Source organism: Apus apus, chromosome 3, assembly GCF_020740795.1.
Source record: "Apus apus isolate bApuApu2 chromosome 3, bApuApu2.pri.cur, whole genome shotgun sequence".
NCBI classification, from domain to species: Eukaryota; Metazoa; Chordata; class Aves; order Apodiformes; family Apodidae; genus Apus; species Apus apus.
Genome location: NC_067284.1, coordinates 4,417,774 through 4,706,131, shown reverse-complemented (window position 1 = coordinate 4,706,131; position 288,358 = coordinate 4,417,774). Strand labels below are relative to the sequence as shown.

The window sequence follows — 288,358 nt, the reverse complement described above, 5'->3', positions numbered from 1 at the left end:
TGCAAAATACTCAGCAAGCAAAATCTGAAAAACTCAGAGCTCGTCACTTCTCTCTAGATTTCAGGGAACAAAGTGTATTTCAGCAGGAGCAACAAAGGGATGGCTCTGTCTGCTGCACAGAGGCTGCCTGCCTGACACCCTGGCAGATGCAGCAATGCAGTCACCCACCCCTCCCTCCTCTTAGTTCCTTGCAGTAGAAAAGACAGCTCTTGCCAGAACACTGTGTCTTGGAGTAGAAGGAACAGGGAGGGAAAGAGGATGGCAAATGCCACCACACCTTGTTCCTCCAACTGAAATAAGGATTGTTCTGTTGGCTGAAGGGAAAAGCAAAATTTGTTGCATCAGATGATCACAGGGACACATCAGTGTGAGTGCAGGAACCAGAATTTAGGCCTCTTACTGAAAATATATCCTCTGAGGCAAATGAAAGCAGCATGGCTTAAACAAAATTATCTCTTCTGATGACACTTAACCTTCAAGATCATTTCTTTCGAGCAGAGGTACTTTCATGCAGTTTATGACATGAATAGCAAAATCACAGCTAATCACAAAGCAGGTCCTGTTTGTTTGTTGTTCTCTGTGTGTGAAAATTGCTTTTCTGGTTAGTGTCAAAGATGCCCGAAATGAAAGGCTGCAAAAGAAAATCTCCCCAGAAAGTTTTGGCTTCCACTTTGTGCAAAAATATGCTAGCAAAGAATAAATTTTGCAATTGTTTTATCTGGTTTTATGTGTTTTGTCTGTTGTGGAGTAAATTGTTTTTAGATTAAACAGGGCATAGGAAAAGATAACCTCCAAGAACTCACATTTCCACCTCCTGCAAAACTTGCCAGTGTGAAAACAAAGTTTTCCCAATGTTTCTTATTAAGAAAATGTCACCATTTCCACCCATCAATTAGGGCAGTCATATAAAAAGTGGGAGATCCACATCTGAGGTCTTACTATAAGTTAGGCAAAGCAGAGACTTCAGTTTGTCTTTCTCAAATCCCAGGTCTAGAAAGGACCTCAAAAGGTCAAATGATCTAACCTCCTGTTCAAAGCAGGTCCACTACATCAGGTTGCTTGTGGCCATGTCCAGTTTAGTTCTGGATGCCTCCAAGAACAGAGACACTACAACCTCTCTGAGCAGCCTGTTCCAGTGTTTGACCATCTTCCTGGTGGAAAAAAAATTCTTAATATCTACTTTGGAATTCCCTTATTACAGCTAGTCTCTGTTGCCTCTCATTCTTTCCTTTGTGCATCTCAGAAAACATCTTTCAAGCGTAAGCGTCAATAAAGTGTTAAACATCACCCATTGCACTCCCTCTGCTCACCACAGAAGGTGGTCAGGCTGGTCAGGCACAATCTGCCTGCACTACATCCAAGCTGGCTGTTCCCAATAATCTTCCCATCCTTCATGTGCTTAGACATGGCTTCCAGGTGCTCCTCTTTGCCTTTCTCAAAAACAGCCTTGACACTGGCCTGTTTTTCTCTCTCCTGATGGTTGTGGCCTTTCCAAGATGATGGAGTGGGGTCTTGCAATTGCATCAGCCAACCCTCAGCACTCTTGGGTGCAGCCCGTGTGGTTCCACAGCCTTGAGTTTGCCCTGTTGAATTAAGAGGTCCCTAACTCAGCCTGGCTTTCCTGTAAGTCAAGATTCACTCTCCAGTCTCTGCCACTAGACTCGGAGAGCTGGGAGGCCTCAAGACAAGCCTGTAAAGTAAAAACTGGAGCAGAAAAGGTATTGAATATCTCAGCCTTCTTCACGTCCCTAGGTCCTGTGCCTCACTGAGCCATGGCCTCAGTTTCCCTGGTCTTCCTTTTGTTGCCAATGTATTTATAGAAGCCCTTCTTGCTGCCCTTCCCTAGATCCAGGTCCTCTCCAGTCATACAAATTACCCCCTCACATCCCTGTAATCCCAATGGCCTCATAGGTCTTCCACTGGAAATTTCACATGGAAAAGACATGGGGTAATGGGCACAAGTTACTCCTGGGGAGATTCTGGTTGGACACAAGAGGTAAATTTTTCATCATGAGGACAGTCAAACATTGGAATAGTCTCCCAAGGGAAGTGGTGGATTCCCCCACGTTGGACAGTTTGAAGTTTCAGCTTGACAGGGTGCTGAGCCAGCTCATGTCAACTAGAGTAGTGCCTAGAGAGGTTGGGCCAGATGATCCTTCAGGTCCCTTCCAACCTGCCATTCTAGGATTCCAAGAACTGCACATTGGCTTCAAATTCATTCTGTTTGTTTCCCCTGCTGCATTTGTACATGCACAAACGCTTGACTGATTGGGTCTGCCTTTACAGAAAATAAGCAAACTCTCCATTTTAAATACTTTTTACAGAAAAGTTCTGTTTCTTTATATACATATCAATGCTGTCACAGTTCTTGGATTGCTAAAAGCTGGAATGGTAAATTCAAAACTTTCTTTTTCATAGAATCATAAAGGTTGGAAAGGACCTTAAAGATCATCAAGTTTCAACCCCCCTGCCATGAGCAAGGAACCACTAGACCAGGTTGCACAAAACCTCATCCAACTTGGCCTTCAAAACCTCCAGGGATGGGGCATCAACAACCTCCCTGGGCAACCCATCCCAGTTCCAGTTTTTTGCCTACATACAAGTCAACAGTCAATAGCCTCCATGTCCATAGTCTGAAAGTAACATCAGAAAAAAGCAAATAAACTGGAGAGGGTGAAATAGAGCCTGAAGGAACTACTCTAGGGCAGACAGGAAGAGAGAAGGGCTGTTCAGGTGGGTGTCTTTGGGTACTGACACTCCCCCTCAATAGTAACAAGTATTCCCCAAAACTGAGCACAGAGTTCAAATGATTTAAAGGTGCCAAGGGTTAATTAGAGACAAGAAAAAAAATGGCTGCAGTGTCCAAGTGCCATGGAAAACACACCTTACAGAAGGAATATTGAAATAAATGGGATAGAAAAAGCCAAGCTCCAATGGAAGCTGAAGCCAAATAAAAATATATTACACATAAGTTATAAGTTCTTTAAAAAGTGTGAGAGTTGTCTACTAAAACACATTTGTAAGGAAAAAAAAGTGGAGTCTCCATTTCTCCAATTCTCCTTGCTGACAGGCTTTCTGGAGAGTATATTGTAACAGAGCAGAAATAATTGGCTCCTGAAAGAATGTATCTTATGGCCTCCTACTCAAAAGGTCAGATGTGAATGTACTCACAGACCTGAATCTTCAGAGACTGAAACCAGCACGAAAGATGTAATTTCTTGGTTCTGCCTACACAGCAAACAAAATACTCAGTGAGCATCACAGCAAGTCAGAGGTGTCCCCAAAAGCAGCACAGTCAGTGTAGCTGCTAAGGTATTTTCTGCTGGAAAAGATTCATTTTCCTTTTACTTGCATTAATAAAGTCAGACAAAGTTTTAAGCATCCTGCTGTGACATCACTAGCAATGCACCAGCCTGTTTATATTCCTGTAGAGTGACATTTATTGCAACAATGAACTTTACAGACACTTTGAACCAGATGGCGACTGGTCTCCCTGATGGCACATGGGGGCAGGAGAGCCCCTAGGAACTGAGCACAAAGGAAATCCCAGCATCTCACAAGGAAATCTCACAGGCTAACAGGGCTTCTCCTGTTGCCCCTTCAGATGGGGCTAAGCCTGGCTGTGTATGAACTCAACAAGAGGAACAGGGGTTGAACCAGGTGGCCTGAAGGGAGGTTTAGACTAGACTAGATATTAGAAATAATTTCTTTACCAAACAAGTGGTTGGACAGTGGAACAAGCTGCCCAGGGAGGTGGTGGAGTCACCATTCCTGGAAGGGTTTAAGATAAATATAGATCTAGTGCTTAATAACATGATTTAAACACCGACCAGATAAATTAGGTTATGGTAAAGGGATATAGGTTATGGTTGGACTTGATGATCTTCAAGGTGCCTTCCAACAGGATGATTCTATGATCTTTTGAGGTCTTTTCCAACCCCTAACATTCTGTGATTCTAACATTCTGTCAGCAGATGTCCCAGCCTCGTCAAGACAGAGCTGTCACCTGCTCCTCACTGTCTTCGGAGACTGAGGCCTTCAACTGAACTCCTGAAGGTAGCCCAAGCCTAGGTAGAAGTATATCAGAATATCTGGAGAAATCCAGAAGTGCAGAAGTGAGAACAAGAACAATGTTTTGGTGGCTACTTGTCCTTTTTCATTCAGGTCTCTGATCATTTGCTAGTATACAGCAAAGTGGTTTTAGCTTTTTTTTCTTTTGCTGCCTGAGTCAGCCCTTTTTAACACCTTGCTGTCCTGATCCCCAAGCTGCAGGTTTTGATGTGGTCTGGTAACTCACTGTGATGAGCAGAACTTCATGCCCATGCTCCAGCCATGGAGGAAAGCCCAGCCACTCCAGCCAGAAAAGCCTGGAAGCAGAGAGGTCCTCCCCCTTCCCTCTCCCCTAAGATGACTCCCACGTCCTGTTGGACTCTCACAAACAGGCTTTAAACTGTTTGCAGGTAACTGCTAGTTACCTGTCTGCAAATGCAGCCTTCTGTCTGCACACTGCAGGCACACTCTTTTGCGTTTATGAAATGCCACTATTCACACCAGCAAAATCTACATGTCTCACCAGGCCCTTTACTGTTAATTCTCATCTGCACCAAAGAAACAGGATGCTCTTTGAGGTACCAGATGAAGGTAGTTTTTAAGCACTTGTCAGAGTGCATGCAAAATGCCACTATATTTGCATTCCTCTGCAGTGCAGCACTTGAGAATAAACCTTTACATAATAGCACACTGTAAGCAACAAATAACAGCTTAGTGTTATATGCAACACCTTCCCATCCACCCCCTACAAAGCTTAAAAGGTCAACTCTGCAGACTCATCTGCACAGACAACACAGCAGAAGCTGTTTAGAAATTAAAGCTTCGAGTGCTACAATTCTAGGAGAAGTAAAGACTAAAAGCTACAAAATCATGCAGACTTCATTTTGAACTAGCTGAACTAACAAGCATTCCAGACATCTTCCCAGGGGAATTCAGAGCCACTGAAGGAGAAAGCATTTGTATGCACACAAGCATCTTGTGCATGCACAGGCACATACATCATATTTACACATACACATGGTGTAACTTCTTCCTCACACAGGATAAAGCACACACAGTCCTAAGAACTGCCAGTCTATTTGGTGGTTGTATCTTCAGACATGGAGCACGTGTGCCAAATGGCAGATAAATGGATTGATTGCCACAGATTTATTTTTTTCTTATTTGCTGCTGATGAAATTTGTGTCAGAAGCTGGAATGCCAACCTGGACCAGCACTCGACTGCAGCCCCAGTGAATTAATTTCCAGTTTCCTCTGTTATTACTTGCATCTGCAGATCTATCAACCTGTCAGGGGCAACTTCTGAACCACTTTAATGTGCTCCAAAGATAAACATTCCTGTATTTGAATTATGAGAGACTTTTGCTGATAAAAATATGATTTACAACAGGCTCTGGGACAGAACCTTTCCAATTAAAAACACCACTTGAGCATTTTTTTTTGTCCCCAGTATCAAAGAAATCAGGATATCAGTGTCATTCTGTTTGTTGTTTTTCATTTGATTTACTGGGAATAACCCCCCTGAGCCAATAACTGAGCATTTCAGCTTCCTGTGGGATAACAAGGAAAAAGAAGAAACGTGCTGCTGTAAAATAAGCAAGGCTGGTGTGAAGTTTGTTCCTGTGTTGTCAGATAGACAAGCCTACTGTGAGTCCTCAGCAATGAGCAAATAAATGTCCAGAGAACTTTTCTAACAGACAACTCAGCAACTTCAGATTTCTTGAGCTAACTCACTCATGGTGTGGGCTGATAAAGCTGTACTTATCTCCTGCTTTAAATCAAGTTTCTGTCATAAGGCTCCATTAATCTCTCTTGTGTTATCAAGTGTCTTAGTAGTAGGAAATGATATTTCTAAATTCTCTTTCAGTGTTGAAAGAAATATTTTCCAGACTTCTAATAGGAAGCAAAAAACCTACGATGCCAAGGATACATTTGAATAAAGAAAAGCTATAAATTAAAGTCACTTTCTTCCAAGTCCCAATGTTAGAGCAAAACAACAAAAATTGGTTGCATAGAATGAAGAAATTACCACAAGATTTTAAGTGAAAGTGAGGCAACCCGTGCTTAACTTTTTTATTTACCATTTTATAGCAGTTGGATTTTTTTTAAAAAAAAAAGCCTTTATAGTCAAATAATCTACAGGCAATACTAAAACACTTCTTGATTCTTAGTGTACATACTTACAAGTACAAGACAACCTAACCTGCAGCTTCTGCTCTTTTTAACTGAAAGATCCTCTTCACACAAGTCTGCAAAGTTAGTGCCCCTTTGTTTCACGGGAGACAAATTTACAATCAGTAAATGTCCCTACATGAGATTTACTATGCTGAAGTTAAAATGAATAAGCAGAGGAGACAAAACAACTTAATTTTATGGCTGGTGATAGAGCTGCAGGGTGGATGGGGACAGGAGGCAGCAGAATCTACTGCAGCATTGACACGTTTTACAGCCTTTGCTTTTCAAGAAGAACAATGCCACAGTCTCAGTAAGGCTTAGATAGATTTGTCCCACAGACTTCTCTGAATCTTATCTCCTACTGACCATTTCTATCTCAGTGCAACAAACAGGACTGGTCGGGGTCTCAGATCAGAGATAACACCTGGACAGTCACACAACAGTGAACACAGAGAACTCAGATATCACTGTATTTGGGTTTGCATCGGGCAGAGCATTCAAAGCCACAAGCCTGGGCACCACCACTCAATCCACATCAGCTTTGCAGCCAAAATCAAAATCAAGTGGTACAAAAGGAAGGAATCATCCTAATTTATCCGGACCTGGATGAGTTCCATGGATTCAGCTTCACTCAGATGCAGTTTACACTAAAAAATAAAAGCCTGTGTAGCTATAGATTTATTCCCTCTCTATAGTAATTTGACTTCTCACAAAGTGAAAGACAGAACCCTTGCCACAAAACCTTGACTTTGGGAGGGGTACAGTGGTGTTAACTTTTAAGTTCAGCTGGGAAACGTGGGAGTGACTGAACACAATCAAGAGCACAGCAAGAACTGATCTGCCTTAAATATTCCTGTTTTCACTCCTGTAAAGTCCCCTCCAGCTTCACCATGATCTGCATTGCTGCATTTTCTAATATGTCCCAACCTTTAAAGTATCCATCCTCATAATTAGACCTGATCATGAAAACATGAAATAGTTGTAAAAGTTTTGTCCACAAGGCAAACTTATTATAAACATTTCCCTAGGCTAACATAGGCACATGCATGATGCATTTGCAAGTCCAGGAATTGCATACACATGCAAAACAACTACTAGCAGTGAGCCAAGGACACTATGGTGTCCTGGAATATCAGAGTACTGCATACAGCTCAGGAGCCCTCAGCACAGGAAAGGCATGGATCTGCTGGAGAGGGTCCAGAGAAAGGCCATGAAGATGATCCAAGGGCTGGAGCAGCTCTGCTATGAAGACAGGCTGAGAGAGTTGGGGCTGTTCAGCCTGGAGAAGAGAAGGCTCCAGGGAGACCTTAGAGCACCTTCCAGTGCCTGAAGGGGCTCCAGGAAAGCTGGGGAGGGGCTTGGGACAAGGGCAGGGAGGGAGAGGACAAGGGAGAATGGATGAAAACTGGAGGAGGGAGATTGACATGAGACATGAAGAAGAAATTCTTTCCTGTGAGGGTGGTGAGACCCTGGCCCAAGTTGCCCAGGGAAGCTGTGGCTGCCCCATCCCTGGCAGTGTTCAAGGTCAGGTTGCATGAGGCTTGTGCAGCTTGATCTAGTGTTGGGTGTCCCTGCTCATGGCAGGGAGGTTGGAACTTGGTGATCTTTAAGGTCCCTTCCAACCCAAACCATTCTATGATTCTTTAAGTCCATTTCCCAGACTAGTGGCAATTTTTGGAGGCAGGGACTAAGTAAGATTTGACATAAGATTTGAGAGTGAAAAAATCAGTGTGTCCACAAGACTGAGTTTTGGTCAGCTTTCTTCATGACAAAGGGAAGGATCATTCTGCCATGCAATAGAAAAACAGGGAGAAAAAAGAGAAGGAGCAGAGAGACAGAGAGAGAAAAGAAAAAGCAATAGAGAAAAGAGGCATCCAAGCCTCAGGTTAGCATTGCAGCACCTGTACTGCAGTTTCTGCAAATGATTAGTAATCAAAAGGAGCCTGTTCCTATTGATGCATCTGAAGGGACCTCAACAGTCTTTACAGTCTCTTTGTTTGCCCATCAAGTGATTCCCTCACAACATACATTTCATGCTCTTTCAAGTAAAGCTGTTTCGCTGCATGCACTTGAGAGGTGTTTGCAGCTCCAGCTCCAAAGCAAATAGGTGCTGCTTACTGCCATGTCCAGCAGCCTGTGCACACCTCATCTCTGCAAGAACTTCTTCCCCAGTTTGCCCTTTGTACCTCTCTGATGAGTAGCAGAAGAAATGTCTTCCCAAAACACCAGTGTTTTCCCTGGACGCTGCTGATCAGAGTCCCTCCACACCACAACTGAGATCCAGCAATAAAGAGGAAATATGGCCTAAGAACAAGTAGAACCAAATGCTCCTCTAAAATTCAGGACTTTAAGAACTCCTCAAGAGTACATGTAAAAATATGTAGCCCAAGGCAGATGTTAACGCTCATATTTCAAGGTGCTCTCTCTTCTATGTGAAGAAAGAGAATATAAAGAGAGTAAGAGACTCCTCTAAGATTAATGTCCTTATTTGTATTACTGGAATTCAGCACAGATTTAGATAAGTCTCTGCTTGGAACATAAACATAGCAGCTTGGCAATAAAAAGAAATGCCAGTAATCAAAAGCAGAAAGAAATTACAAAGCAAGTTATTCAAAGGTCAAATCCACACCTTCCATAGATAGCAGTCTATTAAAAAGGGCTAATAAAAACACTAAATTCATTAGAGGAAAAAGGAATTAGACTAATTATCATCTAATACTGCTCACTAGAGGAATATTATATGATACTCCCATTCCAGTGCTTTCTTATACCAATTTACTAGTAAGAGAACATTTTCTTAAACAAGCTGTTGGTACTAATGGTGTCTTTTCCCACAAGTTAAAAGCCAAACCCCATTGGAAGTTCAGCAAAGGTTTCTGAACAGACACCTCCCTTTACCCACCATGTTACACAAGCCTGATGTACAGGATGGCCACGATTTATTTGGATCTTTGACAGGTTTCAGACTGAGCAACCTGCAAAGACAGAAATCAGAGCATTCTCCCACTGGCAAGGGAGACTTAGCAGCAAATAATTCAATATAATGACACTTAAATGCATTCCATTGCTTGATGATACTGATTCATTCTTTGCGTTAAATGTGCAGCAAAACAAAACCAGATGTTTACCTTCTGATGTAACCTCACATGCCCAAAAAACAGCTTAAAGCTCTGAAGTAACAATGTCTTATAATTTTTAATAGAATGGCTGACAGGATGATCTCACTTACAAAGCTGGGTGCCACCAATATCTTCATTCCCCTGCAGTCAAAAAGAAGTGTCAGCAGAAGTGGGTGTTCTGCAAGTAGCCCTGAAGGCCTTAAGATCTGGTACTCTGAGACCAGTGTCTGAATTTCAGATGCTGTAATCTGAGACAGAGAGGTTGTTATGTGACCTACATACGTTTCTCACCATGAAATATATTTAGTGTGTGATTTCTTGCTTCTGATGATGCTGATCTATGCTCTAGACCCAGGGAAATACAAATGTCATAAAAATTACTCCTAATTAAGTTCCTTTACTTAAGCAGGTTCATACATACTGAGCACAGCTTTACAGTCCATGATCAGGGCAGATTAACTTCCTAAGGCAGAGAAAGCAAGGGAGATATTTTAGATAGATTTATACTTGGCACTCCTTTCTAAAGGGCTGGTAGGAGCTGGTGTTTGGCATATATCACCAGCTGGCTCTGTATCACCTTCAGAATTAACAACCTTCAGACCTTTCAGATTCTTCATTGGTTTACTGCTTTCTATCCTTGCCTTCATCAAAATATGCTCAGAAGCATTCCTGATGCTGTGAAGTTTGATTTGTCTGAAGGGGAGGATGGCCTGAAAGGTAAAGATCTGATCTTCTACAGTCACAGAAAAACAAGGTACATTTGAAAAACAAACAAACAAACAAATGGCATCTCTGTGAAGCTGCAGGAGAACACCTTGGATGAAGAGATTGTCACATTTTTTGGAAAACCAAGAAACATCCCACCTTGCTCCCCAACATTTTTTTTTTCCCCAAGTGCTGCCTGCTTCAAATACAAGCGAGGTTTATTTCATGGATCTTACTGTTCATCTGACAAAGATACAAAGCATAGAGCAAAAGAGACCAGACAACACACTTAACTCACTTTTCCCCTCCAGGAAAATCTTCACAGAAGCAGGAGGCACATCCCTATCCCAGTCACACAAGAAGTAGGCCTTAAAGTATGATGCCAATGGGGAGAAGTAACTCAGGAGTTTGAGTTAGACAAAACCTGGTAACACACAGGCAGTGGGCTTTATTTTTATTAAACTGAAAAAAAAGCAAATCATTATTCATAGCAACTATATATTGAAGGCACGTATTAGATTTCCTGTCAGAACCTCTATATAACAGAAAAAAATTCAGACATTCTGAAGTATAGATGGTACTAGTGTGAGCTTGTATGGGTAGGAAAAAGGTAAAATTGAAACAGGATGGACTGTGGGTTCAATTGTAGGTAGTTAGTCTTGGTACAGAAATTGCCAGGGGATGTTGGATGGACACAGAAAGATCAAAACAAAAGGAGGATGACACAGACATCAAGACCTCTGAAAATTAATTTCATTTCTGCTGTGAGGAAAAAGTAAGACTTCCCATAAAATAATTGCTAGTGCTTAGAAGAAACCTTCCAACTATAGCAGAAGTTGGAAAGTCACAACTAGAAAATTATGTATCTGAAAATTAAGTAATCAGTGTTAAACCATGAGGATTTTCCACCTTTACCAAAGGCATCTCTCCCTTCAGGTCATCAGTTTCTGGGCATAAACCCTTCAGCAACAAAGCAATGAAGGCTCTTGAGACGATTATGCCTCTAGAGCAAGTTAAAACACCTGAGTCACACTCCTGTGGAGCATCCCCAGGGCTTCACTTGCTCCTGAACATGACTGCTTTCCAGAGAGATCTCAGGAATTAACCTGCTGGCACACACTTTACCAAGCATTTTGTCAAGGTGTCAGGAGGGACAAAAGTGACCGATGGAGAAACAAGTCTTGGAGAGCATTTGGCCTATCCTGAGTGGTTTGGGTTGGAAAAGACCTTAAAGATCATGCAGTTTCAACACCCTTGCATGTCAGTGACACCTCCCACCCAGAGCGCCATCCAACATGGCCTTGAACAATTTCAGGGAGGGGGTAGCCACAAGTTCTCTGCACAACCTGTGCCAGTGTCTCACCACCCTCACACTAAAGAATTTTGTCCTAATATCTAACCTAAATCTACCCTCTTCCTGTTTAGAGTCATTAACCCTTCTCCTATCACTACATGCTCTTGTAAAATGTCCCGCCTCAGCTTTCCTGTAGGCCCCCTTCAGGTACTGGAAGGCCACTTAAAGGTCTCTAACCTTCTGTATAATTTTACTACCATTTTCAAAATTTGTGACCAGTAAGCACTGGACATTTTCAATAGAGGTTTCCTAACTGCATGTTTAGGACAGCCATCCCCTCTGGTTTGCTCCAGCTGCCAGATGAGCTCAGCAGGACAGTGAGAAGGAAGAGCACAAGTGGACTCCTGATGTCCCACTCTAGGACTGTCTCCAAGGAATAGCCACTAGAATTTAACTCTGGGTAAAAATACAGACACTACATCTAAACACTTCCAGATGTCCCTACCCAACTCATCCGTTCCATGGGGCATCACTCAGATCCACAAAGGGCATCTCCTTTCCTCAGAAGTTTACAGTCTAACTAGAAAAGTATGGGTCTACATACAGAGACACAAAGTGATTTCTTAAGGTTTCAAAGGACGTCAGTGGCAGAGGCAGACATCAAACATGAGCCTCAGCAGCCTCTGGGTTATCTGTCCATCCATTGAACCTCACTGACTGTTAAGCACAGAGATACATGACAGAGCAAAAGGCCCTGGTCAACTCACATCAAACCAATCATGACTGAGTAACAGAAAAGCTTGGTGCTGGAGACAACCCAACACAGGAGCAGAAACAAACCCTGCTGTCCAGCAGTGACAGACATGACCAAAGGTGGGTTTTTTCTGTGAGAGATAAAGAGGAAAAGATTTTCTTCAGGCTTTTCCACACACAAAAAAGTGCACATACCTATGAGCTGTAATTAACACACTGGCTTCTTGAACAGTTTTAATTGAAGTATTAACACAACCTAGAGCAAGCACAGCTTTACCTTAAAGTTGCCAGAGTTACTCACTTGCACATTTCCATTTCAGTCCATTTCTCTGGCAAAGCTGTTAGCAGAAACAGAGGAAATCATCACCAGATACACAGAAAGAAGCTGCAATGAATAGCAAAGACTGTATGTTTTTCTGGTCTAATACAGTTCTTAAGCTGGCACAATCCAGACTCAGGACTGGAGATGCAGATTTTAATTAAGCTAAAACAAAAATACTTGCACAGGAACATCAAACCCAAATAAAGTAACATCTACTTGAATTTAATCCAACTTGATTTTCAACCTTTGTGTGAATTACTTCAGAGTAAAGTCAGGAGAACAGTCCTTTACTGGCAAGGAAGGTAATATTAATATTTAGAACATGTATTTCTTTGTTTTAGAAGTACACATACACACTATTAGGTTCCAGACAACATAAATAAGGTTCATTTGAAAATGATGTCAACAAGCTAAGGCCCAAAAGCACAGATATGGTAATTAGCCCCCACGTGTCCTGCTCAAGGAGTTTACACTTGGAGCTTTCTTGAATGAAAGCCACATTTTAGCTGCCATGTGTGCTGTTGTGCTTCATTGGCAGCATCTTGTCTGTACAGAAGGAAGCCCCTTCTCACACACATTGCTAAAGCAAATACTGCCAAGAAGGTCTACCTGGAGGTATATGGGGGGAAAAAATATCAGTGATGAGTCAGGAGAGGATTCACTCTCTACTAGCAACAAACGTAAAAGAGAAAATTCACCATCTCCACCTCCCCTCCTCTAGACCTGCTGAGTCCAACCAGTCTTCCCAGTCCCTGTGACAACAGACCACAGCATTCAGACCAGGTCGGGGATAAGAAAAGGTCACATCTTCTGGGGGCCCAGGCACTTTTCCCACCCACCAGCTGAACGGTGTATCTGTTGTCAAAAAGACTCCTGTTATTCCACATTTACACTCAGGACACTACTCACCTCTTCCCTGAAGATACTCTTCACTCTCAGAGTGTGCTTCTTCCATTTATTTTCTCTTGCTCACGTCTCACACCTAAAGCATCACTAATATGTGCCACAAATCAAGGTGAAAGTGCAGTAGTTGTCTCTGGGCCATCTCACCAGGCCTAATCTATTACAGAATTTAGATTCCCCATAGTACAATCCCTCCTCCTTTAGGTGACATACACCTAAAAGCCACACAGCTGTAACATCCACAGGCATCCAAATACCAGTCGATAGCTGCATCACTTTATTTCCACAAAGGCAGCAATTAGAAGAATTACTCCAAAATAATCCTTATACATAGACTCACCTACATCAGAATAAACTCAGCAGCACAGACAAGCTGTGTATGAGGTACCTGTGAAATTACCCACGTGCATGTAAACTAGTATCACCCACCAAGGATTCAGTTTTCCTTCCAATTCACAGAATTTGTAGACCAAAGTCTTTTTATCTATTGGGCAGCACTAGGGCTCAGTTTCCTTTTACCAGAGGCTATAAATTTGACTAGACAGTAACAATTGCTTTTTAATCTAAGCAAACTGATCTGTCAGAAGCAATCAGTACAGCGTGGCTATCCCAGGAGCATCCTAATAATCCCGATGAATCACTTGGCACTGGATGACACTCAATACTTGAACTCTTGGCACAGAATGTCACAAGCACTTAATGCAGCAAGTATGTACAGCTGCAAACAGTGGGCTCAGGGATGCAGCCCTTCCGTGTTTTGCTCTCCTGCTGAATTTCTACACCTCTTGTCATTAATCAGCTTCTAATCAGATTAGCATTTCGGCCTTTCTAACAGTTTCTCATGGACGAAAAAAATTCACACGCACTTAAAAGATATTATTTGGTATTTCTAGCAATGGGTACATGATCCATCCAGAGAAAATGCTCCAGAAAAAAACTTGTTGTAAGAGCAATTTAGTAATGTACTGTAGTCAATGACATCAGGAGACTAAGCTGGACTGATGTCAAAGGAAATATTTTGATGGACCACTGCAGCCTTTGTCTTTGGAATTTTGAGCCCATCTGTAACATTTCAAACATACTGAGCATTTTATAAAGAATGTGCTCCAACTGAGTTATAGGCCATGGGTGGAAAGACATGCAATAATGCCATTTTTTAAAACCAAACTAAAGGTGCACAGGAAACCCATTTTGTTTGAATTCAAATTTCAATAATTCATTCTATTAGCTTGAATTACATGCAGATTTTTGTAATTGCAACTAGAAATCCTGATTTATACACATAACTGGAAATATTTCAACCCAACTATATAGTACTATTTTCAAATGAAACTAAATATAAGAGTAAGCCAGTAATGATATTTGCTTATGTGGTTAGAGTCTTACTGCCTCTCAGCTACAGCTCATCCCACTGAAGTATATTAACTCTGTTACTGTCCCTAGAGAGTAAAAAAAATGGTTGAATTGACAAGCATGTCAATAAAACACACATCACAGTCTCTAGTCTATCAACTGTACAATTATCTATAGCAACTCTGGGTATAAACAGATGTTCTGACTTGAAAAGCACTTATCCTTACAAGTCAAGAATCCCTGAGGATGTTAAATCTAGTTGATTTAAAGCTTGGGTTCTTGGCATCAGTTTAGTTGTTGGACAATTTTACTTTTTAACTGGTAAAAAAACTCTTCTATGGACATGCTAAAAATTCTTAGCAATGAAATGACAGTTGCATACACAAACTACTGATTTGCCCCTGATTTCAAGAGCTTAATTGAAAATCCACACTCTGTCTCAAGGTGAAGGTAAGGAAAACAAAAAATTAATTTGCAAATTCCTCAACTAAAGGCTAAAAGTGAAAGCCTAGTTTTTTTAATCTATTACAAAATTACCCAGCTACCAGCATTACTAGAGGAAAACAATCTTCACAGCCTAAAACACTCTGGTATGTAGCATTTTACTACAGTACCACCAACAATATTGTATATATATTTTAAATATACATAATTAAAATACTTTGGGTTTATGTAATGTATGTCATTGTTTTATACTTATTTATACATTATCTATAATGACTATTTAATACAGCATTGAAACTATAGAGAAATTAGCTTTCAAAACCTGATAAGCAGTCTGGGGAAAACACCTTCTTGTTCTCCACTCTTCAACATTTGCATCATATTCCAAAAGCTTGTGATGGAGATAAAAGGTGTTAAACACAGATCACTATGACTGCCTGGTAAGAATTAAGAAGGGTCTTATTTTTCCTCTTAGCACAGTTCATATTTATCAGTCTGTTCATTAATCAGCTGGGTGTTTTTCCAAGCATTCTTTGTAACATGCAAGAAAAAAAATCCCATAGAGATATTAGTATCTTTGTTTTCTGATTTCTGCAAAGGGAACTGATCACCTGCTACCTGGAACAGAGGACACCAGAATGGCAGTCAATAAAGCAATATTTTCCATGAAATACTGCAGTTACTTGGCTTCCTTAAGCACCTACTCCACAAAGACTTTCTGTAGAAGAGCAGCTCCCAGAAAACAACCTTGCATCAGAAGCAGGGATTGACCTAGTGTCAAGGCTCCTGGGCAAAGAGCTGTTCCTGTGCCTTTGACACTGACACCACCTCAGGTGTCTCCAGGAGCTGCCCTGTTTCTTTTCCACTCCACATCTCTCTTGATTAACCAACAGACTTGAGGCTGAGCCAACAACTTCTATTTAACCTGCATGAAAAGCAAAGTATGTAAGATGGGTAAAAGAAAGAAAGCAAACCTTGAAGAAGTCCTGCTTTCCACTCTGGTTTGCCAGCCAGACATCAGATGTTTGGAAGAAGCCTTCCTTCTAGAACCATCAGCACTGCTGTATTTGACCTCATCTTTCTCCTCTGCTTCCCCATCACTAGGCCAGGAAGTATTAGGTCTCTTTTGCTTTTTCTCCCCAGATAAAACCCACTCCCCAAAAGCTAACGTACAGAAGCAAAACAGGAACTTGGGAAAATAATCACAGCAGAACCACCCTACCTTCACAGATTACAAACTCTTCAAGGTGAAGATTGTGTCCTCTTTGGAGACTGCAGTTACAACAGGAACAAGGTATTAAGATAAGGAATTTCTTAATTCACCAATTTCTTCATAAAGGTGCCTAAAAAAATATACTTCCTTTATGAATTCACTGGACCCTCTGAAATAATCAATATGAAAACTGCCTTAGAAAGTGGGATGCACTAGAGTATTTTTCCCTTAGTATTTTAATAATTGTTTAAAATATTTAATGGAACATTTTGTAACAAGCAGTTGTTTACAAGGTCTTTAAAATGCTGACTGCTCCTCATAGCAAGACTTCTGATTATGATGGGCTTTTTAAATTCTAGAATATGAAAAAATTCTCAACTGAGAAACTGGCTCACTAGAATCAGCTCAGTAGACTTCAAGAACAGTTTGGTTAAACTAAAGCTACAACTTTGAGTTTATACTCTTAAACAGAGAGTTCACAAGCTTCCAAAGCATAGGTGGAAGTCCATTTTCTCCCTCTCATTCCATTTTCAATCTCACTGACTATACAGTAGAACTCATTAAGCTACATTTCACAGTTTATGGTTTTAATGGTTTTGCAACATTAGATGCACAACACATTTTCAAGCATCAAAAACTAGGCTTTGCTATCTAACATTTCATAAAGATAATAAAAGTTAATGAGCGCTCATGATCTATGATCTGACAAGACATCTGTTCTGTTCTTTCCCAGATAAAACACTCCCTGCCTTGTTCTGGCACAGTGGGAGAGGAAAAAAATATAAACCAATTAATCATTCTAAACTATAAGCTATATTAAGTTATAGTTTCTCAACAGGCTTTTCATACCCTGTTGCTAATATGGCACAGGCAGCCTAAAAGGAGTCTTTCCATGCAATAATTAAATCCTGCTACCTTCACATGGCCAACTGCAGCAGGCAGTGTTGTGGTTAGCACTTCAGCAGGATAAAAACCCCTGTTCAAGATGAGCAAGGCTGTTGTTATACCAGGAGTCCAGGATCAAGAGCTCTCTTCCCATTTTCTACATATTTTCATCACGCTTTTTTTATTACAGAAGGATCTTAATATTTCATTCTGATCTATCAAGGCAGTATGTGGTACAAATCTTACAAGAAACGCTACAAGATACCTGGAACCATAGAACCGTTTGAGTTGGAAGGCACCTCAAAGATCATCTAGTTCCAACTCCCCTGCATGGGCAGGGACACCTCCCACTAGACCAGGCTCCTCCAAGCCCCATCCAATTTGCCCTTCAACACTTCCAAGGATGAGGCATCCACAACCTCCCTGGGCAACCTCGGCCAGGGTCTCACCACCCTCAAAACTAAAGAATTTCTTCCTCATGTCTCACCTCAATCTCCCCTCCTCCAGTTTTCATCCATTCCCCCTTGTCCTCTCACTACAAGCCCTCGTCCAAAGCCCCTCCCCAGATTTCCTGGAGCCCCTTCAGGCACTGGAAGGTGCTCTAAGGTCTCCCTGGAGCCTTCTCTTCTCCAGGCTGAACACCCCAACTTTCTCAGCCTGTCTCCAGAGCAGAGCTGCGCCAGACCTTGGATCATCTTTGTGGCCTCCTCTGGACCCTCTCCAAAAGCTCCATGTCCTTTTTTTGTGTTGAGGGCCCAGAACTGGACACAGTTACTCCAGGTGGGTTCTCATGAGAGCAGAGCAGAGGGGAAACTTCATAGATCAGTAGGGAGGAGGAAGGAGTGATCTCCTTCTGAAGCATTTGTGAGGCTGTAACAGGGAGATCTGATAGAGAAATCTGAGAACATTAAAGCTCTGCACTCCATTGTATTTCAAAACCAGTTGCCAAGCACTTTAAGAACATGTTTTGAGACCTAATTAGGCTTGTTGATACCTATGTCACCTACAGCATAATACAAAATTCTAAGTGGAAAAAAAAAAAAAAGGAAAATAATACAAATTTTTTCCCCTTCACTCAGCCCTACAGTATGACATGTTTTGGACACTATGCAGGAGTAGACAAGGCACCTTTCTGCTGCAAACAGCTGGATGTTGCCATGAAAAACACGTGAAATGAAAAGTCACAGATTGCTTAGTAGTTAACGAACAACAGTATTTACAGTAAAACCCTTGGATAAAGATAAAATCCTACTTTGCATAAAGAAAACAGAAACAGAATTCCTGAGAAATACCTTGTATTGCTGAAAACACCATCCAGCTCTCCAGCCACCTTGCAGAGTCACAAAGAAATAAGCTCTGCAGCCAGGGAACCAAGCACTGCCCAGTCATGCAGAAACAAGGTACTTCTGTTTACTGAAGGATCCAAGATAACTGGGATTTAATGCTAAAACCCCCAACAGCCTCAAACATCTAACTTATCCAAAGAGGGTAAGCTTCCTAGAGCATGCCAGAGACAAACAGCATCTCTCCACTAACTGCAGTAATATTCTAACCAGGTTCACCAGGTTGCCCTGCTGGAACAATCTGCTCTTTCTACTAACTAAAAGCAGTGTCCTCCTTGGGTGGCAGTCACCAACACTGCACAGAATTTAAACTAAAATCCATGCATACAAGTGCACAAACTGTATGGTTATATGTAGTTAGTAAGTCTATGTTTAAAGCTTAGTCCAAAGGAAAATTACTGTGGCACCACTGAATCAGATGGTCCACAGATTTCTCTCTTGCACTCCCAGATTGTGTCTGCTTTAGATTAACAGATAAATAAAATGTAAAAAAAAAAAAAAACAACACAAAACAGAACAACGCAACAGCTCCAAGGAAGCAGCCTAGACAGATCAGCTGATGAACTCAGGCTACACATGTACTAGCACTTGGTACAGAAAAACATGAATGGATCAGTAGCAGCTTGTGCTGAAGACCTGAACACTGAAATTCACATGTTTGAGGGGTTCACTGTGCCTGAACTCACTCACTGACTCTTCAGGTGGCCTCTTCAGACCAGTCAGGTCTTGCAGACATAATTAGGTGTTCATCCATTAGTGCTTGGCACATGTTTTTCTGTTTAGTTCCACCTGGAGTCCAGTTTGCACTCTCTGAAGCAAAAGCATGACAAGCAGGGATGTCCAGATTCATTTAAAGAAAACAAAACCAAACCCCACCAAACCAACCACCACTCGTAGCCTGAACCAAAACTGTGGTGCAGACCTACCCATGGGTCCCTAAAAAGCAGCTCTGCAAATGCACCATCTACCCCAACATGTGCAGCTACTTAGCATCAAATTACATGCTGATGAGCCACTGCTCTGTATTTTTACGTACTCTTTGGGTCGTACACTCCAATTTTACATCAATTTTGACATGAGATTTTCATTATTGTAGACTTGCCAATTAAGCTCAAGCACCTTCCTTGTGCATTTCTTTATGTCCACCCATACACTTTGACAATGCCTTCTTAAATGCTGCTTCCATGGCAGTTTAAATTACAGTAAGATTAATAAAATCCTGGTGAAAAAAAAAAAAAAAAAAAGAATAAACCACCCACAAAGACACACAAACTTGTCACATTCACTTTTCTGGTAAAAATATTAAAATTTAATAATACCTTTTGAACATACAATTATGTCAAGGAAAGAGTAAAGGCATTCAAACAAATAGATATAGATCTTAAGTAGTATTTACAAATTCTAAACTGCAAGCTGACTATAAAGTCACAAATACTTTAAATATTTAGAAGAATATAGTGTCAATTCTAATATAAATTAGATACTAACTTCATCTGTCATTTTTCCAGTGATAACAGTCTAACCTTTACATATTATGTACATTAAAACACTAAAAAGTTATAAAATTGTATTTGTTACTATGCAAAGAAATGGAAAATACCTCAGATCTGTCTTACTGTACAATATCCAAATTGAACTGTCTATACTGGTTTCTGCAAAAATAAACAGCACTTTCACATGCAACAAGGCGTAAAGTACAAGTCTGTCCATGAGCAGGATGCCATCTGAGTGCAAAGTAAACTGAAACAAATGTCACTCAACCACATCCTTGAAACTCAAAAGTAAACTGTGGAAAGGGACTCTGACAAACTTTCTGATTCAGGCTGGAATAATAATGAAAAGTATGTAAACTGAGTGCCAGACAGATCTGTCATTTTTTCAAAATGAAAATACTGCATACTGAGAAGTTTGTCCTGACTTTGTGTTGACAACACATAATGGGGGTAAAAGCTGATGATCCTGTATGAATTCTGAAGCCCAGCCCTGCCACTGGGCTGCAGCATCTCATTGCTCTTCTGCTGACAGTTTCCAAAATTATTTCTGCCACTCTGAATTGCACATCAGCAGTCAGATGAGTTTTCTAGACTTGGTTATGCCATGGTGTACCCATAGCTTCCACAGTGCAATGCCACAAGAAGCCTGTCCTTGAGGATCTCTTTACTTGGGTATTCAGGTAACTTGAGCATGTTGATACTGAAAAGGGAAAAAAAAAGCCACATCAAAGTTCAGTAATAAACCCAACAGTGAAGTTTTCCAAGTGAAAACCCTAAAGATGTCACATCTACGGAAGAAAACAAACCTGTGCTGCAATACAGTACCACTGAGCATTCTAATATATTGCAGGAAATTCAGGGGTTTTTCACTTCAATAAATTGTAATACCATAATTTAACTTTCAAATTCCCTTATTCATCCCACTGCCTTTAGTAAAGGAAAATGAAATAATAAATAATGAATTAACATAATGTAACATCATCTGGGTTAAAACCTACCACTTGCATTCTCTGAACACTCCACAAACAGTCTAAACTGGGTTGTTTTTTTTATTATTACTAAAGAAAATAGTCAAAAGAACTGTGCTCGTGACTGCAAGTGACATGAAATAGCCCTGTAGTTAAGGTATTTCCATCAGACTAGTTAACATACCACGTGCTTGATGTTGGTAAAAGATTTGCAGTATACGGAACAGCAGCAATTGTAAAATTCTGCAATCCACTGCCACCCATTATATGGGCAAAGCCACCATGAGGCACCCTGGAACTGAGAGAATTCACAGGAATTAAACCATTACAAGAATGTTAAAAGCCAAAAAATATAATCTCTAGACTGCAAGTATCTCTTACTGCTAGTAATTAGACAGTTACTAATACTTTTATCAAGTTTCTCCTCACCCACATTAGTGTGGGTAGCACTGTGTCCAGTTCTGGGCTCCCCAGTTCAAGTGGGACAGGGATTGAACTGAGAGTCCAACAAGGGCTATGAGGATGATTTAGGGACTGGAACACCTGCCTTAGGGCTGCTTAGTCTGGGGAAGACTGAAAGGGGACCTTATACATGTATTCAAATATCTGAAGGGTGAGTGTCAAGGAGCGGCCAATCTCTTTTCAGTCATGCCCTGTGATAGGGCGAGGGGCAGTGGATTCAAACTCGAGCACAGGAAGTTCCACCTCAACAAGAGGAAAAACTTCTTTCCTGTGAGGGTGACAGAGCCCTGGAACAGGCTGCCCAGGGAGGTTGTGGAGTGTCCTTCTCTGGAGACTTTCAGGACTCATCTGGATGTGTTTCTGTGTGACCTGCCCCAGATTCTGTGGTGGTCCTGCTCTGGCATGGGGGCTGGTTTTCCTTTTACTAATATCTTATTCAAAGATTACTTGAGGTGTAAATGGACAACAGCTCTGGAGTCTTCAGAGTCCCTCCCTATATTTTTAAACTAACAAACAGAATAAAATTCAGGTATTTTTATAACATCAACTTCAGTTGGTATGCATTACAAGGTAGTATGTTGTTAAGCACAGCTCTCACACACACACACAAAAAAACCCCACAAAAACAACAACAACACACACACAACAGCAAAAGAAAACCCTAAGAAACCAATCTATAAGGAAAGGATAAGGACAAAGAAGTTGTATGTGGGCCAGCAATGCATCCTTGCATCAACAGCAGCCAGCAACCTCTTGGGTTGCATCAGGAAGAACATCACCAGAAGGAGGTAATCCTTTCCCTGCACTGGGTGAGAAACAACTGGAGTCCAGCTCCAAGCTCCCCACTACAGGAGGGACAGGGGCATAATGCAGAAAGTAGAGAAAAGGGCTTCAAAGCTAGTAAGGGATTGGAGCACCTGACACAGGAGGACAGCAAGCTGGGACTGTTCAGCCCGGAGAAGAGAAGGCTCAGAGGAATCTAATCAGTATACATATAATTACCTGGAGGAATAAAGAAGACTGAGCACAAGTCTCAGGAGAGCACCCAGCACACAAACTGGGCAATAGGCACAAATTGAAGACCAGGAAATTACATTTAAATATGAGATATTTTTTTTTTTTACTGTGAGGTGGTTAAACTCTGGAACAAGTTGCCCAGAGAATCTGAATGGTCAGCACCCCTGGAAACAAGTCAAAACCTGACTGGACAAGACCTTGAGCATCCAGCTCTAGCTGACCCTGCTCTGAGCATGAGGTTGAACTAGACAATCTCCAGAGGTCCTTTCCAGCCTCAGCTATTCTGCAATTTTGTAGCTAGCAAAGAAACAATCTGATAAAACAAACGAATCTTTCCATAAAATACCTAACATCTGCTGGAATTTTGGATTACAGGTATTTATGTTAAAAACGATGCTCCCATATTCACAAAAACGGAGTGACTGTAAAAACCAGCAGCAAGAATGGAAAGGGAGAAGGAAGTAATGCTTCCACTCACAGTAGAAACTACTTGGCAGAAATGCAAAGGTGTAAGGGTTGCCACTGTCAAATGTTAAGCAGGTAGGACAGAGCTCACAGTAAGACTTTTAAAATGCACCTTTAAGAGCCAGCTATAGCATCCAGCACACAGATCTCTACATCACCAAGCTTAATGACAGCAACATTGGGCATTTGGTTCTAGCACTGGCATGTAAGGCAACCACTATGAAGGGAAGTGTGATTACTTGCAGGATAGTATTCCTGACATAAGTTGTGCTCACAGCCACAGTTCAGAATAGCTGAGAAGTTTTCACAGTGGTTACTCTTATGCCATGATTTTGGTTTGCATTTCTAAGACAGTGCTGTGGCCCCTGCAGGGACTTCTTTTTCCTCCCATGAGCCAAGAGAATTTCACATTCAAATCAGTGAAAAACCACAGCTCCACCCTTTGACAATTTCTCATTCAGCCCACTAGTAGCTAAAAATCTTTACAATTTAATTTATTAAAATGTGTTTCATACCAGAGGTTAAAATCATACAGTATGGTCAGGGCTTTGAACATTTAAAAGTAATAAATGGCTGTCAACTTAGGCCTCCAAGAATGGGTTTCTTTCCAAGGAAAAAACAGCCAATATAGTAAAGAAAGCCTTCCAAATATGTGCAAATTAGATCAGCAGATCTTACCTCTCTTACTGCATGTGCAAATAGCCTTAAGCAAGAGCAAAAATACAGTTTCACAGCTTTGGAAACTTCAACACTATTAAAATGTTTACATTTACATCTGAATCCTAACTTCTCTACCTATTTCTCCACCTACACATTTTGCATAAATTTACTTGAATAAGAACAGTGCAGAAGAGACACTTTAAGCCAGTTCCCTTATGTTTGGTTTTACTTTTTAAAATAGTGTATGTATCACATTTATCAAATATGCTGCACTTCCCTTAAAACAGCACATAACTTATTGCTCAACAGAAACTACAGTCCCCTGAGAAGTCAAACTGCAATCCTGATACCTGCAGAATACCAATAAAGTAGAATTTATAGTGATAAACTGTCAACACTTCCCTCCAACTGTTAACTAAAAACCTTATCAAAAGTTGCCAGTGGATAATTAACAATAATTTAGCCAAATACTATTATAAATGCCAAACATTCATGGTGGGGGGGTGGGAGGGAGGGAATAGAAGCATGGGGAATTGTCAGTGCCACCTCAAGCAGCTGTCAGCAGAAAGAAACTTTCAGATCCCCAAAAGAGAATCGTAAATCATTTTGCTTGGAGAAGACACTTCAGATCATCGAGTCCAACCATTAACCTAATTCTATTGAGTCTGGTGCTAAACCATGTCCCTAAGGGGCAAATAAGACACAGAGATATTTAGGATTTTTCTTGAGTGTGCCAAGACCTCCAAATACTCAGACTCTGCTATAAAAACACTGCACACAACAATTACTTTACTGCTAAAAGTGTCTCAAAATGTGTATTAATGATGAATTCAATGGTATCTCCAGTGAAACTACCAAAGCAAGACTTCACTACATTAAAAAGAGGTGTAAGAATGGGGGAAAAAAGACAAAAAGCAAAGTTTAAGAAATTCTAAAAGATGTCAGAGAAACACTGAAGACCTAATCATAAATATAATTGCTTTATTTAATTCATTAATGTCATGCTCTTTGGTTGGAAAGAAAGAATAGTATCACTTCATACATACAAAAAATAACTGAGTACATGAATATGCAGAAGAGATTAAAGGGAAATGGAAATAATGAAAATTTTGAATGCAGTCTGTCTGCCAGTACACAAATTCTTCACTAAGAAACTGTAACTTCAGAAAAAAAATCCTAGTTTAAGATGAGGTATGCTTCTAGTGTACAATTTTACTTAAGATACTGGCCTGTAGTAGACTAACTAATGTTTTATCTCACAGACAATTCAGTGTCTAATCTTCTATGCCTAGAAACCAGGACTGTCTGGGGACTGATGTGCAAAAATACTAGATGCATAACACTGTGAGAGGTAACTCTCAAAAATAACCTTTTTATGGAAAAATACACCTATTACATTTCAATCACTGAAGAAAAAACACGTGTTCCTACTAGCTGATACAGGAAAAAAAAAAGCAATTTGTTTTGAAAAAACAACAGAAGCAACTTGGTTTTAAATTCCAGTAGAAAATTCTTAAGACACACCCAGAAATTCCTTTTCTATCAACAAGAAATGAGTAAGAACAAGTCAATGTGTGATTGTGTGACCAAGATGAATGGGTCTCAAGCACATACGAATCAAACATAATTGTTTACTTGGTAGAAAGCATCCTTTAGAATCCAGTAGATTATCCTAAATGCCATAAAAACAGTGACATGACACTTCAGCAAAATTTGGAATGCTTTAAGAAGCATTTAAGAAGCATTAGAAACATGACCTTACATCAGAAAGATCCTTATTTGTCATCTAGACTTAGAAATGGACTAGCCCACTTAAAATGAGACCAGCAGTTGGTGTGCAACAGATGTGTACTTAGAACTGCAGGAGTAATTTCTGCAGACAACAGAAAGAAAAGATGGATGTGCACAGAACTAGCTTCTTAAATTGTCTGTCATCCATAAAAACAATGAAATTCATAATAAATCAAGTGAAACTAATAGCATTTGAAGACTCTGCCATTTGATGATACATCCATGACTGTGAAATTGCTTGGTATAAAAGACAAGGTTTGATGTTCTTCATTTGTATTTTATCAGTGCTTAACCATAAAGCTTCCAAACAAAAGGTCAGCTCCTCTACTAAGCCTAGACTATGAAGGGAACATCAAATTAAGAAGATGGTGGAAACTCTGTTACCAGAAAAAGCCATGGATTACATCCATGTGTCTACAGAACCGCTTCACAAGATGCCTGTACACACAACCTCAGCAACTCACCCAGCTCACAGGTGCATTTAGTGCTCAAAACCTTCCCCCACTGCCTCCAAACCATTCAGTAAATAAAAGTAGCTTTCCCCAAAGGACAACCAGAATTTCGGAGATAAATCCTATATAAAGCATTTTGCATGAGATTACATCTTCACTTGATCCTGACATGATGCACTAATGTCAAATTCAAGGAGAAGGATGTTCTGTTTACAGTGACTGAAGTGATACCTAGTTAACTCATATTAAAGCCTATATTGATTACTGGTGAAGCCAAGAGCCACATAAATATGCAACATGAAGAACACAGAGTACAGCTCAATTCACTATTCCTTGTTCAAAATTGCCTGGGACAGCAACCAAGGCCTCTTGCAAAGTAGTCAAGTATTATAAATATGTAATCGATCATTTTGCTGGCAACAGAGGCAGCAAAAGTATTAACATACACTTTGTCTACTTTGATCAACATATAGAACATTGAAGTATACAAAGCAGTTTCTAGTTAAGTGATCCTGCATGGGAATCTGAAGTGTCTTGACTTATTTCAGAGTACATCTAGAGTTTCTCACCTGCCAGTAACAAACTGTAAGAGTAATACTCTCTCTTCCTGAGTTAGTTCTTCCACAACGTCCCAGAACCACTAAATGAAAAATAGTGTTAAATACTTGCAAGTACTTGAGAAGTTAATGGCAAAGTAAATTTTTTGTGTGTTTGTTACATACATCATGGAAATTTTCATATGAAATTCATATATAACAAAGCCATTTAATCTAAGAATATAGTACAGAAAACCTCCACAAATTACAGCCAAAATAAGCTTCCATAAACACACAGAAAGTGATAACAACAAAAGCACTTTTAATTAAAATGCAAGAGTCTACATTATTAAGGAAAAATAATTTTACCTGAATAACTTGGTCTCCTCTCTCATAGCCACTGGTGTACTCTGTATTTTTTAACCAATCATTCACATCAATTTCTGGCATACCAGACAATAAAAGCTCCTTCAGAAGAAGCAAACAAACTGTGATTAGTCATGACTAACCATTAGTTCCAAGCTTTTATGCTATTTTAAAAAGTAATGCTCTAAGATGTATCAAAATACAGTGCTTTTTCCTATTTAGTTGCCACCTTACAGAACCTGTGACTAAATTTTAATACAAAAAGAATCCTGAATTATGGTAACTTCACACAATCTGTGTAATTTAAGTACATGGCATCAAGAGATAGAAATTATTACCAAAGAACCTAAAAGAAGAGAGCTCTGAGTTTAGGCAGGACTAGAGAAAAAACTTGAGACATAAAAACATATTTTTTAAAAGTACAAGCATTTCTGCTTACCAGTTCATATTCATCAAAAAGCTGGATCAAAGATGGTGGAATGAACATATGGAAGCCTTGTAAAAAGGCATTTATCTGAGGCTGAATGGCCCTTGTCATTCTAAGCTCTGTGACAAGCTGGACATACTCAGCCTGCAACGTAGAAAACAACACTGAGACACAGAACAGTAAAAATACCTGGTGCTCATGCAAACTCACACACAAATGCAGTCCTCAGTACATTCCTAATCTCATCTACTGCAACATGTGAAGACTCCCTGTGCACTTTTCACACATGGAAGCAACCCAAAATAATTCCCAAGACAACTTCAGAGTCCCTTCTGCTCCTCCCCTTTCCTTCCTTCCAAAGGTAACTCCCAAGTAGAAGTGTTGAAATTGTTACACTAACCACCCAAAAAAACAGGGACTTGGACTATGATTAAGGGAATTAAACTTAAGTTTGTCTTGATTGCATCTTATATAACCACCTTTGTGATCATCTAAGAACATAAACAAGACAATGTTTGCAAAGAAAAATATTCTATTAAACAAGCTAACACAACTCATAAAATAGGTTAAACATATGCAGGAATATTTGTGACCCAAACTGTGAACAGGCAATACCTCAATTTGCATATTTCAGAGATTTGGGGGCTCCTCCTTCCCCTTTAAAAGATGACAGTTACACAAGGAATCCACCAGAACTTTGCTTTTGTTGAAAACACAAAAGCCTAGAAGGCTGCTAATGGAGGAAGGTTTTTAGAACCAGACAGACTAAAAGTGCCTACATTAAAGCTGTAAAAACACCTCTCATCTACTCTGACACAGCTACCCGAGTGTTAATAAAGTGTCTTTACTCAAAAAAAGAGATTTCTACTTAAAAACAAAATTTATTCTTAGATTAAGGTACTCAGTTTCAAAGTAATGGTTTGACTTTCTAATCATGATTTTTAATAATGAAATCACAAAACATACCTCCCTATTAAACCATCTCAACTATTATCTTCCTTCAATACAATAATCTTAAAAAAAATACTACCTAGCTACTAAAAAAATACTACCTAACTTTAAGGTTCCCTTTCTGAAAACAGAATGAAGTAAGAAACATTTCAAAACAAGGTTTCATAGGCAGCTCCTTACATTCACAGAAGCATAGAGGGCTTGTCATTTGCTTTGCAGTTGCAAGATATTTTTACATGCACTACCACTATTTTATTAGAGTGAGAAGACAATCTGTGAAATGTCCTAAAGAAGAGAAACATTAGCTAAGCATATATATCTTAAGCTGCAGAGCTGTTCCCAAAAATCTGCTTTCAATCTACTTATCTCCCTAGGTTGCTTCTCCTGACAGTAAAACTGAAGACACCTCCCTTCTCTAAGGAACTAGAGGGGCAGTCAAAGAAGATTAACTGCCCTAGACAGAAGTCAGCCTCTGTGAATACATTTTATGACATCCAAGAAGAAATCAGAAACTTTTAACAATACCAGGATTGGAAGTACTGTTAACACTGGTCTTCTGTGATCAGAAATAATTGTTTTACATCTCTTCAATTGCTGTTACATAAATTAGGCTATTCAGAAAACCAGGTTGTAGAAAGAAAAAGGCACAATCCATTAGGAAAAAATATGACAAATGCTTATTTTCTGCATTAGAGAAGTATTTACATTGAACACTTTCATTATGAGAGAAAACAGTTGCGGTGCTTTAGGTGTAACAAGAAACCTTTCAAATAGCCTGAAACAGCCAAGCATCCTGACTATCAGCACTGGCACATGCTGAAAGACCAGCACCACAGGATTTACATAATATATTTCAATAAAAGAAAAGGCCAGTTTGTTTTTTCTCTGTCCACTTAATTTACATTTTATTCCTGCTCAGAAGCCTTAGGAAATCATCACAAAAAAGAAATATCTACACAATTTTAGATGTACTTATGCATTCCTACATAGTGCATTAAAGGTACAATCCAGCCTTCCTTAAAAAAGGGAGATCTGATTGAACACACATGAGAGATGGGCATCACAATTAAAATGACAGTTCAGTTCAGGTGAGGGGTTGTTCTGTATTTTCCCTTGAGGTAAGTCAAGCAGAGAGCATGTTTCCTCATTTCCCAACTCCATATACTGTGAGATAAAGATCAATGTTCATTATGATGTTCAGATTCAGAGAGCAGCTCCATTCCAAAGCTGTTTCAAGAAAATATAATTTTTTACTGCCAAACAGCATAGACAGATCACAGACACACAAGCTCTGGGGGTACAGAGAAAGCCATTAGATTGTGGAATTTGCACTTTTTTTTTTTTAAGATAGCAGATGGTCAGATATTGCCTAGCTCTAATTTTTTTTTTCCTTAAAAGTAAGTAGAAAACTGCAGAAATATGCACAGCAAAGAACAAAGAAATGTATAGCATGGACACTGGGCAAAGCTTGACTTTTGCCTTTGAAATATCCCTATTATCATGACAAAAGGCAGTGGAACCATAACTGATCCTTCAGTAAGTACTACTGCCTTGTCTGCTCCCACAACCCTTCATCTATTGCACAAATGATGGGGAAAAAAAAAAAAGATAATTCCTTTATTCAAAGAAAACAACTTTTTACAAACAGCTATTACTACTGCTCCTCAATGGGACATTTACTCTTTTTTACTTTGTTTTTCAGTAAAAGGGAGACAGATCGTTTGGGTAGTTTCAATGGAGTTTTATTTTTTCAAGGAATAAAGATTCACTCAGTTTTATTTTTTTAAAAATGTTATCCTTTAAACTGATAATCTGCTAGTGTGCATACACTGCAAATTCCTTTAGAAGCTTAATCTGCTTCTCCCAGAGGTATAGAAAATACATTTAGTTTTAAACACTGATCTTTCACTCATCAGGTAAAGGCAGAAAAAAAATAATTAGATCTCTTGTAGGACAAAAAAAGATATTTTTAAAAGTAGACACTTCTATGTTTAACCTGTTAAATTGCTAAGTCAAGTCAAACTGAAAACCCACCTCGCATGAAAGAAATTGGGAAAAATCCTCAAACACCACTAAAACAGATCCACAATTTTCAACAAGTTGGTTTGCCTTTGTCAAAATCAGTGAACAGGAGACAGAGCCACCCTACATATGTCAGTTGACTACACGTTCTGCAGCTTCAAATGGAAAGATCAATTCATACTAACAGTCTGAAAGCTCCCACAACAGTCCTGTCCTTTACCACCTTTCAAATAAAAGCTACACAAACCCTTGTCCCCTCCCATCACAGCTGAGGAAGGCTGATGAGCCAGAATGGGTGCATTTGTCCTACACACATTCAACTAAGTCAGAATTAACAGAACAATTTAAGCTACTACTGACTGAGGGCATCTTCCTGTGGGCAAACCTTTCATTTCACACTAACTGATAACAGCTTTTCAATAGTTGCTATGAAACCACAATTTATGTCAAGTATATATGTATTACATACTGAGAAGCTGAGACTGTCCAGAAACAAGAATCAACCACCTTGCTTTGTCTGATAGCTAATAAAGGAATTAATCATCCACTGCCTTCACAATTTGACTTGTTTTACCTTCTGTATTCTTTGATGACACCGATATTGCAGGAAACAGTGCAGAATCAGGCCAACATGTATTCCTAGTTTTAGAATTACACTCTTGCCTTAATAAAAATGAGGACTAAGCATCCGAGAATCCAGAATTGCTCCAACACAAACTAGAATTTTGCTAGGGTAAATGCTGTCACCAAGTGGCCGTTTACCAATACAGCAGCTGGGAGAGCTGATGAATCCACTGTACACAGAGTTAGGCTGGTTCAGCACAAATGAAAATTAAAACACAAAGCAGACGTAAAGATCCAAAGAGTCAATGATACAAAAAATGGCAGGTCTATGCACGACACTGCTGCAGTTGCTCAAAACTGTCTAGGGGGCAACTGCAGAATTCAATTATACTGATGTCTATTTTAATTTCTAGATGATGTTCAGCATCTGGATGCATTTTTCGATATTCATTTTTTAACTAATACTACAAAGAACTCAGGGTTTTTCCAAGCTCTTACTATTAAAGTAAATTTAAAAGGTAGATTCTTTCCATACACCCCAAGTGACTTGTAAATGGCTGAAAAAGCTTTCTCCAGCTTTTTTCTGTGTCCATTATCCATACATTACTGTATAAAAATCCAGTGCCACCGGCTACCCCCGCCCACAGCACACTTTGCAATATTACCTATAACTTTATTTTTAGCAACTGTTATTGTTTTACCTTCCAAGTATATATAACCCCTGATTTAATCTTAGGCATATTTGTAACTTTTAAAAGAAACCTATTTTCCTTCCAAAAGTTCTGTCAGAAATAAGAACCTCAAATCTAAACACTGACAGAGATTTTAACTAGTACTATTTCTATAACATGCTAGGCTAGAAAAAAAAGGGGAAGACTGTTGGCAACCTTATTATTTTGTATATTTCCTTCAAAACAGATATACCATTTCTGCTTCCAGTTAGTCAGAAAGTCAGTGCAATTGCTTTTCTTATACTACTAACTTCTGAACTAACCTGTATACTCACCTTGTTTTCCTGTGTAACAAGTATACTTGCACCCCCTGGCTTCAATGGCACTTCTTCCATTGCTCCAAAGACATCAGTCTCAACAGAGAAGGTCAGCTCCAAACCCAGATCACTGATATCATTATCTAAAATCCACTGCAAGTTCTTTGCATACTCTGGATCAATAGATGCTACATCCTGATAATTTACAGGTATACCTATTCAAAATAAAAAAACAAAGACAAAACCCCTCAAATAAATGGTTAAAGCAAAAAAGGTTCCAACTTAAAATACGGTAGAAGATTGCCCCCTAGAGAGAAACCAGAATAATGCAGTAACAGGAAAAAGGGGGAGAAAGATACTCACTAACAGCAGAACTATACTTACACATTTTAAAAGTATTAAGGAATAAAGTTTCCTCTGTTTTTCTTCCCAGTGAAGCAAATGTCAAACCATTTGACCAACAACAAATTTGCACAATTTTAGCTCACTAAAGGATTTCAATAAACACATCTAACCATACAGAACATACAATGTTCAACGAGTCTCCTAAAAAACCTTTGTTTTCTACATAACTTTTAGAAACCCAGATATAATATTTCTCTATACAATAATATCTTTTCCTTATAAAACTATTTAGAACTGGGAGGGGGGAAAGAAAAATAAAGACCACGTTTCTGTACTTAGAAAACTCTCTCACTCCAGTTTCAGATTCACAGAACAGTAGGGGCTGGAAGGGACCTCTGGAGATCATAAGAGTCCAACCCCCCTGCCAGAGCAGGAACACCACAGAATCTAGGGCAGGTCAGACAGGAACACATCCAGATGGGTCTTGAAATTCTCCAGAGAAGGAGACTCCACAACCTCTCTGGGCAGCCCAGGGCTCCTTTACCCTCACAGGAAAGAAGTTTTTCCTCATGTTGAGGTGCAGCTTCCTGTGTTGTCACTTGGTGCCATTTCCCCTCTTCCTATCACAGGGCACCACTGAAAAGAGACTGGCCCATTCTTGACACCCACTCTGCAGTTATTTCTAGACATTAATAAGATCCCTCTCAGTCTTCTGCAGACTAAGCAGCCCCAGGTCTCTCATAAGGCAGATGTTCCAGTCCCTTCATCATCCTTGTAGCCCTCATTGGACTCTCTCCAGTAGATCCCTGTCCATTCTGAACTGGGGAGCCCAGAACTGGACACAACACTCCAGGTGTGGTCTCACTGGGGTAGAGTAGAGGGGGAGAATCTCCCTCAACCTCCTTTTTAATCATGTTTGCTATGAAACCTACTATACAGTTGATAAAAATATTTGTAGGCATTTTACATTTTCCAACTGAACCTACAAGTCATTTAGAAGCATTAAGGAGAGCTGCTAGAACTTTCACTTTTATTCAAGTACAGAAACCACTTATTTAAAGCCCCTTTGCAGACATGGCACTTAAACAAATTTGAGCAAATGTGCCCCAGAACAAGGTGACCCTGAGCTTACACAAGAGAACTATCCTCTTCACTACACAAGAAAGCAAACCCCAATTACTTTAGCTCTGTCATGACAGATACTTTAACTCTACCAATACAGACAAGTATCTGTGAAAAGGGTCAGGGAGGGGGTGAGCATGGTAGCAGGTTTAGAGAAAAGCAAGTTATTGGGAAGTATTCTCTTTGCTTCACCATCTTCTGTGCATTGTGCAGTGCCACAGGGATGCCCATTAGAAGTCTTAGCATGTTGTGGGCTGCAGAGGCAGCACCCCACAGAGTAACACAAAATTCAAAGGTTAGCAGCTGGTGCAAACACCTAATTGCAGAAGCTGTTACAGTATTTCCTGGGAAGAGCTGACTAGTGCTGAAATGGTGTGTCCACAAGCTGCAAGGCACTGCTTTTTCTAACAAAAATCAAGCCACGATCCAGTTGAAGTGAGGGATAGATAATTTACTAATGAATTTTTCACTGTCACATCTCTCAAAACAAAAAACCAACCTCCAACAGCTGCCTTGCAGTTTCTAGAGGACTTTCACACTTGCCAACTAGTGCACATTCCACATAGGAAATTTGGAAATAATGATGTCTCTGAGGGATATAAGCAAAATATAAGGAAAAAGGAGACTGAAATGGAGGAACTGGAGACTCCTCTAGAGAAGAAACTGAACTGGAGCCTTATGATGAAACTACACTCAGGGCCTGTGTGTTGTGAGACAAAAGCACTGAGCTCACTCATTCACTTGACAGCTATTTTACCAATCAACAGACTCAAGCCAGGCAGCTTTAAGGAAACTCCATCAGATTTATCAGGGCAAAGTTTGAATCCCATTAAATACTGCATATTTTCCTCTTGCTATACCCTTAAGACACTGCTAGTTTGAAAAGGAAGACAAATCTATCTCAGCATAATTGTGATAAAAAGGTATTTCTGCACAAAACACAGAACATCAAAAAGATACCACACGTAAGCTCTGAGACAAGTTCAGGAAGTATTCAAGGATTTAAGGCCTCCAGCTCAAAATACACTGACCCAGAAATTAATTCTCATTTTTGTTTATGGCACTTCAAGGAATATTTTCTACTATCCTGTGAAAGAGGGAACTGAAGTCTAACAGCAGATAGTATAACTAGGAATTTATCTGCTATCTGTCTTTGTGGGTTGGAGGTGAAAGTTCCCTTTTCTGAAGAGAAAAAAATAATTGGCACCATAGAAGAAATACAAAGTAACTGGACAACAGCAGTAGTGAAACTACCTTCTCTTTTTAAGCAGAGGACAAAGTCTGAGTAAAGCAAACCTCAGAGGCTTTATTCATTTCTTACTATATTTCTGCCCCAGTTTTACACCTGTAATAGAGTGTAGCCCTAATCACAGAATGGTAGGGATTGGAAGAGACCTCTGGAGATCATCTAGTCTAAGTCCCCTGCTAAAGCAGATTCACCTAGAGCAGGTTGTGCAGGAATGTGTCCAGGCAAGTTTTGAGTATCTCCAATGGAGGAGACTTCACAACCTGTCTGGGCAGCCTGCTCCAGTGCTCTGTCACCCTCACAGTAAAGAATTTTTTCCTCATGTTCCAGTTTGTGCCCAGTGCCCCTTCTCCTGTCACTAGGCACCACTGGAACAATCTGGTCCCATCCGCTTGAAACCTGCCATTTAGATATTTATATATATTGATAAGATTTCCTGTCTTCTCTTCTGCAGGCTGAACAGTCCCAGCGCTTTCAACCTTTCCTCACAAGAGATGCTCCAGTCCCCCAAACATTTTTGTTGCCCTGTGCTGAACTCTGACCAGTAATTCTTGATGCACCCCAGGATGCCATTGGCCTCCTGTAAATCAAGATTCAAAACAGAAAAGAACCCATTCACTGGTAGCCATTTCCAAAAGAGGTGACAAGAGCAACACTTTAGACTATACTCAAGGTATCACTTAACAGCAGAAAAATGTCTTTCATTTGTGATCATATAAAGATTAGCCTGTGAGCATCATTCTGCTCAGAGGAATCTCTTGATGTCAGAGGCCAACCCTTAAGTGATTGCCAAACTGAGGAAAAGGCTTACTGCTCAGAAAACTCTTACAACTAATAAACAGGATTTTAATAAAACCATACCAAGAATATGCTTGTAGAATGACCTTGTGAAGTAGATGTTCACCAGCTGCCTGTGATTCAGAGCTAGTCCCAGGATCTGGCCTGCGAAACGGAAGTAGTTCAGATGATCTGGATTTACAGAAGAGTTGCTGTTGGGCTGGAAAGTTGTTCCTATAAAAGCAAAAGATTATAATGTTGCTTTGTGCTTTTTTGTTTCAGTTTGTTTTTAAAGTGAAGTTCATGTATATCAAGTACACTAAGCATCTGAAACTACCGAAACAGTTTTGGTTTGGAATTCTGGAAGACTGTTTGGGGATTTTTGTTTACAACAAAGACTTCAAAAATAAATGTATTAGAATCCTATTATTACAATGACACTGTTTAACCACCCTCTGAGGCATCACTCTGAAATAATTATCACCAACACAAGGGTAATTTTGATTTGCTGAAGTTGGCCCTCCATCTTACTGCATGCCTGTGTGCATTTTTCGCCGATTCTAATGGGCCACACTTTTATGAACTCATGAAACATGCTCAAAGGAAGGATCAGAATGTACCTACTTCCCTTCATCTATCTCCAACCAGATGCAGAGAGGGGACAGTCTAGTGCTGGTCTCCTTGGAAGAAAGCACCTCAGACATCCCTGAACTTTTCCTTTTAACTTTCAGGAATGCTTCTACACTTCTAATGTTGACTGAAATCCTTGTCACTTCAAAGAATCACTGAATGGTTTGGTTTGGAAAGGACCTTAAAGATCAAATAGATCCAATCTCCCACCAGACCAGGTTGCCTAGAGCCCTGTCTAAGTGGGCTTTGAACACTGCCAGGGATGGGGTTTCCACAGCTTCCCTGGGCAACCTCGGCCAGGGTCTCACCACCCTCACACTCCAGAATTTCTTCCTCATGTCTCACCTCAATCTCCCCTCCTCCAGTTTTCATCCATTCCCCCTTGTCCTCTCCCTCCCTGCCCTTGTCCCAAGCCCCTCCCCAGCTTTCCTGGAGCCCCTTCAGGCACTGGAAGGTGCTCTAAGGTCTCCCTGGAGCCTTCTCTACTTCAGGCTGAACCGCCCCAACTCCCTCAGCCTGTCCTCACAGGAGAGGTGCTCCAGCCCACTTCCCAATACTTTTTAAGGGAGAAAGCAAAGCATTCATCACTGATAATGATGTGAAAGGTTTTACTGACAAAGATTTATTTTATATGAAGCACCCAAAAGAAGCCGCCAAATACAAGGTAGCCCTGTGGAGATTAACATCTGGTTTTACTACAAAAATTAACTGATTCAATTTATGGATTTCTAAAAAGGATAGAAAATAATAACTCCACATTTCCCTTGCAAGTGCTGAAGAAAGGAAAACACTTTCTATACTACTCTCAAAGTGGCACATCCCTCTACTACCAAGCAGAAGTAGCATGGGCAACTCACTCTCCTCTTACAAAAGAAAACAAAGTCAAGGAAATTTCAAACTAAGAAAAACACCACCTATAGTTAAAAAACACACAATTATTAGATCACCTCTGCATATATATATATATATATAAAAAAAACATTCTGTTAGTGCTGCGTTTAGAAAATAACAATATAATGATCTGAAACAAGTGACTTTCCTTGGGTTATAAAAATGCTTTTATCAAGATGATACACCAAAATTCAGAAAAAAACACCAAACCAGAGACCTACCATCAGCTGACTGGGTAAATAAGGCGTAATCTGGGTTAACTATTTCACTGGACAAGATATCAAACCACTCACGTACCACACCCTGCCCCTGCATGTCAGAAAAATTAAACATATTAGTGCAAAGAACTTTCACTGCACAAACAGTTACACTGGGTACTTCTGGGTACTTCTTAATGAAGTACAAAAGTTATTTGAAAGTAGGATTTAGTTCAAAATAATACTGGTGAAAGAGAATTAGTATTTCCATATACAAACACCATAAAGGAAAGCCATGCAATGTTACCCACCATGCCTTCTTCTCCATGAAATCTCACAGCAATCCCCTGCTTTAGTTTTGCACAACTTGCTTTAGACACAACTTCACAGCTACTCCTAAAAATAGAATCTAAAAACAAAGCACTAATTAATTTTTTACCTGAATTCATTATATTTCAAAGATACACTAACTCCAATTGTAACACAGTACCTCTGTGAACCAAAAGGATGTCATTTTCATTGACAGGCCTGTGCACCATGTCTGAATCTGGCTGCCCCGCGTGCAGATGTTCATAGAACCATTCACAGCGATCTTTAAATGGCTACAAAACAAAGGGTGAATCACATTATATAGATAATTGCAACTGAGTAATTCCTCTCATAAGCATGACTGGAAAATCATAGAATCGTAGAATTGTGAAGGTCGGAAGGGACCTTAAAGATCATCAGGTTCCAATCCCCCTGCTATGAGCAGGGACACCTCCCAGCAGACCAGGCTGCACAAGCCTCATCCAACCTGCCCGTGAACACCTCCAGGGATGGGGCAGCCACAGCTTCCCTGGGCAACCTGGGCCAGTGCCTTCCTACCCTCATGTGAGGAATTTCTGCCTGATGTCCAACCTAAATCTCCCCTCTTTCAGTTTAAAACCATTCTCCCTTGTCCTATCACTGCCCTCTCTGGTCAAAATCCCTTCCCCAGCTTTCCTGTAGCCCCCTCAGATACTGGAAGGAAACTATGAGGTCTCCCTGGAGCCTCCTCTTCTCAAGGCTGAACAGCCCCAGCTCCCTCAGCCTGTTTCCAGAGCAGAGCTGCTCCAGGCCTCTGATCATGGCCCTTTCTCCAGACCCTCTCCAACAGCTCCATGTCTTTCCTGTGATCAGGGTTCCAGAGTTGTACACAGTACTCCAAGTTCAATCTACCAGGTGTGCACAAATAGATTTAATAATAGAAAGTTAACTCTGTTTAACTGAAAGCTGGACTTCTAAGACATATTTAACATTGGTCTTCTCAAATGGATTTACACATACATTTTGAAGAATTAGAAGTACAGAAATCTGGATACCACATCTGTTTAATCTGGTCTCTCAGCATCACAGATTCAGAAGTACTGGAGGTCACACAATTCTTACATCCTCCTCAAATGGATACACTTTTAGTTATTTTTTTAAAACATCTTTTTTATTTTCACAGAAATTGTAACTAAGCATCTCCTGCCATTTACCTGAGCTTTTATGATGTGCATAAATCTGGACATCAGTTCAGGACACTCAAGAAGAAAATGAAAGTGATCAAAAATTATTTTGGGATTTCTGAAAGAAAAATAGGTTAGAAGCCTGTTAGTCAGAGATCTAGTAATAATGCTTCATAGTACATGAACTCTACATAAAGAGACAATGCAATTAGTCACAAAGAAAAGTTTCAACAGACTTTTCTATTTTGTAATGTTTTCCTGACTTCTCCTTTCCCTCATCCACATAAAAAAGAAATGACTTACACTACCTCCTCACCCTTTCAACATGGAGGATTACAAGCAGTTCTCCAGACAGAAGCAAGTTTATAAACTAGGCAGTCGCAAAGAAACTCTGGAAAAAGCCAAGTGTACAAAGTTGGCTTAGACTCCCTTAAGAAGTTCTTAAGTATAAACACATTTGAGGAAGAATGAAAGTTTTCATCTGCCTCAAAAGGGAAGACTTTATTTGGAAAAAGAGATGAGGAAAGAATCCATTAAGGAAATGATTCTGTTGCTCTGTGAAAAAGATTTTATTTATGAAATCTCACAGCATCTCACAAAAGGATCCTTACATATGCAAAGAGTATATTTAAGCCTGAGGGTTTAAATCATTAATACACATTCCCTTGAATTTGGCAGGACCATTAAAGTGCATCTGGGACACACGTCACAATAATAACCTAAAAATACAACTTGGTAAGAATTAAAATATGAGTTTGAATTATTTTGAGGGGAAAAAAATAAACTAGAAATTCCCTATTTCTTAAAGCTTACCTGTTAACAAAACACTTCAGGACATCATCATGTTTACAGACAAATTCTATAAAACGAGGCGACGTCATCCTGTTCAAAAATGGTAAGATGCTCATGGTTAATGAAATGGAAAGGAATTTTAATTACATTAATTGTTGCACTTTATTAATAACATTCTATACAAATAGAAACCGATGGATTTAACTAGTCAATCATGAAACAAAATACTCAGCAGCATTATGATTTCATAATAAATTAATAGAAAAGGCAAAAATGCCAATAATCAAGTTCAAACAACCTGGCCAGTAATTGCTACTAACTGTATGAAAGAGAAAAGCTCAAACTAATGAAAATGGGCATTTTTCTATTGAATCCTTTCAGCTTTCAATACAACAATGGAAGCACATATATGGAAGGCCTGATATCAATATGCACAACACACACTATATGTACATTGTTCCATATTCTTGGTCATTGTATAAAACTACCAACACACACCCTGTAAATTGTGGAAAGTGAGGCAAAGAGACAGGAAAAATAAGATTACACCTTCCCCTCATTATTAAGTTTGCCAAGTTTGCATTAATGCCTTCGTGAAATAACAAGATTACTTGCCAGACAATCATCTTATAGACTAGTTTTTACATTAGTTTTTAATATTTTTCTCCTACATATATGTATATAGCAATAGATATCTGGAGAACAAGGGAAGGACTAACCTGGATGCAAATTTTACTCTATTTATATCTATGTTCTGCTTATTTTCTTTTTTTTTTTTTAAAGAGAAACTTTTAATTGGATTTTGCATCAGCAAAAGCTAATGAATACTTGCAAACAAGAATAAAAACCTCTCAGCAAGTGCCTTGAAAGGTTGTGAAAAATAGTACTTTAGTAAGTCCAGGATAACAATCCCAGAACTACTGCCGTTCCTCATACCAGTTTAGACAAAAGCTGCTCATTTTATGTAAAACTGAGCTATTTTCCTTCTCTTCCTTACTGTTTTAAAGAAGTAAGTCTCACCATATCTCTCCCCTCATTCACAAAAAAAACCAAAGCAAATAAAATCTTCCAGGAGACTAAATACTAACATTTTAAACACACTTCTGGTCTGAGAGATGCCCTGAAAGTATTAAACAACTAAGAGTCTTCCCTGAAAGGAAATGTAACTCTCCCTACCTCTGAATTGCCACACATAAGATGCAATAAATGGAAAAGAAATCATATAAAAGACCCAATACCTAGCATACACTAAAGAGTTTTGATGCTGAAAGTGTGAAACATATTTCTGTATATTAACAAAGAATGTCTAGACTCAGTACTTGCAGAAGAAAAGCAATTGTGGCAAGTAAAAGAAAACAACCACAATATTTCAAATGTTAACCAGCATGAAATGCCACCTTTATTGCAGGAATATTAGGAACAATGGGAAACTATGAGCTCTGTTTACTCTCCTCCATTAAACATAAACAGTCAAACCTCAAATCAGAGCCACTTTCAATTATTTTGTCTGAAAATGTCATTTGTTATAATTCCAGCTGCTGTTGGAAGATGGCAGCAGTACTGAGTTACACCATTGTGCCATGTACTCCTATGAAAACTTCAGTAAAACAGAGTAAGTCTCAGATCTTTGTACTTTGCACAGTTCTGAAAAAGCCCTGAAGGAACACAGCACTCAGGCGTGCTCTGCCTTACTTTCCTGCGTCCCTGGGAGGTGTCACTGCCACAGCTACAATCCTGGCTCCTATGATAACAATTCTCAGTTAAACTGATGCACTATCCCTGGGAGTTCTCCTTAACCTGAAGAATAAAAGATGCATAGGGATAGAGCCACTGGGCAAGGCCCACCAGCAAGGCACAGAGAAACAGTCACCTCTCTGACTGAATTTTGGTATAATTAGATACATGGGGGGCAGGGGGGAAGGCAGGACTTACTTAATCACTTCTATAAACACTTCTGCTTTTCATCTGCCTGCTGTAAATAAAACATTTCTGAAATTTTATCTTACTAAGGTTTGCTGGAGATTTCAAGGGCAATGGTTAAACAGGTGCTCCTTTTTCAAGGTGGAGTAACATGAAAAGTGAAAGCACTCAGGTGCTTATGGAACATGCTGATCCCCAGGTCACCTTCCAGAGTGTCCTCAGAGGACTGTGCCCCAGACAAACAGCGCTGGGCAACCTGAAAGCTTTTGCTCCACTCTGCTTGACAGAGAAAGATAAACCTTTACAGTGTGTGGGAATAACCAGAAGTTGCTATGTAATGGGAACCTTGTTTCCAGGTCCCTCAGGGAGCTTGTCAGACCACTTGCCTAATATCCTCCATGCAAGATAGTTAACAGATCCCTTCCTTGCAAGTTCACCAATACAGTCCATAACAACCTTGGACAGACTAAGACCTCAGTTACAGTGGACACCCCTTTTTTCTTTTTAAACCAGACACTGATGGTATTAATTTTATCTAAGTTTTAGCATCTGTTCCACACAAAATTGTGTTTGCCAACCCAGGACAGGATTCCAAGAGATCTTGGAAACTGAACTCTCTTCTGCAAGACAGCTAAACAAGTTTTGCTCGAGCTGTTATTTTTATACACACAGATAATTCACTTTTTTTTTCTGAGCTTATAACTCTTCTTGTTGGATTATCACATGAAATTCAAGGATATTTTCACATTAAGAACCAACAGAGGTTCAAGAGATCAAACGACATTACCTACGTATCCCACATGATTACAAAGAGCCATTAGACATTCAGTAAGAAATCTGCTCCAAAGCAGCCACACACTCATAAGCAGCAACACTAGGGAAAATTTGCTGTGCTGTCTGGTGCCCTTAAAGCCAGGAAAAAAAAAAATTTGAACCAATGAAAGCACTGAAAAGCCTACCCTTCACTGTCACTAATAGACATAGAGACTAATAGTCTCTTCCAAGAAAGCGTATATGATTTTAAAATGGTCACAGTCTAGGTAACAAACAGGATCCTCTTCTTACCCCTGAGGCATCTGACAGGAGCAGCACATATAAAAAGCTTGAATGACAGCACTTAGCCTGTTTGCTGTCATGGAGATAACATCCTGGCAATCAGCACAAGCTTCCTGCTTCCCAGCAACATCGTATGTTTTGGACTCGCCAGCATCAGTGGACAGCTCAGTTCCTGCAGCAGCAAAGGCAGGTGTGGAAGCAGCATCTTGATGATCTGGTCCTTTTTGCTTCAGTAAAATAGATGTAATGTTGGCAGAGTCCCTTTTGTTTTTCATCAGCTCCGTGGCTATAAGAACAAGCCATTCATCTAGGGAATGCCAGAGCAGCTCCAGCGGCTGCAGTGAACACAGGTGAAACCAGACAAAAAAGGAATGTGTTAGGATTAGATAATAATAATAATGTAATAATCCTCTTAGGGCAAATAAATATCATGCACATTTAAAAGCTTTAAGTGATCCTTTAGAAGTCACTTCAGAGATAAGAATAAAAGACTTATTAAGTACTGGCAGCTGTAGAGCACAATGAGAAAATTTCATATAGAATTAAAATAATCAAGCAGCACATGTAATAAAGATGAGTGAAAGTTAGAGTGAAACACTGAACTATTTCACAGTTTGGCCTCACAGTTGTTGCACAGCACGCTGCTGCCTGACTGCTGCAGTCAAGCAGAGAAACAGTAATACACATGTTGAATTTCCAGAGCAAGAGCATGTCAGTTCTTTTTTAATGCCCTGGTGAGTGAATCCCTGAGATGGAGCAAACCCCAGACACCACCACTGAGACTCAGACTCATGTATTTTGAGTCTCACACTACACAGATTTTGATAGCAGCCCAGCTGCTTCAGAGTAAGGGTCTCCAATACCTAGCTTTATGAACTAGTATCAGCAGAATCACATATCCATTTTTAAAGCTACAAAAATAATTTTATTTTAATTAAGTCACTATTCACTACCACCAGCTTAAAACCAATATAATTGAAATGTGGTACAATTCCATCATTATATATTTGCTCTGAGGTGCAGGCCAACCCCAGAGGACAAAAAGGGCTGTGGCTTTCTCATGAGTATTTAAAAAAAAAAAAAAATACAAGGGCTGACTGTGCTGTCCCTTCATGGTGTTCAAGGGGTGTTTCACAAGCATGTAGTGAATACAGGTATCTGTACCTACAATTCTGACTCAAGTCTTTCATAACATCCCAAAAGTAAGAATCAACATCCAAATGGATTCCTTTCTCCATATATTACCGCTACATCAACATTTTTCACCAATGAAAGCATTCAAAGACTTACCAGATAGTGAAAAATACATTCTCATCTTCTAAAGTTGCCTTGAAAAATTAAGAGCTATCTACAGCAAATTACACCAGCAGTCAACCCTGCCTGCAGCACTGTCAGTACACCCATGAGCACTGACATGCTCTCAGTGCACAATAAACTACTTGTCATTAAAGCTCTGTATTAAACAATTCTGTTGAAATTTACCACTACCACTGTGCTTCCATTTCTTGGCAATAAGAATTTTGGGGATAGACAGCCTGATCTCTTAGACTGGTAGGTTTTGCTCAACATACTGTATGACAGTCACTTAATTCTCGTCCTCTAGATGGAGATCTGAATACCTCCACTGTAGGTCCATTTTCTACATAAACGTGTCATACAGGATCAAGTCAGCTTCTTTCCAAGACCTACCTAGCAGATCTTCACCACAAAACATAACATAAAAACTTTCTAATGGAAAACAAGATTCATTTAATATATGGAAGAATTAAAATGCAGCTCTGTTCTTAACATTCAATTCAGGAGAAACTAAGTAGCATTTTGCAAGAACACTAAAATGTCATTTTCTTCTCCCAAACTTTTCAATACTTAGCTTGCCAGACACCATTTTCCTGCTGGTACTTTGTGCTTTATCTTTTATTTCCCAGAGACTACACATGCCTTTTAGAACTCTTGCAACTGATTTGTTTTCCAAAGCTAGATTTTCAAAGATTCTGACCACCACAAGCTCATTCAAAACTATAGCCAAGCACAGCAGCTTCAACAGTTCACTTTCTTTTTTTCTAGTCTAACAGCAGGATATAAGGCACCCCTGTGAATATTGCCCATCACCTTCATATCCATGGTGGTCAGCATCTCATGTTAGCATCCACGATGAGACCTCTTCAAGTATAATACTGACATATTCATCAAATCATTAGCAGTATCTTTTCAAAACTGCCAGTCAGCATTCTTCAGCTGTTATCACCAACCATGTATTAAACACAAACCTTCACTTCATCTTCAGTTTTCAGAAATACATCCGAGTCTGATTGAGTACCAAGCTTTTACACAGCTGCACACCTCATCTCTCAAACACAAGGACTTGGCTATGAAACACCTTCCTCTTTACCCATTTAGAAAGCAAGATACTAGAAATCAAACCCATATTCAGACTGTAATATTGGAGCAAAATCTTTTGCCAGGTGACAGATAGTTAGACTTTTAAGACACAGGGTGCCATCCACCGTAGGGTGTTGAGAGAGCTGCTGCTGTCGTTACAAAGTCACCCTCCATAATCTTTGGGAAGTCACAGAGGTTGGGAGATGTCCCTGAGGAGTGGAGGAAGGCTAATGTCACCCCCATCCATAAGAAGGGTCCAAAGGAGGACCCAGGTAATTATAGATCCATTAGTCTCACTTCAGTCCCTGGGAAAGTCATGGAGCAAATCCTCCTGGGGACAGTCACAAGTCAATTGAAGCAGGTGACTGGGAAAAGCCAACATGGATTTACCAAGGGCAAATCATACTTGACAAACCTGATCACCTCCTGTGACAAAGGAACCCACTCAGTTGACACAGGGCGAGTGGTGGACATCATCTATCTGGACTTCTCCAAGGCTTTTGGTACAGTCCCCACAGCCTCCTCCTGGAGAAACTGACTCATTACAGCCTTGACAAGTGGTCTGTGCAGTGGGTGGGGAACTAGCTGACAGACCATACCCAGAGGGTGATATCAAATAGCTCCTCCTCAAACTGGCAACTGGTCACAAGTGGGGTCCCCCAGGGATCGATATTAGGCCCAATGCTGTTCAACATCTTCATAAGTGACCTGGATGTTGGCATCAAGAGCACCCTGATGAAGTTTGCTGATGACAACAAGATGAGCAGAGAGGCTGACGCTCCAGAAGGGAGAGTCACCCTCCAGAATGACCTGGACAGACGGGAGGAGTGGGCTAGCAGGAACCTTATGAAGTTAAACAGAGAGAAGTGTAAGATCTTGGACCTGGGGACACAGGTTTGTTCAGCCTTAAGAGAAGGCTTCAGGGAGTCCTTATTACCATGTTCCAATATTAAAGGGTGGCTACCAAGAAGATGGAGACTCCCTGTTCATAGGGAGTCACAAGGAAAAGACAAGGGGTCATGGGCAGAAGTTGCTCCTGGGGAGATTCCAATTGGAAACAAGAGGTATATTTTTCACCATGAGGACAGTCAAACAAACATTGGAATAGTCTCCCAAGGTAGATTCTCCCACATGGGACAGTTTGAAGTCTCAGCTTGACAGAGTGCTGAGCCACCTCATGTAAAGTATAGTACTACCTAGAAAGGTTGGACCAGATGATCCTTGAGGTCCCTTCCAACCTGGCATTCTATGAGTCTATGAACATTAGCATATATTTTGTTCATTTAGTAAAAAACATAAATGTTGTTTTCACACAATTAAGAATATTACCAATATTGTCTGGGACAATCGAACCAGTTGTGTAATCTAAGCCTACTGCAAAAGACCCAACTCCATACTGAACTGGGAAACAATCCTTTCAGTACACAAAGTAGTTTGGACACACAGATAAGTGATTCTGCTGAATTATTTTCCATCACAAATTGCAACTGAACTTTTTTTATTGTTTTATAGTGAGTTCTGAAATCATTTGGAGTTAAAAACCATGAAGTCTTCACTTTTTTTCCTTTCTGGACCATAAGCAAACAAAATGCATGGAGATGAGATCAGCTACCTCTAAAACCTGGAAGAAAAAAGGTAGCAGAATATGTACACAGAAAGGTAACAAAATACCTCACTGCAGATAGTTCCTGTATTAAATGGATTTAACATCTCCTTGTTATTTAATCTGATATATTTAAATCAATTTTCATGAAAACTGTTAGAAAATGCTGTCTTTCATAAAATTATTTTTGTGATTTGGGTAGGGCTTGGTTTTTTGAAATTGGAAATCTGGTTAAGCTCACAATGTGCCCACCTAGCTCAACATATTTTAGTGAAAAACCCTAAAGGACAATTGTTATATTGAATGCTGTACAATGCATTACCTTTTGCACACAGTATTCTTCACAAACAAGTTTTATAGTCATTATATAAATCAGTGTTATTAAAACCAGAAAAAGAAACATTTGTGTTTGGTTTTTAAATAGTCCAGCTGAAAACAGCTATAAATCTAACCTGAGGGCAGTAATAAACTGGCATGTTTCAAAGCATGTAACAAAATGGCAGAACAACCTGGGAAGAAACTTGATGATCACAGTGAAAACAATGAACAGATTAAGCGTTTATTTCCATTTATCCTGTGAAACTGGATAAAACTGAATGATCAGAACTCCCAATGATTCCCCAAATACTATTTTGAAATTACATTAATTCAATCTATTATATTCATATTACCACATTTTGAGATAATTACACTCTTAAATACAATAACAGAAATAAAAATGAAGTTTGCCAAAATCAGCTGAGTAGCTAAACCTTCAACATCTAATCAACAATACATGAAACAAGAAACAAACAGAAATCATAAGATGAGATGTGCATCAGTGGTCAAATTAATCCAATGGGAAAAATATCATGAAGGAGAAGGAAAGAGGTAGGCTTAACTTAAGAAGGTATAGGGACATCAACCAAACTTACTTCCTGTTCATGAGATGTCTGATTAATGAATGCATGCTTTGTGAAATTCATCTCTTTAAGGTCTATCTTCCTAACAACATCATATACTTTTCTGACCTTGAACACCTGACTTCTTGGAGTTTTATTTCCATTGTAGCCCATGTCATTTCCATTACTGGGAGAGGATGGGCCAATGCAAAAGACATGGCAAAATATCCTCACGATCCTTAAGAGACTCTTCATTTGAGCTTCATAATTACTTGACAAGCTGGGGGGAAAAAATGGAATGTTTAAGTTTCTTTTCCTAGATGAAACAATCTAGCACTTTAAGGAGTAAACAATCTGATACACATGCGGAAATAACCCTTAAGTTTTATATCCTCAAGACTTTTAATTTCTCTTTCCTACACCAGCCCCAAACATCAAACATAAGCACTGTAACTTTACTACCATGTACTCAAAGTTTTAACTAGAAGTGAAACAGGAACAGCAAATTCCAGATCTTGCCAAATACTTGCTTTGTTTTTAGGCACATGTACACTTCTTATGAACCACTGGTAAGAAATTCAACTCACTACAGTAAGGATCTCAGTTTATGAAGTAAGGATCTCAATGTTTGGAAGAAATTGGGATATCCAATTGAAAAAAGTTTTTCAATCCAGCAAATACAGTGTCCAATGGTAAAAGTGTACTGAATAACCAGATATGCTGCCACACCCCATCCTCACCTAGCTACTATCCTAGAGCCTGTTAACTACTTAAATTAGATAAGTGATGGCACTATTTCTACTCAAGAAAAACATGAACTAAAAGATATTGCATAAAAGCCCCAGTATGCTTTCTATTTATCCAATTTAAAAAAAAAAAAAAAGCAGCCATGGAAAGAAATCAGAGCTGACAAACATCAGAAAAGTGTTTGAAGTAACAAAACTCTCCTCAAACATACAAAGAAAGCATGCAGAAAGCAAAGAGTAGAACAGGAGAAAAAAGAATATGAGGGGGAAATGGAATGATTGATTGAAGCATCCTTTCCTTGAGCTGCCATAGCCAAGATAACCAATAAAAAATACACTTCTGTGCAACTCAAGCTTCTAGGTGTCAGCAGCTACACAAGGACACCAGCTTTCCCACCTGAAGTCCTTGTGAACACAGTGATCTAAGCAGGCACTGTTACACAGATTCAGATTTGAGATCAATCTCCTCCAGCATGTGCCTGGCATGTTTAGATTATTGAAAATATTAAATTGCACTAACTACCAGGTAGCTTATCAACCTATTTGTGATCTTCTCCCACTTACCTAAGCAGTTTGTGACCATTTGTTGTAGCAACTTCAGCAAGACTTGTTAGGATTTTCAAATACTGGCTTTCACTCTGCTGAGACAAGTGTTCCAGAACTTGCCGCAACTGATAGATTAGAAGAAAAGAAATTGCAGTGTCATGGAGCATCAGATCAACATTTCATTTAGTACATTATCACCCAAGCATGAATATCTAGCAGTATTACTGTGGGTCTATAGTGTCCAACATCTAATCTAACACCAGTTACCATTTCATTATAATTTACAAAATTACTGAAAAGAGACATGGTTCAGTGTCAACGTGTGTGCTACAGGCTGTGTATTATTGCAGACTGCTATGAATGCTTAACCATGTCTCATTAGTTCATAAGAACAACTTATCTGCATCTGAAAAATGAGTAGGATATACTTTCAACTTCTGAAAGCTAATACTTTGAGTTTCATAATTCTCCTGTCTCCCCAGTTCACTCCTTGGTTAACTTATGACACAGTGTAAACATACCCTGAATCCTAGAGCCTACTCTTGCTACCCTCATTTTTGCTCAAGATACTGAATGTTCTTCCTTCTTCCCTCTTCTCAAAATTGCCTTTTTTTTTTTTGCTAATATCATCACTTGTCTCACAAAGACTGTATGTTGCAAATGCTCAGACACTGCCTCCTGTTCCTTGGTTCTACATTTTTCTCTAACCTAACTGGTTTCCTGCACATAAATTAAATCTTGGGTGGCACTGGCTCTTCATGCATTCCTATCCCATCCTCCTTTACTCCCCTCTCTCTCACTTTCAGGAAGTTCAGAAATCCTTCTCACTGAACTGCAGAAAGGTGGAACAAAAAGGAATCTCACAAAGGTAATCTACTCCAACACCCTGCCCCAAAGCAGGAGCACTTGTATCTGTGATCCAAACTGGCTTGCCCAATTTGCCTGCCTGGTTTTCAGATGTCTTCTACTCTGGAAGCCCTGCAGCTTCACTAAGTGATCTCTTCCAATACTTCACTGTCCTCAAACATGTCAAAGTTTTTCCTCAGACTTCAGTTGAATCTCTAGCTACAGATGCCTAAGGGTGTATCATTGTCCTTGCAGTTTTGTTTTTAATTTTTCCAGTTTGTTAAGAACACTTAAAATATAACTCCTGACTTCCAACATACAGCCAGTCTTCATGTCATTACTTTCAGATAATATGAACTGTTCATATCCAAGACTTTGGGCAGAAAAACTCAGATTTGGCCACAGAAAATCTTACTTAAAATACACTTCCATTCCGGCAATGAAACATAACTATAAAATGTATCCTCTTTTTTTCTGCATACCTCTCATTCAGATCTTGGTTTTACACACACCTCCATCATTACTCAGACAAACAAAGCATTCATTTTTCCTGTTTATTGTTTTTGCTTCTACAACACACAACAGTATGCTTTGCCATTTGCCTTTCTGTAGAAGGTCTTTTTCTGTAGAAGTCCTTTGATTTTTCTCTTTTATTTGAAAACATCTACACTATCTCCCCATTTCTAATACACACTTTGAGAATTCTCACCACTCTGTCATTTTACTTTGTTAACACTGTTTGTATCCAGTTATAAATCCTCAGTTTTGTAGTGGAAGCAATGGAACATAGAATAATTAAATCTTCAAAAATCCAGCAAACCAAGTTCAGTGAAGTGGCAGTCAGTACTTACTAAATCTATTATTTTTTTATTATTAAGTCTCTGAGGTAGCTTGCAGCTATTTTCAAGCAAACAATATATTAAAAACCCACAGCTAATTAGATTTGGAAGGGGGAATATGTATCCCATGCTTCCTTCCCCCTACACAAAGAAGAAACAAAAATTCTTTTCCTTTTTCTTTGCTTTAGATTGTACTACCTCCCAGTAATAAAAGAAGCACAGTACAGAAGAAGCACTGAAAAAGGAAAAGAGCATTTTCATCTACAGCAGTAATGACCAAAGGAAATTGCAGCTGCAGTCTTTTACATTCTAATTGTACAAGGCAACTTCATACAGATGAGTGCTCAGACTCCCAACGTTCAAGTTCATTCTAGATTATTTAAGCCCCAAGGCACATCCCAAATTGGTATCTGCAGATAACCTCTGAAGGAAAGAAAACAGGCCCTATTACACAAAGTAATTGTGTATATATATGTGTGCTCTACCAGCATCTTCATATTGACTCTGCTCTTTCCATTCTTATACTGTCTAGATCACTTTGGCAAACACCCAGAGTCAGAATACTAAATTAAAGTTGATTGTGCATTTAAACCAAATTCTTTTGCTTAAAATTATGTGAAGACTGAACATTTTCCATGAGAGGGGAAAAAAGTAAACAGTGGACACACTGACAGTCAACAGCTGGTAGTGTTTTCTAATCAAGACACTTATTAAGCAATCAGATCTCCACAACACAGAGAGATCAGTAGCTATAAAAACCAGAACATTTCTTACCATGTTTTCCCGTAGATCTTCATTCTGTGTCATTTGAATTATTGTCTGGAAGAGTCTAGGATGGTATTGTATTAAGACTTCACAAGTCTCTCCATACCCACCCTAAAAAATAGTTCAAAAACTATCTTAAATAAAAGAAGCATTAGAATTGGGGATTATACTGTTACAGGCATTAAAACCTACTGAGGATTACTATGGTTTTAATGGGTAAATCCAATATTAAAATAAACTGAAATTCAGTCATGTATCAAAGTTAGATATTACAGCACTTCCAAGGAAAGATGGAATAAAATTCTCTCACTATCTCAGCTCACATATCTGCTCCCTTTCTTCTGCTTTTTCAAACACTTTCCTACCTAAAAAGCCAAAGTTAGATGTGAACACCCCCTAACCTAACACCTAACAATGTACCAGGGATTTAAAACAGGGCAATATAGATCTTCTCTTCCCATTGCTGATGGATGACACAGTATCTAATCCTTCAAAATAAGCATTTTCCAAAAGGTCCACAGTGTGCAAATCTGACTTGTTGAAGGAAGGAGATGAATTCATGAAAGGATTATTTAACTTTTAAATCGATACACAAGTATGATTCGACCTGTGCGTTAAACCAACAGCTCACACTGACATCACAATGTTTTGAGAAAGAAGGGTTTTTTGAAAGACCAGAACTTTCATTTGTGGTTTATTTGTATCAACATAGCTGATACAAGCAGGCACCTAACACCTGAATATACATTAAATTCAACACCGGAAAGAGGACCATGTAATATATTAAACGCTGCAATTCCAGAGGCTTCTCTTTGCATGAGAGTTTATAACTCACTTCAGAGATAATAGACTCATTAAACAGATTAATTGAATTGTTCCTGGTGCCAAGAAATTAAGTATAAAATTAAAACCACCCAGAATCCACAAAAACTAATGGAAGTCAGCTCTTCAAAATCAAGATAATACCACACTGGCAAGAAGTATGTAAATACATCATTTCAGTCTTCTAGAAACAAGATTCTCCTCTGAAAAGCAAACCTGTATGCAAAGAATAAAACTCTTGATGTAAAAGAAAATAAAACATTTTGGTTTCTCCTTTTTCACTTAGTACCATGAACTTGTAAACTAGATGATCTCAAACACAGTAAGATCATCAAACACCAGGTGTCACTACTCACACCAAAAAAAAAGTTGACAGAATTTTGATGTATAAAGCAGGTGTCCAGGGGGGACTGTAAAACTGGAGTCTGAAGCAGACATTCAAAACACTCATCAGGAAAACTAAGAATAGTACCACTAACTACACAGTGGTCTGTCTTACACGTCTGTGGCTGTAGAAAGCCTAAAAATTGACTAGATTTCATGAGGTTTTATGGTCATTTTTCCATAATAAAGAAAAAAAAAAAAAACAAACATCTAACTCTAAGCTTCACAGTTGAGTCAGTAGTGTGACAGTATAGTGACCCAGCACTTTGAGTGATCAGAGCTGAGGACTTCAGATTTCTTACATCCAGAAAGAAATCCTACAAATAGCCTAATTTAATCAAGGCCTTACACAGTCTATGAAATGAATTTTTCATAGTTAAGCATTCCAAAAATATCCCACAGGTACTGGAGACAGTGGTCTCTACCTCATACACACAGCTACTTCAACTACAGATCTTACATGAGGAATCTTCAGAAATTAAATAACTTGAGATTAAAATAAACTGCTAGTACAGCAAAAGATTTGAACATTTCAGCTCTATCCTGCCAAACTAAAGACGGGGACTGAGGTAACGTGATGTCCACTAAGCTCAGTGATTTCTTTTTTAGCCTCCAGAGTTTTCTAGTCTGCTGATTACTAGAGCTAAGGTTCAAACCCTTCCATTCATTCATTGTGTTACCTACACAGACCTTAAATTGATTCAGAAAAACATGTAAGTGTTGACAAATCAAGTAAAGACACCCGAGAATACAGTGCAAACAAACTTTGGTATCAAACAAGAAACACTGTGCTTTAAAAATGCTTAAGACTTTGCTCCTCATCCAGAAATAGTACTGGAATATTATGAAAAGTAATAGAGGCAGCACCATGTAAGTTGGGGTTTTTTGTTTGTTTTTATTAGTATTATCTCTTCAAAAGAAAATATATTAGTTGAAATTTTAAAAAAACATTCCTTTCTGCATGCCTTTATCTTTTACATGTTATCAGTTAAGCACCTAAACAGAATCCATTACCATTATACCAAGAGTCAATTACCATTATGTATATTCCCAAGCTTTCTAGTCAAAGGAGTTCTGCAAAATCTTGTTTCTCATGAACTCCAATCTTGCAAAATCTTTGAAGACTTTTGCAAGTGGTACAAATTTAGAAGCTGCCTGTAGGGTCAAGGTAATGACAAATGCTTCTTGCATTTGTTTTGCCAAAGGACTGCCAGCTTTCAAAGGCCTTAAAAGTAAAAAGCAAAACACTGATCAGGTGACACTGTAGTAAGTGATGGAAGTTCACAGATAAAGTGTTGCTAACTCAATACCTGTACACAGAGATCCAGTGGAGTGATGCCATTTTTGTCTGGTAAATATTTGGCTCCTCTCATCAAAAGAATTTGTGCAGTGTCTCTCTGACCATGGCTATTCAAAAGAAGAGAAGAAAGAGTTAATGAAGCACTCATGCTCCACTGTGTGTGATAAATCTGACTTTATTGCATCTAACCAACAAAACCAAGGCAAGTTAGGAGAAAACAGTTATGGTATGAAGCTAAACAGACACAGCATAATGCCTCTTACATTCTTCTACTGGCTTCCAAAGCTAGAGCAGAAGCACAATGCAAAATTAGGTATGGCCCATTTATCAAGCCAGAGTCACCCTCATCATTCAGAAATTATTCATCTTAGCCCAGCCTCATAAATATGTATGAGCTGCATTTTCTGCAAAAGATGACCTCTTTCACAATTCACACCCTAATTTACTTCGCAGATAAAGTTTTTCTCACTGAGTTCTTTGCTCACTCATACTAGATTTGGCACAAAAAATAATTGTGCTTTAGCCATCAGTATTTTTATTATTATTGATACGACATGGTTTTTTGCATGAGTTCAATAAATCACTCCTGACTCCTATTTTTTTTTTAAACAATCCATGTTTTGCCTAGTCTTTAAACGTGAAGTTTTACTTTTCTATTCAGAATCTATTTCACAGTTCCACTCATCTACTTATATGTCTTACAGGACACTAATGTTTCTTTGAGTTGAGAATTTCACAAACAACTATTTCAACAGGCCAACATTGCCTAGAAAGAAGTAAGACCAAAGATTATTTATATCCCTCAACACCTAGAACACATACTTTCCAAACCCCTTTCTTCTAAAGAAAATGAGAAATTAGGTATGAGTGGTTACATGTTGAGACATGAAAGACTGACTATTGTTTTCACCCATATCTAGGGCATATATATGCCTTCAAATGCAAAAGAGAAGTATCTAAAGGATGAAACAAAAGACTGCTACACAGATATAAGTTTTCCAATGAAGTTTTAGATCACAAGCTAGCTGGCAGTGTGCCCATTACACAAATGTAGATGAGTATTTGATGTCCTGGAATACGCCAAGGCTGCTTGCTTTAACAGTTCAGGAAGGTCACAGGAAAAGTGACAATAGCCAAGGGGCAGGAGGTAGCTTCACTTGTCTTTCAATAGCTCCCAGCTGAGCTGTCCTTGTCCATGTCCTTCCAGACCAGGAAACCAACAAGTTAATCTAATATACTGGACTTTGCCCCAGTGCATACAAACATTCAGAGTCAGATCTCAGAAAGGAGCTAAGACTAAGGGCCTACTTGAAGCTCCTCTTCAGTGTAATTCTGCAGACTGAGGGCACAACCCAACACCTTGAAAATACAGGGGTTTCAGAGTCAGACTTTGAGGACTGACACCCTTTCTCCAGCCATCACCAGTCACTGCTACCACATCCTGCTCTCCTGTCATCAACTTCTTACCATCTTTCTTCTCAGGTGGCAACACCACCAATTCACCACTTTTAATGTGGAAACCTTGACTTCTGCTACACACACTGTTCATCCAACCCTGCCAGCTGCTCCAAATGTTAATTTTTAAAGGAACATCACCACTGTACTTGCAGCACACTCCCTTCTCATGAGAAACCTCCAAGCTGAGACAAGTTGCTTACTTCTTCTGAAGAGGATGCCAATACTAGTCCCTAAACAAAGCACCAAGGCATTTGTTTAGCCAGCAGCTATTTATACTTCCCTTCTTCTCAGCTGCCAAGAGTCAGCACACACTAGCTCCAGAGCTCCAAAGGTCAGGGCTCTCACAACTCTTGGCAGGCCACCAGGCCAGTCCAGTTCTCTTTTTGTTTATATTAACATTTAATCATAGGTGAATTATTAGGCAAATCACAAGGATTATAAAATTTTAAGTGTTTACCAAGTAGTAGAAATGTTCCAATTAAAAAATAAAAAAGAAGTAATTTATAATATGTCATTAGTTTTTAAATAAAACTAAACTGTGAATAAAATAGAACTGATCAAAGGAACAATATAATTTCAATTCAACATTAACTTTCAGGCATGTAAGGCATATTTCATGTACACATGTAATACCATAAAGTACATTATAGAATACTCATCTTTGCCTTATAAAGGGCTGCATTTCTAATGTATTCAAAATACTCTAGAGCTGATAGATCTCAATTGCTCAGAAAAAAAAAGTTCAGCAGTCATTGATTTATGACTCATGCTAGAACATGTTAGTTCATGGTAGAACGTGCATGGCTGTGTGTTTAACATGTCTGTTAGAAAAAGGTGAACAAGCCTGCAGTGCTACAAGTACTTAGATGAGTCACCAAACTACATTCAAACATGAGGCAAGATTAAACACCAATCAGCTTTGATGTTTCCTTTATTTTGTGCTTTCTAATCATTCCTATTATAGAAGGGGAAAAAAAAAAAACAAATCAGTTTCACTTTTAGCAGTATTCAAAAGTTCAGACTATATACCTGCAAGCAAAATAGAGTGGAGTTGCCCCTGACACATTTGGTCTGTTTATATCTGCACCACTGTCTAGCAAACACTGCACCGTCTGGAACAGAAGAAAATACCAGCATTAGAAAAAGAGCAACAGAAAAGTCCATTGGCTTGCAACTATCCAGTGTCATGCATGTCTAATTACACTGAAGGATTTAATTTTCAGTAATGAATCTCAAAACCAACATTCCTAAACACTACATGGCTGTCAGAGTTCATAAAGCTTCCTTTGAACTTCCCATTTTAACAACAATGCCTTTTATTAAACTTCAGCTAATCCCAGAGACCTCTGAAACTACAAGCCATTTAAAAAGGAAAATGACACTTTTTAGAGAAGTAAATCTCAAGTTAGTGACAACCATAAACAGCCTTATCACAAGCTGAAGTTTTAAATACACACTAGAAGCAGAAAGTAAACAAATTCTGAAATATGAAAACATTGAGAAGACCCTCAAACATGTTTTGCTGTATTCCAGTCACACAGAGTTGACAAATCTATAGATAACAGTTTCCCAGGATTTTGTCTTCCAAATTCTCTGACAATGACAACAGAAAGGCTCTGGGTAGAAAGAATTTATTTTTTTTTTACCAGTAAATAGTCCTAGAGACAATCAGTATAATTCAAGATCACTGTTCTACAGAGCTGTAATGCAGCTGAAGTGAAGCCTGTACTCTAAGAGTAAGTAGTCAGTCCACAGGCAAGGCCAGATCTAAAAGCTATTCACACAGATCAATAAACAAAGAGTCGACATGAACTTGATTTACTTTTTATGTTAAATACCTGACTCAACTCTGTGTTCATTTTTTATTCACAGTAAATTAAGATCATTTCAGATCTTAAAAGCACATAACAGCTGGCACAATTATTAATCCAAAGCATACTAAAAACTAATGAAAAGCATTTTCCAATGTTTAACATTATATCAAAACATGCAACAATCGAGGCAATAACAGTACTACAGAAGAGCTGAATGGTATACAGGAAGTCAATTCCATAAATACTGAACTCAATCATCTCCACAAGAACTAGATTTTCCCATGAAAGTGCATGCAGTCAATATTAGGACAAACAACAGAGGACTCCACACTTCTATTACCATGTACGTATACACCTGACGTGTACAGAAAGATACACAGAACTCTGAGGCTTTACACAATTCTTCACAAATCCAAAGTGTGAATAAAATTGGGATACTTACTGTCTTGTGTCCATTTTGACAAGCTACATGAAGGGCTGTCTGTCCCATCGCATCTTCAACATCTACGTTGCTGACATGCTGAACAAGATCATGAAGCAATTCTGTTCGTCCATTGACGGCCAACCAGTGAATCTATGTACAAAATGATGACATGTCTCTTTTAGCAGGGATAGAAGTATTTCATAAATATTATTTTAAACCTGTACTACTGTCAGTATTCTCACAGAGAGTAGCTTTGAACAACGCTATCACATGCTTAACTACTTCAACCAGATTGTTTGATTCTTAAGGGCAGGGGACACAAAGCAGTGTTGTTTATCCACATGTAAGACAGCAGAAGCTTAAGAAACAAGCATCTTCAAATTCTTCATTCATTTAAGAACATAATCAAATAAACAGCACTTACTGCAGTCAAGCCTTCATTATTACAAATGTTGACATCTGCACAGTATTCCAGCAGCTTGCTCATACATTTCTTTTGGCTATAAACAAAACAACACATTAAAACCCAGCCAGGAAGAAAAAAAAAAAAAAAAAATCACTTACAAAGACCAAGTATCTTCTTAGAGCTCCACTCATTCTAATTCATCATTGCACCAACCTAGCAGGTAGTTTTACTTTATAAGGAGAACAGTATTCAGCATGTGAAGAGCAGTGATCACCAGTAGCACCAGACTCATACAGTGCAAGGGTAGCATATGCCAGCACAGGGCTAAAACATAATTGTGCAGCTGAAGGGTTTTGTGGAACGCGTACTTCACCACCAGGCTAAGAGCTTCAGCTCACCATGAACTACTCCCTCAAGGCAAGCAGCTAGAGTTCAGCTAATGGAAATCCACGCTCATCATCATCTGTACACTTCAGTGAACACATTTACACTACACCACTAAATCATTAAATAATGAGACACTCCACTGTGTAAACCTTTGGCAAGTACAACAACTGCCTTAATGAAAGTAGGAGTGTTTTTCCTACTTGATGTTTTGTTTGGTCTTTTAACATTCTCTAATGCTCCAAGTGTTTTACCCTCAAGAGTTTATTCGTACTTTTCCTTTTGTTTGGAACCTCTCACCTTTCTTATGCCTCCTTTCCACATAACTGCCTCCTGTGTGTATTTCCACATTTCATCATGTACCACCTGGCTGCTTCTTTCTCCCTTCTACAAATACTCCTCCCACATACCTAAAAACTACCAAATACCACCTCCAGCCGTGATACAATTCAGTTACTGTAACACATACATGCTCTAAAAAGAAAAAAGACAACTTTACCATTCCCAGCTGTGTGCTTCCACTTACTCCAATTCAAGAAATTAGATCTTAAAAGATCTATAAAAGTTGCTGGATCACTGTTTTGGTTTTTCCCTCTCCCCTCTCCTAATACTGTGCAGGTAAGCTTTGCATTCCTTTCCTTGTAGTAAAAATTTCCCTGGAAACACTATCTGAGAAAAACTTGAAATCTCTGAACCCTTCCTTTTCAAAACCTTTTCTTACTTAGCTAACAGGAAGATGAATGCATCCTTTTTTTGATCACTGTTATAAGAGCCATTAGGCTCCTGCTTAACAGAAAACACTATCGTGACTGGCACTTCAGACATAATTCCTGTTTATATAAAATTATTTCCTGAATATTCAAAGTACGGATTTTAACCCACACACTCCCTGTTTTCAAAAACAAAAACTATTTGTCTGAATCATGCAAAAACTTTACAGAACACATCCGCTCAAGCACATCATGCACAAAACCTTCTTAAGAGTTTTTACAACTTTTTTCTTACCCATTCCTTGCTGCTAAATGGAGAGGTGTGCATCCCGAGATGTCCTGATAATTTGGATTTGCCCCTTTTTTTAATAATAGAACAAGGCATTCAACTGATCCACAGCTAAGAACAAAATGAGGAAGGGAAAAACTGTAACAAGGATATTTACAAGCCAAATCTATATTGACACAAGGACAACAGCAATACAGATTACATTCAGTCAAAAATCTTGACACAAAACTGTTTTGACACCCTCATAATTCAAGTTACATGAAGCTAAAGATACCTAAATGCAGTGAGAATTGACTGATCATAACTTGGTCTGATGAAGAGGTGCTACCCTCCAATATGGCTTTAGTGACTTCAAAACCCAACACTGAATCTTAAAGACTGCCAATTGTTTAAAATGTAAACTGTTACAAATGTTTTGTTCACTATTTCCTCTCACCTCCCTCATCCTTCATCTATTCACAGGACTGAATTTCCATTAAATAATAATTCCAATACCTTTTTTTGTGTTATGCTTCAGTGTCTGGAAATTGCATTTCAAAGCTTATATATCAGAAAAATTCTAAAACTCCTACAAATATTTCTTTGCTACTTGTTTTGAATCTGTAACTTCCTTTTCCTTTTACTCAGCAGCTCTTCAGGATAATGTGTCCCCAAGAACACAAACTTTGAATTATATGTTTATCTTACTCCTGAACTCTTCAAAAGGAAGAGCTGACTGAGAGGATAAACATGTAATATTTTTATATTGATCACAGCTGGCTTATCCATTGTTCCTAGTCTTCCCAAGGGCAGAACTGCTAAACAACAACCCAAAGAAACTGAAGATCAGCTGTACAATAAAGCTGCAAAAACAGCATCTCAACAATCTCTTAATGAAATAACCAGCCAAGGTAAAAGAGAATCCAGAAACCAAGCATAACACAATTTCTTGGGTTTTATGATCAATAAATGCAGCTTTTCAAATACACTTTTAAGATGTACATTAAAAATTTGCTTGTCTTTTTTTTTCCTTGAAGTACTTCCTTAAGCAAATTTCATAGAAGCAGCATGTAATTCTGAGAGGGAATGTTTGGGAAACATATTTCTAAAACAGTCTGCCTAGAAAGCTGGAACTCTGCCTTCATTGTGCCCAAACACATGCTATATTTATGCAAAACTACTACTATTTATTTTTACTTTTTTTAAACAGTTCAAATGCAACAACTTTCAAGATATTTAAAATGGGACTCAAGTACAGAACTTTCATTCATTAGCTTGAACTCTAATTTCCCAAAAAGCCATTTCAAAAACTAGCTGGTCCATTTATATTAAAGTTAGGTTAATCTGGCTGTTACTTGGCAATATAAATTGACCCTCATTGAAAAGCTGCATAAATAATAATCTAGGTCAGATTTTAAATATGCACTTCAGTCCCTCACCTAGGACACAAAAATTTAATAGAAGTGAGTGGCTAAGGAGTATCTCCTTCAGTTATGGTCAAATGAAGTACTTTGGAACCACTGCTTCCCAATGAACATCCAAGAGCTTCCCAATGTTTTATAATACTTCAAACACAAGCAGCACCTGCTTAAAAGGTTCCTCTAAACCTACAAAGGCAAGAGGAACCCTATATACAAGATACAGATGTTGGCTTCATTTCTTCACAGATTTCACAGAAAGGAAAAAAGTATCCACCAAGACTTTCTTCCCTAGAATTCTGAAAGCCATTTGATACCATGTGTAAAACCTGTCCTCTCGATGAGGCCAGGACATTGCTAAAAGAACAAATGAAATACAAAAAAAAAAAAAGTGTAATAACAAAATGTTAACTGATACTACAGAGTTTTCCAGCTTACATTGGTGCCTTAGATTTGTGGCAATACTTTCATTGTTAACTTCTGGACTGGACTCAAGTAAGTCTTACTTTGCTGCAATATGAAGCAAACTTCTCTTCACACGTCCAAATGCATAATTCACATCAAATTTTGAATTTGATAGCAGCTCTGAGACAGACCTTCAAACAGATACACAATTTCATTAAAAAACAATTCACAATATCCAAGGACAGCATATACTGTAACTTATACACAAGAACTCTATTTCTTATTTGATTACTATTTCTTTTCCCTCCAACTAATTTCTGAACTAGAGACCCAATAGCTTTCAAGCACCTGCATGTTGAGAGTATTTTTACTCTTTCACTTCTTAATTGTACATAAAAGATGAACTGGGACACTGGGAAACTGTTTCAAATGTAAACTTGCAAGAACTACACAAGATGTCCAGATCACTTCCTAACAAATGTGGAAAACAAGCATATTAACAGCTTTAGTTTGAAAAACAATAAATACCTATTTTTCTCCCTATCTCAACGCAGACACCCTAAGCAGATATACAGCACCTTTCCCAAACACAAGCAAAATTCAGAAGACTGGTATGTGAAATCACAATGATGAAGCAGAAGGACACATGACATGCCAACAGGATAAGAAGTTTAAATAGGACTCTTCAAGCCCTAATGAATTAGTAAAGATAAAATATTAGTTAAGAGAAAATATTTCAAAATAGGCAAAAGTGCAAAGTCCAGTAATGAGCTGATCTCAATTTAAAATCCTTGCACACAATATCAGCAAGATACTATGGTGCACAACAAGTGCTCTTCCTGATTAGATAAACAGTGTACAGTTTCAGTAAGAGTTACTACTTGCTTGCCTAGAAAACCCAGGAGGGTAGCCCCACTTAGCTGGCACTGTCCAGCCCCAGGTCTCAATCACTCTGAGGACAACTGGCAAAGAGAAGTAGCTGGTCATCTGAAGAATCCCAGTATCAATCTCATTGTCCATGTCTTTCAGATGTCTAATGAGACTAAGAGCTTCTATGTTATCAATAAATGCACATTCAGAGTTACAACCCAGTTAAAAAAACAATCCTTTTGTCCCTGCCCTAGGACAAATTTCTCTATGGGCATCAACAGAACAAATCCCAGCTCCAGTCTATGGTATAAAACAGACCTCTCAGGTAAGAATATGCTGGGATGCACACAGTCAGTGACTCACTTCAGCTACAGAAGCCACAGAGATGAGTGCTCTAGAAGCTACAAGTCCAGCAAACATGCTGGTTTGTTAGATCATTATAATTTTTTTTTTTAAAGGAAATTTAAAGAAACTCTCACCTATGCTGGTCAGCCATAACCATTGGCATCAGTGTATAGACAGCAGTTTCATTGTCTGTGAAGAAATTAAATACTCCATTATCATAAAGAAATCTTTTATGTAAAATAAATTCATCTAGTAATTTAACTTTAAAAGCGTTTCATTGTTCAACACATCATTACTTTTACATAGGGTAAATGTACCTAAAGTTTCATCATAAAGAAAAAGCTACCATACTTAAGAGAGAAGAGGTAATTAACAGAACTGCAATACATGAAATTTCAGTGCAGCCTTTTTCCTTTAAAAAAATCATTATTACAGAATTTGAAATGCAACAGCAACTTCTTTAAATTGACAATTCTGTTAATTAAGTCAAAGCACCTTAGAAATGTGCATTAACAAAAAAACGTAAATAGGAAGTTTCCTTTTTAAAATAAGCTTTGTTCCAAGGTGAGTTCCACAGTCCTGATACCCAGGAGTTTGTAAAACAAACAAGCAACCAAAACCCACATTTATTTAAACTGTTTACTCCATAACTATTCATTTTCTCTCTCTAAGCTTGAACACCTGAATGCAATACATTCCATTTTAATTTCTAATCAGTTTCATATTCCACGTCTGAAGGCAATGGAAAAAGAAGATCCAAGTCAATGGTGGGAACAGACTGACATTCAGCTGTCAGTACTGCTGCATGTACCAGCACTGCTGCAGGGTATGACATGCCTGTTTGGTTACTTACACACTTTCTGGAGTAAAGTGTTATTTAAAAGAATATTAATGTACAATAATTATTATTGATGTCAAATTATATTTTCTAGCTTGCTGCAAACTACCCATTGTTGGGAGTACAGTTTCCACCTTCACACTTCATGTAGATGCCATCTTCAGACAGAAGGACCTTCTGAGAGCCCAGGTATTTGGTTCCAGGATGCAGAAATATAGGACTGTTCTTGTAAAACTTCGATTTTTAACTTTTTCCTCATCATCTTAATTGATCCAAATAACAAATTTACAAAGCAATCAAAACAGGAAAAATTAAAACAAGTTTAGCTTCTCATCTCTTGCATATACTCTGCTCCTGTACATTAATTACTTCCAGCAGTTAGGCGAGCTCACGTTCACCAAATATTTACCAAACAGCTCTTCAGAGTCAGAGAAGCCCTTATCATGCTGCAGCTATGCTAGTCATTATTACTCTTCTACAGTGCTCCACAACCAGTGCTGCTACCCACTATCTGAAGCAGTCTGTAGCTAACAAAAGAAAGCAGCAGTGCCCTTCTATTACTACCTTTGAACATCAAAAAGAGAGAAGTCATATTCAAATTCAGGTCACATCAATTCTGTTACTTATGTAAAATTTTAGAAAATGAAATGCATGTTGCTTACACAGTGGAAGAGACACAAGCCTCTCAAAACACCCAACACTGTTTCAAAGCTGCAGAGAGTAACTCTAACCATCACCAAGTTCAAAAGTTTGAACTGTCTATTGTTACCCATGGCAGAGCTGTGTGAGCATCAGACAACTCCATCCCCAACCTGCATCACCAGCATGTGCTGCGGGAGGGGACAGGCTGGGAGGGAAGGGACACACACAGAGGGAGAGTCCTGGAGATAAAGTTAAAGAGATGCTAAATAAAGATAGCAATTATGGAAAAGATTTGATCACTCTTTAAAAATGTATCCATGATTAGCTCCCAGTATATGCAAATGAAAAAAGAAAAAAATCTTGCTTGAGCTCTGTTTTCCACAGACCTCTTGGCAGGAAGATAATGTTCTCCAACTGAATCCAAGAACAGACGTTGAGAATGCCAACTTAACCTGAGCATGACATCCCTACATATTATCACAATCATGCCCTATTATAAAGAAGAGGCCCCCCAAAATATAGTCTTTAAATACACCAGCACAGTTAACTGAAATGCTTAATATTGATCCTAACTAAATTTAACTATATTGCAAGTATAGTGATCTAGAAAAAGACAATAATTAAATATGAGTGTAGCTGGGCCATAAAAGGTGTTTATGGTATAGTACAAAACTAAGCCCTTTACTATTCTATAAACAGAACCTACACTGTGGAGCATATGCAGATTTTTCCCAGAGTTGTTCTGTATAGAACTAATTAAAAGGGTGTGGTACTACAGAGCTTTTGTACCTATTTTTGTTAAATATTATCTCTATTCATAAACAAAATCTTATGGACTTAAAGTGACAGTACATGACACCAGGGTGAGAAAAAGCATTATCTGCCTCAAGCACTTACAGAACTTATTTGTGATCTAACTTGCTTGCATTTGAGTCGTGAATATCTAAAGACAAAAAAAAAAAAACACAAGCCCACACTCAAAATGCAGTCAGAGCCAACAAAGGGCCTAAAACTTTGGGCTGCAAGACCTAGTTTTCAGGCACTGAGCCTTAACAGTACAATCCAGAAATTTATGTCAAGCTTTTAAGTGCCTAGAAAAAGTCTGCTGAAGGATACTTCAGGAGAGTAATGAAAAAAAAATAAACAAAACTATTTGTTATTGGCAAGGTCAGCTCAGGGTATTCACAAGCACTGAACTCAGGTGTTAATGCCTACTAAAAAATAAGTAAATAAACCAACCTTAAAATTCATCATCTAGAATCCTGACAAGATAGACTAACTATTTTACTTCATAAGAGATACTGGCTTAAATTTGGTAGAGATCACAATCTTAAAGAAGTGTCAGCACCACCCATATAATGCCCTAACAGCTACAGCAGAGGGAATGGAAGTTAAATACCTGGATTTAGTGCCTTCCTCAGCAGCATAAGGAAGTTCAAATATACATCTCCACTTTCTAAGAGAGTACTACAATTCTTAATGTACAGATGGTGAGGTAAACTATATGTCTTTAAAGTTGTTGAAATGTACGTGGGGGAAAAAAGAAAATGCAGTTCAATAGGCCAGACACAGGACACAAGAAGCCACCAAACTGCATGTCATCCTAGACTGGTGGTGGAAACCTGTCAGTACATGTCTGGAGCAAAACACTACAACACAAACCTGCTTCTCAAGAAGAGTCTGGGCAGGCCTGCATAAACCGAGGGAATACCAAGGTCAAAAAAGAAGGCCTAATGAGCCAAGATGCACCCCAAGTTAAAGGCCACTGACTGGAGGTTTTCTTGGAATGACAGCTCCAGTGGCCGAAGTCAATTCATCTCCTTATTTCAGTTCAGCTGTGATTTGTTTCATGTCATTGTTACAGAATACATAGGACTGAGATTCCTTCTGCAGTATGGGGCAAGAAAAGTACTTGTTCTGGAGGTCACAGGGCTTGCACTTGGACTACCAGAAACACAGCAGTCTGAACTGCAAGATCATAATGCTCAAGATAGGAAGGAAACAGCTGATACCAAATCCAGAATCCATTTGCCTACACTAGCACTGGAGTAAACTTAAAGCAGTATAGGTTGTGCTAAGCAATATTATCATCACTAATTAGCCAAACCGGCGCTACCACATTATTTTTGTAAGTCTGATCTCTCGTTAACACTATTACATCAGTTTTCACTGCTGCTATCCAACAGCTTACAAGAAGCAGCAAAATCCTCCTGAAACTTGCCTGTGATTTTGTAAAACTTAGGAGCGGCCGCACAGGCAGACCCTGAAAGCGCGGACGGGTGGCAAGAAGCAAAGGGTGCGGCCACCCCAGAGAGGAAAGTCCTTATGGGCAGGAAGTCCGAAGAGGGAACACAAACACCATCATTGCTCCCTTTCCTCCAACGCCGGAGGAGAAGGCTGGCGGGCAGGCCGCCTACGATGCCTCCACAAAAGTAAACCCCGAAGAAAGTACCACGACACGCACACGACTCCCAAGAAGAGAAACTTCGCCGTGACCGACAGCTTTTCCGAGGGGCTGTGTCCCCCCCAGAGGCCGGGCCTGCCCGGGGCACTAAGCTACCCGGCCTCCCAGCCCGGAGCTCTGTTTTGCTAGACCCACCGGGAGGCCAGCACCCGCCAGAGGTAGCTCAGAGCCAAGGAAAAAAAAAATAAGGCTGTGACAACGAGAAAAAAAAAAAAAAACAAAACCAAACACGCAAGGAAGGATGGAAAAGAGGGTGGAAAGAGGGTCCCGCGACCACCCGCTCGCCCCGGGGCAGTGGGCCAGCCCGCGCCCGGGGGAGGCCGGGGAAGTCGCTGCTGGTGGCGTTACGGTCACCACGACTTATTTATTGCTGAAATAAGAAGGGAAGGGGCAGCTCTCCGCCCTCCCGCCTCCGGCCCTGCTCACCTCACCTCACCCCCCTCCCCACAAAAGGGCCGAGACCGCCCGCCCCTCACCCACCCTCCGGCAGCTCCACCGTGCGGGCGCGGCGCAGGGACCTCGTCAGCCGGTTGAGCTGCTCCATGGCTCTCTCCATCCTCGGGGCGCCCAGCCCGCAGCCGCCGAACCGCCCTGCCCTGCCGGCCCCTCAGCCCATGGCGGCGGCCCCGAGACACCCTCCCCCGGCCCGGCCCGGCCCTCTGCCCATGCGCGGGGCGGGCAGGCCGCGCCTCTGGGCGGGCGGGTTCGGGCTGTTCTAAGCAGATGGAGGGGGGTTAAGTTGCCAAAACCTGTGGGGTAAGGAGGTGTGAACAGCCTGGTGTGAACGGTTTTTGAGCCTGTCTAGGCTATAGGAGTGAGGGATTGTGCCAGCGCGGCCTCGGGGCCTGCGCTTCCTCAGCGCTTGATGAGGCGATGGCGCCCGCCGGGCCCAGCCCCGCTCCTGGAGCGGGTGGCTCTGTGGAAATTCCTGCCCTAAAACCGAGCAGAGGAGCCCCAAACCGGGGGGTGGAATGTATTCTGACCAGCCAAACTCTCGGGAGATCTAAACCTCGGGGGTGTTAGAAGTGAAATGTAGTGTTGATTTTGCGTTCTAGCGTTAGAACCGTAGTGTCGGGTTTGGTTCATACATATATACATCCATATATACTCTAGTGTTAGGAATATATAGTTTGCTTGAGATAAGTGAGATATCTGCACATTCCAATGACACCGAGAGGGGTTTACGGCCCAAGAAGCTGAGGGACTGAATTGGGCTCCACCTGGGGGATCCGAACATGGAGCAGGATTTGTGGCCCAAGATCAGACCCAACGCGGCCGCTTCTATCGTGCTCCTCGGGGCAGGATGGCACCAGCAGGGAGAGATCATCTTGTTAATTGGGAAGACAGCCAAGGGGGCAAGAAAGGTCAGAACTATACCTTAAAAGGTAAAAAGTAAACTGCTAGACTGGAATGTGTAAACAGGGGCGGGAAACTTACAGGATAATTCGAAGCGTCGGAGAGGCTGCAAACCCTGGAGTGCCCAGCCAGTGGGGAAACAGGGGAGGGAACTTTGCGTCGGGAATAAGGAATATAAAACGTTATTCACCTTGCTATGGGTGTGCCTGCTTGCTTAGGTCACCCATTCTTGCGAGAATGTCAATAAACTGTGCTTCGTTGAAGGATCCGTGTGGGCCTGTTCCTTGGCACGACAGGCGTTTCTCACAGGGGTGACTGAAGACCAAGAAGGAAGCGCGCAGTGGGGATGAGAAGGGTGGCTGACTTTGGTAGCGCCTCAGAAGAAAGGCAGAAAAAAGGAAGATAAGAGAGCTGTAGCCTAAAAAACACCATAAGCAGCATTTAATAATAGCAATAATATGTAGAGGAAAACATGAGAAGCAAAGAACAAATGTCGATAAATTATGTATTTTGTTTGTTTGTTTCAGTTGTCACTCCCAGTTGCGTAAAAGTGGATCAAGGCATGGATCCAAAGAGAATTTGTTACTCTCTGGGAACAGACTAAGCAAAGACCTGTTAGGTGCTGTCATGTCAGCTACACTTCATGAACCCCCTGCCAAGACTTCCAAGACCTAGCTGAGATGGATTCATGGAGGATGGGTGGGATTCCCTCGTCCTGTCACTGGGAACTATTGAGCAGAGTCTGGCTCCATCCTCCTTGCACCCACCCTTTAGGTATTTATAGGCATCTACATGAAATTAAGTGAATGGATGAAAGGAGTTTGTGCTTCCTAGATGTCTGTCATTGATTACAGATAGCAGCTAAAAACAGAGTAGGTGTTTGAATTTTAAGACTTCAGCCAGAGGGGAAAAGGAACAGAAATGAAATGCAGGGTCAGACGTAGAAAATATGTTCCCAACCTGCCTACACATCCTAAAAATCCCCAACATGTTACAACGCTCCCTCACTTCAGGAAGTTCCTGGGTACCAAGGTGACAGCCAGACCTCCCCTGGTAGATTAGAGCAGCTGAGGACTTCCACCTGAAAATCAGTGAATTAAAATGTCTGGAGAATGCTAAGGGGGTATACACAGTGGAAGACCTTCAGCCCTGGAATTCATCATTTCCACTGGTCTGACAGTCTGAATATCAACTTTCAAGAATGTTGCAAAGCCCGTCTGCTTTCTCAAGCCTTTGTTTCATTGATGATTTCAGAGTAATTTTTAGTTTTAATTATGGATGACAGCATTAAAACCGGTTTGGTTTCTAGCTCTTTAGCATGTAAAAGGAATTAAGAGCAGAAAATATTATTTTTGTTATTATTATATTAATTATTATTAAATTTTTATTATCTTGAATATTAACAGGCACATGTCTGGGCAACCTGGCCCAGAAAAAAAGGCTTCACTACCTCTGAAAAACTATGAAGAGAAGCAAGAGGAATAGTCAGTGATGTGGGATGTCTTGTCAATGAGATAAAGCAAGCAAGAGCAGGACTCTCATGTTGCAAGGGTGGACTCGAGCGGACGTGATTAAGATTCATAAAATACTATTAGTGCGGAGAAGGTGACCAGGAAATGAAGTTGACAGGCAACAAGCTTCAAACAAGTGTGTTCCAGAGGCCAGGGTGCAAAGTGCATTTCAACAAAAATTAACCAGTTCATAGAGCAGTGGGCCATCAGCAGATTTGAAGCGTAATGGGTGCAGGTGCAACCTGACTCAGTCACTGAACTACAGACTTCCACAGCCAGGTGTGGAAACCAGGTAAAAGAATCACACTGTGCACGTCTTGTTCTGTAAACTCTGGAAGTGTGCAAGGGATGTAAGAGGATGTATTCATCAGCCCTCATGGCTTTCATCTCCCCTTGTTCACAGGGTTCTCCTACCTGGATCTTGCCACGCTTCCCTCCTTCTTTTCCAGGCCTGCATGATATTGTTGTCAGGACAGTATTCACCTGCAGCTCTTGCACAGAACATTTTCTCTAAATGTCAAGGCTTGGTTGTAAGATGAAAAATAGATCCTATATACACTTTCTGGAGCACAAAAATTAAGTATTTATTTTAAATATTATGTAAAAAAAAAAATATGTGCTTTCTTTTTCTGCAGATACCTGATGGAGCAGAGGAGCCCTTTCAACAAGAATGTTGACCCAACTTGAATTTATCACATTTCTTCTAGCTAGTAAGAGAGACAGGTAATGGAACAAGCAATAGGATATGAATGATGTGTCATCATGTTATTAATGGTTTTAAAATCCATCCTATGTCACGGTGTGCCTCTGCCAAAATGTTCTATAGTTGTGTTTTTCTCTTTCTGATTTCATTGGTACTAGGAAAGAAAAAGGACCAACCACAGAATGTCTCTGTGCTCAAGTGTTCCTTAGAAAAATTAGTATGTGAATAAAATAAGCCATATAATGCAGTTCTCTGCTCCTCAGTCTGCTTCACCAAAGGCTGCTGATGCTGCTAATACAAAGAAACAGTATGAGCATGCTATTAGACAGTGACAATTTATGGGTAAGGGTATTAATTTGAAAGAGGGGAAATTTAGGTTAGACATCAGGAAGAAATTCTTCCCCATGAGGGCAGGAAGGCACTGGAACAGGTTGCCCAGGGAGGTTGTGGCTGCCCCATCCCTGGAGGTGTTCAAGGGCAGGTTGGATGAGGCTTGTGCAGCCTGGTCTGGTGGGAGGTGTCCCTGCTCATAGCAGGGAGGTTGGAATCTGATGAGCTTTAAGGTCCCTTCCAACCTGAACCATTCTATGATTTTATGAGCATATCCAGAGCTTTTTCTTTGTATTCCAAGTTTCAAAGAAGGGTTGTTCAGGGGCTAAGATTAGAGCTTACTCCAGTTTCTAAATGGCCTTAGTAGAGGATGAACTAAATGACTTCTTGAGGTCCCTTTCCTTTTGTGTGTGTATGATTCCAGACACACCTAATAGAGCCATAGCACAAGTGAACAACAACCATCGATTGCCCTTGCTCATCACAGCAATCAAAGAGGAGGAAAGCAAGGAAACCTGGGAATATGTGTCCTTCCTAAATGAATGTCTTTTGAGACCTCTTGTGAGTGCAATGGTATTTCAAGGGTACACCACTGCCAAAGGACATACTGAGTGACATCTTGAAGAGCATAAGAATAAAGGGCTGAAACAAAGCAAAAGCATTAAGGGTATGCAGTCAATTGCAAAGTGTTTTAAATTCTTGTGTATTTTGCTTCCAGTTCAGTGCTAAACACAAAAAATATTCAGGAGTGCATATTCAAAAGTCAAAGGATTGTTACAGCACTCATATAAAATCCTTAGCAAGTTTTGTTTTAAATAGAGAATGTTTTACAGTCAAACACCAGATACACTCTGATCTGCAGTCAGCAGGGCAGAAATACTACTAGAGAGCAGGTAGACAGTGAAGAGACATAATCTTTTACTTCAGACAGAATTGCTTGAGTTTATTGTGGGTTTAAGATTTTTCTGAGTTTTCTTGGGACATGGAATGGATTGAATCAATGGTTATTACTTTCCATGTTTCCTTCTTGTCAAGGAGAAAAAATGTCATCTCAAGGAAAGACTAAGATTCCCAACTTTCCACTTACGGCTTTTAAGTCATTTGCTCAGGGGGTGCAGTCAGCAGATTTCTTCAATACTGAGATAAGCAGACACTGATTTGTCTGTCCATTGCACTCCCAGATCTAAAGATGTCATGTTCAACTGCCTAAGAACAGTTGGTCACATTTGTCTTTTGCACGGAGTGAAATCAAATCAATTCTCAGTCCTGCAAGAGAAACACTGTCCCTGGATTTGACAGGAACCTCATTGCTGTGAGCACTCTCAGGGGAGACCAGAGACAGCCTGTGTTGCTTTTCAGAAAGATAATACCATCAAAGCAATTAAAACTGTGGAGCTCGTGGCAGTTATTTTGCTAGAAGCAAACTTTTCTTCAGAGATAAAATGTATTTTATTTTCAGGATTTGGAGGAATGCACATTGTTGTCAGAAAGGGAATGTGATATTAAGTAAGAATAAAACCATTCAGCTCCTTCATTGTTTTTCCTCTGTAAATTCTTCACACAGACATATGAAATTATAAAAGTTTAAGGTAGTTAACCTGCAGCATTGAAGAGAGAGATGCTGGTAGTTCTGGTTTTAAATCCCCAGAGAAATTCACTGCATAAAGACTTTGGTGAATTTTGGGTCTCATTTTTTGTTACATCTTGCATTAGATTGCTAGGTCTTCACAAAGAGTCTTCTCTGGACCCTGCTGAGCCCCAGCATCTCCAGTCCTGAATTGAACCTTGTTGGCATCACAGAATGCCAAAGTGTAGGAACAAAGGAAAGCACACTTCAGCTAAATTCTCTAGTTTCTCTTTATTAAAAAGAGATTCTGCTGAAGTTTAAATTCACTTTAGCAGACCCTATTCTGTTGCTGGTAAACTGTGAGACAAGACTACTTGAAAAAAAGGTCAGAGCTCTTCAGAAAGGAAAAATACCATAAAATATTTACAAGTAGGTGAAGCAGTAGCTTTTCCCTTTTTGTCTGCCACTCACGTTGAAGGAGCAGATAGTGTGGTAGCTCATATTTCATCAAGGAATGAACTAAAAATCTAAGAGTATGAAATTTTTATGGGGTACTACAGCTAGCATGACCTGATGTGCTTCCCCCTGCAATTCCATTAGCCTCGATTCCCTTTCCTAGTAGTGGACTCACAAGTGCAATTTGAGTTCTTCCTGGAAGATGCTCTGCAAGCAGAGATTTTCTTCCCTGCATTGCAGTGTCAGGAGTCAGCACATCTTCAGAGTGTGGCTTGGAGCCATTTTTCCCAACAGCCACGTGCTCCTCAGGGGCTGGGCTGGCTTCTGGACACACCAGCAGACAGAGGTTGGAAACTGCCTGCATCTTCTGTGCAGGAGATGAGACTATGCAGCAGAAGACCTTTGCAGAAATACAGTAGAGGTGAATTTAATTCACAGAGACCTACCTGAGTTACCTTCCTCTTTCCTGTGTTGCCATCAAAGAAGAGAAGACATTCACAGAGAGCAAGTTCATGCTGCTTTCCCTCTGCTTTTGGGAGGGCTGCTCTTCTTGCTGGATATGCTCTTAGGGGCTGAGGAAATCAGATCTAGCTACTCCAGAGAACCATGCATAATCCCAGAAAAAACAATGATGATCTATTCATATCTCTGGGAATTCCACTCCTAACACAGCTGCATGTCTGTCCTATGCACTAACTCACACAGCTGTATTTTAGTACCTCTGACCATGTAAAATGATTCCACAGTTTGACTTCCAGTAATCTTTTCAGGATATATTAGCTGTGTGTCATTGGAGAGATAGGCTTTATAAATACATGCATGAATCCTTGGTTTTCCAGATGCTTTTTGGTTTCCAAAATCTATCTTTAGCCTTTTTTATCAATAGTATTGAGGGTAAGAAAGTGTAGCATTAACCTGCTTCACTTCCATCTCTTATCTGGACTGGGAATCAATTCTTTCATTTGCATAATCATCTTAAAGACAATCAATAAAAACTTACTTTGTTGTCAATGGGGTTTATAAGAAAATACAAATAATAGAGATTTTGTCCACATTTATTTCTACTGCCAAATAAAAGATTAATTTGGCTGTGCTCAAATTTGAGATCTGAGCCTCATTATTTGAGCCTGGTTATAGGTACCAAAGCAATAATAATAATAATAATAATAATAATAATAATAATAATAATAATAATAATAATAATAATAATAATAATAGTAGTAGTAATGGTGATAAGCATAATAATAGTAATGGTGATAAGCATAATAATAGTAATAATGGTAATGGTGATAAGCACAATATCTCACAAAATAAGATCTATTATTTCTCTGTCTTGTTTTGAGGAATATTATCCTATGTAAAAAGATTCTGGTTTTATAATCACTTCATTCAATTTCTTAGAACCATTTTAATCTTCTTTTAATGGACAAACTTGATTCCCTAAATAATTCCAAAAACCATGTTCTGTAAAAGTAAAAATTGTGTATACTTTGACTGTGGTTCTTTTCATTTTACTAAGAAGATATTTCACCAAAGGGGGCAATTCACTCAGAGGAAGCTCTGAAAGCAGGTTCTTTGATTCTGCCAACTGGCAGGTCAGGACATTAGGGAAACTCCCCATCACTTTTTCTGCTTTTAATTTATCTACATTGTTGAACTATTGTATTCTTTCCTTCTATTTCTTTCCTGCTTTGCTACATCAACAAAACTAAATCCTGGTTTCTCTTTCTGAGACTTATGACAGTGCTGCAAAAGACAGACAGATCTTCTTAAAATTTGTTTTAATTCTAATTAGAACCTAACATGGAGTTAAAAATATTACTGTCTGTTTTTATGACCCACATGATTTACACTGACTCTCAACAAGTTGTCTAAACTAAAGGACTATCAATGACAGTTTGGGAAGCATCCATTTCTATTCTCTGTGGAGCAGTTGGTGCTACTTTACATCCACCTACATTTTCTTAGAGCTGAGTTGCTGAAATTTCTTAGTAATAAAGCATCCAGGCTTGAAGATATATATTTTTTAATTCTACCTAATACATTCATACTCCTGGTCTGAAGCAGTTATGTCACTTTTGTTGTATTTCTGCTATCTTTTCTGTTACAGTAATTTTCTAAAAGGAAGTATTTTTGTGCTTCAAAACAGATCCACAGAGCCCAAAGATTAGAATTAAGCTACTTTGCACTGTTTCCATCACACCCTAGCCCTTCATTTTCCAATACCTTGAAAAGCTCACAGCTGTGTCTCATATTTTTAAAACCCACCTTCTGCACAAAGTGGTTTTGAGCAAAAAATACCAAAGGGTGAGTAACACACAGACACAAGCCTTTGTTCTGCTAATCATTATTCTCCTCTCAGTATTAGCCTAAGTGGAATCAAGAGCCAACTATTTCAACATCAGTTTGGGCAGTAGGAAGTCAATAATTATTCTGTCCTTGCCTGTCGTACTTTACTGATGCTGTTCTCATAAGATTTTTGCTGGCTGTCATGTTTTCTGTACCACTTCTTTGCTTAATTGCTTTTGCAACTTTATTCTGTGCAGCTGTGGATCTGTACAGATGTGAGGGTTTTTTCCTCCAGACAATTATAATGATTTCTTTATATTCTCTAACATTTCTAAAACATGCATACTTACAGTTCTGCAATAGTAATCATGGCTTAAGGTCCTGTAATTCATGAATGCTGCACTCAAGCAGAGGGCACAAGAAGGAAACCTGCAAGGTGGACAATGCTGAAATGTTCACGTTACATTGTGAACAACAACCTAAAAAGATTAAATTGCTTTGTGGCATTTGCTGCAAATTTAGATTTTACAATATACTGAGATTTTCATTATCCCCGTTTCAGTTCTTCAATAACTCTGCAAAAATTGCAGTCAGGCTGACACTATTTCTGTCATTCTAGAATTGGTTGTGTTTTAAAGAACAAGCAAAATCTATTAATTTGTTCCTAATCAATTAATTTCCTTCTTGGAAGTGTATTTAAATGGAGCTAATTTTAGTTGTTGGGAGACAAGGGAGCATTCTGTCACTCAGAAAAGTTCAAAGAAAGGCAATCTCCTTTTCTCAAGCAAATAAATTCATTAATTATATACACATGAGAAAACTGAGTGGTTCCATCCTTACTCAATACAATAATAACTGGCAATAACTGATCTGCTATTTCTCTTCTACTTGCTGCTGATGCTATAGAGATGGACTCCACTTGTTTTCCCAAACCTCCTCTAAAGTCTTGCTGCAGCAGCTCAGGCCTGTGAATAAGCTAATAAAGTACCAAAAAATCAGAAAGTTTCAGATAAACCTCCAACTTCCTTTGCAGCTTTGTCTCAACATCTGGCACGTTGAAAATTGCTGTCTAAGAAAGAAACCTCAAACTTTACATCCAGAAGAATATGAAGATGTAGCCTCATGTTATTACACCATCCCTGAGCTTAAAAAAAGTGTAGCAATTGCTATACTGTTTGGACTGACAATAATAATATTTCATGCTCTGACATGAAAGCTATTTTTGCAGACATTTGTGGGGTGTCTTTTATGCTTGCACCACAATAAAATACATAGCATCATAGAATCACAGAACCATTCAGGTTGGAAAAGCCCTTTGGGGTCCCCGAGTCCAACCATCATCCCTACTCTACAAAGTTCTCCCCTAACCACATCCACCAACACCACATCCAAACGACCCTTAAACACATCCAGGGATGGTGACTCCACCACCTCCCTGGGCAGCCTATTTCAGTGTCTGACCACTCTCTCTGTGAAGAAATTTATCCTAATGTCCAATATAAACCTGCCCTGGTGCATCTTGAAGCCATTCCCTCTTGTTCTGTCACTGATTACCTGTGAAAAGAGACCAGCACCAAACTCTCTACAATGACCTTTCAGGTAGTTATAGAGACTGATGAGGTCTCCCCTCAGCCTCCTCTTTCTCAAACTAAATATTCCCAGCTCCTTCAAGTGTTTTTCAACAGATTGATTCTCTAGGCCCTTCCCCAGCTTCCTTCCTCATCATGAGGAAGCCTTGGGAAGCACAGCAGTGCTCCCAGGACCTATCGTGGCTACAAATAAGCAAGAGGCAGGCCTGGCTACAGATACTCTGGTAGCCTTTAGCTCACAGAAGACACAACATCATTAGAAAGATTTAAAAACTACACTCCCATGTTCCTCTAACCAACGCCTTTAAGCGTGTTCAGTGTTCTAGGGCAGGATCATCAACAGTTTTAAGAATATGTAACCTGATACACACCAGCATGTTAAAGAGGGCTGTGATTGCAGTGGTGAGAAAGCTTTTCTACAGGAGCAATTCAAAGCCAGAAAGCTCGGGGGTTCTCAGCTCCCTTTTGAGGTGACTGAATCATTTTCAGAATCGTGTGGCTAATACACAGTTAGGGACACTGAGAATCTTTACAGTAGCTGTTTGAGCCAAGGGAGAAATTCAGTCTTTCCTGAGAAACTCGAGTAGAAGGCTGCATACCAATTCCCACCACAAGATGTCAGCCTTAATGAATGACAGGTGATGACTCTGGCTTCTTCCTGAGAAGTAACTAGATATGGGAAATCTATTTATCGTCTGGAAAATGTTGTGGAGAAAAGGAATCTAAGCATAATATTCCTCGTCATAAACATATTCAGGAAAACGAATTACCAGCTCCAAATGTAGTCCCTGGGCATATTTTTTTCTACGAGGAAAAAAAGCTGAAGATTTAACTGTTCTGCTGGAGACCCCCAGGAAGGACATAGCATCTGCTGTCAGAGCTGGGGCATCAGACTAGATGGACTTTTGCCTCTTTCCTGTACAGCTATTTTTATTTTCCTAATATTCTTGACTCTGATCTTATCCAACAGTTTCTGAATGCTCATACAATAATGAGAAAGTCCAATTTCCATTTCCAGACCGGGTTTGGAGACATCCAAGTGACACTTATTGATTGTTGTTCCTGGAATACTTTGCAATCTATTCTCCCCTAGGTCACCATTTGAAAGCTGACGAAGGAATTATGCTTCTGTTTTATTTGAGGGATGCTCTGTTTGCCTCTAGCTGTTCACACCTGCAGTGTTCTTGTGTTGGTCCTGGTTGCTCACACTGGTCAGGTTTGCCATCCTGTTGTTTCTGCTGCTCAGTCACGCTGTGCTGCTTTGCTCTACTCTGTTCTGCAGCAAAACTGCTGACTGCTCCAGTGTCTCTGCTCAACCCTTTCTTTCTGCAGTACACACAGCCTTTCAGTTGTGCTTAAAAAGTTGAAGTGATACCCTGGACCTGCACAGAGACCTGGCACAATGGGCAAGTTTCCCAGCAGGATCTTACCCATGTTCTGAAAATAAAATAAAAAATAAAAAAAAACCGGAACACCAAAAGATGTTTTGACCCAGATCTGCTTTTGGTTCCTTCACTGTGAGATGCAATGACAAGCTGCAGCATTTGTTCCCTCAGCAATCACAGAGAGGTTGCCCAGAACACAATTAAAACCCTTACACAGCAACTTGTGGCTGAAATATCCCAAAGCTTCACAGCTCTTAGCAGAAAATTAAGCCCTGAACCTTTAGGGCCTTCACTGGCCTATTTCACTGATGATGATGGTCTCCTGGCATTCAGCTATTAAGTGAAAGCACTTTTATTAAAGTTACTTTGGCCTAAAAATTGAAGTCACCTGATGTGTCTTCTGGTTTCGTAATGCACTGTTTGATGGTTGCCAGTCTCTCTTGGGCCATTTGCTTCTGCTTCATGAAGAGAGCTGGCATCCTAAGATGCAGATCAAAGATGGTGTGGGGCTTGTCTCTGGGTTTCTGAGTGGTGAGAAGCCAACAAAGAGCAGAGACAACAAACTGCAACTGCCTAATACAGCCCCCAAGGCAGAAACAGCCAAAATGCATTGATACATGGCAAAGTGGGAGATGCAGTGGTTGGAATCTCTAAAAGTGTCAATCTGCATCCCATGGCTGAAGGTCACCTGCCATCTGAGGCAAGCATTTCTACAAACATTTCTGTGTGTGACCCATGTCATGCTGAGCTCTGTCCTGTGCTTTGTAAAATTGTATGTTTTTCCCCATGAGGACAGTCAAATGTTGGGATAGTCTCCCAAGGGAAGTGGTGGATTCCCCCACATTGGGCAGTTTGAAGTCTCAGCTTGACAGGGTGCTGAGCCACCTCATGTCAACTAGAGTAGTGCCTAGAGAGGCTGGGCCAGATGATCCTTGAGGTCCCTTCCAACCTGCCATTCTAGAATTCTATGAAAATGAACATGTTATGGTAGGACATTTCATAATTTAGGGGGGGAAATGGTTTGGGGTGTTGAAGCTTCTTCCTGATACACCACTTACCATAACAGTACCCTTTACTTACAGAAATCCCCTTGCAAATATTGAAAGTAAAAAGGTAAAGGATGAAAAGCTGTTGTTTCTTTTTTTTTCTCTCAACTTCCATCTTGTCTGGAAGCTGCCTGGGTTTTTGCTCAAAATCAGTTCCTTCCTGTGTGTGTTCTTCTCAGAAAAGCAGCTAATGACCACTACCAGAGTCACAAGGGATATACAATCATAGACTCAGGAGTTAACATCCATTGATTTAGTCCTCATCCATCCACTGGAGAAATAAAAAATGTCAGTAAGGCAATGAAATACCAAAGCTTCTCTAAAAATATATCTGACACAGATACTTTCTGCAGAAAGTCTGATGCTTCCAACATCCAAGAATCAAATTTGCAGACCAGTCAGTTAATTGTATTTATATTTTTCAACATTTCTAGACGCAGTCTTAGAAGTTGCCATTTGAAGAGCTTGTTTGCATTACAAAATTGATTAGTGCAGCTCCCCAGCCCTTATGCCAGAAGCTCCCAAGAGCACTTGGTTTCATGGGTAACTTTACATTAGTCAGTACAACCTCAGCTCAGGTTTCACTGAAGACAGCTAATAGAGTTACTGTATTCCATTAGAGTTTTCTTTCCTGGCTCCGTGCTTAGTCAGCTTCTTAAATGTTACTTGCTCACCTCTTCTCAGTGTGTGATTTGCTACTTCCAACATTTTAAGGCCGAGTTATGTATCGATGCTTCTTTCAACATCAGTTTTAACCACGGACAGTGATGATGATGGATGGTGGATACCTTCCCCCTGTGGCAAGAAGCTAATTCACAATCCATTTCCTGCCCTGCATTCCTAAGCTTACCCTTCACATTCCTTATCTTCCTATTCTGCCACTTTCTTTTGATTAAAAACTTGGCCACCCACAACTACTAAACTCATCCTTCTGCAGCAACTTCCAGACCAGCGACCAGAGTCACTTCAGGGCTTCACAACACAATAAGAGGCAGAAAACAGGCAAACCCAAGCCCAGGGAAGCATGCAGAGCTACCAGTTTTCTGTTGCAGTCTCCTTTTCCTCCTTGCTAGAATGTTTCCCAGAGGGCAGGATGTGGCTTAGCAGTGTGCCTAAAGACAATGGGGATGATGTGTACTTTTAAGATAAGGTTTCTTTTTAACAGCTCACGGCAAGACCATGGAATTACAGGAGTCTGGCCATTATCCTGGTTTCAGGTTGAAAAATAAAAATAAATAAATAAATGCACAAAGCTTTTTTTTTTCCAGGCTTATTTTTTGAGCTTTCCCATACTGCAGAAAACCCACGTTTGGATTTTGAAATTTTCAGACCTCTCAACATGCTTGTCACCCACTTTTTTTCTTTGAATTTAGACACATGACAAGGTTCCTGTGGATTGCTCCCTCCTTAAAAGCACTGGATGATGGAACAAGGGACCTGCTGAGGAGCAAAACTGTAGCTGGGGACTCTGTTTTCCAGCATGTCCTGCTAGTTGCTCCTCAGCCTTGTGGCTTCCCTCGTCCTTGCTACATGCAGCTGGTCATTCCTTCTCAGTTACTCTCTAAACACCTGACAAACCCTGAGCACTAGTACACAAGTAATAATGATAAGAAATGGTAACTTTATTATTATTTCTCATTATAGTGTTTTTTTCTTTCTTATATTATTTATCTGTTGTTATTCAGAAAGGTTTGTTGTTGGGTTGTGTCTGTTGCCAAAGATTTCAACTACATGACTGAAAACAACTTTGTAAATTAAGAGTTAATAATCCAAAACATACACATGGTTGGGAAAAATAGCTCCATGGAATCCTCAGGCTTGTCACTCTTGTTTATGTCATCATCTCTTTAAATTCCTTGGAGCAAGGATGGGGTGTGAATCCTGGGAGGAGAGGAAGGGATGTGCAGGACAGGGAGCAGAATGGTTTACATCACTGAGCTGTTCTTTCAGGCTGTTACTCATTTCCCTCTTTGGACTCTTTGAGGCCACCTAAGAGAAATCAGTGAGATGAATGATCTACTTTGTACACTTTGGAAAAACTCTCCCTATTTAGCTCACCTTTTTCTGAAGACAATGGATGTATAAGCAAGATTAACCCATGGAAAACGAAGCTCTGATAAAAGCAGCTGTGGTAAAGTGCTAGAAGATGAAGCCACGGCTGAAGAGCAGCACAAAGCCACAGACCCACTGACAAAGTTTTCTCATAGTTGGTTGTTTGTAACTTGAGTTACAGAAGCAAGGAAAAGTGACACTCCCCAGCGAGCTGCTGCCTGGGATATGCACGGGGTGCCAGAGAGGGCACCTGCCAGCAAAGGGCACGGGGAGCTCAGGATGGTAGGTGGGGACTAGAGGAGAGGAGAGCACAGGAAACAGCAGCAGCAGCAGAAGGCTGCAGGGAAGAAGTACTGCTCTCCTACCGCTGTCTTCTAGGGACCGAAATGATTCTCCCATGATCAAAACCCTCCCAGCAGAGCCCCGTGCTCAGGCTGCATGTCCTGGCTACACTGCAGAGCTGTTTGGAGCACCAGGAGCGTGCCCTGCAGAGCTCACCCAGCGGGACAGAGCAGAAACCTTGAGTTTTGAGACTTTCATGTGCATATGTGAGGACGTTTGGGGCATGAGGTCAAGAGCCTTCTGAGCTGTTACATAAAAATTGCTAAGGCAGCCTAGCAGCCACAGCCTGTGCTTGGCTTCCACTTCCTTTGGCAAGTTTCACAGCTGACACACCTTAAATTAGGCTGTGCTGAAATGAGACATGACAGATCTCACATTTACAAGATACTGTATTACCTACACATAAAAATATAGAATATGACAGACTTCTGACAGACTACTGGGATGTTTTCAGTTCTTGGAATGACCTAGTTTCTGACTGCCCATAAAGGCAGACCATAGCTATTTTAATCTGAAACTTTGATTTTCTTACCATACCTAAATAATTAATCAAGCAACAAAAATCATCATCTAAACTTATTCATCTACAAAGATACTGGAAGCCAAATCTATACACAAGAAAGACATTATTTTTTTGTCTCTGTTCTTAAAAAAACCCTCTCAATAAAACTGGGACAGAAGTAGAATAATGGTTTTTGTCAGTTTTCTATTTATAGCAAGGGCATCAGATAATGAGCAGAATATTTTTCCTTGTGAGTAAGGGGATCAGAATCCAGCTATAAAGGAATTAATCTCTATTTACATATAAATTATGCCTTTACATCAATATTTAAATAGAGCATTAGCAAGATATTTATTCCCAGGAAAGGCCAGATTTGTATATGGGTATGTATGTTAAATATTCCTTAATGTGCTATTAAGAAAAATCTGATTTCTGGATGAACTGACTCTGCAGAACCTCTGTACTTCAATGGTTTAATGTCTGTATCTAATCCTGATTATTCCTAATCTTCAATCAGAGGAAATCCCCCCCTCTGCAATCACCTGATCTTGATTCCTGGATTACCTTACAAATACTTAATTGCTTATTAACGTGAATCATCTTCTTTAAATATATGTTCTATATAAATAAGGCATATTGTAGCTGCCCCATCCCTGGGAGTGTTGAAGGGCAGGTTGGATGGTGCTTGGAGCAACCTGGGCTGGTGGGAGGTGTCCCTGCCTGTGAAGGGGGGTTGGAACTGGGTGATCTTGAAAGTTCCTTCCAACCCAAACCACTCTATAATTCTATTATTCTATCTCTTTCATTTTCTCAATCCCAAGTATTACTCTCTTAAGTTATTATGTCTCTAGGTCTCTGCGTGTGCTGTAGAAGAAAATATCTGGACTCATGGAATTCCTTTTCTCCTGCTCCAAATACAGAGCAAATACAACATCCTCAATCTGGGAGGACCTGCACCCACTCAGCATGCACACTGCTCTGCTGATCTTACCCACCCCTGAGCTTCTCTCTGTACAAGTAAATCAGGGCTTGGGACTGTTGCCAGCCACTGGAGTTGCAGTGTCTTTGTAGCTCAGTTGCTGAAGGAGTCCTTGGAAGAGTTTTGCCCAGCATGCCTCTCCCAAGCAATTTCCAGTCATAGCTCAGGAACTGGCCAAGGCCAGGGACAATTTCCAACAGGAAACATGCATATGGGCACCCTAGTTTAGAAACAAGGGCCAACATCAGCTGTTTTGTCAGCCCCAGAGAACTACTAGTTTGTCAGCTAGTTGACTAGTGAACCCATTCCTTCATTGATGAAATATGAGTTAATTTTATTTTGCAGAGCTGACTGTGGTGCCTAATGTCCCACACTAGGTCTGTTAGAAAGAATCCCACAAGGTGTGAGCTCCACACAGGATCCATCTCTTCCAAGGGCATGAAGCAATGATGCCCCATGGTATTTGCATGGGAGAAGGATCCATTTTCCAGAGAAGAGCAAACAGAAAACACCATTGCACCATGGAATCCTGTGGGCAGTTCTTCCCCCTCTCCTAGCTCAGAAAGGTTATAAAAGGATGTCAGGGATGGTCAAAATTATGAAGCTGCTCCCATCTGACAAGTTTCTAAATACTTAAAGCTGGGGATGAGAAGGAGGGTGTCATAGAGCTCTCTAAAGTCAGGAAGAGCACAGGAGAGGTGCACACAAAGTGATGGTGGAGCAGCAAGGGAAATTTCCAGACTGCATTCTGAACATCAACACAAGGAAGGATTTTTTTCAGACAGCACGTAAGAAACTGGAACTCATTGCAACAGCACATTGTGGTAGCCCAAAGTATAGATGGGTTCAAAAAGCAGCTAGAGAAGTTCCCAGAAAAAGATTCCTCAAAGGCTGTTAAACACAGAGTCCTGGCTATAACTCTGGCTCTAAAATGCTAGTGGACAAGACTGGGAGAATATTCCAAGTGTCACTATATGCTTGATGTGCTTTAGTGAATCATGCTGATCATGGCCTGAGATGAGGATATTTGGCTTTACATTTAAATTAGTAAAATCTTCCTTATTTTCTGTTCTCCAACAGAGTTAATTACTTAGTTAATTACAGAGTTAATTTTTAATTATCCCCCATTATATAATGACTTCCCACTGGCAGTTTCATAAACTGTTGTTCTGTTTTAATGTGTGTAATTTAATGCAATTACAAATTATAATGCAAACACTATTTACAAATTTGTCCTGTGACTCAAACATTTGCTCCTTAAACATGGTTAATCAAAAATGTGTGTGTCCAGCCTATAATACAATCATCTTATTCTATTAGTGTTCATTGATTAGAGCTTGACCACAAACGAAAATTCAATCTGACCTTATAGGAAAAAAAAATAAAATTGTTTGGATTTTTGCCTTATTTAAACAACTTAATAACTTGGAGGAGGAATAATAGCACTCCAACAGATACTGGCCTGTCAGATTCCCAAGCTGTGCAATTGAATATGTGCTAGGGACACTTAAAAGAACAGAGTGAAGCTTCCATGCCTGTTGTTAAAGGGTTATATCATCATTACTGTAGCTCAGAGCTGGATTATCTTTGGATATACAAAAATAGCTTCAGCAGCTGTGTAAGGTGAGTTTTGACTTTGGAGATTAGTGTTTCACAAAAGGAAAAAGATAATGTAACAATGTCTCTACTCAGGAATTAATAGTTCTTGTCTTGGTTTGTGTTTATTTTCTTTCTAGCAACTTTACTTTTCAGTGAAGTCTCTCCTAGGTAGCTGCACTTGCTGAAATGAACAGCATGTTTTTCAGTCAGTGTCTGCTTCTAGGACTGGAACTGCTGATGTTTATAGTTTCTGCTAGAGAATGGTGTATAGAGCCAAGGCCACTGCTTGGTTTTGAAAAACAGCTTATGCTCCAGAAACAAAAGGGAGGAAAGGGTTCACAGCTGCCACCCTCCCTTGGGGAGGAGCAGACCAGAGAGATGACCAAAACTGACTAGATGAAGTATTCCATCCCATGTGTCATACTCAGTATAAATCTGAAGGATCACAAGGGTTAAGCTCCCTTCATCCACAGTCAGTGTCCTGAGAAGACTCTGTTCCTCTGCCTTTGATCCCAATCCATGTGTTCCTGAATCCCTGCATTCCTGCAGCCAGCTCCTGTCTGCTGCTGACTCCAATAGCCCAGTCCAGGACTTCCCCAGGGCCTGCCCTGCAGCCCCAGTGGTGACATGAACACTAACAGGGGAAGCAGATAGTGGGCTTGCAAATATTTGTATACATCTCATTGTTTTATTTTCTTCATTCCTGCTTCATTAAAGCTGTGTAGTTTAGTTTCCAACTCGTAACTGCAATTCCTGAATCCTCAGCTCACAGTGGAACAGCCTGGAATGGATGCATAGAGTTGTTATCAGGGGAAGATACCTTGGTGCAAGAATTAATCTCCTGGTTAAAGGGAAAAAGAGCATCTTGAAAGTAGTCTTATGAGATTTTGGTTTCCAAATATGGCACTATAAGGTTTCCTAGAAATGCCCTCTTGGACAATTCCTGCAGTTTATTCCATTCTTGAGCTCATTTGTACATTAGTACCCTAAATAATCATATTACAAAAATAGGCATGTGCTAAATTGTATGCCACAGGTGCTAAGGGCAATACAATTTACCACCAGAGAGGTGGAAATGCTCACTAATTCAGAGATGGAGAAAGATCAGTGAAACAGGCAGAATTGCCAGAGAGGACAAGCAGCATAGAATCACAAGAGGGCAGGAAGATGACCACTGTGTCTTGTCAAGGTGTGCAGACCTCCAAGAGTCTTGCCTTGACATCCTGAGGGCATTAAGCTTTCAATTCCCTTGTGTCTCCCTAGAGCACAGACTGTTTTCTCCCCCTTACGTGTTCCGTGGTGCATAAATCAGCAGCTGTCCCTAAGTGCTTGTGTATCCATGAGTTTGTGCAGGTGTTGGTTTTGCATCTGAAAGGCCAAAGGAAGAAATCTTCCAGGTGGCACCTTGTAGATATGAGTTTCTTCAGGGGGGTGGAGATAGCTGAGGAAGAATACTCATACTAAACTTGGTATTTAAGTTTTTCAACACTTTCCCACATAAACCAGGTCCATTAATGAAAGTTTCACTGACTAACTGCACAAGCACAGGCACTGGTATAATGCAGAATTATCAGCATATTTCAGCAAACCTCCACATTTTGAGGAGTTTTCTGGGGTTTTCAGTTTGTTTGTTTGTTTGTTTAATGAAGGGCAGCTGATGGCCAGCTTCAAGAGTATCCAATAATCTGACACTATAGGAAGGATAAGAGCAATTTCACAGTTCTGAAACATATTACTGCTCACCAGTTCCTTTCCTGTTGAACTTAATAGTTTGGTAGTTGGAAAACCTAACCCCTGTGGTATTTTATTGCTAGGTAAAACTTATCAGGCAACAGCAGAACAAAAACTTATGCAACACTCTCTTTGAAGAAAAAAATAATTGAAGTTACCCTTGATCATGTCACAAACAATGGAAAGATGTCTTTAAAAGAGAAGGGTTGGTGGCATTTCCTACTTCATATCATCCTCTTCCCTGGAATTTTGCTCTATATCTGTGCATCTCTTTGACAGAGAAAGTCTTGTCTCCAGCCCTTCCTTACTTCAACCAGAGCTTTGAATTGCTCAAGAGGAGCACAGCTGTGCTGACACTTCAAAGGTCAGGACATAATCTGTAATGTAGGTCACATTTGACAGATGAATAGGTTCAGAAGTCAGCAGAACAATAGTACTTTACTCCATCAGAGTTTGCCTCTAAGTACTCCGCTGTCTTTCATCCACATAGCAAGTGCTTGTCCCAAGTTTCATTTGCTTCATGCTCTGTTGTGGTTTTGCTTGAGGTTCTACGAGGACAGAAGAGTAGGTCTGCCTGCTGGACCCCCCTGGTTAGGTAGAGTTTTTTGGACAAAACCAAATTGATTAGCCACCCTTGGATATTTTGCACGTGGCTTGCATGATGGCCCCCACCACTTTTCAGACAAAGAACAGACTTAATTGGTGAGTATCAGTGAAAGTCAGTAGAAAGAGCGTCATCCAGTTTCATTTAACACAAAATGTAACCAGGAAAGGGAGAAAAGATTATTAAGTTTCTTCAAAGTATATTGAAGAAAGACTCTTCACTTGCCTTGCCTGAATCCTAGGGTAGACACATTGGAAGGCAGAGACAATAGCAGCATTGTTGGATGGGGTCCCTGGGGGGAAGGGACAATCAGCTTTACACAAAATCTGGAGGATGTCAGGAGTGCCTTCTGGTGGCAGAGGAACGGAAAATGGGGGAGCAGCTTCATTTCAAAGAGTTTTATTTGCTCCCAGTCTACTTTTTTTCTGTGTCAACAGGGATTCAGCAGGAGCATCCAGGCAGGAGAGAGCAGGTGACAGGACTGCTGGCTGTAGGAGGGGGCAATACTGTCCCATCTCCAACTGCCGTTCCACACAGCGCTCCCCACTGAACCCCGTTTGTGGTGGTGAAGTCATTTTTTAGTGAGATGTCAGGTCCTGTCTCAGGTCAGTGTTTGTCTTGCCTATTTGTTAAACTAATTAATAAATAAAAAGGCCCCAGACCCCTTTGTGACTCTTCCCATGCTGTTCCTTGTACTTAGCAGGAGCTCCCCACAGCTATTGCAAGGCCCTTACATTATTCTTTTTCAGATAGGTCCCTTACACTCCTTCCATAATGCCTGCAGAAAACATGACAAGTTAGATTACTGCTGTGCTGTGATCAACAATGTTACCTCATTATCTCCTGATACCTTCCTGTCAATCTTCATTCTTATTTTGAGATTGTAAACTCAACTACTGAACATACTTGCTCAGTTTTGGTTTTTCTCTATTTGCAGGAAGCCTTAAACAAGTAGTCTTGGCACTTAGATGCCAGGTAGAGAATAAAGCAAGCAAGAAAAAGAAGATTTCACCCCGTGTGATCTAAGTCACCTATTCTCTGCCTGCTCCACTTCCTTTTTAAGCTCTAGATTCCCTCGAATAAATGAAAGTTGTAGGAAACCTGCATGACTACAGTTCAGCTTTCACACAGAACCTGGAGGATAACCAGTGCAGGAGGATGCAGGCTCAGTTGAAAATTCCCTATGTTTTTAACAATCTCCTTTTTTTTTTTTTTTTTTTTTCCCCCTGACTGTAGAGATAATGAAGGGATAAAGCCTTTATCTCCTTCTTTCCTTATTTTCCCTATTTTCCCCCTCATACTTGCTGACTGATGAGTTAAACAAAAGAAAAGGGGTAAAAAAAAAAAGAAAGAAAGAAGGAAAGGAATCCTTTTTTCTTCAGCCCTCCAGCTGTGCTGGCATATCTGTTATTTAGACCTTCCCAGGTCTGGCGCAGCACAATAGGATGGCTCTGCAGAGCTCTATGAGGCTTGTCTCTCCTTATTAAGTGTCAGTTTATGGTTGAATGGCAGAGGAATTTACAAGCAGAGTTCGATATCCAGACCTTGGAAGGGCTATAATGAAGGGCAGGAAGCGTTCTGTATCTCTGTCTATTAAAGAGTTACAGAAAACTCCTCATTGTGGTTTGGTTTCCATTTAATTTCCCTCTGAATGTTCCTCTATTAGCTGTTAACTAGCATACACAGCATGTGGTCAGGCTGAAGTATGTGAGTGCCAGTATTTGCCCCTACACTAAGAAATCGGCATGCTGAGAGAGAGTTCTCCAGCTCTCTTGACTCTTCCTCAGACTGACCTTTATTATTTTTTTAGACCAGTAGTGAGAATTTTCACTTCTTGCAAAATTCTTCTCTCTAAAGTCTTTCATTAAGGGATGCTTTGATTCTCATGCTATGAGAAGGGAAAAGTGAGGGAATCCAGTTCCCCTGGGAGAGAGAATTCTTAACAGGCAGAATGGATTCCCCAAATTCCACTTGGCTCTACCTTCAATATTGTCATTGATTCACCAAGTGATGCTGCACAATTTTTCTTGTATATCTTAATTTCTGGATCCCTAGGGTGAGGCTGATATTTTTGTAAGTACCAGAAGTAACTTGCTAGAAGGGTGCTATGTGACAAGTAACACTGCTACCCAGTGCAGCACCTACAATTAGGAGAACACTGATCTTACCTGATTATCATCCTAAAGCAGTAACCAATAAATGAAAACCAGCTTCTTAAGCCATCAAAAAATTCTTCAGTCATTCAAGGACTGTTAAATTACTCTCAAGAAACACCCCAAATGAACACTTCATTGTGATGAACGTAGGGTACTGAATTTCCTTACTATTAGTAAATAAAACCAAGTGTGTCTATGTATGTTACACCTAATCTATAACTTAGGGATACTTTCCCATTTTTAATTGACATTTTTCTTCAAAATTGGTCACATTTTCACCCATATTTTCTTGATGTAGGATATTCGTTTTGTGTCATTACACTGGTGTTCACTCCTATTCACTCGAGACTTGTGTTTGAGATGTTTGTGTTTAGTGCACTGTGAAATTCACCACTGAAAAATATGTTTCTCTTACTGTTGAGGGTTTAACCTCAAATCAGATCACAACCTGATGTTACAAATTTCCTGTCGAGAACCCAAAGAACTAGAGTCAGCTGGCTAACTTAGTAAAACGGTGGTGTAGAAGTTATAACAAAACGTGTTAACTTACACATATTTTTGTTTAACTGAGAGGTGATGAAAGCTGCAGAAACCTGTGCTTATTTTATCAGGTCAGCTCTGCAATTCCACTTGGCTCAATGCAAAACTGAACACTTTCTTCAACCTAAAATTCTACACGTGTGCTCAGATGTTCACTCAGAGCAGCACTCAAAGCTGAGGTCTTACTTATTCAGATCTCTGTGACCTAGAGCAAATCATTCAAAGTTCAGTTGTTCCAGCTTTGCTAACAACCCAATTAACCTATAATTTTATATAATCAAATTTATTTTGCTTAACTTTTTCAGATTTTACTTTATGAGAGAAAATATTCTAATGAGTAGGCTAGCAGGCTAAACACTAAGTGATAGAGGAGTTCCCTTTCCAACTCAGGCATGTAGCCATAACAAGATCTGTATTTATTTTGTTGTAAATTTCCTATCTGTAAAATTAGAAAACAAACAAACAAACAAACAAAAACCCTAGTTTTTCTTTCATGGCTGTCATAAGAAATAAAATCTATTACTGGCTGTGAGGCATTAGGATACTGTGATGAGAAACATATGGATACACATCCAGTAGTCAATTAAACAATGCCAGAAGATGGGTCTGAAGGCAAGAACTCCCTCATTTACACAAACACTGAACCAATAAGCTCTTTCCTCAGTAATTTTAGGGCACAGCTCAGGAGATGACAGGGAGGAAGGGAACACCATTGCCAATTATGAGGTAGTATCTGATCACCGTTTGAAATCTATAGAGTTTAATAATTCAGACTTTGGCCCCAAGCCAGCTGACCAAGAGGCAGAGAAAGGTCTTCATCCATGAAGTACTCCAGTGCTGGACCCAGATGCTGTTCCTAATGCAGCCCAGGGTACTGTTGCCCCTCTTTGCCACAGGGGCACATTGCTCACTCTTGTTCAACTTGGTGTCCACCAGGATCCCCAGCTCATTTATTGCCAAGCTTCCTTCCAGCTAGTCAGCCCCCAGGATGTGCTGGCCCATGGCGTTGTTCCTTCCCAGATGTAGGACTTGTCACTTCTCTTTCTGGAACTTAGAGGATTACTCAGCCCATTTCTCCAGCCCATCCAGGTTCCTCTGAATGTCAGTGTAATTATCTACTCTATCAATCATTCCTCCCAGCTTTGCACTGAGCAAAGAAAAAGGTTTTAGGTCTCTCTCACACCTGAAATCCATCTTTACAAAACCTCTCCTTTCTCTAAAACAATTTTTCATCTTTGTGCAGGCTCTTTCTGGGGTTTGCTTCATAGAAAGAAGAGAGCAACTCAGGTCCCTCTCCAAGAAAGTCCTATCAAAGCTAGCATGACTTTTAAGAAGAAAAGACATGAACATTTTTGCTGGTTTTAATTTATGTCTGTCTCCTTTTGTAGATTGCATCTCTGGTTTACAACTCCCTTTTTTCCTGGGATACACTCCTAGAATTACCTGTTCTTCAAATAAGATGGTTGCAAGCTATAAATCTGCTTTGAAGGGTCTTTCATTGCACAGAGGGGCTACCTGGTGCCAGGAAGTGCAGTCTTTTCCCTTAGCAACTCTCCTTTTAAAAGGAAAACTGAGTATTTGATAATATCCTGCAGGCTCAAAGGAACTTGGTAGACACCAAGATCTTGAAAGAGATATTTGTGGTGTTCTTTAGGTTTTCCTAGAAACAATCCATGTTTGAAGAGAAGCTGGAAAAGGCAATACTGAAGTTAACATTCACTGTGATGTTACAGTCTTGTATATCTATACAATAAGTCAACCAAGTCCAGCAAAGGGTCATTAAGATGATTAAGGGATTGCAGCACCTATCACACAGGGAGAGGCTGAGAGCTGGGGTTGTTTAGCTTGGAGAAGGCTCTTCTCAGTGGTATCCAGTGGCAGGACAAGAAGCAGTGAGCACGGGTTGAAGCACTGCAGATTACATTTAAACAGGAAGAACACTTTTACTGTGGGGGTGGTTGGACACTGGCACAGGTTGCTTGGTGAAGTGGCACAGTTTCTGTCCTTGGAGTTATCAAACCCCAACCAGACATGGCCCTGAGGACCCTGCTGTAGGTGATGCTGCTTTGTGCAGAGGAGCTGAATTAGACCATTCTCAGAGATCCTCTCCCAATGCAACCATTCTGTGATCCTGTTTGGGGACTGTTTTGTTGAATGAGCACTGAAGCACAATTTTAAGGTATCCTAAAGAAGCTTCTTTCTCTTTAAGCTACTGAGCTACACTGTCTGAACAAAAGGGAACTGAGTAGCAGCTGCATCTTCACAGAATGCAGTAGGAGATCTGCAATACTTTGTCATCCAAGCTTTTGTCTCATCATGCTGTTGTCACAGCTCAGAGCCTGCTCTGTCCACAGCAGCCTTGGGTAGCTCTGCCCATGCCACATGAACAAGGCAAGTCACAGGCTAAATAAGACATGACAGGTAGGGTTCCTTTCCCCCTCTTCCCACCCAACCCTCTCTCCTTCACTTGCACAGTGAACCACAACCATGGGATATATCTAGCTGAAAAAAAATCACCTCTCTCTGAAAAGTATCCAGCTGAAAAGAGCGTGCTCCAGCCATGCCCATTCCCCAGGCCAGTTCCCAGTCTGGGAAGGCACCATTTGTGCCAGAATCAGCTGGAGGCAGAGTACTTTTTTTTCAGTGGTCCTTCCAGTTTAGTGAACAGCTCAAATTTTGATACCTGAGGAGCTGTCCCTATGAAAAGAGACCAGACCTTAGAGAAGAACAAAGACCTACCCCCGAGACAGATACTGTGTCATCTGGGCTACAACCTCTTCCAAATTGTACTCTTATTTGTGAAAACAGAGCCTCTAGGTTAGGGCCGAGAGGTGCTGGTGTCTTGCAAGGACCCAGCTACTTCCCATGTTGCAACTATCTGATTATCTTTCAGAGGATTGTCAGTTTGTAAACTTTTACAGATGTTACACTCGACGATGCAAGGAAAAAAACAACCCTCAAAGCAGGTACAAACCCTGTGTATATCAGTAAATGTTTTCTGCTTTTTCCAACAATGTTTCCAACCCACTCTTTGCTTCATATCTCTTCCCTGTTCCCAACTGTAGATTTCAGTTTTCATCTCTCTCATGACTCTCTCCTAACAGTTTTCCAGGCTTGTTAGGTTTTCCCCTTCTCCAGAAGAAAGCAAGCTTGATGGGGTTTTAATAATGATCAAATCCTCTCCTCTACACTAACTATAACGCACGTATAATTAACAATGGAAGCAAGAGGTTGAGTAAACCAAAGGTCATGGTAATTGAGGCTGATTTCATTAGACAGGGTGGGTCTGTCATTGTTCCCACTGCAGAAATCTAGGTTTAAAGGAAGAGAATGCATTCATGAAATTGGGCCAGGGGGAATGGCCATTCTTCCATCATTTTTGGGTCACCTGCAACTATGACTTTAATTTGGGTCACAAGCAGCCACTGCTAATAAATAACCTGAAAATTATATATGAATAAAGCTACGAAAGTGCTTTCATCAAAATAAATCACAAGCAATTAGATTTTTCCACATTTATCAGGTAAAATTTCCTGGTATGAATAATCAATCATATGTGTAAGGGTGGAAAAGTCTCTCAGCTGATTTTGGTCACTTCCATGTTCATCTCTTGGTAATAAGATAGGATTGGGACACTTGCATCCATGTCTTTTGACAAATTAAAATAGAGCTAGGATTAGGAAGGAATATTTTATCACATAAAAACTCAAGCGTGGTACTTAAAGAAAGACAAAAAGAGCAGCTTTCAAATCCCTTGAATGAAGGATGTGTTGCTGAAGGGCAAATAAACTGCTTGGGGAAAAGGAACACCTTTATATTTAGAAGTTAAACACTTGGCTACTTAAACATGCATCACTCCATATAGATGGCAGTACTGGTTTTCCCAAATAATTCCTTTCCACTGTCTGCAGTGGAGTTTTTCTAGCAATGGCTTTAGCTCTGCACTTGCATAGCCCATATTCTTAAGCATAATAACTTCAGAATATTGATCAGATCATGCCAGTGCTCTGTTCTCAAGACAAAAAAAAATGCCAGACACCTGGATATTATTTATATTCCCAGTTTATCACCCAGCTTTCCAGCTGCTGAGTGTCAGCCCTGCCTCCCTTCTTCCCTCATGTCCACCTGGCTCTGGCATGGAGTCATTAGCCAGCCAAATATTGCCAGTACTCATGCTACTCAGCCCTTCAGTAATTGTCAGATTTTTGATGCTCCAGTTTCTCTGCCCCCTCTTCATCATCACCAGTTCTCCCCTGATTGCACAGAGAATCTTTGCCTTTCTGTAGCTAACTGATTGGTTCACATTATTTTGAGCCTCAGACTTGCTTTTTTTATTTATACTCCACAATCTGTTGGGAAAAAGCCCTGAGATCTTTCTGTCCCCACAGTGAACTGATCCTCTATTTCCTAGCTCAGCTTTAACTTTCACCAAGGAGCATCTCTTGTTCTGTTTTCATTCTGTGGGTTTTATCTCTGGCTGTTAGGTCATTTTCCTTTGCTTATCTGAAAGATGTAATAAGTAGGATTTGCTAAGGTCTCCATTCCATGTCTCCTTCCCTACTCACGTTTTAGCTTGGACCCTGTCTGCCTAATTATTTTCTGAATTAGCTCTGATAGTAAGTACAATGGGACTTAAAACTATACTGACTTTTAAAGAAAGTCAGAAAATAACAGTTATTGAAACACTGTGCTTCTGTTTCCATTGTCTTGTTTTACTATTATTAATTATTCATTTAAAAGAGTATGGGAAATATGAAAGGACACTCTCCTGTACAAAAGCATTGTCCATGTGAATCAGCTCAGCTTTCAATCAGTTCCCCCTTTAACAATGTGGGTTATTGCTGCAGTTGATCTTGGAGTGAATTCTGAATGACTCAAACTGAAGTGGGAGAGGTAAGGCAGGGGTAAACCAAAAGCTTTTGAGACAATCTTTTTGAGTACTTTAAGCCTCCCTTATCAATTAACTCTTAAAATTAGTGATGAACAAGAAAAGTGATGCTGAAAATGAATGCTTGGCAAATTATTTTTCTAGCTACATATAATTCTAGTCCAGTGCAGATGCAGAGAAGCTCCTTCTAAATCATGTTAACTTCTCTACCTGTTTTTACAATACTAAATAGAACAGAGAAATACTGACCTAAATGTCTGTAATTAGTTCTTGTGATTGGAGTAAGGGTAGATGAAGAAACAGAGTAAACATATAAACCAGCTGTGGCTTTGCCACCCACAGACTCAGGAGGCAGGCACTTGCTCACTCTAAGCCTCCAACTAATCATTTCCTTTCTTCACCACTGTACACTTTGAAAATGGCTCTGTAATTTTTTCCTACCAGCTAGCAACTCAATTTTTTGAGCCTGCAGTTCCCTGAGGAAACTAGTTCAAACTCTTTAAATCAAGCTGCTGTAAGGAGCCAGGCAGATGGAGCTGATGGAAACTGCATACAACATAATGCAGTAAAACCCACAGGCCAGTCTCAGTCATAACAAAATAAAATTTATTCCTAATATTAAGCTAACATTTTCTTATGATTGTTATTCTTCAAGGCTTTATGTGTTGATTTAAAAAGCATTAAAGGTTAATGTTTGTTGTTATTCCTAATGGCTATACATATAGACTTTAAAAGCATTAAAATGTTAATCAAATATAAGATGCTGAATTCCTAAAAAAGTATTTGAACAGGACTCTGATCCTTTTGAAATGTTTAAGTCTGAAGATCTTGTACATTAATTCAGTTGTACCACAAATCCCTCACCCAGCACCAGACTTTGCTGTTGCTTCTGATGAGCACTAGGTGAAAAGCTACCTATTATTTTTTCCTTTTTAAAAAGTGCCATAACCACCACTCTGATAATGACTCTGTAGAGGGGCATGCTCAGACTTCTTGGTTTGAAGTGGTCCAAACAGCAGTCAGAATCCTAGGACCAGAAGTAGAACAAACATTTAAAAACTTGGCTGCAAACTACCACTTTGTGTAGTCAGCTGGACCCAAGGAGATCTGAGCTCTTATTCCCTCCTTACTCTTTTTTTTTTTTTCCTTCAGTGATGGTGTAATTTAAAATGTAGAAGCAATTCAGACCAGCAACCACTCAGTGCTTACTGTCTCTGGAGCTGGCTCTTCCAAAGGAGGTCCTCACAGCAGAGACACCCCTTCCTCTCCTCCCACCAACCTCACTGGAGGGTCAAGACCCGAAGGCCAGGTCTATACTGGTAAATAAAACAGTACAGGGCTCATTTTCTGACCCTGTGGCTACTGGCCTGGCACATCTCACAACCCCACAGGAGTTTAAACCTGTTACCCCTGCAAGGAGGCCAAAAGCAATCTGCCTGTTAGGGCTTGGGCTTGGCTTTACTGCACAGGCACAGAGATGCTACCTGAGCATCCGTTGCTTGGTCAGAGCTGCCCCTTGTAAAGCCACCGTGAGGAACAGGATGGTGCCACCAGCCAGGGGGATCCTGCAGGATTTATACCCATGTGCCGATATATACATATATATCTATATATATTTATATGCCCCTGTGCTGTTCCAGCTGCTTGTGTTTAGTGGTGACACCAGTAAAACTTTAGCAAAAATATGTATTATTGATATATCAGCATAGTTTGGCTCTCTTGAGCTCAAGATCATGACACTGGACTGCAAACACCATTTTTGCTTGCTTGTACCTCATGAACATGCACAGAAACCTTTAATCTGTATAGGAAGAAACAAAGTTTCTCCAAATTCTCAGGGGAAATCCTTGTGAACAAGACCAGTGGGGAAAACAAAAGAAAAAAAAAAGAATTTAAAAAAAGCCCTAATAAACCCTAATAAATTGAAAGTAATAGAGAAAAACATGCAGTATTTTCACAGCCTTTCAAACTGTTTACAGTTGAGTTATTTATTGAAAGAATTCAATTCTGCTTGTAACATGTTTTATACAAGCAACGCTATAAAATTATCTCATATGCTGGGGGTATAAAACCAAAGCAGGTGGGTAGGTTTCTTTTTCCAAAAAAAATAGATGTCACACCAATACCAAGGGCCAGGAAGGAACTCTTCCTCATCCTGTTGGAAACCGATCAAAAAAATTACGTGAGAAATCCAGTTCTGACCGCCCTTTGGTTTTGTTTCTTTGTTTCTCAAAAAAGATCAGGCATTCCCAAACTATTAGCAAAATATAGGTAGAGCTGTGTGAGGGTAATACAGCTATACATGGGGCTAGGTTTCTTTGTATGTATGTATGTGTGTATTTACATGCAGAATACACACTAAATTTTAGGTAATATAGTCAAATATTAAGAGCATTAACAAAATGTGGCTACTTAAATCTCCCCTGGGAAACATGAATGTGTGTGGCCAGCAGGTCAAGGGAGGTGATCCTACCCCTCTACTCTGCTCTCATGAGACCCCACCCAGAGTAGCTGTGTCCAGTTCTGGAGCCATCAACACAAGAAGGACATGGCGCTCTTGGAGTGAGTCCAGAGGAGGCCATGAAGGAGAACCAAGGGCTGGAGCAGCTCTGCTCTGGAGACAGGCTGGGAGAGTTGGGGTGTTCAGCCTGGAGAAGAGAAGGCTCCAGGGAGACCTTAGAGCACCTTCCAGTGCCTGAAGGGGCTCCAGGAAAGCTGGGGAGGGGCTTAGGACAAGGGCAGGGAGGGAGAGGACAAGGGGGAATGGATGAAAACTGGAGGAGGGGAGATTGAGGTGAGACATGAGGAGGATATTCTGGAGTGTGAGGGTGGGGAGACCCTGGCCCAGGTTGCCCAGGGAAGCTGTGGCTGCCCCATCCCTGGCAGTGTTGAAGGGCAGGTTGGATGGGGCTTGGAGCAGCCTGGGCTGGTGGGAGGTGTCCCTGCCCATGCAGGGGGTTGGAACTAGATGATCTTTGAGGTGCCTTCCAACCCAAACCATTCCATGATTCTATGTTTCTGTGAATGAAGTAGCCTTCTAGGCCAGTGCCTAGACAAGCTTAAGTGGAACAGAGTCATTTGGAGACTTCCTGCACAAGGCTCTCTCCTGAACCTTGAAAATTCTTCTCTGTCCAACACAAAACCTTCCTCAGCAAAGTAGGACACAGCATTTGAAGACCTGAGAGGCTTTAATAGCTTCTTTAATCACAGGCTAAGATCACACGGCAAAACTCTGTGTAAAGCTTGTTTTGTGAAAAAAAGAAGTTAAAGAGCTATGCACAGTGAGTATTTTAGCACTTACTGGGCCCTTAATTTCATTCAAAAAGTGCTGGTAAACTCTTGAAAGTCATGCTGGAACCTCAAAAATTAAATCCACAAAGGAAAGCCCAAGAATGTGAAGCTGTGATCAAGGCAGGCACACCAATGCCTAATGATAGAAACCTGTGTGAAATGGGCTCACCACTGAGTAGGAAAGAAGTGTTTCAAAAAGCCATCCTCTCCATGTGCCACATATTTATCTCGGTCTCCTCAGAAAATGCAATTGCATTCACTGCCCGTCACTTGGCTGCCAAATAATTTTTGAACCCTTTTTTGCAATTTCAGCAAAAACCAACATAAAGGGAAAAAAAAAATAATTAAAAAAAATATTTAAAAAAAGGAGAAATATCATGAAAATCAGCAGCTGGATGAAATACTGTGACCCCACCGGGGGGAAGATGGTGTGACTTCACCAGTTGCCTGAGGCTTGACTTACCAGCTGGTGAAGCCCCAGCACAAGCACCTGGTGAGCCTGCCAGCTTGGACACCACTGGAATCATCTCCATGTTGCTGGTGCAGGTGGGAAGTGGGGACTAATGGAGCCTGTGTGAGGGGATGGGTAGGAAAAGGATGTGGTACATTAATCCACAGAGAACCAAGCTTTGCTAACCCTGCTGTTCTAGTACAATGGACTGTATCATCTACGTACGCTCAGGTGAAGTGTACTCATGATGGTCCTTAAAGTATTCTTTGACAAGAATGATCTAGAAAACACTAAATGTTGGGATTAATAAGGTCTGACGTGCCGGGAAAGAAGCCCCATGGTGGTGCAAGGCAACTGGGAACGGACAAGCTGCAGACAAGGCAGCTCCCCAGCTGGAAGCCTGCCTGCTTTCGGGAGGTGGGCAGCACCGTGAGACCCGCCAAGAGCCGCCGTGCAAGAGTGACATCTCACGTGCCAGTGGCAGGTGTGGGGTGTGCGGCAGCGCAAGGGGGGCTGGACACGCTGCGGCCGGGGAGCCCGGTCCTCGGGGCGTTCAGAGATGGGATCACAGGAGCCAGACGGGCTGCGCCGGCAGGTGTGAGGCAGGAGAGGGGCCCGGCGTGGGCCAGGTCATAGAATGCCAGGTTGGAAGGTAGCTTGAAGGATCAGCTGCTCCAACCTTTCTGGGTAGGAGCACGGTTTAGATGAGCAGCACCCGTGTCAAGCCGAGCCTGCAAGGGGTTGGAGAAGCCACGGCGGGGCCCTCCAGGCTGGCTCCTGGCAGGAGCGGCCGAACCGCTGTGAGGTGCCCCGGGCCCAGTTGTTACCGAGCCCGGCGAGAGGGGACGAGAAGAGCCCCCCGGGAGGACCAACCCCGGGGATCCCCGCCTGGGGACCGGGTCGGGGATGGGGGGGGGGGTGGGGCGGGCTCAGACAGGGCGGGGCGGCCCCGCCCCGCCGGCTCGCGCTGCCCTCGAGCGCCCCCGCGCGCAGCCGCCGCCCGCGGGGAGGACCGGGCAGGTGCGCGGCGTCTGTGCCCGCCCGCCCTGCCGCTTCCTCCTCCGTGCCGCCCTCCCGAGCCGCTCGGGAAGGCGAAGCCGCCGCCCACCCCCCCCCCACCCCACCCCCACCCCTCCCGCCCCCCCCAAGGGGTGCCCGTCGGTGGGTGCGTGGTTCCCCCCCCCCACCCCAGCCCTGCGCTCGCCTCCCCAGCGCGGCAGCCGCAGCCCCGCGAACCCGGCCACCATGGCGCGCGGGAGGTAAGCGAGCTCCCCCCCCCTCCACCTCTCCCCTCGGGGCTCCCCTCACCCCCTCCTGCCGCCGGGACCGCACCTGCCGGGGCGTGCGCGTCTCCGCCGGCCCCGGGCGGCGCGGGGGGGGGGAAGGGGGCGACAGGGCGGGTTTCCGCGCTGCCGGCGGGAAAGTTGCGCTCGGCGGAGGCGAAGCGGGCTCCGCGTTGTCGCGTCGGGGCGCGGGGGGTGCTGCCCTGCCTGCTTCCGGGGGCGCACCTTTTTTTTGCCCCCTCTTTCTGGCCGCCGCTCCGCGCCCCCTTCCCCCCGCGGCTGCCGCTGCCCTCCAGCCGGTTCGGCTGTCACCCACCGGAGCAGCGGCTCCCCCTCCGGGCCGGGGGGGGGGAAAGAGGGTGGCGGGGACGCTCCGCACGTCAAACACGATCGGCGGGGTCGTAGTAGAGGAAGGGTGAAGGGACGGGGCCGGCCTCCGCCGCCGAGCGGGGCGCGGGGGGCAGCGGTACCGGGCGGGGCAGCGGTACCGGGCGGGCAGCGGTACCGGGCGGGCAGCAGCCGCCAGGACGCCCCGGCAGCCCGACACCAGGGGGCGGTGCACGGCGGTGTCGGCCCGGCGAGCCGCTGCGGCCGGAGGGGCGGGCGGGAACCGGCGCGGGGCGCCCAGCACCCGCAAACCGCGGCGGGAAGGAAGGCGGGCGGGCGGGCGGACGGACGGACGGCGGCCATGGGGACCCGCCGGGGCAGCTGGTCCGCGCCGTGAGGTTTACCGGGCAGCGGAGGATGGGCCCGCGGCGGTGCGTCCCGGAGGGGCGCGGGGTTTTAGCCGCCCTGCGGGAATTGTGCGGGGTGGGGGGGGGGGGGGGGGGGGGGGAACGAGGGGCCGGGGCGGGCGCTGCCGGCGGGTGTCACGCGCAGCGCCGTGTGCGCGGGGCTTTAACGGAGAGCGGTGGCGGGGCCGCCATTTTGAATGGTTCTCCCGCCCGCCCGCCGAGCCGCGGCCCCGCCCGGGCCGGGGGAAGGTGCGGGGGTTGCGTCCGCGCCGGCGGGGCTGCGGGTTTTCCCGGGTAACGGCCTGGTAAGGGAGCTGGCTCTGGGGCGGAACTGCCGGTGCCGGCGGGACGCGGTGCGTGGGAGGACGAATAAACAAACCAGCAAGCAAACAAACCAACAAAAAAGTGCAGAATCGCCTGCAAAACGCCTCGTTTCTCCTTGTTCGGTGGGGCGGGGGGGGGGGGAGGGGGGTGTAGGGAGGGACAAAAGCATCTCCCCGGCTCCGCCGCTGCCTCCCGCTTCTCCTCCGCGGGGGCGTGCGTGGCTCGGCCCCCGCAGCCGCCCGCGCCGCAGCGATCCGCCGGGGGCAGAGCCGGGAACGGATCAACGGCCAGGACATGAGGTTTTTTTAAAAAAAAATAATAAAAAAAAATAAGCAAACGTCTCACATCAAAGATTTTGCCCGGGCTCTTGCAAAATACCGAGTTTGACATACCTAAAATATCTATCTATCTATCTATCTATCTATCTATCTATCTATCTATCTATCTATCTATCTATCTATCTCTGCAAACTGTAGGTTACTTGTAAATCCCTTTTTGCTTTAACGCTAGGGAATTAGCATTTTAATCTGATAAACGTATTACCTAAAGAGATTGGATTCAGTTACTTGTTTCTGTCTTGCCGGTTGTTAGCTTGGTAGTGGTTGTGAGTAAATGACGTGTGACGTTCTTAGAGTGATGGGACAAGATAGTAGCACACTGTGCCGGTTTGTTTACAGACTTTATGCTTTTTTCCTTATATAACTGATCTTGCTATTCATTTTAAATAGGCCATACACAGGGCTGGGGTTTCCACCCCCCTACCTCCTCAATAGCCCGGTTTTTAATTTCACATCTTGCATGGATACACTCTTAAAAATTGCAAGTACAGAGAAATGTTCTATCAGGAACAAGATACTAAGAAAATAATTATAGTTACATTTGGTTCTAGCTCATTTGAGTGTATTTTTGTATAGTTTTAGTGGTACCTGGATGTAATGCTGTACAAAAATGCAAGAGTGCATGTTTGCTCTTAGATTGACATCTATATGCTTTGCTTTACAAAACTACAAGTAATTTATTTTTAAAAACATACTAAAAAAAAACTCCATTACAAATTCAGGGGAGAAAACACTAACCAGCTTGTTTGGAAAACTGTAAGATATACAGCTAAGCCCTAGTTCTTTACAGAATTATGATGTTTTTTCCTCTTGGTATACAGTAGTAAGAATCAATATTTAGTTAAATCATTATCTTAATTATTACTACACCAGGAAGCCAAATTTCCTTTGCTGTAGGGAACTGAATCATGTATGTCATGGCAAAAGTGATTAGGGCTGATATTTGTCCTGTGTAGTAATTGCAAAAATGCAGCTGTAGTAGAAAAATCTGCCCGTGTGTGTATAACAAGAGCTGCTGTCTTCTGCTCGGTTTTGAAGTACGTTCTGTGAAGGGGCGGGTTCTCCCATCTCAGTGCAAGTGTATTCGCTGGCATGTATTAAACATTTCAGAGGGAAAATGGTGATAGATAAAGGGAGGAAGCCCCAGCCCCTCTCCCTCCTAGGCCTAAAGGGCTTCTGCCTGAGCCCTTGCTGGGATGCAGTGCTGGGTCCCAGGCAGCCTGCCGCTCAGAAATTAGTGTTCAAGCGGTTAGCAGAGCTATTCCTCCTCCTTTTCTCTTTTGTAACTCGGGGTGCTGCCTTGTCTGGACGGCAGCTGAGCCCCGCGACGCACAGCGCGATCGCCGAGCGAGGCTCCCGGCCGGGCGGCCGTTCCCGTGTCTCCCCTCCCTGCAGATCCCGGGGCCCTGCCCTCGTGGGGCGGACGGACGGACGGACGGACGGACGGGGCGGGAGGTCCCGCTGCCCGGATCGCGGTGCCGCTCGGGGCGGCTGCTCCTGCTCCGCCGGGCGGGGCGCTGGCCGCGGTGCTGAACCCGCCAGCCCGGCCGGGCGGGCGGAGCCGCTGCCCGGGAGCCCGGTGTCTGGGGGTGCCCGGTGTCTGGGGGTGCCCGGTGCCTCGGGGGGAGCCCGGTGTCCGGGGGTGCCCGGTGTCCGGGGGGAGCCCGGTGTCTGGGGGTGCCCGGTGTCTGGGGGTGCCCGGTGCCTCGGGGGGAGCCCGGTGTCCGGGGGTGCCCGGTGCCTCGGGGGGAGCCCGGTGTCCGGGGGGTGCCCGGTGTCCGGGGGGAGCCCGATGTCCGGGGGTGCCCTGTGCCTCGAGGGGAGCTGGTGTCCGGGGGTGCCCGGTGTCTGGGGGTACCCGGTGCCCGGGGGGAGCCCGGTGTCCGGGGGAGCCCGGTGTCCGGGGGTGCCCGGTGCCTCGGGGGGAGCCCTCTGCCCCGGGGGTGCCCTCTGCCCCGGGGGTGCCCGGTGTCCGGGGGTGCCCGGTGCCTCGGGGGGAGCCCGGTGTCCGGGGGTGCCCGGTGCCTCGGGGGGAGCCCTCTGCCCCGGGGAGAGCCCTCTGCCCCGGGGGTGCCCGGTGTCCGGGGGGAGCCCTCTGCCCCAAGAGGAGCCCGGTGTCCGGGGGGAAGCCCGGTGTCCGGGGGTGCCTGATGTCCAGGAGGAAGCCCGGTGACCAGAAGGGAGCCCGCTGCCCGAGGCAGCCCGGTGTCCGGGGGGAACCCTCTACCCCGTGGGGAGCCCGGTGCCCCGTGGGGAGCCCGCTGCTCGGAGGGAGGCCGGTGCCCGGGGGGAACCCACTGCCCGGAGGAGCCCTCCGCCCGAGGGGAGGCCCGGTGCCCCGGGGTAGGGAGCCCGGTGCCCCGGGGGGGGAACCCGCTGCCGGGGCGCCCTGCCCTTAGCCCGGGGGGGTCCCGGTGCCACGGGCACGGGATTCCACTGCTGCCCCCCTCGTGTATTTTCGCATCGTTCGCAAGGGGTCACGGTAGGGAAATGCTTCCACCACAAGCCTTCTCTGTAATGCGCCGTAGCGCTCTGGTGTTGAGTGCTGGCAGTGAAATCAATGACAGAAACACTCGAGCCGTTCCTTGCTTAGAAAAGGAGCTTTTCAGCACCAAAGGTTTTGTGCGGGCAGCTTGCAGAGCATTGATGTTGCCTGTATAAAATGGAAGTGCGGCTGAAACCAGCAAGTAGGCAGGAACTTGCAGTTTGCTGGTTTTTAGCCACGGGTTCAGCTGATGGAAGGGAATTCTGAAAGCTGACATCCAACCTACGTGTCAGCAGGGAGAACGAAATAACCCCTGCTAGTGTGGGGCAGCTTGAAGAAAAACCAGGGATCTATTAGCAGCAGCACAAACACAAACGTGAGCTTTTTGCTTTCTCTCTGTAAGAAAAGACAGTTACACTTCGAAAGGGATGCGAGCTGGAAGATTTTTTTTCCTCAATTCACTTTAATGTGCCTCAGCATCTCTAGGACATTAAAGAAAGAAGGAAAAAAAGGCATTTTTTTTCGCCAGAGAGAAGTGCTCATTGTCTGCAATTGCACACTGTGTGTTTCAAATGCAGTTGCACAATAAAAAGCAAGTATGTTACTCTGCTTTGGTTGTGGAGAGGCTAAAAAAAGACACAAGCAACCTGATGTGTTTCGTATGGCAGGGTAACAGTTTAAAAAATATACAGGCTTTCTAACATGCTGCTTCTAAAAATAGAAATAATTGATATGCAGGGTCTTCAAATTAAAGGTCAGAGGTGAGAAACTGGGACAAAGGTCATGGAGCTCATTTTCAAGCAATCAGTTTCTAGTTTTTTCATGGTTGAACAAAAGCTTAATTATACAGAAAAGTGAGGACTGTAATATTTAACTAGTCCATTTTAAGAGAGAAATAGAGTTAGTTTTACACAATTCCCTCTTCAATGTGGCTGTAATATGGAATCATTTGTGCTGTTACTGATACAAAAATTGGTCTCTCTAAATGTGCACGTTTAAGTAGGTTTCTTAACTGAAGGTTTAATCATCTACAATCTGTATTTAGTATTTGTACTCGGGACAGAAGAGTGTGTGGCCGTTTTCAGCTTTTCCAGTGATCTCAGAAAAAAAGAAAGGAAAAAAAAAGGTTTACCCTGATGATACATATTATTGTTTCAATCAAGTTAAATTGCAGGTCCCTGCACTGTGGCATTCATGCATATACTTATTTCTAGCAAAGCACTTTCCTTAGCAAAAATCCTCCTTCCAGTCTGCAGCATTCTCAGTGTCACTGTGCAGCATTTGCACAGACCTAAAACCTGTTTAACTAGTGTGTGTTTGTGATGTTGATTTTATTATTTGCAGTGAAGTATTCTCTCACTAATTAAGATTCAGAATTCTTAGCAATTTGAAGGGATTGTTTCAGTGCTTATACTTCTAATGTCATATTTACTCTAAACTATGTTTTCGTAGCTATTCTAAAATTATTTAGTAACTATAGATAACATTTAACATCTAATTAGACAATACCCAGTATTGCAACACTTAAGGGTAATGCCCACAGATGATACTGTTAAAATGTATACCCTCACTAGTATTTTTATATCACATAGTAGGTTTTTGCTTTCCTCTCAGACACTGTGTCTCCTGTACCTACTTCAAATAGTGATATGTGCACTGATTTAAAGCAGTTTCATCCTTGATTGTAGAGATTGTGAATTTATAGTGGCATATCACTCGTGTTCCCGTGGACTTTTTTTCTGGTTTGGATTAATGTGTTACCTGCCCTAAAGTTTATTTTTTAAATGACCATTTTATTATTTATCTGTCCAGTTGTTTTAAACAGTGACTCAGTCAGAAGGAATGACATACAGGAGTGCTGAGCACTCCAGTTAAAATGAGAAAAATGTTGCACACCCTGTACTATCCATACTTCTAGGAAAGTGAATATTGGTGTTTAAAATACTGATACTCATCTGTTGGTTTACTTTTATACACTTGGGTGAGCATGCCATGAATTACAAATAATAAAAAAAATTCCACCTTCATTAATGCTTTCAAGTAATAATTCAGAAATTAAAAAACAAAACCAGGAGAGAAGCTTCTGTGTTTTGTAGATTAATGTACAAATCAAACAAAAATGCTGTGCAAGGTAAAGGATATGTGAAAGATGTGTCAGTTCTATGAAAACAGGGATTAGATTAATGTAAAACATCTCAGAAAGTCTGAACAAGCCACACTAAAGTTTTTATAAAACCTGTAAAATGTATATAGTTTTTAATAAAACTTGTAGTGACATCACTTTTGAGAGGATGATGATAGTCTCAGTTGGTTAGAATATTGTAATAACCTAAACAATAGTTGTAAGTTATTCCATTTGTTTATAGAATGGATTTAATCTTAGTTTAATAATGGCTTTGCATTGAGGAAAAAGCATGTACACCTCTGGATTAAAATGTAACTTGGAATGTGAACAGTATACATGAAATTTAGTGTAATCAGGGAGAAGGAAAAAAATGGACTTTTCTTTAAAACAAAACCTTATATATTGAATTCACCTTGTTGCCATAATGACTCTTTCTTAACTTGTCCTGTTTCGTGTATCTTTTCAGGGCTTCATTTGGCATTTTTTGTTTGCAGATAGTTTTCAATTGGGGAAACAAAATCTTACAATGTATGTAGTTTCTCAGATAAATAAATAACTACAAAATAAATCAGTTATCAAGCTCTGAAAAATATCATGATTATCTATGATTTGAGAATTGTGGCTTTTAAAGGTTTTTTCCTTACAAATTACTGATACTGGTTAATTTGAAAATACAAGGAAAAATCCATCTGAAAACAAGTGTAATAAGATCACAAGGTGGTTTTCTCACCATTTCATGTGCTGTATGTAGCAAATCAGTGTATGGCAATTTCAGTTTGCTCACTCTAGCAGTAAACTGGGAACAAAATACTTGAAGTACAAAGCAAGCAGAAAAACAGTAGTAGCAGGAAAGGGTGTTGTGTTTTATTTTTAAATGGTGTATTTTAAAAAGTCATATTTAAATCTTACAAAATACTGTTTGAAACATACTTATTTTCCATTGTCTTTTGTTAAATATGGAACATTGTTGTTTAATACATGTACATTCCAATGGAAACTATATGAAATTGCAGGTGATATTAAATGAAGTGCACTGAGTATGAGAATTGTCTGTAACTCATTTCAGTCCTTAAAACAAAAAAAATATTGTTCATCATGTTTCCTTAGTACATATTATTACAGTATGAACTGAAAGAAATCTTAAATAGTTTTTTGAGTGCTAAAATAATTGACAATATTAATATAATCATAGTATTTAATTTGGAAGAGATACTTTGATCCTGTTTCAAAAGCTGAGAGGGTTTCTCTGGCTCTGATTCTGATAGGGTGGGTTTTATCATCCTTCTGTGGGACCCCAGAGACTCAAACCTGATCCAGGGGTGGAAGCACATTTCACCTTCCTCTGTTCCTCTGTTCCTGTGCTCACTGCACTCAAATGACATCCTTACAGGTAGTTAAAAGGTGCATAACTTGGTGCTTGATCTTCAAAAATGTGTATTTCTTTTCTTAAAAACTAAGGTATTCTTAGGCTCTTTTTATATCTGAGAAAAGCATACCTGGACTATTTCTAAGGTATTTTATTTACATTAAACTAATCACCCTCCTGCAGATCAGTGACAGAATCACATGAAATGAGTGAAGAAATAATTTTTTTCTTATCTGCTAGTTGTTAAATTAATTTTCTTTACTCAGCATTTTAAAATGTTTTGGCATCTCACATGCACATGCTAGACTAAGAATAAAATTGTGAGATATTTCAGGGTTTTTTTTCCCCTGTAATTACATAAGGATATTGACACCTGTGTGTTCATTTTCAGGAAATTTTGATTTTTCTTATTTACGCTTTTCAAGTTAACAATCTTTTACTGAACAAAACAAAAAGAGAGTAAAACCAATGAAAACAACTCCGGAGAAAATCCATTCTTCAGAATTGTACATTAAGGAATCCATGTACATACTCTTAAAACCAAATTAATTCAGAGTATAAGATGGCACATTTGTGATGTTTGCAATCAAAATGCTGTGTGGATAGTGCCTCTACCAGCAGTCAAGAACTGTAAACAAGAGTAAAGTGTTAGTTAATGTTTACTGACTGGTTCAAGAGACAGACAGCAAAGTTTGTCAATTACAACATGTATCAGACCAATGTTTGTGTGTGTGCATGTATATATATATATACACACATATATATATACCCACACATACTTTAAAAGCTGATGGTTTATGCTCTTTCTGTGCCTCAGTTCTGTACACAGAGTTTTAAAATTTCATATATGCTTTGCAGCATTCAATCATTTAAGTCTTCACTCCTAATGAGTTAACTAAAAGTCTTCCTTTTAACATTGAAATGCTTTCCCCCTTTCTTCTGAATCACTTGTTTGTTGTGAAATAAAGTATTGGTTGGTTTTGTTCTCTAGTTCCTTTGCACTCTGATCATACTTGGAGCATCCAGCATTCTTTCAAAAAGTACTGCTGGCTTTACTCTGTCCCCTGGCTACCACTGACTGTGAAAGAAACAGGTTTAACATCTGGATTTTTATTTTTCAACTTATTTTTGTAGGAAAGTGTATGTCTTATTTAAATGGGGCAACTATGTATGTCTGCTTTCATCCAAGCAAATCATGTTTGAGTCGTTTGGCAGCAAACTTGCTTCAGCTGATTCATTCAAAACAATGCTTACCAAAGTGTATTTTTTTTCCTTTTTAAAATAGGTATAAATTTCTTACTATTTTCCACCAGCCACTAAGTGGTCAAATAAAGTGTATAAGCTGTTAAGTCAGTCGAATGACAGAATGTGGGACTGTAGGGAAAGGTGGATTACCTTTGTTGGATGTTTGTCAGTTTTTCCTTAACTGATACTGCTCTTTTTGTTGTGTGTCCTACCCTGCTATAATTCCTCATGCTGCTCTGTTGCCTTTTTTGTGCAGACTGTTACAGTATCCTTCCACATGCTGTGAATCCACCCTTCAAACAAGGATTGCTTTCAAAGCAAATAACTTATTCTTTTAACACATCTTGCTGTCAGGTACATATAATTCCCAACCAGCATTTGTTTGGTTATTTGCAGTTACAGGGTCTATGTAAATGCCAATGCAGTTTCAGAACTAAAATGCCATAATATTTTTGTGGTTTGTACAGGGTGAGGCACAGGAGAGTTCACCATGAGCCATTTCAGACCCTGAACTTGCTTCTGTGTAAGTCAGGGACTAATTCCTTGGCTTTCAGTAGGATACAGTAAAATACATGTCAATTAGTTTCTCATTTAAACTACTTGGTTTAAATGAGTTCTTAGAATTGGAATGCCCAGGCTTTTCCACACTAGTGTCTCATGTGCCACATTTTGTCTGGGAAGCTTTTTATCATAACTGCTTCATTGAAAATTACTTCTTTTTTTCTATTTAATAATCTGTTATGTTTACATGACACACAAATATTTGATGCTTAGAATGGTGTTATAAAATGGCAATACTGGAAATGAGAATAAATTGAGCTTGTTCTGTTTTCTGCTAGTTTTTTAAGAATTGTGCTTTTCCACTTTGAGTCCAAACACCACCACCCCCCCCCAATATTTATTTTTAATCTGTTCATAAACTGAAGCAGACTACGTGCCAAAGCAAGAAGGGATCCTTTACTCTATGTTTGCATATTTCATTATGTTGCATAAATAATGCAAGTAAATCTGAAAGACACAAAAGCCACATAGCCACGGGTTGGCAGAACAAAGCAGCAGACACAAGAGATGGGGCTTCAGTGCTTGAAGGTGTAAAAGCAGAGTTAGGTTTAATACAAGGCAAAAGTCCACACAGTTCCAGTGGAAAACTTAGCTGCTACAAAAGAAGAGAAACTGAATCAGTTTGCTAGTGTTGTTGCACCAAAAAGAAAGATCATTCCATCCCCTTTTCTGGTTCTTGGTGTTGGAAAGGGCTCGGGATAACTGACTATAGGGGAAAAGAAATTAGGGAAATGTGATTCTCATTTGTCTTTGGTCATTCTGGCTTTGCTCCCTCCTAGTGGAATTATCCAATTTTATATTAAGGGAGCAGGATACCTGTCAGGATGTGCTCTTCAGTTGGAACAAGACAAATCTCAGATTTCTCAAAAAGAGAAGACAGTTGGGCTAACATTTAACCAGGAGGATAATGCAATTCCTTGTTGGTTTTGGAGGGGTTTTATTTAAAGTAGAGTATTCAAAATACAGTAGAGGGTGACAAGAGGACAGGCTTGTGGCAGGTGAGTTGGTGCATGCTCCTCTCTATTCATCTCTCACTTATTAAACAAACTGGGCAGCATCAGTAATGGACTTACTCCAAAAACAGAGTATTGCCCTTCCTGCTTCCTGCCATTTGCAGCGATCGTTTTCTGTGTGCTATTTTTATTGGCATTATACAAAATTAGTCAGGCCTTGCTCCAGTGGGTCAAAAGTACACCTTTCATGTAGTTTCAGTCAAGTCACATAGCTGTATTTTCATGGCTAATTGTCTTGGTTCAGATTGAGACCTAGAATATTGTTACATATTATGCTCTGCAGTTTTATCACTGACACAATTGAAAGCATTTTTCTGTTGATACTCATAAATGGGCATCAAGTTACAATTTTGACCATGAAAGAATCACAAAGAATAATTTTCTTTTTTTTTTTTAAATCATACACAAGATAAGACTGCTTCATTTGTACAATTTAAAAGTGTAGTAAAGACAACTCACTAGTTCTTAGGTTACCTATTGCAATTAAATATTGATAAAAGAAACAAACACCTTCCAATATCCTGCAAATCTGTGTCTTTTCCCTCTGTTGCCATCAACTGCATAGCTTTCCTATGAAAAGGGCAATGCCTTTATGGAAGCTGGGAAAAGAAAAAAAGTGGCTGCTTTTTATCTTGTGCCTTGGTTGTCTCGTTTTAGTTCTGATGAGCTAGGTAAGTCTCAAATAGTTTGTAAGTTTCCAGGTCACTTCACAGAGTCAATGCCCTGGCATTTTATGGCGTTCTAATGAGCCGTTAAACTGGAGAAGAGGTAATTAAATATGGTACTCTGGTACAGTGTACACAGTACTGACTCCAGCTCTCTGATTTTAGGTTCCTGAGAAGACGATGAGGTCATTCAAGAAGGTCTCCTCAGGCTCAGGTCAGTCTTCTCTATAGCATCTTCCATGGCTGACTTTGTATCTGTAAACCCGAGGTGCTGTAGCACTTGCCTCCCACCCCTTCGGATGCCCTCAGTTCCAGGGGGTTGTCCTTAATTGTGTGTACAAGCTCCAGAGACTTCTTGATGTAGTTTGAGTGTTCCGCTTCTGTAAGACAAATAAACCATTACATCAGGAGAGTTTATTTACAGTAACCCACCGTCAGACACCTATTGTATGAGCCCGCACATCTGGAAGGAGGCTTTTTTTCCCGCCAGCGCCGCGGACGGACCGATGCCCGCACACACCTCAGCCGCTCACTCCCCTTTTCATTCCTCGAGTCCTTTCCCTGCCGCTGGCAAGTCCCGGCGCCGTCGGAGCCCCCTCTCCCCGCCGCTCCGCTTCTCCCAAGCACGGCCCGCCCGGCCGCGCTGCCCACCCGGCCCAGCCGCCCGCGGCGGCTGCGGGGCCCGGACCGACCCTCCCCGGGGACCCCCCCGGGGACCCCCCGGTTCCCCCCGCGGCAGCGCATGCGCGGGGAGGCGGGCGGGGGGCGCGGAGCTGCCCCGTCGAGGGCGCTGCGGGCGCGGGGGAGGGTGCAACGGGCAGCGCTGGTTGCGGGAGTTGATAACCCGGGGCTGGCGCTGGTCGGGGTCAGGTTTTACCTGTGCGCTGAGGCGGGAGGAGCTGCCCGTGTCACCGCCGGGCCGGCGCAGGCTGCCCCTGCTGCGGGGCAGAGCGCCCAGGCCGTTGCGCGGCGCGGAAGATGCGCGCCCTGCCGGGACACGCACGCCGAGCAGCGGGTGCGGAGGTCCCGGGTGAGGAGAGGGGCTGGGGCGGCATCGCCTGAGGGGCAGACCCGCCCGCTCATCCTCCTGCACCTACGCTGCGGGAGCTGAGGCGGTGACTCCGGGGACTGCGGGAGGGCAGCCGGTCCCTGCGGGATTCTAGCCCTGCCAGGCGGTTTCCCGCGACGACCGGCTAGAGCCTCCTTAAATCCGTCGGGGAAGCGGTCGCTATCAGCTGCAAATCCACAGCTGAGAGGCTGACAGTTCGTGTAGGTGAGACCACATCCTGCGGCACAGCTCCCCGAGCGGGCGCCTCCCGCCTCCTCCTGCCTCCGGATCACGCGCGGGATTAGAGCAACTTCCAGCGTTTTATAAATTCCCCCGCGCAACCCGCCGGCATTGCCGGCAACGACCCGCGGAAGGCAGGGCGGACGGCGCGGGAGGGCTGCGCGGCACCGACAGCCAACGCGTGTCACTTCAGCCGCAAATGTCAGTCAAGATGCCGGCCAAGCGCGGGTTTGATGCCGCGCTCCGGCCGTCAATTAAAAATAGCGACCCTTGCAAACCTTCGGCGGGGGCCGCCCCGTCGCGGTAACGAAGGAGGGTTCCCGGGATGGCGGCGGCCGCCTCGGGTGTGACGACTGAGGAAGCCCCGGGGCGGGGGGACGGGCTCTCGAAACCGTTACCAAAGCGGGTAACTTCATACACCGCACGTCGAGCAAGCCCCGTCCTTTATCATCCCCAGCCACCCGGGAAGCGCGCAGCCGGGTCGGACCTGCGTTTTGTAAAAAAATAAAATAAAATAAATTAGAAATGTTAAAAATAATCATCCGGAGGGTAATAAAACCCAAGAGGGGAGTGGGGGGGGGAGTTGCGGGAACAGACCCCGCGCCGCCTCCGGCTCCGCCGCAGCCGCGGGGCTCCGACCCCCTCACGGCCGGCGGGCGAGGAAGGGTTGGAAATGGTTGGAAACTGTTGGAAACGGTTGGAAACGGTTCTCTCCTCCCGGGCCGACCCGGCCGCTGCCAAAAAGCAAAGCCCGGCGGGGCGGGGAGAACCCCCCGCCCGCCACCGCGGCGCTTCGGGGCGGCGGAAAAAGGGAAGGGAAGGGGGTTGTGGTTTGTTTTTTTTTTTTGGCGCCCAAACGAGGGGAGAGGGTTTTGGCGGGAAGAGCTGAGCACCGGCAGAGCCCCTTGGGCCCGCTGAGGGGCCGCAGCGACCCCCGGGGCAAGGGTCTGTGCCCTGAGGCAGCAGCCGGAAAGCCCCCCCCCCCCGTCCCCGTCCCTCCGCCTTCGGAAGAGCCGGTTTGGATAGAAACCCTGGGAGGAAACGCAACGAGCGGCTCAGACATCAGCGGGAGGGACGCGCGTGGGGCTGTCGTGCGTGGGGGCGGCTGCGGGCAAAGCAACCGACCCCCGGGACTGCAGGAAAAGGGGGGGTGATGCCAGGGGCTCCCCGGCGCCGCTCCTGCTTCTCCTGCCCGCCCGTCGGCGGGTAAATGTTGCTGTGCTTTGAAATGGGGAAGTCGTGACAGCACCCCCAGCTCCGCTTTCAAGTGTAAAACACGCGGGTTGTTTCAAATGCAGGCGGGGCTGTCGTTTGTTTGGCTTCTTTACATTCCCCCCCCCCTTTTATTTTTTTAAAGGTGGGGATTTTTTGTTTTTCCCCTTTCCTTTATTTGTTTCGGGAATAGAAGATAAAACGAGGACTTGAAAAGTTTTAGGAAGGTGGCAAAATGGAAATCCTACCCCCACTGGTCTTGGTTACATAGTTTCAATGAGCTCGTACTGGGCATTTAGAAAGAGAATGACTTCAGCTTCCCCTAATTGTCTTTACCCAAAATTAGCATCTATTTAGCGAAATGTAGGGAGAGAAAGATTTTTTTTTTTTTTCATATGTGAACTATTAAACTGTATTTTTTTCCCCACGAACTGGCTTGTTCTGCAGGGCTTTTTCCCCCTTTATCCTCTTGATTCCCCTTTCCTTTCTTGCGAATGAATTTGGAAGGGTGTTAGAGGGTTGGGTTATTATTTTTTTTTCCTTTTTTTATTTTTCTTTTTTCTTTTTTTTTTTTTCTCCCGGAGAGTTCCCAGCTGGCAGCAGCTCTCTCTACCTTCCACAAAACTTGAAAGGCTGATGTCCCTTGCAGGAAATGAATGAGTCGATAACATCTGACACCAGTGACCAGTCCAGTGACCCCAACCTTAATTCCACTAATACTGGAGGCCTGAAAATCTCAGTAAAGACCCTTTGCAAATCCCCCCACTCTCCATTTTACAAAAGCTGCGTTTATTTTGCAATTTAAGAAATACTTTGCAACAAATATCTTTACATTTATTGATTTATGTGGTTTTTTTGTAGTTCATTTATTTGTCCAAGAACATACTGTACTTTGGTTTATTTTAAGTGAGTTTTGCTAACAAGACATTTTGTCCATTTAATGAACTCAATCAACTTGTTTGTGTCTGTTTAACCAGTATTCTTAGCCTCTAAGGAATTTTTCTGCCAAATGTCGGTAAAATAAATCCATTTGGAAAAAGAAAAACTTTTCAAACGGTGTCAAATAGAATAGTTTCTGTCTCTGAACGGAGGGGACAGGGAGAGCTCCTATTTTGTACATGTGCCATTCTGCTAAGAGAAATTTAGTCTTGGGAACTTTAAGTAACTGGTGTAAGGGTTTTTGTTTGTTTGTTTTGGGTTTTTTTTTGGGGGGGGTTGTTTTTTTTTCTTCCGGTAACCTTAATTTCTTGTTCATAGCTGGGGTTTCAAGTGTGTTAAAAATCGGGTACATTTATTATATATTAGATACAGTCCCGGTCATAAGATCCAAGCATATAAAATTACTGGTGATTTAATATTGTAAAATAATCGCTATTGTAAAGGGAGGAGGGAGGTTGGGAGCTAAAAAGCAGTGGTATGTTGCACGAAGGCGTGAGGCAGGTCAGTGTAGGAAGTCGACCTCCACTGTTGAAATAACCTATAGGAAATTTACGGTTGAAGACTGCAAAGGAATTTCAGGATTTAAAGCTTCTGCTCCACTTGCCAGGCTGCTTGTATTTGTCCACTTTTGCCCACCCTCGCTTCTCTTAGCAAGCGATCAAGGCGAGCACCTCGGTGTTGCAGAGAGAAACGAGGCGCTGAGCAGGGGAATTGAAGCATTCCTGAAAGGCAACAAAAGGAGTAAACAGGCCCATCGGGGCAAAGGCGTCCCCCTTAATTGGGCAGACTGATCGACGCCACTTCCCAAACAACAGCAAGTGCTTTGCAAATGCAGAAACCCCTTGTCTTCGGGTTCTGCACCGATCGGTTTGTTGCTTTGGCTTTTGTTTGTGTGTGTCCTTGGGATAAGAGAGGATGCCGGGGGGGGGGTGGGGGGTGGGGGAGAGGGAGTAGGCGAAGGGAGGAAAGGGGTTTAATAAGAAAGTAATTGAGCCCAGGTTTTAACAAGGTATAGTCAACGTTTAAAGGTTATACAGTACTGGATGCGAAGTGAGGTTGTATGTGAGTAGGTGGTGGTGAGGACAGAAGAGGCAAAACCTGATGTTTTCATACCTTCAGCTCTACCTTTACACCGAAGGAGATAGGACAGATGGAAAATAAAACAGCATTTCACCTAATCGGATGTGTGTGTCTGGAGGGGGTTGGTTTTATTTTTTTAAGTTCTTAAACATATGAATTGAAGAAGCGTTTGGCCGTAGGTGCAGCAGCAGCAGGGACCTGTGAGAGCCGAGGGGGAGCGAGTGCCCTTGGCCAGGGGTGCGCCCAGTGTCACCCAGCCCGGGCCGTGTAACACAGCCCTTTCCCGAGTTGCATCCCCCCTCCCGCTGGCCGTGCAGACTTAAACCAGCAGTCCCCAGTCAGCGTTATAGCCTTATTCCTCCCCTCTTTGTCTTCTTCCTCTAGCTTCTTTTTATTTTTTTTTTTCCTCGCTTTTCTCCTCCAGCAAATCCTTTTCCCTGACAGTCCTTCTCCTCATTCTCTCTCTCTCTCCCCCTCGCACTCCTGGGGAACAATCGCTGCTGATTGAGGTTCACTCTAATACTGGGCTTGAAAACTGGGCTCTTATTTAGGAAGTCATTAATCACATCCCCTCCCCCGGAAAGAGATGGCGGAGAAACCTGTGAAGTACAATTCCTCGCCCCATCCCCCTCCAGAAATGTTTTGAAACGCTAAACCTCCGCGCATTCCGGGCCGTGTGAAGGTGATACCGCGTTTCCCGGCGCGCTTTTCATTTTGAATTGCGAAAGGAGGAACGTGCAGCCCCGGCGTGAGCGGCGGGGACCGCCCGGCTGCGGGGGCACGGAAACGCACAGCGCACACGCCTAAGGAGAGGCAGATTCCACCCCCCTCATCCCCACCCGGGACGGCTCGGAACGGCTTTTCTTCAGCTGAAAACGGCGATCGGTGATCAATGTCCCCGTGTCCTGCGCAGAGGGTCACACAGACGCCTCCCAACATACCTAACGCGTGTCTACACGTGTAAACCGCATTGGTGAGCATCCTCCATTCCCGGGTGTCCGCCTGGAGAGCGCGCAGAGACCCGAATCATCTCATCTGCCCGCCCGCCTCTGCATCTATTTGTTCTCTGGGCTTGCATCTAGAAGCACAAGGATCTTCCTACGGATTTGTGCAGGCACGGGAGGGCAGAGACCCCAGAATCATACGTCATCTCGGTTTCCCGTGAAGCGTGCAGATTAGCTGTCGGAAAAAAAAAAAAAAAGGACAAAAAAACCCCCCAAAAAACCGTGTTGGAAATTTCTTGTTCATTCATAAATTATTTTGGCGTGTCAGCCAAGTTGAAATGGCGATTGGCTGCTCCTGCCTCCTGCCAACCCCTTAAGGATCCGATGTGAAATTAGTAGCAAGAAAGCATGTAATTGAGCAAGTCACGTGTGCGCAGGGGGCCAGAACCGAAGCCAGAGAGAAGGGGAAAAAATCAAAAGAGGGAAAGCACATTAGACCATGCGAGCTAAATTTGCGATCGTTCAAAATCAGGATGTGAGATTCATGCAGAAGACCACTTCGATCCACAGGGAAAGTTTTCATCTCCCGAGTTTGGAGCAGAGGGCCCGTGGGGCAACATGGCCGAAGGTTAATTTTCTTTTTCTATTGTTTTACTATGATTTTCGCTCGCTCGCTCTCTCCCTCTCTTCCCCCTCCCCCCCCTCCCCCCCCCCCCCCCCTTTTTTAACCCAACTATGCATTACCCTTTTTTAGCAGCTCGCGCAAGGGGGCTTTCTCCAAACCCATTGTTACCCGGCTCAAAAACTGTTCCGTACCGCCCACACCGATTCACAACTTGAAAAGCTTTCAGGGGGCTATTGTTTGAATTGTTCCTGTTTGATTAAGCACAGTTGCGGTGGTGGGATGAGAAAACGGCCTTACACCTGTCCCAACTTTAATCGAAAGTTTATTCCAAGGAGGGATGGATACACGTTGGAAAATAGTGGTTTCGGCGCTGCATGTGCAATAACCCGTTGTGCAATCTACCCAATTTTGCTTATTCTTTCTCCTCCACCCCTCCTCGGCCGGCCTCCCCCCTCGCCCCCCTTTTTTTCTCCCCCCCCCCCCCCCCCCGATCCTGCGCCTTGCGAGGAGAGACTAATTGGGCTGAGAATTTCTCTTGAGAAATGGGATCGGTCTTAAACCAGCAATATTCAAGTAAAGTATCGCGTTCCGTTCTGTAATGTGGCTGAAAGATGGAGTTAAATGGAAAAATACACGTATGTACAGAAACGTGGGCTGCCCTGGGCAAAGAGAGAGGGAAAACCTCCGTGCGCACTGTTTCCTCTCTCTAACCTCCGGTGATGTTTATATTTTTACGTATTTTGGGGGAAAGGTTGTTTTCTTTTCGGATCTAGGGGGGAAAAAAAAAATTAATTAATAATAACGCGCTCTTTTCGTCTGCATGTTGATTTTTGTTTTGTTTGCCTCTTCTCCCCGTTTCTTTTTGCAGTAACTCCTTCATACGGTGGCAAAAGGATGTTACCAGAATTTAACTCTTTGCTTTGCATCTTGTGCCCCCCCCCCCCCCCCCCTTTCCATTTTTTTCTCGCCCCTTCCCCCCCCACCCCCTCCCCAACCTCCCCTCCCGCCTTTCCCTCTTCCTCAGCAGGGGCGAGTAAAGGTGGAGACGAACCCGGGAAGTTGCCGGAGCAGGAAGAAGAGGAGGAATCCCAGGTTTTGCACGGAACCGGCCATTGCAAATGGTTCAATGTGAGAATGGGATTCGGGTTCATCTCCATGAGCAACCGAGAGGGAAGCCCCTTGGACTCTCCAGTTGATGTCTTTGTACACCAAGTAAGGCTCGTTTTTGACTTCCATCTCAGCCTGCTCCATTTGGTTGAGCTCAGGGGGACTCCGGTTTCATGTGAAGGAACCTGTTTTGGTTTGGGTTTTTTTTTTCTAGGCGTTTAGGTACATCTGTAATTAGAAAAGCCGCCTTAGGTAGTGGTTTTGTTGGCAGCGTTGAATTTGAGTTAATAAGGTCGTTAGATTGTGGCCAGAGATTTGTGCAAAGGGATAATGTTGTTTCTTCCTATCTTGCTTAGAAGCTTCTCCTGTGCTTTTTATTTATTTTCAAATGCCAGGCTTCTCTTTTTAACAACGTTTATCGTTTGTCACCAGGCTGATCAGGAGCAGATATGCCTTGCCTCGGAAAATGATTAGAATTAGGCTCGGAAAAGGATAAATAAATGTCGGGTTTCATCCAGACAACATTGGGATACAATTTAAAAGGCTTTTCTTGTAAACCTCGGTTTGCTTTTTAAAAGCTCATCTGAGATGAGTTAGTTAAATTAAGCCATAATGATGGTGTCATTTTGCAGTCATTCAGACCTGAGAGCGTCCCTGTGGTGGTCACACTGAAGCGTGCGTGTGGTTTGGCTGGTTGGATTTAAATATTCCTTCCTAGGAAAGAAAGAAAAGAACACCTAGCAGCTCGGGAGAGAAGGGACGGGTGGCCGCTGGTTTTATTTTTTGAACGGTGTTCGTGTTTTGAAGGTGGGAGCTGGTGTGGATGCCTTCCCGGGCAGGAGCGTCACATGCGAGCGAGGTACAAAAATGCTCAAGTTTTAGGGGAACTTTTCGCAAGGTCCGTAGCGTGGTTTGTGGAGAAGGAGCATGTGTAGAGCTTCCCATGTCCTGTTACGTCTCCGGCTGCAGCAACGCTGATTTAACTCGTCTTCTCTGTGCTGACCCCAGAGCGGTATCAGGCAGAGGGTCCATTTTGGTACCGGTTTAGGGCCATGTTAGGAAGGGAAAGAGGCATCTCAACCTTTTACGTGGTTGTCCATTTTCTATGACGTTTGCAATGACGGTGCAGGGGGCTGTGCCGTGATCATATCCTGCTTCCCTTTTCATGTTCCATTTGATGGCCCGGCCATCTTTAGTGGGAACTTTTCACCAAGGCCTTTTTATAGGATACACCTTTTCTTTGGGTTAATAAAGAGGTGAGCGAAGCTCAGGAAAAGTGCTGCTGCTTGACATGGAGCCTGGCTCCCTGCCCTGCTGGGCTGGCTCTCTGCCTCACAGGAACCCTGCACCTGAGGACCTGCACATCAATAGCAGCTCTTTGCGTTTGGATTCATGTGCAAAATGTAGAATACAAGAGTGAACAAGTTCTTGCACTTCCCGATTTGTACGGGCATATGAGGTGCCCTCCTCTTGGCTGCTGCTTTTTCTGTTTAGAACTGAGTTCATTCAATACTTCTCAAAGAAGGAGCAATCTTCCTCCTGTTTTTAGCCCTTTCTTCCCTTCTTGATACCTTTCTAAGTCATGAAATTGCTCTTTACAATACCATAAATTTACTTTCTAGATAAACCCCCCTTTTTCTTCATCTAATTTTACGTTAATACATGTAATTCCTTCTGGTTCTTAAATAATAGAAGACAAGTATTTGAAGTGTAGCAGTGTTATTAATTAAAAAAAAAAAGCATTTGGAAGCAAAGATATTGTTAGAGCTGTGAAAGTAGTGTTGAACTGCATGGTATTGTGATACATTTAAGTAATGCTGTGATACTAATCAAGATGTGCTGTTCCATGATGGAAAATAATAATAGAAAATTTTAAAAAGGTATTTGGTAAATTTGGAAGCTGCGGTTCTGTTGAGTCCCTAAAGGAAGAAACAAGAAGGAAATGTTAGACACGTTTGTTGACACTTGAATAATCCACAATGTATCAATATCCTTAAGGTTTCTAAAACATATCACAGTATAAAATGCAGGGAAAATCGCATGTTTCCTTGTACAAAAACTGGTGCAACTCAGTCATTCTGAGTGTTACTTGTATATTTATTGAGTGAATTTACTAGTATTCTGCACTCAATTGCTCTTACAACAAAGAAAATAGGTTTCTCACCATTTTCTTTCTGATAAAATCTAGGATATACATAAACTTCATGGTGACTTGGAGCTCCTTTCCATCAGCCAAAAGTATAATTTTTCTGTCTAACGTAATGGGGAGAAGCAGTATCTATTTCACTTCAGAGTACATTTTAGATAATTTATATTGCTATAGAGAATGCATTGTATTAGCTGACTGGCTGACCAGTGGTAACAGTAGCAGCCAGAGCATAAAAATGTCTTTAAATCAGTAATGTTATTTAACAGTGCTGCTTGTAGAACAGTGTCTTTTGCCTAAGCAGTGACTGGACCCTATTCCTACTAGGTTCGTTAACTTGAAAAAAATTTAGTCATGTGAAAAGGCCTTTTCAAGGCAATGATATTAGCTAATTAATCTGTTGGAATAAAATATTACTGTTCAAAACTGCTTTGAAAACACTTCATGAATTATTTGTGTGCACAGTGTTGCATGCATTCACTTGTTCTGCAATGTTTGTAGCTATTAATATAATTTTATAGAATCAATTATCTAAGCAGAGAAAAGAAGCTTCCATCATATTTATTCCTGTAATAGTTTAAGCTCATTATACCCAGACTTTTGAGCTTGCTATAAATCATGTTGCCTTCATCTTGGAGATCCCTCTTGGTTGTGTGCAGATTATAGTAATGTTTTTCTAAAGTCAATGCTTCACTAATTGTATATATTGATACATATTTTTTAGAGGATGATGATTGTGTTTGAACTTCTCCTTCACCCAGTGAAAGTTGTGTTCATGAAACAGCTGTAGTATTGAATTTTTAACTCAACCTTTTAAGTCCTTCCTTCTGCACGCATCATTTTGATTGATCTTCTCTGAACTACCTGCAGGTTGTTGTTACCCTTCTGGTCATGAGGTACCTAGAGCTAGATGCATTATTTAAGATAGAAACATATCAGCCATTAGGTGTGTGCATCTGTGTGTGTGTGTGTGTACAATGTCAACAGGGTACACTTGCAAACACCTACACTCTTCTTTTTTAGCTTTATTCTGATACAGCTGATGTCTTTAAGTCCTGTGTTTGACTCCTTCAGTGTCTAAGAGTTACAAATCCTAAAACCTACTTAATTTTTCAAAGACAAGCCATGCCCAGTGCAGCAATGTGCCTAGTCCACTTGCTTTCTTTTACAAAAAAATGAATAGCAATGTATGTCCCGTGTAACTGTGAAATGCAAGGAAGGTGCATTGAAGTGGATTAGGCTCAGTATTGTCATTTGGACTTGTCAAAGGTTATCATGGAACCAATAACATAGCTTGCTTCTCTTTTATGATGTGAATTCTTCACATTTGTGTGTGAACAGCTCATGTTAAATTTTAGAAAAACATCTATTTGTTGAAAGGTAAAACGGGCTGGAGAGGTGAAGTGAGTGAAGCTTTGGTGGTACCTATGAAAAAATGGTCTTCATTGCTAAGAGGAGCTTTCTTGAAAACAGGGAAAAGATGAAGCCTGATATTTTTTTTTTTTTCATGTTTGAAATTGTACACACAACTTAGATATGTACAGCTTCTGTACCCGGGCAGCCAGGGGAAAATGCTGCAGATTCTTCCTTGCACATATTTTGTATGGACTGTGTTAGAAACATGTCTGTTTTCCTTTGCTTAGCATGGAGCCCAGCTGTTCAGTATGGTAATGAAGGGTAGGGTGCTGGGTGTAAATAGATGCAATTAAATACATGTTTGTGAGTATCAAGGATTACAATTTTGTCTTCAGTTTCTGAGTAATGTGGTCTTTCAGGATGAGATGGGTTGTTAGTTCAGAAGATGTTTGTTGGGACTTGGCTCTGTAGTTCAAAATGCTTACTGTGTTAAGTGATTGATACAGGATTTCTGAACTGGGTCCTTAAACATGATCCTTCTTTGGCATCCTCTTTATGAGATAGGCAGAGGAAGGAAGGGAGGAGCATCGTACAGGAGTTGGTGTATTTTGTTCCTTCAATAAAAGGAACATGGTTGGTTTGAAAATTTTTGGTTTCTTCTGAGTTTCCTTACTGTTGCTGAAGGTTATTCTTATTACAAGGTTTGATAAAAATAGAAGAGCCCCTTGTAAACAGAAGAATAAATGGAAAATTAGACGTCTAAGCAGCATCTGAAAAGCCTTTTCCCTTATTTTGACTGATGATCCTTTTTGATGATGTCTTCTTTAAATTCTTACTGTTCTAGCCACAGTGGAACAAACTACTTTTTCTAGGATGAAACTTGGCATGGCATGATATACTTACTGAATGCTGACTTTCTAATATTGTGACACATGTGATCCTGGCTGTTTTTTGCAAGGATGCCTTCTTTCATCCTGCACACCTCTTCCTTTCCTGCAGTCTTAGGAGTCTATTAAAAGCTATTAAATTGCTCAGGATAACTGGAAGTTCTGGGCAAGCAAGTGGGATCAACATTGCATTGCTTCTTAGCGTTAGGAATGACATAGCAATGCCCCTTTGTAGCACAGAAGCCTCCATGCAGGGCATGCATTACAAACTTGTAATCTTTGACTTCTGCTGGGGACCAGGCAAGTCCAGTCCTAATCCAGGCTGGCAGGATTTAGAGAGGGAAGCTGAGGAAGGAAGCGAATGGAGAGTAAATGTGTGTCTGCAGTAAGCCTGTGGATCAAAGATCCAGCAGAGATCAGACCTACACTGAGTATGTGGGTGTCAACATCTCCTCAACAGCTTCAACACACCTAGAATCTGTGAGGGTAACTGTTGGGATCTGGAGCCAAGCTTTGACCCTCGCCTGTTGTGTTGGAGCATATGGAGAAAGCTGACTGTAAGTTTTGGGGACCATGGATTTGTGGTATAGGGTGGTACAGCCTTGTCTGGTAATTACTTATTAGGGTCAGTCCTATATTTCAAGTCCTACCTGTGGTCACATAGACAACTGGCAAAATACTTGACTGAGAGCATGATGGTTTAAGATGATTGTCTGAAGAAACTTCTCATTTGGTCTTTAGGTTATGGAGCTGCCATTTGTGGAGATACCTTCCAGATTTCATCCATGTACATCTAACCTCAGCGTTACAAGGCATTTTTATCTATAGATGATTCAGTTTTTAACTGAATGGCAAGTCCCATTAAACCTAACTCGTGTTGAATCAGGTCAGATTTTGCTGAAGAAGTTTAGACATTAAATGCTGACAACCAAAAATTACAAGCAGCCCAAAGACAGGCCTGCAATGGGACTATTTGCCTTAAGAGAGATTTCCCCCTCTGGCAGAGCACTAAGGAGACCCTTTCCAGAGTATGCTGTGCTCTATCCTCCTGTTTTCCAAGACTGAGGAAGTTGTGCACAGGGGTTGGGCTACTGGAAGGAAGAGGATATTTTGTCTAGGGCACAAACATAAGGTATCAAAGCAGATATATGAACCGAAGCTAAAAGGAAATGAATGTCAGATTGGGAAAAATGTTGTTATTGTTGCTTATCCTGGTTTGCAACAACATTACTGAGGTAGTAAGCCTATCTAGACCCATCCAGAATTCTGTTTTAGACTCTTTACAACGTATAGTCCCATATAAATATTGTTTGATTAATCACCCTTTTGTAACCCATCTCAGTAAAGGCCTGTCATTTTTCCTCACTAACGATCAACAGAAACAAAATTAGGCCCATCAGTTTTTACAAAGGTGTATAAAAGTGGCCATAAAGGTGTAATTTAAATACAATCCTAGGAACCTAAAAACCAGAAGGTAAAGACTGTTTATGGTGTTTCTTTAACACAAATAGATAAGGACATAGTGTTTATATCTTTCATTTCCTGTATTTAAGGGTGCTTTTCCCCCTTCTGTTAAAGCAGCTGAAAGTTATCATGACTTGATAGAAAGATATTACGTGATACTTAGGTCTTTCTAGGGGACAGTACTCAGGACAATCTGGACTAGCTTTTGCTTGCTGGATATCACTGGTGAAAGCAGTGAATCCTTAAATTGCTTTTACATCAGCAGAGTATCAATAAACACCTCTGCATGGAAGGTGGAAAAGTGCTTCTGACTGCTTGAGCGTATTTTGTTGGAGAAATTGTTGTCCAGGCCTTTCCTCAGATTATTCTGCCTGGTCCTGACTTAAAATGGGGGGTTAACTACTTGGGAGATGGTTAGAGGGAATTCCAGATCCCCACTCAAGAGGTGGCTCAGCTGCTTGCAGAGCAGCTGTGGAAACTGCTGCAAGTTTTACAATTCGCTGTAGTAAGGAAAACTGGCACTGATGTGGGATTTTTTTTCCTAACATGCAAAGCTGTAACATGCAGCAGGTCAGCAGCTGCTCTGCAAGCAGCTGAGCTGGCTTTGCAACGGCAGGGTGGTGAACAGGTGGAGGTTGAAGCTCCTACAGCCACCCTTCTTGGTGGGAGTCCACTGGCCAAGAGTTTACTTTGATATCTGGCAGCAGTGCTGCTGCTTGAACAAGCCTGAACAGCTTTTATTGCTCCCTCTCTGTTGGGCTAGCTTAGTGCTTGTGAAGCTGCCTGGCAAACCCTGCTGGGGAGATGTTGGTTTCCATCTCTGAGTTTTATCATTCTTCATATCAGAGAAACCCCATCATTACCATAAAAAAGAGTGGGCAGTGTTGGCACCAGGGAAGGGTGGCCGTGGATGTAGCTGCCAGGGTGAGGTGAAGCTATAGGAGGGCAAGAGAGCTGGAAGCTCCTGCTGCAGGAATGGGAATGAAACTGCAATTTCCTCTGGTGCAAAACAGAGTAACTGGTGTTACCTTCAGCTGGGGATGGAGAGACCATGGAAATGTCTTCACAAAAAGGAAGACTTCAAGAAAAGGGGCACTTACGGGTATTGGAATGAGTACAGATGTCTGAGCTCTCCTTGGAAGCGGAACGTTTCAGGAATCTGTTTCTGGGTCACACTTCAGTCTTGTATGTTGCTATTTTTTTTTTTTTGTATGTTTTATCAATTACAATTAAGCTGTGACCTTGAAAAAGATGTAATTGCTGTCTTAAAACAGCACTATCTATAAAACAAACACCAAAAAATTAGGAGGAATTTTTGATTAGTGGCAATAATGTGTGTTTCTTAACCCTACAGAACAGAAGTAAATATATTGATGGGGTGTGTTCATAATAATTTGGATTTATCTTTTTAGCAAATAAGTGAGAGCTTAGTGAAATCAGTTGATAATCTGAAATGTATAGTCCCATAATTATAACTTTGAAAATGAAACACATCAATACATTTGAAATGTAATTTGTCTGAGGGTATGTAGAATTTCCTTGTTCTATTAGCAGAACAGGAGCCAAGAAAATCACACCTGTAATTTCTATTCCAAAGTTCTAATTAGTGCTAGAATTACTAGAATTGCTGGAAGGTTTGTTTTGGTTTTGTTAATAACAGAGGTTAGTATTTTTACCTGTTAAAATGGTTTTAACAGGTAAAATCTGAGTGCATGCGTGTATGAGCAAAATTTGGAGTGTATGACTTTGTCAACAAAATCGAAATAATACTCAACAATTACTACAGATCTTATGATGCTCTGCTGGAAAACACAACTGTCATTATGAAAACCAGAAGTGTGTACTTCTCATTAACATTGCTGATAGTGCCTTTCCCATCAAAGATAATCTGTTCCCAGAGAGGCCCTCTTCTAATTAGTCATGGTAATTTAAAGGTAGGCAGCTTTGAGGATTTTTTTTTCCTAGATTGCTTTTATTATAGTTGCCACTTGAGGCTACTTTTAACATTTGTGTTATAACTTTGTTTATAGTCATAAAAGTCCATGTACCAAAATAATCCCTGGGCTGAAATTGAGAGTAAAAATGATAACCCTTATGTACTTTAAATAGACTAGGATAAGCATGAACCTTGTGTTTTTTTCAAAGTACAGGTGTCTTTAAAACCTCCTAATAGTGCATGTGTGCTACAATTAAAAAAAAAAAAAATTGGTTTATTTCATTTTACAACTCTTTTGCAAGCTGGCAATCAAAAACTTTGTTGGTTTTATGGGCTTTTTGCAATAATACAATCTTAGTGGAAATAGAGGGTTTTAAAAAGCCTCTACTGACCATATGTAGTAATTTCTGAATATTCTTAGAATCATTATATTGGAAATAAAAGAAATATGTAGACATTTTAATCTGGAATGTACCTAACAGACCCAAGCTGATTTCTTTAGACTTTGGATCAGACCCCCAGCTCTTGCCTGGATTAAGCAGATCCACAGTGCTGTGTTACCCTTGGCCTGAGACAGGTACACTGCACATTTTGAGAGTGAGCCATTTTGACACTGGAGTGGAATAAGATAAAATAATTACTCACAAACCTGTTAGCTACCCTCTCCCCCAGACACTAAAGCCAGTAATATATCAGGTGAATGGAAATGTGAGAATTGTTTCAACAGTAAATAAAAACTTACCCTTAATGTCATGAAACCACAACACCCCTTCTTTTCTTGTGGGTCGTATGGATCTGAGAGGGGGCAAATTCTTTGAAGTGGTCCCACTGATCTGTGAAACTGGGCAGCATTAGGAGTGAATTTTAAGTCTCTTACATGAGTGTTCTTACTGGGAGTAAGTTCACATTTATTTTTTTTAAAGTGCTTAAGTGTGCTTTTTTGTGCTCCAGAACTTGTGGACCATATTACGATCTGCTCTGTTCCTTGTGTAGTACCTAAAATGTGGAGCAGTAAACCAGGGTTTGGTTCAGTGCTGCTTAATTAGAAGCTAACTTAATTAGAAGCTCCAAAAGTTGAGGGCCATATTGTGATCTGCTCTGTTCCTTGTATAGTACCCAAAATGTGGAGTAGTAAACTAGGGCTTGGGTCAGTGCTGCTAACTTACAATGATACAACTTAGCATGTATGCATGAACTTGACATTTGTGCCACTTGTTTATACTTTTCACAATTTGCTACTTTTTTATTTTGGTCCCATGAATGTATAATATTTAACATCTTGCCTAAATTCACCTGACCACTAGTCTGTGAGGCAGATCAGCTCCCCTCTCCAGATCTCTGAATGCTTTGATGCAAAGCTCTTGGGTTTACAAATCTTCCTGTAGAAAAAAATTACTCAGTCCCAAATCATTCCCTCATAGCAGGAGAGAGTGGCAGAATAATGTGAAATGCTCCCACTCTGAAAAATACCCCTCACCAGGAGTGCACAGGCCGGTTCTGTTGAAGGGGAATGATGTTCACCCTTGAAGTAGAAGTGCCTTGGGATTTTGAGCAGCTATGCAGTAATCTGGAGACTGCTGGGGACACCTGTACAGGGCCTTTGATTTCTGGCGAGGAAAACAGGATGCAAGAAATATTGGGAAAAGTCCTGAAAACCTTGATCGCTTCAGTGTTGGGTTATCTGTGTCACAAGGGAAAGATGGGAAGAGTCCTTCATGATCTCCTTTTTTCCTGGGCCCCTGTGTTTGGGACATAGAGATTTTACCCAGCTATGAGGGGGAGCACTGATATATGGGGAGAGGAAAGTAGCTGAACCCTCTGTCCCAACAGGAGGAGAGGGATAGTTTACAGATTTGGAAGCATAAGGCCCTCAATTATTTGTAAATGCAGTTAGTTAAAAAGTTTCCATTTTGCCACGGTGCTTAATAGCTCTTCACAATAGTGATTAACTTCTCATTTGGCTGAGCCAAACCTGCTTGGTTTGTCTGCTTCATTGTTTAGTTTGGGTTGATTTTTTTGGTGTGTGTGCTAATTAAAGAAAGCAGGTTACATTTGTACTAGCTGTTTTATATAAATCAAAATCACATGTGCTTAATGTTTTAATGTAGCACGTTTTGCAAAAGCCTGTTTAATGGCTGGGAAATGTAGGCCAGAAGTTAACCCTGGAAGTAATGCATGGTTTCTGTTATAGAGGAGTCTGTGTGGCTGTAGCATGCACACTGATCTTAACCAACAGGACATTCCACAGGGCATCCTGTTCATTGTGTGTGGTTCTGGTTTAGAAACTTGCAGCCTAGAAACACAAACAGAAGGAAAATAATTTTTCAAAGTGTTTTTTCATTTGCTTCACCAGTAAGTGATAATAGACATTGTGTAAGGTGATTGACCTGGGTGTGAAGGAGACACGTGAATAAACAGTGTCAGAAATGAAGCTTCTTCACAGAGAACTTTGCATGTCACTCATGACTTTAAAGGACCAGTCACAAAGAGAGGCCCGTGGGATTGAACTGTAGATGAGAAGAGAGAAAAGATTTGAATGGTGCCTTGTCAAGATGAAAATCATATTCAGGAATCTTAGGCAGAAATGTAGTACATCTGAAGATAAAATCTGTGCCTAAATTAACTGGAATATTGTACCATCTACACTAAGAAAGTAGGCTATCAGATTCTTCTCTTAGCAGTGCCTTTTTTTTCCTTCAAGAATTACAAAACCCCACAATCTAGCAGACATTCTAAAACCTGATATATCAGTTCTGAAAATGTTTAAAATTATTTAAATTCAAAAAGTCCTGGTTGAGAAGGTTCCTTTAAATTTGATCTATGCCTACATTGTCTTCAGTAGAAATTACCAAAGACTTTTGTAAGAAGTTAAAAATGTACTCTCCATTTTATATAATGTCTTTGCATGTAGTGAGTGCATAACATTAGTGCACGACAGCAAATACTTTTCAAAATCAATCTGCAGTCTGCTTTGAGCAACACAGTCTCTCTGTATTTAATAATGTAATTGGTGGATTCGGTTTCCCAAAATAATTTTTACATTCATCTTCATTTATTTTCATTAAGCAATTACATCTATTTTTTTTTTTTTTAATGGCAGATTATTGTGTTTTTGTATTACAGCAGCTTCTGGTTTTTTACTGCCAGTTATTGATAGTTTATTGGAAAGTGATAAAGCCATGTAAGCCTGGAAGGGGCTGTTGTTAATCTTCACACAGATAATACTTCTTCCTTGGATTATTATTTCTTTAACTGGTGATGACTGGAAATGAACCAAACTGGACTGTTAAACTTGGCTAAAGCCAAAGCACTATCCTTTTGCCAAAGGTTAATTATTTTTGGTGTTAATTATTCAATACTGTAATCAATGTTGAACATTTTCTATGATCTACATATTAATACATTTTTTCATATGTAAATAAGTAGTTGTCAATTATCAATAAATTATAAATAAAATATAAATAATAAATAACGAATAATTTTAAATAATACTATGTTTTTATAGTTAAAATTTGTTTTCCTTATATATATATATATGTAATTTAGAATTTATTAATAGTGTATCTGTTACAAGGGAGCTAAACCAGCACTGGGCACAGTTTGTGTCATGAAATGCACCTATAATATATTATATTCCCTTGAGAAGTGTTGAGGTAATTGGCATAAAATTCTTTATTTTTTTTGGTACTCTTTCAGGTTTTAGGGTGGTGAATATAAGCTGTTTAAATTCTTAAAAACTGATAAAACTTAGTTTGTTTTCTCCCTCCGTTTGACGTGCATTTAAAAAAGTAACAGTGTATTTACCTGCCCTTAAGAGATCAAGAGATGAAATGTTGAGCCAGGTAAAATCAGTTAAATAGTTGTCAAGAAGTTCTAGTAGGTAGGCACCAAGTCTCTGAAGGATTTTTCCCAAAAGGAAGCTTAGGAACTTTAAACAGAAGAGTCTGATTAAATACATGTAAGGGTGTTTTGTCTGTATAAACAATCATTCAGTGTAACTTGTTTTTACAGTTGTTTTAAGTGCTTCATAACCTTTAAAATGCCTCCAAAACTAATGATATGAAAGTATTATTAGTATGGACTTCTCATGTATCAATCAATGTTCATCTGAATTTCTTACAGTGCATTCAGCTGTACCAGGTGCCTTCACAGAAATGTGACTTCTCTTTACATCTTAAGTGGCAGAAAATACTCCTTTGGCTTCTTTTGTTCCTTTTCATCAGGGTCTTCACTAGTCCCAGTGCAGCTTTGCTGTTTTGTGGAGGTTTGAAATTCCTGGCATTTCAGATCTCAAGGAGGACTAATTTGGCAGATAATTATTTACTGATAATATGTAAGAGCATAAAAATGTGTTCCTATCTATGGCTTTCTCCATTTAACATGTAGAAACTTTAGTATGGGGGGGTTGTTTTTGTTGAATTCCAGTGGTTTAACAAAGTTAATCTGAATTTGTTTGTCTTGACTAGCATATTGTTCTTCTGGGCACACTCCTGTCTCATTGCCAGGTCAAAAAAAGCAAATAATTTCCTTTTATTAAATCTGTTTGTTGGCAAATTAAAAACTAATAATAAAATAGTACATGCTAAATATACACGAAGGATAGTAACCCTTGCTTCCTTTACAAACCAGTTTGTTGAAAAATACTGATGACATTATTGTAAAATAATTTTGGCACATTTACAAGACAAAACATTTTCTTGCAAAAAACCCAGATGTTTGGACTTTAAAATGTCCAGTTTCCATTTTATAAAGAGCTTTCTGGTAACGATGTTGCTACTACAATGTTACCATTAAATAGAAGAGGAAATTACATTAGCAAAATGTAGACGTTATGCAAAGCACCACAACAAAATACTAATTATGAATGACTACAAGATCTCTTAGATATTTGCGTACAAACCTTGTTGTCATGTTCTACAGTTTTAAAGGTGTTTTTTTCTGACCTAAATGTTTCTATGATTCAGGAAATACGTTTAACACTGTAGGTCAGTTTGGGCTCTGCTCCATAAAGGAACGGCAGAGCCCAATGCTAATTGCCACGGTGGTTTTTATACTTTCCAGTCCTCTTCTGGATCAGTACGTTGCAAATCCACGTAACTGGTACCTAGAAGGGGCCACAAGTGAAGGTTCTGGGTCTTAGTTTTTCAGCTTGCGGACAAGATTTGTCAGTTGGCAGGGATGGAGGAAAACCTCGGGGCTTGCAAAGAATCGAGTTACGGTTTTTTCTGGTATAGCTGTTGCATTTACTCTGTGTACAGCTGGTGATACTCGAGTAGGGCAGGTTGCCTCTAAGGTAAAAGGTTTCTTGCACTGCTGTGGTAACGAAGGGCCTGCCGGACCAACAGCGTTGGCGCCTCTCTTCGTTTAAAACCTGCACGGGCGCAGTCGCTGCAGGATTTTGCTGCTGGGGGTTCTTCACGCCTGCTTTTCATCTCAGTTCATCGCTGTGGACACCAAAACCAGCCAGATGTTACCGCTGCGGCGAGCACAAGGTCTGAAACCGCGGCCTCGGCGACGAAGAACGCGCGGAAACGTCGAGGCACCGACGGGCTGGCGCGAAGGCAGAGATTCAGTTCTGCTCCTTTCCCACGCCAGGGGCGAGACGGGCAAGGAACCCCGCGGGGGTTTTGGTGCTGTGTTTTGTCTTCATTTTCGGTGTACCCGGTGCCTGGTTTTAAGGCTTTAAATGAGGCGGGGGTACCTGAAAAAGAGGGGGCGGGACCGGGGTCGGTTTGTTTTCGGGGAGGCTGAGGGGAGGGAGGGATGGCCGGGCCCAGGAGCCTCCTGAAGGGAGGAACGCGGGGCTGGTGGGCTCGGGAAGCAGCCCTGGGAGCCCAGCGAGGAAGGTAGAGCTGCTCGCTGCCCCATCGCTTCCTCGGGCCGCTTCTAACCCAGCCCTGCCCTGTGCGGCCCAGGGAAGGGGGTTGGGGGGGTGGATGTGACAGATTCGAAGACGTCGCGCTTGATTGCTCTCTTCACGAGGGTGTAAGTGGTTGTTTCAAGGACGGGTTGATTCGGCAGGCGGTGCAGGAGCGGGAAAATGTTTAGGTTAGGATCTGGGAGAAGCGCTTTGCAAGGGAACCGGGCTTTGGCGGGAGCAGCTGGGGCCCGGCCCGCGGGGGCTGCCCAGCAAGATGGCGGCGGGGCGGGCGGCCCGGCCCGGCAGCGCCTTCACACGCGGCCCCGTCCCCTCCGGGCCCCGTCCCCGGGCTCCCGGCCCCCGTCCCGCTGGTTTTTCACCCGGTTGGAAGATCTGTCGCTCCCAAGAGAGGATCTCCCTAACCCTCCGTGCCGCGGCGAGGCCCCGCGGGAGCTCCTGGGGGGGCCCGGGCCTGGCAGAGAGGAGGGGCTGCAGAGTGTGGGGTTGGGGGTGGGGGGGATGGCGTTAAAAAAGCGCTTTGGAAACAAATGCAGCCCCCTCGGAAGGAGTGAGTGAAACCTGAGCCGAGTGTTGCGTTTGTTGTTTGCTCTTGTTGACGCTTAAGAGGAAAAAGAACACCGGGTGGAGAGTTACATCTGGGTATGATAGATGGGCGTTTAATGATTTTCTCAGCAAATACCTACCCTTCCCCTCTTCGTGATCAAGCAAAATTACTCCGAAATAACATGCTATCTTGAAGCAGTGGTATTTACACCCATACTCGAAATTTTAAAAGCGAGTACGTTTTTATATCAACCACCAATCATTTATCTTAAACATGTTAGAACTTTTAAGCAGCTTCCCGTTTCCCTTTTAACTTCTGAGCGGTGGGATGTGACAGCACACGGAAAAGTTTTGCAAAATGTCCAGGAAAATTGCCTGCTTTTGTTTGTTTTGAAGGAGAACATAGTCCTTCATGCTAAAAAGTCATTCAGAAAGATTGCAGGATTCCAGTCTTGCAAACACTTGTTCTTGAAGGTAAGAACTATTCCTGTAAATTAAGGTTTCAAGATTAGGACCTTAAATATGTGACCTTTTAAACTTACTTACCTCTTAAACTAGTCTTTTGCTTGAGTCTGTCTTGGACAAAGTTCCTCATGGACTCAATGGGAATTTTTTTTCCTTGTGTAAGAACTATAGTTTCACTACTTAAGATTTGGTGTTTGTTTGTTTGTTTGTTTGTTTGTTTTAATTGAGGAAAAGATTGATAGGTTATACTTTTTTAAATGGAAAAAAAAACAGATGTAAGAAATACATCTACTTCTTTAACAACAGCAGTTCTGCTGCAAAGGAAATGGCTGAATTCTGTCTGTATGGATGAGTTCTACAGGTTCTCTTGATGGTAGTTTATAACATGTAATAGAAAAAATGTATATTATATATATTACAGTTGATAATACAAAATGTACTTTTAGGCTGTGAGTGGTGAGTAACAATTCACTGCTCTGCTATTGTCCCCTTATGGGATGAGTTTAGTGTAATTCCATTGACTTTGATACAATTGTGTCAGTTACCCCTTCCTCCCTGTTCAGCATCCAGCTCACTGCAATCTCACTGTTTTTCCTGCTAACATTTTTGTTTGCAAACGATTTTTTTAGATGCATCATGTTGTGAAGGGGATTGGTACTGACAGAATCCTCGGCTTGCTTAGGTTGTTTCAAAGTAAAATAATGCAGGGATTAAAGTCTACATTACTTGGATTGTTAGCTGCAAAGAGGTGACACATGCAATGTGTCTAACAAGTGCTTGTCAAGCAGAAGTTTTTCACATCTCAAATACTAGATGACTTTGTCTCAGGCTGATTCATCCACATGTGCTGTCTGCCTATAGAATTTCAATTAAACAGAGCATTGTTTTTAAAAATGTACCCTTTTTTTTTTTTTTTTTTGCTCTTCATGTCAGATAATTGGAACATTTTGATAACGTTTCTGCTGAGGTTGGCAACTTATTGTAACCTTCCTAGGTAAAATTCTGTGTCTTTTTTTAAGGTTAATGTCAGACGTTGCTTCTATGATCCCAAATGGTAGAAGTGCTTTTCAAAGATCACAAACCTCTGTGAGGCCAAGTGTTGTCAGTCCATATACCAGTGCTTTAATGACATTTTGTTTGATACACATCAAACTTGACATTGCTGTTCCATGAGCCCTGGACACATGCTGCATGGTTATTTTTAAATTAAGTAAACATCTCTATTGAAGAAAAAAATGTTGGCTGAAGATGTTGTATCACTCTAGATTTCTTGTTTTTTTCCAATACAAAATCCTTGCTTGTTATAACTCTGCAATTCCATTATTGCCCTAAACTACCTAGCTGTACTTCAGTTGGAACAGTCAATCCCACCCACTCCTACCTCCACCCTGGCTACATAGAATCATAGAATGGTTTGGGTTGGAAGGGACATAGAAGTTCATCTAAGTTCCAACCCCCCCACAAGGGCAGGAACACCTCCCACTAGAGGTTCTCACTCAGACTCCTGTGCCAATTCTGCTGCCTCGAATTGCAATCCCTGACTGTTTGAGCTGAGAACTGGTAATTGATTTTGCACGTTTGAGTTTCATTTGTATCAGCAAGATCACAGGACTTTGGTCTTGCTACATGAAAATTGCAGCTAACTTGAGGAAGTCAATGAAGCATGCAGCCTGAGGAAATGCAGAACACGACCACTCCAAACAGTGTCAGGACAGTGGTAGAGTGTAATTTTCAAAGAACTGAGCCAAAATAAAATGGGAGGTCTTGTTCCCTGGACTTCTGTTCAGTCTCGTTGATTTAACTCACTAGCTAGGAAAAAAAATGGCAGAGCAAGACCTTGCGTGGCTGCATCTCACAGAACCTCCATCTGTGGTGGCATATGCTCGTTGTGCCTACACCTTGTATCAGTGCTGAGCTTGGTCTGGCATTCATTTCCTTAGAGATGTTAGCAGTCCAGTCCTGCAAACAGTAGATGTGTCTGTTTTAAATTTTTTTTTTAAAACCATAAATATTTGGGAGTGAGTTTCCCATTGCCATTGGCAATATTTATCTGGTGACAGCCCTGCTGTTTAAACTTGCAGTTGAGTTGAGCTGTCTCCTTTGCCAGGCACACCTTCTACTTTATAATACAGGAGGATCAAGTTAAGCTCCCTTGAAGGGTTCCATGATTTAAAGTTTCTCAGCAGACTCTACATAATATATATTTGCTGAACTCAGTGGCTACTTTGACCAAAGTTCAGGGCCAAGCAGTGCTACACCAAATTAGCCACGAACGGCTGCTTTCCTGGTGCCCAAGTGCAGCTTCCAAGCAGGTTGTAGCAGTTATTTTTGTTTCTCTTTTAAGGACACTTGACAAATATTTTCACAGAAATAAGCCTGAAGTGTCCTGAATGAGCTGAGAAGTGGTTTTAAAGAAATACTTCTCATGCACCTGCACGTGTTGGTGATTCGTGGTGTTTGATCACGTGGTGTTTGTCACACCTACAGAGTTAAGAAGACACTTTGACTTTACTGGACTTGGCTGATGTTGAGCATGGTCCCAAACTGAGCTCTCTTATGCATAAACATTGCCGCTGGTGAATGGAGCCTGTCCAGTAGCAAAGCTCTGTGTTTAATAGCATTTGATCAGCATCCTCACAATTAAGTTGTCTTTCTTATATAAAATTATATATGATTTGAACTTGTAGCTGCTTTTCTTATAAAGGTATCTAGGTATTTATTTTAGAGAGAAAAATTGTCAGATGCTGTAACAAAATTCTGTTCAACTCCAATATGTAACTGTGAGGAATGATGACACTTTCCAGTAACCTTAATTTATTGCATAGATCAATTGTTGCTTAAAGTAATTTGGCACTTTCTCTTGCACACAGTAATTTGTGCACCTTGTGCACTGTTATTCCGTGCAAAGTCCAGGTGGATCACTGCTGTTCACAGCTGCCTTAATCTAAGACTGACCAAAGTAGGTATGTCTGTTCCTGGCACACAAGATAAGAATAAGGAGGATATAAATATTGGCTATATTATAACAAATTTAATTATTTGGCACATTATTCCAGCAAAGACTGAGTTAAGTGAGCAAAATACCATTTATCTTCGTTTGTAGGTTGTTCTTTGGGTCATTATTGATTTCCAAATTTCAGGTAATTATAATAAGTTATGGTGACATTAACAATAAGCAATTCATCTTTTTTTGTTTTCAGTGGTTGGGGGAGAGTGTGTTGCAAACAAATGGAAAATTTAATGTAAGAAAGTACAAGCTGCACATGAGAAAATATTTTTAAAGGGAATATTAGGTGTAAAAGTAATGTTTGAAGAACTTAGATTACAATAAAATAGAAATGTAATTTCCACTTGAAGGTATTTGCATAGCACAGGGTTTTCATTGTTTCACAAAATGAAAAATATCTACCTTTTCAAAGGAAAAATGTACACAAATAATTTTTCAAAGAGGAAACTTTATTAAATCTTTTCTTTGCCATCAGCTTAACATTTGTGGATCAGCATTTCACTGTAAACTCTTCATTTCTTTACAAATAAGATATAGCCTCTAGTAAAGAAATAATTTCAGAATTGACCCTGGAAATGTGTGGAGGTTGACCAAGGAAGAGTTTTTCTTGAGCACCTATTTTTAAATTCTCAAGTAGTGGTAAGGAAAACACCACTTCAGTAAAGCTGAGCAAAATGCAGCACACACTGTGTAGACATTTCTGCTGGCTTTCCTTCATCTTCTGCGGGTGCCCCTCCTCCATTTTGTTTCCCTTTCACAGCTTTTCTGGTGGTGCTCTCTCTTGACCCCACAGTGTGAGCCTGGAGCCACACAGGACACTGGTAGGATCAGGGAACACCATTGTTGGATTAAAATGTGAGTGCACAAGTCAGGAAAAAGACTGCAAAGGCAGCAAAAGGAAACTGGCTACTTTTTTCTCTCTAAAAAACTGCAGTTGTCTTAAGCCAGAGCCTGAGGTTTTGTACAGCTTGTTTGACATTTCATGCTGAAAGACAACGTGGCTAATTTTGAAAAACACCTGAAGAGATTTCGTTGAGATCTGGTTTTCTATTGTGATTTGTTATAAGAAAAAATAAGAACAGTTCAAAGCACTCTTGGTCTAAAAAGGCAAGCAAGCTCCAAATAGAATGGTTATTTCCTTTCTTCTTTTCTGCGTTTAAAACAAGATTCCCTAAGATAAACTGTTGAAAACCACGTGACACAATTTAAATATTAATCAGTCCTTACAAATTAATGCCTTTTATTTATTCCTAAGAAATTATTTCTCTGGTCTGTGCATAAATACACTTCCTTACTCAGAAGTTGACCTTAACTTAGTGTTTTGTAATAATGATATTTAAAAACCTTATATTAACACATTTAACCATTTTCTTAGCATTAGTATTCTGGGCTTAGTGTTCTGTAGAACAGCCTATTCATTTACAGAATATAAGCAGAAAATACTCGTACTTTTGTGATAAAATGTGCTTATACCTGGCTAGTTGAGGAGATGAGGAAGCTATTTAAAAGTGGTTTAGAAACTGCTTCTTTAAACAAACATCAGAAGCCTCCATTCCTCTTGCCCTTATGCCTCCAAAGTCATATCCAGCTTTAGTTTGATTTTCATCTTCCATTTGATGGGATTTTAGCACCATCATTTGTTAACCAGACCTGAACACTAGGACTGTATTCTGCAGTGGGTGTTACATTTCCATGTTTATCAGTCCTGATTCTCCATGTACAACGAAGGGAGGTGTTCACAAGTGTTGAGAAATAGATAACTGATTGTAGAATCTTCTGAATACTGTGTTCATTTACTTCAAACAGTCCTTTCAGACAAAATACATGTTGCATTAGTTTGCTGTCTTTCCATACTTGTGGGTCTGCCGTTTATGCATCTGACTGACTTCAGTTTCTTGGCAACAGCTTGTTGATTATATTAGAAATTTCTGCAGATATTTCTGTCAGGTTCTAGAGACACAGCTGCTGAGCTGTGCTCACAGATACTAGGGTACGGGTTCGTGCTTAAATTGAGGCGTGGGCCAGCTAAACATAATTGCTGCTCACACCTGCCTGATTAGTAGCAGCAAGTGTCCCTTATTAACTGGACCAGTATAACTCACTTTGTGGGCTTTAAGACTGCATGTGGTGATAAATAAACCCGGGAGCAGGCTGAGGCAGTGGACTGTGATCCTTCATGCTGTGTGAGAGGTAACGTGTTGTTCCCTGTAATTTTTTTCTCCCCTCAGCAACTGTTCTTACATCTGGCAGAAGGATCCATGCTTGGTGGTATCACCCTAGTCAGCAGTCTCAGCACAGCTACCCTGTCTTTTGGGACTGGGGCAGAGATTGAGAAGGAAAGACTTTTGCCAAGTAGATGTTAAATTATGCTGTGCCACCTCACTTCAGAGCCAGGAAATTATGTCCAAGCTGTTTAATTAGCAACATGTAAGTAGCCTGAGACACAGAGGAATGAAAAGGTAGGGGAGATTTTGAAATGGGGTGCAGATGTAGCTGCCAGTAGTCAGGAGACCATGAATTGCAGCATTTGTGCTAATGGTAACATTTTTGTAGCCCACGCAGTTTTGTTGAGTTTTTTAAAAAGTAATTATTGATTTTTCTCCTCACCTTTCTGTTTAATAACAACAGATTGCAAAGGCAGGTGTTTTTGTTCCCTTTCCAAAAGGATTAGGACATAGTACATTTAAAATTTGAAAGGTCCTACAGTGGGTAGGTAAACCCACACAGGGGTTAGCCTGTACCTGGTTAAGAACAGCTTTGCATTAGATCTGCCCCGTGCAGTGGGATAGAGGCATCTGGCAGCAGTGTGGTCTGGTGTTGGCTTGAACTGCAGGTGGAAGTGTCCTGAGCCTCCCTGCTGGTTAATGTGACTTAGTGAAGTACTCGTGCCTTGTGGGAGGTAGCAGCAATTCACCAAGCACACGTGCAAATGCCATGTGTGGATGCACTGACTCATGTTAATGTAATTACCTCATTGTAATTGAGTTAAGTACAATTGATTTAACAGTAGTGAAGATGAGCCCACAGTTACTGTCTAAAATGTGGGTTCATACTTGATTGTCAGGGTTACTGATTCCTGCAGGAGGCTGCAAATTTTCTTCCTAATCCAGTGAATGAAGAATGTCCTTAACTTTAACAACATCCACAGTCCAAGTGGAACTTTACACAGGGTGGTCATTTTTACTTCCTGCATATATTTTCCAAATACTGTGTAAGCTATGGATCATACACCTTTTGCAGAGTGGGAGGGATCAGCAGGTTGTGCACAGTACCTTTGTGTTTGCTTAGCTGTTCTGAAGGCTGAGTTCTGATACTGAGGTAGAAATATCTTGTCACTTAATTGCTTTTTGGGGGGATCTCACGGCAATAATTTTGGAAGCCTCGTGGTTCACTGCTCCACAAGCTTGATCATTTCTCAGAAATGTTTTTCGTTCCTGCTTTATATGTTACTAAGAATCTCACCTGTTTACCCAGACTTACTCCAACAGTAGTTGCCATCTCTAATTCAGTATGTTAGCATGTACTAATCCATGATTTTGGAGGCAATGAAAGTGTGAAGATGGCATGAGAAAGGGGTTTAAATGTAGGTATATTGATTGGCTCATTAGCTAATGAGCTCATTAGACATGGATTGTATAGATTCGGTATATTATGTTAATACAACCAGATTTACTTCCCAGTGAAGTGGGCTTTTTCACTTTGAGATTTATTTTCTGTAGAGAGGGCTGTACTGGTCTTTGCAGTTATTGACAGAAAGTTTTTATCACAAATTCCAATTTTTCCATTAAGATTTCACCTGTATCCCTCTGATTTCTCACCCCAGTGTGTGATTATTTTAATGAAACTTCCCACAAAAAAAAAACATTTTGAAATTGCTATTATTTACTGAAGTTCCTTTTTCTTTTTAAAGGTTTAGGTGGCTGGTACTCTCAGGGTCTGATCTGACATCACAGTTCAGCCCATCCAGGTTAGCTGCAGAAAGGAGCAGTCTTTGAGCCTTCTTTGCTTTTTCTGCCCTGGCCCAGGCTCCAGAATAAGTCAGTTCAGCAAGCTAAATCTGTTTCAAAAACAAAACAGCCTCCCTAACCCTCTTTTTCTTACAGTTAATTTTTTGCTGGCATTGCTGCCTAAACTTGGGATAGACTCAGATGGATGCCACAGGGGGGTGGAGGAAGGAAGGAATCTGCATCTGCAGCTGGGAAGAACAGAAGGGAGCTGCTCCCTTTTCCTGAAAAGGCCATAATTTAAATAAAAAATGACATTAATGAGTTGATATGAGTAATTCTAACATTTTCATTTTGTTGTCATTCCAGAAATACTGAGTTTCTGAAAACAGGATACTCTGTATATATCTACACAGATATTCCTATCCCTGTCTTTGTCCACACATGTTCTTAGGAATTTAGTAAGATATTGTAGAGTCAAGCTGTTTTTTAAAGAGCCAGGTATTTTTATGTTGTGAACTGTTGATTTGTAATTTTTTGGTTTGAGTTGGTTGGTTGGTTTTGTTTTTAAGAAGCAAAATGTCATCTTTGAACAAAAAACTTGCCTGGGTAACTTCTCATATTAAGTGAAATGGAGCAGAAAACAATAGGGACAAAACCAAAGTATGACATGGAATTGTGAGTACAGGTTGGTACAGCATAAAACACGATTTGTATAGGTTGTAAATATGCACATTATTAAGTGTATTACCATTTCTTTATTAGAAATTCCAGTTAAGCCTTGAACTTGAAGCATGTTAGGGAAGCTAAAAATATTCCTGACATTTACATAGTGTGTGATTGAGTCAGAAGGTTTTTGAAGACTTGGGGGCAGGCTGTATCAGAAACAATACAGTGTTACTATTTAGTGTAGAGAAAGGAACAAAACAGGTGCAACAAGTGTTTTTGTGTAACAGGTAATTAATAGTGCATCATGGTGGGTGAGAGTTTTTCTAATTTCAGAAAAACACCATTGATGGCCCTCTACCTACCAGTGATAGTTTAAACTCTTGAGACTTGGTGATTGAAATTCTTGTTGGCTTAGCTGAGTTCTGCCATGGCTTGAAGCAGGAGGCATTTTGTCCAGCACAAAAGTTAACTGCTGTTCCCATGAAGTCAAGGGTTCCGACATCTCTGGTTGTTCAGGCATCAGCAACTGTAATTGAGCCCAAGCCTTGTCTGACTCCCTGTATAGAGAAAGCCAGTGTTTCTGCTTCTGTCTCACTTGGAGAAAGAGCAGTGGGGAGTGGCAGGAGCAGAAAACCAAAGAAGCCAGTGCAAGGAAGGGGACTCTGTGTGTTGAAACAAAAAAGTGACATTGGCAGTGCAAGCAATCCAGACCTCCAGCAGGCAAGCTCTGGGCTCCCTACGTATAAAACTTTTAACAATGCACAAAACCCTGTCCTCCTAGCAAAAGTTTTGCTCCCCAAACAAGGAAGCATCACAGACACTGAGGCAAGGTGCTTTGCTAGCCTGGGCTGGCCTCTCCAGGGCTGAAGCCTCAACCCAGCTGCCTTGTAGCCCCAAGTCATCCTGCCCCTTCTGAAAGGATCCTGTGGTGCTCCTGCTCCCTGTCAATCCCAGCAAGTGCAGCTCTGCTCATAAGCTGCCATTTTATTTCCTGAGGCTTCCAGTTTTGTGGCAATTGCTGACCAGAAATTACCCTCAAACAGAAGTATAATTTTTACAGAACAAAAAGCAACAGAAGAAAAAGGATCTTAAAATCCAGAAGCCAGAGAGCATGGGAATGTGTGCTGTGATATGTAATTTCCTAAGTAATGGCCAGTTTCTCTAGGTGGCTGCAGTGGAGTCCCTTTGGGTCAGTCTACCTTTCTCGTTTCTGAACAGTGACCCTGCTCTTTCCATTGAGAAGGGCCTTTCTAACTCTTCAGTGTTTGTTTTTAATTTCCAAGTGGAATATCCATGTTACTTTATCATGCATCCTAGCATTGGTCCACATCCTTGCTTGCTGCTTTGCTGCTGGTCTCTCGGGTAGGTTGCTGCTGGAGAGTTTTCTGTCACTGCCCTAGCTGATCATACATAGCTGGTTCTGTGTCCCTTTCACCAGACAACAAATTACTTTGCTACTGGTTTTGATTTTATATGTGATAGGCCTTCAATCTGTATCATACCGGGCAATGAAAAATGGGTTGGATTAGTGTGTTATTTCCCAAGAGAGACAGATACCTGTGGCTTAGGTTTCTGTGAATACACTCACTAAACATATTTTCTTTCATGAGAAAGAAGTTTTTAGATGCCCATTTCCCTTATGTGGAAGAGAGGGCAGAGGGATTGTTAGTTTTTAAAAGTTCTATCCATGGGACAGCAGTCAGTCCTCGTATTGACTCTCTGCAAAGGCTTTTCATTCACTATAGGTTATGTCATTGGAGGGGAAAAAAAACCAGTGCTGGGGTATCATTTTGGTGGCTTATACTTCAACTTTCTTCTAAGTCAACAGCTGAACTGAAAATATGAGCATTTTACTGATGCAAGACTAATTATTGCATCTTCAGCTGTTCTTAGTTTTAGTTGCTTGCAGGAGGGAAGCCTGAGGTTTCGAATCTCTGGAGAATCGTGCACCTCCCAGCTCTGTATGTGTATTTTATGATGTCTATTTTCTATGCATTTAAATGTCCTAACTGCCAGTGGTGTCCCCTCCCTCTGTTAAATTTCTTTTTAGTTTTTTTTTTTTAGCCTCAGGGGCTTAATTATCTGGAAACACTGAGGGTGATTAATCAAGCTAATTTGTGTTAACTTCAAAAAACAAACAATCTTACTCCAATTTTGTGTAGTCTCAGGCTTTCTGTTTTCTTGTTAATATTTTTCTGGAATGTTTTATCTCAGTATCTCTTTCCTGCCTACATAACAGACATTAATGCACACAATTACTCTGAAGAATATTCCTGTGTCCACAGAACGAAGTCAACCATAAAAATCCCACATGGTATATGAACTGGAGTAATTTTACAGGTGACTAATCATGAACATAACATTAAGCATTCTTAAAATAACTTCACATGACATAGTGGTCATGTCTAAGTGGTCTGGGAGGTGCAGAAGTACTGTGCAACTATAAAGAAAAAAGCTTTTTTACTAATTTGTCCTTAAGATCCATTGAATTGAGGGAGTATGTGTTTAAGAAAGTGAGATTGGCTTGAAAATTATTCACATCCATTCACCTGACCAGATGTAGGAAAAGTCTCCTAAGTTTTGTGTTGTGTTCCCCTCACCCACCCCCCCATGTCTCTGTCCACAAGCACATTTTGCTCCTGATCAGAATGTTTACTGAGCCCACATCATCTCCTAGAACACGTTACTTGTCTGTATCTTGGAAGAGCTGGTTGTTGGTCTGTCATAACTGTCCTGTGTGAGTTTTTGACTTGGAAGTGTACTCTGAGTAGACTTCAGGCTCATGGTGCCCAGTCTCTTGACCAGCTGAGATCCTGTTTCAGTGCCTGTGGGGTCTTCATGCAGTACTTGCTGCAGCCTTACATCCACAGTAGGGTAACCAGTGTGTTCTCTGAGACTGAAAAGGTGGTGCAAAAGCTTTTCATCTTCTCCCTGCTGCGTAAGGTGGTGATCAGCTTCTGTAATTAATGCAGTGCTCTGTGGATACAGCCAGTAGTAATGTAATTTTTTTGAACCTATAGAATAGCAATCAGGTTAAAAGTTTCAGCGTAGTGACTCAAAGATGCAAGATTTATTTCTACCACAGAACATTTTCTTAGATTGTGCCTGTCTAATTAGAGCCATATTTATTGCGTTATCCGAAACAGCTGGAACTTTTTCCCAGAGGAGGTCTCAGCTTGGATATCAGTACTGGATTTGTCCTTCAGTCAATGAAATTCTTATCTGATCACCTATTGATGCCTTTAATCCTAAGAGAAAACAACACTCTCCATTGGTCATGTTCCCATCTGGCTGAAGCAGGCAGGTCTGCTCCCCAGCCCTTGTGCACCCCCTGTGCAGCCCCAGGGCTCCCAGGTCTCTCACAGCAGGAGAGGGATGTTCAATCCACATCTGTATTTCCTCCCTGTATTGCATGGAGCCTGGATGACTCCTGACAACTGGTAGATCCTGCTCATCCCCTTTCTTATCTGTGGTGTTTTTGAGCCTTCACCTGAAGGTGGAGATTGTCTTTGAGCAAAATCTGACTCAGCTTAAAACATGTTCTCCAGCTATCTAAGCCTGGTGGAAACAGAGCACAACTGTGTTCTCACCACTGGTACTTTTTTTCTAGTTCTATATTCCAGTGCTTTCAGGGGTCTCATTAAGGTGGAGAATGAATGGCCTTTCAGGTGGGACTGCCATTTGTGTTGATGACAGTTTCTACTGTATTTTTGGGAAGTGCTGTGGTATTTTTGGGATTGGAGAGGACAGTAGTAGCAAATCTTTCCCAAGGACACACTGGGTTCCTACTCAAGGTTTTTGAGTTGCTTCACATTCCTATTTCATCTAGTTTTCCAAACCCACATTTACCAAAAGCTGAGTGATTCACCTACACAGATAGTTTTTCCTGGTAAGTTTACTTCACTGCATCTCCACAGCTATTTGTACCTATAACTGAGAGTTAGTCTGCACAAATGGATGTTGACCCATGCTCAGGTGAATTTATTGGTAATCATTAGAGTTAATTTAACCAGAGCTTGAGCAGCCTTCCTTCTCTTGTACCCCATTCTGCTTGCTTCCTGTCTAAATGGGATGGATACCTACCCTTATGGAAGTTGCTGGAGCAGGAACTGCTGAGCACATGGATCTAGTGTAGGAACTGCCTGGATTTAAAACAACAAACAACCTTTGTGATTAAATACAGCAACATCCCTGTTCTCCTGTAGTGTAATATGTTTGCAGAACTCAAGTTATGGGCAAGTATTTTTTTTCTGCCACTAGAGCTTTCTAGCTATACTTCTGTTACCCTGTGTAATGGGCACCTTGTGTGGCCTAGTGTTTAATTTGGCCTCTGTTTGATTTATCTATTTGATCGAGCTAGTTTATGGAGTTGGTTTTATATTACACATGAATACATACACGTATATAAACTAAGATGAGGGAAAACTGAGTTTGTACAGTCAAGGAGGAAAAACAGAAAATACAGAAGCTGAAGTTGCACATACAGCTGCAAGTCTAACCCCTTTTTTAATTCTCTCACTTCAATTTGTACTTACTAGATTTTGTGATCACCTACTACCCCCCGACATAATGTGTCATGCTTTCAGCTACAAGTGGTTGCATCTTACATGGAGTAAGGTATATCACTGTAAGGAGACTACATAAAGAAAGAGTACACAATATTTTGTTTCCCACAACTCAGCTGTGTTTCTTGCATCTTGGTTACTATGTGATCTACCCCCGGTTTTAGCCTTTGGAGTTTTCTCTTTCAAACAGTTCAATAAAAACAGTGTTGGTATTTGTTTCGGTCTAGTATTAAAAAGCAAACAGGTCAGGGAGCAGAGAACTTTTTATTGGACCTGTAAAGGAGCAGAGGTTTCAGGCAGTGTTTTGTTTATTGTGAGTTTCAGTTTTTGGGGGTACTGAGCTGTTGGTGTGGGGACGGTTGGCAGCATTCATTGATGTCAGGCAGTCTGTGGGACTAGACCATTGCATTCATGTTGCAAAAAGACTGAGTGGAAACACAAATATGTTGTTGTGAAAAGACTTTTAAATGTTCATACAGTTCTGTTTTTTTCTTCCATATAAAGTGTAATGTATGAGGAGAAAAAGCCTTCAACCAGAACCAAGACATAAAATCATTACATAGAGAAATGTTTTAATGACATTACAGACTTGTACAATAGAAATGAACTTCTCAAAAGTTAAAAAAATGTGACTACTGCAAAGCCAGTGTCCTTGGTCTTATGGTACCTTATCCTGGAATGTGTATTTGGAGAAGATATTTGTTTGTTGTTCCCTCACCCTTCATCAGCCAGGATCTGTGCCCCTGACAGGCAGTGGAAACCTGAGTGTGCCACGTGCTGCTATGAAACTGTGTGCTTTTAGTTTTGGAAGAAGGATGGGGGAAGAGTCCACAGTTCAAACCATGATATTGAAAGGATATTGCTCAGTGATGCAGCTAAACCTGAAATATGTGTCTGGAGAGATTGTCTGGAAGGATTTGGAAAGATTCCCAACTGTGGGATATTTGCCTTCTAACTGCATCAAAACTAGTCACCTGCCTGTGTTTCATCATCAGGTAGATGTGTCTGGCATGTCTGAGGTGCAACCAGCCCACAAAAGCAAACAAAGTCAAGAGTTAACAGGCTGATACTCCTGGGTCTGCTCTCCCCCATGAGTGTTGATGGGAGCTGTGTCAGCAGATTATCAGAGGAAGGACTTGTCCTTAAGGAACCCCTTTGTGTCTTCCTGCTGCAGCTGCTCTGACCCTCTTTTCAGGAGGCCTCAGAAAAACATTTACATTCTTTGGCAGAGAAGAACATGCTAAAATAAGGGCATAAAAATGACAGATTAAATATTGGAGTCTTAAATAATACTTAAGTAGTCTTTCATTGTGTAATCTGAGCAGAAGCCAAAGTAACTGTCATTTGATTAACACAGCTGTATGTGTGATATTCCAGCTTCACAATTCCTTCCTCAATAAATCATAAGTCATAACTATATGAATTAGATGCTAGTTTAAAAGCAACGTATTTCAAGCATTTCTGACTCCTTCCCGGACATCTATGCTAATAACTATAAAAGATAAACTATTTTAATTTAAAATCCTTTGTCCTTTTCCATAGAAGTAACTGAAATCTGCCTTCCATTTTTGCCTTAAATGCTTTTTTTTCTCGTGTGTATCCCTGTAAATTCAGAGATGTTTCACTGAAACATGGGACATGTCCTTTGTAACAATATTGCTTATGCTTTGGTAACAGAAGTGTTTCCAAACCAGCCATTTCTGTCAGCTTTTAATATGCTGCATTTTAGAGAACTGGTTCACAGTAAAGTGACAGACTAAATCCTGTCCCAAATAATAATTTAAAGGTGCTGCTAAGTTCAGGTTACTTTTTGAATCATCAGTACTATCTCTGTCTACTGTTCTGTATTTCTAAAAAATAATTTAAAGTCACCTGCTCACTGTTACGTCCAGAACATGTTGGCCATTTATTATTAGTTTCATTACTTGCTAGTACCTCAACTGTGATGTATTTAGATGATCTGTCACTCCCTTCCTTCCAAAAAGAAGTGATAAATGTTGAAAATACAAAATAATCTTGTGCTCATTCTTCCTCCAAAAGTGATGATCTATGCATATATCTGACCAATATTTGTAATTTTGATAAGATTGAACATAATTTAGATTTCCCTGACTGTAATTTTAAGCTGGTAGAACTGATAGGATACTAGATAATCTCGTACTAGATTAAAACAATGAAAAAATTAGTAAATGCATAATCTGCTGTACAAGAATAGCTAAGGAGGAGGATTAAGTGTAATTAAAAAATCATAGAAATACTAGGGAACTTGAATCATAAGTCAGGAATTGTTAAGATAATACAAATGTTGGTGGTTAATTTTTAGTTTTTCTAGTAAAGGAAAAAAGATATTTTTACAGTGTAGATAATCTAAAAATAACTGCAATTTAAAAAGAAATCAACCCAAATAAAAATTGCAGCTTATTCATCACTGCTTTAGGAGCAATGACATTTGAACCCCACCTATTCTGTCAGATGTCCTTGTCTAATTGTTGTGTGCATGGTCACTTTGATTTTAGTAAACCAGTATTTTGGTTTTGTGTTTCACTTATATATGGCATTTTAAAGACAATTTAAAAAAAAGAACATTAAGGGTAGGTTCTGATCTCCAAATGGTTTAGCAGCATTGGTGTATTGCCTGTTGATCGTGCCTTCTTGTAGCATTTGTGCAGGACCTTGCACCGTAGAATGTGAGTCCTTGGTGGGAACCAAGGGCACCTGTACCATAAAAGTAAAAACAATATTTGACCAAAAACTTGAGAGTAGTTCAATAGAGGTTTTTGTTTACAGGATAATTGATTTTTATCTTGGGGTTGCTCAGGGCACAGTGACTCCCAGTTGGCTAAAATACTCTCCGTGCTCACTGACTCCCTCGCTCCCCAGCTCGCGGTGGCTTTCGAGCAGCCAGCTTTTCTCTCTGAAGAATTACAAGAGGTCATTGAAGCATGAGGGGCTTTGCACTAATGCAGCTGATGGTAGTTTTCATAAAACATCCTCCACAGCAGGGTTCTCGGGTTTCTGAGGCAGGGGCCCTTGAGGTTGCAATTGTAGTGCTGGGCTGGGCTGGCCGGCTCCATTTCTCAACTCAGGGCCTGGGAGAGGAGGTGGTGGTCGTGTGAGGACAGCTCTTCATGCTCCAGCCTACAAGTAGCTGGGACCAACCAGAGGAGAAGGAAAAAGAAAAGGAGGTAGTAGCAGGGGTGGACTGCTAGCACAGTCAGTTGGGTTGGGCTGTAAACTGTCATTCTGCTTCCAGGACTGGAGCTGCTCCTGTACCTTTGCAGCATGGAAAGAGAAAGTTGGCTGTTCTGTGGCTTTGAGGGCCTGTCACCACTGTAACCATCAGCCACTTCTTTTCCACAGATCAGCTTTAGCTTGACGTGTCAGCTAGGCCATTGCTCCAGTCCATTCCCAGACCATCTGGTCTTCTGGCATGGCCCAACCCTTCCACCACCCTGTACCCTGCCCCTCGAGTAAGTCACGTTGCTGAGTTCAGTATGATCCAACCACCATATTTTCTCTTACCCAACCCCACCCCACCATGCTACCTCAACTTACTGCTTGCAGGTAAGATCTTCTCTGGCCTGGGTGTGTTTTAGCCTGTTATTTACCGACACAACCCAGCTACCCTCTCCCCAGCTGCTGGTTCCCTGTTGGCCTGCAGAATAGGTAGCTACCTGTTACACCATGTTTCAGGAAGAAGGAGGCAAGTTGGTATAATCAGGGTATATTCTGCCATGAGAATAGGGTGAGCTGGACTGTCTTGACAGGTCCAGGATTCCCTCTGTACTGCTAACTTGCTGAATCATTGGTATGAAATGCCTTTTTTCAGTGTCAGTCCGTGGCTCCTGTAGTTGCCCACAGTGTTAGTTACTCCTCTTGTTTACCAGCCAGATGTGGACCACTCAAATTTCTCTTGTAAAGCTGGGATGCAAAGAAGGTGGATTAACAGCTTTCTCAGTATTTTCTTGGTGCTATTTTTCACTACTGGTGTCAAATTTAAAGGTTAAGGGGATGGCATGGAAGATGGATGGCAGGAGTTTGCAGTAAAAAAAAACATTACTCTCTGTCAGGCCACTTTTAGGCAAGGGAAGGGAAAGGTACATGTGCAGAGAGAGATCCTGCAACACCTGAATTGGCAGAGGACAATCTGGGCCTAATTTATTTTTAATTATGTAGTCTCTGGGGATGGTAGGAGGTGGATAGGAATCCTTAACATAGCTAAAACATCTCTGTGCATAGGGGGTTGTCATTCCCATGCATGGGCGTGTAGAGAGGAGCACAGAAATAAAGCTCATAGACATCATAGGGCAGGCATGGAAAAGAGAGGTGGTGAAGTTGTTTCTGAAAATGTGGTTAACGACACCAGAAAGGTGTAGTAAATCTGCAGGAAATTGTGGTTTATTTTTATGTGAAACAACTCTGCCATTGAGTCTGGGCTTTTTACTGGAGTACATTTTCAGTACTTGAAAAATGCAGCAAACTGTGTGGGTTGTACATTGTGCCTTCCTGTGCTTTTACACTTCCACCTGTGTTTATGAGACAATCTACACTGAAATTGGCCGATTGTTAGATCTCTTAGAGGAGAATTGTGTCCCAGTATATTCAGTGTACTTTTGAAAACAAGTGAATCCCAGCCTTACTGTGCTCTGTCCTCTCCATTAAACTCATAGGAGAGATGCGTGACAGGAGACAGCTCAGCCACATTCATCATGTCCATTCTGGTATATTTGTATCCCTTGTGGAAGAAATCAGAGAACTGGACTTGGTGACATTGATGGATTTTCTGGTGGCCCACACTTTGTTTTGTTTTCTTTTTGCTAGAAGGGGGAAGAAAAAAAAAAAGGTCTAGGACTCTGTGTGGCACCTCCTTCCTTCAGGTAACAGAAGACAGGCTGCAGGAATGTCTTGTTTTGACCTTGGAGGTTTGGGTTTTTAACAGAAAGGAGGCTTGAAAAAATGCTCTGCCTATGTGGACACAATGAAAGGATGCAGCTGGCTGTTGTGATGAGTTTCTCAGTGTAAGAAGGCATGTTGACAGGGGAAGAGGTACACTGTGCCCACAGTCTGTGGTAGCCCATGGTAGTTTTCTTGCCCGTTGAGAAGTTTTGCACTTGATGCTTCATTAAAATGACTTGAACATCAGGGTGCCTTGGGGAACCTGTTGATTTGGAACTCAGGCCTTTGTTTCATGAAAGAAGAAAAAAATGGGGGGCGGGGGGGAACAGTGCCTCCTCCCAGTGAAAACAGAGAGAGGATGATCTGCCTTATTTATTGATTGCAGAAAAGGTTATGTTCGTTTCTTCCTAATTTTTGTAGAAAGAGCCTTCAGGCTTCTTCAGAACTGCCTTACAGCGGATGAATATTTGGCACAGATAACGAGGTGGTTTCAGCTGCTTTAAGTGACTGCTTGCCTGAGGGTGGAACAGCTCAGTGGTGAGGGAAGGACCTTCATCCTGGGGAGATCTCTGGAGCTCCCAAAGGCGGTGTGGTCAGCGAGGGAGCACTTGTGTGGAGGCAGCTTGGAGGTGTTTAACACTGGGAGATTGTCAAGAGAAGCTGCTTTGCAGTGGGTGGACATCAGAGGATATTCTAAACTGTCTGAGATGAACAGCATGGTTTCAGATGTTCACTGAGGCAGTGTAAGTTGGCAGGGTTCTGCACAGGACAGCCTCACCTGCCATGACTGCACGCTCGTGGCTTTTTTGAGGTGTGCTGGTGGGGTTTTTTTTTGACTCTGCCTAGCTGTGATTCAGGGAGCAGAAACAGCAGGAAAGCTGACATTACCAAGAAGAGGTAAATGGTCCTGGCCCTGCTGCCCACACTACTTTTGATGCAGCCCAGGACACAGTTGCTTTCTTGGCTGCAAGCACACACTGTCAGCTCATATTGAGCTTCTCATCGACCAAAATCCCCAGGTCCTTTGTTAACAATCCATTGTCAGCCCAACCTGTATTTTTGCTTGGGATTGCCCCAATCCATGTGCAGGGCCTTGCCACTGGCCTTGCTGAACTTCATGTAAAGAAACAAACAGTAGCCTGGACACAGTAGAATCTGTTTGGTCAAAATCACTTTGGGAAGAATCATGGAAGAGCTATTTTAGACTTCTAGCTTAGGATTTATATACAGGCAATGTAATAATATTTTGAGAGAGGAATAGTAGTAGGATTAGTAATGTTGTAGTTAGGCTATGTAATAGGGCAGATCTGTATTTAAGCACAAATTATATTATAATGATGTGATATTTCTGTAGATGACAATCCATAGTTTTCTTACTGAAAAAGTAAATAAGAATAAAAGCTGTGTTATTTTTGACTTGGAAGGAATTGCTGATCTTTCAGAAAATGTGGTTATTAAAAAAATTAGGACAAAATATGAACTGGGTTTATTCGGTTTAAAGTAAATGGGGTGTTAAAAAGTCAATTTCAGTTTTTTTAAGGTGAATTTGTTAAATTTGGGGAACTTCACAGAATCACGGTATATTAGGGGTTGGCAGGGACCTCCAAAGATCATGTCCAACCCCTCCTGCCAGAGCAGGACCAAAAGAAAACTAGGGCAGATCACTCAGAAAGGCATCCAGGTAGGTCTTGAAAGTCTCCAGAGAAGGAGACTCCACAGCCTCTCTGGGCAGCCTGTCCCAGGGCTCTGTCACCCTCACAGGAAAGAAGTTCTTCCTCATGTTGAGGTGGAACTTCCTGTGCTCCAGTTTGTGTCCATTGCCCCTCGTCCTGTCACAGGGCACAAGTATCAAGAGCTTGTCCCTGTCTTCTTGATGCCCAGCCCTTGTGTATTTATAAGTTGTTAGTAAAAATAGGTGAGCTGAAGTACTGGGGCTTAAATGGAGAAAAGGTTCAACTTGTATGTCAAGTAAAGAGAATGAAGAATTGTGGGAAATCACCTAATCCTTCTAGCAGAGAAATTTCTCCTTGGAGGGACATTGATATAGAGAAGGGGTAATGTAAAAGGAAGAAGGAGTAGATTATCAAAAGAAGTCACTTCTTGGAAGTTATGGTGGAACAAGAACTGAAACTGTTGAGTTAGAATTTACCTAAAGTTCGTAGGAGTTTAGACAGTTAGTAAAAGTTTCTTCAGATACAAATAACCAAAGAAGGAAGAAATTATTCTGTTGTATAGAGAGGGTGGTTTTGAATTAGAGAGAGCCTTCTGTTGAAAAGCAAATAAATACCTTTGCACACTTCTCAGTAAGAAGAGTAACAGTGTCAGGACAGGAATGCGACGATAAATGGGAACAAGGTTATGAACATGACTACAGCTGAGGTGGAAATTCAAGACAGAAACGAATTCCAAGTAGCAAGGATGTGAAATTACAGTGTAGCAGCTGGATTGTGGTTACTGCTTACATACCAGTTCTTTCCCTACTGTAAAATTCCTTGAAATAGCCCATCCTGTCTCATAAATGTGGTATATATGTAGTGTGCATGGCTCCTTGTTGCCTAAGAGCTGAAGTGCAGATCTTTGAGAAGTAGAGTGATTTATAGCTTTATTTCTAAAGCTTTGTTTTTTAAAGTTAATATATATTATGTTGCACTATTAAAAAAAAAAAAATTGTAATACTGTAGATTTTTCTTTTTCACACAAAGTATTAACGAACACATTCTGATCTCAGAAGTTACTGTTCCCTCTCTTGAGTCCTGGAGCTCACTGAAACTTTCTGTGAACAGATTTAGCTTACTGGAAAAAACAAAAATCTATCCCTGTTTCCTCTTCCTCTTATCCTCCCCCCCTCCCCTTTTTAAACTGAGTTTTAACTCCCTCTTTTTTCCTATCATATTAGTGAGTTAAATTGGCTTATGGTGAGGACCAAGAAGTGCCAGATTGGTGCAGGGTAAGACTCTAGGAGCAGGGAAAAGCCCTTGAGGTCAGTGGGAGCAATGGGAAGTTGTCTTGTGGGTGGCTGGCCCTCAAATTCTGTGTTAGTGCAGCAGAGCTGCTCGTTGCTCTTGGGGGGCTGTTGCTCAGTGTAGTGGAATCTTTTGTTTGCTCTAGCATTCTTTCTGCAAAAATACATGATCTTCACAAGCCCCCTACAATGCAGTGTTGGTGGACAGTGGCATGACAGAGGCCCTTCCATCAGGACTTGTATTGTGCAACTGATACTATTTTGCAGCACTTCCCCTAAGGCTTCCAGAGGAAACCAATTAAATTCTGGTTTTGACTTAATGCAGGTAAGAGCAGTCGTATAGATCCAGTGTAAGTTGTTTCACAACGTGTAAAACATTTTAAGTGTCCTCTTACTCTCTACTCCTGCTTTACTCAAAGTTTGCTAGCTCTTGCTTGTACTCTGAGAGGTTGTTTTGGAGGTAGTTTCTTAAAATCTTCAGTGGTTAGGCTTCAGGATGTGCTTTCCTTCATGTCTGGATTTAATTGTGGATAATTTTGGAGGGAAAACTGTTTTCTTACTTTGGGAAACCCGGCATACTGGTGGCATCTGGTCATTGTACTGAACAATCAATCAATCACTAGATAAAAAGGGGCAGAAATGGGGAGATACAGAAAATAAACGATCTAAGCAAAATGCCACCAAATAACTTCCTCCCTCCCCCCCTCCCATAAATAAATGAATAATTCAATGTCTGTGACAGCAGTTGTTCACAGCCCTGACTAGAAATGGCAAAGAAGTGAGGAGGAACTTACTGGGACCCTGTTCTTCCTTCCACCCTCCACATTAATAAAAGTAATGCACACATATCAGAGGTGATTGGGCCCCTGTAATGAGCCTTAATTCCAAACTTCCTTTCTTTTGCAGAGTGAGAGTTGAAAGAACTCCCTGACACTGCCCAGGAAATGGTACTTTTCTTTGGGACTATCTTGCTAATGCAGTTTATATTGGTTAGATTTGAATTGTTGTATTGTGGTAGGAAACGCTTTCCAAGAACTTGTGATGATGATTTTTTCCACTCTGTTGTTGTTGGTAATACTCTTACAAAATTGCCAGCGTTTTGGACTGAGCCACTACTTGTGACAGAGGTGTGTGAGACTTTACGTTGTAGGCTAAAGTACCAGGAAATAATAGGATAAAATAAACAAATGGCACTGTCAAGTTAAAAAAGAAGAAAGCTCTAGGCTGAAATCATGATATAGACTGCTGGTAAAAATAACAGCAAAGTCTCTGACAGCTGAAAGAGAGAGAAAGGAGGAAAAGCATGTTGCTTGTAAGTTTTTCCCTTTGTTCATTGGCCGTGTGCCCACACACCCCATTCAGGGCTCTAGAAATGCTTCACTGACTTGAAACTCTGGCTGCTTTTAATTGTGTGGCTTTTATTTGTTTAAGTACTGTGAGGAAAATAGTGAGCTAGGTCTCTCACCAATAAATTATCAACTTTACAGGCGTTTTTTGTCCAGCTCTTCAGACAAGTTAAGAGGGATTCAGGTTTTAGATTTGTTTTGCTGGTTTCCAAATGCCATTTTTTTTTTTCCACGATGGCTTTGAATTGTTGCTGCACCCTCAGAGAATCTCACCATGAACTGGCTGATTTACACAATGTCAGACAGCACCAAATCCATCTGTAACACTGAAAAGCTGTTGAGGTGTGTTCAAGGAGTCTCCTATGCAAGTCATTTGGAGTGTTTTTTCCAACATTTTCTGTTGTTAAAGCTTCTTGAAAAAAACAAGCAAAAATGTACACTTGCATGTGTGATTTATGAAAGCATAATTGTTCCATTGTTTTGACTTTTAAATATATTTTTAAATCCTTCTTGTAAATATAGTGCTTTGTTTGGAAATAAAATTTCTGTTGCTAAGAATAAAATGAGAAAAATAAAAACATTTTTGAGTACTAATGCTGTGGTTTAGGTTGCTCTTCAAATAAGTATGTATTTATTTTGAAGTAGAAGGGATATTGTTATGTGCATATCAGATGTCAGTGTTTTGGCATTTGTTTTATAACAGTGAAACTCAGGAAGGAAAACCACTTAAATCTTACTGAAAAGTATCTGTATCTTCATAGAGTTGTAATTAGCAAATAGACAAAAGCATCCATGCCATGTTCAGTAGTACTGAGAAATAAAGGCTTATGTTTATCTAGGTGAGGTTCCCCTTGTGATTAGCACCCATCTGTGTTGTCACGATTGTCTGGTTTTGGCACATTTAACTCTGTGTTGTTGTTTGTGACAAAATACATGTGGTTCAGTTCTTTCCTTTTAACAAGATTTTCCCTGGTTGCTGCCGAAGGCTGAAGAGGTGTGGATGGGCCTAGGGGTGGATTCATGCCACAGGCACAATCTGTTGTGTCTGTTAATGAGTGGTAGTGTCTTCTTTGGGCATATCCTGAACTTGGATGTTTCTTCATTGTGACAAAGACCCCTTCTTGCTATACAGACATTTCAAAGTGGAGGGCTTGCTTGAAATAATACTGCCTTCCTAAGGGTTTGTTTCATTGGTTTATGTAGAATTACTGTCTTCCAGTGGTATTAGTGAAAAATTTTCCATATTTCCTTTTTCATACCTTATTTTTTCATTTCAAAAAACAGTTAAGCTTATGATTCAGGCAACAGATAGATTCTTCTTTCATGTGTGCCTCTCCCCCATACTGTTGTCCCCCTTTTAAAAATAGTGCTGAAACTCTCACCTAGTAAGTCAACTGTTTTCACACTGTTAAAGCATTTGGTGGAAGAGCCACATGTACTAGAGATTCAGCCTAACCAGTAGAACTGTGTTTTTGTTTACTTTTTGCTGCTGGAAAAGTTACAACTAGCTGAGTCCTCTGTCAGCCTGGCATTGGTAGTGTCTTGTGTTGTGAGGGGTTGCTGCTGGGCAGACTGTGAGAGCTCAGCTGGGCCAATACTCACGGATTTTGGAAGCAAAGGTGCTTGTGCTTTCATGTGGCTTCATTAAAGTAAATATTTCAAATTATTTTATAATTTTTAAGTTCGTCTGTTAGTGCTGTGGGAAATGGATTTTGCAGGGGTGTCCCTCTGTAGGGACTAAATAAGAAGTGATACAGGTTTCCCAAGGTAACTCTGCTGCTGAACCAGGAACTGGAATCCTGTTTGCCAGTCTCACCAGGGGTGATTCAGCTCCAGATTAAGATATTTGAGTCACTGAAAAATCTAGGTTGGAAGGGGACCTCTTGAGATCATCTGGTCCAATCTTCTGCTGAAAGCAGGGCCTTGGATTAGGTTATTCAGTGCTCAGTTGAGTCTTAGATATTTCCAGCAAAGGGGACAATACCACTTCTCTGGGATTCTGTTTAATTCTTCTCATAGTGAACAACTTCTTGGGTCTGAATGAAGTTTCCCCTGAAGCAGCTCAGGCCTGTTGCCTCCTGTCTGTTCTCCATGTGTCCTTGTGAAGAGACCAGCTCCCTCTTTGTGTATGAACTAGGAGCTCTGTAGGTGTCAGTTCTTGTGTTCTGGTAAAACAGTGTCTTGGTGATACAGAAACACATGTTTCATAATTCTCCTGCAAAAAACTACAAGTGTTTGGAAACTGACAGATTTTGTAATTTTTGAGTCCCACTGATCAATTAATTCAATGTGTAACTTCTAAAATAAAGGTTAAGTGCAACCAGTGTCTATAATTTTATCTTTTTCTCCCTAAGAATCACCTCACTTAACCTTACAATCATTTTATTTAAGAGTTTGAATTATCATATTTGCCATGGACTGTAGACTTACTATTGTGCATAATTCGTTAAGAATCCAGATGAAAACTTTCATGGTTTCAAAACGAGTGATGAGCTCCTTTTGATTTCAGCTTGCCCAAGATTTTGCTACTACAGTGTAATATAAGAAAGGTTTATCAGTATTTATTGAATTTGCTCTGAGGATAATAATTTCCTTTTCTGTGAATGAAAATACAAATCCATGGGGTAGCTAACAGAAATTATAGCAGCTCACTGGGGATACTGCTTTGTCCATTTCAGTGGACTTTGTTCAGTGCCTTCCTCCTGTCTCTCATGCTCATTGTAGCTTTGATTCAGATCAAAGCAGCAGAGCCATGTCCCAGATACAAGAAATATGAATGGTAATAATTTTTATCATAAACCAATTAGCTCTGAAGTGAACATTTACTCTCTATATTGCTTAAAAAAGCCTTTTCAGTTCCCATGACTGTTAGACAGGGGTTTTAAGAGTACAGCATTTTCTCTATTTCTTACATCTGTAGCATTCATCACAGAAAAGGAAAATGTTCTCTCAGTTTTGTTCATACTGAAAATAGGTTCTTGTTACTTGTTTAGTGTTGAATAGTGTTTTCAGTGTATCCAGGACTGTAATTTGTAGTATCATCCTCTATAGCTCACACAGAGGAAACTTATTCAACCTGTATGTCTATTTAGGATAACAGGATAATTTGTCCTGTTATGAATGTAAATACTGTTTTTATGGCAATGGTAACCAAGAGTATTTTTCCTATTTACAGAGCAAGCTTTACATGGAAGGATTTAGAAGCCTAAAAGAAGGAGAACCAGTGGAATTTACTTTTAAGAAATCTTCCAAAGGCCTTGAATCAATACGGGTAACTGGCCCTGGTGGGAGCCCCTGTTTAGGAAGTGAAAGACGACCCAAAGGGAAGACAGTCCAAAAAAGAAAACCAAAGGGAGATAGGTAATTACCTTACTTTGTTATTCCCCTCCTCCTTTCCCCCCCCCCCCCCCCCCCGCTTTGCAAGTTTCTATTGCAATTACAATTTCAGCATTTATTCATTTGTGAAAGGAATTTAAACTTCTGTGTAAATTTACATGTAGCCTGGTTATGTGATTAAACTTACTAAGCTGTATCTCTCCAACTACATAGATCACCTACTAGATTGGTTTTGCTTGTGAAGGTTTTATTGAATTAGAGAGAGCCTGCAAAGGAATGTAGCATTATTTTGAAAACAGGCTGAGACTTATTTAGAAAAGACTGAGAGGTGAGACTGAATACAGGCGAAATAATGTCATATTTAGGTGGGAACTGTGCATGCAACAGAGACTATTGTGTGCAGTGGGGTCTTAAACTGTGCATCAGTAGTTTTATACAGAAGAAAGTGTAGGTGGTGCTGTCAAGATTAAGAAGTACATAATTTGATTAATTATATTTTTACTTAGTGAACAGAGTATCAGGTGTTTCCAGGATTTTGCAATGCCTGGTGGTCTGAAGAACTGTTGTACTAATATTTTTCAAATTCCAGGTTAGTCTTGAGAGCTACATGTCTTTATACACAAATGCAGCAGTCTGACTTGCACTCTTCTACTTACTTTTCTGCCCCTGATGGCTTCAGGTTCTGTAATTCACTATGAGGCCACCTGCACATGGTTCCCCAGAGACAGCCTTCCTCCCCAAAAGGTCTTGTATTTAGATAAATCTCCCTTTTTTGCTCATGGTGCTGCCCAGCTCAGTAGCTATAAAGACTGAGATCAAGGGGAATATATAATTTGTGGAGGATCCTAGTAAGAACATCCAGTGAGCCAAGACTTGCCTGCAGTATTTGATGGGTGGCATGACTGAGTGGTGGTTCTCTGCCATGGCAAGTTCTGAAGCAAAGAGTAGCTTGGTAAAGAGTGGGTCACCTGGAAAGGCAGTGTAGCCCAGCCTCAAGAAATGGGGGAATCAGGAGCCCTTGCTAGCTACAGATGAACTCCACATGTCCTCCCCATCTCTGCTTAAAAGGCTTCCTTTCTTTTTTATTTCCTCTTTATTTTTCTTAATTAAGGACTGGACACAACATGATAGTTGTCCCTTTTTCACCTTCTTTGTTAAAGCTAAAGGCCATGAACAAAATTTATTGCTGCTGTAACAGATCAGAGTCCATAACCACAACAAGGAAAGACTTTGTAAGCCAGACAAAGGTTTCTTTTTGATTTCTCGCCATATCTGGCCTCTCAGAGCTGTGTTGCATCCAATGGCTGTGAAAAATGTTTTTTTCCCCCTTCTTTTTTTCCTTTTCTGAGCTACACTTCCAATATAGTTCATATTTAAACCGTTGCTTTCTGATGGACTCTTAATTACTAATCAATTTAGGGTGTCAGCCTTACCATTGTTATTGATGTTTCATACTGTGGCAGCAAATAAAGGCCACGGTCACGATACTGTTGTCCTGTTTGTTTCCCATGTGTCTGAAGGAAGAAAGTCCCTGCTGCAAAAACCTTGAAATTTAAATTGACAGGTTGAAAGTAGACCAGGAAAAACTACATAATTAAGAAGACTGGGATTTGAACAGATGTAGACATCTGTAATGCACAGTATGGTCAATGCAGAGGAGGCAAAACTTTCAGAGGACAATTCATTTAATCCTAAGGAAGTATCTAAAATATTGGGGGATGAATCTTGACCCATGGCTGTTTCTCTTCAGTGACTGCAAAGGGTGCCTAGCTTTGATGCTGTAGATGCTTCCCTGACAGGTCTCTAAAGTTAGGTGACATGAATCCGACTCTCAGTCATGTTTTTTCATAGCTAAAGCATAGAAAAAACTGAGCAGATGCACCCTAGAAACAGTGCAGAGGGGGGTGATCCATGAGACAATGTACTTTTTCACGTTCTCTTGCCTATAAAGAAGGAAAAATTCAAAATTAAATTGAATTAATTTGAATATGAAAACATGGGCAAAAACATCTACCCACTTCCGTCTCAAAATTCTTATCCTTAAGTTGTAAGACACCAAAAAAGTCTGAAATGTGAAATGTCTGAAATAGTACTGGCAGTTTCACTCAGGGAGGAGCAGGGTCTTTGCTTGAAGGAGAATTAGTTTTGATTGAACAGCTGGCCAATAAAATAAAGTGCATCTTCAACATTTCTAGTGTAAAAATTCTTGAAGATTGCTGTTGTACTGTGAGAAGGGGCTCAACTTATGATATTTAATTCCACATTCTTGTGTTTACCTCTTTGTTGTCTGCGTAGCAGTGTGAGGGCTGAGCCTCACTGCATCATTTTGAATAGATCCCATTACTCTAGTTATGATGTAGGCAGGATACAAGGCAGAAGGGAAGACTGACAGAGTTAGAGGTAGCAAAGGTGGGGGGGGGGGGGGGGGCGGGGGAAAAGGGAAAAACAACTGTGTGTGTGTGGGATTTGTGACACTGAATTTACCAAATACTGGTGCTTTTTGGTAGATTTTGTGGTGCTTCCCCAATAGAGTCGGAGTCTCTGTAATTTGCAGTGTTGTTGCTGTGGGGACCTTGCTATGATAGTGTTTTGCTTCAGGGTTACTGTGGGCCATGTTCATGCTGTGACAGGGGTGGGGAGGCTTTGTCATTGCTGTTGGTGGCACTGGCCACTGTGGCACCTTTCTGAGCCAGGTGCTAGTGTGTGGCAGCACAAGGGAGGGAACGTCTTTTGTGGTCCATGTGAAATGGAACTGGCTGTAAGCAGCCTGCAGCCTTTAAGTTCCCAAACCTCACTTTAAGCTACTGTAACAGCCACGTGTCTTCATAGAATGGTGAAAGTTGGAAGGGACCTTAAAGATCATCAGGTTGCAACCCCCCTGCTAAGAGCAGGGACCCCTCCCACCAGACCAGGCTGCACAAGCCTCCAGACTTAAGTATATATATTCTTTTTTTGTCACAGTGTCTAGAGTAATTTGAGCTAGAGGGGAGGTTTCTAAATGACACTCAGTTGGGATGTGCATCTGAGAAGTGCTGGTTTCAAGAGTGGTGTTTTATGGCAAAGACAAAACGTGGCTTCTCCTGGGGTTGGTGTCTACCAAAGTGAGCCAGGGGATGAGGCATTGGAACAGGTTGCCCCAGGAAGCTGTGGAAGCCCCATCCCTGGAAGTGTTGAAGGGCAGGTTGGATGGGGCTCTGAGCAACCTGGTCTGGTGGGAGGTGTCCCTGCCCATGCAGGGAGTTGGAACTGGACGGTCTTGAAGGTCCCTTCCAACCCAAACCATTCTATGAATTTGCAATGCACTGTGACAGGTTGTGGCTCCCTCCCTAGGAACCCCTAAAACATACAACATACTGTGTGATTTGCTCAACTTTGACAGTGAGCAGACACAAGAGCTGTGCTGCTCTTCAGGAATGACCTCGGGGAGCTGATGGGGAGAAGATAAAATACTCTGAACCCACACCTCAATCACCTGCTCAGTAACTTGTAGGCAAGTGTGAAATCTTGATTTAGAGTAGAATAAATTAATTCAGAACCTAGTTTAGTATCTAAGAACAAGGTTAGGAGAAGAAAAAAGGGACAAAGGGGGGGAAAAAGCTCCTTTTTTTTAAAACAACCATGCCCAGTATGTGACTTAAATGAAACTGGGTAAAGAACCATTTTAGCACTTGTAATTTTTTTATTTACTATTATTTTCATAAATATATATAGCTGGCAAAATATTCTTTAGTCCAGTGTATATTTAAATTGACCCACATACCATTGGCACAGTTTAGCAAAGATGATGCATAATGCTTACAGGACTAGAAGCTAGAGCTGTCTTTGGGACCCAGAGGTATTGTCCAGTGTCTGTAAGTATTCCTAGGAGATGCTCAAAGTTGGGTACTTTCTCTGCAGCATCTGTAGTGCTTTATCTGCTCAACTTGATTCTTTCTTCATGTGGAACATAACAAGGGGGATAGGGAAGATGGCAGCCTTTTTTTTTTTTTTCTTTTCTGTTGTTGTTTTTTTGTTTTGAAGTATTTACACCAAAATGGAAGCAAATCAAATAAAGCAAGAAGGAAGGGACAAGGAAGAAAGAGTTCAGGGTATAGCTCTATCTCCTAGTTCTAACCTGTGATGTTTCAGCCCTGTGCTACTCTGCTAACATCACTCTTGTGGCATGGAGACTTCCCAGCACAGGGGACCTGTATCAGTAAGTGGTTTGGATTTCAAGAGATAATAGAGAAGCATTGTGAGATTTCAGGTCTGAGACGAAACGTTTCACTGGCTGGGTTTACAGAGCAGCTGTGAGGTGAACTGGGAGGGAGGGAGTCAGGAGCTGCTGGAAATGAGGGGGCTTAACAAAGCATTGCTACTGGATAAAGGGTGATGTTGGATTATGTTCTGGGAACACAACTAGGGAGATTGCAGGGTATTTAGCCGGAGGCTGAACAGTAACAAGCCCTGCAGCATCCATGGAACACTTCAGAAACCTTTGTCCCACCTAGACATCTCTGAAGGAGTGACAGCTAGAAAGAAGTGGGTTTGTGTTAAGATGTGATACATGGTGTTTGCCAGCAACTGCTAGACATGACCAAAAGCATCATTTTCAAGTGAATAAAACACATTTCTAAACCATGGGTTGAAATACAGGCACTTGGGGGGTGGGGCTGTAATTAAATAATAAAATACTTCCCTGATGAACTATCACTTAAAATCCATTTGTGTCTGTGTCAGGCAGAAAACAGATTTAATATCAGAAGGCATTCTGCAGATCATCTGTATCAGACTATAATAATAAGATCTTAAAAGTCTTTGAAAGCTCATGGTCTGCACAAACAGCTGCTGAATGAGTGGGATGCAGAGAGAGATGACAGCATGGTGGGGTGCTGTGAGGGCATTTAGATCAAAGTTAGCAGGCTAGGAGAGCTAGTAAAGGACAGAAAATCATAGAATCATGGAATGGTTTGGGTTGGAAGGGACATTAAAGATCATCAGGTTCCAACCCCCCTGCATGGGCAGGGACACCTCCCACCAGACCAGGTTGCTCAGAGCCCCATCCAACCTGGCCTTCAACACTTTCAGGGATGGGGCTTCCACAGCTTCCCTGGGCAACCTGGGCCAGGGTCTCACCACCCTCACACTCCAGAATTTCCTCCTCATGTCTCACCTCAGTCTCCCCTCCTCCAGTTTTCATCCATTCCCCCTTGTCCTCTCCCTCCCTGCCCTTGTCCCAAGCCCCAGCTTTCCTGGAGCCCCTTCAGGCACTGGAAGGTGCTCTGAGGTCTCCCTGGAGCCTTCTCTTCTCCAGGCTGAACACTCCAACTCTCTCAGCCTGTCTCCAGAGCAGAGCTGCTCCAGCCCTTGGATCATCTTCCTGGCCTCCTCTGGACTCTCTCCAGGAGCTCCATGTCCTTCTTGTCATGTTCTTATGTCCTGGCTCCAGAACTGGACACAGTTACTCCAGGTGGGGTCTCATGAGAGCAGAGTAGAGGGGCAGAATCACCCCCCCTTGACCTATTGGCCACACTTCTTTTGATGGCAGATGAGGACACGGTTGGCTTCTGAGCTGCAGGCACACATTGCTTGCTCTTGTTGAGCTTCTCATCCACCATCACCCCTTAGTCCTTCTCCTTCAGACTGTTTTCAATCCGTTCTTCCCCCAGCCTGTATTTGTGCTTGGGATTGCCCCGACCCAGGTGCAGGACCCTGCACTTGGCCTTGTTGAACTTCATGAGGTTGGCACAGGCCCACCTCTCCAGCCTGTCAAGGTCCCTCTGGAAAAGTTACATGATAGAAAGTCACTTTAAACTTGAAATTGTTGTATCAGTTCTATCTCTACTGACTGAATCATGCCCAAGTGTATCATTTAATTTTCATAGAAAAGCCTCCTACGGCTCAAGCCGAGCAGATTTTTGTGAAGGAGATGTGAATAATGGGGGTGGCATGGGCTGGGAAGGAGAGCCCAAAACTAGTACTGAAATGGGAAAAGCTCCTAAAAACCCTGCTTAGCAGCCAGATGGGGCTGAGGCTGAAAGGGAAAGCCCATCAGAGTCCCCTTTGCCCAAGAGCTGGGAGGAAAGTCCAGGCTGGTGGTCACTGCACACAGCTGTGCCACAGGGCCATGTCTGCTCCTGCCCTCAGCCCACCCCAGGGACCCACTTTGGGCAGGTCCTGAGCAGCACCAGGGCTAACTGGTGTAAGAGAGAGCATCCAGAGAGACAGATTAAAAGTTCAGGGAGTGCACAAAGTGGTGTCAGCACTGCACTGTCAAAGGGCTGAATTTTCCTGCTTCTCTTGGAGGTAGGTCACACTCACAGTTGCTCTGTTCTCTAAAGAAGAAACTGGCACAGATGTAATGCAGAAGTTGCATGGCTTTTACACAGATTTCTTAAAAATACAGCCTTGCAAAAGGATAAAAGATAAACACCAGTCTGAGATGTGCTTTCTTACATGATCTTGTTATTGGTATTTGCTGACTGTGCCATCATAAGCCACAAAACTAGTATGAAGTGCTTGTTACAGCAGCAGAATGCTGCTAAGGTTTTTTAAAAACAATACAAACAAGCAACAAAAATCAAAAAGCCTGAGAGCTTTGCACTACTCTAGTACTTTAAGAAGATTCTGTCTTTGCTGTTCTGCAATCATTAGGGACAGAGTTTTCCATACTTGCTCTTTTGTTCAGGCTGACAACTTTTTGGAAGGTTTAGCAATGGTTCAGGTCTTTCTAAGAGTGGGATGAAACTAGAGGGCTTTATTTATAGGGTTAAAAAATAGGTAACTTTTAAAAATAGCTGCTACTTGGTGCTGTGGATCAGAGGCTTGAAAGCTGGCTTGGAGATGGATCTCTAGGGTAGGGGGTTAATCTTTCCTTGTCTTTGTGGGGACCCATCCCAGTCTAAGTTAGAAGCCTCTGAGAAGTGTTAGTGCATGTATTGATTAGATAGCCCTTGTTCAAATCTCTACATCTTCCATCTGTGTTTAAGGGAACTCAGGAGCCCCAGCCTTCCTGAATACCAAAGACATGATGTGCTTTCAGGACTTGGGCTGTTCAGCCTGATGAGAACAGAGGCAGATCTGCAAGACCATGTATTTTCTTCACCAAAAGATGAAAGGAAGGTGTCTTAAGGGAGGAAAGACAAAACAACTGCCACTGACTGATGTATATAGTGCCCAGTATCTGTGGACCCTACACTGTTAGGCATTATTTCATCTCCAGCCTAGGATGTAGCTAAACTTGAGTCCTCTGGAAATGCCAGGTGTAGACCTATGGTCAAAAAAGTGCCTCAGAGTGAGAGCACTATTTTCATAGCTCAGCTTGGAGTCAAGGTGCCAAGAGGAAAGATCAGTGCTTGAGTGTTGGACCTAAGTGCAGAAATGGTTACAGTTGTGCATACCAATATGTATAATATTAAAATGGAAGGTTTGTTCTTTCAGAAGGTATGAAGGAAATCCTATTTTAAATTGTAAATGTCGCAAACATTGTTTAATTTGCAAAGCCAAGAGCCCGTAAGATGCAGGATAAAAAGCTCAATTTGATTTCTTACCAGCTGCGCTGTTTCTGAAGTCAAGGTCAAGTTTATCCTGGGGTACCTGGGCACTTTGTAGTGTGCTGGCTGGTCATGCAGGCAATTCCTCATTCATTTGAAAGGCCATTTTCTGGTTTCACACAGTTTAACTACCAAATTCATCACAAGGCAACTTGAAAGTAAGTGCTCTTTTCACAGAATCACAGAATGGTAGAGGTTGGAAGGGACCTCTGGAGATGAGCAGGATCACCCCAGAATCTAGGGCAGGTCACACACAAACACATCCAGACAGGTCTTGAAAGTCTCCAAAGAAGGAGACTCCACAACCTCTCTGGGCAGCCTGTCCCAGGGCTCTGTCACCCTCACAGTAAAGAAGTTCTTCCTCATGTTGCAGTGGAATTTCCTGTGTTCCAGTTTGTGTCCATTGCCACTCATCCTATCACAGGGCACAAATGAAAAGAGATTGCCCCCTCCTTCAGATATTTATAGGCATTAATTAGATCCCCCCTCAGTCTTCTCCCCTCCAGACTAATAAGCCCAGGTCTCTCAGCCTTTCCTCATAAGGCAGGTGTTCCAGTCCCTTCATCATCCTCATAACCCTCCTTGGATTCTCTCAAGTAAATCCCTGTCCCTCCTGAACTGGGGAGCCCAGAACTGGACACAGTACTCCAGGTGTGGTCTCACTAGGACAGAGCAGAGAGGTAGGAGAACCTCCCTCGACCTGCTGGACACACTCCTCTTGCTGCCCCCCAGGACACCAGATCCCACCTTGCTGGTGAACTTGCATGACTCCACAGGCTGGCTCGCTCAGGTGAGGGTAGGGACAGGGCTTTGCAGTTAGACACACAGATCAACAAATCACACAAAAATATGCACTTCCCTTTCATGTGCCTCTTGACGGGGCTTTTCAGGTGCTTCAAGTGAACACAAGTTTCTGTGCCACAGCACGGGTGGCAGTGACAGCATTAAGTGACATCTAAGCCTGATTTTATTCATTGCAAGCCTGTGTGAAGAATGGAGTGCGCCCTGAATACACCTGTCTTTGGTCTCCATTTTTATGCATGTCCAGTTAAGAAGAGATAGGCCCCAAATTTTGCACCTTGTTTATAATAACATTCAAATCTGATGCTAAAGGAAGGAGATAAAATTCTGAAAATGTACAAGGAACAGATGAAGGGAGTAGGAAAGTGTGGTTTTTCTGCAGCCTCATGTAGAGTAAAGCTGTCCCTGCACAGCAGATGGGCTTCTTAAGTACATACACTGTTTTTGGAATGCTGAATATTTTTCCTTTAATCAATGTCTTGTCAGGCCTCCTGTTTTTGAATATTTCACCCTCTTTAAAAAGAGCTCATTCTCATTTACAGTCAAGTACTGGCATATATTCAGACCTTGCTGTGGTGTACTGACATGCCTAATGATCAGACTGGAGTCTTTAGCAATCACTCCTCATATCTGAAGGAATTTAGAAGCAAGAAAGAATTGAGAACTTTGCTCAAATTAACAGCTTATGCATAACTTCAGTGGAGTATATGTTAAAAGTATTTCAGTAAATAATTTACAAATCATTGCTGTTTCTAAGAATCTTCTTCAAATAACTAACATTTTAATCCAAATTTGTCTCCCACTGTTTCATTTCTTACTATTATACTAATACACTACTTTCAAATAGACAAGAATAAACAAAAAAGTGCATACATTTCCAGGGCCCAACTCAGTAAATATTCAAGCATGTGCTTTGAAAATAGGAGGGAAGAAGACATTATTTGAAAAGATTTACCTGATCATGGAAACTTCTTTTTCAGCTGATGTTGACCCAGACTACAGACCTTGTTGCTTGTTTGCTCATGTGCTGTGAATGATGAATTCCCATAACAAAGAGCTGGGAACAGAACTGCTCATGGAATGAGCTGCCTTTTGAAAAAGTGCATATAGCCTATGCTATATGTTACTACAAAAATGTTTAGTGTTAATAGTTAAACCCCAAATCTCTTTATGTTTTAGGAAAATAGTTGCATTTCTGTGCTTTTCTTGATATGCTGTGCTCCAGCATCACCTTGCAAATGTACTCAAAGCATGTAATAAATATATAAGACTAAGGGAAGATTATAATGGTGATTCCAGGTGATAGAAACATTTGCCATATATCTTGGCCTATTAAAAAAAAAATACCATAAACTTGAAAGTTGGAGAAAACTGAATTGTAGCATAGCTGCTAAATCAGATATTCCTAAAACATTACCTTTGATTTACTGCTGTTGATGAATCTGAAGCTTTTCAGATGGAATAAAAGTTCTGGAGCCCTTTAACTTCAAATTAATAAAGTCTGTGCAGCAATATAATTCCAAATTGCTACAGCTGTTTCTTTTATTAGCTGTGGCTTCATGTTTCTGTCCTCAACGCTTAAAGATCAAGCCTACTTAAATATGAATCATTACAAAATGTGAATTTACTTCAGTATCTCATTTTGTCAAGAAGTTTAGCAGCTCATTATGTAAGAGGGATGTGTCACACAGGTAGTCATCCCTGTAGTGATGGTGCAGGCTCTGCTGTTCCCACTGTGCACAGCCCCCCAGTGCACCTACAGTGTGCTGAAGGACTTCTCAAGCAGGTCATAAGGAACAGGCTATATCCTGAAGGAAATCATGGCTTTAAGGGCATATTTCCACCAGTAAAAATAGGTTTATTTTAGGGGGAAAAAAAAAAAGTACCATTTAAGCCCTGCCTGGCAATCTGGTGTCCTCCCATCGAGAAGTAGCAGGACTGGGTGGGACTTCACAGTTGCTTCTTCTTCTAGTTAGGGAGCTGTTGAGAGAAGGGACAGTGGAGCTGAAATAGAGATGCTCCTGTGATGGCCATCATCCCTCAGGCAGGGAAACAGGAAGATTTTTCAAGGACCACCATTAGAGAGATTAGGAAGGAGCAGGAATGTGAAAACACAAACATGGAAGAAGATCAAGGAGGAGAGGGAAGAGAAGAGCTTGGAGAGGGGAGGACAGACCATTGGGAATTGTGTCAATATGAGAAATACAGAGTTTTCCCAGTCTCCAAAGGATCAGCTCAGAGCTGGTAGTTAAGGTACTCTTCAGGGAGTGCAGAGAAGCCTGAATTCCCCCTCTTCCATGATGGACACACACAGGGATTCAATCAAAGTTTCCTCCATTTTGCGACGTAAGTGCAAGTCAAGAGCTAATGCACAAGGAGTCCTGCTTTGCAGCTCTGTGAAGACTGAGGTGATTCCAACAGATCTAGAAGGGTTGACCAAAAATGGGACTTTTAGCAGTAATCTGCTTATTGTCTGCTCTTTGTTTACTGGGTGACAAATGTGGCACATCTGGAATTTGTTTTGCAGAACCACCAAAGGCACCCAGCTGTAAGAGTTGCTCAGTTTCAGCTTTGCCCTAAACATATCAGGTGCTAAACAATACTAAGAGCTCTATGGACTCTTAATATTTCAAACTGGGCACCCAAAATAAGGCTTCTCTGGAAAATGATTTTGACTCTTTTCTTGTGCTCCAGAATCCTGTGTATTTCATTGAGACCCGTTAAACCACATCATTTCGTGGAGCCATTTCAAAGTGATTGTTTGTAACACATGAAGAGACCTTAGTGAGAGTCCCCATAGTACTTCTGTATGATGTTCAAGATTTAGCTGGATTTAGTAGTGAGTCCAAGCATTGATTGAGCAGGCTAAAGAAGTGTACAATAACTATTTAATACTTTGTGGAGTAAATGAGGCCACGTAGGAGAACTGACTCAGTTCACAGGCTGTTACGGTGTGTAAATTGTTTCCTCCTCTTCTGAGTGGTGAATTTGTAGGTGTAATGGGTAGAAATTAGCCTGCACACTCCTGACTAGCAGGTAGGCTTGGGGATTTGGACTGGTTTTTCTTTGAAACTGTACTGTGACTCTGTCGGATGAGGATGAAGGGGCTGGTTGCAGGGAAAAAATGGCATGTATCTGTGCAAGAGAGAACAAAGGTGGCTGTGGCTGAACTGAAGGAATAGGGAGCTGAGGATGGAGTTATTGATGGAACAGAGGGAGCTGGGTTTGCTCAGTAACAGACCCATGGAACAGTTAAGGGGAAGAGTTGTGAAGGGTCACTATGAAATATGGGAATGAGCTAAACAATTTCTTTTCTTTGATCTCCATTCATTTATAATCTTACTGGTGTTGAGTCTCCTGGCACTAGAGCTGTTACAAAGAATAGTTGAAAGTACAAAAATTGATTTAAATTGCACTGGTCTGGTGCTGAATGGCTTTTTTTTACTGAAGTTACTGGAGTTTTACTCTTTTAGCTGTTGGACAGTTTAAATGCTAAGCATTTAATTTACTTCAGGCAGCTCTGAAAACAATAGCAAACCACAGGCCATTCTTATTTCATTGTCTGCAATTAATGTTGCAACAGCCTTTGCATCAAAGTTTAACCAGAATGCTTTGATTTCCTCAAAGATAAATGGATATCTTTTGACCAACAGAAAAAGCTGAATAGTTCAGTGGTTCAAATTCAGCTTCAGATTTGCTAGAGTTTAAAATTACTGCCTCTGCCTTCTAGTTGTGCTTAACTAGTAATATAAAACAAAAAACAATAGTGTGTGTCAGTCTGTGTCTGCATAATGAGATTAATTGTTCTCTAATATGCAGTGTTACTTCTTTCATTCATGGGAGGGAATCATCAGTAGTTGCCAATAGGATTAGAAATTGTATATAGCTCAGATTTAAGCCTATTTGTTTACCCTTTAAGGGCTTAATCTTATTTACATTCTTTTTTCTGAATGAGTTGTTGTAAGTCACTTCTTTCTGATAAGTACATGGAAAATCTTTAATTTCCTGTTGATCAGGCTCATTTTCCATGTTTTTGTGCTTTGATGTATTTTTGGAGAATCATGGTTAGCTGCTCATATAACAATTGATAGGAATATGTGCCTGCATCTCCTTTTAATAATTAGTTAAAATGTGCTAAGCACTTCAGTTTTCTAAGTCAAAAAGAATCCACTGAGTGTTTTAATTTACTTTTTGTTAAATAGTTCAGTGGGATCTTACATTGTTTAATGTGGGAGTATCATTAATCATCTCACTTTTAGCATTTTTCTCCTCGATGTACATCGTGCAACATACAAATTTTACTTTGAGCTCAGGAATAATTTTATCCAGGTTAATTCTTGTTATCCCTGTATTTCTAACTCACTGAAGCATCATCAAGTTATCGTTCTCCTTTACAATCTATACATTTCATTTATGTATAGAAAAGAAACATCTGGCATTTTTTAAATGAGAGCTGCACACTCACTGACTAAACAAGCAGCAAGAAATCTGTTGTATGGCTGATTATGGCAAGAAAAGGAGGTAGCAGTCTTAGTAATAATCAGTAAAATTCATGTAAACTGGTGCTGTTTCATTTTCTGAGTTACCTAATCTTGGACTTCACAAGAAAACAAATCCTGTTTAAAAATGCCTGGTGTGGAAAAATGCTACTTTGAAATGCAGATCTTAGAAACATTTAAAACTTACGTATCTGTGGTTAAAGATGCTGACTCTCAATTCTCTCCTGTCTAGAGCTTTCCTTTTTTATCTTTGAAGTTCAGTCCTTATTCCATGTTGATGCCATTGGTTTTATTTCATTTTGCATCCTACGGAAATGAATTTGTACTGTTTGGATCCAGTCTTTTTAGAATGTTTAAGAATGTAGCATATCAACAAGTTTGTATTTTGTGCAGCCTGTGGAGCTGGATTTTGGAATTTGCTTTTTTAGTGGTTCTTCTGTGGAAGAGAAATCTCTCAGGCATGAATTGATAGTCCAGATCTTTTGAGGTCTGTCTGTGCTAACCTATGACCTCTGTTCTTAGGAGGTCAACATCTGAGGGCAGGAGATTAAGGCAGTTAAAAGATTGGAATGGGAACTGGAATGGAAAAATTAGCCAGCACATTTTGGGTGGAAAACATCAAAGTCATCAAACAATTTGCTTATTTTAAACTCAGTTTAAGGGTAACAAGCTAATTGTACTGTGTTTGTTGATGCAAGCAATTTATATTATTTGAGGACATTAACACTGAAGATTTTTTTTTTTACTGCAGAAACATAATGCACGTTCAGTATGAACACACTGGATTTTCCATACTAGATGCTTTTGTGCAACATATTTTAGGGTAATAATTCAGGATCTGATCATACAGTCTCTATGCACTTAATTAGCTGTTTCTTACAAGCAGCAATATTAAGTGTTGTAGAACCTGAATCTTGCTTGTGGTCTGCTGAAGATCCCCTTGCTGTCACTGAAGAATATAGGTGCTCTCAGGACATGGGAAAAATTATTCCCATATTACAGTTTCCTGTCTGTGATGCTTAAAAACATTTGTAAGCATCATTTTTTTGTTACAGCTTTTCAAATGTGAATGCAAACTTGTCACCAAGGGATATTTTTTCATAGATTATAAATTGGGTTTTTAAAAACCCAGCGCTGTTTGTTCTTGTCTGTCCTAGTTGAAAATTCATTAGTATGTGTTTTTAGAAGAATGAGGGCTTCATCTTTCATCTGTAGGATCAGTGTCAGAGATTATACTATATAGAAAAAGACACCTTTCAACATCTGAAAATTATGCAAGATCAAGCACTTGTGCAAGCAATCACATTTTGGTCTTGCTTGTTCAGATTGCAAGTAGAAATGGTTTCTAGACCATATGTAAAAGCCAGACCTGTGTTTCAGCACACAAACCTGCCTAGCAGGAGGGAAAACAGCAAGTTATGGGTATCTCACAGCTCAAGCTCTGACTAACAGTCCATGGATTGTGGTCCTTCTCCTGTAGGTGTGGCTACACTAATTAAATTACTATAAAATACAGCTACATTCAAGCAGACATCTGCAAGCCTCAGTCTAACCTCCACGTGTTATTGTTGTTCCTTTGATAGTGAAGTATATGAGATTTAAACCCTGTTGTGAGCTTAAAGCTTTCCCAAGTCGTCTTCTAAATGCTGAAGACCTTCCTTTTGCAGCTTTTAGCCCTGACTCGCACCTGAGGGGAAGCAGAGCAAAATGATCACCATCATTTCTTCCTCCTTCATGGAAGGAAAAGAAGGGAGAGCAGGAGGAGACTTTGTGGAGCCCATCATCACAGCCACGGATCTGCTTCCTTCCTGACATTCCACAAGGGTGGCTGGAGCAGCTCTAACAACTACAAGAGCTGCTGTGCCCAGATGTGTCTGCTGACCCTGGTGGTGAAGGGAGCAGTTGGAAGGGCAGGATCAACCCCAAAAGCTGTTGTATCTTGGAACCCCTTCCCTGTTCGAAATTTTTGGGATAAAACAGGGTAGCTTCTGATCAGCCATTTTGCAGTTCTTGCAGCCCTCTCTGTGTTGAAATAAATAGGTGGGATTGATGGATGGAGAGCTAATTCTGTTGCACAGACCAGCTTTGGTTGCCTGCTTGTGAAAACACGTGGGTCATTGTGAAGGAACAGAGAACTTGCTAATTAACAAAGGAAAAATGTTACGCAGTTACAAAGTTAGTGTGGCTGACATGACTTCAGATTCTTGTTTGCCAAAGCCCTTTCTATACCATCTTTCTGTTTAGATTAGTAAACTCTTCAATGCAGATTTGGTTTCCTTCTTAGTCCATTCAATACTTTTAAACACTGTTGATTTTAATTACAATAGTAATTATGTTTCTTGGCTATTTGAATTGTTAGAGAGCAGTGATGGGCACACGTTTTTTGATCTGGAAGACCAGCTCCTCAGCATTTTTGTTGGAGGTATGTATCCTCTGGTTTCATGATGTTTGATTCAAACATCCTGTCCACAAGCCTGCTTTTCTTGACTATCTTTTGCCCCACCCTTTAAAAGCAGTCTATAGATACCTGAGGTCTACAGATCAGAAACTGCTCTGGGGTGCTGGAGGTTTTCATCCCTTAATTTTTGTTGCATGAGTTGTAAATCTACTAAGAACTGCCTCCAAGTTTTGTGTGCAGTAGCTTGCAGGACAGAGTAGACTGCTTGCTGAGTTTGAGGAAGGGAGAATTCAAAACTGGGAGAAGTAATAATACAAAGAATGGCTTAGAAGTTATATTTTCCTTTTGTGATGAAACCCTGCTTTTTAATTTTTGCTGTGTGAGAAATAGGTAGAGAACATATCCTTACTCAGTTCCATCACATTTCTTTTCACAACAAAAAAATTGCTACAGAGCTAGACAAAAGTGATCAGAATTACTGCAAATAGTATTTTCAGGCTTATGTGAAATTTCTGGCAGTGCAGCTGTGTCAGATTCCTAACTGCAATCCCTGGTGCTCTTGGAATCAGTGTCTCCAAATGGACTCTGTAATTTGCCTCATCTGAGTCACTTCCTTACCGCAAACTGCTATAAAGTGATTATTTCTTCTGCTTTGCTTTCTAGGATTTAGCCTGCACTGCCCCCCTCCTTTTCAGAATAAGAATTCATCAGAAAATACTTTATGTAGTAATGCAGTCGAGTTCAAAAGGTTTCAGAAATCTGGATTATTAGTGACCCTTTTTGTTGAAGGGACTGTTGGCTTTTGTGTTCTCTGTTCCTGGCTGCTAATTTGAATGAGAAGCCAGCAAAGAAGCATACTGGTTTTCTTTGTAAGTAGTGGTTATAGTTCCTAACTGGCAGGTAAACATGAGTATCTAGGAGATACTTCAGGGAATAGCTATCCATAAAATCTTTTAAAGTAGATCATAATATACTTAAGCTCTTATATCTCATTTTCTCACATTTCTTGCTTAATTCTTGCATGAAATACAAATTAATCAAATTTGAAAGCTTTTGAATTAGGCAGGGTAAGTCTTTACATTAGTGTAATGTTAAGCTGCATTTTATAGAAGATTGACTTTGTTGTGAGGAGCAAAAAATCCTACTAAATCTGTAGTATAGATGTGTTGTATACACATATAGTTCACACATAAATGTGTACACAGTAGATTTATGAAAGGTTGCCTCAGCTGTAGTGAAGGAAGTGAGTATCAAAAGGAAGATGACTTAATAAAAGATCAGTTCAGAATGAAATGTGCATGTTGATGACCTCATTAATTAAAAAAAAAAAAAGCCAACCAAACATCATTTTTATAGTTCCAAGGTAAAGCTGACAGGAGCCAGGTTACTGCTGGTTTTTTATGCTGACAGTGATATTCCCTTTGTATTCCAGCCTTCCAACCACGTGAGCTTTGGTAGGAGTAGTCATGTAAGAAAGTGATGCTGTGGAATGCGGCGAATCCTGGCTTTAATTTCTTGAAATCACTGGCAGACAAGACTCTGTGACTGGCTTCATCCAGAACCTGCTGCATTTATTGCACTAGTAGGACATCTTCCTCTACCCAGCCAACAGTCCCCTCTCTCTGTCTGTGTAGCTAGCATGGCCACAGCTTGTGTCTTTCTCCTGGTTTCTCCTCTCTGCTGGTACGTTCTGGAGTAATTGCTTGACATCATTCCTCGTTTGCAGTATGAGGTATTAGACAACATGAAGCTGTGTCAATAAAGCCCTGTCAGCTTGCACTCATTAGGCCAGGTAACAACACAGGTAACCATGTCACCACGTGCTTTTGGCATCTGTGGTCTTGCTCGTGTAGGAAGGGCAGTTGAGAGCTTTCACAAACCTGAAGACAATTCTTGAATTGCAGATTATGGTTGAGACTGTAAGTGTAAAAGTATGTGAGTTGTAAGGGGATGTTAATACTGGAAGTTAATGATGACACTGTATGCACTCTAGTCACTGTAGTGGAAACATCCAGCTGCTATAATGAGATGCTGTGTTGGGAACAGGACACCACCATGTTCCCTTTCTTTGGTAGCAGGTGGTAAATTTGCTTAAGCTGGTATAGTTTATTACAGTGCAGAGGACTGCAGTTTGTGTGTGACATATCAATCCATTTTCATTTAACTTGGAATTGTTTTCTGAAAGCACATTATCATTTAGTCACAAAAAAAAAAAAGATTCCCCAGGAACAGGTTTATGTGTAAAGACTTGAAACAACTCTGTTTGAAAAAAACAAAAGTCTCTGCTTTATTAAATGATACTTCAGGTTTGTCAGTTTAAAAATCCTCGTTTCCTTGAAGCAGCCAGGTCTAACCTCTGCAATGGTTTGTGCAGAGCAGTATGCAAAATGTGAATGTGACAGGTGCAGAATTGGGATGGAAGAGAAAGTAGGGTTGTGAAAAACTGGAGATAGGAGGGAATGGGGTAAAAGGGATTGCTGGATATGAACTCTAGGTAGTTTGTAGGACTGGGGCTGGCTGGATTAAAGAGAAGTGGTAGGTGGACCGTGCTCACCTCTCCAAGGCAGATGGAGACAGGGCTGCTTCTGATCTGATGCCTTCTGTGGACTAATGGCTTCCAGTGCCACTAGACAGGTCTTTAGCATTCTTCTGCCCTGAATCAGGCAGACTGTGGTGCTCACCTTCCTTTTTCCCCTATTTTCCCTGCAGAAAAGGTGAGGAATAGTTAGAGAAATGTCTTTCATGTGCATCTTTCACATGGTTCAGAGGAACCAATGGTCAGTCACAAGCTGATCAAGAGGCAGAGGACAGCACAGGTTTGTAGCCCTGTGCTTTGCACTGGTGGTCCAGGGTGCCTGAGTGGTCAGGGCTTTGGCAGCTGTTAAACAGCTCTGCTGGGGCAGGCTGGGTGCTTACCTCATTGTAGCCACCCAAGGGGACCCAGGCACTCTGTGTGTGTGTGTTATCCATGCAAAGCAGTGCAAATGGCACTTGCTGCAGCTGGGGGAGCACTGGAGCCTGGTGGGGAATGGCTTGGAGCAGAGTGCCAGGCTCCCTGTCGGTGTGCCAGGACTGCTGAGTAGCCCTGGGGAGTGGGAGGACTTGTTTTTGAGGCTGAGCACAGACTGTTTGAGGAAGGAAGCCACGTGCCTATCCTGAAAGTAGGGGTTCTGCTGCTGCCCTGTGGGATCAGCAGGCTCAGGTGTCCCAAGGTGGCCCCTCCTGGGAGGGATGGGCTGCATGGCACTCACTATAAAAGGGCAGCACTTGTAAAATTCTCCCCTTGGTATTTCTGACAGGCAGCACTTGGGATGCTGCCAAACACACCCATAGGCTGAGAGTGCTGAAATGGTCAAGCACTGTGGCCAGGAGAGTTGTTCTGAGGATGCTGGAATAGATGCAGCCCTAGAGACCTGTTGGGCAGAGTGCGCCAGTAACTTAATTCTGCCGAAGCTGCAGTCTCTTTCTCCAGAGGAAGAGTCCCTCTGGAAGAAGGATGAAGTCTGCAGTCTGGTCAGGGTCAGCATTCCCCTACCAAGTGCAACTGGATTGGTATTTACCCCTCAGCAGATGGGGAAGGTACAAAGATGGCCTTGGCCCAACCCCTGGCTATACTCTTTCTCAGGTGTGATCCAAGACAGATTCCTTCATATTTAGGGGATAACTTAAAATTTCTTGAGTAAATAATGGTGTTATTAAGCACACAATAAATGTGTACATTTAGGTTATTGTCAAGGTAGGCATTGAACATCCTGAGATGGTGGGGTTTTTTCACTTTGTAAATCAAATATACTCAATATCAAGTACATAAACTTCCAGTGGCTGGTTCTGTATCATGCCTGTGTCCATTATTATATAGATGGCTCTTGGGACTGTCTCTTCACATGCTGCCATCCCCAGGGGACACACAGCTAGTGGGTGTTTTTGTGGCTGACAAACACCTTTCAGGGTGTTCTTCCTTGTTAGAGAGACACTATTATGTTGAAAAGTGACACCAGGGTAATTTTAAGTATAAAGCATACTAGGTGTTTTTGTTGTTGACTTTTCAGTACTGTGCTGTACAAGCTGAAAAAAGAGGAAATTCCCAGGTACTGGACAGCCTTAACAGATTGAGTTATTCACTATTTTTTCCTGCAAGGGAACTGTGACTTTAAAAGAAATGGATGCTGCCCCTGGCTCTGTAAGCCAGGGCTCTGCCAGGCTGCAGTTTCACATTACCAGGGGCCCCCATGCACCCCCAGCCAGGGTTGTGGTCCTTTCCCCCAGGGTTGCTGGTGCTGACCTAATCCTGCAGAGAGCCAGTTCAGGGACCGTAACTGAGAGAAACTAATCCTGCAAAAAAAGAAAAAAGGGGGGGGGGGGGGGGGGGGAAAGGGTATTGAGGAACAAATGGATAGGGTGGTGGCAGAGTGGGGGGTGCCTGGTGGTAACAGCTCTGCGTTTGGTGGGTTTGTTTGCAGTACAAAAACCCTACAGGCAGCTCAGCATGAAATGTGCTCTCTGGTCCCTGTGGCGGGGACCTTCCCTGCAACCTGACAGCAGCTTTGTGGCCCCTGTAGTAGGAATGATGCGAGGTCTGCCCTCCTTGGTGGCGGGTGGTGATAAGAGCCCACAGGGTTTAGTGGAGGAAAGCTCAGGAGCACAAAAACCTGCAGGAATTTGGGTATGGCCTCCAAAAACATGTCAATAGGCTTCGTCAAGACCTGAGAGGGTTCCAGGCAAGGGCTTTTCTATTCAAGCTTCCCCTGTCCCAACTGCCATGCAGAACTGAAGTTCCAGATCCCACTGCACACCAGCTCTCCACAAGAACAACAGTGTGCTTTTAGCAGGGCTGCAGCTTGTGGTTTTCCTGCCCAGGGAAAGAAAACAGGATGAGAAAATGTTTTGGTGCCCCCACACCATTAACTTGTCTATTAAACTGCACAGTACCGGGAAGCTGGCAACTGGGAAAGTAAGCAGCATTCCTCACCTCTGTGCCCAACATGCTTCTGGGACTGAAAAAAGCTGCAGTGATCAGGTTTAATTCATTGTTAGCTTCTAGTTTGGTGGTGTAGAGACAGAGCAGTGCCCGTGCAGTGGTAATTTCTCAGTTCCCTTCCTGCTGCTCCTCAAAACTTGCAGACTGCAAGTGGCTGGCTTGGAGAAGTGCAGCATGTGGTGTAATCACAGCTCTTCCTTCCCCACCAGCTTCCTCAAAGCAGTATTTTTCTTTTTTACTGCTTCTGTTGCATTAGTTTTAAATGCTGTGTGAATGGTGTGAGGACAACTGGAGAGATATACTAAAACTAGCATTTCCCGTTGTAGTGTTCTGTTGTTTCACATCCATCATACCATGTGAAGTGTGTTATGGTTGCAGAATTTAACTGTAGAACTGAAATGCACTAAAATGATAACCTGCCTTGCTTGTGACAAGGAAAAAATAACATAAATTTCACACACAGGAGCAGAAAACATACTCTTTTTTGTCTAATTTTACTATATGCATCAATTACAGAGTGTTAGTGTGTAATACACAAGAAGTCAATGTTTCAGGTTTCCTAATGACAGTCCTTCAAAGGAAATTTTCTCACTGAATGGAAGGTTCTCTCTAAAATCAGCACTTAATGCTAGTAGTAGTGTAATGCTGAAAAGTATACATTAGTGTCAATAACCTCCTGAAACACAGTATGTTATTAGTTCAGTGGGGCTTTTTTTCCAGCCCTCTAAAAAAGGAAAACTCATATTCCCTGTTATTTCTAGACAAGCATATTGTCCTGGGCCTTGCTAGGAATCTGTGAATTTTCAAAGCAGTCCTAAATTCTAATCAAGTATAAAAGTATCTTAAAAAATGCCAATTTGCTATGTTGAGACAGCAAACTAGTTTTATTGCAAATCTTTCAGTTACCAGAAAAATGAAATCAAGTACCTTAAAAAACCAAATCAAGCAAACAAACAACCCCCCAAAAAAGCCCCCAAACAAACAAGCAAAAAACCCCAAAAACCCCAACCAGTTCATTTAAAAAATAATAATTTATGATAAAACTCTACAGTGTTATCAATGTTACTTAGAGTTCCTTTTGTACAAAGACTGTTGCATTGGTAACTAAAGTCCTGATTTATTGATGACTTTCCTTTCTATAGGACAGCTTAAGGGTTTCTTGTCATCACCATCAGAGGAAAGTTACTAGCTGAACTACTTCATTCTACAAGACTTTGTAGGAAAAACAATTTTGGAGATATTTTTTCTAACTCTTACATGCACATGTGATTTTAACTCTAGTGATGAGAGGCAGGATATGGTATGGAAATGCAGACAGCTGCCTGGGGAAGAAACAAAGCTTCAGGGAAGCTTAGCATACTGAAATCAAGGGGGGCATATAATCTCCATCCTAGGGTGCTGAAGTACTGAGTGTCACATCAGTCCAGGGTTATTAACAGCTTTTGCTTTGGCATATGGGCTTAGGGGTAAAGTCTGCTTGTGAAAGATGGACATGAAACTGTAGGCAATGCCAAGCAAGCCAGTCCAGTCTCAAAATCCATGTGACAGCCTTGTATCCTACTAACAGAGAAGACCTGGAAAAATTAGAATAAGTGGGTGAAGTGCAATGTTAGTTGAAAATGGTGCCTTTTATTATGGTACCTTGCCTAGCAATTTGTATTTGGTTATCTAGGTTATTTTCTTGGACAATGAAAATGTCCTAAAGGTAATTTGGCCTTCAAAAAGGACCTGTTACAGGATTCAAGGGAAGATTATGAGTTAAAATAAGATTTACCACATGAACTCTGAAACGGGTAAAAAAATAACTGAGTCCAAGAGCTTAACGTGTTCTTTAACCTCCCATGCCCCCTGTGATTTATGATTTGAAATTAGAAATGTTTTTAACAACATAGTGAATATAAGACTGCCCTGCCTCATGCAGTGTATCTCACTGAGCCACCTCATGGGATTTGGGCAGCCTTTCAGGACAACCATATTAAATAAATATTCAAGTTTAAAGTGACTTTCCTATGTTGCACCCTCCTATTTACGTAAAAGAGAAAAGGGTGAGGGGACAGGATTTAAACTGACCTTCTTGCTGTGGGGAAAAGGGAGAGATTACCATGTCCTGCCTTTCCTTCTAGTGTGTATTTCCTGTGGTTCCCCAGTTCATTGGTCTTCCTTTTGGCAGCCAGCCATGGTTGCCCCAAAGCTTTTATGTCAGGTTATAGGAACCCCAGAGGAGTTTGGCTGGCATTTTTCTGCTTCTGGGGAGCACGTAGGATAGGGAAGCTGCTCTTCCTGGCAGTGTCTGGAGCAATTTGGGGAAAGAAGAGAAGCTACAAGGTCCTTGATTCCCTACTCCAGTTCACACTAGAGCTGACTCAGCACTGCTGAGCTTCAAGTGCCTCCTTGCTCCTCTTCACAAAGGCACACAGGCCACCTGGGAACAGCAGGAATATCATATATTTTGATGACTAGTATGTCTCAAATGAGGCACTGACCTGAGGATCTGGTAGTGGGATTTCCTTCCTTCATCTACCAGTGTAGTACAAAAGCAAGGCACTTTGAACTGGTCAGGGAATTTGATCTAAAGTATTGATTATGGTTTCTCATCCCTTTTAATAACCTGATCAGCCCCAGTGTTGCAAAAGCCTCTGTAGTTTCTGTAACAGCAGGCAATTGTTTGCACCATCCCTCTAATATTAATTAGCAGGTTCTGCTAACTGCATTGGCTTCAGGAGCCAGTATGTCAAGGCATTATTTGGTGCTCAGTGGTGCCATTCAGTCATTTCTGGCTGCAGTCTCCTTTTTGTGAGGTGCAGTTTGCTTTTCTGAAGGCAGGCCCATTGGGGAAGAAGGGTTGGAGGGTTGGCTTTGCACTTTTTTCATCCCATTCAGAACGGCGTCTCTCCCAACTAGTGACACCTTGCAGCTGACACCACAGCTGGAGAGCTGCTAAGGAGCCAGCCAAAGCCTTGTGGCTTTTTCATCACCTCTGTTACACCAAGTGTTGCAGCTTTTCATCAGCAACTGTCTGATGTTGCTGCATCATGGCACAGGCATTGCAAACATTCTCTTCTACATCACAAGCACTATACTCGTGGGTCTTGGCATGTTACAATTTACAAACTTCCCCTTATTTCTCAGGCTGGGGAGTCTGCTGGGACCTCTCTTTACTCTGAGCTCCTTGCTTCCATTTTCATCTTAAAGGCACAAAAGAGGTCAAGACAGGAATATTTGACCAGACTTCAGACGGCAATGATCAGTAACAAAAATTAGGCAGGCACAGGTTACCTGGCTTTGGTAGGAAAGAAATTACAATCTGATTGTTGATGAAACGAGTGATGATTATTGGTGCAGTTACGACTGGGGCAGGGTTTGAGGCTGCAAGAGAGGGAGAATCTGAGACTTTTTTGATTCATATATTTGGGGGAATGAACCTGAGGAAGTGTATGATGTGCTGCATAGGATAGAGTCAGGGCTTGATTTCACTGGAGAACTGACAGATCAGGATTTTAAGAAGAGCAGGGGGAGAATGGGGGAGTAGAATGGACCTGCTGCTGCTGCTAACAACCATTAAAAAATACAAAGCCAGCTGCTCTCAGAGCAGAGCTTGATCCTTTCAGTGCCTTTAACAGCACAGTATATATTCAGAGGAGGGGAATTCATGGGGCCCTATGGACCTACACCATGGCATTACACAAAAATGCAAACCCTAACAATGGGTGGCCTCAGCGGTTCCATCTGGCTCACCATTAACAAGGTTAAAGGAAAGAGGGTTTCCTTGGCTGTGTCACACACAATTTACACTTCAGATGCTTTAACTTTGGAGCCAGACCAGAGGGAGCACTGCTCTAAACACACGTGGCAAGGGTCTCCTAACATGTGTGTTAAAAGCATTTGGAATTGATGCTTCTTGAAAGATACAGAGTAGTAGCATTTAGATAATTTCTAAGTACTACTTAAAAACTGCAGATATTTTGCTATATCATTTACAAGAAGAAAAAAAAAAAAAAGTCCTGTCAAATACTGTTTACTCAAAATATTTTTAAGGCTATTATAAAATTAGTGGCTGGATTCAGCTGACCGCAGAAATAATTAGAGGCCCAAGAAGTGTTACCACCAGCATTCCTGGTAGGGTAACCTGAAAACTGCAACCCACTTTTAAGCTAAAAGAGATACTGATGCACAGAAATGTATTCTGATTTAAGGTGTTCTGTTTTCAGAGCCACCTAAGTAATTGGGTACTAGCATAGCTAACCATGGCAAATAATGGCCTTTATAAAAATTGTAGCTGTAGAGAGCTGGTGGTACATCAACAGGTATGTTGGCCTGTTAAATTCTATGCCAGAGAGTGTAATAAATAATTGGAATTGTCACAGAATTTTGCAGAAATCATATTCTTTGTCTCAGCTTTGAGATGCTTCAGAGGGAACTCAACTTTCCTATAGGCTGTCCCATTCTTGAATCAAAATCCAGATGTTATTGAATTAGTATCAAAATCGATAACTAAATTGTGAAGCTGTTTTATGATCCTTAAACATGACACTATAGTTTCTGGCTACATGTAGCAGTCCTGCAGTCATAGCCATGATAATTGTAGGATGCCATTTGATGGTCATGTCAGAGTTATAGAAATAGAATCAGAAAGTGCTGAGTTGGAAGGGACCCATCATGGTCGTTGAGTCCAACTCCTGTCCCCACGTAGGGCACCCCTAGAATCACACCATGTGCCTCAGAGAACTGCATTCCTGCCCACTGCATTTGAGGTAACTATACAGGCAAAGCAAATGGAGCTGAGAAGTCATCTCATGACAAATCAGACACAAACTTTTGACATTCCCATCTCCCTTCCCTTTTTAGCTACCAAGCTGCTTTCTGTCTGCGAGCAGCAAGCAGCGTTTGACTCAAGCAAATAGTTCTCTGACTGTTAGTAATAGTATTCAATGGGTCTGCTGCTCACACTTCCACACCAAGCATTGCAGTGGAAGGAAAATTAAGAAAGACTAACCCCATTTTAGAAAACTAATTTCCAGACCTAGGGTGTGGTTCCACATTGCAGTTTCTCTGTCAAGAGCTTGAGGACGGTGGGAATCTCACTGCTTCATCTCTTCCCTCCCACCAGTGTTCATCACACCCGCAGTTGCTCCAATGCAATCGTTTATGATTTTGCCTTGAAACTGAAGGTGTGGTGTGAACCGAGGTAAACAAACCCTACAAACTGAAACAAGCAGATGAATCACCTGAAAACTTTGGCTGTTGAGAATTGGCTAGCAGTTCTAGTCACCCAAGGGATCCTCCTCAGGAGCTTTTGAAAGCAGATTGTATGTCTCTGGAAGTATTCTTCTAGAGCAGGGGGCTGTTTACTGGGTGATTATCTTCCATTTATTTACACATCACCAAAGAAAAGCTATGAATGAAATGCAAAGTAGTTGAGCTAGAGGCCTGGTCACTGCTATGGTTCTGGAAGGGTTTCAGCACTCGAGCAGGATCCCTGGCAGTTCCCTGTGTTCTGCCTGGCAGAGTGCATTGTTGCCAGCTTCTTTCACAGTAGGAAGTGTGAAAACAGAAGGATACCCCAGGAGCTGTTGCTGATGCTGCCAAGACAGCAAGCAGCAGTGGCACTTGCTGTGCAGAGCATTGTGTGAAGCTGGGATGAAAGCTAAGCACGGTCGTTTGTTGAGGACGTTCTGGCTCAGATTTTTGCGCCGTATAAAAAGTGTGTGTTTTCTTCACCTGAGTCTCATTTTTGTGCTTCCTGCTCACAGGGATGAGTAAGACCAGTGAAGCATTTTTTCTGTGCTTGTGTGAAGTTCAATTAAGCTCCTGATAACCCTCATTTTCATTGTTAATAGTTGTAGACGTAAGTGAAATGACTTTTCACAACTCATCTGTGACTTCATCCCAATAATGGGACAGGAGTTAAATAGCCATAACAGAGGTGACAATTTCAAAATCAGGTATTTTATACATTGTCCAGGATGTGCTTGATTCCTTCTCTAGTTCAGCGAATGCTAGTTAATTTGTGGCCCAGTCAGTGTATGGTTGTACTCTCTTGAACCATCATATTTTTACTTCTTTCATTACCAGATTTAGTCCCAAGGGGCACAGACTCAGATCTTCAAAGCTATGAGGATCTTGCCTCTGAAGTCAGTGGGATGCAGGCATCTTAATTACCTGTAAACATTTGATTATACACAACAGGGTCACACAGGCTGCCTGTGACAGAGAAAGAAGATGATGCCTCGTTCTCCATCACCAGCCTCTGAGCCTGGGAAGGATGAGACTTTTCATGAGGGCAATTTGTGGGCTGTGCACGAGGTCCTGAGTGGGGCCACAGTCTCCCTCTACTCTGTGGTTATTTAGAATTGGGCATTTCCTGGTATTTTGGATATTTAGAATTAAAATGTTTGTAAGAAGGAGGGCCAGAGGGATCTTGATTTAGGAGTAAGGCTTTCTGATCTTCAAGGTTTTCAAGAATGAGGCTGGTTTAATAAACAATTGGTTTGTTTCTGCAGGTATCCGGGAATAGTGTAGGACGTGTCAGACTTTTCAAGGTCTGGTCCCTTGTCTTCTGTGACTAAAACTGTTAAGGTATGACTATTTTCAACCACACAGAAGACACTGGGTTCCTAGATTTAATGTTTGGGTGGTTCTGAGAGCCTCAAAACCCGAATTTACTTGCTGTCTGTCTTGTATGAGTTTGGGTTTCTGCTGGACAGCCAGCAACTCGGTGTCCTAGCTTACAGCTGAGCCCCACAAAATTACCATGTTGGAGCCCTCCCCTGCACCTCTGTGGCCCAAGGCACTGAGCATAATTTAACCTACACAGAAGGTCCCTTGAGGGTTCACCATATACCTCACTCAGTGTGAAAGACATGTTTGGGTGCAAGTCTTCCCTCTGCCGGGAGGCTGCTGTGATGTCCAGATGGTTGTTTTTCAGGCTTTTGAAGAAGGATTAGTAGGCTGTAGGTAAGAGACAGAGGTTTCTCATCTTCACTCTCTGGGGAACAAGGGTCAGTGACTGCTTGAAGGAGGATTACAGCCTGTGGTGGAAGCAGCACCACGAGGTGTGGGGAGAGGCTGTGGCTGAAGAGGAGAGGCAGCAGTGGAGGCTCTGGGCAGGACAAGGTGAAGAGTTCAGCTACAAAGTGTATGGCAGCTCCTAAGACTTCTGGTGTGGTTTTACAGTGGTGCAGTAATGCAGATACCTAACACTGACACTCACTCCAATTTGGTTTTGCACAGACTCAGGAGCAGCTGTGGGGAAGGGTTCACACAGATGCATGACACTGACTGGCTGGCCTGCCAGCCAAGTCCTTGCTCCCTCTACCCAGCCATGGGTGTTTATCTGGAAAGGAAAAAATACAGATCCAGTTCTCTGTCTGCTTGTGAGTTCAAATCCAGCTGGTTCAGCTGCAGTATCTTAAAGTCTTGTGGGAGAACGATACTCCCAGTTTTTCCTGTGGAAGTTCTATCTCTGGAATAATTAACTGCTAAATGAATAGTAAGAATTGTCTCCAGAACCTCGTGGTGGCATGGCCAAAACCCACTAAAACAGGAGGAAACTGGGTTTCAGATGGGGCTAATTAAATAATCCTATAGATTCATATGGATTTGTCATGTTGTATGTTCCATTCCTAGCCACTGCAGTATGTCCCAGTTTTTCCATGTCTTCTGCCCCCTGGGCCTGGGATCAGAGGAGAGCAGACAGGCTACCAGCATAACTGAGCAATCCTTTGTTTTTCCAGAAGTTGGGACTTGCCATCCAAAACAGAGGAACTCCTAACCATTTGCCCTACAGAAATTCAGGACCCTGCTGGCCTGTGCACATCTCACTTAAGTGGCTGCAGAGACATCTCTGTCTTCTTCCACCCCAACCACAGGCCTGATTAATCACTAGCAACTTCAGGACTTGCAATAAAAATGTGTTGTCCTTTCTGCCTCCGTGGGCTTCCAGTTTTCCTGCCTTGCACAGGGAGTTCTACTGGATCACTGGAAGGTTGTTTGCTTTAGAGTATAGGTGAACTTTTAAGGCACAGACACAATGCTGGCATTAGTCACTCTTTCTGGTTTGTGATTGCTTTCAAAGTGGTCAATTCAGGGCTGCCATGATGAAGGTGTGGCTTGGGTATGAATTTCTGATCAAAACTGCAGTGAGCTGGTTGTGCTGTGCTTGGTGAGCACATCCATTTTGCTTTTCTTTTCCAGGCCACTCAGTGTCCAACTTGCAACCTGCTGTCCCCTTGCATCGATCATGATTGGGCTGCCCTTCTCTGAATTGCTCTTTGCTTTCAAGCACTGTATTTAAGTCTAGGTTCCCATTTTATCTGATTCTCCTGATGAAGGGTTCATCCGTCATGCCAGAAAAATTGACACTTGGCCTATAAACATCCTTACTTTTGAAATAGTTCATTCATTCTTTCTCAGCCTGAAAGGCTGAGCATAGATAGGCAGAAGAATCCAACACATCACTCTATCTTGGCCATAATCCCTTGGTTTTATCTTTTCAACTTTGAGATTTATGCTGTATTATTACTTTCAAATGTGACATCAAGCAGCAAGCACAGGTCCACTGATGGATCTGAGGGGCCACCCGTGTGACTTGAGAGCAGAATCATGACCATGGGAAGATGCAAAATTTTATAAAGTTTTAACAATCTCATTGTTATAATTTTACTGGAGTGGTATCGCTTAATCTATGTAATCAAAACCAAGAGGGATAAAATTATCCAGTTTACCACATGTAGTGAAATAATTTCAGTTACGTTTCATTATTTTTAAACATACACAGAATTAACAAAATTCAGAGAAAGAAATTTTAAACCTATGGATGAGGTCAAACTCATAAAAAATAAGCACCAAATTTTGAATGAACAATGTTTGGTTTATGTGCACAAATGTGCATCTGATTTTTATGTACACAGTTATAGGGAAGAATTAACAGCAAAGATGAATCTGGTGGTGAGATAGGGCAGAATAGTAGTCACTTTTAATTCTCAGGGATCAGGCAGTGTGGGACAAAAGAAGTACTTGCCTCAGGTGGGAATTAAAAGCTTTAACATATGAGGCTTAATCATGTTGCAGCTGAAATCCTCTTTTTCACGCTTTACTGTTGCTTCTGCATTTTGATTTGAAATGTTTCAGAATTAATTTTTTTTTTCTTTAAGAATGTTGAAAGCCTCTTAAAACGTGTTGTAAAAAATGCTGAACCAGAGCCATTTAGTAATAATGTCAGTATAGGGAGCTAGTCCATTTTAGGAAGATGCAAGTTTGGATAAATGAACTAAGAACTGACTGCTTTTTTTCTCAGTCAGCGACTTCCCTTACCAGTAAAATGTGGCTGCAGAGCACCTGAATGGTTGCATTCTTTTTGCAGGGATTCAGTATGCAAGCTTAATAGGTGCTATTTCAAGGAAAACCAACCACCATGTTTGATGTCCTTTTGTTACACAGTTGGGAAAGGAAGCCCTGCCTGTGTTTCCTATGACATGACTTAACTCTTAGCAATTCCATGAGCGCTGGGAGGAATCCCTGTAAAGACAGCTGGCATAGCAAGTGTGTCAGATGGTAACTGCCCCTTTATTTCTGAAGGATCAAATGAAGATGCCAGTTGCTGGTCAGATCCTGCAGTCCTTAACACTTGTTAAACCTATATACATGCAAGGCATCTAATGCAGTGAATGTAACAGGAAAATCCATTTCAAAGCAAGGATCTAAGTCAGTTCGTACTCCTGTCGCCAGGTATTGCTGCAACTTTGTGCATGATACAGATTTATAAGTGATATCTAAAGTCATATGACTCTAAACTGGTATTTAAGGAAGAATAGGTTATGAACTTCCAGAGCAGCCTTCCTCCTCTTCCCCTTCCTCTACCACTACTCACTCAACCTGCTGCCAGGATGCCATTTGCTGTTTCCTGCTGTTGTGATGAGTTGGTGTTACTTGTATTTGCTGCTAGTGATAAAAGAAGGAACAAAAGGGAAATGGCAATTTTTAGGAACTAATTCCCAGTTACTACCCTTTTATCTCATTTGGGGATTAGCTGATCAGTGGGTGTAGAAACCCTGGAACCAGCTCTGCTGAGAGGCAGATAAGGTGAGGCATGAACTGCACCTCACTGACCCAGAAAGAGCTGAGCCGGTTTTATGCAGTGTGCACCCTTATCCACATGGCCAGGAGGTTCAAGCCACTTCTGTGAAGACTTCCAGTGTTCCTGAACAATGCCTCTGCAAATGGGGGCACTGAGGAGGGCTTTCACAGCCAGATGAGGTGCATTTAGTTCTGGCCACCCCCCACAGCCCCCCTGCCCAGCACTGCACCCCAGCTCACTGTGGGAACAGGCTCCAAATGTGGGCACACACTCAGCAGACCCAGAGCAAATCTTCATGGCAGCCTTTCCACCAACAGGAGCTATGGAAAGTACTTACTGGTTTTAAAAGTACTGCCTATAGAACTGTTTTAATTAAAAAAAAAAAAACCACAGCAACAAAAAAAACCAACAGAACAACACTTTTTTTTTTTTTCTTCAAAATTATTATTCCTATAGAAATTAAGGTTTACAAGGGAAATTTCTGGTTGAGAATATTTGTGTGTGAAGTTTCATAATGCAAAAATATTAATTGTAGACTTGAAATCATGAAATAACATTTTGTGTTTAAAATGCATGATTCAGGGACTGTTTAAAACGTAAGATACTAAACCATCACTGATCTTGTATCTGCTTTATCTGGACGGGTTAAAGCCTTGAAAATACACGCATTCTTTCCACACTATATTGATACTATTGGTGAAGAACTTGTCTTTCATGTTATTTAGGGAAAAATGCCTCAATTTATATATTGTTGTTTCAGGAATTCTTAGATCTCAGTAGAAAGAAAACCCTTTTGTTTTAGCCAATGTCTTAACTCTCAGTATAAAAAAAAACCAACAACCCAAAGCTTTTGTTTTGACAAATGAAAGTACATCCAAAGCATTCCTCTGTGAGGATGCATTTCATGAGGAATTTTATGTGATTATGTGAAAAATAATTTTCCTCCCTGCCTGTAAAGAGGGCTGTGTGGCCAGCAGAGATAAGGTTTCATGGAAAGGAAGAAGGAATTGAAACAACATTGTTGAGGTTATTTTTTAAGAGCTGCTGTCTGTGCAGTCCTTCCCACTTTTTTTTTGTGGAGAAAAAGGCTGCGGTTTTGTGCATTTTGAACCACCTTTTTGTTTCATTGTTGTTCTTGGCTCTCAAAATAGATTAAAAAATCCACCTTCCAGTAAAATCATATTAGGAGATTTCGAACAAATTCATTTCCTCACGGGGTTTGGCTAAATTGTATCCCAACAGGCCTGACTTATCAGGAAAATGCCCCACGTTGTTTGTCAGCTTCTTTGTTGGGGGGGGGATAAGGAGGGGGAGGGGAAACCCAAGCAACAAAAGACCGTAACCTATTGATATTAATTCTGCCATACACCAGGGAAAATAGATTGATTTAGAACTAACCACAGAAAACGAGTCGATCTGATGAGTTTACCACGGAGCATTTTTTTATTTATTTGTAACAAGAATAAACACCATCAATATTCAGCCCCGTGTTATTGGGAGCCTTGCAGGCAGAGCGGGTTTATGGCAGCGTCCGGGGGATCTCAGTGAGATGAAAGCAGGCAAGCTTAAAAACATGGAGGGATCTTGTTTTTCTCAGGAAAATAAGTGTCTCCAATCTCTGGTGTGTTGTCATGTGTTGCAGGATTTGGAGGACAGATAGATAGATGAGCAATTTTAATTTGATTTTAATGTTATTACTTTAGGAGGTTGGGTTTCCTGTGCTTTGCTAGCTCAAAAAGCTAGTAAATTTTCAACATGCTGCACAGTGTTTTGCATGAAAAGAGGGGTTGGGGGTAGCAAACACTCACGGGATCAGCACAAACCTAAACATGGACCCAACGTGCCACTCTCTGAATTGGTAATACGCCATTTTCCAAGATACTTTGCTAAAAATACAGTTTTTAAATTAAACTGATTGTTTTTTTTTTCATGGATTGATATCTGAGTTCTCAGCTTTAGTGTAACCCTGCTTGCTGGACACACCATAAATGCTCAGATGAAGGTGCTAAATGCTCCATTTTCTAGTTTATTTAACAAGTTCATTTCACTTGACCTGAAATTATTTTTTTCAGCATTATTTCAGTATTCAGTATTAATACTAATACCTTATTACAGTGTTTTCAGTTACCTGTATTCTCTCCTGCATCCCACTGCAGCTGAAGAATTAAAGGGTGATAAACAAATGGCATAAAACCCAGCAATGTGCACGGGAGCAGAAACATTCCAGCAATTTCCTTCTCAGAGGATGCAGTCAGAGTGTGTGGGTTGGATGCATCTTGTGTATGTCGTGTACTCACCAGCAGTTTTCATCCTTTGAAAAACAAACATCTGGGGTACTTTTCTGCATGGCAATTCCTGCTGGGTGGGGGGCAGCTTGGGACACGGCTCGGCAGCTCAGGATTGTGGCCAGACACCCGGGATTTTTTCACAAAACACGGGCCAGCTTTATTTCTCCTGAGACTTCGTGCTGTTTAAAAGGTTCGGGGAGGAGGGAGGAATCTCCCGAAACAATGCCTGCAAGGGAATCCACCCATAAAAGTGGTGGAGGAAGGAGGGGGATGGCAGAGGAGCTGGTGCAGGGCTGCTGGCAGGTGTTGGATGCTGCTCGGGGTGCTCCGGGGTCCCCATCTCCTCCCCTGCCAGGAGTTCCTGCTCCTCTTCTGCTTTCCTGCTGCTCCTGCAGCTTGTTGCCCTGGCAGCCGACCAAACTTGATTTTCCAGGGAGAGTCGCTGCCTGTTTTTAAGTTGCAGCGACTGCAGCCTCATCCTTCATTTCAGCATTTCTTGCTCCAAAAGGATGAGGTCTCCGTGTGCTGTTTTAAGGCAGAAGGGTAATGCCCTGTATATATATAAAAAAACCCCTCACGCTTTATTTTTTTTTCACTTTTAAGTGTAGGCTTCTCAGTAAGAAATGAGTATGAAGTAAAAATGATTAGTGTTTATAATACAGTATAAGATGGGAGGTGTGCCCATTTAGCAGCAATCAGCTGTGAGCCTGTCAGCCTTTGGAGCACTGCTGTGATGGATTTGATATCTTTAAGTAATTTATTTAAATATACTTGTACCATGTGAAATTAGCAGATCCTTGACAGTCCTGTGGAGGTGTTGAAGGTGTTTCTCAGTCATCCCAGGTGGTGCCTGAGCAGGCACAGGCCTCCCCAAGCTTCTGTGTTAACATCCACCAGCCAGAAGTGTCCCCTCTCACTGCCCCACATCCCGGTCTTCCAGACAAGTCACTGAAGCCTTTGAAGAATAAAATATCTTAGTTTTGCCTCAGATCCATATTTCTCTCAGATTGTGGATAGTTTAATCTCCCTTTACAGCAAAAGAGGGTGGTTCAAGCGACCTGCTGCATGTTCTGTCTGCAAGAACTGCCCTTGCTTTAGGTATGTTGTGAAATTACTGAAAAAAGACAGCATGTTAGGTACTGTTTTAAACGTTTCCTTTATGCTTTAACGGCTTAGTTGGCATTCAGTTTATTGTAAAAACATCTCACTTGCACAGGCTGTTAGAACATCAAGCAATTTTTCAAAGCATTTACATTCCTACATGGAAGACTGTTAGCCATGATGCTGTTTTTTTGTTGTCTGATAGCATTCCAAAAGGAAAAACAAAAGAGGAGTTGGTGTAGGGAGTATCCTGGTGGATTATTTTAGTCTTCCTCTGACTCTACACCCCCTTTCTTCCCTTTGCTATCCCTGTTAAATATTAACCCCTCCCTTTCCTCTCCCCAGGAAAAAGTCACCAGTAGTTGTATAGCTTTTTCTCTCAACAGATAATCGTGTGGAGCCACACAAGTTATTCTCTACTTGTAATATATATTAGAATATCATCTAAATCGTGCTATAAGCAGCATGAAGATGGAAGCAGTTGTGCTTGCTCTCCTCACTGCTTAGCTCAGCTGAGCTGTTATTGTGGCAACTGTATTTGCAAAGCAGGGGTATTGTCATTTTAAGTTTTTATTTAAATTCAAATAAAAGGGGTAGGGCTGGGTGTGCTTCCTAAGTAGGAGCTGACTGCTGGGACAAGGAAAAAAGCTCAAGACTATAATAGTGTTTCATTTTGCTTTTGGTTGTGAAATCAAGTACTTCTAATGAATTTCAGTCATCACATTATTGCAATGAATACAATATCGTTTATGTTGGAATCCGTATGCTTGGTGCTTTTCCATTTTTTCTTTAATATGTATAGTTCTGTGCAACCACAAATCCATAGTGAAAGAAAATTTAGAAGTGTTTTTTAACCGTTGTTAGTGGGTATTAATGTTATTGGTGTCTTGAGAATACTGAAATACAATGCTAGACAAGTTCTCAAGGTGTTCCTTTATTAAAATGTTCATCTTTTCATGTAGAAAAACCACCTTGATTCATGTTCCTGTCAGTGCTGTAGTGAAGAAAGGATTCCCCATTAGGATAATTGCCATCTTTACTCTCTTGCATTATTTTCTGAGCCTGAAGCCACCTATTAAATCATGGGAGCCTACTGTGAGAAAGACAGTCCTATTTTAACAAATCCTTCTTGCTGTTGCTTTTTTGTAAGGGTTACTTCTCCTATACTCACAATTTGAAGGGCTTTTTGTGCTTTATTTATCTCATGGTGTAATTTACATAGAAACTTTTATGTTGTGTTTAAGCTAACACACATTATTTCCATGGTGCTGCTGAAGTAAAGGAACACTTGTTATGTCTGTACTAATCTGGAGTTCCTGAGAGAGTATTCAAATGGAATTTGCTAATTTTCTTAGCAGGAGCCAGCTTGTAAATTGGCCTCTATGTAGATAGAGACGTGGGTGTGAAACCTTGTGTGCACATGTGTGTTGTCTGTACACAGCAGAGAGGAGCAAAGGGTTGAAGTTTTGGGGACAGAAGGGTTAATCCCATACCTTAGTGCACATGGATGATGCCATGTGGTATCATTTGTGAGCTCTTGAGATGGCTGACCATTTCCATTTGGTTGTAAATCCCTTGGGAGGGCATTTCAGAGTGAGGTGTGATCTGTTCTCCTGGTGAGAATGATTGACAAGGAATGAATAAATAGTTAATAGAACTGAAGAAATACCACCCTCCTGCTTCAGTCCAGGCACACTCTGGCTGGCACATAATGTATATTCTAACGTGACACTTGAGCCAGATGCTTGAGTTCACGGCTAACAAAAAACATTCCTGAAAAGCCAAATCATCATTTAATCACAACTGCCTCTGATACAGTTTTCTTTTATGGTGACATTTCAGTGTCAGTTTGAATAAATGCAGGGACTTAGAATACTTTGCAAGTAGGATGTATTGATAAATACATATTCTGAGGTGATGGAGGCCTCTGGGGTGGAAGCAGGGGCCCTGACAGCAGGTTCTTGGTCAATTGGTGAGGTGAAATTCTTCAGTGACTTGAATAACCATACCATAGTGGCTGAATACCTACTCGGCTACTGAGGCCCTTTCACGTATTTCCAATTTTTTTTTTTTCTTTTTTAACCATTCTAAATACATGTGATATATGTCCTCTGCTCTGGAGACAGGCTGAGAGAGCTGGGGCTGCTCAGCCTGGAGAGGAGAAGGCTCCAGGGAGACCTTAGAGCACCTTCCAGTGCCTGAAGGGGCTCCAGGAAAGCTGGGGAGGGGCTTTTCACCAAGGGGGTCACTAATTTGAGAATATCTGCAATGATTTGGGAAAAAGTAGTCAGACTATATTGTTTAATAAATTACACCACTTTTTACTTTTTTTTTTTTCATTATAGGGGGGAAAAGCTTGGTCTTAGATTAGGTTGGTTGTATTTTACAACATATTTAGTATGTCCTTGCTAGGGAAACCAATACTAAAATAAGAGTGGGGCTCATACATGTTATTTTCTCCTTGATTCAAGGGAAGCTTGATATTCTGTGTCTCTTTAGGGGTTATTCTGTAGTACCTGCAGACAGACTAGTGTAAGGACAGTGTTCAAATCCCACTGAAAAATCATATAAAACTTCAGTGCTGTGGTGACAAAAATGGAACCAGTTCACCTAAAATACATTATTGCAGCATTCAGTATGATGGGTTTGGTTTCTTGTTTCTTATTTCTTACTAATTTTTAAGGAAAATCTGGCGATTTAATTACAACATTTTCTGAACAGGTAAAGAAGTTCTGTTCATCGTTTAACTTCTCTAAATTATAGGTCAGTCTGGTAGGATCTGACAGTATGCCATGGTCAACTTATGCTGCTTTTTTTTTCATTTGTCTGTTAAAATGAAGGTATGGTTAGTATTTTGTTAAAAGTGAGGAAGAGATGTGAAGAGGGAGGTGTTGAGGGATTGTTTCTTGGCATGAATTTGCAAATGTTAACAGCCATTTCACAATCTTTTAAAAAATTGATGCAGGTTTTATCGAGAGCATTTCTTTGGAAGGTAAATTCTGTAGGTGAGACTCCAGCTACACATGCTGTTTTGCAGGGACTAAACCTCTTGGGTTTGTATAGACTACTACTGCTGCTCCTCAGTGATCAGTATATACTAGTTGGAAGTGTCTTGTTGCTTTCCAAGAGTCTGAAAATTGAAAATATCTTTATGTGGGCTCGAGCCAGAACATGTTGCACTACTTTGTACGTATAGTTAGTTGTTACAGTTACGGTGGTTTTTGATTCTTCACTTGACCTCACCAGGCCTGAGTATCTGTGTAATGGCTTTTTAATTTGGTTGATGGTGAAGGGAAGGCAAAGAAGTAATTGGTTTAGTTCTCTCCAGTAGCACGTTAGATTATAATAAATTAAATGTCTGTGCATTCAGCAGTTTTATAAAACAAAGAAACAGAAACAAAAGTTACCCAGTGAGAGGATTCAGTGAGGAGTTGCTGAAGGTTTCTTCAGGACTCCCCCGGCTGACCAGGGTAATACAAGAGCATTTAGTGGATTTTAGCCAAAGGGCCACCTCCACCTTTGTGTTGTCCGGGCTGAAAGCAACTTGTCCTAATTAGGACGTGTTAAATCTGAGTTAGGACATGTTCAATCTCTCTCTCTGCACGTTTCTTTGTGGCCCCGACCTGGCAGGGTGATGTGACCCCGCCTCAGGCTGAAGAGGCCGGCGCTGCCTCCTCCTTGCTCTCCTCGCTTTGCGATGCTGGTCTGCTCAGGCGTTTAATGCTCTGAATACCCGGGTAAACAGCGATGTTGAATGTTTGAATATCTGGTGCCCTCTGGTGGGGCCGGGAACCGCGGACTTGGCCCGGCCTCACGGGGAGAGAGAGAGCCCCGGGAAAAGGGTCCCGGTCCCCAGCACAAGGTATTTCTTGGCACCGGTGCATCAGAAGGGGCACCTGCCAAGTGACTTAAAAGAAAAAACAAAACCCAAATACACTTCAGCAACGGGATTATCAGTACAGAAAACCATCCCTGTTTGGTCAGCAGATCTTGTGCATGCTCATGCTGAGCTTACCCCATGTCTGGAGAGGAGAAGGCTCCGGGGAGACCTTAGAGCATCTTCCAGTGCTTGGAAGGGCTCCAGGAAAGCTGGGGAGGGGCTTTTCGTCAGAGAAGACAGTGATAGGACAAGGGGTAATGGTTTTAAACTGAGAGAGGGGAGATTTAGGTTAGATATTAGGAGGAAATTCTTTGCTCTAAGGGTGGTGAGAAACTGGGATGCATTGCCCAGGGAGGTTGTTGATGCCCCATCCCTGGAGGTTTTTAAGGTCAGGTTGGGCGAGGTTTTGTGCAACCTGGTCTGGTGGTTCCCTGCTCATGGCAGGGGGGTTGGAACTGGATGATCTTTGAGTTCCCTTCCAACCTTCATGATTCTGTGATTCAGAAAATCTTAACCATTCGATGCCGCATTTTATAACTGCCCTTCTCTCTTTGGTTTCAGATGCTACAACTGTGGTGGCCTCGACCACCACGCTAAAGAATGTAATCTACCTCCGCAGCCAAAGAAGTGCCATTACTGTCAGAGCATCATGCACATGGTGGCAAACTGCCCCCATAAAACTGTCTCACAGCAGCCCACTAGTTCTCAGGGAAGACATGAAGCTGAACCGCAGCCTTCCACCTCTGCTTTCCCAAGAGAAGGGGGAGGAACACACGGCTACTCGTCTCCGTCGTACTCTCAGGAGGGCAGGTCGGAGGTCTTGGAGCGCTCAGGCAGGTCACCACAGGAAGCTTCATCAAGTAAGTTGTCTGCATCACCTGAAGAACCCAGCAGAAAGGGGCCTTCTGTTCAGAAAAGAAAAAAAACTTAAAGGAATTGTCATAACTTTCCATTTCCTTTACCCTCTTGGGATGTCTACCTCATGCAAGTACAGGGGAAATAATTTCATTATCAGTAGCTGACCTGGAATTTTAACTACTGTTGACGAACTGTGAATTTTTTTTTTCTTTGATAGACAAATCACTCCAAACAAAATCCATTTGAGCAGGGTGCATTACGTTTTACCTTCTGTATGTGTGTGTTTGAGTGTGCACGCGCGTGTGTGTCTGTGTACATATGTACAGATATATATTTTTCCATCAGACCACTCTCCAGCTCCCACAAGACATGACTGTGAAGCAATAGGGACAGTATCACAAATGATCCTGAACTCATTCCTAGAACCTATTTCCATACATATTAGAAAAAAAAAACAACCAAATGAGAAAACCCAAGAAATCGCACTCAAAAACAAAACCAAACCTGAAAAACCACACACAGAACTAAGATCAAGACTGTTACTTCTCTTGTGAACCAAAGGATACTTTCATATTTTAAAGCTGCCATATGGTACTAAAGATCCTGAGACACCCCAATGCCATCAATTTGAGTTGTTTTCTTTCTCGTCTCCACAAAGCTTCAAAAACCTTTCCCCTCCCCGTGCCCACACAGGGCAGGGTTGTGGCTCATCATGGCTCTCATTGCCACCATCCTTTGTTGGTGAGGAGTTTAAAGGTCCAGAAAAGACAATGTGTAGTTTCTGTGCTGGTTTCTCAAAACATTTTGTTAAATGAATATGCTTGTAACTGTAATTTAGGTGACTGTTGTGTAGGGGAGAATGTACAAGATGTTACTGAACAGACCCTTTTGAGGGGTATCAGGATACCATCCTGTTTAACCCTTTGTATTCTGGGAATGTTTAGAGGACCTTGGTGGCAGTAGCAGCAGCAGCAACTTCTTTTGGTCCCAAGTAGTGCCCCTCGATTTGGAGGGACTCCCCCTTGTTTTCTGTTGAAATGCCATGGAGAGAACTCCCTAGGGATTTCTGTTGGTTTGTGTTTCGGTTGTAGAGAAAACAAAATGCAGAGCTAATGAGATGCTGGGATACATAATTTCTTAAGAATAAAGGTAGATGGGTACTAGGGGTTGCTCAGCCAGCTTCCCTTGCTGATGACAGAGCATGTGTACAATCAAAAAGGACAGTTTGCTGCAGACAAGCCTCAGTGAAGGGACCTACAGGTTTGCCAGAAGCCCTGGGTATCATCTGCCTTTTGTGAACTGGAGACTGTTGCTGCCCAGCGTGGGTCCAGAGTCTGCTGTGACCACACACTCCTGTGTTAGAGAGAGGAAGGATTTCTGGCCTCAGAGTGAGACTCCCTGGGCTGCAGCCCATGGTGGGAGCTGGTGGAATTGGAGCCTATCAAAACTTCAAGTCGCTTTCCATTTGTAACGTCTGAATTACCAAGTCATACGTTAAATAACGTCCTGTGACAAATCCCATTGCGGACTTAAGTTCATTAGAGAAACCTGCATAATCCTTAACATTGGCAATAAACACAGGCTGTTAAAGCTTGAAAGAGTCAGGTAGGTTTAAGCTCAGATAATCAAACTAAAGGAAACAGCCTGCACGAAAGGCTACAGTGAGCCAAAGTCCTACCTGTGTTAACTTTTGCAGCCAGTAGTTACGACAGGTATGCAGCTGGCTTAGGAACGTGTGGCCTTCCCCTTCCCACTTCTGATGAGACTTTCGCTGCTGCTGCTGCTGCTGCTTCAGTAAACAGGCAGTAATCAAAGACCTCAGTGAAGGGCAGAATTTCAAGCCAATTATTTTGTGTGAATTCCTTGCCAGTGTTTGCAGGACTCTTGATGGTTTATACTGAAGTTCTCAGCATGCTAATGCAAAGCTTACCTTTGACGATATTGAATGTGATGTATCTATAGAGAAGAACTTCCTTGCCTTACGTAAGGATAGTAAACTTATTTAAGTTATGTAGACAAATCAAAGTGGCATTGCTTAACCTTCTAGCCGGTGTAAAAACCAGGTTAAACAGCAAAGATGCAAAACTTAGGTCACTTTGAAAATTTAAACCAAAGTTCCTTATAGAAATAGGCAATTGTGGATTTGAAAACTGGTCATTCCCTGTTTATATGTAAGGAGTTCAGAGCTGAGATAAGTATTTTCAACATGCAGAGTTTATTGGTGCTGTTTGAAATCACTGTGTGCACCAAAGTCAGACTGAACTGCTAAGAGCACATACCAAACCCTATCTTATTGTTGAAAGCTTAAGGTTTTATTTTTATATATTAGAATGTTATCACTATTACATAACATACTCAGGACAAAGAACTTTGCTCAGGGAATATACCATGTAATGTTGTTTTTTCTTTACAGAAGTCTACAGACCTGCTTAATCAGAACAAACCAAATAGTCTTAGACCTTTTAATCTCTATATAAGTATTATGTACTGATATTAGTAACTACCTCTGAGTTGACATAGACCTACATTTCTGATAATCAGATCTCAGCATTTTGTATTATAAGTTCCTGTGATAAATGATAAAGTGGTATTCTGTACTGGTTGCTTATGTGAGCATTTGTGTCTTCACATTCACAGGGTCTGAGTTGTCAGAGATGCTGGGCAACCACAGCTCCCACTGCCTTCCAGTTGGAGTTACTGGTGCTTAGCTTTTCTAGGAGGGGAGGGATGGGGGTGAAGGGGGAAGAATAAAAACACAGAAGCATCAAGCCCACTTTGTTTACATAGGTGACAATAAAATTATTATTCTGTTTACAGCAAAAGGCTACCTCATATTTACTGCATAAACACACCTTTGTGCTGCTCTAGCCTTAAAGGTGGCTGTTGATCTATGGTACATACTTTTTATCTGTACTAACTATGTAACTGATAGTCCACCACTGCATACACTATGGCAAATACTTGTTGAAGATGAAGCATCCATTTGAAATTATGAGACGTTTCCAAACATTTCTTTGAAAGTTGTTGTTGTTGGTTTTTTTACTGTCTAAAGGATTATGGGCACTGTTCACAAAAAGGAAATGTATCTCCAGAAGAGACAAAAATGTACATGCCTAAGTTAGACATACAGCAGCACAAGCTGTGGCAGGTAACTACTTAGCACTGGGCTGCAGTAGGAAAAAAAAAAATCTAGTTATGTTCCTTCAATAGGCTGCTCCAAATAAGCAAAGAAACCCTTAAAGGAAGAGGCACAGACAGAGTATGGGATTCTTCCTTCATTTCTAAGGACAAAATTAATATTCTGCAGCATTGGCTCAGCCTGGGTTTCACCTATTCACCAGCCTGTCCTTGCCAGGATGCTTCACAATAAAAGCTCTTCAAGTAGAAATAGTTCAAATATCTGCTCAGAGAGATGTATTTTTCCCCTAACAATAGTGGAGATAAGGGTAAACCTGGAACAAGAACCTCTCTCCCTACCATTCCCCCAGCCCAAAAGACTCAATTTGATTTAATCACAAGGGACATTGTGAGGTATTTCTTGTTCCCTTCCAAGGAGAGGTTCTGGTGTTTATTTACAAGCTACAAAAGTTGGGCTGTGAGAAAGATTTGTATTTGAAGGAAGAGCCAAATAACTTTTTGCTGCAGTGGATGGTAAATGTGGCATTGGGATACCAATATTTTTAGTTTTAGCCAGCTTTCAGGGAGTGCCAAACACCACATTTGGATCCTGCCTCTTCCCTTTGGAGGCCACCTCTTTCAGCCCAATTTTACTCTGCACCAGTGTTATCCTGGAATTCCTGCATAGTCATGCTTAGTTTTGTGAATAGAGCCCCATAAAAAGTGTTTATAGACCTTGTAACATTCTTTGTAAGAAGAATTATAAAAGAACATGGGAAATCTCATTGAGTCTTAAATTTAATTTAATTAATTTATCTGTAAGAAATGTTTATCATAAAAAATATATATGTATTCCCCTGTGCTAGATATAAAAGTAATTGGGAAGATATGTACATGTGCAGATGCACTGATTTTAATTTTCTAGAAGTCTTAATGAGATTTGAGTATTGTTTTAGAAGCAAGCAGAGCCTTGTTAAATGCATCGATCTTATTTTGCTTAGTATATCAACAGCCTCTTCTTTAAGACCCCTTGGTTGTGTTACCCCTGTTACAACTGTTGACTGATAACAAGAGGTTGATCTATGAACACACCCTTTTTTTTTTATTATTTTATACTAAACCAGAGCTGTGTATCAGCAGCTCCTGCAGTGGTCTGGTTTGTTTGTTGTTTTTTTTTTTAAGAATGTTGAGAAGTACTGAGATACTTGCTACCATTGTCATTGAACCAAATGTAAGAACAACCATCTTTACAAAGGATAATGGTTTTGACTACCTCTTGGATTACTAAGTTAAGCAACTGCTGGCTGACAAACATCACCAGACTGGCTTAAACTAGTATGTGTTGCTTGTGGTAATAATAAACAATAACCATACTAGAGACCAAAGTGAACACTGATTTCTATATGTCTTTAATACTGTGTCTTATCTAGTGTTTTTAAATTATCTTCTGTAGCATAGATTACCTCATTGTCCATTTTGACTTGTATGTTGTTTACAAGGTGAAATAAAAGAAAAAAATCACTTGAATTTTATGTTTTTTAAAAAAAAAAAAGACAGTGAGTTGAAGTTTTGAAGGTCATTTCACCTGCTTACTGTCTTGAGGGACTAAAGCACTGATTGCCTTTCTACATATCATGTATTTTATATTCTCATTTCATGCCTAATGTCTTTTTTTTTTCCTGTCAGTCATGGATATTGTGAGGTTTAAAAGAATTACTTGATTAAAAATAAAACATATAACGTTGGCATTTACAGCGAGCCTTGGAGTTTTTATTTTATTTGCGTGATTTAAAAAGCACCCTATGGGCACTGGGCAGACTCTTCATATGCACCTGTATTCCCTTAGTTTTAGGGTATTCTCTTCAGAAAAGATAATTTGAGTTACAGAAGCTGTTGTTGGGAGGAGGAAAAAAATCATGATTAATGCATATCTGGATCTTAGTAGCAGTGCTGCAGAAACTGCACCCCTGTTCCAGCCATCAGAATTGAACTGCAAGATTGTAGCTTTTGGTACTTGGTCTCTGAGAGAACACTGATCATTCAAGTTTATCAGACGTTTAGTTCATTGTCTGGGATGAAAAGCTTTTGGTATGGAAGTCTCATCCCATCTTTATGACTTATTCCATAACCTGTAAGCTTGTAGGCATCCATCATGTGCCAGCCTCAAGTGATTTGAAGAGGTATCTCCGTTTTAGGAATGAAAGTCCTGTCATCTCCCACTACCTGGAAACTGGTGGAGGGGAAGGAGTTCATTCTGTGGCTGTCCTGCTCCTGTTTATCAGAATGATTCAGGTGATGGCCTGATTCATTAATTAATTTAAGGACAGTGCTCTTCTGTGCCCACTGGTACCTGCTGTCTGCAATGCTGTTGGCCTACAGCACAACCGTCTCCTCATGAGCAGGTTACTGGGTGCTGGTTGGTTTTTGCAAGCATTGCCCACTGCACAGTTGCAAAGTCATTGCCATCAAGCCCAGGCAGGTTGTCAGGCTGGGGGTGGCCAGTGAAGGTGCAGCTGATCAGTTGTTGTCTCATGACTGCTCAATATTTGCCCTACTTGCTGCACAACACTTGGCCCACATATTCAGGGCTGGAGCAGCCAAACAGTTCATCAACCAATACAGATCACCTGGTGTAATTACTTCCATTTTACCAGCCAGGAGAAGGCAGACTAGGCAGAATGCTTACAACCTGTTATTTTCCAAAGAATAAAAAAAATTAAGGCCAGGAAGTCTCAGCAGTTTATCTAGTTTGAGAGATGCACAACACGGGCTATTCACTTCAGGGCAGCTACTGCTGTACTGAATTTTAGCACTCAGCTTTAACTGGAGCCTTGTTTGCTTGGCTGCTTTAAGCATATTCTCCACTTGGGCTTCAGATCAGGCCTAAATGCTCTTGAGAAGAGAGGTGGCAGCTTGTTTTAATCAACTGCTGCCTCATTCCCAGTTGCTAAAGTTTTCCCTTCAGAAACTTGCTGCTCTCCTCCTCCAGAGACCTTCAGCTTTGGTGCTGGAACAGTGTATCCAGCTCTGGCTTTAAAACCAGCCTCCTGTCAGGCAGGCTGTAGTTCAAAGGCTGTGTTACCCAAACCAGACACTAGTCAGACATCATTGTCCTACTAACCATGGGGCTATATGTACTGGGTCACTGCTAGAAGCTGAGCACTGCCTGCCTTGCTGCAGGAGAAAGGGCAAAAAGCCTGGGCCAGAAGCACATGGACATTTCCATTAGTGAAGATTAATTAACCAACAGAACAGTCCCACAGCCAAGGCACAGAGTTGTTGGGCTGTGATTTCTTTCCTTTGACATCTTCAAGACTAAATGTCCAGAGATGTTTTGTAGCAACTCAAAAGAATTGATGGACTCACCTTGGCCACTACTGAGTAAATGTGTTACTGGCACCACTACACAACAGTCAATTTTTTCAGTCACTCTGGCTCACTGCACAGCTTTGTATGGCAGGTTCTTCCACTGCCACCACCTTGGTGGCATTATTCTAGAAAACTATTTCTTTTTTTTTTTTTCCTTTCCCTTCTAGGATTATCCTGCCATGGTTTTTTTAAAGCCACTAGCTAAAAAGAAAAAAACACAACAAAAATCCCAAAAAACCCCCACCAAAACTAAACTAAACAAAAGCAAAACCAACAACAACCCTTAAGTTGGAGCATCCAAAACATTGAGACCATCAGCCTAACCAGGCATTTTGGGAAATACTGGCTGGAAGTCACTGGAGTAACTTAAATTTAGAAGTGGTCTGAAGGTTGCCTATGAAAGAGCAGAAATGCTCCTTTTCCTCGCCCAAGGCAGCACAGCAAGGGTGGGGGCTCAAAGAGCAGCAAGTTCCTTCCATCCAGCCCAGGTGCCTTTCATCTCTCCTTGACCTACACTGACAGCTGTGACAAAAAGTCACAGCCAAGCCTGCTGAGCTGTAACTTCTGTGGAGTTTAAGGCTGAGAGTTTCTGAAAAGCAGTTTTCTGGTATAAAGCTGCACAGAGAGGAGCAGAGACTCCCCTCACAGAGACCCTCTGTGTGGCAGCAGCAGCGTGGAAGGGTAAAGGGCACAGGCCAAGTGCCACCCTGGCCATCCCCAAGCCCTAGGATCTGCTTCTGTGTTAGGGAAAGCCAAGGGGAATCAAAGCAAAAGAACTGCAGGAACAGGAATATCATTCCAGCATCAGGTGATTTAAAAGAAAAAGAAGAAGGTCAGGATTTCTATCCCTTCTGATCAAAGACTGGGAAAGTGGGATCACTGGCAGCTCCTGGAGTTGAGGGGCAGCCTGTGTGGGGGTTTCAAGGAGCAGCAATAGGCTCAGCTCCCCTTTTGCCCACTGTCTTTTGTTATTCCCACATTGAGTCACCACCTCCTGGTTTAGGTACCTCCTATGAAGGACCAGGAACACCAGACTATCCACAGAAACTCTTTGTAACAAGCTTTTGCCAAAAGCCAATAAGGGACACATCAAAACTAGGCTACTGGGTGATCCACAAATAGCAGAGGCTGGGCATGAATTAACAGCTGAGAGTTCCTAACCCAGGTGTTCTTGGGACACAAGAAGCTATGGGAGATGCGAGGTTGTCCCTGTGCCCAAGATGTGGGCTCTGGTGGATAGAGGTGTCATTGTCATGGTTGCCCATCACCTCCTCCAGGTAAGGAGCTTCCTCTCCTTGCACCAGGTGGGCTGGTGTTGCAGTGAGTGCTCCTGCACACCAAAAGCAGAACAGACTTCCCAAACTGTTAAGTCGCCTCTGCTCTTCAAACCACCCACCTTGTCCCTTCCTCAACACAAGGGCCTCACCCCTGGGGACACAGCAGTGCAGGCAGGGCAGGCTCTGCCCTCCCTCTGCCAGCAGCAAGGGCACTCCACTCTCAAGTGGCAGCTGGACACCTAAGCCTCACAGAGCTGGTCCAACTGCTGATAGCAGCTAACTTCTCCCTTGGTGTCCTCAATTCTGCTGCCACCACCTTCGCTGTTGCCAAGCATCAGCTTTCACACAGGCTCCCTTGATTTTGGAAGCCCAGGACCTGGTCTGCAGAGGTGCCAGGTGTTCAGAGCAGCTTTTAGAGCTGCTGGGCATCCCCAGGACCACTGCTGATGGGATGGTCATAACGCAACTTTGCCAGGTTTTCCAGTTAAAAAATAATATATAAATAGGCAAAGAAGCAATGACACGATTCTTGCTCAAAGGGAAACAGGCTCAGCCCTAACACAAGACCATCTGCTTGAGAGACCTAAGTTTTATTCATAGTTTAAGCTCAAAGCAAGAGGAGAATGGCACACTATCCAAACCCCAGGGGCACACTTCCCTACTTCCCTACTGAGGCTCTGCTGAATTTATCCTACATAAAAGCTGTTTGCTGCCCGGTGCAAAGATGCTTCTTTCTGAGGTGTGTCTCTAGACACATCTAGATGCAGGATCCCTCACAGGATCCCCTGAGTTTGGGTTGTCCACTTACAGTGCACAGCCCATTCAAAAGGCATCTGAACACACAACTGCTGTTGTGAGCATGATTAATGCAGACCAGCAGCCTGGACATGTACTCGTTGCTTACATGAGGAATTATCCCAATGGATGTTCCTGGGAAAGTATAAAGACTTGTAAGTTTTAGCTTAGGTCGAAGTAGGACCATAGAGGTTACACATTCACAGAATCACAGAATGGTTTGGGTTGGAAGGGACCTTCAAGATCATCCAGTCCCAACCCCCTGCATGGGCAGGGACACCTCCCACCAGACCAGGTTGCTCCAAGCCCCATCCAACCTGCCCTTCAACACTGCCAGGGATGGGGCAGCCACAGCTTCCCTGGGCAACCTGGGCCAGGCTCTCACCTCCCTCACACTCCAGAATTTCCTCCTCATGTCTCACCTCAATCTCTCCTCCTCCAGTTTTAATCCATTCTCCTGTGTCCTCTCACTACCAGCCCTCATCAAAAACCCCTCCCCAGCTTTCCTGATTTCATGGCCCCTCCTTCAGCAGCCTCTTCCTACAGGGAAGGCTGGCTCAAAGGGAACAAACAGTTGCTCTCCAGGTCCAAAGGAGAGGGGAAAACAAACCTCACTAAGTTCAGTTTCCTGCAGAGGCTTTTAAGGAGGTCAGCAGTCAGCAAGCACTGAGCACCCACTGGTCTGCCCTTACCAGGGAGAAATTCTCCATTTATCTGGCCATGAGGGCAAGACTCACTCTGGAAGAGCCATCCTGCAGGTCCCAAAAATTCCTTTAATAACAGCTCAATAGCTATTATCTTTTTCGTTTCTTAGTACAAGCTGCCCTTGGATATTAGTGTATTAATATGCATAAGCTGGTATGGAAAACAAAAACACTGTAAGAAAGTATGGAAGAGAGATTGATTTTCAAAGCTGAAGTTTGATTTAAAGCCGGAAAGTACCAGATGACAGTGCTAATTCTCCAGAAACATCCCCCCTTTTGGAAAAGAAAATTAATGATTTCCCCACTTCAGAAGCCATTACAATATCTCCCATGCTGTTTCCATATGTCTCAGCTTGACTCTCTAGGGTTTTTCCATTCCTTTCAGCAGTCAGCACTTGTTGGTACTTCTAAATGCACTATATAGTGTGATAGATGTGATGCTGGGCAAGAGCAGAACTCAGATCAACTGCTTCGAGACACAAATAGCTTAGTGATCATTCTTTCCATGACAGGATTAAGTTACTCCCTGAACAATTGATTTTTTTTTTTTTTCCCCCTTCTTCAGTGGGCTTTATTGCCTCTAACTTGGAGAGGAGGAGGAAGCATCTCTAAGAGGAAGAGGGGAATCAGGAAGAGAGATGGGAGATGCAAGTTTGCACCATCAGCTGTTGCAGCCCTGGGCTTCTTCAATGGGAATAACTCCCTGGTGAAGTGGTTGCAGGGGCAGGTTACAGATAATCTACTGAGGATTAAAACAGTTCTGTTCACTTTAGCAGTTTCCCCCAGAAGTTTGTGATCATGGCTATACTTACTCCCCTTGCCTAGGGAAATGCAACCTCCATCACTTACTTGAGGCACCATGAAACATGCTCTAAGCTCATCTGGCTCCTCACCAAGCCTGAAGTTTGCATCTGCTTCCACAGTCTTTTCCAAATCAGTGTCTTTCCAATTAACTGGATTTATTTCTTTTTTTGGTTTCCCCACTGACACCGACAGCATTTGCACAAGGCATGACAGGTTTCTCCCCAGCAGAGGCTGCTGTTTGTCTGCACTCTTGTCTTCCAACAGAAGCAATTTTTAGGTTTCTCCTCGAATGAGCAAAACGGCACAAATTCCAGGGTGCTGCCATCCCATCATTTGTTTCTGTTGCAGCATCTGGGAGTGGCTCAGAGCTCAGCTGCACTCAGGCCATCCAGCTGTGCTGGAAGAACTGCTTGTGCTGGTGGAGTGAACCCAGAAGCAGTTCAGGAGCAGGCTTGGCCATAACCCTGCCTCCCAGCTCCACCTTCCCTCCCTCTGAGAAGACACCCGCGGCAGAGCAGAGTTAACGACCCAATTCTCTGTGCTGCTTTTATTTTTTCCAGGTAACACTCAGAAAGCAACTGCTCTGCTGAGACACTCAGGATGAGTGGAGATAAGACTGAAAATTTAGGAGAGTCTCCATTCATTAAGACAATCAATGTAAAAATGAACTGGTTTGGGCTGAATGCAATGTCAGCAACATGTAGATAAACTGTTAGCAGCTACAAGTGGCTGATTTAAATTAATGCCACAGAAAAATTCCACGGAAATATCTCATGGATACATATCACTTATGTATTCATGTGCCATTTAGGACACAAACTAAATATGCAGAACCCAAACTGGGGAAGAAAAATGTCATGCACCAGTACAGGTTGGGGGCTGACCTGCTGGAGAGCAGTGTGGGTGAAAGGGACCTGGGGGTCCTGGTGGACAGGAGGATGACCATGAGCCAGCAATGTGCCCTTGTGGCTAGGAAGGCCAATGGCATCCTGGGGTGCATTAGAAAGGGTGTGGTTAGTCGGTCAAGAGAGGTTCTCCTCCCCCTCTATTCTGCATTGGTGAGGCCGCATCTGGAGTGTTGTGTCCAGTTCTGGGCCCCTCAGTTCAAGAAGGACAGGGAACTGCTTGAGAGAGTCCAGCGCAGAGCCACAAAGATGATTAAGGGAGTGGAACATCTCCCTTATGAGGAAAGGCTGAGGGAGCTGGGTCTATTTAGTTTGGAGAAAAGGAGACTGAGGGGTGACCTCATCAATGTTTACAAATACGTAAAGGGTGAGTGTCAAGAAGATGGAGTTAAGCTTTTTTCAGTGATGACCAGTGATAGGACAAGGAGTAATGGATACAAGTTGGAGCATAGGAGGTTTAAGATGAATATCAGGAAAAATTTTTTTACTGTAAGAGTGACAGAGCACTGGAACAGGCTGCCCAGAGAGGTTGTGGAGTCTCCTTCTCTGGAGACATTCAAAACCCGCCTGGACGCCTTCCTGTGTGATGTGCTCTGGGTGACCCTGCTCTGGCAGGGGGGTTGGACTAGATGATCTTTCGAGGTCCCTTCCAACCCCTAGGATTCTATGATTCTATGAAACTGTTGCCTGTTCTGTGAAGAAAACCTGGGCTTTCAGCTCACTAAAACCAAGGTAAAAATAACCCCCAGTCATCTTGTTACAGTTTCTTAAAATGTTATTTAGGAGTCATTATTTGTCAGTTGGCTTTTCACCTGCAAAGGCTCAGACCACCCCACCCCCCGTTTCTAGGACAGGGCAGCAAAGGGAGCAGGAATTCTCTGCAGAGCCCTGAAAAGAACTCAGATTCTCCAGGAATCACACACTAAAATTCTCCTGCCTTCCTCAAAAAAGAGCTCATAGTGTCAGATTTATGCAATTAGAAGCTGTCTGAGACACACCAGGACAGGTGGGGGGATTTTTGGGAAGGAAAAATGACTTTTTAACAAACTCCACTTTTTTCTATTTAAATCACACGGTTTTCCCTTTCATGTTTAAGTAAGGAAATGTATTTAAACTCCTACATTCTGTAAGGTCTTTTACAATACACCTTGTGCATGTAAAAGCCATTTTCTATTCCATACACTCTGTCAAAAGAAGCAGTAACATATTAGACAGCTATTCCTCCAAATTGAATGCTGACTGATGCCAACACGAGGGTTCTTTGCTGTTGCTAATTGAACAGGTTAGTGGGGAGCACATAAAAATCCATAAATGAGCATTAAAAAAAAGCTTCCTTCAATAACTTTCCCTAGTGCCATATTTGGTTCAAAGAGGGAAAGAAGGAAGGGAGCAGGAAAGAGAGGGAAGGGGAGCAGGAAAGAGAGGGAAGGGGAGCAGGAAAGAGAGGGAAGGGGAGCAGGAAAGAGAGGGAAGGGGAGCAGGAAAGAGAGGGAAGGGGAGCAGGAGAGAGAGGGAAGGGGAGCAGGAGAGAGAGGGAAGGGGAGCAGGAGAGAGAGGGAAGGGGAGCAGGAGAGAGAGGGAAGGGGAGCAGGAGAGAGAGGGAAGGGGAGCAGGAAAGAGAGGGAAGGGGAGCAGGAAAGAGAGGGAAGGGGAGCAGGAAAGAGACAGGCAGCCAGACAAGCTCCCCAGTGCTGGTATGAGCTTCACTTTCCTAGGTTTCCTGAAGAGCAACTCAAATTTCCCACCCTCCCCACCAATCACCTTTTGATTTCACACAAAATGCTATCACTGCAATTCCTCCTTACACTTGCAAAGGTGAAATATCAGCTGGAACACAGGGCTAAATTTGGCCTTATTTCCAAAAAGGACAAATCCCTGTGGAGGTGTAAAGCCACAGGGACCACACAGACCATTGCCCTGTACTCAGGGTCACTTACCTCTCCCCAGCCTGGAGGTGACAACCAACACAGACGAGCACCACTGTGGCAGCAGCAGCAGTTTAAGAACACCCCTGGAGGCATCTTCAGTGGGTTTTTTCCAAGCACAGAGGATGGTCTGGCTCAGCTCCAAGAAAACAGAAGTCACCTCTGCCACCCCCACATGCTGAACTGCTCCTGCTCCTCACACCCAGCCAAATGAACCAACCATTTCCACCTGGGCTTTCCCATTGCAGCTGGTCCCAATGGAAATCCCATGCTGAGGAAAAAGCCCTGTTCTCCCAGCTGAGCTTGGTTCCAGCTGATTATGTGCTCCAGGAAAGGGAAACAGTGGTGGAGGTGTGCTGGGACATTGTCAACAGAACAAAAACATTGCAATTTAAAGACCTATAACTAATCTTAAGATCTCTTTAAAATCCTGCCTCTAAGTACTACAAAGGGTTTCTGTCTTGCTCTCCTGGAACCCTCATCCCACCACAGTCATCCCAAAGCCCTTAGAAATCAGGACAATGCCACCTTGGTGTCCCATGTAGCCAGGAGCAGGGGTGCCACATGTCCTTTCTAAACCTAAGCCAGCCACCCAGCCCGAGACCAGTGTCCCCCTCCAGCTCTCCTGGGTACTCCTGCACGGAAAAGTAGCCCAAGGGACCAGGGTATGGACTTGAATAGCCAATAATATCTGAGGGCTTTTGAAAGGGATTCCCTTCTTGTCACCTCCTCGCAGTTCTGTGACAGCTTTTGAAAAATTGTATGAGGAGGAAAAGGTGGAGAGATAAAGGCAGATTGGTGTTTGGTTTTCTAAGTCAGCTTTCAATAAGCATTGCTCCTCAGAAATGGTTCCTTCTGAAAGCCAAAGTACTTTCAGGCATGAGTGACCAAACTCAGGAAATTTTTAGCTAATAATAGTTTTCCAAAAAAACCCAACTTTTCATAAGTATTTTTCTGTACAAGTTGTTCATAAAAAACATGACTTAAGAAACCAAGATGGAGAAGGAAAACACAAACGACCTGGGTAGATGGTGAAAACAGGAATGACATGACAGGAAAACAATGAACAAAGTTTTAGGGGCAAGAAGGGGAGAGCTGAGTGTGCTGACAGAGACTGACAGAACAGCTGGTGCTGAAAGGCATCTCTGGACACCTAGTCCAGCCCTTCTGCTCAAAGCAGAGTCAGGGCTGTGTCCAGTTGAGTTTTGAACACCTCGAAGGACAGAGACCATCACCACGTCTCCAGGCAAATCTGTTCTGATGTTTGGCCACCTTCAGAGTAAAAGATTTTATTCTTATGCTTAAATAGAATTTCCTCTACTTCTGTTTGTGCCATCACCTCTTGTCCTGTCACTGGGCACTGCTGAAAAGAGCCTCACTCTTCTTCAGGACACTTTGCTGGACTTGGTTTGACTTGGTCTCTGTTGCACTGAGGAACCCAGAGCCAGACCCAGCATGCCAGATGTGTCTCACCAGAGGAGAGGGGAAGGATCCCCTCCACCTTGACCTGCTGGCAATGGTCTTCCTAAAGCAGCCCAGGATGCTGTTGTCCCTCTGTTGCAAGGGCACATTGCTGGCTCATGTTCACCTCGGTGCCCACCCGGACCCTCAGATTCTTTTCTGCAAAGATGTTGTTCAGCTGGTTGGCTCCCAGCATGTGCTGGTGCATGAGATTGTCCCTCCTCAAGTGCAGGACTCTGCACTTCCCTTGGTGAAACTGAGGAGGTTCCTGTTGGCCCATTTCTCCAGCCCATGCAGGTCTCTCTGAATAGCAGCACAACCCTCTGGTCTATCAGCTACTCCTCACGATTTTGTATTGTCTGAAGGGTTGTTGAAGGTGCTTGATGTCCCATCATCCAGGTAATTAGTGAAGATATGAAACAATATTGACTCTGGCAATGACTTGAGAAGAATTCCACTAGTGCCTGGCTGCCATCACAGCTCTTCTGAGACCACTGTCTGCTTATGTAGCCCATATTTCATCAGGTGTTTTGTGATGATCTTATGGTAGACAAGGTCAACAGTCTTGCTAAAGTCAAGATAAACAACATCCTCTGCTTGCTCCTCATCCACCAAGCCAATCAGTTCACTGTGTGCCATGAGGTTGGTTGAGAAGGATTTCATATTCATAAATCCATGTTGGCCAGTCTCAGTCACATTCTTGCCCTTAATGCTTGGAAATTGTTTCCGAGATCATTCACTCCATTTGCTTCCCAGAAGCTGAGATGAGGCTGACGAGCTTGGAATTCTCTAAATCCTCCTCCTTGCTTTTGTAGCTAGGACTGACCTTTCCTTTCTTCCAGTCCTCAAGAGCCTGTTCCCACCAGGCTGAGGAAAGTGAGTGACCCCTGCATTCAGCACTGCTGAGGCCACGCCTGGAGGACTGTGTCCAGGTCTGGGGTCCTGAGTACAAGACAGAGACGGGACCTGTGTGCCTTGGCAGGCTCCCCACAACGTCCTAGACCAGAGACCCCAGCAAGGGGGCAGGAGGGGGGGAGGAGCTGGAGGTCTACTAGAGAGAGAAATCCATTTCTCAAACCACAGTCACCCACTTGGCAAGCAAGCATAAGCCAGTGCAGGGAGAGAAAAATCTGGAGCATGGGTTTGAGTTTAGCAACACCTGCACTGGGGCTGATTCTCACCCTTTTTCCATTTACATGAACCTCTGCAGTATCTGAACCACCCCCCCAGGTCTGAGCCAATCAGGTTGCTGCCCAGATTTTCCTTTCTTTCTATCCAGACAAACCTGCCAGCTGAAGTCACCTCCATGTGAGTGGAATAAGAACAGAAATGTGTTTTCCTTCTGCTAGAGCCTTTCAGATACTATCAGGTTTGCTTCCTCCTTCCATCATAAGCCATTTTGCCTGCTGCTTGTGTGTTCTACAGCACTTTGGAGAGAAGCCCAAGAACACTGAGCAATAAAAAAAGCATAATGTGAAACTCTGGAGGGCAGTACCAGGGCAATTATTATTATTTTTTTTAAATTGAAGACAGAATGCTTTCTTCAGCAGTTAGAAGTGTAGAAGATTCATATTTCTTCACAGTATTTTGGCAGACAATGTCTATGCTATGATTAAATCCCTCAGTTTTCTGGAACAGAGCCCTGGGTGCCAGTGAACACCACAGTACCCAAGCAGTGGCCAAGAAGTGGATAAATGTCAAGAGGCTTTGCTTCTGATCTGTTCTGTGCTACAAAGGATGACAGGGAATTGTTATCCCCAAAGCACTTTGCCCAGGAAATTGGGATGTGGCCACAACAGATATTCATCCCCAAGAAACAAGTGAAGGAGGAATTAAAGAACAGTAAATTGCCCTGGCTGGGAAATATTCATTTGAGGCATCAGTAGCCACAGGAGGTGTCCAGAGACTCTGACACAGCTTATGTCCATCCCTGTGCAAAGCCCTCATTTCTACTAGAGCTCTGACTTAGAGGTCTTGAAGGGGTTTCTGGAAAAGAAAGATCCCAGGCCTCTACAGATAGTTACCAACACATAGGCATGGCTGTAACTTACATTTGGACTTTATTTTCTGTTCATTAAGGGCTAAGTACATGTTCTTCTGAATTAAAATTCAGCTCATTTTTAAGCTTTGTTCTACCTGTAGCCATAATAACTTTATCAACTCAAAAGCAATTTGTGCTGTTAATGGCCCAACAAGAGCCCATCAACTCCAGCAGATGGAGGGAGGTTCTCCTACCCCTCTACTTGACCCTGGTGAGACCTCACTTGGAGTATTGTGTCCAGTTCTGGGCTCCCCAGTTCAGGAGGGACAGGGATCTACTGGAGAGAGTCCAACAGAGGTTTATGAGGATGAAGGGACTGGAACACCTGCCTTATGAGGCACGGCTGAGAGACCTGGGGCTTTTCAGTCTAGAGAAAAGACTGATGGGGGATCTAATTAATGTCTATAAATATGTGAGGGCATCCAGAAGGCAGGGACAAGCTCTTGTCACTTGTGCCCTGTGGTACGACGAGGGGCAATGGGTTCCTGTGAGGGTGACAGAGCCCTGGGACAGGCTGCCCAGAGAGGCTGTGGAGTGTCCTTCTCTGGAGACTTTCAAGACCCACCTGGATGCCTTTCTGAGTGATCTGGCCTGTTTTTTTTTGGTTCTGCTCTGGCAGAGGTTTGAACTCAAGGATCTTTGGAGGTCCCTGCCAACCCCTAATATTCTGTGATTCTGTGACTTCTGCCGTGTTGTTGAGCCACTTCCTAGTGCTCTCCATGAAAAATAAAAGCAGAGGGGTTGCACTGCAATCCATCCTGAGCAACCCTGCAACTTCTGCTTTCATACAGCCTCCCTGCTCCCCCTAATGACTCGCATCACCATCAAGCACTCAGGAAGTTTAAATGTCAGAGCTAATTAATTAAGATGGTTTCCCTTCTCTTATTAATCCCCTAAGTACTGAGAACATGTTCTCCTTTCCTCAGAAGCAGCTGTGACCAACATGGCATGAGAGACAGAAAAATAACATTTTACTCCAAGGCACTTCCCATGACTGCATCTCTGAAAGAATAATTAAAGTCACTGTTGCTGTGACTCCAGTAATAATGTTAAAATGTGTCACTTCCATTTCTCTTGCCCAAACTCCATCCAAAGGATTTGTGAGTGTATCTGTGCCAGCCTCTCCTCTACAATGTTACTCAAGAACTTGCTGCCTTCTGCATGGGATGATACTTTCAAGTCTTCTTGCAATAAGCTCTGCCTAGATGCTGGAAATGTCCTGAAGAACAAGCCCTTGCCTTCTACCTGTACCAGCAGTGCTACTCTTTATTTTACTGAAGCATCTCCTTCATTAGATCTTTCTTTTATTTTTAGTGCATGTATCAAATAACCTCTTTTCCATAAAGAGATTATAGTGCAATTATTTTTTAAAGGGAAATAGTACAGGACAAGACTAAAGCACTTAGTATTTGCATACCAGTTCAACACATTATTCTTTTTTTAAACTCAAATCAGGAACCATAGAATGGTTTGGGTTGGAAGGGACCTTCAAGATCATCAGGTTCCAACCCCCTGCATGGGCAGGGACACCTCCCACCAGCCCAGGTTGCTCCAAGCCCCATCCAACCTGCCCTTCAACACTGCCAGGGATGGGGCAGCCACAGCTTCCCTGGGCAACCTGGGCCAGGCTCTCACCACCCTCACACTCCAGAATTTCCTCCTCATGTCTCACCTCAATCTCCCCTCCTTCAGTTTTCATCCATCCCCCTTGTCCTCTCCCTCCCTGCCCTTGTCCCAAGCCCCTCCCCAGCTTTCCTGGAGCCCCTTCAGGCACTGGAAGGTGCTCTAAGGTCTCCCTGGAGCCTTCTTTTCTCCAGGCTGAACACCCCAACTCTCTCAGCCTGTCTGCATAGGAGAGGTGCTCAAAAAAAAGCACAGAATTGTTTTACTTACAAAGTATGGCTGTGTTGTGATCCAAAATGAAGACAAACCTTCCAGGGATATGATCCTCACATGTCACCATGTTCCTGCAACAGCAGTTCTTTGTATTTTTGTCTCCATCATTACAACATTTCCACCCCTTTGCAAGCTGACCCTGCTTTGAGCAGGCAGCTGCCTCAGATGGCCTGCACCAATCTCAACCTTAATAAGTCTATATTTCTATAATTTATCTGATGCAAATTTTCTGCAGGCATTCTTTTTATTAAAAGAAACAGGACATCAGAAAAACAAGCTTACAGCAAGCAGCTGCTGGAGTTATCATGATACACATTTCTCCTTGGGTCCATATTTTATTGCATGGAGAATGTTTCATCTTTTACTCATATGGATACTCAGATTTTATATTACACTCATGTTTCATATTATACTTCATCATATACTCAGTTCTAATTTTCTGCTGTACTTTTGTTCATGGTGTAATCAGTTGCTAGTGTTTGACAGGCAACTACTAAAAATGTGGTGTGGTTTTAAAAATGCATTTCTGCTTCAGCTGCTGAATCCCAGATGTGCCCCAATAGACTCACAACTTCTCTTACCTTTCTGGTTTATCAAACCAGTAGTTCTAAAAGCTGCTCCAGTTAACACTCATGATGAAATTTTAACAGCTGCAGGAGGACCTTCTATTTTCTACACGTAAGGACATAACATCAAAACAGATTCAGATGACAAACATCAACAGAGTCAATGTGCTCTCTCTTGCATATGTATGGCACAAAGACATTTTTACATCTATTTCCACTTCTCAGGAAGTTGCTCTCACCTCAGTATGACATTATTTATATGCAAAATTGACCAAACCACAAGATATACTGATGTAATATTAAACACAGGCTTTAAACACCCAGAAGCAGGACTGCTGACAATGTAGGTCTAACCTGCCAATCGTTTGCCTGCACATTTTGATGCTGCACAAGCTTTTGAGGAGGGATTAAATAGGTCAGATACATCAGTTACAGGCTGATTCAAAGATGCTTTGTCAGGATAAATTTTGAGAATCAAAATGGAGCAACAGAAAACAGAGCAAAACCAGACTCTGACACCTCTGACTGTTTTGAGGGTTGATGCCAAACTTCTGTTACTGTATGTACTGGAGTTTTGTGCAATTCACTCAATGGAAGAGTGTCTGTTTTTTGTTATGTTTACTGAAAATACACTATTTGCTGCATAACAAATGTCAAGAATTATCAAAGCACAGACAGGCACCTACCAGTCTGCATGTATCACAGACAGAACTGCTGCAAGTGCCTCTTAAAAGTCCTCCCAGTGCCTCCCATTATGATACTGTTTTACTGTACTTGCAGCTGCCCAGCTTTGAGGTTTGAACTCAGTTTCCTACATCAAGTGCCATTTGTACCTCACATATTGCTGTGTGGAAAGGTTAATCCAGGACAGCTCCATCATTCCATGGGTAAGACAAAGGAAAAGCACAGAATCACAGAAGTGCCACATTTGGAAAAGACTTTTAACATCTTCAGTGCAATGGTTTCCTGAAGAAGAAAAAGTTAAGGTTGGAAAGGCAATATTAAATTTAAATATTTGGCAAAAGAAAGAAGTCATTAATACAGTTGTAGAGTCAAGCAGTCAGGTTGGGAAGTGTCAGAATTAGAGACCTCCTCAAAGGTGCAGAAGAGTGTTTGTGCCATTTCACATCAGACTCTCAGAACAACGATGGCAGGTAACTGCAACATGGCTTTGGAAATACAGTTTCCAAACCTCCCACCAAAAAACCCACTAAGATACAGGCTGCTAAGAAGCTCATGGAAATGAAACTGGGCTATTTTGCACTGGACAAGTCTCTAGACACTTCAGGCTATTCAGCCACAATGCTAAATGCACAATGGCAAGAGACAAAGTAAAAATAAACACCCACATCCAGAATACAAACATAAAACCCATACAACTTTGGTTTTGTTTTGTTTTGTTTTTATTTAGAAGCAAAATAAAATGTGACATTTCCATCTAGAAGCCACTGACACATGCCGTGGTAAATTCAGACCTGGAGAGGTGGTTTCAGCTTTCAGATTCCTCCCAAATTCAACTTCTTCCTCTTGCCCTGGAGCTCTGCACAAGCTCAGCTACACCTGAAGACACATCTATTCAAGGCAGCCGCTGGAGTTCAAGCTTATCAGCAGATGATGCTTCAAAGACATCATCTTCAACACTTTCTTCTATGGGCTTCATTTTTGCTGAAGATCTCAGGTAGGGAGATGTCCGGCCTGGGCCTGCCACAGTTACAAAGACATTATCCATTATTTATTATCCACATACTTACTTGTTTGTGACAAAGTGTCCACCATCTGATGATCCTGTCCCAGTTCACTTGTATGAGGATTTTATAACTGAAGGTTTCTTTGTTATTTGGCCTCAGGCATCAGGAAATCCTAGATGTGGGGCAACCACACTGCTAGGAACCAGCAATGCCTCTGAGGTCCAAACCCTGGGGCTGGCCACAGGCACCATATTCCCCCAAAGTCATGCTAAATCCTGACTGCATGAGGTGCCCAGCACTGTGTCCCTGACACATGTTCTCACCGCTCACTCCCCCACTAGTTCTTCTCCACAACCAATGACATGAATGGTTAAACACAAAAGGAACACACATTTGCACACTTGCCTTGAAAAATTTCCACGGGGCACTGAGCAACCCTCAGGTAGGTACCTCACCACAGCCCTAACTGTCTTAGGAGCATGATAATGAACACCTTCTGGAAAATATCATACTCGCATAAGCAACCTCAGAGAACACAAGATTAACAGATGAAGGCCACGTAACTTCTGATTGGCAGTGATCTCATTGCTCTAAGACCTACTGGCCATGCAGAAGAAGCATGGCCAGTGGGTCAAGGGAGGTGTTCTTCCCCTGTACTCTGCTCTTGTGAGACCTCACCTGGAGTATTTTGTCCAGTTCTGGAGCCCTCAACACAGGAAGAACATGGAGCTCATGGGCAAAGTCCAGAGGAGGCCACAAAGATGATCAGAGGGCTGGAGCAGCTCAGCTCTGGAGACAGGCTGAGAGAGCTGGGGTGTTCAGCCTGGAGAAGAGAAGGCTCCAGGGAGACCTTAGAGCACCTTCCAGTGCCTGAAGGGGCTCCAGGAAAGCTGGGGAGGGGCTTGGGACAAGGGCAGGGAGGGAGAGGACAAGGGGGAATGGATGAAAACTGGAAGAGCTCCTTCTACATCAGCCAGACTGGTTTATTTCCCATTGTTCACTCTGAAACTGCTTCTACACTTGGGTTTTTTTTCTCTTGGTACCCTCTTCTAGACTTAAACCACCATAATGGTACAGGGTTGTAAACAACTAGCACGTGAGGACGAAAAAGTTTAGGGAAATCTTTGAAACACCATTGTAGAAGAAAAGAGCAAGAGACAGTGGTCCTGTCTGACAGACTGCCTGTATACCAGCTACAAACTCAGGTTTTCTTGAAGAAAATACTGATAGTCATCACATACTCTTACTGCAGGGCTATTCTTATTACTTCTAAAAAAAGCTTCTCAGATATATATAGGAAAGTGCTCTGCTAAGGAAGCCTGTTTGGGAAGAAGGATTCCCTTACACAGTATGTGTTACACACAGGGAACAAAACACAGCAAGGCCAGCAGGTTATTGTTCTACTGCATTTTTAAGCCACATTCTCAGAAACACTGTTTGGAATCAGCTTTTTAGAAGGTTTTTTTGTGTTAAAAATGTGTTAGTGTTTCCTTTTGACACACCAAAACTCCTTTAACTGCCACGATACAAGGTTACTCACACACTTTTTTAAACACTGGGATTGTTAAGCACTTCTTTTCACACAGATGGGTTTTTATGGTCTAAGATGACTGTATCACTTCATTGTCCAAATCTAAGGTTTGTGGGTACACTTGGAGATCAAATTGACTTTGTTAGGAGACACCAACAAATCACACTCAAAGGTGAAAGGGTGCCTGAAAATGCTGAATTACAGTTTCAGCTTTTTTTGTTGTTTTTTTTTGTGTTTTTTTTTCCCCCAAGATGTTTGTATTAGTGCAGTTTATTGCCATTTTCAGAAGAGTTTTCTTCTGTTTACAAGTGCTTAGTTCTCTCCAGAAATCAGAGGTAAGAAGCCACAAGGTCTGTTCAATAGGATCCAACATAAGGTCTAATAATGCTGTCAAGTTGTTTGGTTGGAAGACATGTTCTCACTTTCTCCAAACACAAAACCTGGACTACTGAGGCCTCTAGCCAAGGTTGGATAGATGTTCAAGAGACCCTTGAACCCAGTCCTTCCAGACACCACTCTTTTGCTCTCTCTGCAGGACCCAAATACCTATTAAAATGGCATTTCCCATGAAACCCCACCCTGCTTTCAACCACAAGCTGGGTGTAGCACAGGAAGCAGACAGAAGGCCAATAAAAGCATGAACAACACAAAACTTTTCTCCACTCCTGCTCAGCTTTGAAGTTTGCAAACACAGATTCACAGACCAGAAAATCTGAGTGATCTAAACAAAGTAGCACAGAAAAAACAAAGTGTATTGCTGATAACTATGTGAACGACTATCAAGCAATTGAATTATTGAATAGAAATTCATACCAAAATGTTTTCTGAAGGACTGAGAGTCAGGTGAAGCTACCCTTGTCATCAGGTTCAACCAGGAGGAAAAATTTCTTCACAGAGAGAGTGGTCAGACACTGGAATGGGCTGCCCAGGGAGGTGGTGGAGTCACCATCCCTGGATGTGTTGAAGGGTCGTTTGGATGTAGTATTGGTGGATGTGGTTTAGGGGAGAACTTTGCAGAGTAGGGATGATGGTTGGACTTGGTGATCCCAAGGGGCTTTTCCAACCTGAATGGTTCTATGATTCTATGATTTCTCCTTAACTCAGATTTTGGAAGATGAGATACATCCATTTCATTTACTAACATCTGACATAGAGATGGATCATGGATGTCAAGCACAAGTATATCCCACGACATATGTATTATCCCGTGATAAACAAATCCCACTTTAATACCTTTTTGGAGGATGCTTGCTGAGTTAATGTGATGTTATCAACAGAAAACATCATGCTGCAAACGACTCACTCCGTAAGCATTATAGAACTCTTGTTGGTTATTTCCTTAATATAAAAGCAAAGAGTTAGTTGCATTTCTTAGTTAATTAAATTCAAAACACAGTTTGGTTAGTAATCATAGTCTGGGAACTACTCATTAGTATTTTTCACCCTTTCACTACAAAACACTTAGAAAAAAGCTTTATATCAATTTCTTGAGAAAAAGAGTCAAGGCTTATGGCTTGTAGCACAGATAAAACCATCATTTTAAAAGTCTGGATTATACAAAAAATAGAAATGCTCGATTTTTTGAGAATATGGAAATTAGGAGAAAAAAGCTTATTAGTATTGTAGTAGTCAAATATCATATTTGTCATGGGGAGATTTCTTCCACACACCAGTCAATCACCTAGCAAGGAAAAGACAAAATTCCTGTACAGCTCCTGTACAGGCAAGGGGTTTCTTTTAATTAGAAGGAAGAAATTAATAAGATAAACTTTATAATTTCCTTATGTGCCCCACTAACTCTTCTGGGGGGTTTTGGGTGTTGTTTGTTTTCGAATAAACAAATGTAGGACTGCAGGAGGGCTCAGGGGAACAGCCCTGGGACATTATGCCTCAGCAGGTACCTCTGACTGAAGCTTAAAGAACAGATCAGGAAAAACCAAACCAATCAAATCTGGCTGCTCCCCTGAGGGCACCCAGGGGAGTGTTTTGAAAACACATCAGGGGGAAGGTCAACAGCAGCTTTTTTGTTCCGTTTTCCCTGTTACCTGAGAAGAAGTGCCCACACTGGCCACAATCCACACTGAACACAAATCTTGAAGCAGAGCTCACCCGGATAGCAAAGTCCTCCCAGGCAAGGACAGAACCCAGGAATAACTAACAAGCTCTCTTGGCAAAAAGAAAGATCGAGGCCTCGCAGTTTGGTGAGAGAAACAACCTCGCATGAAGTATTTTTACCGACCTTTTACAGAAGTCAACAAGTTTGTATTAATCCAAATGCAAAGAAGAAATCAATGACAATGTTTTCCCAAGGTGTAGGATACAGGGCTGCACGGGAAAACCCCCCTGCCTCCCCAAAAGCAAGAGAAGTACTGGGCTCCAGAGGCTGTTGCCTCACCTCTTGTTGCCAGTGGGGTGGTGGCAGTGACAGGGTCAACTCCACCAACCACTGCTGGACTGAGCAACTCCAGAACATAAAAGACATCTGCACCCCTCTTCTGGGGAAAGTACACCCCCCACACCAGAAAACATGGTACACAAACCAAGGAAAAGCAAAGCAGAGAAAAGTATTTATGAAGTATGTGCTAAGCATGGAGGCATCTCAGGGATGAATGCAATTACAGCTGAACATGTCATGCACTTGGGTCACTTTCCCCCAAAGCTGCAATACTGGTGTAAGAGTTTTGCTGCTAAGCCTGAAAGATAAATGTTAATTCTAGCTAACTGCACAAATAGTTTTACAATTTCTTTCAGGTTTCTGAGTGTGCAAATTTGTCCTATGCAAAGAGGTGGCTTCGATTTCCTGGAGCTTTGCTGTGAACAGGTGAAGAGCCAGTTGAGAGTTTATGGAAGATCAGAGAACAGACCAACACAGGAGACTTCGTGGCAGGTATCTGCTACAGGCTGCCTGATCAAGGAGAACAAGCAGATGGAAGCCTTCTTTAGACAACTGGATGAAGCCTCATGAAGCCTTGGTACTTGCAGGGAACTTGAACCACCCCAGTATCTGGTGGAAAGGCAACAGAACTGGGAACAAGCAGTCCAGGAGATTTCTGAAGAACGTAGCAGACCATTTCTTCACACAAATGATCGATGGGCCAACTAGGGGAGGTGTTCTGCTGGACCTGTCACTGATGAACAAGGAAAAACTCATCAGGGAGCTGAAGGCTGATGGTAACATCTCCTGCATTGTCCAGGAGCTGCTGGAGCCTAAGATACTGAGAAGTGTGCAAGACAAATAGTAGAGTTACAACCCTGGGCCTGAAGACAGGGGACTGTGGCTTGCTCAGGAACCTATGGGACATAGCCTGTGGGGACAAAGGGACCCAAGGATAGATGGTTGATCGTCAAGGACAGCTTCCTCAAAACACAAGGACAGTCCATTCCAGTGTAAAGAAAGTTGAGCAAGCGTGGTAGAAGGCTGGCATAGATGAACAGGAAATTCCTGACAGACCTCAAACTCACACACACAAAGTGAAAGCAGGGATGAGCTTCTTGGGGGGAAACATGGCCCAAGCATGCAGGGATGGAATTAAGGAAGCCAAAGCTTAGCTGGACCTGGATCTAGTGAAGGGCAACGAGAAAGGCTTTTACAAATACATTGGCAACAAAAGGAACTGCAGGGAAACTGGGGCCATGGCTTAGTGAGGCATGAGATCTAGAGACATGAAGAAGGCTGAGATATTCATACCTCTTTTGCTCCAGTATTTACTTTACAGGCTTGTCTTGAGGCCTCCCAGCTCTCCGAGTCTAGTGGCAGAGACTGGAGAGTGAATCTTGACTTACAGGAAAGCCAGGCTGAGTTAGGGACCTCTTAATTCAACAGGGCAAACTCAAGGCTGTGGAACCACACGGGCTGCACCCAAGGGTGCTGAGGGTTGGCTGATGCAATTGCAAGACCCCACTCCATCATCTTGGAAAGGCCACAACCATCAGGAGAGAGAAAAACAGGCCAGTGTCAAGGCTGTTTTCGAGAAGGGCAAAGAGGAGCACCCAGGGAACTACTGCCCTATCAGCCTGACCTCTGTCCCCAGGAATATCATGGAGCCTGTCTTCCTGGAAGCCATGTCCAAGCACATGAAGGATAGGAAGGTGACTGGGAAGAGTCAGCTTGGATGTACCATGGGCAGACTGTGCCTGACCAGTCTGGCCACCTCGTGGGGCGAGATGCTGGCCTCTGTGGATGAATGGAGTGCAGTGGATGTTGTTTATCTGCAGCATGGCCATCCACAGCCTGCCACAGGATCCTTCTAGCCAAATGGGTGAGAAATGGACTGGACACATAAAATGCAGCCTGGGTGAACAAACTGCTGCACTGCTGAGGTCACAGGGTGGTGAACAGCAGCACAAAGCCCAGCTGGCAGTTGGTTACCAGCAGTGTCCCTCAAGGGCCAATACCAAGGCCTACAATGTTCATATATTAATGACCTGGAAGATGGGATGGAGTGCACTCCTGCCAAGTTCATAGACAGCAGCCAAACCATGAGGGAAACTGTTGACAGACCAGAGGGTAGGGCAGCTGGTAAGAATGGACATTCAGAGGCTGGAGAGAAGAACTGACAGAAATCACACGAAATCCAACAAAGACAAATTCTTGCACCTGGGACACGACAAACCTACACAGCAGTACAGCCTGGGCACCAACTGGTTTGAAAGCAGCTTTGCAGAAACAGACCTGGAGGTCCTGGTGGACACAATATAGAATACAAGTCAGCACAGTGTCCCCGCAGTGAAAAAGGCCATCCATATATTGGGCCATATTAGCAGCACACATTGGGCCATATTAGCAAGAGCACAGGCAGCAGATAAATGGAAGAGATTAATTCCCTCTATTGGGCACTTGTGAGACAGGATCTGGAGTGCTGTGTCCAGTTTGGGGCTTCCCCACTCAAGAAAGACGTGGACATACTGGAGCAAGTGCAGTGGAGAGCAACCAAGATGGTCAGAGCTTGGAGCACATGACGTACACGGAGAGGCTGCAAGAACTGGGAGTGTTCAGCCTTATGAACAGAAGACTCCTCTTACTACCTAATGGAATATTTAAAGAAGACAGAGCCAGGCTCTTCTCGGAGGCATGCACTAAAGAACAAAAGGACAACAGTCATGCGTTGCAATAAGGAACATTTTTTTCACCATGAGGATAGTAAGGCCCTGAAACAGGTTGCCCAGAGAGGCTGTGGAATCTTCCACCTTGGAAATACTCAAAGCTTGACTGGACATGGCCCTGAGCAATCTGCTCTAGCTGACCCTGCTTTGACCATGGGGTCAGACTAGACAATCTCCAGAGGTTCCTTCAAACCTCAGCTGCTCTGTGATTCTACATGTCCCTTATCTCAGCTGTCCCCCTCAACACTCTAGTAGGGTGGAACACTAGCAGGGCTTTTGCTTCCATCAGTCTGGGCATGCAGACTATACCAATGGTAGGGAGTGAAAACATACAGGCCCTCCAAGTCTGAAGGAGTTTCTGGAGGAGAACTGTGAGGAACACAATGGAAAACACATAATTAAACAGGAACATGCAAATACTTCAAAACACTCTTCTCTTCTTAACAGAGTTTAACCATAACAACTGGAGTGGGTTTTTTCCTCATATATTTGAATGCTAATTACTAAAGAATAGTATTTCCCAAATAAAAATAAATACTCCTCTATTGTCCTTTTAAATTCCATTAAACCAACAACTTATGCCAAATAAGAAAACTGAGCATCTTCTGGGTTTTTTTTGTTGTTGTTCAAAAGCTGCTTTCAGAGTTCAGGCCATTGCTGAAGTAAAAAATAACAACAGCCTGGAAAGAATCATTTGGAAGGTTTCTATAAAGGAATAAATTCCCAGAGGAGAAGTAAAAAGGTCAGATATGGTTTCTTCCCTCACTTCATCTGTTCTCTCCTGCTCCTCACACAAAGCACATGGGAGCCTGACAGGGTCCTTGAAGATTTTTCAGTGGGCATCAAAATATTAATTGCACACCACGTTTTCTCCAGACCCTGCCAATAAAAAGTGACTCAGGAGGAAACACAGAGCACCAAGGCACTGAGGGAAAAACTTTGGTGGGGGGGGGTTCATTTCTAACAAGCAGCAGTCACAGACCAAAGGAGATGCTCCTGTGGCAGGTTCTGTGCATCAACAGCTTTGCCCCATTGCTATAATCATTCCACATTACGTCTACACATCAATATTATGCCAAAAACTGTTACAACACGTGCTGGGTTTTTCCCAGTATCTACATGAGGTATCTTCAGTGAGCACACAAAGCCTTATGCATCTTCTGAATCCCCTACAGTTTGGTCCCTCCACTTAGGTGGGATGGAGAGCAGCACCCAAAAAAGCTACAGGCTGCTCCCACGGAAGGCAACAAGGAGCTCTGCAATGGTCTCCAATGATTAACCAAGCTGTGCTCCAAACTGGCATGAACTTCTCTGAGCACTCACGAAGGGAGGATGCAGAGGAAGTCCCACGAAGAAACATCTGCAAGCCATCCTCACTGTCACTGCTACTGGCCATACTGTTTCTCATCTGCATCACCGAGAGCTGTGAGCAAAGACTGGGCTGGCGATCAATCTTTTTTGAAGCCTAAAAAAAAGCAACAAATCCCACAAAAAGCCCTTATTTTTTTAAAAGGCATCAAGTAAATGAAACTAAAAATAGAAAAGACATCATTCTTCTGTAGTAGGTGCTCTGGCCTCAGCCATGGCTATTCATGAGAAACTGGTTAGATCAGAAGATTCTATGCACAGTAAACAGTTTTAAAATAAACTAGAAGATGCCAGTAATATAATGGACTTGGAATATTAACAAGAGTGAAACCTCAGATGCACTATTCAATTTTAATTCTGCTTTGCACTGGACTTGTCATGTGTTTTCCTACAGAAATGGTGATTTCTGTTATTTGGTAGTTCATTATTTAGGTATGATGCTCTGCAATTAAACACAGCCTTTATGATGAGCCTGGTCCTCCCTGCTAATCAAAACAGCATGCTACTCATACAGCTCAGCAACTTCTACCTGAACAGAAACTTGTTCACTTTCCTGGCTTTTCAATTTATCATGCTAGAAAATGGTAGATGATCATTTGGCTCTTGATTTTAGTGAAGACAGATTAAATGCATCACATTCATATTATCCTCTGCCTGTCAAATGGTCTTAGGAGCTTCCATTTGCTTTGAGTAGTGCTCCTGAGAAGTCTTTGTACTGTAATATTTATAGAAACCATAACAAGGTACAATGTAAGTATTGCTGCAAATCAGAATGCTACTTTAGGTGTATGTGAAAGGCAGCAATCAATGACAAAAGCAAAATGGATAACTCCACTGTAATGAGTTTTAAAAGTCAGGAGTTAGCATCCCATATCATGTGGAATGATTCTTTTCCCAAGAGTAGTGAAAAAAAAGAACAGAGAAAAGGAGCAGGAAAAGGAGCAGGAAAAGGAGCAGGAAAAGGAGCAGGAAAAGGAGCAGGAAAAGGAGCAGGAAAAGGAAAAGGGAAAAGGAAAAGGGAAAGAAGAAAAAAAGGCAAGGTAAGAAACAGTCTCCCAGGAGAGATAAGTTGAACACAAACCTCAAAATGCACAGGAGTCATGTTGCTACAAGTTCCTTTCAGATGCTACATTCCAGAAATTACCTATTGTCTGTGTAGATGCGGGTTTTATTACAGAACTCTGCCCTGTAATTCTTCTATTATTAAAAAAAAAAGCAGCTTTAACCACACACTTATTAAGATGGATTTTATAGATGGCACCTTCCTTCTAGGTCACTTTTATCTTACTGCATTAGTAAGATGAAAAGTGATCTGAAATAGCTTTGAGCAGCTGATTGCTCCTCTACTTCAGTGAGCAGAAGGCAGAACAAGCAGTGCTCCACTGCACCAAATCTTCCTGTTCTCTTCCTATAGCCACGACAAAACTGAGAAAACTTACAATGTCTAATTAGCCATGAAGACACAACAAGTTGAGCCTGTTGAAGTCTCTTGTATAGAAGCAGTGGCAGTCATTCCTTTTGGATAATTTTCTAGTAAATTCACAGCTTTGCAGAAGTAATTCCTTAACCTATATATGAGATATTTATGGGCAATCTGATAAGGATTTTTCTCTGAGCTATAGTGAGTTAAATCTATACAGACAGAATATGAAAATACTGTTTTATACAATTACAAAGCTTTCCATAAATGATGGTGGAAGTTCTTCACATAAATTATATATGAGAACCCTACAGCCACAACATAAATAATAAGAGAAAACCACCAGCTGCCAAGTTACAGTGCAAATCTTGCAAAGCCATGGAACTCAGTAAGGAGACAAAATGAAAATAAAGCAAGATAATTGGTATGTCCATGACTACACCCAGACCACTGACCATGACACCTGAAACACACTCCCTCTACATGGAAACAATGAGTTGCATTTCAGACCACTGAATATTTTATATGTATTTATATTTATTTATATGTTAAATGTATTTCATGCCTCCTTCCACAAACTATATTGCATCGACATAATGTTCCTTTTTTTGCAGCCTTCAAACACATGTTGAAATGATTCTCCTTGGCAATCAGCAAAACCTAGTTGTTTGACTCCAGCAAGCAAATAAATTGAAAGAAAACCCTGAAGCTTCTTTGTACAAAGGCACACATTTGTTAATGTGAAAGGATACCAGGGAGAAGAACCATTTTAGCTACTGGCCACCATGTCTACTACCATTTGCACTAGAAGGTCAGTTCTGAATCTCAGTTATTCATCTTTCTTGCACATTACTGTGCTCTCTCTAACCAATATTGCTCCTGACAGAAGTGTTGTACTGACTCACACTCTGGCACTAAAAGGCAGTGAGCATGAATTCAGGAGCTGGTAGCAGGAGGTTAAAAAAAAAAAAAGGTGCTTTAAGAGGATTTAAAATTGAAGTGACAATGCATTTGTGTGTGGGAGGAAAACTCCCCAGTGAAACTTGAGTTGCTCACCTTGTCATTTAAGGTCGGGTCATTCAATGAATAAAGTTTATTTGTAATATCTTTGCCAATAAGATACTTAAAGATCTCATATAGAAATGGCTCAGATTCCAGAAAGTAAGTCAGCCTTTCCCTGGACCAGCACAGGAACTTGCAGTTATCATCTGCAATAATGGTGACCTGAGAAAATACATGTTCAGAATTAGCACATTTTATAATATTCTAAAATTAGCACATTTAAACATGCTTTAAAATAAATGATATCAATTTATTTGCACCTCCATTTGAAATAACTCTTAAAGCCATATAATGTTTTGCCATCTCTCAGAATGTGGTATTTACAAATGTAAAACATCTCAGAGACTTATTATGCTCATATTTTTAACTGATAAACATGGCCTGCTTGTTTTTCAGAAAACCTGGAGGGAGATAATAGGGGAAAAAAATCCTTTGTAAGTTCCCAAACTGTAAAAGCATTTATGTTAGAGAAGATTTACATGTAAAGACATTCCTACAGTGATGACCCTACTTGCATCCCAACAGGCCTATATGTTGCTTGGTGTTAATTTATGTTGCTGTCACCAAACAGGAAGAACTGGTATAACCCAAAGGCCTCCATCAAGGAGTTTTTAGTGATTTTTAAATTACTGTTATCAAAAGCTTCACCTTTCTCTCTTCACTGTCAGTCCTGCTGATCCCACAGGTACCACCTGCTAGCAGCTGAGCTGAAGGTCTGTTTGCTCAGCTACTGATAACTCAACTACGAATAGTTTCAGAGGAGGTTGCAGCCTCTCCAGGGAAGCTGGACCTGCTGGGCATGTCCCCCTGTGCCAGCAGAGGTCAATGGCACATGGAAACCTGCCCAGCTTGGTGACACCCAGTAAAGCTGGGGAGGGACTTTTGACAAGGGCTTGTAGTGAGAGGACAAGGGGTAACAGTTTTAAACTGAAAGAAGAGAGATTTAGGTTAGAGATCAGGAGGAAATTCTGGAGTGTGAGGGTGGTGAGAGCCTGGCCCAGGTTGCCCAGGGAAGCTGTAGAAGCCACATCCCTGGAAGTGTTCAAAGGCAGGTTGGATGGGGCTTGGAGCAACCTGGTCTGGTGGGAGGTGTCCCTGCCCATGCAGGGATTGGAACCTGATGATCTTTGAGGTCCCTTCCAACCCAAACCACACTATGATCACATATGAAGAAACCAGGTGCTCTCTGCTGTTTCAAGCTAATGTTACCTCCTGAAAAACTTAAAAATATAAAAAGCCTAAGAAACAGGGTGAAACTGTCACACATTCATGGATTTTTAGCTTCACAGTCTGTAATACAAGCACCCAGGCTGAGGAAGAACTTGCCAGCATTGCCAGCAGATGGGTCCTTAAGATTGACCCCACGTCCTCTTGCAATGGCAAGGCTGAGAGTGCTCATATGGTGGGAATAAGCAGAACTCAGGTGTGAAGGATGCACACTGCACCGGGTGACAGGAATTTTTAAGGCAGGCAGAAGCTGAAGCATGACCCTTTTCCCTCCAGAGGGACTCAATTGTATCCAGTCACTCACAAGAGAAACAGGCTGTGCCCCTAGGCAGGCTGTGCTGCTGGGTGCCTCCCTGCTGCGCAAGGAATTCAGCTGGACAACCCTCTCCTTGGCACTACCTTTAGTGTTTGACTGGAATACATGACATCAGTCACTGATTTTGGAGTCTACATTGCCCCCCTCCCCTTCTCTCAGGGTATCCATACCCAGGCATCCACTACCCAGTCATTACTACACATACACGGTCAAAAATCACCAAATAAGAGGCAGCAAAATAGACATTTTGTACTATGTGAAAAAAACTTCCCTAAGAGTATTTTTTTCCCCACAAGCTACAGTATAAAATATCCTTTAATATACCAATGTAATTACCCTGCTGGAGACATACAGAGTCGTTGCCCTCCATATTTATTCAAAACAATGGGATCTCTTTCAGCTTGTGTTGCTTTAACAACTTTCCAAATGACAGAAGCATTAATGCACTCAGCTAAACACCCATTTCAAACTGCTGCTGCCTGAATTTTTGGCCCTTCACTTTAGTAACACCAAATACTACCAGAACTAACCCTCCTTTTTGAACCAGCGATGAGACTGCTCACATCACCTCTTCTCCAGTAAAGATCTCTCTTCAATTATTTGTCCTAAATAATCTCTTAACACAAAACAAACTTGCAAACAGTAAAAGAGACCACGCTGGCAAAAAAACAGTGAACACCATCATAACACTGCTTTGCAGCCTTTTCATTTTAAAAGTTACTTTTGGTAGGGTCCATCACGAAGCACCAGTACTAGAAAGCCAGCAAAATTATGCAGGCCAAAGAGTTCACTGCTGATGACATTTATGCTCTAGGTTTTTTTTTCTCATCTCCTTCATTCATATGACTTTGAAAACAAAGTGTACCTGGAATTTCTCACCCCGGTTGATCTGTGTTGATCGAAACTCAGGAGAGTCTATAAAGGCACAGGGGTAAATATTATGCAGGAAATGTCCTCGATAAGACACCTTCATTCTGGAAATAAAAATGTATGAAACAGCATTTTAAAGGCGTGGAGGTTGATGAAGTTAATCTAAATTTGGATATGATTACTGACAGTGGTAAAGCAGCAGGTTTCAGACTAAAATGTGTTTCATCTTCTGGAATTTCAGCCCTAGAGCTGCCCTGTCTTCTGCCTAAACCTCCACTGACTGCAAGCAGAGGAGGCTGCCAGCCAATTCGAGTTGCTGGGCATGATGTACATCCTCAAAACCTTGCTGTTAAAAGTGAAAAAGGTCTGAAGGGTTATCCTGTACAGCCAGACCAGTATCAGGCTTCCTTCAGATAACTAGCTTTGCAGTCATGAGCAGCTGATGACTTCAAAGAAAATCGATGAAGCTTGATGTCACTGTTGCCATCAACAGAAACTGGTTAAAACACTGGCCAGAACTTAGCAAGAGCTTCAGGACAACATGGGCATGTATTTTACCCTTTCTCACCTGGGTGCTGTCAGCCTCTGGGCAGTGGACCTGCCCCTCTCTGCTTGCACACACATGTACAATGAATCAGTTCCAATGGGCTTGTGGTTTTAAAGTTCCCTGGAGGAATATTTTTTTTCTTCCCTAACGTACAACATTTTTTCTCCCTACAACCTGAGAAGGCAGTCAGAAGATGACTTAGATATCTAAGACTCAAACAAATCTCTTGCTTGTAAAAAGAGACTGCCTTTGGCATTATACAAATTTAATTCCTACTAAAATCCACACAGCTGCTCATACATAATATGCTTCCAGTAAGGGCCATAAATAAAATTTGAAAACAGTGTCACAAAGTTGTATATGGCTATTGACTATTCATCTACAGACCATCAGGTTCTACAAACTATCATTTAAAAAGCCAACAAAAACCCCAACCACTTTTTAATCTATTCAACCATCACACGAAGCATAAAACAGTCCCCAAGCTTTACAGAACCTACTTCCCCTTCAGCAGGATGCTTAGCCTGTCATCAACTGATGTTTTATCTTCTGCAGCATAGGCTTGACCTGTCTTTAAAGTCTGAATGTTGCAGAATTGTCCAGTTAGTCTTTGGAAGAGCTCTGGAGGCACATGGAGAGGTTCAAACATTCTCTTGTAGAGGCTGCTAAGCTCCTTCTCTATCTTGATCTAGGATGCAAAAACAAAGGACATCAATAAACACAGAGGCACTAGTTAGAAAAGGTAGGACTGTGTGCATTATTTTGTTGCTGCATTTGAGGAAAGAACTGGTAAAAATGTGACATCTATCCACAGACATTGCCTGTGACAAGGTGACCTAAACCTCAACTAAAATTAGCCAGGCTGGCACAGTGGTGATTTAGGATGCTGCTCCATCAAAGTGGCACCTGAAATCACACACAAGAAGTCACTTGAGATGTGGGCTGATGTGACAGCAAATAGGACTTGGACCATAATTACACAAGGGAAAGTAAAAGATGAGGTTGTCTGCATTTTTCATCCCATGTGCACACCTTGTTCTGGCCATCTCTCAGGCTCTCCTGGGAGCCCCTTTCAAACCTGAGGGTCTAGGCTTATTTGCAGCAGAAAAGCAATACAAGGAGTCCTTAAAAAACAAACCCATCATGTTGAAACCACGTGTGATGAGGGAGGGGAAAAAAAAAGCAAACCACAACAACATTGCCAGCTGAACTTCCCACATCTAGGAGCCCACCCAAAGTCAGGCAGCAGCAATGAGAGAAAGGATGAGAAAGGATGCTGGCTGAAATCCCAGGCCTGGAACTTTCTCTTGAATGAAGGAAGCAGGGAAGGAGACAGCATCCCAAGCTCCCTGAAAGCAGAGGCAGCCTGAACAAAGCCTGCATATTTGCTGGGAGGAAAACAAATCAGAACAATAAGCATCAGATAATGAAAAGACAAAATATACATAGAATGAAAGTAAGGCAAAAGCAACCAAGGCAAAAAGGCAGGGAGAGGGAAAAAAAAAAAAAAAAAAGGAGTCACCACTTCAACAAATGAGAATATTCTTACAATTTTCTAGATAATTTATATTTCAATATTAAAAAGAAGGGAGGAGAGAAGGCAGCAGCACAGGAGTCAGTTTTCAGCTGACAGTAGCAAACAATGGGGACTGAGAAACTTCTGGTCACCTTGTGGCTGGAGAAGGTGGGAAATGCAGAATGACATGGAAGGTCCCAAGCTGTCTGAGGCCCTAAAGGGCTTCAAACTGTCACTATTCCCTCCCCAGGAGGGCATTTTAGGGTGAAAATATTAGTCTTTAACCCCTGAAAGAAGTATGTATCCTCCCTGATCTGTACTTGGTAGAATTACCTGTGTGTGAGAAACAGAAAACCAAGTGTAAAACAAAAGGTTTTTGAAAACTGAGGTTTCCTTGTTATGTTTCAAGTTTATTTAAATATAGAACAAGTTGAGCTGAGGCAGAAACTTTCTAATGTGTGGAACCATATTTGGATTATTTCACACACAGCCTCAGGCACTGATGCAATCCATCCCACATTTGGGCCACGGAATGCCATGAAAATCACTCTGGAAGTGACAATCCAGTGGGCTGAGAGGGTGGGTTAATCCCACAGAAACAACAGGCAGCTTGTTATTAAATGGCTAAGAAGGAAGATATAAGGCTGCTTATGTGACCTTGCCATGAGTATTTCATGACTTCTCAGCCTTTTATACTTGCACAAAAGCTCAACAAAAGGACATCCCAAAGCTGCAGACTTCACTTCTTACCCAGACAGGCTCAACCCATGAAAAAAAAAAAGCAAGTTTATAAGCCATAAGGATTTTTTTGCATTTAATTAATTTATATTAAGAAATGCTATCAGAACTGAGAACAGGAGGACTAGAATATAAATGTTCAGACAAGATTAACCATAAAGTCACAGAATGCCAGAATGGCTGAGGTTGGCAGGGACATCTGGAGCTTATCTGGCTCAACCTTCCTGATCCAGCAGGGTCATCTACAGCAAGGTAGCCCAATACCATGTTCAGATGATTTTTTAGTATCTGTAAGGATGGAGACTTCACAAGCTCTCTGGGCAACCTGTGCCAGTGCTCCCTCAGCCTAACAGTGCTTCCTGATGTTCAGATGGACCCTCCTATGTTTCAGTTTGTGCCCATTGCCTCCGGTCCTGCACCTGGAACAGTTGCCCCTCTTTGCTGCAAAGGCCCATTGCTGGCTCATGTTCAAGCTGATGTTGACCAGGACTTCCAGGTCCTTCTCTGCAAGGATGCTTTCCAGCTGGGCAGCCCCCTGCACGTGCTGGTGCGTGGGTTTGTTCCTCCTCAGGTACAGGACTTTGCACTTCTTGTTGAACTTTGTGAGGTTCCCATGAGACTTCATACTCCTGATTGCCACCCTCAGCCCAGCCATCCAGATAGTTTTCAATTCATCTCCTGGTCTTCTCATCCAGTCCATATTTCAACAGCTTCTCTACGAGGATTTCACAGGAGACAGTGTCAAAAGCCTTATTAAAGTTATGACAGACAATCTCCACCAGTCTCTCCTCATCTATCCAGCCACTATTTCATCATAGAATGTTACCAGGCTGGTTAAACATGACTTCTCCTTGGTGAATCCATGCTGACTGCTCCCAATCACTTTCTTGTCCTTCACAAGACTGAAAATAGTTCCCACGACTAATTGTTCCACCACCTTCTCGGGGGTTGACGTGAGGCTGACCAGCCTTCAATTCCCTGGGTTCTCCTTGCCTTTTTTTGAAGAAAGCAGTAGTATCTGCTTTCCTCCACTCCTCGGGCACTTCTCCCAGCCAACACAACTGTTCAAAGATTATCAACAGTGGCCTCACAGTGACATCAGCCAGCTCCCTTGTCACACGTGGATACAGGCCATCAGAGCTCATGGACTTTAATATATGCCCAGTGCATCACCTGACCTCAAGTTACCCTGGTTTCACACTGAATCAATTACTAATAACATTTTCCACCAGTAACTGCATTTATATCAAAACAGTTTAAATTTTGTGTATGTTCCTTATGCCACAGTCTTTTAACACCTCAGAGAACATCTACATGGACAAAACACAGGTTATATTTAAACTGGCATGAGAAATTCTCTTGTGTTGTGGATTGCCCTAAAATCTCTGACTTCTCATTTCCATAAACATGTGACATGAGATGAAAACTGGTTTTGCCCACCAGTTCTCCAGGAGCTCCCTCATTTTTAAAACAGCCACACCAATTCAATTTGCATCTCTTTCTATACATAGCCACTGCAACTCCAAGAGATAAATTTCTTCCTCAGATGAAAGTAGCTCCTACAAGTATGAACTTTCCTCTCTCATACAAGTAGCTCCCAAGATTCATGAATTCAAAATAGTGCATACAGACCTGAGGACAGAATTAGGCCCTGGAGTGCTAATGCAGTCCCTTAACTAGCCCATAATTCAGGTGTCACGACCTTCCTGTCATGTACAACACTTAAAAGAGAAAGCAGGAATAACCACTTCCTTAAAGATTGATCTAGTTGGACACCTATTTTAGATGCTCTCCCTCATAACAGACTCGTCACCCTTCACAAGCACAGCTGACTGCTCCTCCAGTCATGCTGGTGGGTCCTATTCCAAATGAGCCATGCGGGTAGGTGTGATGTTTTGTTCAGCAAATATTCTGGGATGCTGCCAGAGCAGAGAGTCAGAGCTCTGGAGAGACACTGATCAGAGTCCTTCAGCTTCCACTGAGACTAAGAAAGCCAAATCTGTAAAGCTCCAAGGAGTCAAAACTGTAGAAATAATCTTCTGGTCAGAAAAGCAACTTGCTTTTCATGCTCCATTTAATAAAATAAATATTTAACAACTGAACATATCAATTATTCATTCTGTAATATGACTAACTCGTAATTATTCTTCCATTATTCCTTTCCTTTAAAAAGTACATATTTTTTTTAGTCTTTATCACAAATGATTTTGTGATGGGCAATACAATAATTGCACAGAGAAGACAGACAAAACTTACAATTCAACCACCTGACTTTTGCTGTTCACGGAACTGGTGGGAGACCAACTTTTGATCATGGTGGGGTTTGTTTAGTTGGCACGTATATATTCAGGAAACTTATTTTAAATGCAGCTGACTTCAACTACATCTTATCTGTCATTTGTCAAGACAATTGTTAAGTACTGTCCCTACCCAAGACAGTTTTCATGAGATCTTTCCAGTGCTTTATTTTTAGTCTGAAAAATTTTCCTCAGCCTTTCCTATGGAACAATGCTCTCTTTTGCCACAAACAGGAAGACAAAGCTTCAGCTCAGAAATTCAGGCAGTAACAAAGGGTGAAACGAGTAGTTTTACATCCACTGTGAGTTGGTCTAGACATTACCTTGAAGTAAAGCACAAAGCCATTATCAGATAGTGATGGGAGTCATGCCAAGAACTAGATAGATTAGAATATTAACAGTCAAAAAAACACCTCCAAAAAGACTATTTCAACATTGCTGGACTCAATCACAAGCCCAGGACCTTGGCCAGGAAAGTCCTTTGATGATGTTGTAGCCACGTTTGGACACAGTCAAGCATGAGCACATTGTGGCTGGCCCTGCACTCTGGCAAATGCTAGACCTATTAGCTTGGCTCCCAGAGGTACCCAGCTGTGCAAGTGCTCCTTTGATGTTCCAGCACGAAGTGAAACAGCAGAGTCCCTGGCTGAACCACATCTTGGGTTTCAGTGGCTGCAGCACAGCTTGCTGTCCACGGGTGCAGGTGGAACTTCAGCCCCCTCAGAATCCTGCTCTCCTCTTGCTTCATTCAAGAGCCAGAGAAGTTGTGATGTGACTGTCTGAACAATTTCCACACCAGGGATCAAGTTGGGTGCAATGAACTATTTGGGACTCTTACCAGGACACAGGAACAAGAACCAAACACTAAACTTCCTTAAGCAAGACTTACCTAACCCTGGATAGTCCTTCTATTCCAGTGTTTCTCATCCTGACCCACCCAAAACCATTATGCAATTTAACTGCTATTCCTTCTTGGAAATTCTGCCCAAAATTAGGTGCCTTGAATAAAAATAAAAAAAAAAATAGATTGATCTTACACTAAGTTTTCTTTCAGGTCTTTCTGAAAAAAAGATCTTTCCTTATCATCTCACAGTTGGATAGTGAGCTGAGAACTAAGCCTGAAAAGGAACTACTGTTAAGGTCTGTAGAGGGGTGTTTTCAAAGGCAAAACACAAACCTGATTTTAAAATAATTACTGAAAATATTATGTACTGCACCAATTAAAACAGTACAATATTCTACATGCAAAGTTCATGAATACTGTAATTTCTTAAGCTTAATAGCAAGAAAAATACTGAAATTATTTCAAGTCTTAACAGACTAGCCCTGCAGTGCTGCTTCTTTGTGTATCAGAACTAATTCTTGGCTAAGCTTTAAGTTTTAAAGGTCACACAGCCCTGCAGATGGCAACGTTTGGGTGAAACTGAGCTCCATACTGGAGCAATTGCACTGCAGGTAGAACCCTTCTTTTGTTAACACAAGTAGACATACTCAATTTATCAACTTGTAGTAGACAGATGCAATTTCACTTTTGGCCTCTTTTTATATGCTGTGGTTCTCTTCTGGAGTTTCTTTTGAAGTTGTTTTTTACCTATACTGGGAAAGATTTTAGCCTTTCTACCATCTCTTTCATTTCCTTTAAATTCTTCTTTTTGACAGCTTGCTCTGCCTCTGCTTAAACTGAAGCCCTTAACTTGCACAGCATTTCAGAAGATAACCACCAAAATCTATTTTCCTACGTTTCCCCTAACGTTCTTTGCCCAGAATTCCAGTTTACTCTGTACAAGAAGAGCTGTGGGTTTGCACCACGTGTATGTCTGAGTGCCAAGGACCTCAATGCTGCTGTGATTCCACAGCCAGTGGGGAAGAGCTACATAGAATGTTTAAGGCTGGAAGGGACCTTAAAGCTCATCAGGTTCCAACCCCCCTGCATGGGCAGGGACACCTCCCACCAGACCAGGCTGCACAAGCCTCATCCAACCTGCCCTTGAACACCTCCAGGGAGGGGGCAGCCACAACCTTCCTGGGCAACCTATTCCAGTGCCTTCCTGCCCTCATGGGGAAGAACTTCTGCCTAATGTCTAGCCTAAATCTCCCCTCTTTCATTTTAAAACCATTCCCCCTTGTCCTACCACTGCCCTCTCTGGTCCCAAGCCCCTCCCCAGTTTTCCTGGAGCCCCTTCAGGCACTGGAAGGTGCTCTAAGGTCTCCCTGGAGCCTTCTCTTCTCCAGGCTGAACACCCCAACTCTCCCAGCCTGTCTCCAGAGCAGAGCTGCTCCAGCCCTCTGAGCATCTTTGTGGCCTCCTCTGGACCCTCTCCAGGAACTCCAAGTTCTTCTTGTGCTGAGGGCTCCAGGGCTGTACACAGTACTCCAGCTGTGGCCTCCTCACCAGAGCAGAGGGGCAGGTCCTCCAGTCCTTCTTCTCTTTTAGGTAGTTGTTTGGTTGGGTTTTTTTACCAACTTTGGTGAGTGACAGTTTATCAGTCAAGCTCCACGTCCTTACAGAATTCCTTCTTTTTAAAACCACCAATGGAGTACTTCAGCCACTTCTATCATCTACCCTAACTCCTACAAATAATTCTGCTAACAGAACTGAAGAAAACGTTTTTCTTTCTTCATCTGGTATTGATTTACACATTATAGGGTGATTTTTTTTTTTTACTCAAGCACAAACCAGTATGTCCTCATCCCAAGATGCTCCCAATAACCTTTTATTTAGAACTTTGGACAGGGCTGGATGGGTATGAACCCAAGGACCATTATCCACGTTTTAAGAACACGTGCCACAACCCGCTTTTAAAAACACTGACAAGTTTTAAGACCTGTTTTTCTAGGTAAATTAGTTTATACCAGCTGTGCACTCCTGTCTTTTGCAAAAATTTCTGATTTTGTCAGCCAATTCCTGGTCCATTTGACAAAGGACTAGAGGCCTCAAGATGACATTAAAAGGCTCAATTGGTAGGAGGGCTGAGGGGAAGAAGCAGAACTTGCTTGGTGGCTTCATGGAGGGAAAAGAAGACAAGGTGAGCTCATCCATATTAAAAACCAGAGCACCTGCACAGGATATCTAACAGCAGACACAAAACATATAGAATCTGGCTTTGCTGGCCCTACACATTGTCACAGCTGTTCCTTTGTGCAGTGCATGGGGCAGGACATCCCATGGCTGCCCACCAGAAATGGTGCAGTTTCACCCTGCTGCTGTTTCTTGATGTTGACACATAAATGAATTGAACAGGCTAAAATAACAGCATTAGCCATACAAACTGAAGAGGAAATTACCTTTAACTGGTAAGATTACTCTCCAAGAGCAATTTAGATGACTAGAAATATTTACCACACCTCTATAAACATCTAGTAGTAGATCAGCCTAGCTAGTTTTAAGCTGCTCTCTAGGCAAGACTGAAGTCAAGCTTTATGCTGGCTTGCCAGGACAGCAGGAGGTTGCCAGTTTCCTACCTGCTTTCTTGCACAGGCTCTTTTCACTTGGTGAAGAGCATTTCCAGTCAGATTTGTTCTGTTTGTTTAGGGTGTTGTTTTTTTTGTTTGTTTGTTTGTTTTTTACCATACTTCCAGAATGCCTCTGATTTTGGGCAGAGTTATTCTACTGATAATGTAGCCCCATATTTCTTCCTGCAATCTTCACACTATAAATCTATCTTAGATTTTGGGGACTACAGAATCTAGCATTAACATTTTGAACACTTAGCACTTAATTACTATTTGACTGCCACATAATAGCAACTATAATATTAAATCTGATAGGGTTTTGATGTGCATGTACCAACAGACAGCTGGGTTGCTAATAATTAATATACCTCTGGATGAATAATAATAAAATTAATTTATTTTCTACTGAATATACACTTAGCTGAAAGCAAGGCAAAGAATCCTGTATTTTTAGTACACATTTCAAATACATTCTTAGGGTGCATTTGAAGAAAGTTATCCCAATTCTGAAGGCAACAAAAGGAGTTGCAAAATTCCCTGGCAAGACCCTCAAAACTCAATGAATGACAGTAAAAGGATCCTCTTATTTAATACAGCTCTTCCCACACCTTACTCAATCGTGCTGCTTATCTGGGAGTCCCACAGATGTTCAAAAAGGATGGTAGCATCCCAGCTTCCATTTGCATTTAAGAGGCATGTGACAGGACAAAGTGTGAGGGCTAAAGCACTTGTCAGCAAAGCAAAGAGTGTGAAGGTCACCTATAAATGGACATCAGCATCTGTTTCTATGCTGAAGTAACAGTCTCTTAAGGCACTTGTCATTTATCAGTCTTCTTTCCCACCACAGAGGATGTTCAAGACTTAGAAGTGAGGTAGGAAAGTTTGATCTTTCCCAAATTTCTAATTAAAAAAAAAAAAACAACAACAAAAACCTGACTTAGAATGCTTGATTTGAAGTATCTCAGTAGGATTTTATTTCAGGAGGTCTGTATGCATGTACTCTTGTGAGTGGGAGGGTGGGTAAAATGACCAAAATAAAAAATAAATAGAAACCAACAACAAAAAGCCCCACATAAGCCCCAATCTGCCGTTACTTGTGCCTCTGCAAAGAAACTACATAACCCCTTCCTTAACACCAAAACCAAGAGCCAAAACCAGCCAGTGGTAACTTCTAAAGTGAAGTCACTTCTCAGTAATATGGATTTCAGGGAAATACCTAGGTGCTGCATCAGATCAGTCCTATGATCTGGATCCTTCCTAATTCAAGAGCTGTGATGTGACTCATTGGTTTGGTCCAGCAAACAGAGGCAAAACTTCCTCTTCCATGCACCTGAGCAGTCTGCTCGAGCCCTGCAGCTGGGATACATACCGGCCTCCTCTTGTACACTAGGTATATGAAATGTAAAAGGTTGACAACCAAAAACACAGAATTCCAGATCATGATGTCCAAGGCACAGCGGTAGAGTGTGGCCCAAATGATGAACAATGCACATCCTGTAAACGTTTAAAAAAAAAAAAAAGGAAGGTAAATTTCACCAAGCACTAAACCTGTTCTTACAAAGCCACCAGAAATACGTACAGTGGGTGCAATCACACTGAAAAACAAGACATTCTACAAGCTGAACTGCAGCTGGGCTCTGTGGATCAACGCATGCCCTGGCAGCTCATCACTACAAGGCTACCAAAAGGCACTGAGAGCAGGTGGAAAGCAGACTTCAAGTGCCATGTGTGTTTCAACCCACATTTAAAGAACATACAGGCCAACGTCAGGCTTTTCTCAAGGAACACCTCACCTGATGCAGACATACTATGTCAGTGCATCAGCCAATCCACAGTCCCAGTACTTACTTGAAGCCTTAATTTAAGGTCTTAAGGACCCACGGACTTAACTATGACTTGGAACATAATGAATTTTAAGCAGCCAGCCAGGTCTGCAGTAAATGGGGTCCACCTGTTCTCAAGTGGACATCTACTTAGGTTTGAACTTGTAAGTTGTATGTCTAGGAAATGTTAATAGCCCAGGCACATACAAACTTCCTAGAACAGGTCTGCCAGGGTCAGAATGGACTCCCACCTACACAAAAACACCTTCAGCAGAGTGCAATGACCACAAATATATGCTGGAATTTCACTGAAAGCTGGAGGGACCAGGAGAAAGCTCTGTAATGGTCACATACTGCTATTTCTGCCACAGGAAGGTTGCACAGAGTATTTCTCCTACCTATGGTGAGCAGGGCTCGCAGGAAAATCATATGCAGATTCAGAGTAGTAGGAATAACCAATCCAACTGCAAAGCAAATGTTTGCCACGTGGAAAACAAGATGATGAATCTCTTTCCAGTTTTCACATGCAGTCTCATTGAAAGGCACAAGGGTAGCATTTTTTAAGTCTGGAATAAAACCTAGTGGAGTAACAGTGAGTGGGCTAATTGTTGTAGTACTCATCTTGGAGACTCCTGTAATGAGACAGAGAGAGAGAGAAAAAAAAAAAAATCCTAAAATCACTGTGCATTACATTTAAATATATTAGACATACAGACGGATTTTAGAGTTACTTCCTCTGTTCCCAGGATATATTTTCCCTTGTCATTCATGGAAAAAAATAACCTACAAATGCTTTAAGAGAGTAAGCCAGATCTATAGTTCAGTAATGCTTTACCATTTACCACCTAAGAGGCCTGAAGATGGGCACACTTCAGAACTTAGAAGTAAATACTACCATTCCTCCTCCTAGTTGATTAGAGGCTATCAAATCAGAAAGGGAGGTACCCAGACTGCTAAGTTAGGACAAGGTTGCCACTCTTTCAGAGGAATCACTTGATGTATCTAGTATGAGGAAGCTTACAAACCTCTGCTTGCCTGTAAAACTCCTGGAGAAAATGAGGCACTTGAAAAACCCAATTTCTAATCTAAAAATACAGGGGCTTTTGTTGAAATAATAAAAGTAGCATATTTTCCTTTGGCATCAATTAAAAGGAAAAAAAATAATGCATACCTGTGGGCAAATATCTTCTCCCAAATGAGTGAAAAATTACTACTAAAAACAAACTGCAAATTGAAACTGGAAGATTTCAAGTCTCAGCCTTTACAAATGTAAAGGCCAGTACCTGTGAGGAGCTGCAGGCTGTGTGGTGGGCAATATGGTCTGCTCTCTCAACCCAGAGCAGATCCCAGCTGCAGGGACACGTAAGTGTTCTTAGCCAGAAACACAGGAAATCCCTGCTTCCAGCAGGGCACATGTGACCCCCACTGCACAGAGCTCCAGGTGGGTCTCACCGAGGACACATCACTGAGCAAACAGGATCCACAACGTGCAACACGGGGGGGATTTGCCTTCCAGTCAATTCTGCAGAGCCAGAGCACGTCCCTGCTGTGTGTGCTTCCCAGCTGCCATGGAATTCCTCTGCTCAGCAGACTTTTGAGTCACATTTAACATTCTCAGTATCTCCTGCAGACTGGAATATGCTCAGTGTTTCTGTTATTTGAAAGTGCTTCTTGGGCGGTGAAGTTGCTTCATTTTCATCCATTCTTTTTTCTTATTTACACACACACACACAATCAACTTATGCCTTGTACACAGGCAAGCTGGACAATTTCTGAAATGAATCAGAAATTAATCAACCCCTTTTTAAACCAGTGGGAAGAAAGAAATCAGAAAGAAAACCTCAGCCCTCTGGTAGCTCCTCTAGGATGCCCAGAGCCTGTCCCAGCTGAGGCATCCTGCAGAACATGCAGAGGCAGGCATGGGATCAAACACTGGCACAGACACAGTGCTACCCGTATCCGGATAGAAATGGATGAAGTTATCTAATTCTTATCAAAATACATAATTGACTTTTTCCTTAAAAGTTCGCTTTCCTCTTCTCATTCCTGCACTACTTAGTCACAAAGGTTAATTAAAACAGGATTTTTCTGGCATAAACAAATTCCATGCTGAATCATTACCAATAACCACGGTGCCCAAAGAAATACAGAGTGCAGGTATCTCACAGGCACCATCCAAAGACACTCCTGCTTCCTCCCAGCTCTTTCTTTCTCATGAATTCAGCGACAGAGCCAGGAGAGCAGCTTCTGTCCTGACGAAGCCACTCACACACGGAGCCAAAGCGTGAGCCCACAGGAAGCTGCAGGACTGGCATTTTACTGCCCTCATAAGCAGAAGGCAATTGCTAACTGGGCAACTGTGTGTTCATCTTACACCTCAGCATCGTGTTCTTGTTGTTTTCAAACGGTATGAACTCCCTACACTGGGAGATCTTCTGCAAGAAGCTGAGTTTCTACCTACGTGCAGTTTTTTCACTGCCAAGTCACCTGCCAATAAAAGCACCAGCCTGTGAGGACAGGACAACACAACCAAACTCCCACACGGATACAGAGCCAGCTGTTGAGTCCATCAACTCATCTCAAGATCAAAAACAATGGCTAGAAGCAACCTCAGCTGCATCTGACTACAAATTCACAAGCTTTCCAGATGCTCGATTTTAGTTTTAATAGCAAAATTTTGTTCTGCATTCTCAGGAGAACACCCTTACTCTTCAAGGCTCGGCTGTAAAGCATCACACCCTTGAACAATGAGCCAAATCGACTACACAGCACAGGACAATCTCATTCTCCTCGCAACCCAGCCAAAACATCAGTCACTTTAGCCACGGATATCGACTCCACAACCCACCAGTCACAAATAGTCATACCAGAAAGACATTTCTCCAGCAAGAGTTGCCCAGGGAGGTGGTGGAGTCACCATCCCTGGAAGTGTTTAAAAGAAATACAAATGTGGTGCTTAAGGACATGATTTAAGCACTGAACAGGAAGATTAGGTCATGGTTGGTGGATTTAGGTTATGGTTGGACTTGATGATCTTCAAGGACTTTTCCAACCAGGATGATTCTGTGACTAAGTCAATAACAATTAGCAATAAAGTGACAATAAAGTGATGGCCTTTGACAGCAAAGTGTCCATGATCTTAACAACAGTGTGTTCAATGCTTTGGAAGTCTGGGCCACCTAACTTAGTTGCCTAAATTAGGACCCAGGAACCCAAATCTAGCCATGTCCCTTTTTAATATAAGCTAAGCCTTCAATACCTTGAAGTCTTTAGATGGTGGCATTCAAACTCAACTTACTACTCACAAGCCAACATCACAGCACCCCTGATATACTGGAAAACAGCAGAAAGCTGCAGAACTGCATCTGTCAGGATGGTATTTTAAAGCTGGCAGAAACAGATCGATGCTATCTGCAAAATGACACAAGGACAGATTGTGACACTGGCACTGAAGAAAAGCTGCCCATGAATTTCAGTGAGGGAGCTTGCCTCAGGACCAACCAACCAGGCAGGCAGAACTCAAGCTTTAACCTAAAATGTTTATCCACAGAGACAAATATTAAAAAAACCCTAATTTTTAGTTCTGATTCTTTAGTCCTAATGTCTACTGTTGTCAAATAATATGGAAGAATTAGCAAAATAGTTGGTGCTCAACAGATGAGCAAGCAATTGTAACTTCTACTCCCTCCTACATCAGAGATCCAAAAATTAATTTTGGAAGCCCAGAATCAGGCCTTTAAAACTTTAACTTCGGGTTATGTGTGCTAAGAATTAATACAGCATAAAACTTTAAAATCTTGAGTCTTCAATACATGATTCATATCAGAAGTTAAAACCAACCTGGGCAAAAAAAAATTGGGAAAAAAGGGAAAAATCTTGTCAACTGAAATAAAAGGTTTATGGAACATAAGATAAATAATTAAAATAACACTTTTAATATCCAGTGAAGTTATTTTTTCCTTCATATGGATACGGATTGACCAAACTAAGACTTGGAAAACTCGGTTGATTGAAAGCTCAAGCCAACTTGTTGTCCAACCAAGACAAGAGCACAAATATTGAAACACCACCACTTGGTGACAGTTTAACATAAAGTCTACCAGAAATTTTTATAGTTAACACAGCCTATGAATTTATTCATTTATTTTGTGAATTAATTCGATCAACAGTTAAGGTAACAGGTGCTTTTAGGTCTGAAAATAAAAATTCTCGGAACTTAAATTAGATCAGCTCACTCTTAGGCTTTTTCTGTGCTCAGAACATCCAGATCCAAGAGGCCGAGCTTCTGAAAGGCATTCCAAGTAGTATTTAGCCCCTAAATCTTCAGGCACAAAGCTGCCTTTTAAAGAAACGAGGGGGTTTATGGACAAAACCACAACATCCACACAAGAGGAGCAGGAAAAAACAAAGTGTAAAGCAGTTGGTTCTAGCAGGAGAACAGAAGAGCCACCCACATCCCATCACCCACTTGATGGGGCTCATTTACATCCCACAGCTTTACTGTTCTTGTACGGATGAAGAGGGAAAAAAAATAAATAAAGGGGAAAAGACCCCTAAAAAAATCAAGCTCCACAGATTTTTATTAAGTCATGCCTGCAGAACTTTAAGTACTGCTCTTGTTTGGTCTTGTGGCACAAGAGCTGCTTAGAGAATTTAGAAAATCAGTAACTTCTTCGCTTTTGTGAGCCAAAGACAAATGATTAGTGCTAGCGTAATTAACTTAATTACGGTTTAACTCACCGATTTCCTCTTTAGCATGGAGTAGCAGCGAATGGGAAAGTGCTCTAAGAAAAGATGTAGTTCAACACAGTCCTTGGGGCAAATTCATTTCCACCAAGGCATCATCATCAGCTGCAGGGATTCTCTTTAACACCTTGTTCCAGACCAAAATTTAACCCGCACGGGTAACAACAACAAAGCACCCGCAGGGCGAGAAGCGCTCACCCCAGCAGCAGCCGGGCTGCTCCACGGCGCTGGAAGTTTGTTCACCGCGCCTTTCCCTCCCTTCTCCCTTCGGAACAGACCGCAGGAGGGAGCAGGAAAAGGGACGCAACCGCAGCTGTCACCGCAGCCCCGCTTCGTTTTCACCCGCAACGTGAAGACCAGACCCACCCTCGAGATAATAAATAAGTAATTATATATATATATATATATATAAAATCATCGAGATCCATGCAAATACCCACGCAAACCGCCCCCCTTTCTCCTCGAAAGAGCCGTTCCCGAGGCAGCGCCTGCCCGCAGGAACCGCAGCCGAGAAACCCGGGGGGGGGGGGCAGAGAAACCCTGCGGCCAACCCAGGGGAACCGCAACCTCCGCTGCCCCCGGATCCCCCCGGCCCCGCAAGCAGCGCCCTTTACCTGCCCCGCGCCCTCGGGGAAGTTTCCCGAGCGCCGCGGCCGGACGGGACGGGCCGGTGCTGCCGCTCCCCGGGGCTGCCGGCCCCGCCGCGGCCACCGAGCCGCCGCCGTGACTAAAATAGGCAGGAGCCGGCGGGAGCTGCGGGCGGCGCCAGCGGCGGGGCCGGCACCGAGAGGCCGCAGCGCGCAGGCGCTTCCCGCCCGCCCCGGGGGGTCCGGGCTGCGGGGAGAGGGGGAAGGGGCTGAGAGCCCTCGGGTTGGGGCTCTGCTTTCATCCCCCTGCCCGCATCCCCCTGCCCGCATCCCCCTGCCCGCATCCCCCTGCCCGCATCCCCCTGCCCGCATCCCCCTGCCCGCCCTTGAGCACCGGGCGGAGCGGTGCCCGGGTCAGGCGTCTGAAAGGCGGGGGGTGAGGGGGGTGAACCTGGCTCCCCGGTTCAAGAGAGACAGGGAACTACTGGAGGGAGTCCAGCAGAGGACAACACAGGGGGGTTGGAGCATCTCCCCTGGTGAGGAAAGGCTGAGGGAGCTGGGGCTGTTCAGCCTGGAGAGGAGAAGGCTGAGGACAGACCTTATCAATGCCTACGAGTGTCTGAGGGTGGGTGCAGGGAGGCTGGAGCCAGACCCTGCTCAGCAGTGCCCAGGGACAGGACGAGGGGCAACGGGCACAGGCTGGAACATGGGAAGTGCCCCTGAAAGATGGGGAGAAACTTCTTGGCTGTGAGGGTGACAGAGCCCTGGGACAGGCTGCCCAGGGGGGCTGTGGAGTCCCCTTCTCTGGAGATATTCAACCCCCTGGATGCAGCCCTGTGGGATGTGCTCCAGGGGATCCTACTTCAGTGGGGGAGTTGGACTAGATGATCTGTAGAGGTCCCTTCCAGCCCTGACAGTGCCGTGGTTACCCGTGATTCTGTAACCCCCCCCTGAGGTGCCTCCATTGGCTGTAGGGTGAAGCCAGAGCTTAGGAGACACACCTCGTTTTTGGGTGGGTAAAATTAGCAGCGCCAAATGCTCCCCTAAGCAGGTGGCAAGCTGTGTTTCCCCTATATGGTGACTCAAGGAGCCACAATAGCTTTTATGAAACTGCTCAGCTTGGCACCTGCTGTGGTTGCTTTGTCACGAGCACGATGTTTAAGACATGTCACCGAGTTGCTCGTGTGGCAGTTTGACAGCTCCCAGCAAAGGCAGGTTTCCAGAGTGGCCACTGGTGTCCTTGCTCTGCCAGTGTCCTCTCTTAGCCCTTTCCTGCAGCACCAGCCTTGCAGGGTAGGCAGAGGAGCCCTCAAGCCTGCCTTCATCTCCAGGATGCTGGTGTGTGTCATCCAGCAACGGAAAGACATTGCAGATCCAGCCTGTGGGCATCCCAGCCCATCCCGAAACCTGAGTGTCAGTGATAAATGAGGACTGCAAAGGCAGAAAATCTCTTTCAAGACATTCTGATGAGCTAGCTACAAAGTGAGTTGTTGTTTTGTTTTTTTTTTCCAGCAGCCAAGAGCATATGTTCAGCGTTATACTTAAATATGTTTGGAAAGAAGAGTGCAGAATCCTGAATCACTTTTGAAGTAATTGTTTATATACTTACACATCAGCATGTGTCCCAGAAGGTTCCAGCTTTTTTATGGTTGTTCTTGGCTTTCCAGCTCGGAGAAGAGACCTAGTTGTTTCCAGTGATGTGTGCCATCTGAACAGGGTTTTTATGAACCCTGATGCCTGGTATGAGACCCAATTTTCAAGAATATATTATCAATTAATTATGGAGGACTTGATTTGTGTTTCCTCTGACTGGCCAGTCATTCTTATGGTTGTATCTGCTCTTTCCCAAGATAAGCAGAGTAAGTGAGCTGGGAAGAGGGTAGGAAGAACAAGTCAGGATAGCATGGCCACAGGAACAGTCACGAGAGATAGCATCTAGTTTGAGATTGATTATATTCAGCTACGGTTGCTGGAGCAAGGCCGCGTATCTCCCAAGAGCAGCACAAAGCAGCCTGTCAGAGAGCTGCTATCCAGATCTAGACTGACAAGTAAGTATTTTCAAGCATTTTACTAAATGTTATGCATTGGAGAGACAGTTTGCTGCTCTAGTTGGGTCTTTTGTAGAGTCTTTGTATGTCTTGCCAGGTCTTCTCAGTTTGTGTGGAGAGCCTTGGTGACAAACAGCAACTGCTTAGCTGAAAATCCTAGCTAGGTACACTTGGCAATGATCTAATAATAATACTTTTAGCCATATGAAGGTGGAGAACTTTGTCCTGATTGCAGCCAGTCTCTTGGGATCTTCATATTTTAGTATCATTGTGATTAAATGTCACTTTCCCTTGGCAGTGGAGCAATACCAAGGCTACCTGGGTAATGTAGGTGATGGTATCTAGTGCAGCTGCCAACAGAGAGAAACAAGGGGGGATCTGAGAGCTGCCAGTCTTATCTCCTGGCCCCCCAGGAGGGCCATAAGCAGATGAAGAGTGTAGAACATGGCTCTGACAGGGTCTAGACTTACACCACGGGATGCACCAGCATGTGGGAGAAAAAACTTCCTTTCTCTAGCAGAAATATTTGCATCAAGTGTATCTACAGAACAGCACATAGTCCTATGCAGATATTAATGGCCACAATTTTGCATAACCTTCAGTTATATAGATAATATGTAGTAGAAGTAGAATATATTAAGTCGAGTTTTTTCTCTTAAACCAAGGTCCCATATACTGTAGGAGACAGGCCTGGTTTAATTCAATCAGTTTTATGTCCTGCTGTTCAACTACTGTACAGGCTTAAGGAGCTGGTTTAACCTTCCATCTATGTCAGTAAAGTCCAAGTTCACTGAACTCTGCTCAGATAAATTAATCTGAGAGAGGCAAGAAATAAAATCTGTTTGCATCGCCATTGATGAGGTGTTGGCTTCAAACAGCCAGGTCAGTTTTTAGAGATTTGTGTTGAAATGATGCAGGTCTGACTGCAACAGCTGGTCATTGGTGCAGGTTTCTCTCTGTCGTGTATCTCTTCTGCTGTAGAAGTCTTGATGGCTTCAGTACTATCTCCAATTGTTTAGTAATTGGTTAGGAATTCCCCATGGGAAGGGTCCACAGCAGAAAATGTCCCGTGGGTGTTGCAAATCACTCGGTCTTCTTCTTAACTTCCAGCAACCTGCTTTGTGATCCTCAGCAGCACACCTGAACTTCCCAGTGCCTGGCTGCTCCTCTGCACCACAGGGGACAGCTGAGACCAAAGTCTCCCTCTCCTGCTTCTCAGCTCAGCCTAGCAGGGCTCCAAAAGACTTTTATTAACCAGACAATAACTTTCTGTAACATGGCAAGAGCTCTGCCTCTTCCAAGCGACAGCCCGATTCCGCAGCCTTTTTTAGGCAAAGTTTTCACTAAAGAGAACAAATGCTTTGTATTCTGGGATCCCAGATGTGCCAGGCTGACAGGGCTATTTTCAGACAATGGGGAGATCTATGAAATGTTTCCATTTATAGTTTCAGGGAGCATACTCAGCATCTACAGGCTCAAAGATGCCTCCTCTAATAAACTGCTCTTTCCAACTCCCTCTACAAACAACGCAAGGGGGGAATCTTTTAGGAAGTAATCACTCCTGTGTGTGTTTGGCAGCTGTCTGGAGTGGGATGAAATAATGCTGGCAGAGTTCAGAATTGCCACAATTTAGGGAGACAAATCCCATCTCAGATGCTGAAATTATGGGCCGTATAACTGAAAAAATTACACAACTTTTCCACAGGAAAAAAAATAAAAAATGATGTGGGTTTTGCCTGAAAGTGTCCCAGAGAATTACATTTTTCTATGGAAAAGACTGAGGAAGATAATCACCCTCTCATCTCTTTAATATACTGGAGGTTTATGTAAGAGGAGTGTGTGCATCCTGGTGTGTTTTTACCTGAGAGACTCTGATGGTCACTTTCTGATGTATCATGTTATGGTCTGGCAGTTCTTCCCATGCCCCATCTGCAGGGAGGGTGTCTCCTGTTTATACAAAAAGGGCCATCTGCTCTGAACTCCTTCTGAATCTGAGACATAAAACATCATATCCCAGGGCTTTCAAGTGTCTGACTGGTAGTCCAGTCATTGGTTGTTTTAAACGTAGAGCCAGGAGGTAACTTCCTTCTCAAATGATCATCAAAGTATCTGAGTTTTAACAGATGTACTGGTTTTCATAGAAGTTTATCCAAAGGATACACAATCCTGAGGCATAAGGGCAGAGTAAAATCATTTGCTATTGAAGTTATCTAAACTGCACACAGTAAACAATTTATTCAATCACACTTAGCAATTATCCCTGCTCCCAAATCATGCGTGAGCAATCTCCTGCTGAGAATTTAATTTGTGTGTTCTTAATTGGAAATTGCTCAGTCAATGATTTCTATGAATATAAGCAAGGCTACAATCTGCCTGCAAGTGCTGTTGCTGGGCCTGCTTCTTGGAGGGCCTGCTCTGCTTGCTCAAGCACTGCTTCCTAAATCACATGGCTCCAAAAAATCCCTGACCTATCATAAAACCATAGAATGGTGAAGGTTGGAAAGGACCTTAAAGATCATCAGGTTTCAACCTCCCTGCATGGGCAGGACACCTCCCACCAGACCAGGCTGCACAAGCCTCATCCAACCTGCCCTTCAGCACCTCCAGGGATGGGGCAGCCACAGCTTCCCTGGGCAACCTGTTCCAGTGCCTTCCTACCCTCATGGGGAAGAATTTCTTCCTAATATCTAAAATAAATCTCCCCTCTCTCAGTTTAAAACCATTACCCCTTGTCCTACCACTGCCCTCTCTGGTGAAAAGCCCCTCCCCAGCTTTCCTTTTTCCTTTCATGTCCCATCTGTCCCCTCCTTGGGTGACAGCCCTTTTCTCAGGGGTCCCCTCCACAGCGGGTCTGGCAGCACCAGTAGAACTGGCTGTGGTTTTTCTGTTCCCTTGTTGGACAACTTCCATGCACAAAGAAACTTCACAATGATCACACAAAGATGTCTGTGCTAATCCTCAAGTAAATCCATCTCAACTGCAGCTCATAATGTTCCCTCTGCAGGGATCTCTGTGAATTTATGTCAGGCTGTGTGACTGTATAAACCAAAGGAACTGCAAATATTGTCAGGGTATAAATGTACATGTGCTTTTGGCTGTTGGTACAATGGCAATTAATGTTTTGTTGCAATATTAGCCCTTTTTAGCTGTGTATTTTAATATTCACCAGTGGCTGTTTTTGAGAAACGAAAGCTGGGCTTCAATCTCCAGGTCTTTACATATTTGCATCCTTAAAAATTCTATGTTTTTAGGAATTCTTTAAATGATTGAAAAGGATTTAGAATTTTCTTTCAAGATTAAAAAAATAATAAATTAATGAACTAAATCACAAGTCTTTCATATATCCAGGAGGATAGAGAAAACTAATATATATATATAAACAAAAATATCCAAAAAGCTTACTTAAATACTCATGGAAGGAGGACAGAGAGGAAGTGGGGGGGAGGCAGATTAGTCTATGGGATTATTTTAAAAAGCAGCAGGGAAAGCATGTAGGACTTGAGAGTGAAAATACTTCACACGCTGAGAGGGAAGAAAAGGTAAATAGAGTAGCTCAGAACTGAGAATGGGCATGAAGTAGCTTTTTTTAAAGTTAAATTTCTCTTTGCAAAGAGAATATGGGTAATCCCATGAAGAAACAGGTCACTGATGCCAGGGAAGTAAGCAAGCCAGAATGAGTGCTAAGAAGAGAAGTTCAAGAGCAAAAAGCAAACCAGGGATGCACAAGTTTGGTCTAAGTGTACAGAAATGTTGATGTAGCCCAAGTATCAAGCAGAGGTATTTTTATGCACTTGTTCCAATAATAGTCTGCAATAAGAGTCTTTGAAATACTGCTTGTTTTGAGAATAAACCTTGAGATCACTAATTTCTGCATGGGCTGCTTCATCTGCCATTTCAGAAGAGTCAGCATCAAACAATCAGGTCCGTATTTAGGTCCATATCAGGTCCTGGTCCATATTTACTGTGCTCCTCATCTATGCTGCTTTGTACCTCCAGATGTTGGACTCAGTTGTGCACATGGTAAATGACTGTCAGAATGTGTGCAGAGTTCTGGGATACCTCAACTGCTTCTTGCTCCTGGCATCTTTGAGAGTAAAGGCAAACACAGAATTAAAAAATAAATAAATACACTTTCACCTAATTTCAATCAATAAATAAGACCAGTCTTCTGAGTCATGTTTATTATGCTGCTTTGTTCTGTAAAGAAAAGAAAAACAAACAAAACCCTATTATATAGGGTTGAAAACAGGGACACAGACTGCAATAAACATACAGGTATATATGTAAGATTATTGCTTTTGCATGTAGCATTAGCTTAAGCACGTACCACAGTATAAAGCAGTTTCAGAACTAAAATGGCAATGACTAAGGTGAAGAAAAAAGTACTGACAATTGGTAAATTCAAAACCAGTAAAAAAATGGTTTATGTTCCGTATCTGATTTCAGAATATCAGTATTTATTGTATTTTTTCCTACTAATAATTACTCATTACTTCTTTAAACGAAGAACATATGCACTGAAAGGACACTATGTTTTTGAGAAGCTATTACCAGACAAGAAAATGGAGACCCAGTAAGAACCAGAGCACAGTGCTGAATGACTGGTTTTTAAGAAGTGCTTCCAACCACCTCACATGGGAGATCTGCTTAAAAATACCATCTGAGAGGACCCGACCTTTCTGTGAATGAAAGCAGGAAAGTTTTGCTTCGTATTCAAAGTATTCAAAATATTTCATCTAAGCTAAATCTCTTAGTAAAATAGAGTATCTTCTACAACTGCATACAGTAAATTTTTAAAGGATTTTAACATGAACAAGTTAAATGAACAAAGTGCAGTTAAGGATTTCCAGCTGTTTTATGATAATTCCTGGGACTCATCCTCATGTATCCTAGCAGTTGGGAACTGGGTTGCCTCACTTTTGTTGTGGGATAAATTATTTTTGCTGTTCCCCCAACATAAAAGAACTCATATGGGAAGACACAGGGTCATATCTAATGTGTTTTAAACCCATCCCACAGCTTATCTGCTGGTATCACACCCTTCTAACCATGTCCTACAGCTGGTTCCTGAAAGTCCAAAGCCAGCACTGGGTGTCTAGATTGTCCTGTACACTTCTTATCAGTCCCTAAAACACAGATGGGAAATGCTGAACACAGATGTGTTCCTCACCCCCACCAAGCCCCAGCTCCAGCAGGACACCAGCTACTCAGCATCCTCCAGTCTGAATCTCTGCCTGGGACAGGGACCTGCTCACCTCCTTCCACAGGTCTGACCTGCCCTTGCTATGGAAGGTGGTGGTGCTGCCCATTTCTAGACAAGGACATAGTTAGAGCAGTTGGATTTCTGGCTTCAGTGTCTTTCTCAGCCCAAGGCAACTTACTCCCAGAAAATTATTACATCCTCCCAGGCTTTGGATAAGTTTGGGTGGAGAGTTTTTAGTCACTACAATGAAAACTGTGGAGTTCACTGCTGAAGTAGGTATTTACCACGATTATTTTATTGCAGTTGCTTCTTTATATGACTTGAGTGTCTTGAGTTCTTAATCATGTATCTCTTATCATTGTTTATCTTCAAAACCCCACTGTGGTGGAGCAGTAGTCTTGTCCTCACGACACACCACAGAATACAAATGCCTGGGAATCCACAGCAGAAGAATAACTACTCTAAAACCCTTCTGCTCCCACAAGCTTGTGGCAACGGCCAGGCTTTCCCCCAGTCCATTATAATATTTAACAGCATTTGTAGCTTGCAGAGTGATGATTTAGGTCCAAACCCTCTGCTGGCAGAACCACCTGCAAAGACACCTTCTAGGAGAGCTCTGCCAGCCACGGTTTGGGATGTGACCCCAAAGCCTGGGGCTCACACACAACATGCTTGTGCTGCCTCTCTCCTACACACTCCTGCTGATCAAGCTCCACCTACACGGTTTGATTCATCAGGATGAGGTGGCTTGAATTGCATTCTAAGTTCAATTAACTCTTGATTCACACAGGAGCAGAATTAGAGCAAGCAGGAACTGCAGGCAGACAAAAATCTACAAGAAAGGAACATTCATGTGAATTAGACAAACAGAAACATTTAAAAAATGGTGTTTTCCCTTGGGAGCCCTGAACTTATTATATCTTTATGCATATTAATATAATCAAAGTAAGTATTTTCATGAGGGGATTAACAAATCAGCTTGATATCTATTTGTTGTACTGTAAAAAATATTTGTTATACAGTAACACTTTGGGGCAGAAGATGATGCATTCACTTATTACAGGAATAAAAAGCAAAATATTAAATCTGTTGACATCTGAATTCAGAAAACAGATATTAATTTTTTCCTTTTCTATTTAAATAGTTTTCTTCTACCTAAATAGCTACAGATTTGTTTCATTTTTAACACATGGTTTGTAGTACAACACTGTATTTGAATTTTTCATGTGTATTGAGCCCAAATACGTCTTATATTTATCATTTACCATAACTGAAAACTGTAGAGTGCTTTTTTTTTTTTTCTGGAAATGCAGCATCAACATATTATTTAATTACTGCAAGCAAATGCCTTTTTCTGTGGTGTGGCAAAACTATAGAGTTTCATCCAAGTGTGTATTCTGCTTTCCCAGCTTTATCCCAGCAGAAGTCATCTATCTATACCTATAGTTTGCCATCATTCCTTCCATGACTGAGTTTACTTTGATCACTGTCACATCTGCTGGTTTCTTGCAGGGCAATTAATTCTTGAAAACTGAGGGCTGGGATGGCCCTCCTTGATCCTCAAGTCCAGCCTCTATTATCATGGGCAACCACATAAATTGCGGTCTAAGGGTTATGATCTGGTAGCAATAACAGAGACATGGTGGGACAGCTCACACGACTGGAATGTGGCCATGGATGGCTGTGTGCTTTTTAGGAAAGATCGGTCGGTGAAGCGAGGTGGTGGAGTTGCTCTTTATGTGAGAGAGCAGCTAGAATGTATCGAGTTTTGTGCAGGGGCTGATGAGGGGCAAGTTGAAAGTCGGTGGGTAAGGGCAGGGTGGTGTGGGTGATACAGTTGTGGGGGTCTGCTACAGACCTCCTGATCAAGATGAGGAAGTTGATGAGGCTTTCTACAGGCAGCTGAAAGCAGCCTCACAACTGCAGTCCTTGGTCCTCATGGGAGATTTTAACTACCCCGATATCTGCTGGAAGACTCACACAGCCAGCCTTTCACAGTCTAGGAGGTTCCTCCAGTGCATTGATGACAACTTCTTAATGCAAATGGTGGACAAGCCGACTAGAAGAGGAGCACTGCTGGATCTTGTGCTCACCAACAAGGAGGGCTTTGTTGAAGCAGTGGTGGTCAATGGCAGCCTTGGCTGCAGTGACCACGAGATGGTGGAGTTCAGGATCCTGTGTGGGAGGAACAGAATACCCAGCAGGACCAGAACCCTGGACTTCCACAGAGCAAACTTCAGCCTCCTCAATCAATTGTTAAGGGAAGTCCCATGGGACAGGGTGCTGGAAGGTAAAGGGGCTCAAGATAGCTGGTCAACATTCACGGACCACTTCTTGCAAGCACAGGATCAGTGTGTCCCAATGGGTGGAAAATCTAGTAAGGGAGCCAGGAGACCATCGTGGTTAAAAAAGGAACTGCTGGGCAAACTCAAATGGAAAAGGAAAATCTATAGATCATGGAAGGAGGGGCTGGTCACTTGGGAGGAATATAGGAATGTTGTCAGAGAATGTAGGGAGGCAACTAGGAAAGCTAAGGCCTCCTTGGAACTTAACCTTGCAAGTCGGGTTAAGGACAATAGAAAGGGCTTTTTCAAATACATAGCCAACAAAACTAATACCAGAGGCAATACAGGCCCACTGCTGAATGAGGTGGGTGCCCTGGTGACAGAGGATATAAAGAAGGCAGAGGTCCTGAATGCCTTCTTTGCCTCTGTCTTTACTCCTGCAGGCTTTCCCCATGAGCCCCAGTTTCATATAGCCCCAGAAGTAGTCAAGATAAAGGAGGAGTTTGCCCAGGTAGATGAGGATTGGGTTAGGGATCAGTTGAGTAATCTGGACATCCATAAATCGATGAGTCTGGATGAAATGCATCCAAGGGTGCTGAGGGAGCTGGCGGAGGTCATTGCTAGGCCACTCTCCATCATCTTTGGTAAGTCATGGGTAACAGGAGAGGTGCCTGAGGACTGGAGGATAGCAAACGTCACTCCAGTCTACAAGAAGGGCAAGAAGGAGGACCCGGGTAACTATAGACGGGTCAGCCTCACCTCCATCCCTGGAAAGGTGATGGAACAACTTGTCCTTGGCACTATCTCTAGGCATATCAAGGACATGGGGGTCATCAAGAGCAGTCAACATGGTTTTACCAAGGGTAAGTCATGTTTGACTAACCTCATAGCCTTCTATGAGGAAATTACTAGGTGGATAGATGATGGTAGAGCGGTAGATGTGGTCTATCTTGATTTCAGTAAAGCATTTGACACCGTCTCCCACAGCATCCTCGTAGATAAGTTGATCAAGTATGGGTTTGATGATCAGGCAGTGAGGTGGATCAAGAACTGGGTGAAAGGAAGAAGTCAGAGAGTTGTAGTCAATGGGGCAGAATCTAGTTGGAGGCCTGTGACTAGTGGAGTCCCTCAGGGGTCGGTACTGGGACCGGTGTTGTTCAACATCTTCATCAACGACCTGGATGAGGGTACAGAATGTACCCTCAGCAAGTTTGCTGATGACACCAAGCTGGGAGGAGTGGCTGACACACCAGAAGGCTGTGCTGCCATTCAGAGAGACCTAGACAGGCTGGAGACTTGGGCGGGGAAAAACCTGATGAAGTTCAACAAGGGCAAGTGTAGAGTTTTGCATTTGGGGAAGAGAAACCCCATGTACCAGTACAGGTTGGGGGCTGACCTGCTGGAGAGCAGTGTAGGTGAAAGGGACCTGGGGGTCCTGGTGGACAGGAGGATGAACATGAGCCAGCAGTGTGCCCTTGTGGCTAAGAAGGCCAATGGCATCCTGGGGTGTATTAGAAAGGGTGTGGTTAGTCGGTCAAGAGAGGTTCTCCTCCCCCTCTATTCTGCATTGGTGAGGCCGCATCTGGAATATTGTGTCCAGTTCTTGGCCCCTCAGTTCAGGAAGGACAGGGAACTGCTGGAAAGAATCCAACACAGAGCCACAAAGATGATTAAGGGAGTGGAACATCTCCCTTATGAGCAAAGGCTGAGAGAGCTGGGTCTCTTTAGTTTGGAGAAAAGGAGACTGAGGGGTGACCTCATCAATGTTTACAAATACATAAAGGGTGAGTGTCAAGAAGATGGAGTTAAGCTTTTTTCAGTGATGACCAGTGATAGGACAAGGAGTAATGGATACAAATTGGAGCATAAGAGGTTTAAGGTCAATATCAGAAAAATTTTTTTTACTGTGAGAGTGACAGAGCCCTGGGACAGGCTGCCCAGAGAGGTTGTGGAGTCTCCTTCACTGGAGACATTCAAAACCCGCCTGGACACCTTCCTGTGTGATGTGCTCTAGGTGACCCTGCTCTGGCAGGGGGGTTGGACTAGATGATCTTTCGAGGTGCCTCCCAACCCCTAGGATTCTATGATTCTATGAAATGAATCTTTTTCATTAAGCACTTAGAATTTGCCTTGCAGAGCAATATTAATTGTAATGGTACATTAGGCTATCTTCTCTCTGTGATTCTGTAGGTTTGAGTGGAGTTGGATGATGGAGTTAAAACATCACTTAGAATCTGTTACCTGGATGTAAATTATTAGTAGTTAATCAAGTACTAATGAAAGAACTGCAGGGTCAGTCCCATGCTTATCTAAGGCAATTCTCAGCTGAACATTGCTCTGCCAAGGGGCCACAGGGAACCTGCCACTGGGGCCCCTGAAAAACCAAGACACACTTTGAAGCTCTCACAATACATTTCTGCATCCAATACATTCATTTGCCACCAACCCGATTTAAAAAAACTGTAAGAAGTTGGCTGCTGCTTTCTTATTTTTCTCTTTGGACTGCCCTAGGCCATGTATCTTTTTAGCTTGTGGAAAAAATCTGAACCCTTCTGAAGGAAATGGAAATTCAAGCATCATGTTCACAGTTTTAAAAACTCTGGAGGATCAACTGATGCTGCTGAATGAGCAAATCATCATGTGCACCAGATTCTGCCACTCTTACCTGTAGAGCACACACAGACAGAATCCTGTAGGAGATCAGGGAACTGTTAAAAATGTAAAATGTGAGAAAAGGACAATTACTGCAGATCAAGAAAAGGATTCACTGATTGTGGCCTTCATTCACAAAGCAGCACAGCCTCAAGCATCCATTTAATTAAACCAATTATTAAGGAGCCTGATCACCTCACTGATAATCATTCCTGAGTAATAACACAAGCATAAAATGGATGATGCTTAAGTCAGAGCTTCATCTAGCTCCACATGTTTGATACCCTGTAAATAGTCATAGAAGGGTTTGGGTTGGAAGAGATCTTAAAGATCACCTAATTCCAACCCCCCTGCATGGGCAGGGACACCTCCCACCAGCCCAGGCTGCTCCAAGCCCCATCCAACCTGCCCTTCAACACTGCCAGGGATGGGGCTTCCACAGCTTCCCTGGGCAACCTGAGCCAGGGTCTCACCACCCTCATTGTAAAAAATGTCTTCCTTATATCTAGTCTAAACCTACACTCTTTTAGTTTAAAACCATTACCCCTTGTCCTCTCACTACAGACCCTGCTAAAAACTCTGTCCCCATCAGTTTTTGTAGGCTCCCTCTAAGTATTGAAAGGCCTTCATAAGGTCTCCCTGGAGCCTCCTCTTTTCAGGCTGAAGAACCTCAGCTTCCCAGTGACTGGACATGTAGGATAATACAAAAGATTGGATTATTTCAGACATCATTCTGAGCACTTCTTTACTGAGGCAAATTATACAACTCTCCCAAAACACTGGTGTATGAGTCACACACCACAGCATATTTTACAGTACATTTTAGAAGTGCTGTCAAGATTTTTAAAAAAATGGGTGGAGTGGACTTGTCTCACTTGCAGTCCTTTTGTACTTATATCTTGTAGATATATATGCCCTGAATTATACAGCTGAAATGCTCTGCTAGTCATGACTCAAACAGATGCTGGAAAACTGGAAATGATTTTTTCAAAGTGACTCAAAGCCCAGAAAGCACAGCAGCAAAAGCTAAACAAGATTATCTACGAGCGTGTTCCGATACTGACTCAGACATGTCCTAGTAGAGATTGCTGATAGTATCTGATTCCAGCAGAGAAAAGCATCACAGAGGATTGTGGTTGGAAACCAAGGTGAAACTAAGGCACACACCAGTCATGAAGAAGACAAAAGTACCTAAGTATGTAGTGAAGGACCCATCACTCTAGAGCAAGTACCTTTCTAAGCAGGATACTATAGTTTAAATAGAATAAATAAGCTTGATATAGAAACAGGGTGGTCAAAACTCCTTGGTCTTATTTTGAAGGTGAAGATGATCACACTAGTTTATTAAATGCTCACCCTAAGGCAAGTTTTCTTATAGACATATATGGGACAAGCTCATATGTTCAAGAAAACTGAGGAGAGCATTACTTGATGCTTTATATTATGCCCAAGTCTAGAATACTATCCTTTTTATGTTTCTAGCCTATAATATTTTTATGTTTGCAGACTGTTAGCATGTAAAACATTAATCATAGACTTTCTATTGGTCCAACACATTTTATAGCACAATACATTTTGTCAGAATGAGAGACTGGGGGGCTGTTGTTGAATCACCTGTTAAAAACGAGTGTCGGGTTTTCAGCATGTGGCACGGTCAGCAGGGGCAGCTTGGCTGGGAGAAGAGCAGGGATCTCACCCATGAGGGATGAGGATTCTCTTACCCAGCTCTGAAAAATAACACAGAACAGTAATCACAGCACTGAGTCTTATCAAGGTGTCCTGTCACTTAGCTGTGACCTGATGAAAAATATAAGAAGAGGGCACACACAGATGTACATCCAGAGTACTGTGTCCAGTTCTGGAGTCCCCAGCCTAAGGACATGGAGCTCCTGGAGAGAGTCCAGAGGAGGCCACAAAGATGATCCAAGGGCTGGAGTAGCTCTGCTCTGGAGACAGGCTGGCAGAGCTGGGGTGTCAGCCTGGAGAAGAGAAAGCTCCACGGAGACCTTAGAGCACCTTCCAGTGCCTGAAGGGGCTCCAGGAAAGCTGGGGAGGGGCTTGGGACAAGGGCAGGGAGGGAGAGGACAAGGGGGATGGATGAAAACTGGAGGAGGGGAGATTGAGGTGAGACATGAGGAGGAAATTCTGGAGTGTGAGGGTGGTGAGACCCTGGCCCAGGTTGCCCAGGGAAGCTGTGGCTGCCCCATCCCTGGCAGTGTTGAAGGGCAGGTTGGATGGGGCTCTGAGCAACCTGGGCTGGTGGGAGGTGTCCCTGCCCATGCAGGGGGGTTGGAACTAGATGATCCTTAACGTCCTTTCCAACCCAAACCATTCTATGATTCTATGATCCTTCCTACACTCTGCTAGCCTCTAGCACTTTGTGCCCAAGTTATTTCCTGGACCAGTCTTCAATCACCAGCAATGAACTTTCCATTCACATTTTTTCAGTTCTCTTTTGACCAAGACAAAGTATCTTTGTGACTCAGGGACTTCACACAGTGAGAAATACCTACAGACTACATGGTGTGGAGGGGTTATCAGCAGGATTTGGGGATCATCACATTGCATGCTACGGTACTTACGCTTGGCAGATTTTTCTCTCTGAGAAGAGGAAATAAAGCTAAAAGCAAAACTCTTACAGTACAATCTGTTCCACACTAATGGTCCTCCAAACAGGTGGTGTTTCATATCACTTCTAATAGCTTTCCTATACATACAGCATGATTATCTTTCAAGCACACAGTTGTAGTTATTTTAAAGTCCTTCACCACCAGCTCTCCAGCTCTAAACTCAGAGGTATAGTCACACACACACACACAGTGGTTGTCCCACCAAACATCCACCAACTTCAGAATATTAAAAATGTGATCTACCTCCAGATCTATCAAGCAGCAAGACAGTCTCATAAAATAGTAATGCTCCTTATTTTTTTGATTACAAAGGCAGGCACCAAGCATAGCAGCAGGATGGTGAATTAGCAAAGGCATTCAGACACTTCTCCCCAAAGGCACAGTGACCTCAAGGGTCAAAACCAGCTTTCTCCTACTGAAGTGTGAGCTGGTGCTCCCTTAGGGCATTAAAACACCACAGAACTAGGGAGAGAATACCTTTTAAATCAAGAATCTCATAAGGACAGAGAAGTGACTCCGGAAGCTGAAAAAGAATGTTTCTGCTAAAAATTGTATTTATTGCTCTGGCTGCTTCTTAATTAGTTTCTTCCTGACAAACCTGGCTAAAAAGGATATTGTCAAACAAATGCCAATGGTTTGGCAGTTGATTGATTAACAGCATTTATTGTATATGTCACGAATGGCACTGACACTGTGGAAGCCCAGGCCCTACAGCATCACATTCTGTCAGAAAGACAACACAATCATTTCTCTAAGCTCTATTTGCTGCTTTACTTTTCTAATGCCAGCAATTGCATTTCTGTTTGTTTTCACATAATATACCTCTTGAGGACAGCTGGAGAGAAACCATGGGACAGGATTTGTTGTTCTCTTTTGTTTTTTTGGGTTTTTTTGTTTGTTTGTTGTTGTTGTTTTTTTTAAAGAATCTTCCTGTGCATGTCAAAATCTTTAATTTCTTTAAAAACCAAAATGATTACAATAAATCTTTTAGACTTCTGCTGGAATATTCTTCATGTTAATTGAGACAATGTTCACATGGCATCAACATGGAGGTTACAAGCAAGTTGCTAGATTTTGAAGACAACTTCCTTGTTTTCATTGACTGCACTTCATGATGGCAAATAATTTTGAGAAAGTACAATTACAAATACTGTGGGATTGTTTGTTTTTTTTTTTTAAAAAAAAAACAACCCACAAACATAGCACTGAGGCCCCCATGGTTGCAATAAAACTTCAGCCTGTTATGATGTGCATTCCTCCAGAAGTAAGGAGATGAAGATCAACAAAAGGACCGACAGAAACTAAACGTATTGCATGGTCGAAATGCAGTAGCCAACCCGCTGGCTCGAGAGAAGGGAAGAATTCAAGCTACCCCAGGGAAAGTAAATGGCACTTGTCAGTCAGATTTGGCTTGGCTGGGTCTCATTCTGCTCCACCTTTCTGCTCTTCTGCTTTGCTCTTCCCTCCATGGCCCTGGGGAGCGGCTGTGGCCGAGTCTTCCCTCCAGGACTGCGCGCTGAAGGAGTTTGTGACCCCTGGGGGCTTGTGCCGGGGGGACCCTCTCTGCAGGTGGTGGGAGGGCTGCACTGAAGGGGTCTCAGGCAGGGAGACGTGGTAGAAGTTGGGCAGGCGGATGTCGTACCTGAAGCCCTTCCCCACCTGCACTCGGTCGTTCAGGGCGTAGAGTTTTTCCGCAATGTCGCTCCCGATTAAAACCGAGAACAGGCGGGAGATGAATCGGTGCTTCGCAAAGAGCAGGTACAGCTTCTTTCTCCTCCAGGCCACGTACCTACAATCTGTCTCTGCTGTAAGGGTTACCTACAGGACAGGAAAATACAGTCAGCCAAGTGACAAGGCAGTGATCCAGCCGCTGCTGCTCTTGCTCAGAAACCAGCCCCTCTCTCTCAGCAGGCACACGGGCTGTGTCTACAGCACACACCTCCCCCCTTTGGACCTACTGCAATTAAAGCCTTTTAATCCAGCCAGAGAGCTCTGCCAGGGCTGCTCCTTGTCACCAACAAGCCAGAAGGGTGGCTGGGAATGGACAGAAGGGCTAAATGCTGTTGGCCCAGCATGGCTGTGCCCAGGCCAAGGGGCAGCCCCAGTCAGGATACAGGCTGCTGGCGTGTCCCAGCCTTGGCCCTTTGCTCCCTGCCTGCTCTCAGCAGCCCCAGCTGGAATGGCAGGGCTAAAGAAAGCTCTCAGCAAATGCCATTTGCCCTCATGACATGAGACACCAGATCCCACAGAGGCAGGAGCATCAAGTGACAGCAGTGGGAGGGCTGAGGGATCAGCAGGGGCAGCCTGGACAGACACCAAGTCCTGTACTGTCCCCCCATGCCAAGCTCCTCAGCCTTTCCCCAGCCTGTGCTCTCCAGTTCACCTCCCTGAGTGAAGCCTCTTCAGCACCAACTTCCACCCACCTCCTGCAAACCTGGTTTCCCAGGACTGGGTTTTAGCACAGCCAAAGAATACAAACAGAGTCTGCCTCCCAGATTAGCTTAAAGAAAAACCGAGTTGGTTGAAACAAGATGCAAACAGAAAGAAGATACAAATGGCATAACCAGTCCAGCAGGCAAAGAGAATTTCCCTCCCCAGATTAATGGAGTGCCACTTGTTTGTGTCATTTCACAAACAAAACCCACAACTGAATGAAGTTTACTAATCAGTTCTTGAATGCTTTTTGTAGTATTCAAAGAACCCCTCCACTTTTACCTGGAAAATTCCCTCTTCTGTGGGCCTCAGTGAATCCCATTCAGGAGAATCCAGAAATTGAAGAGGAAAAATATAATGTAGAAACTCCCCATCAACTGTCACTCTGATCCTACCAAGATAAGATGTGTTAATTCATTAGTACTACCTGTACAGCAGCAGCGACTGCAACAAGAATGTGTTATCTCTACTATGTGAGGCATTTAAATTTAGCTTTGATAGCATGAAAAAGCAATCACTGGTGAACAGTATCCTATTTTTTTTTTTAACACAGCAGGACCACACCAGTTGAAAGAGAATATGAGACAATCTGCCCAGACCTTACTCAAGTCATATTACCCTCTCTGGGGCAAGTCCATGCAAGCTCCATGAAGCTTTGTCATGAAAAGGCCAGTGTGAAAAAGAGAGGTGGAAGACCTCAGGAATTAAATGGCCACAGGACTGTCTCTGGAACCAAGAGAACAGCACGGAGGTATGGGATCTCTGTGTGAATGCTGTGGCCTTCTAGAGATGCCAAAGGAAAGTCTTCTTGCTGCTTTTAAAACCATTGAATTTTGAAGGCACACATGCAGAGAACATGATTGAACCCCATGAACTAAAAGAAAAATCACAAGCTATAGGAGTCCTCTTTTTGCATCTGCTCTGCACTGGGATAGATTAATGCCTTTTACAAAAGGACAAGAAGCAGCCCTGTTCTGCATGAAGCAGTGTAGCAGGAACTCCCTGCAGATTACTAAACAGTTGGGCACATACAAGGTTGGACATCTCCCCTTCAGTATGACTATGACCAAAAGCAACCTCCACGTGGTACTTTCTAGACAGCTCCCAAGAATGCTCCAAAGCAGAGTGTCACCAGGGCTAACTACCTAAAATCTGTATCATTCCTTGTAGGTAGTCCTCCATCAGTTGAGCTTCAAGCTGCCTGCAAATTCCATCTGTCCCTGCAGCAGGCTGTCAAAATGCACCTATGAAGTGTCCCACCAAACCCACCAAGGACAGATCATGGCCATCATCTCCAGGTATCCCATCTACCTTGTGGTGGGGTCCAGTACTGTATACCACTTTGTATACAGTATAAAAGCCAGCATTTCCCTTCAGGAAAGGATCAGCAAGGTTTCCAGAAGGGTCTCCAGTAAGCAGGGAGTACAGGCAGGTGTTTTTATCACCTCAGGGTCTAAGGGCCACTGTAAACAGTGACTGGAGACTCAGTGCTGCAAATCTTGATAGGCCTCAACTATGTCCCCTTGTAATAGCAGGGCACTTCTAGCTCTTTTCCTCTCCTTTACTCCCTCCCTTATCCCATCCCCTAGAAAGCAACCAAATACAATCTCTATCATAAAGTCAGTATCTCTATAAAACTGAGCTTATCTCAGCATCTTCAGTTTCATAACTACCTTTCAGTCCTGTTTCAGATGACACTGGCAGAGAAGAACAAGAAAGATGCAGCATTCATCAGCTAGGCAGCAGACAGATAGCAAACCACAGCCTGAAGACTGAAGCACACATTTGTTCCCTTGATCTGCATAACCCCTAAAGTGCTGTGATTCGATGCTCTTGAAAAGAAATATTAAAAACCCTTTTCTTTAAGCTATTACAGATTTTGTGCTTGGTGTTTTTACACTAGTGCTGTCCCAGACAAGTGTATTTAGCCTATTAATATTTATATTACTTTTATTAATATTTAATCTACTTTACTGGAAAATGAACAAACAATACACAAATTAGGCGCTTTTTTTTGCTTTCATTTTCAAGAAAGAGGAGAAAAAAGCCAAAAAAAATATATGTTTGCAGTAAATCAGTCTGAACAAAGTGATACAAACCTGCCTGACACAAGCAGGGACAGTTTATCAATAGGTGTTTTGCCCTGCATGGCATAACAGTGTTCCTTCTCCAGGCTAACCACTTCTGCATCACAGCACAAGACAATCTTCCTGTAGACAGTCAAGGAAATTCCCAGAGGCTGGAAGAGAGAGCTGTAGAGTTCCTGGAATTCTCTGTCAAAGGAAACACTCCGAACTTGGTAGGTAACGTAAATGAACTGGACAAAGCATATGGCAAACAGTATGAAATTCCAGGAGAATATATCAGCAGCACAGACATCCAGCCAAGCCCAAACAGAAGAGCAGAGAAAGCCCAATCCAAGCAAGCTGAAGACATAGAGAAGCCCAAAGAATCCACTTCCACCCATGAAGCCCACAACAAAGAGAATACTGGCTAGGTGGTAGATAGATCCCTCTGCCTCTTGCTTCCAGGTGGTACAGGTAGGATGTGCATAAATCAGACCTTCCCAAAAACTTGCATTTTCTCCCATGGCTGGAATAATTTTTCAATTTGGCTGAATCTTGGAAATTTTTATTTCTGTGACACAGTTAGTGGGGTCCTTTCCTTTTCCATTCTTGCAAACTCTGCTTAATGATCACACAACATCAGGGTGTCTTTTGGTAGTGAAGCTGCACGTAGGATTTCCAGCAATTAGGAGGCTGATGATCTCAGAAGGCAATGCTGTTTCTCATCAGTTCATGCGTGGTCTTGACTTTGGCCATGTCACCTGTAGTTTCACCTGATCTGGACAAGTGAAGAAAAGAGGAATTATTTATAAAATTACTTTCATCAATTAAGCTCGATCAAAGCTTTCATTGTCTAAAACCACATCACAACCATTTCCCTTGTAGCCCTGTCATTCCAGCATCAAACCTTAACATTCGTTCAATGGGAGATCATGTTGCCGTATTTGTGATCCCTGCAGCAACTGCCAAATTGCTGCTGAAGCCACATAAACCTGTACATTGCAACCACGACATCCTGTGACAAGTCCTTCCACAGCCTGACTGCTGAGAAGGTAGTTGCATTTGCAGGTCCTGCACGTGCTGCTGGTGAAGTCCCATTTAATGCCCTACCTAGCTCCTCAAGCAGAAGAGACAGTGAACTCTTGCCCCTGTTCACCTCCTCCATCTCACTCTGGATTTCTGTCAAACCACTCTTTCTCTTCTCTGCCTTTCTTTTATCATTAAAGAGTTCAGCAAGGCTGCTCTGTCCCCGGAGACAACAAAGTACACTCCCAAACACCACAGTAACAGAAACCCAAGATTCAGAGGGGATGGTCCCTTCTACTCCAAGGATGACAAGCAAAAAGCTGTCATGTGTAAGGACGACTGCAAAGCTTGAAGGCAGCTTTATACAGATTATGTGATTAGAACATGAAGTAAGTAGTCCTGCAAAATACTTCTCAAAGGGTATTTGCAAAGCAATTTACAAAGAACATCCAAAGTTACCCTGTGTAATTTCATGCCATGGAACACATAATTTTATTGTTCAACACTGTAAAACGTTAAACAAGCTGTTCCCCCTCCCCCATATTATAGTGTATTTCAAAGAGTTTTAAACAGTAAAATGCAAAATTGAAAAGCACAAAAAAAACGCCAAAATAAAAAAGAAATAAAACCCATCTTTCTGTGTCTCTTTTTTAAAGTAAAAGACATGGTTTGATGCAGAATTTGACTTAGCAGAAATTGCCAAGCCAGAGTCTATCAGTGTCGTAATCAGAATTAAAACACACCAAAGCTGTTAAGTGTCTGGTCCTTGTCCTGGTAAAACAGCAGGGAAGCCAACAAAACCTGACTATCTAAATTATTAGGTTCTCTAGAATGATCAAAGGTAGGTTTTTGTTTCCTTGTTTGTTTTCCAAGAGCCACAGAAGTCAAAACTTAAAGTACAGCTGGTGCAGCAAAGCATCCAGCATCGTTCAGCAGGGCTTTCACTGTTGTTTTTTACTGTGACAGATCTAAGAAATTCATAAAGCAAAACCAGACCACACTTCCTAGCTGCTACAGCTTTACTTCTTTTAAGTTGATACAATCTCCAACATTAATTCCATGATTCAATACCACGAATGCTAAATAAAGACACCAAATCCAAAGCAACCGAGCAGACGAGGTTAGGAGGAGAGATCTGTCTCTCTGGGAGTGGGGATAGGGAAGTCACTGACCCAGAAAAACACCACAGCTGAAGGGCAAGGAACCTTTCCAAATTAAAACTGCTTGATATCCTAGTGCAGTGGAAGAACCAGCATTACAAGAAAGAGGTACTTTGTAGCTGTGAGCTTTGCTGCTTGTCCCTTTATCCAGATAATCTTCTCTGGTAGAGGATTCCCTCTGGATGTAGGATTTAGGCTTTGGAGAATGGGAGATGAGAACTGAGTCAGCTACAAAGAAGTTATCTAGGCTTAGTAAGAGCATAAGGAATTTTAGGAGGTACTTTTGTGATCAAGGGGTAAGATTTCTGAACCAAATGAAAATATAACTGTAACATGCAGCTCCCAGACCTTGTGTTCTGAATCCAGTCAGTATTTTCACAGCATGGTCAAAAATTGGTCTAAAACCAGAAGTTTTTGTTTGATTGATTTTTGTGCTTGTTTTGTTTTGTCTTTAATAGAATCACTGGTAACCACAGAGCCACAGAATTGTCAGGGTTGGAAGGGACCTGTAGAAATCATCTAGTCCAACCCCCACTCCAGCAGGATCCCCTGGAGCACATCCCACAGGGCTGCATCCAGGGGGTTGGAATATCTGCAGAGAATGGGACTCCACAGCCCCCCTGGGCAGCCTGTCCCAGGGCTCTGTCACCCTCACAGCCAAGAAGTTTCTCCCCATCTTTCAGGGGCACTTCCCATGTTCCAGCCTGTGCCCGTTGCCCCTCGTCCTGTCCCTGGGCACTGCTGAGCAGGGTCTGGCTCCAGCCTCCCTGCACCCACCCTCAGACACTTGTAGGCATTGATAAGGTCTGTCCTCAGCCTTCTCCTCTCCAGGCTGAACAGCCCCAGCTCCCTCAGCCTTTCCTCATCAGGGAGATGCTCCAATCCTCCTGTCATCTTTGTTGTCCTCTGCTGGACTCCCTCCAGCAGTTCCCTGCCTCTCTTGGACCCAGAACTGGACACAGGATTCCAGATGTGGCCTCATCAGGGCAGAGCAGAGGGGCAGAATGACAGTGATTTCGGATTATTGTAAATATTTCTACTCCAAAATTTAAACTCTTGAGGGCCTTCAGAACAGTCACTCTAATTAAGTCATTCATCAACTGCAAGTGGGGGTGGGGGGAGAAAAGCTGTGGCACCAACTGTGAGTCACCCTCCACTGAAGATCTGTCTGCAAAATGCCCACAGTAGCACAGCATCACCAAACTTGAAAGCACCCAGAGAAGACACCATCCTTTCACCGAGATGCTTTGGTGCTTTTAGCTGCCAGGAGAGCAAATGTACCAACTGACATGGCCTGGTTTGATGTTCTGCTTCAGCTGCCCTGTCTGTGGAGAACAGTTCTCTCCACAGGTTCACTTGATGGTGTTGAGCAAGCCAGCTTCAATGTCAAGCTGCATTTCAAGCAGCTGTCTTTGATTGTAAGCCTGGAGAACTGAATTTTCCCCAAGTAAATGTTAAATACTCTCTACTCCATCCCCGCCTAAGAAGGACTATGATGCACAAGCAGAGCTTCTGCTACTGGATGCAGAATAATATCATCTGTAGGCTGCCAGAATCAGAGGTGCAAAGAATCACAGAACCATTTAGGTGGAGATGACCTTTAAGATCATCGAGTCCAACCATAAACTGCCAAGTCCACCACTACTATGTCCCTAAGTGAAGAATGGGAGAAGTCTCCTCCCAGCTAAGAAGGAGACATGCCCTGCCTACACAGGCTGCATTACAGAGATGCTTCTGACTCTTCTGCCCCACCACACATCCCCCCCTCTCCTGCAGGAGTGGATCAAGTGCTGGGGAAAATCTGCCCAGACTAGAAATGTGAGCATTATCTTGCAGCATGGATTTCTTTAAAACAAACAACCCCACTGCTGAAAGGGCTAAGCTGTCATCAGAAAGTGTTCAAATCAGCAAGTTTGCTGGAGCTTCAAAGCAGAAAATTGAGAATTTCACTATTTCACTTACACTTTCCACAATAAATACCCACCAGCAACTTCAAGCTATTTAACTTATATAAGCAATATACTAAAACAGTCAAAACAGAATGAATTAACTCCCTGTCCCCAAATGGGCATTTTCCCCATACACTGGAGTATTCCCACAAGGAATTACAATTACATACATTTTTAATTTGCTTGAGAATTGGATATTTCACTCAATTTTTGTCACCAACACCTCCAATTCAATTTTGAGAAGTGTGTTAGTTACTGTGTTTCGAGCACAGTAATTCTTGTCAAAAAAACCAAAACCCTAAAAGCCCCAAGGCCACCAGCAACTTCTCTTTGGTCTTTTTTAATTAAGTCAAAAGTAAGTAATGAAGTCAGAAATTGAACACTCCGTTCTTCAGTTGCTTTATCCCAAGTATCCAGCCAGGAAGCTCTCAGCATTTTCATGCTGTACATGTTGACAGGATGTAGAGCCACACGTGCTGGCCCTGCAACCAGTCTGGGTGAAGTGTTTGCTACAGGTTTGGAAGCCAAAAGGGAAGATTTGCCTTTGCAGCATATATGCTTTCATGTACAAAATAAGATTATACTGGATTTAGCAGGATTTGTCTTACTGGTCTTAGCCACTTACAGTGTAGATGTTTATACATGAGGTAGTGGCCAAAGGGCCCTCCCAGCCTTGATCATCCCCCTTCCAGAGGGGTGAGCACTGAGCAGCATGTCTAGGCTGGCAAGTTATATCTGATCTGGCTATCTTTTAGATGTACAAAAAGAAGCTGCTCCTTAATTTTAGCAAGTACTTCCACTAACACATGGTTTTCCTAAAAACACACAGCCTGCACAACAGAGAGAAGGCTACAGTAGCTTCATCACAATCCATGGTATCTATTCAGGAAGATGGAAGGAAGAAAAGGACTACCCGATCCAAAAGACAAAGGTATCAAGATTATCAGTCACTATAAAACTAGATTTATTCAGATTACAGAGACACACAAACATAGCAATGGCAATTAATTAATGGAATGGCTTTAAAGATTTCCTTTGTTAGGAATTAAGGAAGTCAGAATGCTGTCTGGTACCAAAAATAAATCTGGACATGCTATTATTAAAAAACTAATTGACTTACTACAATTCTAGGTTTTATTCTACAGGAAGTCAGATTAGCTGATCACCATGATGCCTTCTGGACTTTTGTCTTAAATTACTTAATAGAAAAAAAATTGTATATACCTAGACAGTTACATAGCTGGTCTTCCTAATGAAATCTAGAAGCCCATCTCAGATACCAACTAAGTAGCTACTCAGAACAATAGAAAACAATGAAGACAGGTGTATCTCTGAAATTATCCCTCACACAGACCTTCCAGAAGAAACTGTCATCCATGTGGAGCCAGTGACTCTTCCTGGCAATGTTCTTCAAAGAAAGGGACATTTTCTCAGTGAATGCTTTAACATGAAACACAGATGCAACCCCAGCAGACAAGCCACGAAATCCCACTCCCTGGGTAAGTGTCCCCACCACAGAATAAAGAGCAACTGCAGGTTCTCCCTCTCTCCTTCTCCTTTCTGCACAACATCCCAGCTTAAACAAGAAGGGCACGAGCCAAAATGTGTCACTCAAAGCACCCTCAGGGGAGCAAGGATGATGGATTTGCACTCCCTTGGGCTGAGGAAGGCATCATGCGTCTCACTGATGTCTCATCATTATGTCTCACCCCCTGGATCATGTGGAAGATGAAGCATCTCAAAGCCTCAAACCACACCCAAACCAGCCCTGCTGGGGCCCCCTGGGCTGTGTGAGCTGTGGCTGCTGAATTAGACTCCTGCCCCCAGGAACATCCATGTGAAATGATCCCTCCTCGGAGAGTGATCCTTCTGGGAATGCTGAGAGCTACAGAACAAGCAGCTGGGACACAACCAACCATCAGCAGCACTTCAGTGCCTTCAGGGCACCTCTGAGAAATAACCACCAGCCAAGCAGGACTTTTCAGGGCCAAAATCCTGCTCTGGTCTGGCAGAAGTTAGGCTCCCATGTTCAAGGTTCAACTAAGAACCCCCTTCAGTCAGCTGCTGCATATCCCTGGAGACACCCCAACACCAGCTCTATGTTGAAATCAATCACCCACCAACAGCACAAGGCTGGTGACTGGTTGTCCTCCTTGCCAGGCTGGAGGACAGCCTCCTGTCTCCCTGCTGCAGCAGATGCAGAACTCTCTTCTCCAAAGCAGAACACTTCAACAGGAGCCTTTTCATGGAACTCTGGATTCACCCAGTGTGTTTGCCTGCAGCTGGGAAGGCCTGATTCTATCTACAATTTGCCCAAATCCCTACTAATCTTTCTAAGTATAAAAAAGCTGGGCAGGGGACGGGACCTCAAGAGAGAAAGAAATACAGAATAGCAGTACAGAATAGGTTAAGGCTCCTGAGAAGCAGGGCATACAGTGAAGCTGCTATTATTTAGTCTTTAAATATTTAAAGACCAGCTCACTATACACAGCTTACAGGACTTGAATGATTGCTCATTTGTCACTGTAAAATATACAATGGAATCCTCTGTGGTTGCAAAGCCAATATTGAAGATTCCATCTATTTTATCATCTAGACAGTATCTGAGACAAAAAAAAACAACAACAAACCCACAGATTTTCTTCCAACCTGAATCAGGACTGGTTTACCATAAGTACATGTGGTATTCCTGCCACACTAAGAAGAATAATCCTCTTCCTCCTTTTTCTAAGGTCTTTTGCTCCTGGGAAATATGAATATGGAAGGACAGTCAGACATTTTTTAAACTAACTGTGGATTGCTAGGACTTTGGTAAATTTGAGCAAGGCTCTTCTATACTGAGCAGCCATGGCCAAATAATGCTGGGTTCTGCTTTGTTGTGTTTTGTCATAAAAAACTGTAAAGTGAAGCCCAAGTTCAAGCTTTTCTACAGTTCAGCTTCTAAATTAGTAACAGAGAGAGCAGCTACAATGCATATTTCACAAATGCTTTAAAACTGTGTTAAGGAACTACGGGTGAACCCAGCACAATCCAGTTTAAATGAGTTTGTTGGGTGTAGCAGAGCCTTTGGACAGGAATGTATTTCCATGAACCCAAGCACTCGATGTGAACTTCATTTCCCAAAAGAGAAATAAACATGGAGGCTTGTGGTTCATGTACAACTGGCTTACTGAGAAGCAGTGCCATGAGCCAGGTGGTCAAACAGCTCAGCAGCACCCTGAGTCATGAAACACCACCTTGATGTGCCCTGTGAGCTCTAAACCAGAGTGAAACACAGCGAGGATGCCCTAATGGAGCTGCTCAAATTATTTATCTTCACAGGAGCATTTGGGGATAGAAGTACAGCTCCAAGACTCTGCTTTGCTGGACGTGTCACAGAGCTTTATGCACACAGCAGAGCCAGGCAGAAGCATGCACAGGGCACTGGTTTAGCTTCACTTTCCTAAGTTTTTCCATGAGAGCCAGAGTATTTTTATTTTCATCATGTAATGCAATCACAACCCGAGGCTCTGCTCTCCCTACAGCATCTGGCTTGTGCTTGAGCAACACAGCATGTCCAGTTGCAGGTCCTGTATCATCACCTGCAGACACCTGGTCAGAGGTTATTTTTGCAAGGTAGCAGAACACGCTAAAATGATAAAATAAAATCTCATCTCTGAAGAGCCTGCAGGCTTAATAGAATTATTAAATGTAGCTTCAGCTAACAAGCCTTTTATTAAATCCTCAATAAACTTTCTGCTCTCGACTTTCATCAGAAAAGGCTGTCCTGCCACAAACTTTGTCTTCACAAAATTACCTGTATTGCATTTCCTTCTGTTTCAGTATCTCCTCCCTCCAGGACTTGCAGTGTACTTGCCATTCTGCAGGCAAAGCATTTCTTAGAAACCTGGCATTTTAAGCTGCTTTATTATTTGGCACCAGCCAGAACTTTGTGGAAAGCAACAGCAAGAGTCCTGCAGGGCTAGGTGAAGAGCTGGAATTGATGACACTGAAGGTCTTTTCCAACCTAAGTTTTTATAAGTGGAAACCACTTCTTATTGTGCTCTGGTGATGGGAGACATTTTTACTTGCAAGCACACTAACACAATCCCATTAATCAAGGGAGTGGCAAGAAGCCCTAGTACTGGCAGTCAGATTTCATCAATGACATCTTTGTAACACTACCAGGTGGTCCATGATTTCATACTGCAAGAGATCAGCTACACAAAATACTCGCCCACCAAGCGACGGGCACCCTGAACACACACAGAGCTTTACAGACCAGCTGAAGAAAACGCGGTAAAACATCGTAGTTTTGGAAAAACACGTTCGGGAAAAATGTGTTACAGTTTGAGGAAAAGAAGCGTTTTGCATCATTCGTTGTATCTTCAGGAAGACACAGCTGCCAATGCGAAAGCAGGGCATAATTTCAGGGTTCATCTGCTCTTGCACGTGTTGACAGAGAACGAGAAGGATCAAGTCAGGGCAAGTGAAGCAAATGCCTAATCAGTGGAGAGATCCTCGCTGGTTTGTGAGGCTAGAGAGAGACTCCTGGAGCCGGCAGCTCCCGAGAGCGGCGCGGGCTGCAGCTGCCCCCGGGGAGAGACCGGGAATTCCTCAGAAACACACCCTCAACCCGAGGCACGGAAAGCCGAGTCTCCCTTCAGGCAGACCCCCGGCGAGGGGCAGCGCAGGGCAGCGTGCCCCGCTCCCCGACACAGGGAACACACGCTCTCCCAACTTCTGCCCCAGGCTGAAGCCGGGCGCTCCGGTCCCGGCTGCGGGGCGGGCAGGGGAGAGCGCACCCCCCGCAAAGCAGGGACCGCCCCGCGCCCGGCGCTGCTCCCGAACCGGGTGTCCCACCGGGGAGCGCGGCGGGGCGGGACGCGGTCCCGGCTGCCCCTCGCCCCCCCCCGCCGGGACGACGCTCCGGGCTCTGCCTGATGCACAGCGCCGGCGGGGGCGGGCGAGGGCAGCGCCGGGCACTCATCCCGCCCCGGAATGGCCCTGCCCTGCCCTGCCCGCGCCTCTTACCTGCTCCTCCTGCCCCGCGCCCTCGGGGAAGTTTCCCGAGCGCCGCGGCCGGACGGGACGGGCCGGTGCTGCCGCTCCCCGGGGCTGCCGGCCCCGCCGCGGCCACCGAGCCGCCGCCGTGACTAAAATAGGCAGGAGCCGGCGGGAGCTGCGGGCGGCGCCAGCGGCGGGGCCGGCACCGAGAGGCCGCAGCGCGCAGGCGCTTCCCGCCCGCCCCGGGGGGTCCGGACTGCGGGGAACCCCCCCCCCCGACCCCCGGGGGAGCCGAGCCCGGGGCGGCCGAGGCGGCGGGAACTGCCGCCCGTCCCGTCCCGTCCCGCCGCTCCCGCACCCCCCTGCCCGGCAGCCGGTCCCGCCGCGGGGCTCCCCGCGCTGCCCGGGGGCGTCGAAGGGGCGGGCGGGTCGGGAGGAGGCGGTGCCGGCGGGTGCGGAGCCCGGTGCGGGGCCCCGGCCGCCTGGAACCCGCTTGTGGCTGCAGCCCCCCCTCGGCTGGGAGTTGCCCGCAAAACCCCGCCGCTTTTCAGACCCGCCGGGGAAGTTGTCTCCTTTGGCTTTCCTGCCTCGGGTTATGTTGCCGGGAATTGGCTGGTTTGGGGTAAATAAAAATGCAGTTTCCTGCTCTTTTCACCTGCTGGCCCCAGAAGCCTGTATCTCCCGAGGGAAGGCACGTCCCCTCAGGGTTGGTGCCTTCATGACCTGACTAGTGCACCTGTTCGTGCACGGCCGTCAGTCACTGCGCTGCAGAAGCAGCAAATACCTCCCCACCAAGTACAGCTGGAAGAACTGGCACAGCGTCTGTACATGAGCCCTCCCACACCCTGAAGCACTTCAGGCTGGACTTGGTGATTTTAAAGGCCTTTTCCCAACCAAATGATTCCCGGATTCTGCTAGCCGTGCCTTTGCTCTGGGGGTCACTTCATGTCTCAGGGAGGGAGGACACATCGATTGCAGGAGACAGACTCACAAGTTGCTCACGTGCAAGAAATCACAGCATATTAAACGTGCAGCTCCTGTGACTACAGAAGCTGTTTTTCAATAACCACAGCATGAGCAATGATATATTTTGAAGAGTAAGCCTGGACACCCCTGTGTGCCAGCTCTGAGCTGCCGTGGTGGGCTGGCACACTCATCCTGCAGCAGCAGGGCAGGGCCCTGATGTGAACTTCCCCAGAGGTAAAAGGACAGAGCAACCTGTGATGCTCCAGGTAGAGGGATTAGGGCCTTCCTTAACACATTTGTGAACTTACCTTCCCAAGTTTGTTTGTTTGGGGTTGGTTTTTTTTGTTTGTTTATTTGTGTTTTTTTGGTTTGGGTGTTGTTTTTTTTTAAGATTTCAGCCCCATATTTACCAGGGAAGAAGATGCATGAACTTTTGAAATAACTGAGTCTCCTAAAACTTGGGAAAACTAACAGCCAGAAGAGTTTAACCCGAAGATATCCTGAATCACACACATTAATCAATTCATTATCTGATTGAAGTATACTTATATTTATTAGTTTTGAGAGAGAAAAGTCTTTTTATAAATCTAATCAAGTATGTATTAAGGCTCTTGTAGGTAATGAAACATTTAAAGGTGTTTGCAGTGCCACTCCAAAAGCCTTTCAGATATGCTTTGCATATGATACTTTACAACTTGTTTAATTTTAGCAGTATTATTTGAGCAATTTCTACACTGGCAGACTTGAGGTGGTGCTGATTTACTTTTGATGTTGTTCTTGGTACTGGGGTAGAGTTGAAAGCACCAAACCACTTACTCAGATTCATCTCCAGTTGCATTAGGCATAAATTTACCCATTGCATTTACTCTTGGCTGGAATTAGCAAAGGGATGAGGAAACACATAATAAAAGGAAGATTGCTGAAGTTTATTATTTGATCTACTTGTCTACTGAGATTACTTTATTCTAATAAACCAATATGAGATCATGTTCCTCCTGATCATCACAAAAGGAGCAAGAAATTCAGTGTATTTTGACAGCATATCTGTATGATATTTTTTGGCTTGTACTTAGCTGGAAGCAACTGTCAAGGCATCATAATTCTCTACAGATACAGATCACCAAGGAGCAGTTCTACTATAATAACTTTTGTTTTAGTTCAATTGACTTCACATCTCATATTATCTAGCAGTGTAAGACTAAGACTATAAATGACCTTCTCCATCTAGCCTTGAAAATTGGGCCAGGAGAAGAGATCCAAGGATGGCAATAATAAAATGGCAAAACCACCTCATGCTGAGGAGAGACCAGCACTGCCCAGCGTGCTTTGAACCAGCCACTTGAGTGGCTGGACTAAGCTTTGATGTATTTAAAACTGCTTGTGGTATTTTTATTAAATGACCGTTCTTAAAAGGTCAAATAATATAATAAACGTAAAAGCAAATGATAACCAGTATTATTCTTTGCAGCAGCATGGCAAGAAGTAAAGGTCAGACTTAAAGGCAGGCTTACAAGAGAGCCTTGGAGATCCAGGACCAGACCTGAAAAGCTGTAGAGGACTTTGTGGTCCTGGGTCAAGGGAGGGGCTCAGCTGTGGCAAACACTCTGCACAGAGGGTGGGAAGGAACTGGCTGAGGAGCCAGCAAGGGAAGAGGCAGCAGAAAGTGCAGGAGTCATCCTGGCTGGGCAGGAACCTGAGCTGACCTGGCGTCTTTGGGCCAGTCCCACCGTTCAGCTGTGAAACCGGACTGCCTGAGTTTCTGGCTGGTTGTAAACAGCTCTCTTCTCACGCTCACTGTTAGATTTATGGGTCTACCTTAGATGCACTTTTCTCTGGGCACTATCCATCCAACGAGAAGCCTGACAGCTCCGTAAAGTGTGCAGATTGCCTGGCTGGCAGCTTCTTTGGCAGCCCTGCCTCCAGACACCGCTCAGAGAGGTGGTGCAGTCAAGGCAGAGTTACCCAAGAGGACACCCAAAAGTGCCCTTGGGCTGCTGGCACCAGGCCTTCCCTTGGAGGTGCTGGTGGTTTCCCCCAGACAGAGGAGCAAAACAGCTCAGTGCAGGATTTCACTGTCTAGAAACAGCCCCATCTCTCTCCTCAGTGGCTGCTTAAGGAGGGACTTAGTTACAAAATCAGGTGGTTGCCTTCTCCATTATCTCTGAAGTAAAGTAATGGCATTTTTTGCATCATGCTGTACTCTGGGAGAAGTTATCCATAATTCTGTTTACAAGGGAGATTTTTTATATTTCCTTAGACTTTTTTTTAATGTTTAATAAATCCCTATTGAATTTTTCTTTCCTTGCATAGTCCTTGGCTGATAAAAATAAGTTATGAAGCAGGTGGATGTGGTAGCAGGTGACATGATTAATTACCTCTTTAAGAAGTGATGTGCTTCTCATCCATTAATACAATATTGTGCTTCCCAGGTAGTTGCAAGAGAGTTCTTGTGTAGGAGCTCTTAGTCACTTTGGAAAGAGAATGAAAACTCTTTATGGACTTTGAAAAGTTCTCCTTCCGTCCTTCATTTGTGGGTAGCACTGAAGAAAGAAGAATCAGGTTTGAATTCGTGTAGTAAAGTAGTTTTTATTGCTCGTTCTTACAAGTGAGACATCAACAAAGTCATGTCATAACACAGTATAATCCTGTAGTTCAGATCACGTGCAGCCTGCAGAACTGAGCAGAATTCAAATGGCAAACCTTTTTTTTTTTTAAATGCCATTCAATTAACAGCATTCCCTGTCAAGTACAGATACCAGCCTTTTAATTTAGGCAAAAGGCCTTTTTTATGCATCAAATAAAATGCTAAATAGTACGTTTTAAGTTTTTATCATTTAGTTTTAAAGGCTTTCAGGCAACAGACTTGGAATTGAGTGTTCTCAGCTGCAGTTAAGGTGGAGACCGTAGCTGCTGCTTCACCCAGGTTTCTATAAGCAAGAGTGTGAGGGATAGAGTTCCCTGACCAAGTGACTTCACACCCTGAAGCAGCCTGACCACTGCAAAAGAGACTTCTCTTCTGGAAACTGACTCTTCCCAACCTGAGTTCGTTTCAGACACCAGCATCTTGAAGAGGTGGAAGAAGCACCCAATTCAGGAGTTAGTTTTGACAAAAACACGTGAATGCCAGTTGGTAGCTGCTGCTGCTGGAGATGTTTAAGTTCCCTCAGTGAGTGCTCTCTTGGCTTTAGGTTTGTAGAAGGACCCCCTCTGTGGTTTCTATGTGTGGCCAGAGTCCCTCTGCTCAGGGCATGTGCCACAGCTACTGCTAAGCTGAGTCACTGTGGCAGGGCCAAGGGCAGGCTCAGAACCTGCTTCTCTCCACCACTAAGGTTTGAGCCTGACACAAAGTTCAGCTGCTGTCAAATGCAGGAACCAGAGAAGGGTCCAAGATTTCTATGGGCCAAGAAGAGGAGTGCAACAGTCACCTGGGTTGAAAGCCCAGTTGCTAAAGGGCACTCAGGGTGGGAGAGGAGAGAGCTGCATTTTCTCAGGACTGTTCCTGCTTTGCAGCTGAACGCAGCTTGATGCCAAGTGCAGGGACACACTTGGAAACTGCCACTAAAGCTGGAGTGTGTGCTGAAACCACTGAGAAATGACAGGCTTCTCTAGGCTGATGTTTGCAGCACTGCAGAGCTGTAGTTCAAGTATAGTTCAGAGCTGTAGTTTGGATGTAGTTCAGAGTTGTAGTTCAGGTGTAGTTCAGAGCTATAGTTTGGATGTAGTTCAGAGCTGTAGTTCAGGTGTAGTTCAGAGCTGTAGTTTGGATGTAGTTCAGAGCTGTAGTTCAGGTGTAGTTCAGAGCTGTAGTTTGGATGTAGTTCAGAGCTGTAGTTCAGGTGTAGTTCAGAGCTGTAGTTTGGATGTAGTTCAGAGCTGTAGTTCAGAGCTGTTATTTGGATGTAGTTCAGAGCTGTAGTTCAGGTGTAGTTCAGAGCTGTTATTTGGATGTAGTTCAGAGCTGTAGTTCAGGTGTAGTCCAGAGCTGTAGTTTCAATGTAGTTCAGAGCTGTAGTTCAGGTGTAGTTCAGAGCTGTAGTTTGGAGGTAGTTCAGAGCTATATTTCAGGTGTAGTCCAGAGCTGTAGTCCAGAGCTGTAGTTCAGGTGTAGTCCAGAGCTGTAGTTCAGGTGTAGTTCAGAGTTGTAGTTCAGGCCATCCCTCAAGTAAGGTGTCTGCTCAGGAGTGAGAATACGAAGTTCAAAATACAGAGTGCTCTTCAAAGCATTATGTAACTGTGGAAGACATCAACTGTGAAAATGAGAAGGTTATGTTATAGTCAGGCAAATAAAGCAGATGCTTTCCATCAGAAATGTTTAAAGACTCTCCAGGCATGGAGATGGTTTCTAATAACAGTATCGGATACTCTCTCTTGCTGAAGTTCTGAGTTGTCACCAACCTCCTACTAGATGTTGTTAGAAAAAGGAAGGAACCCTGCAATTCCCAGCCTAAGCTTTCATGTCAAATAGCTTAGTAGTTATATAATGTTTCCAATAGCTTTTAGACTTGCTCTTCTTATTTTTAACTCTATACTCTCACCACTCATTTTTCTTTTTCACCTTCTTCCAGCTCTCCCTTCTTCTCTTCCCAGAAGCCTTCTATCTCAGTCCATACCAATCAAGCTATTTTCACCAGCATTGTCATTAAGAATAGATAAAGGTCTTTTAAATAAATTATTACCTTTGCTTAGAAAGGTACAGATGACCAGATGTGGCAGCCAATGCAGGAGGTCTGTTTGGCTGGGGAAGCCATCTTGTTGTTAAAAACAAAGTTGCACCCATTTCATTTGACCCACATGCCATCCTGTTGGACTCTTGTTTCACCCCCTGTAGCTCTTACTCTCCATGTTAGGAAGATACATCTACAAAAAAAAGTGTTAGATTAACTGCAGGTGGAAACCATGGGTAGCAGGTCATCAAGCCCTAGTGGTGAGCAGAACCAAGGCAGACCTGCCGTGAAGATGTAGGAATTTAAGACATACTGCTCAAATATTTGTCAAAAAAAAGCCTCCTCTTCAAAGTGAGATTTTTATCTTGAAGCATTTAAAGAGAGAAAAATAGCAGAGCATGCCAAGCCACTGTAGTATAGCCCTAGCTCCAGGTAGGTACAGAAGAGTGGTGTGGCCGTAGGAGAATTCTGGATTGCTGTTTCTCACCTTCTGCCCATATTCTGCCCACATGGAAGCACACCTGGAGCACAGAAAAAAACATTACAAATATCTGTTCTTGCATGTAGTTGCACTCATTTAGTAGTAGGATATCTGCTGAGGTTGTATTACTACATTGTGGATCTGAATTTCACCGTGTAGATCATATTTCTGGTTTGAATCGTGGTTATCAATCCAAAAGCAACTTCAGCCCTGCGAATACAGGTTCCCAGTGTTACCAGCTGTATCCATCACAATCCCTGTGCCTGCATTTTGCTTCAGGCACAAAGCTTTGCAAAGAGAGTCACAGGCAGCCAGGACTCAGTTATATTTCATGCAAAGGTATAAAAATAGGAAACGGATCCTTTTGAGCATTCGCTTTGTTATGTTGCTAATGAATTATAAAATATATATAATCAAAACGAATATTTTTTAAATTGCTTTCTAATGAATCACTCATTGTGCCTATTCAGTTGTGTCAAGGATTAATTATACTCTTGCCTCCTTCCTGGAATACAAGTGCTTTTATTAAAGGAAACCAATGGCAGTAAGACAACAGACTCATTCTTATGGTCATTCATGGAGTTGTGGGATGATGGAGCATTCCTTTCAGCCTTTTTAGAGTGTATCTGAACAGCTGCAAGTGGCTGTGACATAAATGAAAGTTTGGGTCACCTTAAGCAGAATGAGATGGAAGAGAATCTGTCCATCCAGTTTCAGCTTATCAGTGCAGTCATTAAATACTAATATTATCTGGAGTGCTGTGATAAATGCAGAGCATACTGTGCCAGCTCCAGGTGTCATCAGATGGGAGACTTTTTACAACATTCTGATGCACAGAGGTGAATTCTTCCAGAATATTAAACATTTCATTAGTTCTCAGCTTCTAGACATGGCTTGAAAAGCGGTCAGACTCACAGGAAAAAAAAAAGTCATTATCACTGAATGCAATACTTCCAAACTGGTATTTATTAAGTGCAGCGACTGCCAGAAAGCCTCAGAAATCTTTGTATAGGTGTCATCATTTCTGCAAGTCTGAAAAGCAGTTGCTTATTTGCATAATGGCATTCACATAATTGTTGAAAGATGAGGATTGATTTAATGAAAGTGGCCACGGGCACAGAAAAATGCTTTGGCACTGAATTAAAATAAGCAAATCCTGAGCTTATGTTTCCCTTTTTTGGCTTCCTAGCACAAGACACAGAGAAAATGTTGACTATCCCCTGTCCTGGGCATCAGTGGGCTTCATGCCACTGAAGATAATTAATGATGTTGGTTCATGTACCCAACTACTAAGGTGTCAGGAAGCAGGTTACTTTAATCTACTAAGTCAGCTTGTGCATTTGCAGGGAAAGAAACAACCCCTGGAGAATTAGTTTGGTTTAGCTTCCATAATGTGAAGAGACCAGTTTGCAGTGACAGGAAACAAGGAGGGGCAGAAGTAGGTAGGAAGGTGCCACACCTGGGGGTCAGACACAGTGCTTTCAGGGTGTACAGTTTAGCCAAAATCAATGAAAGCTGAAGAATAAAATTCAGTTCTGAAGAACATCCAGACTTTTTCAATACTCTCTGTCTTAAAAATAAATTCCAGTGGAAGTTGAGTAAAATGAAATACTCAGAGTGATCTTGTAGTGAGACTGTGGCAAAACGAAATCAGTAACTTGCAGAGAGGAAAATAAGGGGCTTTTAAATGTCACTATTTCATAAATGCTTTGGATGACAAAGAAAAGGCAGAGGGCTTGAACCAGAGCTGACTGCATTTGAGAGTGGTCTTTTTCTTCAAAGTGCAACATTTACATGTGGGAAAAATGACATTTGGAAAAAAAAAACCACAACAAAAACAAGGCAGGAAAGACAGCACAATTTCCTTCACTTATTAATGTGCCTCTTTCTTTGTTCAAACCTGTCTATGTTTTCACACATGCAGCTCAGCAAATGTAGCCAGTGGCACTCTGGGAGGGTTGTCTCCAAACCCATTACAGAAAAGCAACCTGGCCTGGTGGGAGGTGTCCCTGCTCATGGCAGGGAGGTTGGAACCTGCTGATCTTTAAGGTCCCTTCCAACCTTAATCATTCTATTATTCTGTGATTCTATGAAAAGGAGACTCTCCCTGAGTTCAGGGGAGCTCAGGTGTAGCTCTGGATGAGGAAAGATTTGGGGTAGGTCCCACTGTTGAAAATCCTGACATGGGGCAAAACTCCATGTCCTGATTGTTGCACTGACTTTGCCACATCCAGCCCTGAGATCCTGTAGCCAGGTTGGCCGGGATAAGGCACTGGCCATGAGTGGCCAAGAGATGCAGGCCAGGACAATGAGTGCCTCCAAGTCCTGCAAGGTGAAGAAAGAGCAGCTCCCATGGGCTATTCAGTAGGGAAAAACCAAGAAAAGGCTCCTGGGGAGACCTCGACTTCCCTCAGTCCTTCCTGGCAGGCTGCTGGGGTCAGCTTGTCTGGACAGAGCTGGGTAGGGCTGTGATCCCTGAGCTGAGGTGTGGGGAGGGAGGCTGCAGGGAGGCAAAGACCCTGACTTAGCACCACCTCCCCAGGCTGCTTGGGCAGAGTGGTCCTTGTGAGAGCTGCTCAGCCACTTTTCAGCAAAATCTGTTTTTCCCCTGTTACTGCCAAGAAGCCTCTGGCTAACCAGGCTCATTAGGCTGAAGTAGCAGCTGTGACCAGATTCCTGATGCGTGAATTTGCCCCTGCTTTCCTCATTCATTTGGGCACAGATGAAAAAAAGTAGAAGCAAGGGAGTGCTAGTGCACTGGCTGTGTGGTGAAGCATCAGGACAGCTGCCTTTTTCCTCCAAAGTCCTTACCTAGGGCTTCTCTGGCACTCGAGAGGATCTGGCTTCTGAACTGTCCCTGCAGGTCCCTCCTTCCTCCTCCCCTCCAGATGCTCACCCAGATCCTGCCCATAACCAAGACCAGACCAGCCGAGGGAAGCAGCCAGCAAAGAAGCAATTACTGGGTTAATGAGCTCCACTGTGACTATAAAAACATATTTTTATGCCATGGAAATCAGCAGGACGGTGCAAGTCCAACGGAATATGAAAGATTAGCAAGTATTGTGGGTATGTCAGAGCCTGAGGACTTCTTTTCCCCAAAAACAGGAGCATGGTGCTGTTCTCACTGAGCAGCAAGTACACCAGGCACCTTTGCTGTATGTTGGCAGCACAAATATATTGCTGAGCCAGCCCAGTGGGAGGGAAAATCAATACATGAAGGAAGGATGGAGTTCCTGATACATGTACTCACACTGGGCACACGTACACCAGCTCAGATGAGAAAATGGATAACAATTGAAATTCAATTTAGGGACTTAAGAAATAGCTCATTCTTTCTGGAAAGTGTCATCCACTTCGACATATTCCTTCATCTTGTTCTCCCTTAATAAGGATATTGTCTTTCAATTGACTTAACTCTCCTAGTTGCTTAATTACTTTTAAAGAACATCTCAATTACTCTTTTCATAATCTGTTTTCAGGCATATTTGCCTGCACTTACATATAGTAACTGAGAATATATTTGTGTATATATATATATAAAAAATTATTTTTTTCCTCTTTTCTGGCAATATCTTTACAATTGGCAGTGGATGTTTTGGGTAAACACTTTTCAGCCAAGAGAGTAACTCAAACAGATCTCCTTGCAGACACAAAGGCTAAAATGTAGCATCCATGGGATTGCTCTCAAAAACGAAGCTGTTCGGAAGTATTTATGAAAATGACAATTGAATTGTGTTCTTGAAGGCTGGAAATCTGGGAAGGTCATTCTGCTAATTAACGTGGATTGCCTGCCCTAAGGGCTGCAGGCTGTGTGACACTGCACACAAATAAGGAATAAATGATTGAAAACTGCACTAGTTACGCATTGATTACCTGCAGAGAAGATGATGCCGAGAGGATCTGAACATGGATGACATGCCCAGACATCACGGTGATGGGCTGCATTTGGAAATCAGAGGAGTAAATACAAAATACCTTGTGCTTTTTTCCCACCCCTGCTTCTCTGCTAAAGAGCAGATACCTTTCTGAAGGAAATGTGTGGACAGATACATGTCAGAGAACCATACTAACTAATTTTCAAATCCCAGCTCTCCAAGCGTGCACGTTTCCTGTGTTATTTCTATGCAACAGTTGCAAAGTGGATGGTTCTAGTTAGTGTGAAGCTAATTCAGAGCTGTCTCTGCCAGCTCAGTCCTGGGGGCAGGCAGATGAACTAGAAATCATGACCACAAGTGTTGGAGAAGCGAGGTGGAGCCTAGAAGGCTCATATTTTCCTTCTGGCTATTACTCGCACCAAATACAAAGTGTTACACAGAATAAAAAGTGGAAACATAATTTGCCATGCTACCTTTCACCATATGGTGGGCCGAGGAAGGGAACAACAAAGAAAAAACACAAGAGTGTTATGTCTGCAGAGCTGCAAAATATTTCCCAATATGCTGATCAGCTCTTACCTTTACCATTAAGAAATGCTGTAGCGCTGGCTGCAATGCACCAAGTATCACTAGATTCAGCTGGAACAGCCTGAGAATCTCATCCCTGCTGCAAATTGCTGGGAAGGGAAAGGAAGGGAAGGGTGGGGAAGGACAAACCAATGTGAGAAACATACCAAGCACAAACATTAGACTTGTTTTACAGTGTTACCAGTTGTTTTCTGAGGATTACAAATGCGGTATTTTGTAATTTAAATTAAGATTTTGAGATCTTGGGTGGCCTGGATTATAACCTAAGCGACAGCATTAAAATGAAGATCAATAAGTTGCTGAAAAGCTTTGCAGATAACTTGGGTCTTAGGCTTTATCCTCCTGTGCAGGCCAAGCAAGTGGTGCTGCAGCATGAAGGCTGCTCCTCTGACCAGCTCCATAGCCTGCAGGTCCATCTCTGATTCTCCTGCTAACACACCCTAAGAGTTTTATGGCAGTTTTTGTCAGATCAGGTTCAAAAGAAGGAGTGTGCAGAAAACAAGGCAATCTTCTACTAAGCTTCATTAGAACTCATCTGGATCCTTTAACTGAGATAAAGACTTAAGCCCTGATTCATGTGTTTCAATGTCCCTTCCAACAACAGTGGAAAACAAGCCAGAACTCTGACTGTGGTAGCCTGACCTTCCTTTGAATCCTGCTGACTTCTTGACCTCAGTGATTTCCTCTGGAAATGAGTGCTGGGGAATATGTCCTAGAAAATCATTCATTTTATCAGTACCAGATTCCCTGCCTTGTCATTTCACCGAGGAAGTTTTCCTGGCTGGTGTCACAGCAAACCCTTTTGCTAGGGAATAATTGTTATAACTTCTGTAGATGAACGTTGCCTTCTCAGACCTTCAGTTCTTTGCAAATGTCAACAGCAACTGAGTAAGAAAAAGCTGGCTATGCTGTTTACTTGAATTTCCAACAGGCTTTCAGCCTTCACCAAAAGCTTTTAAGGAAGCAAAGTAGCCGTGGGGCAAGATGGAAAGTTCATGCATAGATAAATAATGTATTAAAGGAAAGGAAGCAGAGGGTGGGAGGAAATGGACATTCTTCATGCTGAAGTGAGGTTGTAAAGGGAATCCTGCAAGGGAATCTGTACTGGGACTCATGTTGTTCAACACAGTCATATATGACACGGAAGGAGGGTGAGGAGGGAGGTCTGATGATGATACAAAGGTAATCATGTATTCTGGACAGCAAAGGTGATTGTGCAGAGTTGCGGAAGGAGCTTGCCAGGTTGAGTGGGCAATAAAATGACAGATGAAATTTGATGTAGACAAATATGAAGCTGTGGGGAAAAAGAATTTGAACTTCATACATAAAAAGATGGGCTGGTCGCTTCCCTCAGCAGCAAAAACTCTGGGTTTTGATAGACAGCTCCATGAAAAATATTCGTGCTTGCTCTCAATACAAACCCAAGAGGCAAAGCAACTTTCAGCAACCTCAGGAAAGAAAGAGAAAACTGGATGTCATCATCATCATAAGTCAGTGATTTGCTCACCCCTTCAATACTGCAGGCAGCTCTGGTCTTTCTGTCTCAAAAGGGTGTAGAAAGGCTTAAAAAGTTTCAGAAAAGGGCAACACCTATGATCAAAACTATGAAATTGCTTCTGTAGGCGCCACAATGAGAGAGGGAATGAAACAGTCTGAAAAAGAGACAACTAAAGGTGGGAGGGGCTTCACAGAAATTTATGAAATCATGAAAGGCATTGAAGGAGGAGATCAACAAGACAGACTCCTGGGAGAGGGAAGGGGCCACCATCAGATGAAGGGAGTAGGTGGCATGTTCAGCTGACAGGACAGGAGGTTGTTCCACCCTCTGGTTGTCTCTGGGTTGTGAATTTCTGCTCACAGACATCATGGATGCTTAAAAGGGCACAAGACAAGCTCATGGAAAAGAGCTTTGCTGAGGATTACAGGGTGCTGCAACTGTCCTTGGTAGCAGGACCATGCATGTTGGCCATGTTCTTGTACTCTCTCCTTGGAGCAGACCTGCTTGCAGTCACTGCTGGAGGCAAGGCACCACCTTAATGAATCTTTCTGCCCTTATGTTTTAAACAGCTGGTATAAACTTAAAAAAACCTCCAAACCAAACAGAATGAAAACAAAACCAAACCAAACAAAAACCCCAAAACAAAACCAAACCAGAACTTTTGTTGCCCGAGGATAAGGAATCCCTGAACTGCAATTTGGAGACAAACCCAGAGTGAAAAGACTGTCACAGTATTTATTTTATCCATTTTACATCTGAGCCTGGTGTTGCAATCTCCTACCCCATCTTCCTTCCTTGTCTCTCCCAGCTGAGAGCACTCATGGGAACCCTTCTTCTGAGTTAAAGCCATGTTTGGACCACCACAGTATCTGACCATGTTTCCACAACTTGGCTGTAGTACACTGCAATGCTATCAACAGCACTAGGTCTTTCATTAAGCATGGGACTCCTTTGGCCAAAGCCACATCAAATGTGAGGCTGAAAAGGCTGAGGGGTTATCCAAACATCCACATCATCTTCATCACTCCTACCCAGCTCAGCTCACAGTGCTATTTATCCTTTGGAAATTAGCAAAGAAAATACAGTTGTTTAAAAAATACCCAGTTTAATAGGTGAGACATGAGGAAGAAATTCTTGAGTGTGAGGGTGGTGAGACCCTGGCCCAGGTTGCCCAGGGAAGCTGTGGCTGCCCCATCCCTGGCAGTGTTGAAGGGCAGGTTGGATGGGGCTTGGAGCAACCTGGTCTGGTGGGAGGTGTCCCTGCCCATGCAGGGGGTTGGAACTGAATGATCTTGAAGGTCCCTTCCAAGCCAAACCATTCTGTGATCCTCTGATACTTTCAAATTGCATGGGAAAAGACAATGACACTGTGACTTGGAGAAAAGCCATGCTGCTACTTAGTGCTAAGAGCAACCTAAGGCTAACCAGGAGCTGGTTACCCTAAGTGCTGGGCTGTGTGTAACACGTGCTTTAGCTGCCATTTGTCAGCCCACTGCATTTCCTGTGTGAAGAAGAGAAACCATGGTCTGACCAATTCTGTTCCTGCTAATGATGGGCAAGGGATTTTAGAAAGCATCCCTGGGGTACAGGCAGCACTGCTGGGCTGTTTTCCTTCCTCCTGGAGTTTACTTGTGGAAGGGGGGGGAATATAATTCTTTGTCTTTAACAGTTAATTTGCATCTGTTGCTGTCTCTCATCTGTTGTTCTTATTCCCCACAGCCTGAGACTGTCATACTTTGTCCTTGGCATAATGGGTTTCAGTGTCTGTGATGTCATGAAGAGGATTATTAGCTTCTAAATTATGACAAGTGAGAACAGATGAAGTCTTAAAGAAAAAGATCTTATTTCCCTGAAACAATACTAAAATGAAATTAAAACAGAGAAGGAATTAAAAAATAGGGAATAGGAGGTATAGACAGAATTGTTTATAATTAGCTTGTTGTTTTCTTCTGTACGGACCAGATGCTCTTTGCACTGTTTGTTAAATAGACTCATCATTCCTCTGTGAAATAAACTCTGAGAAAACAGACAAAGAAGCCTACTTTTGAATCAGACACACATACCATCAGAAGAACAGCTACATAGGGCAGCAATTCCAAATAGCAAACCTTTGAGGTTCATTAGTCTCTGGCATCTTCTGGGACTGGAATTGACTCTGTGTGACCCCAGTCTCTGTGCAGACACCAAAGAAAGCCACCAGCAGAGCCCAGCATAGGGTCTAGGAAGCTGCTGGAGCTGTCTGAGAAATGCTAACTGAAAAGCCACATTCTTCCCTGAGACCTGGGTGGATTTAGGGCTCCAAATAGGCACCTGACTATGGCTGGGTTACCGAGCTTGCTCCTTCTCACAAGAGGGGCATTTGCCTCACAGTCAAGTGAGGAGGTGGCATCAGTCCTCTTCTTACCCACTGGCTCTTGTTCACCTCCCCTGGTGAGATATAGCTGGACATAAATTCAATCCTTCCTTCATTCTTGGGCTTGAAGTAGCTTGTAGGAAGAACTGTGGCCCACCATTCCTTCACTTGAAGTCAAGACTGTTATTTGTTGGAGTGGTGAGCAAGTGACCATGACATTTTACTCTGTTCCTTGCTCTGGTGCCAGTCAGCAGGGCAGGGACACCACCCCAGGGAGCACTGCTGCCTTCACCCAAGTTACACCTGGGACAGGGTGGGTGTGCTATGGTAACATGTCCCAGATGAGTTTGTCATGCCAGGTGTTGAGTGTCTGGCTGGTAGGACCCAATGAAGATTAAGTATGGGCTGGACACCTTGACGCTAAGCTCAGTCAGAACATGTGTTTGCATGTCCAAAATACAGCTTTTAAGAAATGTAGACAGCTAAGTCGAGGTACCTGTGTGCTAGAACTGGAAACCATCCCAGGAAAAATTTCTGGATTCTATGTCTGAGCACTGGACTGAGGGGTCTGCAGAGACAAGGCAGGGAGAGCTTGGTCCTCAGATTCTTTTTTGTGGCTCACTCTGTTTGAGGCACAACAAAGCAGGTGTGGAGTGAGTGCAGGAGACTTTTAACCAGGATTAGGATGAGATCTCCACTTCTTCTGAACCAGTGGAAACTATTTCCTTTATGGAACAGACAAAGTCAGAAAACAGGAGTTTAAAAAACCAAGCCAATATCACTGGGAGCCAACAAACAACAACTTCACTTTCAGGTCTGCAGAGCATTCATAAATAATTTCCACTGAAAAATGGGCATATGAAATAAATTCCAACAGCAAAGAGTCAACATCTGAATGGATGAACTAAGCTGCCAGTCTTTTAAGAAACTCCAAAACCACCCTGAAGTCCATACTCACGTTGGCAACCAAAAAGCTTTTCACTACAAAACTTCAGCTGCTGAGATCTCACTCTTGAAAAGAGTTAGTTTGATATCTACGTTTATTTTGTTGTTATCTCAGGACTAAAAACCACTTGAAAACAACAAAACTCCATCTGATAAAGACTATATTTATAGTTACTGGACAGTTTCAATTTTGGAAGCCAAGGGAGTGAGTGGATTATAAATTCTGTGTTTGTGGCAGGGTAGTATTAAAACAGATTTAAACACTTGGATTATAAAGTTATGAGTAATCTCTTCAGGCAGGGATGTTGGGTGGCAGAGCTATGACTGGGCATCCACTTTCAAACCCAGAAGGAGGTAAAAATAACAAAGCTTTTCTTGGGGCAGCTAATATCTGGGCAGCTGGAGACTTCTTGCAGAGGTCCTTCTGCCTTGCTGTTGGTGTTGTGGACCCACTTACATAAGCTGAAGTCAAGTTCTTATTATATCCCAGTGGAGACCTGAGGCTGCCTCCAAGTGCCCAAATGTGGGCATCTGTGGCCATTTGAGATGCCCAAGGGTATCCTGGCCAGCTCCAGCTGCCTCTCCAGTCCTGTGGGTCTCCAGAAGAGCCTGGGTCCTATCTAGCAGCTCTGTGTGGACACCCAGACACCCCAGAGCACCTCAGATGGGTTACAAATTTAGGTGTCTTGGTTTAAAGCTATTTTCCTGGCAGGGGCAGGTTTCAGATACCCAGATGTAAGAAGGCTGTTCAATTTGAGATGCCTGAGGATGTCTGAGAAGCCTGTACCAGGCTGACACCTACCACCCAAGGCCTGGGAAATCATCAGCCTTTGGGAGAGCATCTGGGGGCTGAGGGGATGCCTGAGAGCATCTCCAATGCCACTAGGCACCCATGTGTGGGTGACTGAATGGCTCCCCCAATGACACACCATTGAACTAGCATTTCTTAGCAACCACAGATGACACAGGGCTGTGTGAGATTCAATAGGCCACTTTTCTAAAGACCTTTTAAAAATATATCTTTATTTTTCCTGTATGGCCTAGAGCTATAAAGCACATGTCCTTCCTGGCTGAAGTACATTTGAACAGGGGTCCCTAGTAGCCTTCATGCAGTCTCCATTCTCAGTTTTATTTATCCATAATTCAGCCTTTTCTTAT

At 42.4% G+C, this 288,358-nt stretch overlaps 4 protein-coding genes across 10 annotated transcripts; 1 reads left to right on the top strand and 3 right to left on the bottom strand.

The window, feature by feature from the left end:
- Window positions 1-19,845: 19,845 nt before the first annotated feature.
- HACE1 (HECT domain and ankyrin repeat containing E3 ubiquitin protein ligase 1) lies at window positions 19,846-66,389 on the bottom strand. Of its 4 annotated transcripts, none has more exons than XM_051613094.1 (24): window positions 66,207-66,389; window positions 61,917-61,971; window positions 60,669-60,758; window positions 58,772-58,876; window positions 57,401-57,476; window positions 56,995-57,126; window positions 55,768-55,850; window positions 53,291-53,387; window positions 50,784-50,885; window positions 48,343-48,449; window positions 47,066-47,312; window positions 42,179-42,504; window positions 39,215-39,283; window positions 38,432-38,519; window positions 37,420-37,531; window positions 37,241-37,338; window positions 36,954-37,041; window positions 35,296-35,445; window positions 31,740-31,936; window positions 27,209-27,340; window positions 26,773-26,871; window positions 26,437-26,507; window positions 21,205-21,318; window positions 19,846-20,752 (listed from the first exon to the last, which is right to left on the bottom strand). In XM_051613094.1, the coding sequence occupies exons 1-24, from the start codon at window positions 66,280-66,282 to the stop codon at window positions 20,650-20,652; spliced, it is 2,817 nt and encodes a 938-aa protein (XP_051469054.1). In that variant the 5' UTR covers window positions 66,283-66,389; the 3' UTR covers window positions 19,846-20,649. The 4 variants fall into 4 exon arrangements, with proteins under 4 accessions (XP_051469054.1, XP_051469055.1, XP_051469056.1 ...); XM_051613095.1 differs by having other exon boundaries at window positions 47,162-47,312; window positions 66,207-66,366; XM_051613096.1 differs by having other exon boundaries at window positions 66,245-66,343.
- A 42,994-nt stretch (window positions 66,390-109,383) lies between these two features.
- Window positions 109,384-199,109, top strand: LIN28B (lin-28 homolog B). 3 transcript variants are annotated; one of them, XM_051613180.1, is made up of 4 exons: window positions 109,384-109,446; window positions 116,345-116,532; window positions 155,670-155,854; window positions 193,944-194,313. In XM_051613180.1, exons 1-4 carry the CDS (start codon window positions 109,413-109,415, stop codon window positions 194,311-194,313), a joined length of 777 nt encoding a protein of 258 aa, XP_051469140.1. In that variant the 5' UTR covers window positions 109,384-109,412. The 3 variants fall into 3 exon arrangements, with proteins under 3 accessions (XP_051469140.1, XP_051469141.1, XP_051469139.1); XM_051613181.1 differs by lacking the exon at window positions 109,384-109,446 and adding an exon at window positions 115,090-115,323 and having other exon boundaries at window positions 193,944-199,109; XM_051613179.1 differs by lacking the exon at window positions 109,384-109,446 and adding an exon at window positions 115,958-116,036.
- A 15,381-nt stretch (window positions 199,110-214,490) lies between these two features.
- Window positions 214,491-243,589, bottom strand: BVES (blood vessel epicardial substance). The gene is made up of 8 exons (XM_051613158.1): window positions 243,420-243,589; window positions 238,458-238,691; window positions 237,606-237,730; window positions 228,733-228,920; window positions 227,681-227,789; window positions 225,267-225,434; window positions 222,746-222,887; window positions 214,491-214,801 (listed from the first exon to the last, which is right to left on the bottom strand). The coding sequence occupies exons 2-8, from the start codon at window positions 238,678-238,680 to the stop codon at window positions 214,677-214,679; spliced, it is 1,080 nt and encodes a 359-aa protein (XP_051469118.1). The 5' UTR covers window positions 238,681-238,691; window positions 243,420-243,589; the 3' UTR covers window positions 214,491-214,676.
- Window positions 243,590-258,746: 15,157 nt separating this feature from the next.
- POPDC3 (popeye domain containing 3) lies at window positions 258,747-272,558 on the bottom strand. Of its 2 annotated transcripts, none has more exons than XM_051613170.1 (4): window positions 272,486-272,558; window positions 262,743-263,487; window positions 260,926-261,034; window positions 258,747-260,028 (listed from the first exon to the last, which is right to left on the bottom strand). In XM_051613170.1, exons 2-4 carry the CDS (start codon window positions 263,231-263,233, stop codon window positions 259,633-259,635), a joined length of 996 nt encoding a protein of 331 aa, XP_051469130.1. In that variant the 5' UTR covers window positions 263,234-263,487; window positions 272,486-272,558; the 3' UTR covers window positions 258,747-259,632. The 2 variants fall into 2 exon arrangements, with proteins under 2 accessions (XP_051469130.1, XP_051469129.1); XM_051613169.1 differs by lacking the exon at window positions 272,486-272,558 and adding an exon at window positions 271,858-272,194.
- Between the last annotated feature and the right edge of the window lie 15,800 nt (window positions 272,559-288,358).

Coding starts and splice junctions, on each gene's coding strand:
- HACE1 (XM_051613094.1), bottom strand. CDS start 66,282: ATGGAGAGAGCCATGGAGCAGCTCAACCGGCTGACGAGGTCCCTGCGC. Junction 53,388..55,767: donor CCACTCTATTTTGCTTGCAG/GTATATAGTCTG, acceptor TCTTTTGAATAG/CCATGGTCAGAGAGACACTG. Junction 31,937..35,295: donor ATTCTACAAGCATATTCTTG/GTATGGTTTTAT, acceptor TATTTTGAATAG/GTATACCTGTAAATTATCAG.
- LIN28B (XM_051613179.1), top strand. CDS start 115,958: ATGTACAGAAACGTGGGCTGCCCTGGGCAAAGAGAGAGGGAAAACCTC. Junction 116,037..116,344: donor TTTCCTCTCTCTAACCTCCG/GTGATGTTTATA, acceptor CCTCTTCCTCAG/CAGGGGCGAGTAAAGGTGGA. Junction 155,855..193,943: donor AGAAAACCAAAGGGAGATAG/GTAATTACCTTA, acceptor CTTTGGTTTCAG/ATGCTACAACTGTGGTGGCC.
- BVES (XM_051613158.1), bottom strand. CDS start 238,680: ATGAGTACTACAACAATTAGCCCACTCACTGTTACTCCACTAGGTTTT. Junction 228,921..237,605: donor TAGTGTACAAGAGGAGGCCG/GTATGTATCCCA, acceptor TTTGCATCCTAG/ATCAAGATAGAGAAGGAGCT. Junction 222,888..225,266: donor ACCCGACCTTAAATGACAAG/GTGAGCAACTCA, acceptor GCTTTTTTTTAG/GCTTCAAAAAAGATTGATCG.
- POPDC3 (XM_051613170.1), bottom strand. CDS start 263,233: ATGGGAGAAAATGCAAGTTTTTGGGAAGGTCTGATTTATGCACATCCT. Junction 261,035..262,742: donor TCCCTGCTTGTGTCAGGCAG/GTTTGTATCACT, acceptor TTATCTTGGTAG/GATCAGAGTGACAGTTGATG. Junction 260,029..260,925: donor CAGAAGAGGGAATTTTCCAG/GTAAAAGTGGAG, acceptor CCTGTCCTGTAG/GTAACCCTTACAGCAGAGAC.